The 284,091-nt window shown below is 34.2% G+C and overlaps 32 protein-coding genes, 1 long non-coding RNA gene and 2 pseudogenes across 80 annotated transcripts; 18 read left to right on the top strand and 17 right to left on the bottom strand.

Annotated features, from left to right (window-relative positions):
- The first annotated feature begins 7,998 nt into the window (after positions 1-7,998).
- Positions 7,999-13,251, top strand: LOC108197907 (wall-associated receptor kinase 2). Its single transcript, XM_017365646.2, has 3 exons — positions 7,999-8,899; positions 9,019-9,189; positions 12,161-13,251. The coding sequence occupies exons 1-3, from the start codon at positions 7,999-8,001 to the stop codon at positions 13,204-13,206; spliced, it is 2,118 nt and encodes a 705-aa protein (XP_017221135.1). The 3' UTR covers positions 13,207-13,251.
- An 8,803-nt stretch (positions 13,252-22,054) lies between these two features.
- Positions 22,055-32,704, bottom strand: LOC135148419 (uncharacterized). 3 transcript variants are annotated; one of them, XR_010286596.1, is made up of 3 exons: positions 31,644-32,704; positions 25,236-28,819; positions 22,055-22,411 (listed from the first exon to the last, which is right to left on the bottom strand). It is a non-coding gene; the product is annotated as an uncharacterized LOC135148419 (long non-coding RNA). The 3 variants fall into 3 exon arrangements; XR_010286595.1 differs by having other exon boundaries at positions 25,236-29,870; positions 31,644-32,664; XR_010286597.1 differs by lacking the exon at positions 22,055-22,411 and adding an exon at positions 22,442-23,462 and having other exon boundaries at positions 25,236-29,870; positions 31,644-32,665.
- Positions 32,705-47,453: 14,749 nt separating this feature from the next.
- On the top strand, positions 47,454-50,276 carry LOC108198685 (cysteine-rich receptor-like protein kinase 2). Its single transcript, XM_017366463.2, has 8 exons — positions 47,454-47,944; positions 48,167-48,573; positions 48,753-48,869; positions 48,950-49,077; positions 49,157-49,367; positions 49,448-49,679; positions 49,753-49,903; positions 49,998-50,276. Exons 1-8 carry the CDS (start codon positions 47,490-47,492, stop codon positions 50,214-50,216), a joined length of 1,920 nt encoding a protein of 639 aa, XP_017221952.2. The 5' UTR covers positions 47,454-47,489; the 3' UTR covers positions 50,217-50,276.
- A 1,894-nt stretch (positions 50,277-52,170) lies between these two features.
- On the bottom strand, positions 52,171-59,622 carry LOC108197045 (putative pentatricopeptide repeat-containing protein At1g12700, mitochondrial). 2 transcript variants are annotated; one of them, XM_017364522.2, is made up of 6 exons: positions 57,653-59,622; positions 57,207-57,298; positions 55,441-55,514; positions 54,210-54,296; positions 53,557-53,648; positions 52,171-52,646 (listed from the first exon to the last, which is right to left on the bottom strand). In XM_017364522.2, exon 1 carries the CDS (start codon positions 59,521-59,523, stop codon positions 57,679-57,681), a length of 1,845 nt encoding a protein of 614 aa, XP_017220011.1. In that variant the 5' UTR covers positions 59,524-59,622; the 3' UTR covers positions 52,171-52,646; positions 53,557-53,648; positions 54,210-54,296; positions 55,441-55,514; positions 57,207-57,298; positions 57,653-57,678. The 2 variants fall into 2 exon arrangements, with proteins under 2 accessions (XP_017220011.1, XP_063938605.1); XM_064082535.1 differs by having other exon boundaries at positions 52,171-52,525.
- A 29-nt stretch (positions 59,623-59,651) lies between these two features.
- Positions 59,652-67,642, top strand: LOC108199632 (cysteine-rich receptor-like protein kinase 42). 12 transcript variants are annotated; one of them, XM_017367541.2, is made up of 13 exons: positions 59,652-59,958; positions 60,373-60,427; positions 60,911-60,960; positions 62,298-62,379; positions 63,988-64,047; positions 64,889-65,180; positions 65,386-65,792; positions 65,979-66,095; positions 66,176-66,303; positions 66,383-66,593; positions 66,674-66,905; positions 66,979-67,129; positions 67,219-67,642. In XM_017367541.2, the coding sequence occupies exons 6-13, from the start codon at positions 65,047-65,049 to the stop codon at positions 67,438-67,440; spliced, it is 1,602 nt and encodes a 533-aa protein (XP_017223030.1). In that variant the 5' UTR covers positions 59,652-59,958; positions 60,373-60,427; positions 60,911-60,960; positions 62,298-62,379; positions 63,988-64,047; positions 64,889-65,046; the 3' UTR covers positions 67,441-67,642. The 12 variants fall into 12 exon arrangements, with proteins under 12 accessions (XP_017223030.1, XP_063938609.1, XP_017223029.1 ...); XM_064082539.1 differs by having other exon boundaries at positions 64,363-65,180; XM_017367540.2 differs by having other exon boundaries at positions 63,951-64,047.
- Positions 67,643-68,506: 864 nt separating this feature from the next.
- Positions 68,507-71,186, bottom strand: LOC108197745 (putative pentatricopeptide repeat-containing protein At1g12700, mitochondrial). Its single transcript, XM_017365441.2, has one exon. The coding sequence runs from the start codon at positions 71,110-71,112 to the stop codon at positions 69,271-69,273; it is 1,842 nt and encodes a 613-aa protein (XP_017220930.1). The 5' UTR covers positions 71,113-71,186; the 3' UTR covers positions 68,507-69,270.
- A 3,267-nt stretch (positions 71,187-74,453) lies between these two features.
- LOC108197517 (FHA domain-containing protein At4g14490) lies at positions 74,454-77,813 on the top strand. 2 transcript variants are annotated; one of them, XM_017365162.2, is made up of 4 exons: positions 74,454-74,609; positions 74,730-74,779; positions 75,064-76,205; positions 77,726-77,813. In XM_017365162.2, exons 2-3 carry the CDS (start codon positions 74,772-74,774, stop codon positions 76,172-76,174), a joined length of 1,119 nt encoding a protein of 372 aa, XP_017220651.1. In that variant the 5' UTR covers positions 74,454-74,609; positions 74,730-74,771; the 3' UTR covers positions 76,175-76,205; positions 77,726-77,813. The 2 variants fall into 2 exon arrangements, with proteins under 2 accessions (XP_017220651.1, XP_063939938.1); XM_064083868.1 differs by having other exon boundaries at positions 74,460-74,609; positions 74,701-74,779.
- Positions 77,702-78,516, top strand: LOC108197908 (ataxin-3 homolog; annotated as a pseudogene).
- A 1,508-nt stretch (positions 78,517-80,024) lies between these two features.
- On the bottom strand, positions 80,025-81,967 carry LOC108197739 (reticulon-like protein B12). The gene is made up of 4 exons (XM_064083078.1): positions 81,733-81,967; positions 81,209-81,389; positions 80,659-80,870; positions 80,025-80,512 (listed from the first exon to the last, which is right to left on the bottom strand). The coding sequence occupies exons 1-4, from the start codon at positions 81,797-81,799 to the stop codon at positions 80,343-80,345; spliced, it is 630 nt and encodes a 209-aa protein (XP_063939148.1). The 5' UTR covers positions 81,800-81,967; the 3' UTR covers positions 80,025-80,342.
- A 346-nt stretch (positions 81,968-82,313) lies between these two features.
- LOC108197367 (ataxin-3 homolog) lies at positions 82,314-85,810 on the bottom strand. The gene is made up of 2 exons (XM_017364960.2): positions 85,449-85,810; positions 82,314-83,121 (listed from the first exon to the last, which is right to left on the bottom strand). The coding sequence occupies exons 1-2, from the start codon at positions 85,686-85,688 to the stop codon at positions 82,528-82,530; spliced, it is 834 nt and encodes a 277-aa protein (XP_017220449.1). The 5' UTR covers positions 85,689-85,810; the 3' UTR covers positions 82,314-82,527.
- A 4,653-nt stretch (positions 85,811-90,463) lies between these two features.
- On the bottom strand, positions 90,464-96,861 carry LOC108197212 (OVARIAN TUMOR DOMAIN-containing deubiquitinating enzyme 3). Of its 3 annotated transcripts, XM_017364764.2 has the most exons (9): positions 96,703-96,861; positions 96,429-96,576; positions 95,975-96,068; positions 94,483-94,546; positions 94,034-94,139; positions 93,872-93,926; positions 93,718-93,777; positions 92,447-92,500; positions 90,464-90,850 (listed from the first exon to the last, which is right to left on the bottom strand). In XM_017364764.2, exons 1-9 carry the CDS (start codon positions 96,722-96,724, stop codon positions 90,707-90,709), a joined length of 747 nt encoding a protein of 248 aa, XP_017220253.1. In that variant the 5' UTR covers positions 96,725-96,861; the 3' UTR covers positions 90,464-90,706. The 3 variants fall into 3 exon arrangements, with proteins under 3 accessions (XP_017220253.1, XP_017220254.1, XP_017220255.1); XM_017364765.2 differs by lacking the exon at positions 93,718-93,777; XM_017364766.2 differs by lacking the exon at positions 96,429-96,576 and having other exon boundaries at positions 96,703-96,845.
- A 1,046-nt stretch (positions 96,862-97,907) lies between these two features.
- LOC108197909 (F-box protein At4g19940) lies at positions 97,908-99,104 on the bottom strand. The gene has a single exon (XM_017365648.1). It carries the CDS (start codon positions 99,102-99,104, stop codon positions 97,908-97,910), a length of 1,197 nt encoding a protein of 398 aa, XP_017221137.1.
- A 2,718-nt stretch (positions 99,105-101,822) lies between these two features.
- Positions 101,823-115,298, top strand: LOC108199385 (uncharacterized). Of its 7 annotated transcripts, none has more exons than XM_017367174.2 (18): positions 101,823-101,916; positions 105,546-105,687; positions 106,066-106,204; positions 106,428-106,579; positions 107,146-107,229; positions 107,449-107,511; positions 107,786-107,917; positions 108,007-108,210; positions 108,602-108,721; positions 109,786-109,835; positions 110,630-110,792; positions 110,902-111,039; positions 111,531-111,653; positions 111,737-111,835; positions 112,119-112,208; positions 112,380-112,461; positions 114,443-114,573; positions 114,668-115,298. In XM_017367174.2, exons 2-18 carry the CDS (start codon positions 105,550-105,552, stop codon positions 114,803-114,805), a joined length of 2,046 nt encoding a protein of 681 aa, XP_017222663.1. In that variant the 5' UTR covers positions 101,823-101,916; positions 105,546-105,549; the 3' UTR covers positions 114,806-115,298. The 7 variants fall into 7 exon arrangements, with proteins under 7 accessions (XP_017222663.1, XP_063938463.1, XP_063938460.1 ...); XM_064082390.1 differs by having other exon boundaries at positions 101,834-101,916; positions 105,397-105,687; XM_017367176.2 differs by having other exon boundaries at positions 101,865-101,916; positions 105,549-105,687.
- Positions 115,299-115,540: 242 nt separating this feature from the next.
- On the bottom strand, positions 115,541-117,046 carry LOC108197910 (uncharacterized; annotated as a pseudogene).
- Positions 117,047-122,188: 5,142 nt separating this feature from the next.
- LOC108199903 (protein OCTOPUS) lies at positions 122,189-125,905 on the top strand. Of its 2 annotated transcripts, none has more exons than XM_017367928.2 (2): positions 122,189-124,467; positions 125,358-125,905. In XM_017367928.2, the coding sequence occupies exon 1, from the start codon at positions 122,358-122,360 to the stop codon at positions 124,458-124,460; it is 2,103 nt and encodes a 700-aa protein (XP_017223417.2). In that variant the 5' UTR covers positions 122,189-122,357; the 3' UTR covers positions 124,461-124,467; positions 125,358-125,905. The 2 variants fall into 2 exon arrangements, with proteins under 2 accessions (XP_017223417.2, XP_063939007.1); XM_064082937.1 differs by having other exon boundaries at positions 125,355-125,905.
- A 1,207-nt stretch (positions 125,906-127,112) lies between these two features.
- Positions 127,113-131,053, bottom strand: LOC108198741 (protein NRT1/ PTR FAMILY 8.1). Its single transcript, XM_017366519.2, has 5 exons — positions 130,854-131,053; positions 129,888-129,994; positions 129,593-129,810; positions 128,747-129,300; positions 127,113-128,101 (listed from the first exon to the last, which is right to left on the bottom strand). Exons 2-5 carry the CDS (start codon positions 129,991-129,993, stop codon positions 127,273-127,275), a joined length of 1,707 nt encoding a protein of 568 aa, XP_017222008.1. The 5' UTR covers position 129,994; positions 130,854-131,053; the 3' UTR covers positions 127,113-127,272.
- Positions 131,054-131,695: 642 nt separating this feature from the next.
- Positions 131,696-137,141, bottom strand: LOC108197165 (uncharacterized). 19 transcript variants are annotated; one of them, XM_064082945.1, is made up of 13 exons: positions 137,004-137,141; positions 136,696-136,861; positions 136,487-136,520; positions 136,358-136,415; positions 136,052-136,234; positions 135,540-135,663; positions 135,138-135,199; positions 133,828-135,028; positions 133,557-133,663; positions 132,691-133,059; positions 132,540-132,615; positions 132,256-132,428; positions 131,696-131,915 (listed from the first exon to the last, which is right to left on the bottom strand). In XM_064082945.1, exons 10-13 carry the CDS (start codon positions 132,735-132,737, stop codon positions 131,807-131,809), a joined length of 405 nt encoding a protein of 134 aa, XP_063939015.1. In that variant the 5' UTR covers positions 132,738-133,059; positions 133,557-133,663; positions 133,828-135,028; positions 135,138-135,199; positions 135,540-135,663; positions 136,052-136,234; positions 136,358-136,415; positions 136,487-136,520; positions 136,696-136,861; positions 137,004-137,141; the 3' UTR covers positions 131,696-131,806. The 19 variants fall into 19 exon arrangements, 11 of the variants coding, with proteins under 11 accessions (XP_063939015.1, XP_063939010.1, XP_063939013.1 ...); XM_064082940.1 differs by having other exon boundaries at positions 133,828-134,488; positions 134,936-135,028; positions 136,052-136,520; XM_064082943.1 differs by having other exon boundaries at positions 133,828-134,190; positions 134,936-135,028; positions 136,052-136,520.
- A 5,911-nt stretch (positions 137,142-143,052) lies between these two features.
- LOC108197538 (protein NRT1/ PTR FAMILY 8.1) lies at positions 143,053-145,560 on the bottom strand. Its single transcript, XM_017365184.2, has 4 exons — positions 145,299-145,560; positions 144,751-144,968; positions 144,108-144,664; positions 143,053-144,024 (listed from the first exon to the last, which is right to left on the bottom strand). Exons 1-4 carry the CDS (start codon positions 145,426-145,428, stop codon positions 143,193-143,195), a joined length of 1,737 nt encoding a protein of 578 aa, XP_017220673.1. The 5' UTR covers positions 145,429-145,560; the 3' UTR covers positions 143,053-143,192.
- A 3,507-nt stretch (positions 145,561-149,067) lies between these two features.
- Positions 149,068-151,597, top strand: LOC108197565 (laccase-4). Its single transcript, XM_017365216.2, has 5 exons — positions 149,068-149,213; positions 149,534-149,685; positions 149,767-150,011; positions 150,104-151,162; positions 151,265-151,597. Exons 1-5 carry the CDS (start codon positions 149,127-149,129, stop codon positions 151,393-151,395), a joined length of 1,674 nt encoding a protein of 557 aa, XP_017220705.1. The 5' UTR covers positions 149,068-149,126; the 3' UTR covers positions 151,396-151,597.
- Positions 151,598-153,191: 1,594 nt separating this feature from the next.
- On the top strand, positions 153,192-155,197 carry LOC108198695 (transcription factor DIVARICATA). Its single transcript, XM_017366473.2, has 3 exons — positions 153,192-153,724; positions 153,913-154,431; positions 154,520-155,197. Exons 2-3 carry the CDS (start codon positions 153,974-153,976, stop codon positions 155,004-155,006), a joined length of 945 nt encoding a protein of 314 aa, XP_017221962.1. The 5' UTR covers positions 153,192-153,724; positions 153,913-153,973; the 3' UTR covers positions 155,007-155,197.
- A 2,048-nt stretch (positions 155,198-157,245) lies between these two features.
- Positions 157,246-158,822, top strand: LOC108197012 (protein ENDOPLASMIC RETICULUM-ARRESTED PEN3). The gene has a single exon (XM_017364477.2). The coding sequence runs from the start codon at positions 157,334-157,336 to the stop codon at positions 158,747-158,749; it is 1,416 nt and encodes a 471-aa protein (XP_017219966.2). The 5' UTR covers positions 157,246-157,333; the 3' UTR covers positions 158,750-158,822.
- Positions 158,823-162,710: 3,888 nt separating this feature from the next.
- On the top strand, positions 162,711-166,195 carry LOC108197232 (26S proteasome non-ATPase regulatory subunit 7 homolog A). The gene is made up of 10 exons (XM_017364792.2): positions 162,711-163,025; positions 163,603-163,695; positions 163,791-163,872; positions 164,197-164,293; positions 164,483-164,558; positions 164,686-164,744; positions 164,941-165,063; positions 165,179-165,236; positions 165,343-165,428; positions 165,909-166,195. The coding sequence occupies exons 1-10, from the start codon at positions 162,839-162,841 to the stop codon at positions 165,984-165,986; spliced, it is 939 nt and encodes a 312-aa protein (XP_017220281.1). The 5' UTR covers positions 162,711-162,838; the 3' UTR covers positions 165,987-166,195.
- A 1,011-nt stretch (positions 166,196-167,206) lies between these two features.
- LOC108197027 (uncharacterized) lies at positions 167,207-176,172 on the top strand. 2 transcript variants are annotated; one of them, XM_017364499.2, is made up of 12 exons: positions 167,207-167,346; positions 167,978-168,069; positions 168,154-168,247; positions 168,635-168,684; positions 169,122-169,171; positions 169,329-169,437; positions 170,056-170,116; positions 170,204-170,256; positions 171,145-171,237; positions 172,025-172,088; positions 175,373-175,480; positions 175,766-176,172. In XM_017364499.2, exons 2-12 carry the CDS (start codon positions 168,043-168,045, stop codon positions 176,005-176,007), a joined length of 951 nt encoding a protein of 316 aa, XP_017219988.1. In that variant the 5' UTR covers positions 167,207-167,346; positions 167,978-168,042; the 3' UTR covers positions 176,008-176,172. The 2 variants fall into 2 exon arrangements, with proteins under 2 accessions (XP_017219988.1, XP_017219990.1); XM_017364501.2 differs by lacking the exon at positions 167,207-167,346 and adding an exon at positions 167,413-167,434.
- A 13,660-nt stretch (positions 176,173-189,832) lies between these two features.
- LOC108200010 (sulfoquinovosyl transferase SQD2) lies at positions 189,833-195,262 on the top strand. The gene is made up of 11 exons (XM_017368063.2): positions 189,833-190,542; positions 191,399-191,465; positions 191,940-192,010; positions 192,285-192,402; positions 192,502-192,575; positions 192,803-192,858; positions 192,951-193,034; positions 193,153-193,240; positions 193,322-193,399; positions 193,948-194,004; positions 194,539-195,262. Exons 1-11 carry the CDS (start codon positions 190,178-190,180, stop codon positions 195,029-195,031), a joined length of 1,551 nt encoding a protein of 516 aa, XP_017223552.1. The 5' UTR covers positions 189,833-190,177; the 3' UTR covers positions 195,032-195,262.
- A 147-nt stretch (positions 195,263-195,409) lies between these two features.
- Positions 195,410-201,607, top strand: LOC108198840 (kinesin-like protein KIN-13B). Of its 3 annotated transcripts, XM_064082831.1 has the most exons (9): positions 195,410-196,409; positions 197,136-197,300; positions 198,629-198,738; positions 198,982-199,690; positions 199,787-200,005; positions 200,145-200,588; positions 200,679-200,773; positions 200,813-200,879; positions 200,997-201,607. In XM_064082831.1, the coding sequence occupies exons 4-6, from the start codon at positions 199,533-199,535 to the stop codon at positions 200,584-200,586; spliced, it is 819 nt and encodes a 272-aa protein (XP_063938901.1). In that variant the 5' UTR covers positions 195,410-196,409; positions 197,136-197,300; positions 198,629-198,738; positions 198,982-199,532; the 3' UTR covers positions 200,587-200,588; positions 200,679-200,773; positions 200,813-200,879; positions 200,997-201,607. The 3 variants fall into 3 exon arrangements, with proteins under 3 accessions (XP_063938901.1, XP_017222108.2, XP_063938902.1); XM_017366619.2 differs by having other exon boundaries at positions 200,679-200,879; XM_064082832.1 differs by having other exon boundaries at positions 199,217-200,005; positions 200,679-200,879.
- A 24,528-nt stretch (positions 201,608-226,135) lies between these two features.
- LOC108199701 (auxin transporter-like protein 2) lies at positions 226,136-230,655 on the top strand. The gene is made up of 9 exons (XM_017367643.2): positions 226,136-226,606; positions 226,802-227,018; positions 227,169-227,354; positions 227,465-227,577; positions 227,690-227,873; positions 227,981-228,078; positions 229,082-229,289; positions 229,469-229,726; positions 230,183-230,655. The coding sequence occupies exons 2-9, from the start codon at positions 226,848-226,850 to the stop codon at positions 230,384-230,386; spliced, it is 1,422 nt and encodes a 473-aa protein (XP_017223132.1). The 5' UTR covers positions 226,136-226,606; positions 226,802-226,847; the 3' UTR covers positions 230,387-230,655.
- Positions 230,656-233,647: 2,992 nt separating this feature from the next.
- LOC108198672 (small ribosomal subunit protein bTHXc) lies at positions 233,648-234,452 on the top strand. The gene is made up of 3 exons (XM_017366447.2): positions 233,648-233,858; positions 234,022-234,086; positions 234,209-234,452. Exons 1-3 carry the CDS (start codon positions 233,699-233,701, stop codon positions 234,341-234,343), a joined length of 360 nt encoding a protein of 119 aa, XP_017221936.1. The 5' UTR covers positions 233,648-233,698; the 3' UTR covers positions 234,344-234,452.
- Positions 234,453-236,485: 2,033 nt separating this feature from the next.
- On the bottom strand, positions 236,486-238,147 carry LOC108197433 (uncharacterized). Its single transcript, XM_017365052.2, has one exon. The coding sequence runs from the start codon at positions 237,871-237,873 to the stop codon at positions 236,653-236,655; it is 1,221 nt and encodes a 406-aa protein (XP_017220541.1). The 5' UTR covers positions 237,874-238,147; the 3' UTR covers positions 236,486-236,652.
- Positions 238,148-243,349: 5,202 nt separating this feature from the next.
- On the bottom strand, positions 243,350-253,493 carry LOC108199660 (RNA polymerase II C-terminal domain phosphatase-like 2). Of its 3 annotated transcripts, none has more exons than XR_001802475.2 (16): positions 253,051-253,493; positions 251,935-252,405; positions 250,824-251,034; positions 250,392-250,549; positions 250,224-250,294; positions 249,976-250,081; positions 249,787-249,876; positions 249,400-249,538; positions 248,949-249,277; positions 248,811-248,868; positions 248,151-248,275; positions 248,022-248,075; positions 247,139-247,235; positions 245,829-246,230; positions 245,180-245,259; positions 243,350-243,775 (listed from the first exon to the last, which is right to left on the bottom strand). XR_001802475.2 is itself a non-coding variant. In XM_017367581.2 (16 exons), the coding sequence occupies exons 1-16, from the start codon at positions 253,318-253,320 to the stop codon at positions 243,658-243,660; spliced, it is 2,538 nt and encodes an 845-aa protein (XP_017223070.1). In that variant the 5' UTR covers positions 253,321-253,493; the 3' UTR covers positions 243,350-243,657. The 3 variants fall into 3 exon arrangements, 1 of the variants encoding a protein (XP_017223070.1); XR_010286312.1 differs by having other exon boundaries at positions 246,060-246,230; XM_017367581.2 differs by having other exon boundaries at positions 246,070-246,230.
- Positions 253,494-257,358: 3,865 nt separating this feature from the next.
- Positions 257,359-259,750, top strand: LOC108197777 (clathrin light chain 2). The gene is made up of 3 exons (XM_017365476.2): positions 257,359-257,606; positions 257,962-258,115; positions 259,318-259,750. Exons 1-3 carry the CDS (start codon positions 257,473-257,475, stop codon positions 259,639-259,641), a joined length of 612 nt encoding a protein of 203 aa, XP_017220965.1. The 5' UTR covers positions 257,359-257,472; the 3' UTR covers positions 259,642-259,750.
- A 178-nt stretch (positions 259,751-259,928) lies between these two features.
- Positions 259,929-263,365, bottom strand: LOC108197776 (putative serine/threonine-protein kinase). Its single transcript, XM_064082383.1, has 6 exons — positions 263,019-263,365; positions 261,987-262,099; positions 261,670-261,880; positions 261,349-261,586; positions 260,497-260,647; positions 259,929-260,396 (listed from the first exon to the last, which is right to left on the bottom strand). Exons 1-6 carry the CDS (start codon positions 263,080-263,082, stop codon positions 260,061-260,063), a joined length of 1,113 nt encoding a protein of 370 aa, XP_063938453.1. The 5' UTR covers positions 263,083-263,365; the 3' UTR covers positions 259,929-260,060.
- Positions 263,366-266,982: 3,617 nt separating this feature from the next.
- On the bottom strand, positions 266,983-271,284 carry LOC108197409 (uncharacterized). The gene is made up of 6 exons (XM_017365018.2): positions 271,025-271,284; positions 270,370-270,505; positions 270,139-270,241; positions 268,863-268,953; positions 267,718-268,644; positions 266,983-267,537 (listed from the first exon to the last, which is right to left on the bottom strand). The coding sequence occupies exons 1-6, from the start codon at positions 271,028-271,030 to the stop codon at positions 267,283-267,285; spliced, it is 1,518 nt and encodes a 505-aa protein (XP_017220507.1). The 5' UTR covers positions 271,031-271,284; the 3' UTR covers positions 266,983-267,282.
- A 4,496-nt stretch (positions 271,285-275,780) lies between these two features.
- LOC108197903 (transcription factor GTE7) lies at positions 275,781-276,779 on the top strand. The gene has a single exon (XM_017365643.2). The coding sequence runs from the start codon at positions 275,781-275,783 to the stop codon at positions 276,777-276,779; it is 999 nt and encodes a 332-aa protein (XP_017221132.1).
- Positions 276,780-277,131: 352 nt separating this feature from the next.
- LOC108196996 (chlorophyll a-b binding protein CP29.2, chloroplastic) lies at positions 277,132-278,501 on the bottom strand. The gene is made up of 2 exons (XM_017364458.2): positions 278,001-278,501; positions 277,132-277,660 (listed from the first exon to the last, which is right to left on the bottom strand). Exons 1-2 carry the CDS (start codon positions 278,499-278,501, stop codon positions 277,298-277,300), a joined length of 864 nt encoding a protein of 287 aa, XP_017219947.1. The 3' UTR covers positions 277,132-277,297.
- Positions 278,401-281,948, bottom strand: LOC108198778 (vacuolar cation/proton exchanger 3). The gene is made up of 11 exons (XM_017366548.2): positions 281,562-281,948; positions 281,399-281,466; positions 281,008-281,036; positions 280,716-280,912; positions 280,410-280,622; positions 280,143-280,274; positions 279,946-280,062; positions 279,796-279,849; positions 279,579-279,695; positions 279,411-279,501; positions 278,401-279,322 (listed from the first exon to the last, which is right to left on the bottom strand). The coding sequence occupies exons 1-11, from the start codon at positions 281,835-281,837 to the stop codon at positions 279,255-279,257; spliced, it is 1,362 nt and encodes a 453-aa protein (XP_017222037.1). The 5' UTR covers positions 281,838-281,948; the 3' UTR covers positions 278,401-279,254.
- Between the last annotated feature and the right edge of the window lie 2,143 nt (positions 281,949-284,091).

Raw genomic sequence — 284,091 nt, 5'->3', positions numbered from 1 at the left:
TTTCTTTTTTCTTTTTTCAAATTAAATTTTGACTTGGTTACACAACTTGATTCTTTGGTAGAGTTATTTTTAGGCATCAAAGGCTATTCAGTGATGGCATCCGTGTATATTCATGTTACACATTCTCAGAACAGATTCTGCCACACACACACGAAGATCGAAGAAACCAGCTCGGAAGAACAAATCTAGCTTGCTTGAAGAACCAATTAAAGGTTTGAGTCACAAATTGTAGAAAGTAAAAATTTAATCGAACAAAACTGATTCTATTTTGAGATTCATATAGGATTTTATTATTGAGTTTGTGTTAGATTTTAGCCAAATTTAAGTTCTATATTAGATTTCATTTCAGAAATGAGCATTTTGCTTCTAGGACAAAGTTCTCTGATATGCTTAGCCACACAATTGGTTTCAAGAAATTTGAAGACAAGGGATGCTCTTAGACTGTATGATGCTGGTGCCACACATATTATTTGTTTTCTGCAGACAACCCTTTGTTACTCAAACTCCACTGGAAGTGTCCAACGTGGAAGTCCAAGTTTCAGACTTGAAAATATTTTGAAGAATGTCTCGCAAGATGAAGAGTCTGTGTAAAGGACATATGCTAATTAGTTTTCATTTGCTCCTTTTAATTACGTTGTTCCTATATATGTGAAATGATAATCCAGGATATTATCGTATTTGTTTAGAAAATTTAGATCAACCTATAAGCTTTTACACGTTTACATATCTAGTGTGATACTTTTAAGTATCTTGTTGTTCATCGCTTTATCAAAGTGTATGATTTCTTAAGCAATGAAGCATCTACATGCATGCTGTGGTCCCTGATTTGTTTTTTACAGACCACAAATTGGCACAACCTCTTGATTTAGAGCATTCATCCTAGAACTTTTTAAGGTCGGTGTTATGGTCAAACGTGTACTTGCTTCGGACCTTCAAATTACATATAAATTTTTTAATATAAATAATAAAATGGTTTCAGTTTCTTACTCTAGGGTGGTTATTTACTTTTCATCTGCATGCAGGAATGGCTTCCTATTTTATTTTTAAAATTTAAATGGTTTAATTCATAAACAGAGATTCTTGAAGGACTTGAAAGCTACAGGATACAAGTTCAGAACAGAATATACTTTTATTTCCTGTATTAACAGAAGTGTGATAATATATCAAAGCATGTGTTAGGGTTGTTGTTCAAATTACAGCTCTAACAACTGTTCATAAGCACATACAATCAAATTTGAAACTCGCTGCATAGTAATTTTTCTATATATATGTACCATTGAGATGTATCATGTCTACCTAGTAGGAAGCAGCTGACCATAAATTAGACAACTAATTTAGCTCCTTAAAATCACAAATATACAAACAAGCAGTGATGTATTATATGTGCAGGATTCAGTCGACATATAATTTCCTCTGCCATCTCTAAAATTATCATCTCTATCACGTCCTCCAACCAATGCTCCATTCACAACATTCAGGTTTAAATATTAAATTGATAAATTTTGGTAGAATTAAGGATGACTCCATTGTTTATGATCTTCTGGCTTGAGAAGGCAATTTAACCTTGCCCCTGTTAAGCTTATTATCCCATCAGTCTTCATCAAAGAATTCAAAATACACATTGCTCATTATAAGCACAGCTGATAGCCAAAAAAACATCAAAGATTTAAGTCATTTTAGATTTTAAGTAGCCAATAATCTATGACAATTAATTTTACACAATTACCTAAAAACAACTTTCGTCTTGACCACTGATCCGTTTATCGTATTAAATAAAATATCATTCATAGCAAGAACACTCATAAAAGAACTATGACTTGCCATCTAATATTCAATGAATATTTTTGACTTAATAATAAAACTGTAAATTAAAGATAACATATATAATAAAAAAAACCAAAATATGTAGGTTGAAATCATAAAACAAAATGATTAATAGTTCAAAGGAAAAAAAACATCTAACATACATCCAAATTTGAGAAATTAATGCTTCAGAATACTAATTACTATCAAACAATACTACTTTTTCAGAAAAATTGAATATATATATTTTTTAATTCTAGAACAGAATCGAAATCAATGAAAAAGATAACAACCAGGAGAACTCATATATATTATAATTCTAAAGTAGAATAAAAATCTAATAACCATAATTTACTAAATTAATTAATGGAATATAAAATTGAGTGTTAATATTACACAGTAGAATAATATAGTAAAACTCTTATAATTTTACAATTGAACAAAAAGCTTGTTAGTCATTATTTACTAAACCAACTAATTGAACAATAAATTGAGTATATATTGTCCATAGTAAAATCTTGGACAATTCATAAACAATCAAGAAAATTTATATAATTCTAAAATAGAATAAAAATTTATCAAACATAATTTATCAAACATATTAATAAATAACAAATTGAGTGTCTATGTTCCATTATAGAATCAGAAGCACAATCAAAATCAATAAATGAGCAAGTTCCTGGATGTAGAATCATAAAATCATATTTTTTATAAATTAAGTAGGTCTGAGATTTAGAAGGCTAAAAATGGTGGGATTAAAGATCAAAAAGCTTGACAAACATCTAATGTAAGAACTAATTAAAGATCTTATAATTTTATTAATAAGATTATGTAGGCTTTTTACCAATAGCGATGATTGCAGAATTTATGGCAACAACACTCTAGCTAGGATGGAATTTCTTCACTAGACCAAGAATTCCAGAAACAGGATGGCAAGACATAGAGGTATCAGGTAGTATTCTAAACGGAGTTAGACGATTTTCATTTTCCCTTCCATCTAGGTATACTCTTTGAGAGAATGCTGCTAGAATACTCATTCCTAGTGCAATAATAGGCTGAAAAACACAGTAAAATGAACTAATAGTTATATAATTAAATTACAATCATACAAAAGAAAGCAAGCACCATCCATAAGAAAAAAAATATAGTGTCCTGCTCATTTTAAATATGTTTGTTATAACTTTAAGAATATTTGGTATAATAGTGTTTAGACCCGTGGAGGAAAAAACAATCATGAAAAGAGGACCAACTTGGCCAAGTTGTGAATATGGAAGCGCAATGTATCCAACTGGATATTTGTTAAAACAATGGCATATTTATATGTGAATAACAGAATTTAAAATTTACCCAGGAGAGAGTGATATATCTAGTGGAATTGAGTTAAGCATAGAGAATTTGACCATCTTTGTAAGTAAGATGGGAAACAACGATAATATGGGAATCAACCAAAACATAGAATCATCCCAACAACACCAACTTGGTAAGCATTTATGCTTTTAGCAGTTCTAGCATTTTCACCTCTTAAGCAAATTAATATCTTTGCTTTACCTTATTAGGATCCAATAATTCGGCTTCACAAATCAAACTAGAATACATAACGTTGAAAATAATTTTGATACCAGACATCCTTAAACACTTCATGCTGCATCAAAACATGCATTAACGAAGGAACACACGTGTAAACATGATTAATATATTCCACATTGTAATAGTAGCCGCTAGTAAACTGTTTCTAGAATATCAGTGGTGCAACAAATAGTGCACATTGAGTACAACAAACATTAAGATACTAACTACTACTTCTCATGAAAGAATACAGTTTGATCTTACTCTTTGTTAACAAATGCATTAACAGCTTTAGCATCTGCAGGATTGATGACTGGATAAAATTTCATCATTGGCATGGTTCTCGAAAGGCTTGCTCCATAGTATCATTCAAAGCAACATGTGAACAAATTGACAACATGATGAAAATTTATAATTCTATAGTAGAATCAAAATTATTGAAAACCATACAACCCAGGAAAGCTCATATATGATAGAGTTCTACAATAGAACCAAAACCAATTAACACAAATTAATTAGAGCTCATATATATTCTACAGTTGAACAAAAACAAATCAAATAATAAATCAACAAATTGAGGATTTATATTCAACAATAGAATCAAAACACAATCAAAATCAGTAAATGGACAAGCTATACTTGTATTTTACACTACAGATTTTTTTTTTATGCCATAGCGTAATTAAATTATGGGGAAAAGAAGAAAATCAGGAAAGCTACTGTGTACTTTTATATTACAATATAACCTAAAACTTGCTAAAGGATATACTAAATCAATCAATGAAATAAGCAATAGAACTGTCATGTTTGATAATAGAATCAAAATTACACATAATTAAGAAAATAGTAAAAATAACTAAAATATAAAAAACACATATGTTCCACAATAAAATTTAAATCTTCAGAAAGAATTTATTAACGAGTTCCCGATACTTTTATTCTACAGCAGAACCTAAATATTGAGAAATAATATACCAAATCAATAGATGCAAAAAAAAGTGTTTATATTCCAGGGTAGAATCAACATTATGATCAAAACCAATACATGAACTAGTTCTTGTGAAATTATAGTTTTAACAAATGAAACAAATCTGAAAATCAGAATAGCTAAAAATATTGAGATTAAAGATAAAAACCTGATAAATATTGAATATGAAAACTGATTTGTTAATTTCAATTACTGATTTGTTAATTTCAATTTGATTCATAGAAGAAACGATGATTTGCGTGCAATAATTTAGTAATGCAGCTAATTATTCTGCTATAAAATCAAAAGATTATTGAAAAAATTATAGTATAATCAAATGTAAAACAACAACAATATAAAGCCAAATAACAAACATTCACTACCAAATAAAAGAATCAAGTCAAAAACAAATATATTAAGAAAAATTTATGATATAATTGACTACTCTCCTTATTATTATGTGATATTAAAGCAAATTAAGAAATGCAAACTAGTAAGCTGATTGTAGTATTAAAATTCCATGGCAGAATCAAAGTTATAGGACATATCATTTTGTAATTCCACTAATTATTATATTATTGTATGAAAATGTTTACATAAACGTTTGCAGGCAAACCTCGATAATATAAAGCAAAATCACAAAACTTGACATTTAGATTCTACAGTAGAATATTAATGATAAACACTAATACAGAAATTGAACATGATAAAGTTTCACTTACAGGAAAAGGATTACATAACTCAGCTTGATTCATAAAAGATGTCATCATCGCATATCAAATCACCAAGAGAGATCGGAAATCGATTTGTATGTATTATCCAGCTATACATACAATCGCTGAGATCATAAAAGATTCAAACTTCTATTAAATGTAGCCGAATCATAGTCAAAATTAGTGAAAAGGAGATCGATGTATGAAGAAATCGTTTAAATAAGATGAATCCGAAAGTATTGACCTATAAAAAGAGAGAGAGTAGAGAGAGAAAGAGAGAGAGAGTAGAGAGAGAAAGTGCGAGAAAGAAGACCGTGTTTGGCACAACGGTCGACCACCAAAATTTCTGTTTTTATTCAAATGTTACCAGCTGTTGGATAAGATACAAATGAATGCTGGAGATTGAATTAATGGTTTACCATGTAACTCTATATAAGATGTCCTCCCTAGAATTTTAGCATATATATATATATATATATATATATATATATAGGCTCATGATCAAATAGAAACCAATTTTAAAATAAAAACTAGAAACCAATACAAGTTAGTGATATTCTCAGTACAATTTAGTGATTATCTCTTTAGGATTTAGTGATCTGTGCTGCAGAATTTAGTGAAAACTCAATCTCCAGATATTAACCAGCTTAGAATCTCCAGATCTGTTCATGTTTTCGATTCAGATGGTGGTGATAGTGGTGGAGATGGTGGAGGTGAAGGTGGAGATGGAGGAAAGATGATTGTAGCGGAGGTTTGGGCGGCTTGAAGTAGGGGGTTGGAGCGTTGCCGGAATAGTGGCGGCTCCGCCTTTGAAGTTGAGTCGAGGTGGAGAAAGAAGTATGAACGAATCTGAAGGAGGTTGAAGCGGCGATTAAGATGGGCCTGGTGAAGATGGAGGTGTGGAGGTTGTGTTGTTAAAGAAATAATGGAGGTGGAGGTGGAGATGGAGATGGAGGTGGTGGTTATGGAGGGGGTGGGCGGCATAGAGGTGGTAGTGGTTATGAAGGAGGCGACGACGGAGGTGGTGGTAGTGGAGGTGGGGTTGGTGAAGATGGAGGTGGGTTTGATGAAGATGGAGGTGGAGATGGGGTTGTTTAAAAATTTAGTGGTATTTGCTTTAGGATTTAGTGATATTTCAGTTTGGTTTTTAGTTTCTAGGATAAGGAGGTTTCTATTGGAGTAAAACTCTCTCTATATATATATATATATATATATATATATATATATATATATATATATATTTGTCTGGATTGTATTGGCTATATTGGTTGACTATATTTTTAAAAATTGTATGTTATTAATACTTTTAGGTTGTTATAAATAGAATCTAACACATAGTATAATAATAAATGACATGAAATCTTTTTGCAAATTTTTAGAGGTTCGACAAATATAGCCAATACGAGGATGTTGGTTATATTTATAAACAAGGAAAATATACTATTGGAGTTGAAAGATTGTATATCATCTCCATATTATTTTCTTATAATATTTATTAATAATTTTTTGCTAAGGGTTCCACATGATTGGAGATGCTTTTAAAGCAAGTCGAACCATGAAAATTTTTTTTAATAAAAAACGAGTTAGCATACCAAAAATAAAAAATATCGATAATCTCATAAAAATATCACACTCCAACCATACTTTTCCATAAATTTAGCCAAGCTCTTATAGATGACTATATTTTTCGAACCACTACAGATGTATATAGCAAATGTCACGTTATCAATTACCATATTAAAACATCAATACAATCAATATAGCGAGTACCATCGAAACAAAATATGTTACAAGTTCAACAAATTTTAGATTATATCTTACAGGTCTAATTTAGTCAATCATTATAGCCAACCTCCTTAAAGATTCTATAGACAACAACCATGCAACAAAAAAAAAAAAAAAAAAAGACAACAACAATGTCTCGTTGAGGTTGAATTAATTTCTATAAATTTTCATTTATAATATCTTTTAATTAATTTCAATTCAGGTTCCAAAGATTTGGAGACAATCTTAGTTCTGCTAACGAGGTAAGTTATAAACGAAAAATTTAAAGTCAAATTCATATGGAGTGCTGGTAATTAGGTTAAGAAATTTAGTTCTAACTTCTAACTCTAAGCATGCATGTGGTATGTCCGAGCATGATACATGCATGTAACAATTAGGTAATAATACTATGTGATGTGTTTGAATTTTGTAACGCAGGTTTATTTTTTTCTTATTACGATTTTCCCGCAATTTGTTTTCACTCTTTCCCAAAAACCAGTACGTTCGTACACTCTCTGAATTAAAAAGTCTGTAATACAGGACATACAGTATTTCATCAAAAGATTACTTTATACTTAAAAAATCACAAAAAGAAAATTGAATTCACTAAAAAATAACACCATTCGAAACGAATATATTACATTAATAAAGTGGATATTAATGAATTTTTTATTAAAATTTTGTGGAAAATACATAATCTTTACAACTTTTTCGTGGCACAAGAGTATCTCCAAGCGGCTCTTTAAACAAACTGTTAATTTCAAATTTAAAGAGTAAGGCAAAAATTAGAATTTCAATAGCTCCTACAAGCTCTTTAAAAATTTAAGAGCTCGTCATCTCTTCTCTTTTTTAAAGAGCATCTAAGTAGCTCTTCATTTTTTATTTATAAATATAATGTTAGTTTCCCTACCTGTAACATTAATTTCCTCTTTTTTTACTTTTTATTCTCTCTCATTTATATGAATAAAATATGAATATTAGAGAGCAAGTATAAACATGAGTATTAAAGTTGTCATCTTTTTCAATGTCTTAGCATTAAGAGAGCCGATATTATATTATATTTTAAAGCGACTGCACCTTGACACTTTAGTAACGGACTACATACATTCAATTTCTAGTCCTTGAGGTTTTTCAATCTCAGTAATACACTCCCGGCCGGCCAGTATTACACACTTGTAAAACAAAATGAAGTCAATCTTTTTGATCATGCTGGTGATGCTACTGACGCCAGCTGCCACATTTGACAGTGATAACACCAACAGGCTCGACAAAGCTGGAGCCATTACTAAGCCAGGATGCAAGAGCAAGTGCGGCAACTTAATCGTGCCATATCCATTTGGTATAGGACTAGGCTCCGGTTGCTCTACAGACAACTCATTGTCTAGTTGGTTTGATGTTAACTGCGACACTTCTTTTGACCCTCCCAGGGCTTTCTTGGGTACTACAAATATTCAAATTTATAAAATATCGGAGTCTCATATGCACATTGCCACTTCCATTGTTTCCAAGTGTTACGGTCCAACTGGTGATTTAACCGCTCTAACATCAATCTATATTGATCTCAAAACTAGTCCATACACTTTTTCAAATCTAAACACTTTTACAGTAATTGGTTGTGATGATCCAGCAATGATGGTAGGACCTGATGAGAAGCTTTATGGTTTCAGTTGTGTTTCCGTGTGCCCCCAAGATAATGCTTATGATTGTTCCGGAAATGGTTGTTGTCAAATACAATTATCAAAAGGTCTACAGTACTATCGGGCTGAATTTGATTCAGGAAACCATACTGAGGCTATGTCATTTGATCATTGTAGTTATGCTTTTTTAGGTGAAAAGGCTAGTTTTAAGTTTTTTGGGGCTTCAGATCTCTCTGATCCCACCTTCTTGAATAGAACAGTGGAGAGTGTTCCAATACTACTTGACTGGGTCATCAGAAACCAAAGCTGCAGTGAAACTCAAAAGTCGAACACTAGTAAATGTCAGTCCAATGCATTCTGTGTAGATTCAGACAGTGGTCGTGGAGGGTATACTTGTAGTTGCAACCAGGGTTTTGAGGGTAATCCGTATCTAAGTCCTGGCTGCCAAGGTAAACTCGTATTCTTCGTTCAATACATATACTCAGGAGCAATATTTAGTTACTTGTGCACTTAGCAAACGGTTTACTGATTGTGAGTGTATAATCCTTTATTATTTTTTTTTTGTCAGATATGGATGAATGTGCTGACCCAAACAAAAATGTGTGCGAGGAAATTTGCATCAACACTCTAGGGAGTTATAAATGTTCTTGTCCCCATGGATACTACGGGGATGGCAAGAAAAATAGCCAAGGTTGCATTGCCAAGACTTCAGAATTTCCTGTAATCAAGTTCGGTCTAGGTACTATCTTTTTTCTTCATGAATATGTGTATATATGTATACTAAGCGGTGCAAATACACGAGACTTTTTTAATTATTTTATAAAATCTTATTCTTAATATATTTAAAATGATGGAAAAATTATTTATCAATAATAAATCATAATTTTAAATTAAAAAATAATATAAAATGAAATTATATGACTTTTTAAAGCAAAACTATTTGTGCAGTAATATCTCTTGTCCGGTTCTTTTGGTCACGTCTTAATTTTGACCTTTGTCTTCGTGCTTATTTAGTAACATTGTTACACTGACATCATTAATTTATTTCGATCACCTCTTTGTTAATCTTTTATGTTTTTTTATCCCTATGATATATTTGTATTTTGATATTAACAAAATCTTACAAAATGATTTTTACAAAGATGAGAGGAGAAATTATGAGTCTTATGTGGAGTGATTTATGTTCAATATCTTGGCCAATTTTATATATGAAAGATTTTAGTGTCGTCCCGACGGTTGAAGATTCTGCTATGTATAAAAGTTTTTGTTAACTTATATTAGTACGAGAGAATTTTGTATGTAATATTAACTTCTATTACCATAATTTCAAATCTTTCACTTAATTTTCTTTGTTGATATGTTTTTGTGTAGTAAAGTCTATACATGTGACGCCAACTTCTATTAAATTATATTTATAAATTTATTTTATATTATAATTATGATACCTAATGTGAAAAAATTTTATGTTCTAGAATTAAAATTGATAGACATAAGTTGTTTTGAACTAAGAAAAGAAATCATAAACATGCAAGAAGAAGGTAGAATTCGTTTTGGATTAGGAAAAGGTTTTTGTGTTAGTTCCTCACATAAATTCGGCTTATTAATTTTAATATTGTGCGTAATATTATTTTTGTTTAGTATGTTACGTTGTTTAAAAAATATATTAGATAAAAATATATTTGTGACAATACAATTTATATGCTTCTTCAATTAAAATTGGTAGAAAATATTTATTTTGGATTTAAAAAAATCATAAACATGTGAAAGGTAGAATTTGTTTTGATTCAGAAAATGAATCATAAATATGCAAGTAGATATCAATTGACTTATGGAATATAAGATAATTTAGTTCTAATCTAACGGTTATTATTTGTTCAGTATACGATCCAACGGATAATATTCTATTACGATAATTTCTCATCTTTCACTTAATTTGTTTTTGTTGATATGAATTTGTGTAGGAAAGTTTCATATATGTGACACCAACTTCTATTAGATTATATTTATAAATGTATATTATATTAGAATTATGATACTTACTGTGATTTATTTATTTTTCTAAAAAATTGTATTATTCCAGAATTAAAATTGATAAACATAATTTGTTTTGAATTAAGAAAAGGAATCATACATGCAAGAAGAGGGTAGAATTCGTTTTGGATTAAGAAATTCTTTTGTGTTTTTAATTTCCTCACATAAATTCGCCTTATTAATTTTAATATTGTGCATAATATTAATTTTGTTTTGTATGGTTATTTAAAAAATATATTAGATTATGACAATAAAATAAAATAAAATATATATTAGATAAAAATATTTTTTTGACAGTGCGATTTGTATGCTTCTTAAATTAAAATTGGTAGAAAATATTAGTTTTGGATTAAAAAATATCATAAACATGTGAAATGTAGAATTTGTTTTGGATTTAGAAAAGTAATCATAATTAGTAGATATCAGTTGTCTTATTAAAGAATATAAGATAATTTTGTTCTAATCTACGATCCAACAGATGATAAGATTTTGGTCTTGAAAAAACCATACAACCAAATTATTTCCCTTGGTCTTGTTAATTATATACTAGCTTATAGCCCGTGCAAGGCACGGGAGCTTTTTAATTATTTATAAACCTTTTAAATATATTTTAAATGGTGTGAAAAAATTTAATTTATAAATAATAAATTAAAATTGTATGTATCATGCCAAAATATTAAATTATTATCAATTTTTAAATTATTTTAAGTAAAATATGTGACGCCAACTCTTATTAGATTATATTTATAAATGTATTTTATATTAGAATTATTATGTGATTAAAATATTTTTTAAAAAATTTTTATGGTTCGAGATTAAAATTGATAAACACAGTTTGTTTTGAATTAAGACGATGAATCATAAACATGTAATAAGATTGTAGAATTTGTTTTGGATTAAGAAAAAATTTTTGTATTCGTTCCTCACATAAATCGAGCTTATTAATTTTAAAATATATTAGATAAAAATAATTTTGTGACGACGCGATTTATATGATTCTACAAATAAAATTGGTAGAAAATATTTATTTTCGATTAAAAAAATCATAAACAGGTGAAATATAGAATTTGTTTTGGATTCAGAAAAGGAATTATAAACATGCAAGTAGTAGTAGATATCAGTTGTCTTATGGAACGAAAGTTAATTTTATTCTAATCTAACGATGCTTATTTGTTCAATATACGATCCGATGGATAAATCTAATTTTGTGACGGTGCGATTTATATGATTCTACAATTAAAATTTGTAGGAAATCTATTTTTTGTATTAATAAAAACCAAAAACACATGAAAGACGGAATTTGTTTTGGATTCAGAAAAGGAATTATAAACATGCAAATAGATGTCAGTTTCCTTATAGAACAAAATTTAATTTTGTTCTAATCTAACGGTGCTTATTTGTTCAATATACGATTCAACGGATGATAAGCTTTTGGACCATAAGACCAGCGACCAAATTATCTCCCTCACGCTTATTATATATAAGTATGTAATAAGTATATAATATAATTGTGTCGTTGAAGAGAATATTTAGTATTGAGGTGTAAAAATTAATAATTATTCTTCAGGTTTAACGTTGTTAAAAGTACAGAAGATTTTTCAATGTTAATAATAGCTGAAAATATGTATATTAAACAGAAATAGTAATAACACATGCAAATTATTCCATTTTGTGTGCAGGCATTGGATTTGGTTTTCTGGCAATAATGATGGGAACAGGTATTTTATATATCACCATTAAAAGGAGGAAACTCATAAAGCAGAGGGAAAGGTTCTTTCGAAAAAATGGTGGTGTGTTACTAGCACAACAAATGGCTTCAAGTAGCAGAGGTGTCGAGTCGTCCACAAAGATTTTCACAGTTGAAGAATTGGAGAAAGCTACTAATAACTACGCTGCTGATAAGATTGTTGGACGTGGTGGTTTTGGCATGGTGTACAAAGGGGTTTTGCCTGATGATCGCGTGGTTGCGGTCAAGAAGGCAAGGATAGTGGATGAGAAGCAAGTAGGGCAGTTCATTAATGAGGTTGTAATTCTCTCTCAGGTGAATCACAGACATGTGGTGAAACTCTTAGGTTGCTGCTTGGAGAATGAAATTCCGCTTTTAGTGTATGAATTTGTACCGAATGGTACCTTATTCCACCACATTCATAATAATAGAGGACTCGAGTGGCTATCACTTGAAAATCGTCTGAGAATAGCCACAGAATCTGCGGGTGCACTTGCATACCTTCACGGTGCAGCTTCCATTCCTGTTATCCACAGAGATGTGAAGTCTACCAACATTTTGTTGGATGAAAATTATGTCTCAAAGATTTCAGATTTTGGAGCTTCAAGGCTAGTACCCATAGACCAAACACAAGTCACGACGTTAGTTCAGGGGACACTAGGCTACCTGGATCCTGAGTACCTACATACAAGTAGGTTGACACCTAAAAGCGATGTTTATAGCTTTGGTGTGGTTCTTGCTGAGCTTCTAACCGGGAGAATGCCGCTTTTATTGGAAAGTGAAGAGGACAAAACCCTAGCCACCCAATTTGTGATGGCAGCTCAAGAAAATCAGTTGTTTCACATTCTTGAGCCACGAGTCATGAGGGAAGGGAGCTCAGAACAGCTAAAAGCAGCTGGCGAACTTGTGAGGCGATGTCTTAGCTTGAATGGGGAGAAAAGGCCTACAATGTATGAAGTGGCAGTTGAACTAGAAGTTATAAGAAATAATGGCAAATAATCTTGCATGTCCTGATAAAAATCGATGAAAAAAAGATCCTGATGAGTCATGGAGCTAAACAATGATTGATCCTGCCAGCATTAGTTAGAATTAATGGCAAACAAGTCTCTCTCTAGCTCTCTCAAACCCCCCCCCCCCCCCCCCCCCCTCTCACAAATATATGATTTGACCGTTTTATTTGTTGATTATAACAATTTAATATATTGCATTTGAGTTGTATAATTTTGTATATAATTTTTAATAGTCTATTTCATATCTTGCATGCAATTATAATTATGTTATTATCATATTCATATTAACCTTAATAAATCTGTAAAAGTCTTCATTTATTTGAAAATAATAGCCACTTGAGGCTCGACGTTCTTGTGGTTTGCAGCAAGACTCTTCACATTTGTGATATGCAGGCATATTAGCATAAAGGCCATGCCACTTTTGATCATTCTTGCCATCTTTCAGGCATTGATCAATGCAGTCATGGCATGTTTGCGACGTAGAATTGACAACATCAACGGCTCCATATAGAGCCAGGTAAAGCACTAATGCTACAATGATCATTTTCTGATCAGAAATCCTCATTGTATAAATTTTATAACAAAATATGTGTGTGTCGTATCTCTATCTTTCAATGATATATATTTCAATGTTGAAATCATCCACTTTCCTTGTATTTATGACCAGCACTGCATGTAATATGAAACTTTACCAAATTTAGTCAAAGAGATTGTAAACCACATTCATTCCAACAATTCCGTCTTACCAAATATGAGAAGAATGATTAACTGAAAAAATACTGGTTTATGTCTAACCACACAAAATACTATTTTTAGTATACAAATGTCATTTTTACATGTAATTTATGAATATCTAGCAAAAAGCTATTAGATAGAGAAAATGAGATAATAGAGCCTAAAATTTCACAACTAAAATGATGTAATACAGACAAATATTTCACAACTAAGCTCTCTCAGTCAGGTTAATATTCTGGTTCATGCATTTTCTCGGATTCAAACACTATTTATATTATTGTAGTCAGCATTTTCCACGCATACACCTCTTTTTATAAGATCATTACACATATATTCATAATTTTTTGATCGTGTCATCCGTGCCGTCTCGACTAAATTTGAGGCACTGTGCGATATTTTATCTTTTCATAAATATAAATAAAAATGTAACTATTATTACCTATATATATGTGTAAGTCTAAATGTAAAGACAACTCTATCTGTTACATAGGGATGATAACTCAACAATAGAACAGGACAAGTAAATAACACTACGCCTGCACCGGAATCGGAAGATACGAAGACAAAGGTTGAAGAAGCCATCTACAGTCTTGAAGGAATAAGTTCACTGGAAGAAGTTCATTAATATGTTCATGCCTCAGTGAAGAATAAAGATTGAAGTATTCAAGATTGTGGAAGCAATGAAGATGTTGTCCAAGTACTCGAAAGATTTCAGTGCAACCCCGGAAGCAAGATATTTCTATATATCTTGGTTGGTTATTTATAATCAACAAACTGAAGCATAAACTAACCCGGAACCGACTGATCAATGTTTGCTGAGAAAGACGGTACAATGTTTGACTTCAGTGTTAGTCGCTTGTGAACCAGACCAGTGCACTAAGCGTCAGCACGTATGGAGTTTGCAAAGTATTTATCAATCGAAGAATTGATCAAGTCATAACAAGTCATTTGTTCCAAAGCCAAGCCAAGCCACATGTCTATCCTCTGCAAGCTATGCCAAAGCTTACTGCTCAAAGGCCATATGTCAAAGCTTCCACACAAAGCCATATGAGGAAGTGACCTATCTTTATGTGTGTGCACTTATATATTTGTATATGTACAAATATATTTATATATATGTATATATGTATATTTAATTAAATATAATATATATAATATATATGTATATATGTTTTTTATTAAACATATGTATATGTATATTTATATGTATGTATATTTAAATAAATATATATGTATATAGCATATGTATCTATAATTTACATAAGCAATTATATAATTAAGTGCATATATATATATATATATATATATATATATATATATATATATTATGTGCATAAATATATTTATATTTAGAGAGAGCTATATATATATATCTTTATATATATATATATATATTAATATTTACACATAGTTATATGTATATTATATATATTTAAATATATGAGAATATATTTAAATATATGTGTATATATATATTACTATATGTTTATATAAATATTATATATATGTATATATTCATATATACTTTTCTTTATATATTTATGTTTATATTTATATTTATAAATAACTATATATATATATCTCTATATATATATTTATATATAATTATATTTGTATTTACATATAATTATATATTATATATATTTGAATATATGAGAATATATTTAAATATATGTACATATATTATTATATGTTCATATAAATAATATATATATATATATATGTGTATATATTTATATATACTTTTATTTATTAATATAATCACAACATAATATATTATATTATATATTATATGCATGCATGGAGATGATGTCATGTGTCTAGGGCACTCTAGGGTTTGCATGTGCATGTAGGGTTTCACACAAGACATTACACTTGTGAATGATTTTTTTCTAAGTCATTTATACTGTGAATACACTGGAAGCATACATGGCGCAACATTTGACCTGGAAGAAGTCCAAGGAGTGATAACAGTGGGGAGTCACCACTGTTGGGGCGCAAGTTTGGTTAAGATAGTTTTATTCTAAGTAAAACTATCAGTACAACCTGATGGCGCAACAATTGACCACAAGTCAAGGCGCAGGTTGGTTAACTCTTAACCAGGAGAGAGAACAGGGAGAGTTGGTACACTCTAGCGCAAGTTCATGTTACTGGAAACATTTCTAAGTGTATACACACTCTTCACTCTGTTGGCACAACTACAGTCAAGCGCAAATATTGACCAGGCGCAGCTTTGACTTCTCCAATGAGTATTGTAGTGGCGCAAATTCAAATACTTAGATTTATTTCTAAGTAAACTCTACTGTGGAAGTGGAACACTGGAGCGCAAACTCTCTCCCCTGGCGCAAACTCAATATATATATATATATTTGTATATATTCTTGCGCCAACACAAGTTACTTGGCGCAAGTTTGTTATACATATATATACTTGTATATATATTGGCACAAGGTGACTAGTTGTTAACTAGGGTTAGTTAATGAGAAGCCTATAAATACTTGAGATTTGGGTTCATAATTTTTAACACACTCTCCACCACCTTTATGGTGGAATGGCTTTGTGCCTTGCACACTACTACACACAAATAAATCATAGCTTAGTTTTGTAATATATATATATATTTAGAAGCTAGGGTTTGTGAGTGTACGCAGTAGTAGCCATTGTAGCCAACCTTCGGGTTTGGATTTATAGCACCCTTCGAGGTATTTATCAATATACAGATATACCTTGAAAAATATTGTGTGTTGGTTTAATATTTTCATATCCTCAGAAACCGACCCAATAAATATCCGGAACACGAAACCCATTACAGAACTGCAATTTGTTTATCCGCAAGATTCGAAAGAATCTTAAATTGTAGTGAGTATCGTATTCAACCCCCCCTTCTACGATACTTTGGACCTAACAATATGTAATTTTAAAAAATTCGGGATCCTTTTAGGGTTGAGGGCCTAAGCGATCACTTAGTTGGCTTTACTGTTGAGTCAGCCCTGCCTATCATGACCGTCAAGAATAAACATTTTCAGCTATTTAACTGCACTATTGTTGGCTTTCAGCGTCGGTCAAATAACCCCTAAAGCATCAGTCAAGTGGCATAATAAATGTAGGTTACACTATAGGTATATGACTTTAGTGTCGGTTAAGTAGGCGACACTATTGCCTGATAACAGCGTCGGTTATCTGAAATGCCGACGCTATAGTAACACACCACCATTTTTTCGAAAGTATCCTTCCCAAAATCTGGATTTTATAACCAGTCTTCCAAAATCTGGAGGTAAAGAGGTGCTATTTGTTGTTGTCGATAGATTATAAGCAAGTACGCCCATTTTATGTCATTATCTCATCCGTTTACAACTGTAGATGTTGCCCAATCTTATTTAGATAATGTGTTTAAACTTCATGGTTGGCCAAAGAGTATAGTTAGTGACAGGGATCCTATTTTTCTCTACAACTTCTGGAAAGGCTTATTTAGTATACATGGAACGGAGTTCAAACTCTCTTCTTCCTATCACCCACAAACAGACGGACAATCTGGAGTAGTAAATTAGTGTCTAGACTTATCTTCGATATATGTGTGGGGAGCATCCGAAAGATTGGAATGCTTGGTTGCCTACTGCGGAATGGTGGTACAATACCCATTTTCACACTTGGATAACTCCTTATGAGATCGTGTATAATCAAGCTTCCCCCTTGCACCTTCCATATTTACTTGGAGAGTCTAGCAACGAGGTAATGGATAGAACATTACAAAAGAAGGAAGAAATGATTACTAGGCTTAAGTTTAATCTTGTGAGGGCTCAACATCGGTTGAAGCAACAGGCTGATCTCCACAGGTCTGATAGGGTTTTTTAAGTTGGTGATTTTGTGTGGTTGAAGTTACAACCTTATCGACAATCTAGTGTGCAACAAAGTATTAACCATAAGCTCTCTCCAAAATTCTATGGCCCTTTTAAGGTGTTAGAAGTAACAGGGAAGGTTGCTTACAAATTGCAGTTGCCTCCTGATTCAAAAATTTAAAATGTGTTTCACGTGTCACAACTTAAACCAGTCCGGGGAAGTTTTCCTTTGGTAATTTACCTAACTAGAGTAGTCAACAACATCCTGTCTTGAAGCAACCGCTAGCTATTTTGGATACTAGAATGGTCAGTGTGCATAATAAGGCTGAGGTCCATTACTTAATTCCATGGTCTAATAGTGCGAGTCATGAGAATTCTTGGGAAACAGCTGCTGTCTTTGTGTCTCAGTTTACGGAATTCTGCATGGCTATAGGAATTGACTCAAACTTGGGGCAACTCTGCTAAAGGGGATTATGCTATGGTACATTACTATATTAGCATGAGCTGAATCAACAAAATAGATTATTAGTAAAATAAGTATCCTCGGAAAGTTGTTAAGATATTTCATGTCCAGCTTGCATATCCATGTAATTGATACATTCCTTTTATATTAAAGTATATAGCTAGGATGGATTGTAATAATATTATTATGGATATGAATGAAGATAATTCCGTTCTAATCTCTCATCTCTTTTCCTTCTGATTTCTCATAATTTTCTTCTCTGATAATCTACTATATATTGCTATTGGTGTGTTACTTGATATATATAAATCTTATTCCACTATCTCTTCAGTAACCCATTCGAACCCAGTGAACATCGAGTTAAGAAAGTGAACCCAATCAAACTCAGTATCTTCAATTAGCACCCCATTACCAGCGAAAAAATGAACTAACAACTGATATTAAGTTAGAACAGAAAAAAGAGAAAGTGGGTTCTCAGAACAGAGGTAATGAAAGTGAGAGAATAGGGTGTTCGGAATTGAGTGTGTCACATTTGGGATGGGTCGCCATTCTCTTGACCTACACCCCTATAACGTCGGCTATCATTCAACCGATGCTAAAAACACTTTTAGGCATTGAGATTATCATAACTGATGCAACAAGTGAACAGTATAGCATCGGCATTAAATCCGATCGACCTAAAAATACGTTAAGGCGTCGGCATTATGCTGATCAAGGCATAAAAGTATCTAAAGGTATGTTAAAATATTTAACCGACACAAAAGAACTTCACAAATGACATTTTGTGTCTATTAAGCTAACAACCAATGCTATTAATATTTTTAGGCGCCGGTTATACCTTTAATCGACGCAAAAATATATTTTTGGCATGCAATTATAATTATGTTACCATATTCCTAATAGTTTATTTTATATCTTCCATGCAATTATAATTATGTTACCATATTCATATTAACCTTAATAAATCTGTATATTTTATTACATTTAATAAGTACTTACCAATACAGATATCACCAGAATATTTAAAATCATCTGATTCTCATTTAAAGTAACTAGAATACAAACCAAGAGAAACTATACATAAATGACATCACCTACCCCTATATGTCATCACTCACCCCCTATATGTCATCACCCACCTAGGGCCCACCCCCACCCCCTCTCAATCCATCCCGGGCCCGCTAGGGCTTTGTCAAGGCTCCGCACAGGCCCTGGACACGCTCCAGACAGCCTTAAAGCCAAAACTTGACCCCACCATGGTCCCATTAGGACCTGCCCCAACCCTATTAGTCCCCACTTAGACCCCGTCTAGGCCCATCTCAAGGTCGATTCCCCGTCCCAAAACCCTTACCATTCTACTTAATCCCGTTGGTTTATATTTAGTTTGTATTTTAATAGTTTGTATTGGAGTAGGAACATATATATATATATATATATATATATATATATATATATATATATATATATATATAATTCAATGGTCTGATAGTGCCCGTCATTAGAGTTCTTGGGAAACAACTACCATCTTTGTGTCTCTATAAATAATACACATGACCTCCACTTCTGTGACCACTTTGATATTTAATCCTCTTTTTACTATTGAGTCGGCCCTGCCTATTATGACCATCAAGAATAAAAATTTGTAGCCTGCATTATACTGTTTTTAGGCTAAAATGATTAATTGGGCATTTTGTAAATTTGTTGAATTTGTAAGAGAATTTCAAACAATATTGACTAATAATGATTGGCTAAATTGGACCTGTAAAACTTTCATAAAAATTGTCGAACCGGTACGATATTGTACTTCAATGATAATAGTTATACTGATTGACTATATTTTAAAAATAATATGTTATTATCATTTCATGTTGTTATAAATAAAATATAACACTTTAATATGATAATAAATAATGTGAAATATTGCTACAAATTTATAGAGGTTGGTCAAATACATTCTGCTTGAAGAGATTGGCTAAATTTATGGATAAGGTGAATATCCGACTGGAGCTGATTTTTCTTTTTTTTTTACATAATTTCTATATCTTTTATAGTATGCAATAATTACTTTTAGCTAAAGATTCTATATGATTAAATTCAGGGGTGTGGCTAAAGATTCTATATGGTTAAATTCAGGGGTGTGGCTAAATTCTACACTAAATTTTAAAAATGTGCCGGGATTTTAAAATTAGCAGAAAAATGACAGAAATTCTATTACTACTTTCAAAATTTTGACTCCTATTAAATTTGCCTTAACGGATGTAACATAATAAATAGTATATGTGTATCCCTTGAAATTGCGACAACAAAAAATGTTGTATTTATAAACAGCCTTTATTACCGCTTAACCATAATATAACCTCTATAAGTCTGAAACAAATTTGGGACCACGCAGACAATATTCTACTATTACATCATGTAAAGTAACAAATATTCCTACAACACAAAGTAAATTAGGGCATCGAACGGATTAGCTTTATGATTAGGGCACTCAACCACTCCATACTTGTGAATCTTACTCCTAGTTCGCATAAACCAATGCATCAAAGAGGAAACTATGTGAAGATATATATACATAAATTAATGATTTCAAATGTTGGTAGTTAGGATTTTCTGTGTGTATAGTATGATTGTGTTTGGTGGCTGCGAGTGGATTGAAGGCGGTACGTGGTGTGCGGTAGTTGAAGGTGAATGCGAGATGAGGATAAGGAGGGATGAAGCGTACCGAAGGGTTGGGTTGTGGACGGCGGCGGCACCACGCCGGAGGAAGGAAACAGGCGGCTCAGCCGCAGGATTAAATAGAAAAGAAAAAAAAAGGGACAAGGAGGGTTGTGTAGGGGTAGAGAGAGATTATAAGGCACACTTTTTCTTTATCAGAATTATACAATATCTTCTTTTACGTAGATACCTCTATGGTTTACGTTTTTTAATTAAGTCAATAGTGTAAACCTAACGTTCTTAATAGGGGCCATTATTTTGAAAAGCGGAGACGAAATCCAGCCATAGAAGCTGGTGGAGATGCTGTAATGTTCTATTAAAGAAAGTGACAAATCTGAAGCCCCAAAAAACTTAAAACTAGCCTTTTCACCTAAAAAAAGCATAACTACAATGATCAAATGACATAATCTCAGTATGGTTTCCTGAATCAAATTCAGCCCGATAGTTCCGTAGACCTTTTGATAATTGTATTTGACAACAACCATTTCCGGAACAATCATAAGTATTATCTTTCATATTATATAGCTTGTTATATCTTTCAGTTAGAAGTTTGTTAGTGAAGCTGCTATAAAGCATAACTCTGTATTCATTTTACAGTTTCAGACTTGTGTGATACAAATATATGAGAAGATTGTCTTGTGCATTTTCGTTGATTACAGAAAAGTCTATATGGTATCAGAGCTGTAATTCTAGAAAATTCAGGATCTATAATCTTCCACTCGTGTATCAATCACAATGAATCGCATCTACTGATTGTTGTCGTTGTTAAAATCTCGATCTTCATACTTGATCTGGAGCTTGAAGTGAGATTTCATGGCGTTTAGTAGTCGATTTTCGTTTGCGGATATGCAGAATCCGTTGTTTTTACATCCTTCAGATGGACCGACGTCCATAACAGTGTCGAAGTTGCAAGGTGCTGCTGATTATCGATCCTGGAGGCGTTCCATGGAGATTCTGTGACGGTCCAGGAATCCGGGGGTCTGGATTCTGACGTCACCACATAAAACCCATTTTTAAACACTTTTGAAAACCTGTATTTTCTTTTTTTTTTTTTTTTTTTTTTTTTAAAGATAATGAAATCCATAGAATTTAAAACTTGAAAACATTTAATAAAAGATTTGAAAGACGTTAAATAAAAGATTTAAAAGAGAACATCTTCACCCCCAAAACAACAGGATCGTTTCCAGGTTACAGTATTGAAATTAGAATCAACCACTATTATTACACAACATCTCTTACCAAATCAGATCATCTTCGATAAGAAGAATCACTGTCAACTATTCCAGCTATGATTTACACTTGAATCCTTATAGCACAGCTCTAGCTTGCATCAACCTCATTAACTTTCCTGAACACTCCTCGACCACTGGATCCTCAACTCTGTCTCCTCGCCTAGCATTAGCCTTATCCACAATCTCAATCAATCATCTCATCTTTTAGCCTTTCTGAAATGGTTAGAAAGGAATAGCAAGGATGAGCAACAATGCTCAGCAAGTAATAATAAACAATGATAGTTCTGAAATGATATAACAGAAGATCACGAGTTCAAGATATAAGAGGATTCAACCTGAGTTCATGAGTTTCATGGTATTGTATAGAATGATTTACAATACCTTGCAGCATTTAAACTGAGAAATTCAATCTTTCCAAAGAATTATTGAATTGGACTATCACATTTTAATTAAAACCAAGGTTAGGCAGCTGATCAGTTCCGCACTAACCCCGAGCAGGCCCCGCCATGCTCTATCACTGGATCCAAGGCACTCATTGGCCTAACATGACCACGAATCTGGTCCACAGGTTTATATAAAAACAATAATCCAATTCTATAATTCAATAACAGGTCAACGTATAACAACAGAACATAAACACAATCAATATCAATGATAGAATAATTCCAAATCAAACTTTGATAATCAACTTTTCATAAACCAGAGTCCATCCTTCCATAAATCATAGTTCAGGAAATCCTTAACTATTCAGTATCCTCCATTATCGGCTAAGCAACTGAATTTAGCCTGCTAAACCAGCATGACAATGGCGGGTTGAATAATCAAGAAGATCCCAAGTCATTCTAGGTTCTAATCATCACTGAGCAACACATGCTTCAATGACAATCTGAACTTCGAATTAATTTGTAAAACTGGAATTATCTGAATTTTTGAGGATTAGAAAAGGATGGATAAAAATATTTGCACTTGCCAAATATGAAAAAGAGAGGAACGAATATTTGCAACACATACGAAAAGAATGAATCAGAATAATCGCAAGATATCCAAAAGAAGGGTATAGGATACTTGCCTTAAATCTGACTCCAGTTTCATAGCTCAACCTCATCTTTCCACTTTCACAATCTATCCATCTCATAATCTCTAGACCATCTCTAGCTATACTCTATTCGCCACATCGCTTCGCTTACTCGATTCATCCCTTATTCGCTTTTCAATACCATTCCGACTTTCTGACGTCTTCGAGCGTATACGTCTCCTCCAAATCCTTTACGAGAATAAGATAATACTATAGTCACTAAATAATATATCGCATATACATATCACGTATACCGATACCCACTTATACAACCCTTTAAACTCATCAAATATCACTTAACACATAATCATGCTTTGACTCTATCATATAGTCAAGTCATATTCCACATAACATATTACCAATCACTTATCATATAAATCCTATCGATAATCTGACATCATCTCGTCTATTTATTAGACTATCCTCCGGTCAACCTATTTCAATCAACAACCAATCAACCAACTCCAGTCATCATAATCCATATATCCTTATCCAATATTAATCAAATCATGACACTATGTCATATAAGTCATTTATCACGTATATAATATCAGGAATAGACATATATATCACGTAATCATCAATTAATAACAATCCAATAACATATAATCACATTCAGCACATTTAACAACAATTATTCACATTCTCGACTCCATCATATTATTATGTCATATCAAACTAGACTTTATAAGCTTTCATCTCTCTTTCGTTTCACTTGATTCCGACTTACGGATCAAAAGTTATGACCAAAACCGTTTTCTGACTCCGCTCTCAACATATAATACCTTACACCGATAGCAGTCAACACATTACACATTAAGTCTCCCATCCCAATTGATGTCAAGTCAAGTCTGGGGTTAAAAAAGATTTTTCGGGAATTTTCCAGAATTTTTAAACATTTTTCGGAATTAAAACGGATAAAAGAATCACTTTTTGAATAAATAATCAAGTCCGGATATTCGAAATTGGACTTGAAATCATTCATAAACAATTGTCGAGCCTTGAAAATAATTTGGAAAAATATTTTAAAGCTCGAAACTATTTTTCGGAATTTTTAAATCAAAAAGGATTAATTAAATCCAATTAATTAATCAATTAAAATCAATTAATAATTAATTAAAATAATTAATCAATTAATATTTAAATTAATTGACCAATTAAAATAATTAATTACTAATTAAAATTAATTAATAAATCAAATTAGATTTATTTTTGAATAAAGAAATAATTAAAAACTATTTTTGAAATTTAAAATAATTAAATAAAACAATTTTTGAAAATTAAAATTAAAAAGGTTTAAAGTGTCAATGTTTAAAACTTTGTCGCAAGGTTTAAACTGCAACTTTTCAAAGTTACAGGGTTTGAATCGTTAAAACCGAAACTATAGTACCCAACCTTCACCATCTTCAAAAGATGGGTGGCCAAACGGAAATTTTCCGCCGGCCACCACCCAACTCGCCGGAAACGACCATACGAGCCACCACCTTCATCCAAACTCTCCAGAATTAAAGTATATACATCCATAAACTCGTACAAACAATCACTTTCACCAAACCACACTTGTTTTAGCCGGATTTTGTCCGGAAAGAGGGGCCGTCGTCGAGTTCTTCAAGAACTCCGGCGAACCCGACCCACGAATCCCACATACAATTTGAACACTGAAATCGATTCCTTGCAACCCCTAGAACATGCCAATACCCTTCAATTTTACCCAGACTTCCCCGATTAAAAAGCCCCAAAATCGAATTGAAACATTCAAGAACACTCAAGAACACCCCTCAAGAATCAAACCCACTTTTCTAGGTGTTATGGAACTCAAAAATCAACATATAATATACCAAAACGACGAGAAAAACACGTTCTACAACATGGAATCATCCAAACAATCAAACAAACACGTTTACAAAAATTCATCATTTAAATCATATAAATTCGAATTTTGAAAAATAAATATAAAATCACCTGACAAATCTGCACATAAACGGATGATTGTACTAGATTCTACGCGTCGATAGCTTCGTTTTGACTATTCATACGCCTCCATCGGATTCAAATAACACCTTCAAAACCTTGTTTGATTACGAAGAACACGAAGAACGCAGCTCGGTTTCTCTCGGTATTTGTGAACAGAAACTGGTGAAAATGATTTACGGTTGAAAATAAGCTCTAGAAAGGTCTATTTATATTTACAAATAATTGGTACCCCTTTGGATCGTTTATGACATGAAAATACGTATTTAATAGCTTTATATTAATAAAGCAGGGTCCAATCGGTACTGGTTTTCGAGATAATCATCAAAACAGGACTTTTTAATCAGTCATTAGTATGCGGGTCCCATCGCAATTATTACAAGATAAGAATTAATATAATAATCAAAATATCTAGTTTCACGCTTATCGAGACAAACTGGATAATTATCAACAATTCAAATACCCGCAAAACTCCGCCGGACCGACTCCGGGAAAAACCGTACTCCGGATCGAAAAAGTCAAAACACGAAAAATGTCCGGAATATTCAAATTAGGCAAAAGGTGAGTTTTGTTGAAACTTCCGGGAAGAAAATTTGCTACCTCGTTACGAGTGGACGGTTTTTACGGAAATCAAATAATTAATCAATAAATATAAATATACGCCATTAAATCCGTAAACCGATTATAAAATCATCTAACATTCCATAAATCGATATAAAAATATCCAAATAAACTATATTTTCTCCTGAGCATAAAGAAATTGAAATCTCACGAATATAAACACATACGAGCATTCAGCTCAATAAACTAGATAACACAAAATTCACAAAAAAATATATAATAATCACATAATAATCATAAATCACCATAAATAATTAAACGAGCAATACCACAAGTAACACTTAGTCACATCCCACATATATTCACATAATATTCATACAGAATTTTCAAAACAATATATGAAAATCAGTTTTAAAAATATAATCATTTATCAATAACACAATAACCCGGGGTTTTAAATATAAAATTTTGAAAACTCATTAAACTGGAATAAAATATTAAATCTTATTCCTTTCTTTTTAAGAAAATCATTTATAATATTAACAAAAGAATATTTTTAAAATCCGGGTTATTACAATCTACCCTCCTTATAGGGATTCCGTCCTCGGAATCAGAGAAAGAAGGAGGACGCATAATCTGTATAATCCATATTAATTCACAGAACAAGTATAATCATATAAAACTATTCACATAATCAATTCACTTTTCAACTAAAGCCAACAATAATATTTAGACAAATAGATTTATAATAATCAAATCTAAATTTAAAAATATGGGATATTACATTCTACCCCCCTTATAAGGATTCCGTCCTCGGAATCCTCCGAAGAAACTAAAACGTACACACTTCGTAATATCATATCGTCATCCACATTTGATTGATCTTGGCATACCTTTAACTTTAATGGAAAAGGAAAATCAAACTTTCGCGATTGCAACATTCATTTCCCAAGAATCAATCTTGGGAATTTTCGAATAGAACAAGATGTTTTCAAAATAGGTCACATGGGAATATAAGAGTGACTGGGAGATCAATACGATCAAATGAACTTAATGTTGCGTGTCCACAGTAGACACTACTAAAGGTTGTTAACCTTCTTGTAATCACAACACACACAAGTGATGGCGTCCCATCCAACTCCTATCACACAGACAGGTATACCTTGTGTCCCCTATACATAGGGTTGTTCATCCCAATCAGATGGAAAGAATCCAAGAAATCTCAATGAGCATCAAGGAATGTTAAGGATTATCGAGGAATATATTAAGGAATATCGAAAAGATATCAAAGAATATCAAAGAGTGTCAAAGAATATCAACGAATATTAAGGGATATCAAAGAATATGGAAGAATATCAAGGGATATCAAAGAATATCAAATAATATCAAGAAATTCCACTGTCTCTTCATAAACACGCCTTTATCATACACCGATTCAATACTAACTCACACCAATAATCAATATCATTGTCATCATAGAATTCGAGAAATTGAAGATCTTCTTTATCAGAACTTTTTATAGAATAGGTATCATAATAATAACTCGCTGATGAGGAAAACAATCAAAAGAATCTTTAGTTGAAGAGAGGTATTGCCAAGGTCTTCTCAGATTTTCGCTCTGCTTCAATAAATCGTTGTTCGTCGTATGTCTTCTTCTCCACGTTCTCGATAATCAATCGATGTTGACTCGTAATAACCTTGTAAAATTTCATCGTCGACATTATCGTTCGTAATAACTCTCGCCCATGTAGTCTTCGTTTTTTTTTTTTTTCTATTTCATTCCATCTGCCTTTGAAGTCCATAGCACAGCACGTAGCATATCTTCGATTATCTGGATCATCAACCTGTGGGTTATGGGCCCACCTTGATGCCAATTGAAATCCCGATTAGCTCGAAGCGTTGTCGTCGAGGACTAACGTTCTAACTTACTCGTAGACATCATCTCTAATAACTGGACTCCATTCCACGTACTCTCTATCATTCACTTCTCACCTATCAACCTCTATCTACCAATCTCTCCTTCTAATCCAATACAACTCATACTCTACACTTACTCTTCATATCTTCACTCAAAACAATATACATCTTCCAAATATCTGACATGGTCAACATATTATGAACCATGCATTTATATCATCCTCAAATCAATATGATAATCCGGTTTCAAATATGCAGTATAGTCAGAATACTCTGAACTCTGCATTTTCACCATTCTCAACTCAATCATTCACTATCAAACTCTTCTATATAGGTCAAATACTGACCTTTTCCACAATTCACCATCTCAATTAGTCAACATACTAGAAATCATATGTCTAAACTTAAGAATCCTAATCTCTTCAAATATCCACACTTAACTTGATCATCTAACTAAACTCTATGCTTCACTCACATCTCTAGACTATTCCTAAATAGTCCGACCATACCTCTATGTGAGGTTACACCACATTTTTCTCTAGAAAACCTATAACTATGATCTATATTCTAATTTCAAATACTTATAACCTGTTGCTCTGATACCAACTGTGACGGTCCAGGAATCCGGGGGTCTGGATTCTGACGTCACCACATAAAACCCATTTTTAAACACTTTTGAAAACCTGTATTTTCTTTTTTTTTTTTTTTTTTTTTTTTTAAAGATAATGAAATCCATAGAATTTAAAACTTGAAAACATTTAATAAAAGATTTGAAAGACGTTAAATAAAAGATTTAAAAGAGAACATCTTCACCCCCAAAACAACAGGATCGTTTCCAGGTTACAGTATTGAAATTAGAATCAACCACTATTATTACACAACATCTCTTACCAAATCAGATCATCTTCGATAAGAAGAATCACTGTCAACTATTCCAGCTATGATTTACACTTGAATCCTTATAGCACAGCTCTAGCTTGCATCAACCTCATTAACTTTCCTGAACACTCCTCGACCACTGGATCCTCAACTCTGTCTCCTCGCCTAGCATTAGCCTTATCCACAATCTCAATCAATCATCTCATCTTTTAGCCTTTCTGAAATGGTTAGAAAGGAATAGCAAGGATGAGCAACAATGCTCAGCAAGTAATAATAAACAATGATAGTTCTGAAATGATATAACAGAAGATCACGAGTTCAAGATATAAGAGGATTCAACCTGAGTTCATGAGTTTCATGGTATTGTATAGAATGATTTACAATACCTTGCAGCATTTAAACTGAGAAATTCAATCTTTCCAAAGAATTATTGAATTGGACTATCACATTTTAATTAAAACCAAGGTTAGGCAGCTGATCAGTTCCGCACTAACCCCGAGCAGGCCCCGCCATGCTCTATCACTGGATCCAAGGCACTCATTGGCCTAACATGACCACGAATCTGGTCCACAGGTTTATATAAAAACAATAATCCAATTCTATAATTCAATAACAGGTCAACGTATAACAACAGAACATAAACACAATCAATATCAATGATAGAATAATTCCAAATCAAACTTTGATAATCAACTTTTCATAAACCAGAGTCCATCCTTCCATAAATCATAGTTCAGGAAATCCTTAACTATTCAGTATCCTCCATTATCGGCTAAGCAACTGAATTTAGCCTGCTAAACCAGCATGACAATGGCGGGTTGAATAATCAAGAAGATCCCAAGTCATTCTAGGTTCTAATCATCACTGAGCAACACATGCTTCAATGACAATCTGAACTTCGAATTAATTTGTAAAACTGGAATTATCTGAATTTTTGAGGATTAGAAAAGGATGGATAAAAATATTTGCACTTGCCAAATATGAAAAAGAGAGGAACGAATATTTGCAACACATACGAAAAGAATGAATCAGAATAATCGCAAGATATCCAAAAGAAGGGTATAGGATACTTGCCTTAAATCTGACTCCAGTTTCATAGCTCAACCTCATCTTTCCACTTTCACAATCTATCCATCTCATAATCTCTAGACCATCTCTAGCTATACTCTATTCGCCACATCGCTTCGCTTACTCGATTCATCCCTTATTCGCTTTTCAATACCATTCCGACTTTCTGACGTCTTCGAGCGTATACGTCTCCTCCAAATCCTTTACGAGAATAAGATAATACTATAGTCACTAAATAATATATCGCATATACATATCACGTATACCGATACCCACTTATACAACCCTTTAAACTCATCAAATATCACTTAACACATAATCATGCTTTGACTCTATCATATAGTCAAGTCATATTCCACATAACATATTACCAATCACTTATCATATAAATCCTATCGATAATCTGACATCATCTCGTCTATTTATTAGACTATCCTCCGGTCAACCTATTTCAATCAACAACCAATCAACCAACTCCAGTCATCATAATCCATATATCCTTATCCAATATTAATCAAATCATGACACTATGTCATATAAGTCATTTATCACGTATATAATATCAGGAATAGACATATATATCACGTAATCATCAATTAATAACAATCCAATAACATATAATCACATTCAGCACATTTAACAACAATTATTCACATTCTCGACTCCATCATATTATTATGTCATATCAAACTAGACTTTATAAGCTTTCATCTCTCTTTCGTTTCACTTGATTCCGACTTACGGATCAAAAGTTATGACCAAAACCGTTTTCTGACTCCGCTCTCAACATATAATACCTTACACCGATAGCAGTCAACACATTACACATTAAGTCTCCCATCCCAATTGATGTCAAGTCAAGTCTGGGGTTAAAAAAGATTTTTCGGGAATTTTCCAGAATTTTTAAACATTTTTCGGAATTAAAACGGATAAAAGAATCACTTTTTGAATAAATAATCAAGTCCGGATATTCGAAATTGGACTTGAAATCATTCATAAACAATTGTCGAGCCTTGAAAATAATTTGGAAAAATATTTTAAAGCTCGAAACTATTTTTCGGAATTTTTAAATCAAAAAGGATTAATTAAATCCAATTAATTAATCAATTAAAATCAATTAATAATTAATTAAAATAATTAATCAATTAATATTTAAATTAATTGACCAATTAAAATAATTAATTACTAATTAAAATTAATTAATAAATCAAATTAGATTTATTTTTGAATAAAGAAATAATTAAAAACTATTTTTGAAATTTAAAATAATTAAATAAAACAATTTTTGAAAATTAAAATTAAAAAGGTTTAAAGTGTCAATGTTTAAAACTTTGTCGCAAGGTTTAAACTGCAACTTTTCAAAGTTACAGGGTTTGAATCGTTAAAACCGAAACTATAGTACCCAACCTTCACCATCTTCAAAAGATGGGTGGCCAAACGGAAATTTTCCGCCGGCCACCACCCAACTCGCCGGAAACGACCATACGAGCCACCACCTTCATCCAAACTCTCCAGAATTAAAGTATATACATCCATAAACTCGTACAAACAATCACTTTCACCAAACCACACTTGTTTTAGCCGGATTTTGTCCGGAAAGAGGGGCCGTCGTCGAGTTCTTCAAGAACTCCGGCGAACCCGACCCACGAATCCCACATACAATTTGAACACTGAAATCGATTCCTTGCAACCCCTAGAACATGCCAATACCCTTCAATTTTACCCAGACTTCCCCGATTAAAAAGCCCCAAAATCGAATTGAAACATTCAAGAACACTCAAGAACACCCCTCAAGAATCAAACCCACTTTTCTAGGTGTTATGGAACTCAAAAATCAACATATAATATACCAAAACGACGAGAAAAACACGTTCTACAACATGGAATCATCCAAACAATCAAACAAACACGTTTACAAAAATTCATCATTTAAATCATATAAATTCGAATTTTGAAAAATAAATATAAAATCACCTGACAAATCTGCACATAAACGGATGATTGTACTAGATTCTACGCGTCGATAGCTTCGTTTTGACTATTCATACGCCTCCATCGGATTCAAATAACACCTTCAAAACCTTGTTTGATTACGAAGAACACGAAGAACGCAGCTCGGTTTCTCTCGGTATTTGTGAACAGAAACTGGTGAAAATGATTTACGGTTGAAAATAAGCTCTAGAAAGGTCTATTTATATTTACAAATAATTGGTACCCCTTTGGATCGTTTATGACATGAAAATACGTATTTAATAGCTTTATATTAATAAAGCAGGGTCCAATCGGTACTGGTTTTCGAGATAATCATCAAAACAGGACTTTTTAATCAGTCATTAGTATGCGGGTCCCATCGCAATTATTACAAGATAAGAATTAATATAATAATCAAAATATCTAGTTTCACGCTTATCGAGACAAACTGGATAATTATCAACAATTCAAATACCCGCAAAACTCCGCCGGACCGACTCCGGGAAAAACCGTACTCCGGATCGAAAAAGTCAAAACACGAAAAATGTCCGGAATATTCAAATTAGGCAAAAGGTGAGTTTTGTTGAAACTTCCGGGAAGAAAATTTGCTACCTCGTTACGAGTGGACGGTTTTTACGGAAATCAAATAATTAATCAATAAATATAAATATACGCCATTAAATCCGTAAACCGATTATAAAATCATCTAACATTCCATAAATCGATATAAAAATATCCAAATAAACTATATTTTCTCCTGAGCATAAAGAAATTGAAATCTCACGAATATAAACACATACGAGCATTCAGCTCAATAAACTAGATAACACAAAATTCACAAAAAAATATATAATAATCACATAATAATCATAAATCACCATAAATAATTAAACGAGCAATACCACAAGTAACACTTAGTCACATCCCACATATATTCACATAATATTCATACAGAATTTTCAAAACAATATATGAAAATCAGTTTTAAAAATATAATCATTTATCAATAACACAATAACCCGGGGTTTTAAATATAAAATTTTGAAAACTCATTAAACTGGAATAAAATATTAAATCTTATTCCTTTCTTTTTAAGAAAATCATTTATAATATTAACAAAAGAATATTTTTAAAATCCGGGTTATTACAGATTCAACTCTCCTCTAAGAGAAAGCTAGGGTTTGTTCTTGGAACTACAATTCGCAGTACAACAGATGCAACTGACAGCATTCAGTGGGATACTTGCAATGTTATGGTAATCTCTTGGATTCATAACAATGTTTCTGATAGTATCAAGCAATCTATTCTGTATCTTGATTCTGCTAGTATGATATGGACTCAATTAGAAAAACGTTTTCTCCAAACTAATGGATCTCATAAGTATAAATTGAGTAAGGATCTGTATAGTATGAAACAAGATGGAACTAAGATCTCTGAGTATTACACTGCGATGAGTGCACTTTGGGAAGAGATTGAGTCAATGAATTGCTTGCCTGTTGTAACTAATATGACTGCTGAGATTACTGTGTTGTTAAATGCGATTGGTGTGCAACGTGAGGAACTCAAACTCTTTCAGTTTCTGAATGGATTAGATGAGCACTATAGTTCACAGAGATCACAGTTACTAATGATGTGTCCACTACCTAGTGTAGAATCTGCTTGTGCTGTGATTCAACAAGAAGAATCACAGCGAGATCTTCTGAAAATCTCTACTCCTGATATGTCTGCACTTTATAGTAAAGTCAATACTGGAGACAGAGTTTTTACCTGTAATGTGTGTGGTAAAAAAGGACATACAGCTGATAAATGTTGGAAAGTAGTTGGATTGCCTAAGTGGCATTCTAAATACAAGAAACAGACAGGTGTTAAATCACCAGGAGCTGACAGTGTCACTAGTAGCTACACTAGTTCTGGCTTTATCAAAACTGCAGGAGGCACATACAAAAAGAGTGCTAATAATGTTCAAGGAGTTTATGAGGATAATACTAGTTCAGAGGTGTTGTTCACACATCAACAACTAGAACAGATTCTCAAACTACTTCCTACACAAGTTTCCTCCTCCTCCTTGCAGAATTCTCAAGAAGATTTAGACAGTCCTTTCTCTGGCATGGCAGGCACACAGATTGTTCCTCAACCTCTGGCATGGATTATTGATTCTGGGGCTTCTGATCATATGACAGCTGAATTTCAATTGCTAAAAAATGTCAGACTAGCTCCTTCCAATATTAAAGTCAATCTTCCAACAGGTGATACTGTGCAGATTACTCATATTGGTGATGTTGATTTGAACTGTGGACTAAAGTTGATTGATGTATTATATGTGCCAAAATTCAATCACAATCTCATCTCTATTCATAAGCTGTCTCAGAACAATCAATGTGAGGTGATGTTTTCTTTTCAAAAGTGCATTATCTACAGTTCTACAACAAAAGAAACAAGAGGTGTTGGGTGCTTCAAGAATGGCCTGTACTACCTTCAAAATGATATCATTCCTGATTCTCACTGTCTAACAGTACAATCAGATTCTGGTGATAATTTGTCTACTCAACTCAACTTGTGGCACAATCGTCTAGGACATGCATCTCACTCCAAAATGAAACACATAGAGTGTATCAAACCATTTCTGAAGGCTGGTAATCAAATCTGCATTACTTGTCCTGCTGCAAAGTTCACAAAACTCCCTTTTTCACAGAGTGAGTCACATGCTTCTGCTCCTTTTGAATTACTTCATCTGGATATTTGGGGGCCATACAAAGTAGTTACAAGGCAGAAATTCAAGTATTTCTTAACTATGGTAGATGATCACACCAGGATGACTTGGTTGCAATTGCTGGAACATAAATCTGATTTTATAAGTGTGTTCAAAACATTTTACAACTATGTCAAGACTCGATATACCGGAAACATTCTCACCATCAGGAGTGATAATGCTCTGGAATTTTGTGACAGAGAATGTCTGACATTTTATGCTGCTACAGGGATTGTTCATCAAAAATCTTGTTCCTATAGACCTCAACAGAATGCGAGGGTTGAAAGGAAACATAGGCACATTCTTGAAGTTGCCAGGTCCTTACGTTTTCAGTCAGGATTGCCTTTGTCTCATTGGGGAGATTGTGTTTTAACAGCAGTTTATCTGATTAACAGGCTGCCTTCAGAAGCACTGCATAATAAAGTTCCATATGAGGTACTTACCAAGGACAAAGTTGATTATTCTACTCTGAAATCGTTTGGTTGTTTAGCATTTGCTGCTATACAAGGTCCTGTATCTGATAAATTTCAGATTAGAGGAACACCTTGTGTTTTCATTGGTTATCCTCCATTTCACAAAGGATACAGACTACTCAATCTCCTTGATAACACTGTTGCTATATCAAGAGATGTGATATTTCATGAAACAGTATATCCTTTTAACACATCCAAGGATAATCCATATATGCTCCCAATCCCTGAACCTCTACTCAAGTCCAGCAATCATGATAGGTTCTTATTTGATTTTACTCCTGGAACATCTGAAGATATTCCTGAGCAGTCACAGACTCATACAGAGAATAATAATGCTGCTACTGATGCTTCTACTTCACCAGTTGTCAGGAAATCAAGTAGGGTAAGGAAGCAACCATCCTGGTTGGATGAATATGTGACTAGCTCTCTACATACTTCTGCAGCAAACACTGTTACAGTGTCTCCAATTTCACTTGCTGAATCTTACTTCTGTCATTTAGCTGCCATTACCAAATCTGCTGATCCCACTTCATTTAAACAAGCAGTTAAAAGTCAGCATTGGGTGGATGCTATGAACAAAGAGTTGGCAGCCTTGGAACTCAACAACACTTGGCTTGTAACTACTCTTCCAACAGGAAAGAAAGCAATTGGTAGCAGATGGTTATTCAAGACCAAATATAATTCTGATGGCTCAATTGAACGATACAAAGCAAGGCTGGTAATCTTAGGATGTAAACAGCAATATGGGGTTGATTATGGAGAAACATTTGCCCCAGTTGCAAAAATGACAACTGTAAGGGCATTGTTGGCTGTTGCAGCTATGCAGAATTGGTTGACTTATCAAATGGATGTCACCAATGCATTTCTGCATGGTGATCTATATGAGGAAGTCTACATGACTCTTCCTCAAGGTTACAGTGGCTGGGGTTCCAGAATTGAAGTGACAACTACTGATTCTGTGGCATCTACTGCAAGAACACTGGTCTGTCTTCTGCTTAAGTCCTTATATGGGCTTAAACAGGCTCCAAGACAGTGGTTTAGCAAGCTTTCTCAAACTTTGTTGAATGATGGGTATATTCAGTCCAAGGCAGATTATAGCCTATTCACCAAAACATCTGATTCAGTCATAACTTTGATATTGGTGTATGTTGATGACCTGCTTCTTGCTGGTAATTCACAGTCTCATATTGATAATCTTAAAGGCATGCTTTCCACTCATTTTCACATGAAGGATATTGGTACCCTGAAGTATTTCTTAGGTCTTGAGATTGACAGATCAGCTGCTGGTTTCTTTGTTTCACAAAGAAAATATACCCTTGATCTGTTACAAGAATTTCATATGAAGAATGTCAGTCCATTAAAATTGCCTATGGATAGTCATCTTAAGTTGACATCTGACAAAGGTGATGCTCTTCCAGATGTTCAGCCTTATCAGAAACTCATAGGTAAGCTGATCTATCTTACAATCACCAGGCCAGATATTTCTTATGCGGTGCATATTCTTACACAGTTTCTTCAAAAACCAACCACTGTGCATATGCAAGCTGCAAAAAGGGTTCTTCGTTATCTGGTGGGAACTTCTTCACAGGGTATTTTGTTAGCTTCATCATCTGGTGCATACTTGACTGCCTTCTGTGACAGTGATTGGGCATCTTGTCCAATGACACGCAAATCCACAACTGGTTTCTGTATTTTGTTGGGTGATTCTCCGATCTCTTGGAAATCTAAGAAGCAGACTGTGGTGTCCAGAAGCACTGCTGAGGCTGAGTATCGAGCAATGGCTCTGACTACATGTGAGGTGACATGGCTTCATGAACTGCTCAAGGATATGGGGTTGACGAATCTTCCACCTACTGTTTTGTGCTGTGATAATAAAGCAGCATTGGCCATCTCTGCAAATCCAGTTCAGCATGAGAAAACTAAACATGTGGAGATCGATTGTCATTTTCTGCGTGACAAGATTGCAGCTGGCCAAATCACTACTCAGTATGTACCTACATATGCTCAACTAGCAGATGTCTTTACCAAGCAGCTTTCTATTGGTCAACAAACTCAGTTGCTCAGAAAACTTGGAGTGCAATCTCAGTCGGTTACTTCTGCGTCCTTAGTCAAGTTGGATGCACCTCAGGCTTTCAGTTCTTCAGCCTTCATTGCCTCCCAACTTGAGGGGGAGTAATGAGGACAGAATAGTCATTTACATATTATATAGCTTGTTATATCTTTCAGTTAGAAGTTTGTTAGTGAAGCTGCTATAAAGCATAACTCTGTATTCATTTTACAGTTTCAGACTTGTGTGATACAAATATATGAGAAGATTGTCTTGTGCATTTTCGTTGATTACAGAAAAGTCTATAGGGGCCACGGAAACCATAAAGCTTCTCATCAGCTCCTACCATCATTGCTGGATCATCGCAACCAATTACAGTCTCTGATTCCATAATATCCAAATACAAATAATAATCAAGAGTCCACCTTGGTCTGTTCTTTAACTTTGAAACAATATCTCAGGGAATCCATGACGTTTTCATGAGGAGAGGGGGAAGCCGGAAGGCAACAAAACATTTGTGATTGCCACTAGACTCTATCCATGTCTTCTATAATGATGTTCTACATTATAAAAATCACCGAATTATACCGGACTTTCAAATGGAAGGTCTACTAGAACACTGCACTAAATTGGAAGTGTTAACAAGACCATCAGAAAAATGATAAAACAGTTGTCTAATGCACATTTTGCGACAACATATGAAACAGATGTGTTCGGGATGGCTCAATTAATGTAGGAACTATCCCTCAATTGAGGCTTGTTTATGCTTTCTTTTCCTTATAATTACTTATCTTTTATGTTATCTCAAATTTTAGTTACACTATCCTATAGTTGCTCCGGAACTCTTTTGCAAGGTTGGGGAACATCCATTAATAGCAAGAGTGTTGGATTAATTTATTTTGAGACCTGCAAAGTTTATTGTAAGAGATAATTTCGTTGTGAAAACCATTACATAATTTTCACCTCAAGCATTTCTGGACTCAACTTGTTGATCGTTGAAAGTTCCAGTTAGTGATGTTCAGCAAAAGATAGTGCAAATTAGCCCGTAGGAGCTGAGTTAATTGCAACTTCTGTAAACATATCAGCAACTACTGCTTACGACAGTGTTTTGAAGTGTAAAGATATGAAAAATTAAAACTTCATGGATTGAAGTGAAATTCTAATATGTTAATGTACGAGTGATTTCAAAAACAGGAGTGGTGAAAGTTTATGACTTTGAGTTCACTAACATATAGAAATCTGCACTTTAATCTCAAGAACACGAAGAAAAAACTTATTAAAATGTAGATTTTTATACGTGAGTGAACTCAAAATCGGAAATTTTCAACACACCTATTCTTGAAATCACTCATAGATATCAAAATTTAATTTCAATATACCACACGGTTTTTTTTTGGTTTTTTTCTTTTATTTATTCAATTTCCACGTTAGCATTGACTAATGGTCGTTAGTCAAATTTTGACGGAAGGACTTGAATCATATTTTTTGAAATATATCAAAAAATTGGGTTTGAGTTTGACCAATATTGGTGTACTCGACTTCAGATTTGGCCGTTCTTCATTAAACCCTGAAATTATTACCAGGTCCCTCCTGCGGTATAAAACTAATACCAGAGATCTTTACTCCAGCCTTTCCCAGATGACAGGCTATTTAGGTTAACAAACTGTAAAGTTCAGACTACTTTTTTATCTGCTATCTCATGGAATATCTAATCTCAGATACTGCATTCATGATTATTATTATGTTATGAAATTTGCTATATACATATTGCATCACATTGTCCTAGTACCAGACAAGGCTAAAAAACTATGTCTAAAATATTAAGCAGCAACTAAAGACAGCGACTCAATGTCCACGACCAAATGATCATCTGGTTCCTCCCGACTTTGTTTTAAGACAGAACAAAGAACGTCAGGTTCCTCATTCATGAGTTTTCTTGCAAAGTATTGGTAAAAGAACTTAATATTCCGGGTTACTTTAATATTCCGGGTTACTAAAGGTGTAACATCAAATAACAAGGCCTATATACACATCTCTATCTATTAGTTTGTTCTCTCAGTTGGCTATGTTGACGACATAAACTAAATTTGTTATCGCGCTGATAGAATAAAAGTCAGTATCCTTTCAGAAACCAGTAGTTGTTTAATCACCGGCCTAAATTATTCATCAACCAGAAACAGGTTGCCTTTGACTTTGAATACAAGAGAAGAAAAACTAATTATAGAGATACAAATACAAATGGAGCTTTTCTTGAAAATGTTAATCAAATGAAACAAGAGAATATTGCCTGGCGGCGCCAGATACAGAATTTGTTAACTAGATTTGTTGTGGTTCGTATCTTGCAAATTGCAATAAAAAATTACTATACATTTGTTAGATTTGCTGTAGTATATGCCTTTGACATTCATTGTAGCATATATCTTTGACATTTTGGAACCCGAAACCTGTTGACTTGAATATGATGAGCCATTACAATGATGTAACTGTAAGGGAAGCACAGTTCTTATATAAAAAGGGCAATAGACGTCTGCAGCTAGGTTATCACCTGGTCCTCTATAATGATTACTAATAAAATAACTAATCAATTATAATCCAGGCTATTTTTAGTTCTCATTAGTATCTAGTTTGGATTTATATGATATTTTGATACTATATATAAATGATCACTGGGACAGCTAACTGATACATTGATCAAGACTATGGACTAGTAGCTCTTTATTGAATAATGAAGAACATCCATATTTTTAGTAAATTTAATATTAAATAAAAACCACTAATTTATATATGGTTTAAAAAGATTATTTGTTAACTACCATTAGATAGTAATGATGTATAATTTATTTTCTAATTTTGTATTTCTATCCTGTAAGTATAAATAGGTTCATACAAATTGTTGTAATCAAGTTGAAGAGATATATATTTTTACATATATTTTATACTCTTTTATCTTCTCAGCACTATTAGCAATTAACTCAAATACCCAACATTTTGGTATCAGAGCCTCAAGATCAAAAGGCCTATATCATACTTCCGCAATATAATATATAAATATGTCATTTTCTCAACAACAAGTTATTCCCATTTTTAATGGAGAAAACTATAAATTCTGGAGTATTAAAATGAAGGTGGTTCTACAAGCAAGCCCACACTTATGGAATGTTGTAGAAACTGGCATACCTCAAAATGTTGCAACTGAAGCCACCACCACATCGACACAGGCATCAACACAGGTTGATTGGCCACAAAGAGATGCAGAGGCATTAACCAAAATTCATCTTGCAGTAACAGATACAATATTCCCCCGAATAATGAATGTTACCTCAGCAAAACAAGCATGGGACATCTTGAAAGCTGAATTCGAGGGAAATGAGAAAACGACAAAAATAAGGCTTCAGAATTTGAGACGTGAATTCGAGAATCTCAAGATGAAAGATGGAGAGGTAATTAAGGATTACTCTTCTCGAATTATAAAGTTAGTGAATGAATTAAAATCAAATGGTGATAATATTACTGACCAAAGAGTTGTTGAAAAAATACTGGTTAGTTTGTCCGAGAAATTTGATACAATGGTGACTGTGATAGAAGAATCTAAGGATCTCACGCAGTTAACTATCTCGGAGTTGATAGCATCCTTACAAATCCACGAGGATAGGATGTCAAAAAGAAATGAAACATCGGGTGAAGGAGCTTTTCAGTCAAAACATAAAGCTTCATCATTCAAACAAAATAAAAGAGGAGGAGCACCTAGAAAGTGTATTCCTAGCAACTTCAAAGAATTTGAGAGAAAAGCCAAATTTTCTCCATGTTCGATTTGCAAGAAAACAAATCATGCTGAAAAGAATTGCTGGTACAAAGGAAAAACTCAATGCACTTATTGTAAGAAATTCAACCATACCGAGGATGAATGTAGAGTCAAAAATCAGCAAGCAAGTAGATCAGAGACAATGGAGGACGAGAATAAATTATTTTATGCATGTCAAAATTCAACAAATCAGAAGGATGCATGGCTTGTTGATAGTGGTTGTACTAATCATATGACCAAACACTCTCACATTTTCACCGAAATAGACTCCTCTATTAAAGTACCGGTAAGAATGGGCAATGGAGAAATGGTGAAATCTGAAGGTAAAGGTACCATCACTATTCAAACAAAGAAAGGAGCAAAACACATTAAGGACGTTCTATACGTTCCTAATCTCGATCAGAATTTACTCAGTGTTCCTCAAATGATGCAGAATGGATATTCAATTCATTTCGAAGGAGACACATGTGATATTTATGATCCAGAAGGGAATAACATTGCTTGCATAAAAATGCTACAAAAATGTTTCCCTATTCAATGGCAATACAAGATACAAGAAAAGTCAATGCAGGCAAAAACAAATGAGTTAACATGGTTATGGCACAAGCGCTTTGGACATAGTAATCTACAAAGCTTGAAATTTCTTTCGAGCAAAAATATGGTCAAAGGTCTTCCTCTAATTTCAGAAACTATTGGTGTATGCGAAGGATGTCAGTTTGGGAAAATGTCTAGAAAATCTTTTCCTACTGGACAAGCATGGAGAGCATCAAAGAAATTAGAATTGGTACATACAGATGTCTGCGGACCTATGAGGACTTCCTCACTTGATAATAGCAAGTATTTTATACTGTTCATTGACGACTACTCTAGAATGACTTGGGTATACTTCCTGAAAGAAAAGTCGGAAGTATTTAATATCTTTAATAAATTTAAGAGCCATGTTGAGAAGGAGAGTGGTTGTAAAATCAAGTGCCTAAGGAGCGATAACGGGACAGAGTATACCTCATCAAAATTTAAAGCATTTTGTGAAGTGGAAGGTATACATCGACAAATGACCGTTCCGTATACACCTCAACAAAATGGTGTAAGTGAGAGAAAAAATAGAACCGTGATGGAGATGGCAAGATCAATGTTGAAAGATAAAAATTTGCCAAATAAGTTTTGGGCAGAAGCCGTCTACACAGCCGTATATCTTCAGAATCGTCTACCTACAAAGGCAGTCAATAAAAGAACACCTCTTAAAGCATGGTCTGGGCATAGACCATCTGTTAGTCACTTGAGAATATTTGGATGTATATGTTACATCTATGTACCAAGTGAAAAGCGTCATAAACTAGAAGGTAAAGCTGAAAAAGGAATATTTCTTGGCTACAGTTCACAGTCCAAGGGATATCGGGTTTACAACCCACAAAATAATAAAGTTCAAGTCAGCAGAGATGTTGTATTTGACGAAGATGCTTCTTGGGATTGGGAGCATGATGATATCAAGGAAAGATATGTTGTGACTCAACCAATTAATACAGAACCTACACATGAAATAGTTGGTCAACATGAACAACATTTTCAGGAGGAGTCTGAGAGTACTTCAGATGATCCAGACTCACCAAGGTATGAATATGATAGTTTTTCTGATTCACCACCAACAAAAACTCGAAGACTATCAGATATATATGAAAATACAGACAGAATACCTGATCTAAATCCCGAGCAAGTTCAGTTTTGTTACTTTGTCTCGGATGAGCCAAATAATTATGAGCGTGCAGCTCAGCACAAAGAATGGAGAGATGCAATGAAGGAGGAAATCTCCATGATTGAAAAGAACCATACATGGGTTTTAGTAGATAAACCACCACACAAGGATACTATTGGCGTAAAGTGGGTATACAAAACCAAGCAACATCCAGATGGTTCAATACAAAAATACAAAGCAAGGCTAGTAGTGAAAGGCTACTCACAACAGTTTGGAGTAGATTATAATGAAACTTTTGCGCCTGTTTCCAGACAGGACACAATTAGAGCAATACTTGCTCTCGCAGCCCAGCGTAAATGGAACATTTACCAGCTTGATGTGAAATCGGCATTTCTAAATGGATTCCTGGAAGAAGAAATTTATATTGAGCAACCACCAGGATTCATAATAAAAGGAAAGGAAGACAAAGTCTTAAGATTAAAAAAGGCTTTGTACGGACTTAAACAAGCTCCACGGGCATGGTATAGTCGGATTGATAAATATTTTCATCAACAAGGATTTAAGAAAAGTCCAAATGAAGCTACCTTATACATCAAAGTGGAAGGACCTGATATATTAATTCTTTCTCTTTATGTTGATGATCTTATTGTCACAGGAAGTAATCTTTCAATGATTACAAAATTTAAGCAACAAATGATGAAAATGTTTGAGATGACGGACCTGGGGCTGATGAACTATTTTCTAGGAATGGAGATTGATCAATCTAAAGAAGGAATCTTCATTTGTCAAGAAAGATATGCAAGAAACATCTTAAAGAAGTTCAACATGGAATGGTGTAAACCAATCTCAACTCCACTTGCTCAAAATGAAAAATTGAGTAAGGATGATGATTCAGGGGAAGCTGACTCCACACGTTATAGAAGTATAATAGGCAGTTTATTGTACTTAACTGCTACTAGGCCAGATTTGATGTATGCCACAAGTGTTCTCTCCAGATTTATGCAGAAACCAACACAAGCTCACATGAAAGGAGTAAAGAGAGTCCTTCGCTATGTGAAAGGAACCACAAATTACGGGATATGGTTCAACTCTACTGAAAATCCTGAACTGATTGGATATTCAGACAGTGATTGGGCTGGATCAATAGATGATATGAAAAGCACTTCAGGTTATGTGTTTTCACTCGGAAATGGTGTCTTTTCTTGGTTAAGTCAAAAACAAAATACAGTTGCACAATCAACAGCTGAAGCAGAATATATAGCAGCATGTGCAGCAGTTAACCAAGCAATTTGGCTTAGAAGGATACTCTCAGAATTGGGTGAGAAACAAAAATCAGCAACTAAAATATACTGTGATAGCACATCAGCAATTGCTATTGCAAAGAATCCGGTTCAACATCGCAAGACCAAACATATTAAAATAAAGTACCACTTTGTGAGAGAAGCTGAAAATAGAGGAAAAATCAGTCTAGTTCACTGCAACACTGAAGAGCAACTGGCTGATATTTTCACTAAAGCACTTTCAAAACCAAAGTTCGAAATTCTCAGGAATAAGCTCTGCATACAAAGGAAGTTCTTCAAGGAGGAGTATTGAATAATGAAGAACATCCATATTTTTAGTAAATTTAATATTAAATAAAAACCACTAATTTATATATGGTTTAAAAAGATTATTTGTTAACTACCATTAGATAGTAATGATGTATAATTTATTTTCTAATTTTGTATTTCTATCCTGTAAGTATAAATAGGTTCATACAAATTGTTGTAATCAAGTTGAAGAGATATATATTTTTACATATATTTTATACTCTTTTATCTTCTCAGCACTATTAGCAATTAACTCAAATACCCAACACTCTTTCTTTACAGCACAATTAAATAGGATGAGTATGAAGAGTACTATCATGCTTGGCCTTACTTTTGTGATTGTATCGATGATCATGACAAGAATTACATCAGACTCTTAGGCGGAAGAGCTACTAGAGCGGTGCAGTAGATTTGAAGTAACAACAGACCTGTCGACTTTCTTGAGTAGTGTTAACAAGACCCTTGGAGAGATGAGAAAACAGCTGTCTAATGCACACTTTGCGACAGCATATGAAACAGATGTGTTCGGGATGGCTCAGTGCAGGATCTATCTCTCAGTTGTGGATTGTTTGGCTTGCTTTGATGCTGGCGTCACTCAAATTAGACGTGAGTGTGATGCTACATTGGATGGAGCACACTTTATATACCAAGGATGCTCCCTCAGGTCTTACACATTATAGCCTTCGTCTCTTACCTTCATGGACACTTTATATCACTAAAGACTAACACGTCAGGAACTTGTAAATTTGCAACTTAAAAGAGGTTTTTATCTGATCTGGTTCCTCATGTTGATATATGTAGGTACGGGATTTTCAACTTCTATAAAGAGTTAACATTTGAAAGCCCTATTTTGGTTTGTAGCTATAATCATAGTGTAGCCGAGCCAACTGCTTTTAAATCAGTACGTAGTGCAAGGATTGTTAACAGATATTGTTTCTGCCACGCCAAAGATAAAGAATTACTTTGCAGCAGCAAAAAGGCAAGTGTTCAGTAATGGTACAACACTGACAGCGTATGCTGCAGCGCAATGTGTGGAGACTATAAGCCCGACTGATTGCAGAAATTGCTTGACAAGGGTATTTACAGACTTGCAAACATGTCTGCAACCACGGGGAAGTTGTGTGGAACCAGCTTGTTTTCTCAGATACTCTAACAGTTCTTTTTTTGCTGATAGCAGCATAACTGATATCACAACATACACAGGAGGAGGTAATTATTGTTATCCACATTTAATTCATATTATTATATATGGAATATCAAGTGATTAGTGAATTTATATATTCTAGGTAGTTCAAGTGCAAAAACATTTGTACTAAAGACTGAATACCTTCTAAGCCGATTAAATGTTAGTATCTTAATACATAATAAATTTTAAATCAATGAAAGGACTCAAACAAGAAAATTATTAACAACAGTTCAGGGACCTTTAAAATAAAATTCATATACACGTGTCAACAATTCTGCCACGTCATCGAGATTCTAACATCTGTTAGAATCTCAGTTGACGGAAGGACTCAAATAAGAAAACTGAAAACGTAAGTGACCCGGATATTGGAATCATTATTTCACGGACCCAGACAATAAAACACCAATAGCTCAGGTACCTTTAAATTAATTTTCCCTATTATATATGGAAGATCAAGTGATTAGTGAATTCATATATATATTCCAGGTAGTTCAAGTAGTGCAAAAAAAATTGTCCTTGGAATTGTTGGTGGTTTATGCTTTCTTCTCCTTGTAATTGCTTCGCTTCTGAGGTATCGTTTAGTCAAGAAGGCGAAGGCAGCCGAAAGAGGTGATTAAGCATGATTAAGTTAACATTAACCTTTTTAGTCAAAAAAGAAGAAGTTAACATTAACCTTTGAGAGAGGTGATCGATTAAATTATTTCGGGGAAAATTAATTCTAACAATATCATTGAACTATTGACACTTTTTTTTTCTAGGTCCCTGGATTATAAATAAAAATGGATAAGTAATTAAACTTTTGAATTTTTCCTATCATAGTCCTTCCGTTAATTTTCCGTAAACTGCCGTTAGATTTTGCTAATGTGGCAAGTTATAAAATTAATCAGAAATATGTCTTTTCTGTGTAAGCAGCTCACGTGGATGACACATGTGAAATAGTAAATTAGGGTTTTCAGTAAACTAGGGTTCTTGGTATAAGATTGGGTCTTTTATAGTTGCGGTGTCGGATTCTATAATTGGCTTGGAAGTTGTTGTTGTTAAATGGCTCGGAGGAAATGATTGGAGGTTTTAATTACGCCACGAGGCTGTCGGAGCGCCCCCGGGCGATGCTCGCCGACGGTGACTTGCGGCGGCAAATAGAGAGGATTAAGAGTGGCTAGAGCTATTTTGAGTGTTGTGGGTGTTTTATGGCAGAGAGGGTCAAGAGAGAGAAAGAAAACGAATGGTATAGAGAAAGGGAAGGAGGGAGACTAGCAAAGAAGGGGGGCGACGATGAAGAGCCATCGGAATTTTTCCTCCGATCCATGTGGGCTGCTTACACGGAAAAATATATTTTCGATTTATTTTATAACTCGCCACATCAGCAAAATATAACGTCCGTTTACAAAAATTTAACGGAAGGACTATGATAGGAAAAATTCAAAAGTTCAATTACTTATCCATTTTAATTTATAGTTCAGGGACCTAGAAAAAAAAGTGCCAATAGTTTAGGGATGTTAGAATTAGTTTTCCCAATTATTTCTACCAACAACTCTCTTAATGGGTTGTTTTCTGTATACTAGGTGATTTATTACAAGTAACCAAGCTGCATGGTACAATTATCTACAGTTTCAAAGATTTAAAATCAGCAACAAAGAGTTTTGCTTACTAGTGAAGCTCTCTTTGAGCAAAGACCACTGAGCATCCCAATCTTGATCACTGAGCATGCTCAATTTAGTAGATGAGAAACTTGATCCAAATGACTACAGCAGAGAATACGTTAAGAAGATCATACATATTGCCTTAGTGTGCACTCCGCTGCCAGCTTCTCGGAGACCAGCAATGTCTGAAGTTGTTGTTTTGCTTACTAGTGAAGCTCTCTTCGAGCAAAGACCACTGAGCATGCCAATCTTGGTCTAGCAAAGCAATGAGTACAGATGTTTTAGCTTGTTAGAAACCATGTGAACTATCTGAGAATTATTTATAAAACAAGAATTATGAAAAGCAATATTCTGAAACTCTTAAATTAATTTTTCTCTTTTCCATCACTTTTAGAATATGTATATTGGGTGCAGAGGACACATACAGCTAATTGGGAGGGTAATGGGTACATAGTCTTAGTTGACTATATTATTTTGTGGGCTGATATTGCATAGTGCAAATTGCAATCATAACTACTTATAAAAAATTGACTTTTTTATTCGATTTGTTGTAGCAGATAACTTTGAAATTTGGAACCCAAAACCAGTTGACTTAAATATGATGAGGGCCATCACAAAGATTTATTAGTAACACAAGCAAATTATCTGGTCCTTTAATAATTAGTTAATTAGAATGCAGGCTTGTTTGAGTTCTCATTTGTATCTAGTTTGGACTTCAAATGATACATTGATCAAGACTCTGAACTCAACTTTTCTTCAAAGCAGAATGAATAGTATTTTCATGCTGGGCCTTAATTTTGTGATTGTATCGATGATCATGACACGAATTACATCAGACTCTCAAGCGGAAGAGCTACTAGAACGGTGCACTAGATTTAAAGTATCCACAGACCTGTCGACTTTCTTGAGCAGCGTTAACAAGACACTTGAAGAGATGAGAAAACAACTGTCTAATGCACACTTTGCGACAGCATATGAAATAGATGTGTTCGGGATGGCTCAGTGCAGGAACTATCTCTCAACCGTAGATTGTTTGGCTTGCTTTGATGCTGGAGTCACTCAAATTAGACGTAAGTGTGATGCTACAATGGATGGAGCGCACTTTATATACCAAGGATGCTTCCTCAGGTCTTTCATCTGTTTTTTTTTTTCTATAAGTTTGATCACAAGTTGAATTCTGATCATCAGCATTCTTCGTTTATTACTGTGTTCTGAATGAAGTTGTATTGAATTGACTTTTCTTTAATCAAAAGTAAAAGTCATATCCAGGAATCTGAAGCCATAATCTCTGATGCGATCCAGGAATCCTGTTTTGCACTTAATATACTTATGGCTTGTTTATTTGAATAGGTACGGAATTTACAACTTCTACAAAGAGATAACATTTGAAAGCCCTGTATTGGTTTGTAGCTACAATCATAGTGTAGCCGAGCCAACTGCTTTCAATTCAACAGCGCAAGAATTATTAACAGAGATTGCTGCTGCCACACCAAAGATTAAAAATTACTTTGCAGCAGCAAAAAGGCAAGCGTTCAGTAGCGGTACAGCACCAACAGTGTATGCTGCTGCCCAATGTCTGGAGACTATAAGCCCGAGTGACTGCAGAAATTGCTTGGCAAGGGTATATACAGACTTGCAAACATGTCTTCCGCAACCAGGGGGAAGTTCTGTAGAACCAGGTTGTTTTCTCAGATATTCTGACAGATCTTTCTTCGCTGATAGCAACATAACCAATATCACACCATACACAGGAGGAGGTAATACATGATCATCTACCCTGAGCTCTTCTCATATATACTTGAGGGTTATTTATATTCACCTACTTTCGACTTTTCCAGGTGTATTTTTTATTTTCCGACTTATGACTGTTACCCCCATTGTTTCTTTGCAACTAGTTTGACCACATCCGCATTTGATTTAAATTGTAATATTTCAGAGAGTTCAAGCTCAAGAAAAACCATCATTGGAATTGTTGGTGGTTTATGCTTTCTTTTCCTTATAATCGCTTCAGTTTTATGGTTTCGTTTCCAGAAGGCGAAGGTAGCTGAAAGAGGTAATAAAGCATGATTAAGTGAACTTTCAAATCTATTTTTCACTCACCATTTTTTTAATGGATTGTTTTCTGTGTACTAGGTGATTTATTACAAGTAACCAAGATGCAGGGTACAATTATCTACAGTTACAAAGATTTAAAATCAGCAACAAAGAGTTTTAGCAATGATTACAAAATAGGAGAAGGAGGTTTTGCAGATGTATACAAGGTAATCTTTGATCTCTCACTTACAGTCGTCGAATATTGATGGAAGCTTATTGATGCTATGTGGTTATTTCACTGTACAGGGAATAATAAACAATGGAGATGTAGTAGCAGTAAAGAAACATGTTCTGACTTCGAAGAAAGCAAAAGAAGATTTTGAGGGTGAAGTTAGTCTCATAAGTAATATTCATCACCGGAATGTCATCCGATTACTGGGATGCAGTCACAAAGGATCAGAGCTACTCCTTGTCTACGAATACATGGAGAATGGAAGCCTTGATAAATTCTTATATGGTAACTTGACCTTAGCATATAACGAGCCACTTCTTGTGAACACCTTAAAGGCAGTGCTCATATCTGTCCCTATTTGGCAGGTGAAAAGCAGGGGACTCTTACCTGGAAACAACGTGTTGAGATTATTCTTGGCATAGCTAGGGGCCTTGCTTATCTTCACGAAGAATTTCATTTGTGTATCATACATAGAGATATCAAATCTAGCAACATTCTACTCGACGAGGGCTTTCAACCAAAAATTGCAGATTTTGGGTTGGCAAGACTCACACGTGAGGATCAAAGTCATCTTAGTACTAGATATGCTGGCACATTGTAAGTTAACCAACAATCTGTCAACACTCTCTAAAATATACACGTCATTCAATTAATATATTCGCGATATCAGGGGTTACACAGCACCAGAATATGCAATTCATGGACACTTGACGGAGAAAGTTGATACCTATAGCTTCGGAATTGTTGTACTTGAAATCATAAGTGGCCTTCACTGCACTGACATGAAGATTGATCCTGTCAACGGTTCACTAATTGAACATGTAAGCAAAGTCTGTTTACGACTTAAAGTGAGACTCAAATCTTTACAGTATTTCGTTATTTGTTGAGTGTGATTTCCATGTCATAATGTGATAGGCCTGGAAGTTGTACGAAGATGACAAGCATCTTGATTTGGTGGATGAGAAACTTGATCCAAATGAGTATAGTAGAGAATATGTTAAAAAGATGATACATCTTGCCTTAATGTGCACTCAGTCGCCAGCTTATCAGAGGCCACCAATGTCTGAAGTTGGTTTGCTTACTATTGAAGTTCTCTTTAACCAAAGTCCATTAAGTATGCCAACATTGGTCTAACATATCAATAAATTGACAAGATTACCATCAACCAAGCTTATTATACTTCATAATTTTGCCTCCTGAAAGTATAGTCAATGCAATTACAAAAATAAGTAAACAAACTATATCCATAAAGTATAGTCAATGCAATTACGAAAATAAGTAAACAAACTAAATCCATTGCGCAAAAAAACTAAATTAAATGTATAGTCTCTGAGCTTGTGACGTGGAATTAAATGTCTCACTTAATTCATCTTTGTCCAGCTATTACTATGGATAGAATAGATTTAGTACTCCCTCCGTCTCAATTTATAGGTCCATTTTGGAAAAAAAATTTGTCCCAAAACATTTGTCCCTCTCTTCTTTCAATACAAATTTATCTACATATTAATTGTGATTTTTTTGAAACTCATCATTATTTCATTTCCCAATGCACTAAATCCCTATATTTATTGTGATTTTTTTGAAACTCAACTATATTCTCACTTATCAATGCACTAATTAATGATACATGAGATAAGATTCTATCTAACCAACTTTTTTCTTAATATGCGTGTTTATTCCAAAATGGACCTATAAATTGAGACGGAGGGAGTAACATTCACCAATCTTAATTTAAGACTCATAAAACAAATCACTTTGAATGCCGGAGGATTTTTTTGACTCTGTGTTTGTCCTTTTTCTTTTTTAAATTGAATAACGAGCATTAGTGTCCGTGCAAGGCACATGCCTCACATAAAAACTCATATTATATTATTATATTATGATTTCCTTCAAGATGAAACTGAATAATAAAGCTCTGATAGAAAAATGAAAACACTTTCAACTTAAATAAAGATATGCTTAAAAGTAATAACTTCAGATAATTGTTTCTTATAGTTGGTTCTAAACAACTAAATAGATATAGCTACTAGTACTTCGGAAGATGAAAATACAGTACATGCTTGCAAATGAGTAGCTCCATTATCCTCCTAGTCAGAAAATTTCTTCCACTATGGAGTTTGGGGGCAAACAAGAGATTGAGGCTTCCTTTCCTCATCGAAGTTGTATAGATCATCTATATAGTCCAATTTGTATATATCCGGCGGTCGTGTTCTTGAAAATTTATCAACTGCCTACGTGAATGATAGGCCAACAGATGAAATAAAATTGTAATTCCTGAACCATATGCGTGCAAAGAAGAATTTATTGCAAGCGCAAACGAAGTGCCCACCTCAGTGACCGATAATGACTTGGTATCCACAAGGAAACGTGCAATCATGTGGCCTGTGCAATTATACCCATGCATACAATGGACAATTAACACCGTTAGTTAAGATACAATTAACGCTTTCAAATGAGGCACAATTAAAATCTTCAATCAGGGGGCACAATTTACGCCCTCAATCAGGAGGCAAAATTTACGCCCTCAATCACAAGATGATACATCTTGCCTTAATGTGCACTCTGTCTGTCGCCGGCTTCTCAGAGGCCACTAATGTGTGAAGTAGTTGCTTTGCTTACTAGTGAAGTTCTGTTCGAGCAAAGTGTATCAAGCATGCCAACGTTGGTCTAACATATATATAAATATATATCAATTGACAAGATTACCATTTACCAAGCTTATTATACTTCATAACTTTGCCTACTGAAAATATAGTCAATGCAATTACAAAAAGAAGCAAACTAAATCCATTGCGCAAACAAACTAAATTAAATGTATAGTCTCCAAGCTTGCTGTGTTACGATGACATTCACCAATCACTTTGAATGCGGGAGGATTTTTTTTGACTCCGTGTTGGTCTTTTTTCTTTTTTAAATGAATAACTAGCATTAGTGCCCTTGCAAGGCACATGCCTCGTATAAAAACTCATATTATATTATTATATTATGATTTCTTCAAGACGAAACTGAATAATAAAGCTCCGATAGAAAAATGAAAAAACTTTCAACTTAAATAAAGATATGCTTAAAACTTAAAAGAGATAACTCCTAGATAATTGTAACTTAAATAAAGATATGCTTAAAAGAGATAACTCCTACATAATTGTTTCTTATAGTTGGTTCTAAACAACTAAATAGATATAGCTACTAGTACAATATTTCCACCAATCGCAAATCAAACACACCTCTCATCTAAAAAATATTTACTTCGGAAGATGAAAACACAGTACATGCTTGCAAATGAGTAGCTCCATTATCCTCCTGGTTAAAAAAGTTCTCCACTCTGGAGTTTGGGGGCAAACAAGAGATTGAGGCTTCCTTTCCTGATCGAAGTTGTATAGATCATCTATGTAGTCCAATTTGTATATATTCGGTGGTCGTGCTCTTGAAAATTTATCAACTGCCTACGTGAATGACAAGCCAACAGATGAGATATAATTATTGTTCCTGAACGATATGCGTGCAAAGAAGAATATGCCTGTCTGCCGAGGACAAACTTGTCTGCCGAGTCTGATATGACATAAACTGCATCACGTAATGAGGGCACTAAAAGTCAAATAAGCCATTTTAATACTGACAAATTCAGCAAAAAAGTCAAGTATAGCACAAGCAATCATGCTGTTTTGTCCATGAAAATATATTCCCAAATCAAAATAACTAAATATTGGAATCCAAAAAACAAAAAACTGCACCAGGATACCTTTTACTAAAATTCACAATCAAATAAATCAGAAGAGAAAAGGTTTATTGATGAATTAGTATGTCTTCACTCATCAGAAACATGTCAAAGTAAAACAGCCTAACTAGATGAACGAAGAAACAGATGGAGCCAGAATAGAAAAGTCGAGGGGCAAAATACATATAACAGCTTATATACCAAATATGTATAATATTATATACGTACTTGTCATAATCTAAAAAATATTGTGAGCTCAAAAATTAATAAATATATTTACATCTTATATTGCAATTCATTTGTATAATGTACACTAATAAATGGATATATATTTCACATGTTGACCGTAGTGAAGTATCAAACAGAAAACCCATCACCTGAAGTAACTTATATAGTTATATATCATATCATCGCACAACAATATAATATCAGCATTATTAAGACTGACTATCCAATAGAGACCTATTATTAGCAGATAACAAGGTTCCTAACAGAGTTGATCAATATATAAGAACATAATGGAAAAGTTTTTCAAAGACAGAATAGAAATGTGAGGAAATTTGTATTTGAAGAACATATTACTATTTCACAAGGCAACTGAAAAAAATAAATGGCACTCATAATTAATGAAATCCACAATTTTGAAGCATGTGATATATGTAATATGTGACAATATATACCAAAATGCAAAGCAGCAAGCACGCATACAATGACACAAGTAAGAAATGATGTAGGAATGATGAGTGTTCAGTATCAAACCTAATGACTTGGACTTAAGCTTTGATTTTGAGAGTGTCAGCGTCAATTCCAACCCCAGTCGTGCTCCTTTTCCCAAAACCGGTGTAATGTGTCTGCAAAAGAAAATTGCAGCGTATAAGAGTGTCGTCAACATGAAATAAACTAAAATCTAGTTTGCACCAACTAACCAGAACACTTAGATTTGTTTAGATCCTTATTCACAACTGCAATTGTAAATTGTTCTTCAATTGTTTCACTGGCCTCCTGCCTACATTTGGGTAACTGCTAGTTTTCTTTGTAATATGATGGGCACAAGACTTTACATTTCAATCCTAGAACCTCTTTGTATATCTTTTTATTTGAAACTCAACTTCTAAATACTCAAGTTATGTGAAATTTAAACAAGAAAAAGAATACAAGTTCAATGTAATGTATCATATTTCTCCTTTTGTACAACCTAACAACTCTAAGCCACTCAAGAAACAAAAATATGAAAATTCTGCAATAGAAAAACAGAAAGCAACACACTTGATAAGTCTTGTAAGATAATTTAGAAGGTTTGCAAGGATATAATATGCAGTTATTTACAGGATAGGTGTGTGTCTGGGGTTTCAATCATTGTTTTCAAGGAATATAAAATGTTTTTTCATTGTACTCGCTGGATATTCTCTCACCTGTTTACCACTCCAAGCGCTCAGGCAGACTTTTTCAGTCACATAAGTTCAAATCCTTTTGAGCTTGCCTTTGCCATAGTTGACCAGCTGTGAAAGAAAACATCCATCATCAACAAACATGAATAATCAGTCTCACGAAAATAATCAAAACAATCATAGTCTATCATCCAGCCATCTAACACAAGTCACCAAAAGTTGAAGGCCATGGCATACTTCATATAATTGGCCTTTTTATTTAAAACTTGCCTAATTTTCCTTGGGTCTCGGCATCTGCCTGTATCTGATATAAGTTTATCGTGTTACATATCATTATATACAAATTATGATTAAAGAATCGCTCTACAAAATTGGAATATTACTAATTTACTGACCTCTAGCTCGAAAAACTACCAGCAGCTTTCAACAAAACCAAATTTTTGATATTGTAAAAAAAGATAAAAGCTCTTGCTCATTTGTAAGTATTATTAAAATGCTGCAAATTTAATTCCACCTCGTGTCTTTTTCCTAATTATACAGATTTAGAGATCTCTCTTTAAATTAATACCTTTGTTTTATAATCATATCTAATCTTTATGCTCTGATTTGTATTGTTTAGTATAATTTATTACTATTTGATCCCTTGAATTACAGATACATCGTGTATAGTGGAAATAGTGGAAATTTGACTTGCGTGATTTCCAATTGTCATCTATTCGTCATTGGGATGCTTTCCTTCAGGTTTATTGTACTGATTTTGATATAGTGTAAACTTGACTTGCATGAAACTTTTGCGACATCCTTATATGATAATGCTTACACAGTGTTATTTAGTTTAAATAAGTTTGAGGACATAGTCAAATCACAAAAATGAAGTAACCTTATAAAAATTAGCAGGAGCTCAATGCTGCTTACAGATGTCTAAGAACATAGTATATAATTATAGGATAATTAGATGCCAGGTCATGTCTTGTAGGAGTTTGCTGTTTGGGTAGGGGTTGGGATTGACCAGGGAAGGTGATGGAAACTATAAAAGGCTCTTTCGCTCGGAGTTTATTGCCTGAAATTATTCTTTTCTAATAATTTAAAGCTAGTCTGCTAACGATTAATCTCTGTAGGTGCCCTGAAGTTAATATCATGGTTGCTGGATATATATTTTCCAAGACTACACAAGCATCGTTTCACAATTACAAGCAGCTGCCCATTCTACTTAATTTTGATTACAAGTTCAAATCAGTGAGGGTATGCAGCTTACCTGATTTTGACCATACAGAATGTTCTTTTGAAGTATATCCATTCTGGAAAGTAGGGATTTTTCAGTCAAATAAACTGTAAAAAAGAAAAGGTCGTTAGCAAATATGGTGAAGGTGCATAGATTTAACATATAAACATGTTTATGAATGACAGTACACAACTACATGGACAACGGAAGGAATTATTTTGGAATGGGATTAAAGTACAGAAGACACCTTATTTGCAAAGTTCCCTACAAAATCATGTCTAGTTTGAGTTTTATTGTTACTTTTTGTTAAGATGTCAAACTTACCATACTTGTTTATTAGTATACTACGATGTGTCCCCGTACCCGTGTCCAAAAATAGGACAGTGTCCCCGTGTCCCCAATTTTCAAAGTTCCCAAGTCCAACACTCGGATATGTGTCATGTCCGATATACTCCGTACCCAAGTCCGAGTAACATAGGCCAGAAAGGCATTGGGCCGGTATGAAGAAACTTCTATTTTTCTAGTGCTAAAGAAATATAAATGTAACAGCCAGTGAGTATAGTCCAGCCTGCTGTTGAGCTTTGGTGCCTCAAATGTAAAATTTACTCTAAATACCCTTATAGAGCATCTTAAGTGCCAAGCATTTCCACAAGTCCTTGAAAAAAAATATTTAAGCTTTAACCGTGACTTTAGCTAATCATTTGCGACAGATGCACAAAGTAGCTTCACGATGGGATGACAGATGGTAGATTATGGCAATATGGCATCATTACACAAGAAAATATTCATAGTATGGGCCGTGTGCTACCAATAGGCCAATCACAAGGATAAGGCAAGATTTTGGCACAAACTACAGTAACTGAAACACAATGCTGAATACAATTAGATTGCATTCACTTGCCCCAGTCGGAGATGTGTCCATGAATTAAGGGTGTAGGCTATTGTTGTCCAGGAGTTGTTAAGACTTGTTAGGATGAAACTACATGTGGATGACATGGCGTGGAAAACAGTAGATTTGAAGGGGGCACTGGCAAAAGGGTTTCAGCAGGGAGTATATAGTAGAATGATCCCAGCCTCCAATTGTGGCACGCATAAATAAATTTCCATGTAAACTATTGCTGGTTGAAAAGTAGGGCTTGTGTCAAGAGAATGGGAAATGTTGCAAAAACTTCTGAAAGGGTCATATTTCAGAGTACTAAATATCCTTCCTCAAGATAAGTATCATTTTGCGATCACAATAATACCAAACGAGAAAGAGATCAGTAGAAACTAAATATGAGTTCACATTTATTATATAATCAGAGTACCAGTCCAGATGAAGTTAGATATGATTTTGTGATACGTTTTAACAAAGACAGCATGGTGCAACATAACGTGCACTAATAAATGGATATGTATGTCAACTGTTGACCCTAGTGAAGTATCAAACGGAAAACCTATCACGTGAAGTAACTTATATAGTTATATATCATATCATTGCACAACAATATAATATCAGCATTAATAAGGCTGACTAGACAATAGAGACTTATTACAATTATAACAAGGTTCCTAGAGTAGTTCAAAAAGTAAGAACACAATGGAAAAGTTTGCAAAGACAGAACAAAAATGTGAGGAATATTTGTATTTAAAAAACATATTACTATTTCACAAGGAAACTAAAAATATAAATGATACTTATAATAAAGAATTCTACAATTTTGAAGCATGTGATATATGTAATATTTGACAATATATACAACAATGCAAACAAGCAAGCAAGCATACAAGTAAGAAATGATGAGTGTTCAGTATCAAACCTAATGACTTGCACTTGGAAATTGATTATGAGAGTGCCAGCATCAATTCCAACCCCAATCATGCTCCTTTTTCCAAAAACGGTGTAATGTATCTGCAAAAGAAAATTGCAGCGTATAAGAGTGTCGTCAACATGAAATAAATTAAAATTAACGCCTAAATACTCTTATCATAGGATGCCAAAAAATTATATAAAAAGGAAAACACATTTTTAAAGATATCATTAGTTTGATATTTACAAATATATATATATATATATATATATATATATATATGACAGTTTATATGTTTTGGATATAAATATATATATATATATATATATATATATATGACAGTTTATATGTTTTGGATATAACTCTGTACTTTATAGCCACTACATACCACTGTCATGATTGTTACCACCTGCAAATTTATGAAAAACACTGGCAAAATCAAAAAGATTATGTACCTGGGCACTCTCATCCTTTCACAGACCTATGGAGAGTACTTATCACGCAAGGCAAGGAGAGAAGGATCCGGTTCTTGCACTTCAAATAAGTCCAGTAATGCAGATGCTGTAGATGCATCTGCTGCAAAGCAGCGACCAAGCATTTCATCTAGGAATACACCTGCTTCATAGTACTTCTTATTGTGTAAACAACCACGGATAAGCATGTTGTATGTGACATCATTAGGCAAGCAATCATTGGCTTCCATTTCCCTCAATAGTTCATTCGCTTCATCCAATAACCCTCCATGAAAATATGCTTGGATCATCATTGTGTATGTCTTGACATCAGGTCGCAAACCTTTCGCAGGAAGGTTGTTAAAAAGAGTTCTTGCTGCTTCAAGTTGTCCGTTTTTGCATAATCCATTGATCAGAATGGTGTAAATACGTATATCGGGAACTAACCCATTGCATTCCATCATTTGAAAAAAGGACAGTGCTTCCCGAACATAACAGTTCCTGCAAAGACCATGCAATATAATAGCGCAAGTCACTTTATCCAACTGAAGACCTTCTTTCAGCATCATCTTTTCCTTAAAAAATTTACGTGCTTCAACATGTCTTCCAGCATGAAAAAAACCTTGCAATATAGTATTGTAAGTCTCAATAGTTGGGGTTAAACCTTCAGAGGGCATTTGTTGAAAAAGATCTATTGCTCTGTCCACTTTCATCTTCTTACAATATCCGTTGATCAGGATATTATAGCTATGAGTATTAGGCAATATTCCCTTTCTCGTCATGCTTTCGAACACAGCCAATGCTTCATCAACCTCTCCCCGCAAGCAGTATCCATCCATGAGTGAGCTGTAAGTGACTACATCAGGATGATGGCCTCTTTGATTCATCAACTCTATCACATCCTCTGCATCTTCAATCATTCCTTCTTTGCAATACGCATCAATCAATATATTGTAAGTAAAAACATCTTGAGACATGTTCCTAACATCCATCTCCTTGAGCAATTGTTTGACATCATGCCATCGATTAAAGTCACACAGACCTTGAATTAATGAGTTGTAGGTTATAACATTTGGGGATATGCCTTTCATTGTCATTTGATGGAGAAGACCCAATGCTTGATCGACTAACCTATATTTACATAAACAGTTTATGAGTGTGGTGTAAGTTACAGTATTAGGCTTGCAACCTTGCTTCACCATATTCTTGAACAACTTAACAGCCACAGAAGGATTCCCTCTCTTGCAGATGCCGTGAATAATTGTGTTATAGGTAACAACATTGGGTTGAATAAGTTCAAATCTGATGAGGTTCTGAAACAAAAGCTGAGCCTCTTGAAGCATATCTTGCGAAATAAGGCCCCTGATGAGAGTGGTATAAGTAACCACACTTGGCACAAATCCGTGCTTGATGATTCCAGCCAGTAATGAAAAGGCAAAATCGACACGATTCAAATGACAAAAACAGTTGATGATAGTATTTATGGTAACTATATTAACAGGGATGCTATTTACACGCATATCCCTAAAGAGAGACACAGCTACAGAGTACTCTTTCATTTTAACAAGGGCAGCTAATAGTTGAGCGAAGTTGATAACAGGTAGCAGAGGTTTGATCAGGAGCATTTGATCAAACACTTGAAGAGCATCATCAAGTTTATCAAAACCGAGCTTAGATTTCTCAAGGAGTAAACGTTGAAGTCGAGCATGAGTTGAATTGGAGGAATAAGGGAAATAATTAGGGTTAGGTTTGGTGGAGAAGCGAGAGAGTGAATGAAAATGAAAGCAGCAGGTGAAATTACCTGATGAACGTTCCAGCAGTAACTGAGATTTCAATGGACCCAAAGCACTCATCAATCTCTTCTTCATCATCATCTTTCGATTTCTCTCCTTCACTGTGTGCTTTTATTTACCAACAAAATACCAATCTACACTGTACTGCAATAACCTAACACGAGTATAATTTCTACCTGCAACATCTATTTATCTATTTAAATTATTTAAATTATAAATCCTACTACATATTTGGGTATGAATTGTCCAGTTTGTCCCTCACCTTTTGTTGTATCTACTGTATTTTGCCACTCCATACACTTGCTTTATACGGTATAACAACGTGGCATCTCTTTCAGCCACACAACACAGCTGATGTACACAGCTCATACACAAATCTTCTCATGTACACAACTCAATACACAATTAGGGTTCAAAATTAAAATGAAAGCCGAGTAACCTCTCCCGCGTGAGCTCTGGAGATTTCCGCCGTGTTCTTCATCTTCTTCTCCGAGCCTTGCTTTCATTATGGAAGAGGTATCTCTCACCCCATCTCACTGTATCCCCTCTATGTGTACTGTTTCTTCATACATAGCCCCCCTCCTGATTCTACTTCATCTCCCAGAATTTGAATTTGAAATTTGTTGTAAAAACAACATATGTTTCCCCCCTGCGAATTAGCTGTTAATTGCACCTACCACATTTGATTTCACATCTCATTACAGCTTCTTCCTCCGTATGCTTTCTTTGAAATTATAAGATGTAAGATAGTTTCTTTTTGATTATCTTCTATTTAATCCGGTCATATCTTTAATCAGAAGTTGTTGTGGATATGATTGTTTTGTGATTCTATAGACATAATTACTTTGTATAATCATGTTTTATTGGTTTGCTTTGCAACTGTTTGATAGAAGTCCTAACTTAATTTTTAAGTTTTTTTTTTTTTTACAGTTTTGCTGTTTTGCGAGTTCAGATTACATCATATATATGCAAGAGGCTTGAAAAGGTAATTTTTGCACTCAAATTTTTGTTTCTATATTGATTTAATTCATTCCACTCTCCATGAGTTTAATACACGATTTTTATGTATTATATATGATTTTTCATTTGTTTTTTTAAACATGTCTGCTTATTGGTTTGACTTGCATTATTTAATATTTTTATGAAAATCTATTTGAGGCGTTAGATAATTAAGAAAAGTTTAAGAGATAAAACGATAACTTTTATTGTGGGTAATACTTTTTGGAGTGGTGCATTGTAATTTGACTGTTTACATTATATGTGTGCAAGAGGCTGGAAAAGGATATGTTTTAATGTAAATTTCTATTTTTGGTGAAGAGCAAAATCTATCTTCTTAATGTTCAATTATTTTATAGTATCACATTAATTGTAATGTATGAAAATGATCATGAGCTCTGCAGTGTCTTTTACAATAAATTTATCAAATTTATGTGATGATTTGACACATGTCTTCCTTCTTTTTTTGCAGGTTGGAGACATCTTTGAAGAAATTATTTTAAAAGAGAAAAGTTTTAAACGGTACTAATCATGATTATGTTTTGTTTATAAGTTTTTGCTTGAATAAACTTTGGGAAAGATAATTTTTTGGTAGAATATAGTTACTTTTTACATGTTTTATCATATCACAAATGTGTTTCTATTTATGGTTCTGATTTTCTGATTGTGTATCGTTCACTGATTTTATGTAGTTTGAATGATTTTATATAGTTTGAAAGCAATTGTAATTTTAATTGAATGGATAGTGACTTTTTTAAGTTGCGGAAACTGCTTTTAGTTAAACAGCATACTCACTTCTGCTACTGTTAATTAAATTAAATATGTGTTTTCTCTTTGTTTGTTACATGAAATCATATTTGTTTGTTACATGAAATCATATTTGGTGCTCGAATTAGAGGTGTTTGTAGTACATAATTTCTTTTGAAGCTAATTTTTTCATATAAATTAAAAGGTGAAGAAAGCGCTCGGGGAACAACTCGTTCAGATAAAACAATTGTAACAAAACAACCTCACCACATTTCAACCCCACTTCCTAGTAACCTCCCTTGTCTCCATTTTACTTTGTTCATTACATTTACATATTATATATAAATATTTATATAAATTATGTGTAATATACATATATATAAATATAAATAATATTTATTTTAATAATCGGTTCGGTTCGGGTTTTTGCGGTTCGGTTTTGGCCTAAAATCGGAACCGCAACCGTTATAATCCGTTCGGTTTTTAAATTTTCGATTTCGGATCGGTTCGGTTTTTATCGGTTTCACCAATTTCGGTTACGGTTTCGGTTTCAATTCGGTTTCTTGCTCACCCCTACTCTCTTATATCATTACGTACAGTTTAAATTACAAAACACTTGTTCATTTGCTTTTGGTTTAATATGGTGTCGATAGCAATTGCTGTTTTTCCAGTTTGCTGGTCCGCGATTATAAGTGTTCGTATGTTTCTTTTTAGTTGTCAATATCTCTTTTTTTTGTCACGTCTCATTTTTTGCCGGTCAAATTGACGAACAAAGAAAGAGTGGCTTATAATTTTTGGTCAAAAATTAATCAATTTGACCGATGAAAATAGAAATGTGACAACTGAAAATGGACGGAAGGCATACTAAAAGATAAGAACTCCATAATTTCTTGTTAAATATAATTTTTAATTAGTTAAATTATCAAGAGTGAATATAATAAGTCGATTAATATAATTTAATAAATTTCCAATTCATTAATACTCTAACATTAGTAAAATTGGTTTAATCATGTCCCTTTATAACTACAAGTCTGTAACAAGTAGAGTTCTCTTACTCTTATATCACTAAACAGATTCATATCGTTTAATTTTTCAATTTTTTTTTAACGTAGGAACCCACAGCCGCTACCCTTTGGATGCACATTAGGTAAACCCACGAGCTCACGTAATAGCCTGCAAACCACGTGAACCAAGGTAAACCGCACTTAAGCTGGCCAGGAATCTTGTAGACTGTAGTACATCACAGGTGTTTATAATTTAAACATAAATTATAAACACATGTGATGTACTGCAAGATAAAAAAATCCATTATTATTCTTTTAAATATAATTTATAATTAGGTAAATTTTCAAGCGTGAGCATAATCAGTTGGTTAATATAATTTAATAAAATTTCAAATTCATTAAATTTAAATTATAAATAATAAATTTAAAATTATATAATCGCTCGTGCTTTGCACAGTTTTAAGGCTAGTATTTTAAAAAGAAGATATCGGTTTTTTTAAACGAAAAGTGACGAATTTATTAAAATTTTGAAATCTAACCGATACAAATTCTTGAACTGTCAATTACAACCTGATTATGAAACAAAAAAACGAACTAAACATATAACCGTTTTGTTATTTAACACGCAGATTTTTTATTCTTTAATGTAAAAAGTATTACAATCAAATCTCGAGCAATCAAACGTACATCACTTATGAACATAGTGGTATTGCAATAGACCTCCACATATAAACATGTGCACAATGTTTAGACCCATGAGTTACATCAACTGATATTAGATCAACGACCGATCCCAAAATTTAGAGGAAAAAATATTGTTGTGAAAGGTGAGCTTTTGCAATATTCACCGATAGAATACTTACATTGCCAGAAAAATTATTTATTTTAATTTTTTAAACTCTAATAATTTAATTTAAGACATAATTTTATAAAATTGTGAGTCAAATTCTATGGAGTTCACAAAAATAGTGGAGTATTGGAGTACCGGTTATAATTTTTAGTTTAGTCATAAATAATATCTTTGATTATTTAATTTCATATATAATTTATCATTTATAATTAGTTTAACAAGTATTATGATTATTATTCTGATATTATGATCAGGAATTATATTATGATTATTGTTCTGATACTATAATTTCGACATTAAAAAGATGGGAAAATAGATCTTTTTGCCACCCAACTTATTATTTATTTAGAAACCTACTACTGAACTATAATTTTTTCCTTTTTTTCCACTAATGTTAGGTTCAGATTTTTTTTATCACTAACGTTAGGTTCGAATTTGATTATTAAAACTATATTATTCTTTTTAGCATTATTAAAATATAGTGTTAATCTGTAATATTATGGTGATCTGATATGTGTCTATATCTTTATATTGCAGACTATCACTATGTTTTAATAATACTAAAATTAATAATATAGTGTTAATAATGAAATCTGAACCTAACGTTAGTGACAAAAAAAATCCGAACCTAACGTTAGTGGCAAAAAAGAAAAATATTATAGTTCAGTGTTAGGTTTCTAAATAAATAATAAGTTGGATGGTAAAAAAATCTATTTTCTCTAAAAAGATCATATTCAATTACAAAATTTAAGATATTTTCAAAAAAAAAAATACAAAATTTAAGATGTTAAAAAAGAATTTAATTTAGATCTTATTATTTCTTCGGAAAAAAAGCATCGTAGAAATTGTTGGTGATTTATGCTTTCTTTTTCCTTATAATTACTTCTCTTTTATGGTTTCTCAAATTTTAGTTACTCTATCCTAAAGTTGCTCCGGAACTCTTGCAAGGTTCTCGAACATCCATTAGTAGCAAGAGTTGGATTTATTTCTAGACCTGCAAAGTTTATGGTAAGAGATGATTTTATTGCGACACCATTATATAATCAGTGATCTTTCAAAGTTCCAATTAATGATGTTCAGCAAAAGATAGTGCAAATTGGCCCGTAGGAGTGAGTTAATTGCAACTTCTGTAAACATATCAGCTTATGACAGTGTTTTGAAGTGTAAAAATATGAGAAATTAAACTTCATGGATTGAAGTGAAATTTTAATATGTTTATGATTTCAAAAACAGGAGTGGTGAATGTTTATGATTTTGAGTTTACTGACGTATAAAAATCTGCAAACATGATTATTATTATGTTATGAAATTCGCTATATACAGATTGCATCCCATTGTCCTAGTACAAGACAAGGCTAAAAAACCATGTCGAAAATAGTAAGCAGCAACTAGAGACAGCGACTCAATGTCCACGATCAAATGATCATCTTGTTCTTCATATCTAGTAGCTACAAGAAGAAAGTTTCAGTTACATGTAACATAAATGTAATTCAGAATGAATGAGAAGACGATTTACAGGTACGCAAGCATCTATGAATTTACCTTCAGACGGATAAAACCAACTTCTCAAGCACAGCAGGGCTTCTATATCTTGCATATTCCATGAAAATACAGATTTAGAAATTGCTTTTCTATTCCATGAGTATCTTAAGAAGATTTAGAAATTTATCTTATGGTGAATCCTTCCGCCTTTGTTTTAAGACAGAACAAAGAATGTCAGGTTCCTCCTTCAAGATTCTTTTTGCAATCTATTGGTAATTACTATCAAATAGGATGAGAATGAGCAGTACTATCATGCTTGGCATTACTTTTGTGATTGTATCGATGATCATGACAAGAATTGCATCAGACTCTCAGGCGGAAGAGCTCCTAGAGCGGTGCAGTAGATTTGAAGTAACAACAGACCTGTCGACTTTCTTGAGTAGTGTTAACAAGACCCTTGGAGAGATGTGAAAACAGCTGTTTAATGCACACGTTGCGACAGCATATGAAACAGATGTGTTCGGGATGGCTCAGTGCAGGAACTATCTCTCAACTGTGGATTGTTTGGCTTGCTTTGATGCTGGAGTCACTCAAATTAGACGTAAGTGTGATGCTACAATGGATGGAGCGCACTTTATATACCAAGGATGCTTCCTCAGGTCTTTCATCTGCCATTTTTTTTCTATAAGTTTGATCACAAGTTGAATTCTGATCATCAGCATTCTTCGTTTATTACTGTATTGAATTAACTTTTCTTTAATCAAAAGTAAAAGTCATATCCAGGAATCTGAAGCCATAATCTCTGATGCAATCCAGGAATCCTGTTTTGCACTTAATATACTTATGGCTTGTTTATTTGAATAGGTACGGAATTTACAACTTCTACAAAGAGATAACATTTGAAAGCCCTGTATTGGTTTGTAGCTACAATCATAGTGTAGCCGAGCCAACTGCTTTCAATTCAATAGCGCAAGAATTATTAACAGAGATTGCTGCTGCCACACCAAAGATTAAAAATTACTTTGCAGCAGCAAAAAGGCAAGCGTTCAGTAGCAGTACAGCACCAACAGTGTATGCTGCTGCCCAATGTCTGGAGACTATAAGCCCGAGTGACTGCAGAAATTGCTTGGCAAGGGTATATACAGACTTGCAAACATGTCTTCCGCAACCAGGGGGAAGTTCTGTAGAACCAGGTTGTTTTCTCAGATATTCTGACAGATCTTTCTTCGCTGATAGCAACATAACCAATATCACACCATACACAGGAGGAGGTAATACATGATCATCTACCCTGAGCTCTTCTCATATATACTTGAGGGTTATTTATATTCACCTACTCTCGACTTTTCCAGGTGTATTTTTTATTTTCCGACTTATGACTGTTACCCCATTGTTTCTTTGCAAAACTGAGACTAGTTTGACCACATCCGCATTTGATTCAAATTATGATATTTCAGGAAGTTCAAGCTCAAGAAAAACCATCATTGGAATTGTTGGTGGTTTATGCTTTCTTTTCCTTATAATCGCTTCAGTTTTATGGTATCGTTTCCAGAAGGCGAAGGTAGCTGAAAGAGGTGATAAAGCATGATTAAGTGAACTTTCAAATCTATTTTTCACTCACCATTTTTTTAATGGATTGTTTTCTGTGTACTAGGTGATTTATTACAAGTAACCAAGCTGCAGGGTACAATTATCTACAGTTATAAAGATTTAAAATCAGCAACAAAGAGTTTTAGCAATGATTGCAAAATAGGAGAAGGAGGTTTTGCAGATGTATACAAGGTAATCTTTGATCTCTCACTTACAGTCGTCGAATATTGATGGAAGCTTATAGATGCTATGTGATTATTTCACTGTACAGGGAATAATAAACAATGGAGATGTAGTAGCAGTAAAGAAACATGTTCTGACTTCAAAGAAAGCAAAAGAAGATTTTGAGGGTGAAGTTAGTCTCATAAGTAATATTCATCACCGGAATGTCATCCGATTACTGGGATGCAGTCACAAAGGATCAGAGCTACTCCTTGTCTACGAATACATGGAGAATGGAAGCCTTGATAAATTCTTATATGGTAACTTGACCTTAGCATATAACGAGCCACTTCTTGTGAACACCTTAAAGGCAGTGCTCATATCTGTCCCTATTTGGCAGGTGAAAAGCAGGGGACTCTTACCTGGAAACAACGTGTTGAGATTATTCTTGGCATAGCTAGGGGCCTTGCTTATCTTCACGAAGAATTTCATTTGTGTATCATACATAGAGATATCAAATCTAGCAACATTCTACTCGACGAGGGCTTTCAACCAAAAATTGCAGATTTTGGGTTGGCAAGACTCACACGTGAGGATCAAAGTCATCTTAGTACTAGATATGCTGGCACATTGTAAGTTAACCAACAATCTGTCAAGACTCTCTAAAATATACTCGTCATTCAATTAATATATTCGCGATATCAGGGGTTACACAGCACCAGAATATGCAATTCATGGACACTTGACGGAGAAAATTGATACCTACAGCTTCGGAATTGTTGTACTTAAAATCATAAGTGGCCTTCACTGCACTGACATGAAGATTGATCCTGTCAACGGTTCACTACTTGAACATGTAAGCAAAGTCTGTTTACGACTTAAAGTGAGACTCAAATCTTTATTTGGTTATCTTCTGAGTGTGGTTTCCATGTCATAATGTGACAGGCCTGGAAGTTGTACGAAGATGACAAGCATCTTGATTTGGTGGATGAGAAACTTGATCCAAATGAGTATAGTAGAGAACATGTTAAAAAGATGGTACATCTTGCCTTAATGTGCACTCAGTCGCCGGCTTCTCAGAGGCCACCAATGTCTGAAGTAGTTGCTTTGCTTAATAGTGAAGTTCTGTTCGAGCAAAGTCCATTAAGCATGCCAACATTGGTCTAACATATCAATAGATTGACAAGATTACCATTTACCAAGCTTATTATACTTCATAACTTTGGGTATGTTGATTTTCAAGATTTTCTGTAACTTAGTACTGGGGTAAAGTATAATGTGCAAGCATCTTCGGCTGCTGATATTTTGATGCTACATAATTTTCAAGATTTTGTTTGATTGGTTAATTCATTCGAGGGATTGTTCGTAATTTTGATGTTTTCTGTTTTAGTTGTCGTTTACGAGCTGATCACAGGGAGGCATGGGTGTTACAAGTTTAATGTTTGTATGGAGAAATAAGAACTATTACAGTATCTGTTACCACTTCCACAAAAAACTCAGCTCAGTGTATGAATTGCTATCCTTTCATATTCTATCACGTGTTCTTATTTATTTTCAGGACAGCAAAAACAATTGTAGATGCTGTCATGGGACTCAGTTTTGATGATCCACCTAGCAACCTTGCTGCTGCAGCTCTTTCTTACATCCTTACGAGTGATGTAAGTTTTCGGTACTCTGATGAAATATGCTTTCTCTAGTTTTTAGGTGCATAAATATGGTGATAGATGTTGCATGATTCTCCTACTGTTTGCTGGTAATCCAAGGTATTGTATGTTAAATACTTAATGAAGACCACATGAAAATTCTGTATGGGGATTAGATATATACCACCATATCCTCCTTCCATGGTTGTAGAAACGGGGAATCAGGACTTGACCGAGATTTATCGGAGATTTTTTGAATAAATCGAGGATTTTTAGTCATATTAGAGTGTAATCGGAGAATTTATTTTAAGGATTCATCGGGGATTTTAATAAATCGGGGATCTTTAGAACACTGTGGCTGCATTGCATAATAACCATGGATAAATTTTTTCTTGCAGAATATTTAAAAAGGTTTTATGGCACTGGACTTGATAATTTTCTGACATTTGTGGCCTACTGATTAGATAACATACTAGGATCATGCTTTCTGAAATGAGTTTGCATGCATACTATTACTGTAAAATCTTGTCATAACTGAAGCTCACTGGTCACTTGGGGCAAGAACTTCCTATGCAAAGCATGGAGAATTGGATCTGAGTAGGTCCATTGGCATGTAGGTGGTAGAGGGTATCTGCCGATATACTACTTCAACTCTGTCACAGCTGTTTGAATAGAAAAGACAGCAAGTCCAGAATTCTTCATCCTGAATATACTTGCATCAAAACTACCTCTTCTAAATGAGCGCTCCGTTCTGATCCAGTCCAATCATAAAGGCAAATTATATACAGAGGAAACAATCAAAAAGGCAATTAAATATATTTGTAAACACCAGTACACCACATTTGCACTCATTAAGAAGAATACTCTTTGCTTTCCTCGATTAATCACCAGAGCAACAGGAAGAGGAATAGAGGAACTCTCTGAAATAGAACTTAAACAATATTTCATAGGACAAACTCATCCAAGAGCAGTTGTTAAATTCCAAGTTTAATAGCACATGAGGTTCATGGACTTGTTATCTCATACTAATCAACAGTTACAACACATACATTAAGTAATCTAATAGATGTATAACTGATCCATAAAAAATTAATGTTCATCACTTGAAACAGAAAAAAGTAACTATGGCAAGAACCTCTTACACAAAGCAAGCAAATTTGTAATTTCAGTACATGGAAGAAAATATATTACTTAGTAGGAGAACTGCAAACTTTACAAGAATGACATAAACATAATAGTAGTAGAGCCTGTCCTCACTACATACCATCATGATTGTTACTGCCTGCAAATTTGTGAAAAATGCTAGCAAAATCGAAAAGATTATGTACCCGGGCACTCTCTTCCTTCCACACACCTATGGAGAGTACTTATCACGCAAGGCAAGGAGAGGAGGATCCGGTTCTTGCACTTCAAGTAAGTTCAGTAATGCAGATGCTGTAGATGCATCTGCTGCAAAGCAGCGACCAAGCATTTCATCTAGGAATACACCTGCTTCATAGTACTTCTTATTGTGTAAACAACCACGGATTAGCATGTTGTATGTGACATCATTAGGCAAGCAATCATTAGCTTCCATTTCCCTCAATAGTTCGTTCGCTTCATCCAATAACCCTCCATGACAATATGCTTGGATCATCATTGTGTATGTCTTGACATCAGGTCGCAAACCTTTTGCAGCAAGGTTGTTAAAAAGAGTTCTTGCTTCTTTAAGTTGTCCATTTTTGCTTAATCCATCAATCAGAATGGTGTAGATGCATATATCTGGAACTAACCCACTGCATTCCATCATTTGAAAAAAGGACAGTGCTTCACGAACATAATGGTTCTCACAAAGACCATTCACTATAATAGCGCAAGTCACTCTATCCAACTGAAGACCTTCGTTCAGCAACATCTTTTCCTTAAAAAATTTGCGCGCTTCAACATGTCTTCCAGCATGAAAAAAACCTTGCAATATAGTATTGTAAGTCTCAATAGTTGGGGTTAAACCTTCAGAGGGCATTTGTAGAAAAAGATCTATTGCTCTGTCCACTTTCATCTTTTTACAATATCCGTTGATGAGGATACTATAGCTATGAGTATCAGGCAATATTCCCTCTCTCGTCATGCTTTCGAACACTGCTAATGCTTTATCAACCTCTCCCCGCAAGCAGTATCCTTCCATGAGTGCACTATATGTTACTACATCAGGACAATGGCCTCTTTGAATCATTATCTCTATCACATCCTCTGCATCTTTAATCATTCCTTCTTTGCAATACGCATCAATCAATATATTGTAAGTAAAAACATTTCGAGAAATGTTCCTAAAATCCATCTCCTTGAGCAGTTGTTTGACATCATGCCATCGATTAAAGTCACACAGACCTTGAATTACTGAGTTGTAGGTTATAACATCTGGGGATATGCCTTTCCTTGTCATTTGATGGAGAAGACCCAATGCTTGATCGACTAACCTATATTTACATAAACAGTCAATAAGTGTGTTGTAAGTTACAGTATTAGGCTTGCAACCTTGCTTCACCATATTCTTGAACAACTTAACAGCCACAGAAGGATTCCCTCTCTTGCAGATGCCGTGAATAATAGTTGTATAGGTAACAACATCGGGTTGAATAAGTTTAAATCTGATGAGGTTCTGGAACAAAAGCTGAGCCTCTTGAAGCATATCTTGGGAAATAAGGCCCCTGATGAGAGTGGTATAAGTAACCACATCAGGGACAAAACCATGCTTGATGATTCCAGCCAGTAATGAAAAGGCAAAATCGACATGATTCAAATGGCAAAAACAGTTGATAATAGTATTTATGGTAACTATATTAACAGGGATGCTATTTACACGCATATCCCTAAAGAGAGACACAGCTACAGAGTACTCTTTCATTTTAACAAGGGCAGCTAATAGTTGAGCGAAGTGGATAACAGTAGGCAGAGGTTTCATAAGGAGCATTTCATCAAACACTCGAAGAGCATCATCGAGTTTATCGAAACCGACCTTAGATTTCTCACGGAGTAAATGTTGAAGTCCAGCATGAGTTGGATTGGAGGAATAAGGGATATAATTAGGGTTAGGGTTAGTGGAGAAGCGAGAAACTGAATGAAAATGAAAGCAGCAGGTGAAATTACCTGAAGAACGTGTAAGCAGTAACTGAGATTTCAATGGACCCAAAGCCCTCATCACTCTCAAAATCATCATCTTTCAATTTCCCTCCTTCACTGTCTGCTTTTATCTACCAACTTTGCTCTTCCTGTAATGTTGCTGTTTGCGTTTACATGGGTTAATTATCTGATTCATCACTGAAGTGTGCGTAATGTATCAAGTTGGCCACTGAACTCAAAACAGTATCAAGATGATCACTGAAAAGGCCATAAATATCAAACAAGTACCTTAAAATATGAATTCAAGCAATAAAAATATTATTTATAAAGTTCTACACATTATTTTTGAATGTCAGCAAAACCAAGTAAAAGGTTATGACTTCTAATATTTATGATAATATATTTAGATTTTATCAAATTTATTTATTATTTATTTTTAAATAACACAAAGAAAATAACTGTATAATAAAATATAAATAATAATTAAACTTGATAAAATATAAATATATTATTTTAAATACTAGAAGTCATAACATTATAGTTGGTTGTGGTAACATTTAAAAATAATGTGTAAAACTTTATAAATAATATTTTTATTATTTGAACTCATATTTCAAGGTACTTGTTTGATATTTATGGCCACTTCAGTGATCATGTTGATACCGTTTTGAGTTCAGTAACCTACTTGATACATTAAGCCCACTTCAGTGATCAACTTGATAATTAACCTCATTTACAAACAACTTGCTTTCTATCTATAACAAAATAAGGGTACACCAAACAATAGACTTTCAAACTTAACTTTTTTCTTTATATGAATTAGAATTAAATATTTTAATTTAGAATTTATAAATCAAATATAAATAAATATTTTTGAATTAATTAAGAACTAATTATATTTCAAACTTAACTTTTTTCTTTATATGAATTGTAATCGACATAATTTATTTAATATGAGTAGCTTTGATATTAAAAAAGTATGATTAATATAATATTAATAAATAAAGGGTCATTACATTGACTTGTGTTATCTTTATTGAACTTCCTACCTAATTTGTATTATTACACTTTCTTTTTTTGACGAACAAGAAAGATTTTATTAATACGAATCAACTTCTAAAGCATTCTCTACACTAATACATGAGTTGTCATGTTAACAAACCGTTTAATAAATAACCGTGATACTGTGTTCTGACCTTTTAACATTCTTATATGCAATCCTCAACAACATGGCCATAAGGAGAAATCATTTAGACTTTGCTCCTTACTGCTTGTACTACAATCATACAATCTGATTCTAGTGTGACTTCTTGTCAAGATTTAGACTTTATCCAACTTAAAGCTTCTTTAATGACAAAAGTTTCAGCCATCTCCGGAGAGCTCATATATTAAAGAAACAAGGTTCGAGTCAACAGTAACTCTTACCCATCTCGTTTCTAGCAATCATACCTATAAAGTTGCTGCATCGATCGATACTTTGATTTGCATTGCATGAAACTTGACCCAAGAACTACCTTCATCTCTTTCGTTAAGCAGAGGAAACCGAGGAATTGTTATACTAATTTGGGCGTATCCCATTGTTCAAGATATCGTTTAGCATGTGCAATAATAATAATAACATAAGTTTGAGTGATTTTGCTATTCCACACCACTTCATTACATAAGTTCGAGTGATGTTGTTATTCCACACCACTTCATTTCGAGCTTTCCATAATGACCAACAGACATGGGCGAATTCTAGCTTGGACTAGGATAGGCTCCAGCTTTTGAGGATATGAAAACTAATGTATGTTTGGTCGGTGTGAATTCTGGAGTGTTTACTTTATTTCATTCTTTCAGTGTTGAAACATAGGGGCCGTTTGGGTGAATTTAAAATAAGTGCTTATTGCTTAAAGTAATAAAGTGAAGTAGAAGTTAGAAGTAATTTAAGACTTATAAGTGATAAAAGTGTTTGGGAAATAAGTGGAAGCCGTAAGACAAAAGCTAATAATCGTAGCTTTTTTTAAGTACTTCTTGACTTCTTACACAAACGGTACAAATAAGTGCTTCTAACTTATAATTCAGAAGTCGGGCTTATAAGCCCGTGCCAAACACACACATAGTCTTCTTCTCATTCTTAATTTTGGTGTTGAGGAGGGCCTTCGTTCAGAATCCAGCTTATCAAAAAAAGTGAAGAACCCTTCTAATCACCCATCAATGTTGATATTGATGGCGTATTATTGTTTAATAATATACTATATTCTAATATTTAATATTTAATTATGTCAATTAAATCTAATTTTATAACATAAATATAAACAAATCAATGATTCTCCATATCTTAATCAATCATTTAATGTCTATTCAATTTGAATTTCAAATTTTATAGATTCACCTTAAAAAGATTTAAAAATTATTATTTCACATTTTACATTTAACATTTAACATATAATATTTATAATAAAATATCTTAGAGAATCTTGTAATATATTTTAGAGAATCTTCTATATATATTAATAAAATGTTTTAGAGAAACTTCTATATATATTAATAAAATTAAGATTCTATTAAGTATTTCAATTATAACTTTTAACATTTGAAGGATTCTTGAAGTGTTCTTTTAAATATTATTATAATTTTTAAATCAGGATTCTTTAATATTAATTAGTTTGAAAATTTTCAAAATAATATTATTTGAAAAATATTTGAAGAGTCAAAAGAATATAATCGGGTGAATAATTTATACAAGAAAAATTAAATATTCTAAAAAAACCGAAATCCTAAAAAATCGAACGAAACCGTACCATTACAAACTGAACTAATTAATAACCAAACCGAATAAAAACTGAATCAATAATATGGTTGCGGTTTGGTTTTAATTTTTTTAAACCGAATAGAAACCGAGCCGAATAAAATTAATTATATATATTATTTATATGTATAATAATATTTTAATTTAGTTTTATAGATTGTTTTATAAATTTCTGAACCTAGTCCAATTATATGTATTATTGTTTTATGCTTTTTGAGTGATTTTATTGAAATAATGTAATAATTTGGGCAAATCCCATAAGAAATCGGTGATTGTGTGGCCTTGCAAAATTTGTAGTCATACATGGTTGTTCTCTGCGTTGTGACTAATGTTAGTGGAATGAATTATACGATAACATATCATTTTCAATATCAAAGCCGAAGCGATTGGAGAATCCGTATGTTTGTTTTAACTTCCTTTAGCTTTAGGTTCTAAATTATTTGCCGCGGTTAGATTCTACATATTTGTTCGTTTTATATTATCTTGATAATTTTTATTATTTGATTTTAAAACCGAAACCGTAGAATTTCAAATCAAAACCGAGTCAAGAAAACTAAACCGCAACAATTTTATTTGATTTGGTTTTGAATTTTCGAAACCAAATTAGATTTTTTGTTCAAAACGAACCAAACCGCACACTCATCCCTAGCTTGAGTACATCGTAGAAAAATGTGATCAATTGTTTCATCTTCAACCTTGTCAATTGCATCTCGATAACCGTTATATCAAAACATCCCTTTATTTGTAACATTGCACACAGCTTTTTCATTGCTTGAAGCCGCTTAAAGCTCAACTCTGTTTAGGTATTGTGTTCCACTTATTTCTTCAATTTTTATACCTATTTCAGTGATTGTATGCGATAAAATCAGAACTTTTATGTTGTGATTTATACAGAAATATGAAATCTTCGAGTGTAATTGTAGGGAAATTCATCGAATTTATCACAACTGCGGATACAACTTCAAATGAGATGGTTAGTTTTGAATATTATCTACTGATTATTATTATGTCTTCCCTTTTCTGATTTGTTTTTATTTCATAAAAAATTGCCGACTAAGATTTTGAACAAATATGATTATATGCTTGAAACTTGTTTCATCTTGAAATTTCGAAATGATTATGAAAATCCGGTTGTGCGCAACCAAGAGAAAATGACAAATATAGAGGGATTTAAATTTGTCGGCACTTGTGGCATGAAGAAAACAATTACTGTAAATAAGTTGTACAGAAAAAATTTGAATGAGGTATTTTTTTCAGGGTAGCGGTCCACAGCATCCAACGATCCAGGATCTGTGTGTTGGTTGACCAGTCCCTGGCATACGACTGCCACGGACCTGGACCCTTTTTTTTTTTATATCTATCTATCTGTGTCTCTATCTCACAAACAATGGGAGACTTGAAGCTTGTAATTCAGAAAGGTCCCCGACAAGGCGAAACCCTAGAATTCCGACCCGGATCCATTATACGTCTGGGTCGAGTTGTCCGAGGCAACTCAGTCGCCATTAAAGACTCTGGTATCTCCACCAAACATCTCGAAATTCAGTTTGAAAGTGATTTGGGTAAGTGGGTCATCACTGATCTTGGTTCTTCTAATGGTACTGTTTTGAATGGTAGTGTGATTGATGTTAAAGTGCCTGTCTGTCTTTCGAATAATGATGTTGTTAAATTGGGCGAGGTTACTTTGATTCTTGTGAAAATTTGTGATGAGGTGGCTGTGGGAAAGGGGATTGAAGGGTTTGGGGAGGTGGAAAATGTGGTGGAGAAACCGAAACCACGGCGGGGGAGGAAAAAGGAGATTGGGGGTGGGAAGGGGAATGAGAATGTGGTGGCTGTTGAGGTGAATCAAGGGAGGCAATTGAGATCAAGGGTTACGGGGAATGCCATTAACAAGGAAGGAGGGAAGTTTGAGGATTTTGGGAAGCAGTTGGAGAGCCTGGCTGCGGTTGAGAGGAAGATGCACAAGGGTAGGGGGAAGAAGAAGGTTGTCAAGGAGGAGCCTGAAATAGAGGTTGAGGAGGATTTGGTAAAGGCTTTGCCTGAACTGGTTCTTGATCGTGCTGTCAAAGAGAGTACGATAAATGAGTTTGCTGATATGTCGAGAGTTGATGATGTTTTGGAAATGAAGGATATTGAGCAAAAGGAGGGGTCCGGGGTTAAAAATGGTGATTTTAATTTACAAGTGGAGCCAGATTTGGAGAAAATGACATTGGGGGAGTGGTTTGATTTTCTGGAGGTGTATTTGCCAAAAAAGATCCATGATGAGACAGAAGAGTTAATTTTTGAAATGAAAGAAAGAGCCAAGCAGTTTCACGAGTATAGTGTGCAACAAAAGCGTGCGATGGGAAAGGGCAAATCACTGATGGCATAGATGTAGAATGATTTAACCAGAGTGCAATGAGGTTAGAGCTATACCGTATGGTTCATTTTATTTTTTGAACTTGTTTGTGTTAGCTCTGAATATTATATTTCAATTGTAAAATATATAGGAAGATAAATGTTGTTAGCAATAAGATATGAAGTTGATGCTCTATATGCTAATTCCCAAGTTTTGTATGTGTAGCTTATCTTATTAAGATCTATATATGATCTAGTTTTTCTTTTTGGTGATTGCGATAATTTTTGGCAGTTTTACAGCTTTTGCATTGTCTTAGTTTTACAGCTTTTGCATTGTCTTAGACTCTTAGTCAAAAACCTTTGCTTAAGGATGTTAATTCCCAATACATGAGCACTATCTCATGCGTAAATGCCTCAATAGTAGTGTTACAGAGTTCCCTTGCTTCAAGTAACTTTAAATTGTGTGTCTCGACTTGTATATGTGTATTATAGGCTCTCCAGGTGAATGTCATTCTCTATGCTCCTATGGTAAGATGTGTGATATCCTCTTGGATTATAGTGCCAGTGAATTCTAGTATGATTTTAGAGTTTCATGGCTTTTAAGCCTACATGATCTATTCCAATATTAAAGGGATAATATTATGTTAAAACATCTGTGCAAATTGAAAGTCGTCCTCTTTCGTGCTACTGTGTACTGAAGGGGAACATGATGCATATTTTCAAGTGATACTGCAAGTAAAATGCTTTGTTATTCATAAGGTGAGTTGATATTGGTGTGTTGTGAATAGTAATATTAACCAATGTGATTGGTTGACCTCAGAGAAGAGGTACATACAAACCATTTGACAAATAAATAGTTGTTGCTTTAAATAACAGAAAACGTTCAGAAGAAGGATTTAAGATGTCATTGATAAAGAGAACCATAACTTGTGTATATTTGGCAATTATCTGTCAAATTTTGCCTGTGTCGTTTGAGCATTATCATCTGATGCTTCTTGTGAATTTGGGTATGTTAACTATACATTTTTCACAAGTCTAGGTAGTTGAGTTGGTTTAAAGCTCTGTTTTCTTGTCAAGTGGATGGGGCTCGAACAATGCTACTAAGAATCAGAAGATTAATGTTATTAGTTACCCTGAAATCGTAGGCTAGCTTTGCTAACTGGAGGAAAGAGTTTTTATATACACATCCAAAAAAGGACAGTAAATCTGCTAGTATCTCAGAGAAAAGTTTATATTTGTCTTTGAAATCAAGTTTTCAAGTTGAGTGTTGATAACTGTTGTGGATGTACAAGAAAAAAACTGTCCTTGCTGGAGGTTTTTTCTTCAACTGGCCTGAGGATATGCTCTTGAGCAGTATTGCCAATGCTCGAAATTAAATTATTTTCTGTTGTTAGTTGAGAAGACGATTCAAGTAGAAACCACTTTTTGCTGCTTCTGAACTGCTATTTTGACTGTATTATGAGCTTGAAGTAGCTTGTAACTCATTAAATACATTAGACATTTTTTCATTGTATGCTCATCTTGTGGCACCGACCGTATTAATTACTTGGTCACTGGGTTAATGGATATTATATTTCTTTTGCAGGTTTTACAAAAAGCATTGGAAGTGTGGGATCTGCAAGTAATTCCTCTCGACAGCCCTGTGTCCGAACCGGATCAGATTGACCCAGAGCTCGAGAAGGCATTTATTTGTCATCTACAAGACCATTGGTTCTGTATCAGGAAAGTGAAGGGAGAGTGGTACAATATTGATTGTCTCTATGCAGAGCCAGAGCACCTTTCCAAGTTTTACCTTTCAGCCTATCTTGATTCTATAAAAGGCTTTGGCTGGAGTATATTTTTAGTGAGAGGAAATTTCCCGAAGGAGTGTCCCATTTCATCCTCAGAGGCTTCTAATGTTTTCGGGCGGTGGTTATTACCCGAAGATGCGGAGAGAATAATAAAATCCTGCAACATTGTAGAAAGAACGCCTGACAGAACTACTTGAGTCCAGCAGCAGCAGGATCACTTTCCTCAATACGGAGCAGAATCACTCTCAGATGCAGAGGACGAAGATCTAAAAGCTGCAATAGCCGCAAGCTTGATGGATTCCCTGCAACAGTTGCTCCCAAGCGGAAAGTGGTGCCTCCGAGACGGAAAATAAGGACACCGTGGAGAAAAAGCATGATGACTCAGTTGCAAGTCCGAAGTTTAATTCTAGATGAAAAGGTTTGAACAGGGAATTCTTGTGGATGTTATTATTCAAGAATGTCATCTATTCGTTTTGGTTTGATCAATTCATAAGTTCTCCCGGGAAATCCTTCACTTGTTTTTGTACTTCTGCTGAAAACTGTTTATTGTTGTAAACCTGAATGCATGAATACAACATTCTGAGTATATGACACCGCAATTTAGATTTTTTATAAAAAAGTTCCGCTTAGAAGTTAATCTGGACTTGGGGTGTAATCGAGTCGAACCGAGTCCAACACTGTCAGGCTCGTCTCGAGCTCGATTGAAAATTCAGGGTTAGGGCTCGAGCTTGTTCGACCGAGCCTTTAATTTCAAGTTCGAAGTTTGGCTTGTGAACAGTTTGATAGGTTCGAGTTCGGCTAGAAAACTCAAATCGCGTCACCAAATATTGACAAAAACTCGAAATATGATCGATTTGACTCGAGTTTGATTAAATATATAAATTATAAATAAAATATTAAATATTTTTGTAAAACTATATTTCTAATTAAAAAAGTTAAAAATAATAGAGGCTCAATAAGGCTTGTTCACCTTACGAGCCGAGTAATTTGAAACTCGTTATTACCGAATCAAATGTGGTTATTTTACGAGCCGAGCTCAAGTAGCTCGCGAACAGTTTGACTATCTAGAGACTAGACTGCCTGTAGCTAGGAGACTCTTGTTTTACCAATCAGTTCTGTTAAAGTTTACATGTTGAACCACATAACACATTTAAGTTCTGATAAGTTTATATGTGAGGCTCGAGTTTAAATCAATTTAATATAGAAAATCATTCAAGTATTTAAATAATAATAATATATTTATAAAATATATAAATATAGGAAATAAATGGCTCGCGAGCCAAGTAATTGAAGGTGAAGCTCGGCTTGATCAAGTATTCAAATAGCTAGAGCTTGACTTGATTATAGTCGAACTGAATTCGAATATCAAATGAGCTGAACTCGAGTAATCATGAACAATTTGACTCATTTACACCCCCCTCAGAGCGTAAAATAATTCCTACTTATTTTCGAAGATTAGTTGGGATTTTTTATGGGGGGCTCCCATTAGTTTTCACTGGCTCGTACTTGAGTCTAATATAATTAGACGAGATTAGATATTGTACTTCCTGGAATCAAATCTAGCTTGGGTTGGATTGATTAAGCGGATAGTAGCCTTGTGTCTTTTGATGAGTGATTGTGGTAGAATTTGTGGTTTTGCATTAAGTTGTCAAGAAATTGTTAGTGTTTTCTTGAGAAAAATGATGGATTTTGCTGGGACACCAACTGCTTTTCTTCTTAAGATATTGCAGAGCTTCTTTCCAGTTGCTTCAATCACTTTTATGGTCACCACCACTTCATTCTATCAAGTCACTGCTTTCTGGTATTTTCTTCTTTTTCCCATTATTCTGTATATTGTTTTAAAATTAAGAATTAAGAAAAATCAGATTCTTTGTTGTTTCTTTACTCTTGCAATTGCAAGTTTTGGTGCAGCATTCATGCTTACAAATATGTTTTACTCTTTAATTATCGTTATATATACATAATTGTATTGGTGCTTCAAGAACTTGATAATAAGGACCATTAGTAGAAAATTATTTTTGTGAATGTAACTGAATGTTAACTTAGAAGGTCTCCTCAAATATGTCTTTTTCAGGATTTAACAGTGCGTCTATCTTGGAATCTTTAAATAAATGAGTAACTAGTTAAATATGTTGAAAGAATGTATAATGAAGTTTCATTGCAGAACAACTGATGGAGAAGATTATACATTTAGCGGAAAACAAAACTGCAAAAATCGACAAAGCCTCCTCAGATCTCAGCTAAGATCACCACCATACTTTATATATGCCAAGTCGCAGTAAAACTGTCGCAAAAGTGAAGGATCAGACCACATGCACACCAGCCTCGTAATTCTTGTTCAAAAATCCTGCAGCCTGCAAGTCTAGTTCCTCGTAACAGGGGTATGTGGACGATAAGATGTACGTAGGTAGATCAACTAAGGTTTTGTTTCTCCATAATCCAAGGTTTAACTTTACATATATACTTTTGGTTGAGGATCACATACAACCGCATCAATTTCCTGTACCCCATTAACACATATTTGTCAATTTGATCTTCATACCTCTCGTAAAGTGCTGGAACTGTAAGAACAACGAAAAGGCCTGCCAGAATGGCCATTTGTATAAGTTGGTGTGCTTTAGATATCAAGCTCTAACTTGGTATAAATGCAATCGTATCAAGAAGAAGTTTTCAAGAATTTCACATAAGATATATGCAACATGAAATCAAAAAACCGATAAAAACTTACTAATGTAGGCCATCGTAAGGAAGTCCATAAAGCAGCCAATCACAGATATTAAGAGCAGGTATGTGAAAACTCTCATGAACATCTGTGTGTCTTTACCCAATGCAATATCCTGGGATATAGAGAGCAAAGCATTAATGTGCTTTCGGATAAAGTCTGCTGCTTTACTCACTGTTTCTTCAGATAGGTAAAAATCTGGTAAAGGTGGAGCAGGTCTGTTCATAACCATTTACAGGAGGATAATAAGATAGCAGTTCAACTAATTTGTAAGAGCTTGTAATCATGTAAACTTATGCCTATTAACATAAGACGTTTTCATGATGCATCAGTCTTTTACAGTAAAGATGTTTGCTAACTCGACACTCATACAATGTTTTGAAATCAAAACGGACACAATGAAATTGCAGAATGTTGCAACATCTGAAGATGGGAATTTGACAATATACAAGACATTCCTTTGTTGCATACACTAGATATGCAAATTTAGCAAATTATTTCCCCGGAAAATAAATTCTCAACTTAGGCCAAGAAGCATACAAACATCTCCTCTTACCTGTTTACAATTGCAGCAGACTTGGCCCAAATGAAAAGAACCGAAAACAGGAGCAAGAGAACAGCAGAAACAAATGAGATTAGTGTATATCCAGATCTCTGAAACAGCACCCAAGCCGCAAGAGCAACTATCAGTATTCCCTGATTCAGATTTTTATGTCTCCATAGCATCAAATCAGCAGCTGTTACAGAAAACGAGCATAACGATAAGTCGGTTCCTTTTCCTCAGAGATGCAAATCATATATACTAGACTAATAACAAGAGTAGGGTTTCTATTTTTCTAGTTTAGGCTAATTGCCTATGAATAACAGATTCTGGATACATTTAAGGTACTAAATATAGCAATTCAGAACATGTGTACGAATCCATATCGAAATTAACTCATTGCCTAATCATTCAACTCGAAAACTCCTAATTGAGACTTAAAGTCATAATCACATATATAAGCATAGAAATTCATGATACAAACACATATAAGTATAAACAATTCTACACAACTGTTAACTGTATGCTAAATAATATACCCAGTCCTCCTCCAAGGATCTCATGAACATTTCTTTCCCTGCAAAACAATCGATCCGATGAACCCATATTAGCAAAAACAAAATTACTCCAAGAACTTGAAATGCAGCTCTTATTTCACTGACTGCATCTACTATGATCTGCAGATGAAAGTAGAATCTTCTTTATTTCTCTCTGTCATTTTAATCACAAGTAAAGAACAGTTCTTTCCAGTAAATTTCTATGCTCACCTTTTGTCTAAATTGTGTATTGCACAGTCACAGTATGTGATGTATACTAAAAAAATAGAGATAAAGACATGGCCATCTGTGAATATTGACTGGTATCCCATTAGTGATCATGTGGGACAGTGGGGATAGCTGGCTGCTTTTATACTTTCCCTTTTCTTTTGGTGTAGCATTTGATTTGATATTATTTTTTTTGACATTTTTTTTCAATATTGGCATATTATGAAATTTGTGTCATGGGGTTCAACATGTAAACTTAGTAGAACTGATTGGTAAAACAAGAGTCTCCTAACTACAGTGATATAAGCATTCTAAATTAACTTCTAAGCGGAATTTTTTTTAATCAAAAATTTAAATTTCGGTATCATACACTCAGAATGATGTATTCATGCATTCAGGTTTACAATAATAAACAGTTTTCAGCAAAAATCAAAGCCAAGTGAAGGATTTCACAGGAGAACTTAAGAATTGATCAAACCAAAACGAATAGATGACATTCTTGAATAGTAACATCTGCAAGAATTCCCTGTTTAAACCTTTTCATCTAGAATTAAAATTCGGACTGGTAACTCAGTCATCATGCTTTTTCTCCACGGTGTCCTTATTTTCCGTCTCGGAGGCACCAGTTTCCGCTTTGGGAGCAACTGTTGCAGGCAAGGAATCCATCAAGCTTGCGGCTATTGCAGCTTTTAGATCTTCGTCCTCTGCATCTGAGGGTGATTCTGCTCCGTATTGAGGAAACTGATCCTGTTGCTGCTGGACTCGAGTAGTTCTGTCAGGCGTTCTTTGTGCAGTGTTGCAGGATTTTATTATTCTCTCCGCATCTTCGGGTAATAACCACTGCCCAAAAACATTAGAAGCCTCTGAGGATGAAATGGGACACTCCTTTGGGAAATTTCCCCTCACTAAAAATATACTCCAGCCAAAGCCTTTTAAAGAATCAAGATAGGCTGAAAGGTAAAACTTGGAAAGATGCTCTGGCGCTGCATAGAGACTATCAAAATTGTACCACTCTCCGTTCACTTTCCTGATACAAAACCAATGGTCTTGTAAATGACAAATAAATGCCTTCTCAAGCTCTGGGTCAATCTGAGCAGGTTCGGCCACAGGGCTGTTGAGAGGAATTACTTGCAGATCCCACACTTCCAAAGCTTTTTGTAAAACCTGCAAAAGAAATATAATATCCATTAACCCAGTGACCTAATTGATAAGGTCGGTGCCACAAGATGAGCATAAAATCAAAATAATGTGTAATGTATTTAATGAGTCACAAGCTATTTCAAGCTCATAATACAGTCAAAATAGCAAGTTTAGAAGCACCGCAAAGTGGTTTCTACTTGTCTTCGTCTTCTCAACTAACAAGAGACAAATGACTCAAATTGACTTGTTCCTATTAGTATTAAAGCATCTGAATTTATTTGTGTGCATTGGCAATACTGCTGAAAAGCGTATCCTCAGGCCAGCGGAAGAAAAAACCTCCAGTAAGGACAGTCTTTTTTCTTGTACATCCACAACAATTATCAACACTCAAATCGAAAACTTGATTTCAAAGATAATTACAAACTTTTCAGTAAGATACTAGCAGATTTACTGTCCATTTTTGGATGTGTATAAAATCTCCTTGCTACAGTTAGCTAGCCTACAATTTCAGGGTAACTTAAAACATTAATCTTCTGATTCTTAGTAGTATTGTTCAAGACCCAATCAATTGACAAGAAAACAAAGCTTTAAACCAACTCAACTACCTAGACTTGTATATAAGTATATACCCAAATTCACAAGAAGCATCAGATAATACTCCATCCATCCCAAATTAGATGAGCTAGTTGACTTTGGGCACGTAACTTAAGATGCATTGACCGTCTAGTTTCAAAATTTATTTTTTTAATTTTTCTTTTGTCAATGAAAATTTCATATATTAATTTTTATTTGTAAAAATATGTAATGTAGCTATGCGGTCAATGGACCTTAAATTATGTGCCCGAAGTCAACGAACTCATCTAATTTGGGATGGAGAGAGTAATGCTCAAACAACACAGTCAAAATTTGACAGATAATTACCAATTATACACAAGTTATGGTTCACTTTAACTATGACGTCTCAAATCCTTCTTCTGAACGTTTCTTGTTACTTAAGTAACAACTATTAAATTGTCAAATAATTTGTATGTACCTCTTCTCTGAGGTCAACCAATCACATTGGTTAATATTACTATTCACAAACACACCAATGTCAACTCGCCTTATGAATAACAAAGCATTTTACTTGCAGCATTACTTGAAAATATGCATCATGTTTCCCTTCAGTACACAGTAGCACGAAAGATGACGACTTTCAATTTGCACAGATGTTCTAATATAATATTATCCATTCACTATCGGAATAGAACAAGTAGGCTTAAAGCCATGAAACTCTAAAATCATAGAATCACTGGCATTATAATCCAATGGCATATCACACATCTTACCTTAGGAGCATGGAGAATGACATTCACCCTGGAGAGCCTATAATACACATATACAACTCGAGACACACAGTTTAGAGTTACTTGAAGCAAGGGAACTCTGTAACACTAGGTGTAGACTGTAGAGCCTCTAATATATCTGGCAATTTTACTATTGAGGCATTTAATCATGAGAGAGTGCTCATATATCGGAAATTGACATCCTTTGGCAAAGGTTTTTGACTAGCTCGTGGTTTACACAATGACAGATATCATCAGACAGATAGTAGGATATGTCTGCAAACAAACAGATTTCGACATTTTGTGCTATTCCCAATTAAGTAAAACTTCAACCAAAAGTTTCCGATCCACATTAAAAAAAAAACAACAGAGAGAGAGAGACCCTCTAAATTGGGGAAAAAATATCCCTCAAATCAATAACTTCTCATCATATTTTACTATATCGAGCTAACCAGCATTTCATCAAAGCATTGAACCTAAAACTTAAGCACTGAAGCAGTTTAATTTCCGGGAGCACTAAATTCCTAAAACATGAAAATCGAATTTAAGCAATACACTGATACCTTTACATTTATAGAATTTATATCATTAACTTCAGATCCAGCTATCCAACCTACCGCTACAGACAAAATCCCCGTCCAAATCAAAATTTCCTCAAAACATCCACCAAATCATTATATTCCAATTTCACCATCCCCAAAACAATCAAATCACACAACTGACACCACAAATAAACAAACATCCAAGCAACACGGCGTAGCCTCTTTAAACAAAATTTGCAGAAAAATCAAACACTTTCGTATCAAAATCAACCCAAATTCAGCACACTTGAAGCACATAACTAACACCAAAACTAAACACACATTCTAGTAACACAACCTAACCTCTTCAAACATAATTCCATAAAAATCAAAACTTTCTACTAATTCTGCACCAAAATCAAATCAATCCAATATACAACGCACTCAAACCAAACAACTAACACAAACACACACATAGATTTCATAAAGATTCAATATTTCTCACCTGAATACTAAAATCGCCATCGAGCGACACATTATGCGACTCTTCCGCCACAAACGCGTCACTCTGAGCTCCTCCGAGCATCATCTGCCGCTCCGTGCGATCGAGATCGGAAGCGAGAGCCGCCAAATCGAATTCCGAAAAGAAAGGGCCTTGTAGAACTGTGTTTACACAATGTACAGCGCAGAGCTTCGATTCTTGAACTTCGTGATACAACATGCCGCCGTTAATTGGGCCTTCCATTGCTCAATTTGAATCTCTCTCGTGAGAAATCGAGATTTTTTTATCTTTCTCGCGAGCAAAACCCTAGAAATTGGAGAGGGGTGTGTACATGTTGCTGTTTATGGTTGGTCTCGGACGTTCATTTCTGCTGTGCTTCCTATTTTTATATTTTATATAGATAAAATAATATTAAAATAATATAGAATTTCATGCAATTTCGAAGTATTCAATTTTATTCTAACAAAAAAAATATTTTCAATTTTATTGTTTTGTTCAGTAATCAGGAAATATATATTGGGTTAATAATCAAGTGAGTCATCAAAGTGAAGTCGAAATATCAAGTTGGTCACTGAACTCAAAACCGTCTCAAATTGGTCACTGAAGTCAATTAGAGGTATCTTTAAATATGAACTCATGGAGTAAAAATATTATTTATAGTGCTTTACATATTATTCTTGAATGTTACCACAACTAAGTACGAGTTTATGACTTCTAGTATTTACGATAATATAATAAGATTTTATCAAGTTTATTTTTTATTTATTTTTTATTATATAGTTATTTTTTTTGTTTTAATTAAAAATAAATAGTAAATAAACTTGATAAATTCTAAGTACATTATGATAAATATTATAAGTCATAACCTTGTACTTAGTTGTGGTAACATTCAAGAATAATGTGTAAAACTCTGTGAATAATATCTTTACTCCTTGAACTCGTATTTAGTGATACATGTATCTGACTTAAGTGACCCATTTGAGACCGTTTTGAGTTCGGTGACCAACTTGATATATCCAACCCACTTTGATGACTCACTTGATTATTAACCCAATATATATTTGGGTCATGTTCCTGACAAGTGATTGTAAGGGACGTTTATTTAATAATCAGCTTTCCAATCATTGGATTGACGATTCAACGGCTGAGACAAAATAATTTTTTTTTTAACTATCCGCGCTTTTTTTTCCGCATGTTTTCCGCGAGATTGTCACGCGGACACATCGGGGTATCCGCGGTTAATGTACGCGGATAGATTGTTTTAAAACTGCGAAACTCCCGTATATGATCAACACAACAGAGCGTATACAAAACAAACTCATATCACTTACAAAGTACAAACTCATATACACGACACCATAACCCTCGCTTACAAACTCATATCAACCATCCTCGCTTTGTGATCACGAACCATAACCCTCGCGTTTCAACTCTTCAGGTGCGTGTAAGTATATACATTAGTATTTTTTGTGATTGTATGGATTGCAACGTATCATTTTTGTAGTTTTGATTCGATTGGATGTTGGGATTGTTAGGGATTATGTGTAATTGATTGTTGGTTGGTATTGGTTTGATAAATCGATTGGTGTGTGGGATTATGTTAGATTGTATGCTAAGTGTTTCTGAAAATGTCTCAAAAAAAATTTCGTTTATTTTGGTTTGTTTTTAGTTTATTGGTTGTTGGATTGGTATGACACTTTTGAGTTGAGATTAATCATTGGTATTTGTTAGCTGTGATTGCTAGTTGAAATTGTTAGTTTTTTTTTTGTTTTTCGTTTATTTTGGTTTGTTTTCCGTTTATTGATTGTTGGATTGGTGTTACTTTTGTTAGATTCGATCACTCTGTTGTGGCACGTAGTTTGTGTGGTGTATTCAGTGGCGGAGCGAGGTAGAGACCTCTGGGTGCACGTGCCCCCTTTGGTTTTTACATAACAATAAAAATTATGTGGGACCCACACATTTGACAGCAATCACATACTTGGTTCACACTCTGTGCCCCCTTCCAAATACCCAGATATCAAATACCCAGTATTAATTTAGGAGAAAGAATTTATATTACACTTAGAGAAAGAAGAAAGAACACAGTGTGATGATTGATTTTATACTTTCTATGATTTATTTCGATAGAAATTTTTAGAGTGCCCCCTCACGATGTATGTTCTGGCTCCGCCACTGGGTGTATGTTACATTCTTGTAATTCATTAAGTGATGGTGTGTGTTGTGTAAAGCATGTAGTTTGTATGGCACTTGCTAAGCATAGTTTGTATTTGGCTTTCAAGATGGATGATATTTTGTCGGGTCCTGTTAATCAAGCATTTATCTTGGATAATTCTTACCATATCAGTTCAGAGGTTTGGGATGGAGTCGAGCGTGGTCCCATGGAATATATTGTGGTAGCCGGGACTGATTATTTGGTGAGTCAACTGGTTCAAGCTTGCCAGGTAAAGAGAAATGTTATGCAGGATGTTTTGGTTGTAAAGAGAAATATTTATGAAATTATACTTTATAGGATTTTAAAATGTGGGCCGATGCTCTATCCCCAATGTAAAGAACGGAGGGAGACGGAAGGAATACTAACTTTCACAAAATAAGCATCGAAACAGTCTACGTATATAATAAATGCAGGAATTTTTATGCTACTCCCATCGCCATGATTAAAATCGATTACTTATAATTGAGTTGGCGAAAAATAATTTTTAGAAAATAATGATTTCTTCCTAAGACAATCACTGATGTAGCATAGATGTGAAAATATATTTCCATAAACATATACTTTTAGTATGTGATGAGTTGTTACTTGTTAATATGAAAATTTAAACGCAAACTGCATTTAAATGCATACTAAAACTTTTTTTATCAGAATTATTATGTGAACAACTTTTTGAACTCTGAGCATTGAATAGTATGATAACACAAAAAATCACGATTAATCACCGATTAATTCACATTTCGTATATCGACGAATTGATTAAATCTCTGATTTCAATTAATTGTGTGATTAATCTCTGATCAATTCAATTAATCTCTGATTAATCTTCATTCCATGTCTTTACCGATTAATTCTAATTTCTGCTTTTTACAACGCAGTTATAAACAACTTAAAAATAAACTATTTAATAACAGAACCCTCTTCTTGTATTTGCTAAATCATCTTATTATACTTACTTTGCACATATATTCACTTGAGTTGCTTACAATTGCAGGATAGGCAAATGAAATTCGAAAGTGAATGGAACTACCTAGGATAGAGGCTAAAAATATAATGAAGTGATGGACTTGAGACTAATCAAAATGTCCATTTAGCAAAAGAATGAACTGCAAATTTCTCCTGGTGATCCGAGGTGCATCATTTGCGTCAGGAGAGCTTCGAACATCCTTGCCTTCTGTAAACCTTCCGAGGGATGCTCGTTATCATCATCATGGGTGTTATCAGAGAAGCCTAGCTCTTCTAAATTTTACGTTGTATCCATGATTTTCCACAAGGAAAGTTTTTGCACCATGGGCACTGATTGTGCTCTTTATGTCCACCCTGGCATAACTGACTTCATTATGAATGACAGCAGCGGCACAACCAACACTGGAACGAGGGGTCCTGGCCAGTGGTAGAAAACAAGGTTGCATTAAGTACCTATAGCAAGAATGTATATCACTTGTTCCGACTGGTGGAATCCAAAAACGGAGAATTGCTGATGGTTGAATAGATATTCGATAATGTATACAGAGATACGACTACATCCTTTAACTGGGGAGCGACAAGAACAATTGCTATTACTATTGGAAAGAGGTAAATACACTCGAAGAAAACGAAGCCCTATACCTTGGATGGATGGACTCTGTCTCTATATCTGTTAATTTTTCTGACAGTAACCACATTAACACCTACAAACCCAATTGCATCTATTTCTTCAATGAATCAGATGATGCACTTTGCAGTTATAGTGTGTTTAACATAGAAGATAACAGCATCCTGGACCTAAGTTTTGCAGGCTGTTTACTCCATCTTTTCCATTAAACTATTAGTTATACCTGAAATTTATCAGTATTAGTATGCACTATTCGTATTTCGCAGTATATTTTTCAATTGCTCCAGATGACTATTGTTCTATCTAAAATTGGAGTGCTTGAATGCGAGTACGTGCTACTTTATAGTTTTATATTTTCCGTATTTTTTAAATACTGATTTTGTGATTTGAAATTTTCCCTCGTACCAATGTCATTGTAGTTCTATACTCAAGCTACTGCTAGAGTCTAGAAATTGTATCCAAATTAAAATCAACCATCAAGTAGCAAGAAAATGAAATCTTTGTGACGCCTTTGATTTGTTAAAATAAAATTCGATTTAATCAGAGATCGTGTATGTTCATCGGTTTTATAGTAATTTTAAAGTTATCATATCAGAAGTTACTATCACAATCAAGTATCAATGTATGATAATGAAAAAGAGGAGGCTGCTGACTGGCAGCCGGCAAGATAGGAGAATGAAAACAGTACCTTACTGTAATGACTCGAGCAGGAGGCAAGAAACTGATGACATTTACAAGGAGGAATAAGTCAGGGCAAAAGGGTAAATTAACAGATGATGGTCAAGGAGGGAAAGTCAAGGGGTAGAATGGGAAGAAGCAAGTAGAGTATAAAAGGGAAAGGGAGCTAGGGTTTTATCTTATCTGAGTGAATTGTAGAGTGAAAAGAGGAGATTTCTGGGCGTCTCGAATAGTCCAGTACTGTTATCTTTTGTTCTAGTAATTATCCAGTACTATTTATCTTAATTGAAGCTCTCAGTTCATTACAAGTGGTATCAGAGCCAGGTTCATTACAAGTGGTATCAGTTCATTACACTTACACCTTTGTAGCATGGAATAAAAATCAGCCCAATTGGAGATATTCTGCAACAATTGAACTTCTGTACTATCTCAGGCAAGCAAAACAAAAGAGACAACAGCATGTAAAGAAAATCATCTGCGTTGGATATATTCTGCAGAATCGAACTTGCATACTATCTGAGGCAAGTATAACAAAGATAAACAAAAAACGCTTCTTTTCACTAAATATCAATGTCGTTAAATGATATTATTTTGGAGGATAAATGAATGGTTATATATGTATGAACGCCACATCATACAAAAGTATTACTGCTGAAAGCAACACTCACTTAAACATTACTGTACTCAACGTACAATATATGAATGGTAAGAATTTAAAACAATTGAACTTCTGGCCTCGGCATTTAAATGATCGGGAATAAAAATGATCCGTAACAACTCTTACACAAGAAGATCATAATGATTTTTACCACTGTACAGAAGCCTCACAGCTTTCTTAGCTTTGCCTGTCCAAGAAGCCTTGCTATAGTCAACTCCATACTCTGCAATTGGAATGAAACCAGACCCATAACCTCCCTTTGCATGCTGCAGTTGAATGCAATTCATATCTTAATCAGAAAGTAATAAAGATGCATAAAGCTTTGCAAGACTTGTGTGTGTTTATTGGACAGATACCGCAGAGTCAATAGTCCATTCATTAATTACTCTATGGCCACAACTTTATGTCCACTAGCTAACAACTTTAGCCTATAGAATTATATTGGCACAAGGGCTGAATTAATTCTTTCTCAGAGGAGCTTAGAAAAAATTGTGCATACTTATCCCTCATTGTCAAGATATTTTCATCCATTGGATAAATGTGCAGCTGGATAGTTGATGACTGATAAGTCTCGATCTCACCCAGAGAGAACGCTGTGAGGTCTGAGGTGTGATCCATCGAGTTAGCGGCAAATAAAATCGATCCCCGCTCCAGAATCATATTGTTTTAACTAGGGGTGTACACGGTTCGGGTGGGGCGGGTTAAAGAAATTTAATGACCCAACCCAATTAAATCGGGTTTTCAAATTCCTAACCCAAACCATAAAAATTAAATTCATAACCCAAACCAATTTGTATTACTTCGGTTCGGATCGGTTTGATCGGGTTATGAAATACAAAATAATTTCTTTTCCATAATCTAGCAAAACTAAATTTCGACACATCAAAAGATAAAACTTTAATTGAATGTACTACAGCAAGCAGGTGAAATACCAAGTGTATACAATATGAGTTAAGCACTATAACATCTTAAAAAACCTACACTACTCACCAAAACAATTAAAGCTCGATACTAAGTTAAGCTTGATACCAGAAGCTTCAGAATTATAGCAATAAATTTAAAAATCAAGTTGAACAGAAACAATTAGTAAAGCACAACAAATCAACAATTAGCAAAGCACAACAAATCAACAATTAGTTAAATGGACTAGGCTAACATATTATGGGTTACTGGGGTGGGGTGAATGATTTTGTATGTAATTTAATATTTTTTAATCGGGTTGGGTTGGATCGGTTAAAAAAACCAAAACCCGTGTCCAACCCAATTAAATAGGGCTACTCATTTTTTAATCCAATTATCAATCGGGTCAAAAAAGTTCAAATTGGTTCGGGTGAAATATGGTCGGTTTGGGTTGGTTCAGTCGGTTTCACCGACCCGTGTACACCCCTAGTTTTAACCTATTAACACCCCCCCCCCCCCCCCCCCAAACACACAATCTTTACTATGATTTCCAACAAGTGCTAGTCTGTAAGGCGTAAAGAGATCCATATTATTTACTTATTTCAATAAATTAATAACTTAGTTTAATGACTTGCCATAATGTATGTAACATAAAGGCATGTTATCCTTCTATTACTAATTTATTTCAATGACTTGCTATAATATATGTAACTTAAGCACTTATTCAAGGCACTGTTAAAGCATAGATTCGACCACAAAGAGATTGTTCTGGAGAGATCAACACTCCAGTTTAATAGTAGTAGAGCAAGAAGAGGAAATGGGGGTTATACATTATCAGATTTCAGAGTGACCGAGAGAAAAAGATCATCAAACACGATAGTTTAAATCCTGATTCGCAACAACCCGTATCAGAGGTTATATATTTACATTTCATTTGACGTCAGTTTTTTGTTAAGACATACCTCATGTGCAGGTATGTATACAATGATCGGCTGGTGACACAACTTTGACAGTACCTGTTAAAAAATATACAACCTAGAATCAGCGCCTGACATGTAATTAAGAACAACCTAATGTGCATTTGAACCTATGATGAGTTTGATACAGACACCGTGGCAAGCACTAAGATGACCACTTTAATTGCATTTTTCACGCCTAGAGCCTCCAGGCTGATACCATTGCACCAAAAGCAATTTGCATTTTTGCTTTTACTTCTTAGCTGATTTCTTCTCCTTATTTACAAATCTCAAAAGCTGTCAATAAGAAATCTAGGCCCCAGTATTATACGACAACAAGGTAGGCCACAGCAATGGCAGCAGCTCTAAGTAAGAAGTATAACTACTTGGTCAGATATAAGAACTTGAAAAAACACCTCATGCATGAAGCTTTTTTCCCTGTTAATTTCTTATGGTATTTTCACTGATTACAGACAATGTGACACTGTCTAACTAACTATCCCTCCACTATTTTGCTCCTCACAAGTGGAACCAGGAGTGCAGCAAATATATTATGGGCATAGAAGCACTTCTTTTTTCTTCTAGCTGAATTTGTCTACCCGCTTGTATTTTATAATGGCTAGAACTTCTGAATATTCCCTTCTAGTTTGATACTGAACATAATATTAACTGTACCATTTTTCTTGTGTGCCTGATAAAAGTGGTCTGAAAATGAGTCTGAGCTTATAGTCGATCAATAAAACATGATACGTAAAATGAATGAGTAAAAAACCATTAATTGAGTGACTGTCTCCCCTTTTACAGGGCAAAACTTACCACCCCCCCCGGGTCTATTTGAAATTTGTGAAATTATCAAGGCAGTAAACACTGTCCACCCTCGGCTACAGCTGACCCATATTTAATGGCCCAGATCATGATTCATACATGTTGCCATGCGGAACAAGGTGTTACAATGATTCAATGAAACATCCTAATAAACTTTAAATAACAGAAAATTACCAATGTACTTATTTGTGATTCTTCTACTTCATCATTGTTGGTTTGTCACTTATAGAAGCTTATGTGGTGGGACCCTAAACATAAAGAAAGAGACCTTGAAGTGCCTAGTGCTCCGTTTGTCTAGATATTAGAATGAATGATATTGGATGCTGGATGAAATGGAATGGAAACTTATGCTACATTGTGGAGATATATTTGCAGTTTCCATTCTACTAATTTTAACAAAAGCTCAAGTCCACCAATATGAAAAAATATGCTGCATTCTCTTTCGTACTCACTTTACAACATTTACCATGAAGAATCTGCACTCTCTCTCTCATTTCCATTCCACCCCATCCCTTCACTCCCAACCAAACAGAGTTGTAATAATCACAAATTAAGATTCTCTGGAAGCAAGAAAAACAACTATGTATCTTTAAAGTCTACACTAACCAGTAGCTCTGACTCTCCACCCCAAAAATCTGATTTTCCAATGCGTTGACAATAGCTACAATCAACACAAACTGCTTTAGAAATAACACATATATATAAAACTGAAATCAAATCCAGCATGATAGGATACGTATAGGAATTGACTTGAATTGAAGGGCAAACCGTTTTAATGACTCTTCAACAGTAATTGCCATTAATGCCTCTGCGTACTCTGTGCGTTCGTTATCCTTACCGCATATGACCTCCTTTACAGCTGTCCGCAATTCATCTGCATTATATATATGTATGGTAAAAGAATATCAAAGAGAGCAGAAAGAAGGATAGTTTAAAGATCCCCGCTAATGATATACAGATTACTGAGATACAGGGTGTCGATAAAGAGGTAAAAAGTCAGGTGCAATTGAAGACTTATGTGGAACATAAGCTTCATGAGTTTCAAAAACTGGTCTTATAAAAACACTGTGTCACAAAAAGGACCAAAGGCTACATCACAGCCCATATTATCTTTAATAAAACTAAAATTTGCAGCAAACAAATTATACAAGGTAAAACCTTATGAACAGAATAAAGAAACAAGTTCTATCACTGTGACAGAACTGATATGTATGTACCTGCATTCTCTGTCTCTTCACGAGAATTCAGAGAGAGGCCCTTGTGGATTGCCATGCCTTTAACCTGGTTTCACGTTCATTCGTTCAACATACACCAAGGTCAGATAGCAGTGTGGTAACTTTGACAATAGTACTTTTAAGTATTAACAATGAACTTTAATGTCATTAAACGATAGTTTGTAAAGCTGAGCACCAGACAACTCTCTTGCAGGTACATCGCATAGTTGGGCCAGCCAATATAGAATCTTAAGTATCTTGAGATAGATCAAACTATTAGAATTTACTGACTAGGTATTTTTAAAAAAAGTATAATTGGTTAAAGCCATATCCAAGACAACCTTTTGGAATACTTTAAGAGTAAATGACAAAGTGGTGGCTGTAGTTTCCCAAAATTTACAAATTGTTGGCTGGAGTTCAAAAACTACAGATTGGTGGCTGAACTTTACCTCCGCCTTTTAATAAGGTGGCTGCCGTCAAGGTCCGTTAAATCTGGCCGTTAAGTCCAAAAAAAATAATTAAAAAAAGGTTAAAAATGGGTTTTTGCACAAATTTAGGAGAAAAAAGCTGCCCATCTAATATAGACAAGATCACACTGAAATCAATTATCAAAAAATCAACAAGTGAGCTTGGTCTAATGCCGATCATTAATTTCTGCCGCAAACAAATCCTATCCAACTTGTATATATATCTACATCGTCTTCAACAGCTCGTTTTGAATCAAATGAAAGGATTACAAAAGTCTGCAGTATCAACTCGTTCTCCGGCTGAGTCCCACCCTCAGTTTTCGCTCTTGAGAAACTAGAATTAGTAGACTTGTCTCATAATTCTCTCTCAGGACCACTGCCAAACACGTTGAACTCGGCGACGAGTCTGACTCCTCTGGACTTGAGTTACAACAAACTTACCGGGTCAATCAAAAACTACCCCCAAACCTCCACCAAATTGCCATCTAAGCCAACTCATTATCCGGGTTTCTCTACCCACTTGAATACAACAAGAAACAAAGACCTAGAACATTAATTCTGGACAGAAATTACTTAAATGGGTCGCCGCCGTCGGACTTAAATGGGTGTGATGAGTTCGTGACTAAAGTTGTTGATTTAGGGTTTTGGCAGGACGATTTTCACCGGAGAAATAAGGAGGTTGAAGTAGGGAGGACGAAAAACAGAGGGATGAGACGATAGAGAGACAAAAGGAGATTGATGGGTAGTTAATTCGTTTTTATCCTTTTTTTTATTATTTTTTTTGGATTTAACGGCCAGATTTAACGGAGCTTGACGGCAGCCACCTTATTAAAAGGCGGAGGTAAAGTTCAGCCACCAATCTGTAGTTTTTGAACACCGGCCAACATTTTGTAAAATTTGGTAAACTATAGCCACCACTTTGTCATTTACTCATACTTTAATTACTCACCATTGTGGTTCATATCCTGAATGTTATTGCCTACCTATCGATTCTAAAAAAAGTAACAGGAAACAAAAAGAAAATGTACCAGGGCACGAAACAAACACCGCCCATCACCAGTAACCTTCTTAACCGAATAACGTTCAACTTTCTTCATTGCAGGTGAACCTCCTCCATCACCACTATCAAAACAATTGAACCCGTCAAAAAAACTAAGGGACGTCAAAATTCCAACTAACACCCAAAAAAGATTCAAACTTCCAGCAAAATTAAGTCATACATTCATTAACCTTAAATTTCAAGAAAATCCAAGAAATCAAGAGATGAAACAAGAAAATGGCAACAAAGAGAAATTCAAGATTACGGATCAAATGGGCCATACCCAATTCTCTCAAAAAGATTTAAACTTTCATCAAATTCAAATCATACATTCATTAACCCTGAATTTCAAGAAAATCCAAGAACATACGAGAAATCTAGAAAATAAACACGAAAATGCCAACAAACAGAAAATTCAAAATTACTGGGGAAATGGGACATACCCAATTCTCGCAAAAAACAAATTATTCTTATAATTACTGTGACTCATAGTTCTATTAAGCACAGGGCTATAGCTTGAAACTGATGGCACAGGGGAAGAGACCAGCTCAAACTTAGCGAACCCATGTCTCAGCTGCTCTAATATAGTCTCTGTACAACAAACATACATAAATTACATACATATAGAGAGCTCAAATCGAACATATACACACACAATACTTACAACATGTGTAGATGAATAAATTGAAATTTAAGAAGATGGTGTTGAAAAGATACCTTTAGATGAATTTCCCACCATGGAATATGATACTGTGGTGTAATCTATGTGTGAGAAGTGTGTTTTGTATGCCAAGTTTCGAGCTTTAAATCAAACAGAGTGTTCTTCAAGGTGAAAATTTTTAATGGAGACCAATTAAATGGATAAGCATTAAGCGACGTCGTTTATATGTTTACTGGGGCGCCCTTCTTTAAAAAGTAAATAGATTTTAAAAACTCGGTCACCAAGATTCGAAACCAAGACCCGGGACAACGCTCCGTGCTCTACGCCTCTACTTTTTGTTTGTTGTTTCAGTTTATGTTGTACTACTAAGAATGTAGCATGCAGAGAATGGAATGTACAGTTCAAGTTTTGATTTGTTCAGTTTCAGTAATTAGCAAAGATAATGCATATGTGTGACTGATCAGTTCTGCGAAAAAAGTAACATTTCTTAAAGAACACTAAAAATTCAATTGTGCACCAATGTCTTAACTTGTGATCGAATCCTAAACCTCCCTCGAAGAAAAGAAACATCAGCTGGATCGAAAATAACTAAGAATGGATTTGCACAAGAGAATATCTGAGAATTCAGAAGTTTATATTTGGTACTTATGACCAAAAATTTAGAAGCAACCGCAACTTTGTTTGATGTCTGCATATATAAGTTCGAATACTAACAAACAAGAAAAGAAGATTAACTTTCTTAACATGATTAAATCTTAGAGAAGCTGTACAAATTCATCGTTGCTGCAATGTGAAGAGGCTGCTTCGGAATTTATATACTAAAATCTTAGGAATATTGCTTGTACCAGCAAGTGGTGAAAGTTTTGTAAAATTTGACAACAGATGTATAGAGGATCATAGAAATAATATACTTTGGTGAAGAAACATCCCAGTGCGGGAACCTTCGGTCTATTGATAATGAATTAATCCATCCAGAGCCCGACGAGTCTGAAGGTTGCAAGGACAAGCCTCTCCAAGGTCCGGGAATCTGTTTCAGGCCTTACTAGAATATCCAATTATGAAGGTTTGATTCTCACTCACACTAAGATTGTTAAAGCTAATACTTATTTGTAACGCATAGAATCCATATTATTCAAAAAAACAAAACAAAAACTCCTCTTCTTTATAACTATAACAGAATGTCAGAATCTATCCAAAATTGCAATCCATATATATATAAAGAAGATTAAAAGAAATAGTTTCTGAAACTAGATAACAGAATTTAACTTTTGTAGCATGATCCATTCTGCAATCTGAAAAGGCTGCTTCTATGAACTATGAGTTTGTCAATTTTAGTCTTAGCCGCGTGCTTCTTCATCGCTTTCCTCTTCATGTCATAGATATACATCCGCCTCTGCCTCTTAGTGTGCGTGAACACCACCACTCCATTGCTTGTACAACCAACCGGGCAAATTTGTGTAAAACTTGGCACCGGGTTTATAGATGATATGATCATCTTCGCATGAACGCTATGTTTCTTCAACCACAACTTCCTCTGAAAATCTTGCAATATCCATATCTCCATTTGAGTCCTCGAGGCAGAGTATATGCAGGCAAGATATCCCCCTAGCTCTACCAGATTAAATTCGCTCTCGTCTGTAAATGATTCAACGCTATAAGGAAGTTTAATTTTGATGCATTTTTCATCACTCACATCCATAGAAACAATGTACTCATACGACAAAACATTCCAGTGCAAGAACCTCCCATTTACTGACACCGGATCATCCCATCCAGAGCTCAACAAGCTCCGCTTAGATAAATCTTTCCAAGGTCCAGGAACCGTCTTCCATTCGTTACTAGAACCTCCAATTGTGAAAATCTCAAAGCCTACCTTCATATCATAAATGTGCACCACTTTGAAAAAATTAGTACACGGATCAAATCCAAGCCCTGATCCACACTCCTTATGCGCGCAGCCTGAAGGACACTCGGGGAGTGTCAAGCAACACTTGGTCACCAAATTCAAGACTTGTAGCTCTGGCTCCCTGACATTCCATGCTATCCTGGATTCCATCAAGAGCATGCCATAACAGCTGGCCTTAAACCGCCCTACGCAGTCAAATCCAAATTCGGGCATTCTGTAGCTAAGATCTTGTTCATCGATTTCCATGCAGTAGGATCGTCTACATAAGGTATCACATTGTACGAGGAAAACGGGTTTTGTCCTAGAAAAGTTGTCGAGAATGAAGTTCTTACGAGATATTATATTGTTCCATGATTTGCAGACGAGTCTAAGGTCTTGGTAAAGGTACTGAGCAGGGAGTTTCACAAGAATTTCTTCATACATCTCTGGAAGGAGAGAATGATCATCTTCTTTTTCAGTAATGTTGTTGCTAGCCTTGCGCTTCATCAAGTAATCCAAATCATCAGTTTCGAATTCGAAACCAACGAGTTCAGCACCGCTTTTGTTTGACATCTTGGCAGGTTGTGATATCTTTGACAGAGCTACAATGGCCAAACAATTTAATACAATCCGGATTTTGTAGTAATTTGGGAGAAAGGGAGTAATAGTTAAGAATTTTAAATAGATTGGAGTTCATTTTGATTCTAAACAGATTAGGACTAGAACTCAAGTTAAATTAGAATAATGAGTATTTTAAATAAATTACAGTTAATTTTGGTTCTAGACAGATTAGGAGTAGAACTTAAATTAAAGTAGAATAATGAGCATACATGAATAGACTTATTCACATAACTGGTAGGCCCAGAGTTAGAATTTTAAAGTAATTTATATAAATAATTATATTTATATTGATTGTATTCCTCATTGTTTTGCATTATTTTTCAGAGACACGTAATCTTTTTTTTATTTTTGTTACGAAAATTTATAAGATTTATTTACTCGAATCAGCTATCTTCTAAAATTCATAATATATTCAATACTTTTTGGAATTTGATGATTTTTTATTTTTTGTTTCTTTAAATTCCCTACAATTTTCTTTTTTCTTTTTTGTCATAAGATACTTTCACGTGAATGATTTGTACCGAAATACAATAACCTAATGAAATGGTTTCTTTCCATCAAGGAAAGTTTTTATTTAACCGAAAAGCGTGCAGAGATATCTTCGGAAATTTAGATACAAATCCCCTTAATGTCGAAAAAAAAACACTCAGAAAGACAAAACAATGCCGAAGATGAAGAAAAGTGCGAGAAATTTCATTCATCGAAGTCCACCATAGATGTCCCCGGATATTTCCTGCAACTTTAGTTAAGAATATTTTCCCAAACCTCGCTTCCTCTTTAAGTATTTCTGAAATAAAAAATGGGTAATTTTGAAATTTATTTCAAAATAATTCAAAATTTTCAAAAAATTTGAAAAATATAACTAAACTCTCAAAAAAGACGTCACCTCAGCGCCCCGCTTCTCCTTTATATTGATGTCAATTTATTTTAAAAGATATACATATTAGAAAATATATTTTTAGTTCAAATAAGTTTAAATTAATTAATAGACTATTTAAGTTAGCAAATTCTTGCCAGAAGTGTTAAACAATTTAATAATTAAATTCATCAAAATTTTTATAATTCATTTAGAATTTATTTTTTAATAAAAATATTTAAAAATATTTTAATTATAATTCATATAATCTATTAACATATATTATAAATTAAAATTTTGGAAAGTAATCTAAACACCGACGATGTAAATTCCAACAACATACGAGTTTGATTCTTTTTGTACTCTCAATTCACAATTTACAAATAGAGAAAATAAATTTTTTTGTCATTGAATTTATTATATTTTTAGAAACTTACCACTCAACTAATTTTTTTTTTACTTTTACTCATTAATGTTAGGTTTGGATTTGTTTCTTGCCACTAAAGTTAGGTTCGATTTTGATTATTAGCATTATATTTCGGTTTTTTGTACCCAAGATCGTTTATCTTGGGTGATAAGAGTTTGAAGCGTATTTTATGACTTCTAAAAGCTGTAGTTTCACAAATTATTTAATTTTTTTCCTTCCGAATAAAAATTTAGTGTTTGAATTTTTATACAGAAAAAAATTCTCAAAAATAAATTATGAAACTATTGTTTTATAAGAGTTTTAAAGTACATGATAAGTAGTAGAAAAAACTGTAAACAAATGAGAGGGACAGAGGGAGTAATAATAACACAAGATTAGGGTTGTCAAAAAAGACGGAAAAATCCGATAAAGAGTTAAACAAGTTGGTTGTTTTATATTAAATTTTCAACTATTCGCTTTTAAATTTCTGATCAATAGTTGGTTGTTTGATTCAATTTGGTTACTCATTTTGAAAATTGGATGTCAATAATATGTTGAAATTTGATTTGATCCTCAAGAACGCAAATGAGAAATACTGATTTACCCTTGTTTGACTAATGGTAAAGATCAAAATACACGAAAAGGGTGCAATCTGTTACGTGATGAAAAATACGAGGATGCAAACTAAATTTTGTCAAACTACGTTACTCATTTTGCAAACTAAACTACGTTACTCATTTTGCAAACAATCCATTATCATATAATATTTCATTAAAAAAATTATAATAATGTTATAAATATACAAGATATTTAACAAGAACCTTCATATAACTCTTTTTAACTAACACGAAACATTACATAACTCTTTCTAACTCTAATTTTAAAAGTTATTGTTGTCAAAAAAACCAAGATTACAGAATTATGTTGAAATTCGATTGATTAGATTACTGAATCTTTCAAAGGTATTACACGATCCGCTATATTTATCAGAGTTTGTCCATTTTCAAATAATCGGGAGAAAATATAGTCAGTTGAATAATATAATTTAATTAAAGTTCAATCCATTAATACTAAAATACTAATAAAATGATGTTAAAATTTAAATTATAAATAATAAATTACGAATTATATACCCGCCCGTGCTTCGCATGGGTTAAAGGCTAGTAATACTAATAACCATATCCGAACCTATATTAGTAACTAAAAACAAATTCAAACCTAACATCAGTGACGAAAAGGAAAACAAAATTAGTTGAGTGGTAAATTTCTAAAAACATAATAAGTTTGGTGACAAAAAAAATCTATGTTCCCTTAAAAATAAAAACTCTCACTTTATTATTTTTTTTGTTATTTTAAAAAGAAAAGAAAAGAAATTGATCTTCATTTTCTCCTTACCAATTTACCATCACCGTTAAAAAACTCATTTTAACCCACTTCACCTCCCCACATTTGCCAAATCACCCCTTCTCTCACAGTCACCTCTTTCAGCCTTTTCTCTCTAGGTATCTAACTCTTCTCAGCAATACATACATCTATATGTATATGTTTGTATTTATGTGTAATTATGGGATTCAATCTTTGATTTTGATTTGTATGTGACTTCAAGTATTCTTTAATGCTAGCTAATTGTTATCACTTGTATGTCTAGGGTTTGATCAATACAATGATCCCTTTGAAAATTGTGTCTTGGGTCACTATCAAGTTTCAATTTTGAAGATTACCCAGTTTCAGTTATAGGATTCTTGAGATTCTTGTACTTTAAAGGTTGAATTTTTTATGGGTTTTGAGTATTTTTAAGTTTGTGTGTGCAGCTTGTTCACTTGGTTACTGAGGTCCGAGGTCTTCGTTTTTATTGTAATATTGGGTTTAGTGTTTGTATTTTTTCCTAAGTGAATACAGTTGTTAATCATAGACAGCTTGTGGAGAAATTGTCATGTCTTAGCTTGTATTTTATAGACTGAATCATCGGGATGATGGGTCACAGAATTGGTCAGCATTTGAATTTTGAACATGTTCAGGAATGCCTATTTATATATAATTACTAATTGCATATTATCCGAGTCTGAAGTATTTGAGTTAACACGAATTTGAATCTTGGGATTCTGTTAATGCACTGCATTGGTGCATTTAATTCAAACTTAATTTCTTTTTTGTGTGACATAGGAAAAAAGAGAGAGATTTCTGACATTCAATTTAAAAGTGATAAATCTTTTTTCGCTGCTGGCGAATTCAAATAAAAATATAAAGCTGCCGTTCAAGTCAGTTCCTCTGCCATTATAAAAATTTTATCTGTACGTTGAATTAAGTCATGCTTAAGTTATGCACTAGACACTGTCATCATTTTGGTAGAGCAATAAAATTCAAATTCCTTATAAGCTTATGCGTCTGCAGGATAACGTTATTCATTAATACTGAATATTACTGATGCCATTGTATATACTATAGTAAAGAAAGTTCCAAATCAGTTATGCTTGCAATTCAATCTGTTTACACTAAATTCAAAGTATTGAATTTTCTGTGTGCTACCTTCATTAGTCACTTACCTTTGTACCTTATTTTATATGATAACATCATTCTTAATTGTTGGTGGTGGCATTGACTCTTGATTTTATCTTATTGACTCGAGCTTTCTAAGCTTATTCACTTGTAAAAATTCATCATCAAACTATAAAATAAATTTGTCCTGGATTCTCACAATAGTTATATTTAATAAATCCCACCTTTTGCTTTCATTAAAATAATAGCTCTTTATATTATAATCTATGTCCTTTGGTTTTCTTTGAGTAGTAAAGATTCAATTTTAAATTTTTTACCTGTGATTTTGTTGGAATTTTGTTGCCTTAGATTTCAAGTGCTTGGATTGTATTGGATTGATAATACTGTTCTCTAATATGCAGAACCTTACAAACTTGTTTTTACTTAAGTTTTAGACAATTAAATCTTAATTTTGGTGTGCTCTCTATATACAACCTATAGTAATCTTAGCCCTTTTGGGATTTCAGTTCTGTAAGTGACATCTGAACTCATATTTAAAAAAACTTGTGAAAGTTAAACACATGTTTGTGGTGAAATTGGCTGCCTTAAGCAACATTCATTCTTGACTTTGTAACTAGTTCCGCTTGCTTTGTATCGATTCCTTGAGCTGATCTATCTAGATGGCAACCCACATGTAGTTCTGATGGTTGTCTTCTGACCAGGCTGATAGCCTCATCAATGGTCTCTTCTTACGCTAAGCCTATGAGTTTGCATTATACATAATTGTAGACCGGAAAATTTGACTCGACGTTGTAGTACTGATTATTTGTAGGTACTATTAATATACACATTGATTTTTGGAGTGGTGGGACTGTTCGTAGATGAAACAAAAATATAAGTTACTAAAGAGTTTCTGGGTTAAATTGGCGCAAAACAGGGATATTTAGTTGCCATGATTTGTCAGCAATTTGTTTTCACTCTAAATAGTAGAATTGCTCTTCCAAAAAACTTTGGTATTGTTATAGTTTTGTGGAGACAAGGACATGTATATATGATAGAAGGGGGAAAGTTGAATATTTGTCAAAAAGGGGGAAAAGTTGTACATGAACCAGTAGATCAATAGCGCCAAATGAGAAGTCTATGAGCCTTCTTGATTTTCTTTTGTGAGTTGGATGTGAGATGGTTGTGTTTTTGACCCTTTTTATTTGAGAATAATGTATTTGAATGGATTATTCAGGTGTAAGAATAATATCGGCAGAAGTGAAAAACTGTTTTTAGATTTACAAAACACTTTTTTTACGTTGTTGTCTGCGACAACAATAGCACACGGGGATTTAGACTTCTTATGAGGTTCTAATCTTTGTTATACGGACATGGGCCACTTGTTAGCATTGTGAATATTTTCATAGCCTATATTCTTGTTTAATTTATGTCCATAATCCCATCACCTTAAAAGAAAAACACTTTTCTCCAAGCTAATAAACACCTGTGTTTGAAATACACTACGATGTGGTCTTAAATTTGCTTGTTGACGGATATGTTTACAACAAACTCTTAGGCTCTGTAGGCAGTGCTCTTAACAAAGATAGGTTCTACGAGGCTACAAAATTTTTTAGACTGAAAACTGACATCAGAAGTTTGTATGGATTTGTCATCAAGATGGTTTGTGAAATGGTGGAAAACGAACTGTTTGAAAGTTAAGGACACATTTTGCTCAAGTCTGAGAAAGTCTCCACAAATGTGTGCTTAAATTTTAGAATGTTTTTTATTTTGGTGGCTGGCTGTGCACCAAGATGTCATTAAAAAAATTGAAGTCCTAGATGGTCTAAAATATTATGTTCATATTTGAAAGTCGCCCTCTAATTCAGTATCTATTTCGTCTTACATTTGAATTCTATTTGTAAATCAAAGCCACGCTCTAGTAGACAGTGTTATAATCCATGAATACTATAGAGTCCAAACTCCAAAGCATGTATCATATTTGCTGACATCCACGAATTAAAAGCATGTATCGTATTTGCTGACATCCACGAATTAATGTTATATGCTAATCCCTATGACATTATACTATGCGGTTATGGTTTCAGTAAGTTCGCTCAATTTATGTTGAACTCGGAAGTGTTGAATTTTTCGGTGCACTAGCTTGATTTGATTGTCTTACCTTTATGTCTTAAAATATATGATAATGTTACGTGTAATTATTGGTGGTTTTAGGTCTTGATTTTATCCTAATGGCTCGTGTTGAGAAGCTATTTGACTCATGTAAAGTCCCTGTTAAATTATAAATCAAATTTGTCTTAGATTCCCACCTGCAAATATAAATTAGTAAAATTCACTTTTTTGTTAAAATCTCAAAATTAGCTCTTTGTTGTCCTATGCTTTTCTGTATGTAGTATATTTATCCGCAAAGAGCCTAATTTGCATGTTTTATATTTTGTGTGAGTGGTAGATATTGGTTTTGTTGTGCTAATGATGCTGTTATGCATTTTTGTTGCCTTGGACTTCAGTGCGAGGACTGCTAAAGGTTGCTGTTCTCTGACATGCAGAGCTTTAGAACATTGTCAACACTTTTTTTATATCGTCTTTTTTGTTAGTAAATGCACAGACATAGATTTTGAGATTTGGCAAATGTTTTCTGGTGCACGTCAATAATCAGCAGCATGGATTTGAATGTTGTGCCACTGCCGGATGACGAGGATGATACATTTGAACAGCATTTTGAAGATTACAGAGCATCAGGAAAGCAACATTTAAATCACGCAGAACATGTTGAGAGTGCAGTTGATATATTACGCAGGGTACGCCACCCCCTCTCTTTGGAATCTTTTACATTGATTGTTCCTGTGGTTAACATGCTTTGTTGGGGATCCTGATTGCCTATCCTTTTAAGGAATCCAACTAAAGCTTACAGGTGGAGAATGGATTCGGAAGTCTGTAAACTATTATTCAAAGAATGAGAAACATCCAGAAAATACATGTTTGAGTCTTACATTTCTTTTACAAGGAAGTATAGGAAAAGAAGTCCTAATAACTAAAATAAAATGTATGTTGGGTACCATCGTTCGAATTTTGATAAACATGCAGTTTTATGACTGAATTCCTCTGTAGCTATTCTCATCAGGCTAGCTGTATATGAGTGATTTGATTGTGTTAATTATACTTGCTCGATCTATCAGGAGCGTGAAGAAAGACGTCAGCGAATGAAAAGAGAACGACCAGATGAAAGAGCGAGTAATGCATCTCAAACTGCAAGGAATGACCAGATGTCTCAAGCAAAGCACCATAAACCTTCTGATAGAAACAAGCTTCCTCCAGGTGAGTATGCATTTATTTATCGATTGTTTTTGTTGGTTGTACTTGGTATTATCATTTAAATAGTATTTAGAATACGTGTTACTGCTAAGATCAGTGTTTATCTTGAATGCGTTTAGGTTCTAAGTTTTGCTTTTTTGATAAGATGTCTGACATTCTAACCTCTTTTTATTTGTGTGCTATCTTGATCACACTCTTGTATAACTTGCTTTTTTGTTTGTTGTAGGTTGGTTGGATTGCCCTGCAGCTGGTCATGAGATTGGTTGCATTATTCCTTCAAAAGTCCCACTTGGGGAAGCCTTTAATGACTCGGTTCTTCCTGGTAAAAGATACTCTTCTAGGCAAGTGATCCATCAACAAAGAGTTTTAGGAAGAAAGGCAAGTGTACTGAGTTTTTCTTTCACTTTCTTATTCTGCATCTTGAAAGTATCTGTGAAGTTTGAAGCTTTATTCTTCTAAATGAAAACTAATACCATTTCCTGACAAAGAATCTGGTATTGACTTTCGAATATTATTATGAGATATTTATTTGTGCTATTGGTCTTTTTCTGTCTTCCTACCTTAATATTTTGAATATTGGCAAGGCATTATGGTTTTTATGTCTATTTATTGTTGGGTAATATTATGCATGTAAAATATCGTTCATGACTTGTAAGCCAAGCATTGTGACCCTGCTTAAGATAATCGTATTACTTATATTACAAGAGAGTATTTCTTTTGACTTAAAATACCTGAGTTGAATCAAACCATTGTCATAAATGAATATTACTCACTTGTTTATTATCGTAAGCCAACATATGCCTGCAGAGCCCAGAGCTGAGTAGTGAAATAGCTTGCGCTAATTAGCGTAATTTGCTAAGTATTGAATAGTTTTTTGCACAAGAAAGTCTACTGAAATGCAGCTGAACATCTGTCATACATACTAAGCTAGTTGCTTGTTTCAGCTTGGTTTAATAATTGATCTTACGAACACCAGTCGTTATTACCTGGTGACTGATTGGAAGAAAGAAGGCATCAAACATGTTAAGGTACGTAATGGCGACTTCCTTGTCGCACTTGTGTTTCAATCTTTCCTTCTTTCTCTTCCCAATTATTTTTCTTTGTTTTTGGATGAAAGAAAGAGCACGAAAGAAGCATCTTAATTCCCATCTTATAGCGTGAAGTGGCCCCGGGCACGTCTGGCTCACCAGTTTTATTCCCACTAGATTCTGTTGTAGTTGGAATTCTTATAGTTGCTCATCTTTCAGATTTCCTGCAAGGGGCGTGATTCTGTTCCTGACAATGAAGCTGTAAATCAGTTTGTGTATGAGGTAAATTTCTTGTTTTCACCTTTTTTAAAAAAGAGTAATTTTGTGTTAGTAACTCTATTAACCAATTTGACCATAACTATTTTACTGAAATTTTTATGAATAAGTTATAAGGACTATATAAGAGTGTCGCCAAGGCATGTGCACACCTGCAATCACACCCCTTCACTGCTTTCTTTTAGCTATCCTGCCCTTCGAGTTCCAAGAAGGTAGATCATAGCACAAATGTGCTACCTTGTAAAATTGCTCATAACATTTTTATTTGTCCAATTATTAGGTTTCACAATTTTTAGTCCGGCAAAAGCAGTCAAAGAAGTATATTCTTGTTCACTGTACCCATGGGCATAACCGTACAGGTTTTATGATAGTTCACTATCTCATGCGTTCACTACCTATATCTGTCACTGAGGTTGGTTGTTTAATTCTTTCAATTTTTTTATGTTGCTTGCCTCATGTAAATAGTCCTAGGTTTTGGAGTGATTCACTTGCATGATGTAGGCTATCAGAATATTTGCCGAAGCGCGTCCGCCAGGAATATACAAACCAGACTATATTGATGCTTTATATACATTCTATCATGAAAGGAGGCCCGATGTCGTTGTTTGTCCTTCAACCCCAGATTGGAAAAGATCTGAACTTGATCTGAATGGTGATGCAATGCCAGATGAGGATGATGATGGTGGCCCTGCTTCTCCAGTACATGTATGTGGCGAAAGCAGTTACGGACTTGTCATATTTGGCTGCATGTCTTTGCCACAATACCATGTCAAGATAAAACTTTTTGTCATATTTTATAGTAATCTGAATGCATCACCCTCCACCCTACCAAATGAATATAACTTTTTGTGGTTGTCCCTCCACCCTATTAAATGGAGTTTTAGCCAACAACTTAAATGTTTTCACTAGTCTGATCTTTTTAGGTTTTTAATTGTGCTCATTTCTCCGGTTTATTTGATGTACTAATAATGCACATTGTTTTGCATGTTGCTCTGTTCATATCTGTCTCAGGAGAATCATGGAGTAGCTTCAGTTTACTTGATGTACTACTGCTACACATCGTTTTACACTTTCTCATTTTCAATATCTGTCTCAGGAAAATCATGAAATAGAGGGATCGATGACAAATGATGATATTTTGGGAGATGGTATCCCTTCTGACCAGCAAGAAGCAATGAGGCAGTTTTGCTATCAGTCGCTGAAATTGGGTGCTGGGGTAAGAGCTTTATTCAATCTTAATATACTTTGAATTTGATCAGGGTATGTCAATGTCATTGCTTGTAATTATTCACCTTGCATATTGCTTCTAAAATTATCAAGGGTGTGCTGTTATCTTCAGTATTGCATTTGGGGCATATTGACTCTTCAAATTGTCTATATATCCTAGAATGTATTTAATAGCTTTCCTGGTTTTTCTTGTATAATTCCTTGCGACTCTGCTCTTTCCCTCAAATGATCCATCACACAATGTCCTATACATATATTAAGAATAATTATCTTGGTATGTCCCAACAGCCAAAGTTGCATGCCAAGTGTTTGGGAGTGTAATGATATCATTTATTCTAGCTTGTACTACTCAGTGAGATTATAATATGTCCCTCACTACTCACTAGGCTATGCTGTATGTTTTTTGACAAGCTCGCATCCTTCTAAAGATAGGCATTTTTAAGTTTCTACAGAAGTGGTGATAACATTCAAAGCTTCAACGTTGATTGAACTTTCAAATGTATCTTTTGAACTTGTGATAAAAGAATATGTCCTTGTCTAAATATTTCAATCTATAGGTGTATGGTAAGTATTCATCTTGTAAGATAAAATTAGGTGTTTGTCACTTTTTCTTACCAGGCTCAGTAACAAATTTATGCCTTCAAAGTTAAAAGAGTCAAATGTACATGATATCTCATTGTATATTCTGTAGCTGAATGAGTCTGACAATTTTAAACTGCACCAAAAAGCTCAATTATCAGAACTCAGTTATCAGACATCTGACATTCTGACTTTTTCACTAATTTTACTGCTCGTAATATCTTGGCTGCAATGTTGTTATGTGCTTGCCTTGTTGGGTGGTGTCAACCCAAGTACCACTTTGAGGCAAGAGATATTTTCTTGTATATAGAGCAGCCACTAGGCTCCAATAATATGAGGGTTTTTTGGATGTGTCCAAAAACAAATCTGTGCGGTCTTGATTCAAAGCGGATAATATCATACTATTATGGAGTTTAGGTGCTTGCAGCCCAACATGCCAGTTTCAAGGAAGCTATAATATGTTTTTGTTTGCAGGTAAGAGGCCACTCACAATTTCCAGGATCACACCCAGTTTCACTCAACAGGTCTACTTGGCTTTAACCTTGTAAATCTGTTTAAATTTTTATTAACTGGAAGTCCTTTTATCTTTTAAGTTAATAATATGTTATGTAATATAATCTCTTCACTTGAACCAAGGTTCGCTAGGAGAGAGGAGCTAAATGAAGTTAATGTACTCCCTGTATTACATCGGATGAATTCTACAATATATATCAAAAGATTTGCATTTGATTGCATATTTTCGCAGTTTGATTGGTGCAAAAGGAATTGATGGGTTTGCAATGTTTCCTTTAGTGTCACATGTAGACCATTAGGAATATAAATTATGAGTTAGACGATTGAAAATATGATTTACGGCGTCTGATAGTATTAAGAAGCTATAATTGGTATTGCTCATCTTGCAGAAAATTACAATTGGAGCTGTTAAATTGCTTCTGTTTCATCCTCAATATGTTTTTTTTAGTGAGAGAAGAATCTACTCATAGAAGTTCTCAAGAGGGAATCGTGGTGCATGTTTAAGTCTAAAAGATAAGATAAAAATTGAAAGGACTATTTCTTAATTATCTACTGTATAAAGAGTTACGCTAAGCTGTTACATAGGATCTCATGTACCAACATGAATTGGATCGCTTTGACTGTTCAGATATTTTAGTTTCTCCATACTCTGGAGTTATGGAACAACTGATCAGATTCTACATGAATTTGGCTCTTTAGGTCATCTTAGATTTTTAAATTGTTACATTTAAGGTCTTTCTGATTGTTATATCTGTTTATCAACTTTTTCATCTGTTTTATAACTCTACCTACTTTGCTTTTCTAGTGACAACTTACAGTTGTTAAGGCAACGGTATTATTATGCTACATGGAAAGCCGATGGAACACGTTACATGATGCTTATTACTATGGATGGGTGTTACCTAGTGGACAGGAATTTTACTTTTCGACGGGTCCAAATGAGGTTTCCTTGCAAGCCTACTAGTGAGGTGTGTGGGCATATAGGTTATAAGATATTAAAAAGTTCCTGTCTGTTGCCTAGAACCTTATAGATATATGTTCAGACTTCAGTGTCATTTGACCTTGAATTATATGCAGGGGCTAGCAGATAAGACCCACCACTTCACTCTTCTTGATGGGGAGATGATTATCGATACTTTGCCGGACTCACATAAGCAGGAAAGAAGATATCTGATATATGATATGATGGCAATCAATCAAGTCTCTATCACAGAGGTAAGCATAGACAGAATTTCATATTTACTTAAGGGTAGGCACAACTCTCCATGTGACAACAATAGTTATTCTTCATTTGCCTTCATTTACTTTGTTGCTGTGTAAAAATATTTTTTTTTAAACAATTCACTTTGGTGTCCACCTTGTCTCTTTTTGTGCGAACACCTGAGTGGCTGAGTTTCTTGGGCCCTTGTACTTTTAGTATTTTAACTATTAGAATTATAAAGCTAAAGTTATGACCAAATTATATGCTCTATTTTGAAGAGCTCTGCAGGAGAAATGCATGTATGTTTTTCATATTTCAGTTGCACAGGTGTCCTTTTAAAAAAAAAAATATATGTATATAAAAAACCTTTGATTGCCAATTTTGCCAATGTAACACGTAATAATTTATATATGACTTCTGTCTTTCTCAGTTGTGCTATTTGATTATCCTACATAGTATAGTATACTTTAATTGAACAATGTATATTGATTGAAAATTTATGCAGCGTCCCTTTTACGAACGTTGGAAGATGCTTGAGAAAGAAGTTATTGAACCCCGGAACCATGAGCGCCATAACATATATCATAGTAGAAATCCTAACTACAGATATGACTCAGAACCATTCAGGGTATATTGAGTTAAAGTGACTGTTGTTCAATCTCCAAATTTATAATGTTTCAGGATGGCTTAATGGTTTGTTAATGTTGGCAGGTTAGAAGGAAGGACTTTTGGTTGCTTTCAACTGTTACCAAACTTTTGAAGGGATTTATTCCAAAGCTTTCACATGATGCAGATGGCCTTGTTTTTCAGGTGGAAAATCTTCCACTCTAGAAAATGATGCGGCATCAATGCTAACAATATTCTTGAAATAGTGTCTGTTAATGTGATGTGGTTTATTTTAAGCCCAATGTCTCTTGAATGAGGGTTTTTTTCCATACCGAATGGCTTGTTTGCAATATTTTGTATCCTGAAATGGCAAACACTTCTTGTGCAATGTTTTTCAATATATCGGATTGCTTTGTAGGGTGTTGCATCTGATTATGGCTTTTTATTTTATTATAAACGATGACTTATTATGCTCTTCATATGCTAGGGTTGGGATGATCCTTATGTCCCTCGTACACATGAAGGACTTCTGAAGTGGAAATATGCAACAATGAACTCAGTTGACTTTCTGTTTGAGGTTTTTATCGACAACTCGTCTTAGTAGATAGTGTTTATTGTTGAATATAACATAATTCAACCAAGGCCACCTCATAACACCCTAAGGTTTTGGGAGAGTTGGTTACTTATGATTAATCTTCAAAATTTACTACAAGTCTTAGTTAATATCTGAACCTACTTATGTGGACAGATGGCTGACACGCGCCAGCTACTATATCTCTATGAGCGAGGAAAGAAAAAGCTGATGGAAGGGAATAAGATTGTTTTCAATGGTTGGTGTGTTTCTCCTGTTTACATATTTTCCTGTTGCCAACATATTGTTCGTTAGATTTTGCAATATCTGCACAGTTGGGATTTGATTAAGTTGGCCTGTTTAGTGCACCTGGTTACTGGATAGAGTGAATGATTGTGTGGTAATGTCAACCCCCCCCCCCCCCCCCCCGGTCCAATGTTTATGAAATTTTTTAAGATTTACTGGGGAAAGAACATCTTTAAGGCGTCTATTTGGACTTCTTCACAAGTCACAGAACTTCCCAAGGGCTGGAATTTGACGTTGAGTAGGCCCCCATAGGGAAATGATACTTGACGTGGCAAAAAGAAGTTTTACCACTCTATGTGTGATACTAAATAGTGGTTGTCTAGAATCCTTGTGTTTTAAGTCTGGAATCTGTCCTAGTTTACAGCTATATACGAGTGATCTTGTTGATTTAGGTATAGAAAGGTTGCATTCATTACGTCTATTTCACCAGTAATGGGAGCATTTACTTGCATGATGAAGAGTCCATGTTACACTAAGCTTGATCATCTAAGCTCTCTGGATTTAACTTTATGAATAAACTTTAAATTTTCCACTTATTTTTGTGGCAAATATTAATTCTCAAATTTTGGTCACTAAATTTGTGGCCTAACATGTCGGGTGAGCTTTTTAGTGCAAAAATTCCCAACTTGTTGGCCACTTCATTTTCAACAATCACTGAAGGACGTGACAGCTAGAGGTGGCCAAACGGGCGGTTTGGCTCGGCCCGAACCGGACCGAACCGCCATTTGACCCGTAATTTAACGTGCCGGTTTTAACCCGGCACGAACCGGCACAAACCGTGAAAGGTTACGGTTCAGAGAACTGCAATTCGCAAACCGGCACGGCACGGCCCGGTTGGGAATCCGCACAGACCGGCACGCCAGCCCGCGTCGACCCGCGGTTTGAACCGTGAATTACGTTCACCTGCTAAAGCACTGTCTTGCCTTTTTAGTTCACCTGCACACCTGTACAAACCAAAACCCTGCCTTTTTATTTCTTGTACTGCTTTTTTATTTTATTTTATTTTAATTTGATTTTGATTTTGATTTCAGTTTTAATTCGATTTTATTGTGTTTTAATTTGATTTTGTTTTGCAAATTATAAATTAATTTGATTTTAGTTTACAGTTCTAACTTGATTTTATTGTGTTTTAGTTTGATTTTGTTTTGCAAATTATAACTTAATTTTTAGTTTGATTTGATTACCAAGACATTATTTATTTCCAAAACATTATTTAATATCTAATATCATATTAAAATTCATCATCAATTTTATAGAAAATTATTAAAATTTAACAATACGCTTATTATTTAAAAATATAATAAAACTTAAATTTGAAAAATAAAATAAAAAGTACTTCACTGACTTAGTACGTCAGAACAATAAGTTTAATGAACACATGTCACATGTGCAATGCCACTCTGCTTGAATTCAACGTGTGAACCGCACAGCCCGTGAACCGCGAAACCGCCAACCGTTCGGCACGTCAAACACGCTAACCCGTACTTCCTGGTTATGGTTTCTGTTTTAGCCAACCCGGCCCGGCACGGCCCGGCACGTCTACGCAGCCGGGCCGGTCCCGTGCCCGGAAAACTGAGCTCGGCCCGTAGTTGAACCGGCCCGAACCGGCACGGCCCGCCCGTTTGGCCGGCTCTAGTGACAGCGGACTCCAATTTTGTCTTCATTTTACAAACAGCTTTACATTTTACGAGCTACACTCCCCATGTTCAATCAGATCAGTGTAAACAGAATTAAAATTGTATATGCATTCAATTAAGCAGCAAAGGGCCCTGTCTGATACTTCAGTGCAGTCCCTTAGATATGAATATTTTTGGGATTGTTGTTTGATTTATCTGTAAGCACTGGTCAAGAAATAGCCTTGACAATGCTATTATTGAGTTCTTGTGGCAGTGTGTTATTATATATCTCTTAATTTATTTTTTTTGCAACTGCAGATGATACCGATCCCTCCTCGTATTCTGGTAAGATTGTCGAGTGTTCTTGGAATTTTGAAGAAGACGTATGGGTCTTTATGCGAATCAGGCCAGACAAATCAACCCCCAATGATATCAACACCTATAGAAAGGTCAGCCTGTTGGTATTTCTTTTGAAATCTTTTCTGAATCTGATTTCGATCTTTAACTGTCCTGAATATTACCTTTACAATAACTTGGAGACAGGTTTTGAGAAGTATAAAGGACAATATCACAGAGGAAGTTTTATTGAATGAAATAAATGAAATCATCCGCCTGCCAATGTATGCTGATAGGATAAGGAGTGATAGCAAAGCAGCAGCTAATTTAACACGACGCAGGTGATGAGCTGGCACAAGACTGGAGAAAATCATTTTCACATCGACAGAAACAGAAGTGAGCAGTAGTACAACCCTACCTTATCGTGTGTACGTTTCAGCTTTACACAAAAGAAAATCGGGAGTTACTAAGCACTTCAATACTGGCTGGTAGCCAAGTTCTATAGCAAAGTAGTGGCAACAAGTTATCGGTGCAAGTAGTAGCCCATTGTAGTGCTGCAAGTATGCCAACTGGTGAGTTGTATGATCCATTTGTCACCTAAATAGCCTTGGTGTTTGAAGTTCTTTTTTACCGTGTCAAATGAAAGTAATTAGTATTAGGATCATCATGTATATCAGCTTCATTTGGATTATTTTTACTTCTAGTATATTTTACGTATAGAATCCAGCGTCTACTCAAAATTGGAATTGTTACTGTAGTAAGCTTTGCAGTGAATTTAGGCTAGCCATCAGTGTGATACTTTTGTTGAGCTTATGTCATTGTTTTTCATGCTGTTTCATTTCCTGCTCTTTCTGCCCTTTACTGCAATGAGCTGATAATTTTTCGAGTTGCATGAATGTGACTTCTGTCATGTAAATGAATAGCTGAATCTGTTATGGCTGGCTACACATTCATCGCATATTAAAGCATTCGCTGGTTTGTAGCTCTTTCTCAGCAAATCGAGCTGTACTTCGCATATGAGACACAGTTTATTAACCAATTGAGGTGAGTTTCAAATAAACACAGTTTTTTCTTAACGGGTTGAGCCCAAATTTACAATTCTACACTGTTTCTTAAGAAATTAAGTTGAACTTTTATTTCAATACAAATTGAAATTTTAGGCATTCCCATATTTAATCCAGAAAAAATTCGAGTTTCGGGTATATCCGAATCTGACCGGAGTTCAAAGGTTTGGAATTTTGTTTTTGAATATTTTTGTCAGATTCGGTTATAGATAAAAATAGTATGACAGTATAAAACATGTGAGAATGTTACATTTTCAGAAAAAGAAATACTGTAATAACAAAATATAAGTAACCAAACCGAAAATTATTCATAACATTCTGCTCCTATAGCATAAATGTCGGAGGCAAAGACGTACGCAGACCTTGCTTCTCTCGATTGAAGTAAACGACACAACAAGCCAAAGGTGGTGAAAATAGTCATTTAAAGGATACGGGAGCTCAACTTACTTATCAGTACTGCTAAGATCAACACACCAGATCTCTGAGCAGCCGACTTGTTCATCTATAACATCATCTCGCCCTCTCCATAACGCCTACAAACAGAACCACAAAGTATTAGATTCATATGGATGCGCGTGCTTAACCTGTTCCTATCTCGCCTGTTCAATTTCGCTGGAGCAAAGGATATTTCAACTACACGACAAACTGAAACTGAACAATGATTCAGATTGGCAAGAAGGGATACTACAAAACGTAACACGATCTAGAGTTTTAGAAGTAAAACGCTACATGAAGCGTTCAGGGTTTCAAAACACTAGATTGTGTAGCGTTAAAAAAGAAAAGAGGATAAACGTCGCATGATCTAGCGTTTTGGATTGCAAAATGTTAGGTCAGGGTCATCTTCTCCGATAGTAGTATTTAGGGTCATTTTTTTTGAAAATTGTGACAGTAAGGGCCAATACCCAACTTCAACCAATACTATACTAGTAAAATACGCCCACAAATATCAATGAGCTTGGAGCACTGGTCTCTTACCAAGCCTTTTGATTTCTTTGTCCATCTGACCAGTGAGCATCAATCCAAACATCTTGTAATCGCATAAAAAAGACCAGACCGGATGACCAAACGTCGCGGGAACATTCCTTTCGACGAAGAAATGACTATACCAGGCCATACCATAGCCAACCAGAGGCACGCAAAACAAGTAGCACCAGTTAAACATAATGCAGTACATGAAACACACAAGACTGGCAAGTGTGCCTGCAAAATGCCACATTCTTGTTGTTGGCTCACGTAGAAAGGCCAGAACTCATCCATGTTGCGGAAATTCATAGTCAAGACTGGTTCAGAAGCTGACTCTTGGGCTTATCAAACACATACAAGAAACCTCAAATTTTTAAAAACACAAAATCTAAACAACTAAATATCGAGAAACAGTTCCGTTCCTCTTGTTAGTCCCTCCGTCTTCTTGTTTCATCCGCCTGGCTTGAAATTTTTTTCCCTCGGGTCCGGACTATGCTAAAAGTGTCCCGTACTCATTATTATTCCCCATGTAGATTTGTTTTGATTTTCGAACTTACACTTTATAAATTCGGTTTTTCCAAGCAACCACACCAATCAAAATCTCCCAGCGCTTAGCATGTGCCCATGACACACACTCTCTGTTCTAAAAGTCGGTGATTAATCACGATTAGTCACCGATTAATCCTTGTTCCATAGCTCACCGAACTGATTAATTCTCCGATTCATCATCGATCAATCCGATTAATCTTCGATTAATTCATTTAATCCCCGATTAATCCTTTTTCTCATGACTTCACCGATTAAGTCCGATTCCCACACACTAGACACACCCTTATAAATTCAACTATCCTAGATCCCTGTATTGTCGTCGCACACACTTTGGTAAAGATTTGAAAATTCGGAATGAGGTATGTGGTTTACAAGACTTCAAATACGCAAAATCCGAATGTGATTTCGGATTTTCCGCATTAATAAAAGTCATTGTTTTATTCAAAAAAAAACTTAATTAAAATGATTGATATCGGATATATTAAAATAATATAATAATACTTAATTTTTTTAAATATTTTAAATTTAATTAAATTTGAAAAATCAAATTAATACATTACTTTGTAGCGATTAATCAAATTAAAACTATGCTTTCAAACAACAATATAATCTGCTCCGTATAAATCTCTTTCGGGCCAAAACTAAGCGAAACCCGAAGATATTGCTGATATCTGTGAAGCTTAATGGGCTAAAAGGCTAGTCCAGCAAGATAGTATATTGGGCCACTTCAATGTTTTTATTAACGGTTTTTTTTGTGATGAGTCCGATATACACATGTGAGCATGTATTTTAAGTCATTTTCATTGGTTACGTATTAATAATGATGACCTCCGGCATATACAGAAACTCCACCCATCAAAGCGTTTAGACAGCCAAACCCTTATATTTATAATAACGGAGAGGGAGAGAGAGAGGGAGGGAAAGAGAGAGATGGGAGAGGGAGGGAGGGAGAGACTTCTGGGGAGAGAGTGTGTGTTGTATGGACACTCTTTTGTTTCACATTCATCCTTTGCAGCCAACCACTGGTCTACTATCAACTTTAGCGATGGTAAAGAAAAAGTAAAGCAATGCAATGAATATGTTTGCTTTTCTCCATATCCTTTCACCATTGCAAACACCTATTTTTCTGTGATGATTTCCATGCATTTCCATTACTTGAAAATTATACTTTCACCCTTTATTCTCCCTCAACTCGAGGCTTGTCAGTATACAATCGATTTTCTTAATTAATTTATCAATAAATCCCAGCTCAAGATCTGTTTCGAACATTTGTAAATCCCCATGTTTGTAAATCATTTTCTTGTATTCTTCTACACTTCTGTTCCTTTGTCCTGCTTCGGTTATAACATGCCAAATACTCAAACGCCTAGATTATTTTGCTACATGCAAATTAATCGTTGTTCCATAATTTATTAATTTGATTAAATTTCTGATTATCTAATTAATTTTTGAATAATTTGATTAATCATTGTCTCATGTCATCGTCGATTAAGTCTGGTTCACATTTGTTAGAATACTATCTCCTGCTACGACTACTTGTATCATTGTAGCGGTTAAAATTTGACATATAGATAATGAAATGAAATTTGAGCACAAATTTGAATCAAAATTAAAATTTGTTTTTCAAAATTTCGAAAATTAGAAAACAAATGCCCTCGTAGGTGGGCCGAACGACGTAAAAGATTAATGTCGTTTAGCATTCATTTTGCTAATATCTTAAACATCATGCATGCTAGCTACCACCTTCTCCTTTATTTCACCATGAATCCATCTGCATTTTAATAATTGATTTGTTCTAAATTCAATCGAAAAAGTATCATTTAACGTGTTCTCAGTGGCAAACTCCGATACATTCTCCCGCAATAATATCCGGAATACAAAACTCCCGCATCAAACAACCGCCGACCCCCGAACTATACATCCTAGCTAGCAGTAATCAAGAACAACATAATAGCGAAAATAATGGGTTTGGCGAAATTTGTGGAATCTAAGTGCAGGCGTGCTGATTCATTTCCTTGTTATTCCATTCTATGCATATTGCATTCCCATTGCCAACTCTGTGCAGCTGCCTTTTTAACTGTCACATTCTTGAGAAAAATAAAATCATTAGATTCGTAATTATTATTTACGCCTCGTGATCCACTAATGAGATATGCAATTACTAGAATCGAAATTCAAAGTTTTATAATTCGCACAAATCATAGTTGTCTGTTGATACAAATTACATAGCGTGATAATGTGATTTATAAGAACGGTCATCTTCATCCATGACTTCTAAAATTGTTTATGTGCTTGAATTTGAGTTTAATGTCCAAATTTTCTAATATTACTCCCTCCGTCTCGCCATGAAGTTTACCTACACTGTCTGCACGCATTTTGAAACTCTCGTAAAATATAATTCTATAACATATTTTTAATTATTTTTTGAATAAAAGTTTAAACTTCAAATTTTTTTTCAGAATTTTTAAAATATATATATATATATAATGTAAGTATATTTTATATAAACCTTAAAATACGTGTCAAAAAGTAACGTAAATAATCCGGTGGGACGGAGGGAGTATTTAATAGCCGAGACAGATATTGAAATGATTAGAAAGGAATTAAAATGTAAAAATATTTAATATTTTCTAAATCGTTTAATATGAGCAAATTTTTTAGTATAATTAATTTTTCTGACTCGACCGGAATTTAATCCGGTCCGGCTCTCCCGGTTCAGTCAATGTTATTTAAAACAACTGCATGCATCATCATCGTATCTGAGTTCGTGTACTAGTACTATTGAAGTGGAGTTTGTACGTACTCTAGCTCGTGGCGTGGGAATTAATTAGTCATAAATGTAAAATGAATGGGCCCTCGTGATATATGAGTATATGCACCGCTGATTAAAGTCCGTCCGGCGAGATTCCGTCCCGTGACCCACGGCGGCGGCCCGGTATCATTAAATAGGGTTACCTCTTTTTTTCTTCCATAACTCTTCGCCATGCAGAATGAATTTATCAGTATCACAAGAAAGAATTTTACGTATAACTAATATCGTAAATGAGCCGAGCACGATTGGATAGCCCAAGTGGTGGATTTATCCTCTGTTGTCCCGGGATACTCGGGTTCGACTCTGGCTCAATCTGAAATTTATTAGAACAGATACTAATTTGTAAGGCATAAAAGCATGCATCGTAAAAAAAATAAATCGTAAATGAGCCGAGTCGAATATCAAAATGTTAAATTTATGCACACTTGTCGATTAAAATAAAAATGAGACAAGAAATGGGTTGAGAGTACCTTAGTGGTAAAACTATACATCTCAAGGGCTTGGATTCGATTATCACCTATATCAAATTTAGGTATCGATAGAAGCATACGGTTACCGCCGATACTATGACTATATAAAAAAAAATGAGACGAGAATTCATAATTTTGTGTTGATTAAAATATATAAATTTAATTAAACAAATAAAATAGAGTAAATTGGGATGTTTGTGTCATGTTCTAGAGTTATTTTCGTAAATCACATCAACAACGGATAAAATCGTATTTCAGGTCGATATCAAGAATTCTGCCATGAATGTCCGCTGTTCGGAGAGGTGCAACATTTTTGTCCAGACAAAGGACAAGCTCCTGTGTCCAGAGCAAATAGAATAACAAAAATACAACTATCCTCAATGTAAATGAAGAAAAAACAAGGAGAACCAAAAATGAAATCGTGAGGCTAATCTAAATTGAACTTCCGTTAATATTTTTTCCCTCCGTCGCTCTGGATTTTATACGTTTTCATTTTTAATTATATTTTGTTTATTAAAACAAACACATCTTCTCATGTAAGTCCGGATTAATTTTACATATTTATATATTTAATATAAAATTATTATTTTAAATTTCGGTCCAAAATTGCTTTGATTCAGAGACGGAAGTACTTGCGAGCTTACCTGGCCTTAAGCCCATGGTAGTTTTTTTAAAAAAATTTAGTAATTATATATATTATGCAATTTATGTGTTACGTCAATTCAAGCCCACTATCAATTAGGTCTAACTCATCAATATAATCAACTAGATACTGAACATAGAGTAAAGAATGCTAAGTAATTAGATAGAGTTCTATTTTTTTGTTCCTTAGTATAGTGCAGTGAGTATATTTTTTTCATATATATTTGTTCGTTATTGACATTTCAAGCTCATCTCGATTCAAATTCCTGGTTCCGTCCATATTTTGATTTTTGATTTGATTCCGTCAATACGGAGAGTGAGGTGAAAAAGAGAAAGCCGAAAAACAAAAAGAGACAGCAGGAGGCAAGAAAAAAAGGGGAAGAGCATAAAGCAAAGTTACCAAAACAAAAAAAGCAGAAGAAAGCGAAGTGAGAATGCAAGTGATGTAGAGAGCGAGACAACATAGTACAACTTCTGCATTATTGTGTGTAGAAATTTAAAATAAATGTATTTTATTGTACTCCATGTTTGTATGCGGTGTTTAGAGGGACAGTCCAGCTCCATCGTCGCTGATGGCGTGATTTACTTTTGCTTTTTATCATCCACCGGAATCTTTGAATGTCATAAAGTTAAGAGAACTAGACATGAACAGTTCACACGAAAAACACCGGATAATGTAGATGGAATTTATTCGTGTGAACCCGGAATTCCGTTGGAAGTTGTTTTAATCGGTTTAATAAAATCAGGTTCACGCAACTGTTCGGAAATCTAAGATTTCTGAAAGTGGATATGAGAAGTCGAAAATCTGATTAAATATTCAGATTTTTAAATTTTTATCAAATTTATTTATTATTTAATTAATATAAATAATAAATAAATTTGATAACATATAGGTATATTATGATAGTAATTACTTTTTGCTTGGTTATGCTGTCATTCAAGAATAATGTGCAAACTTCATACATTAAACTCACTTTAGTGACCAACTAGACAATTAACCCATATATTACGGTTATTTATTTAAATAATTATTCGGTTCGGTTTTAACCAATAACCATTAACCGGAACCTAATTCATATCATATGTTCGATTTTTAGTTTTCCGAATCAGTTTTTATGTTTTTACCGATTTCGCTTCGGTTTCAGTTTTTTCCAATTTTTTTGCTCAGTCCTAATCTGAGGAATAATAGTAGTAGTTTTAGTTGTTTTGCAAAATATAGCCAGTACAGTAGCATGAGTCACTCTTCTGGTGTTTATAGCTCAAAGAAGAGTAAGCAAGAAATCAGAATAAAAAGACACAAAAACACACTGTCCTTTTATTACACACAAACACAACAAAACTACATTCTCACTCACCATTAACATGAGACTCGCCCTTTATTACACACACCACCGGTGATGAATCCCAACACCACCGACCCACCACCACCTCAGCCACCGCAACCTCCACGCTCTTCCTTCAGCTGTGACACTCACCCTCTTGAACAATTCACTGGCTTTTGCCCCTTGTGTCTTTGTGAGCGCCTCACAACACTTGAGCCCTCTTCATCAGCCTCTTCTTCACGCCCACCAAACACCTCAAATTCTACTCTTAAGTCCATTTTCAAGATCAATAAAGCAACCCCTTCTTTTTTTCCTGAGCTTAGGAGGTCTCACTCCTTTTCTGCCTCGAAAAACGAGCCTTTTTCTGGGGTTTTTGAGCCACAGAGACACTCTTGTGATATTAGGGGGAGAAAAAGTTTTAATCTTGAGCAAGATAAGAGTGAGCCCATTTGCTCACAAGCTCAAAACCAAGGTCTTGAGACTAGGGGTTTGAAAAGTTTGAGTCTTGAGCAAGAAAGTAATAAGCCCATTTGCTCACAAGCTCAGAATCAGGTTCTTGATATAAAGGGTAGAAAAAGTTTGAGTCTTGAGCAAGAAAATAATAAGCCCATTGGCCTACAAGCTCAAAATCAAGGTCTTGAGATAAGGGGAAGGAAAAGTTTGAGTCTTGAGCAAGAAAATAATAAGCCCATTTGCTCACAAGCTCAAAATCAAGGTCTAGAGATAAAGGGTAGAAAAAGTTTTAATCTTGAGCAAGATTGCAATAGGCCCATTTGTTTGCAAGCCCAAAATCCAGTTCTTGAAATTGAAGATCAAGAAAATGATGAAATTACAGTATTGGAGGATGATTTGAATGTAATTTCTTCGAATACTATTAGTTCTGCTGTTACTAGTGAGGAAATTGTGGTGGAGAAGAGTATTAAAGATCATATAGATCTTGATTCGCAACCGAAGAAGTCATCTGGCATGAAGTTCTGGTCAGCAGCTTCAGTTTTTAGTAAGAAATGGCAAAAATGGATGAGGAAAGAGACGAAAAAGGGGAGGAGTGGAAATGGCTCTTCTGGCTTAGCTACATTGCCTGTTGAGAAGCCTATTTCGAGGCAATTACGAGAGACTCAATCAGAGATCGCAGATTATGGATTTGGTAGGCGATCTTGCGATACTGATCCAAGGTTTTCGCTTGATGTGGGTCGAATGTCGTTTGATGATCCAAGATACTCTTTTGAAGAGCCTAGGGCTTCTTGGGATGGTTATTTGATCGGAAAGAATTTTTCCCGGCTTCCTCCTATGGTGGAAGATGATCCTGTGGTTAGTGTATCGAGAACTGATACTGATATTCCGGTAGTAGAGGATACATTTGTTGGGAATGGTTTTGGGAATGGAGATGAGGATGTGCCTGGTGGTTCTGCTCAGACTAGGGATTATTACTTAGATTCTTCATCGAAGAGGAGAAAAAGTCTTGATAGGTCTGGTTCGCTTAGGAAGACTGCTGCATTTGCAGATATTGATGATGTGAAGGTGGTTTCTAATGCTAAAGTGACACCTGCAGTCATAGATTATGTCAATGGGGGAAGAGAGTTGAATGGGGATAGACATTTGAGGGAGTTAAATCTAAATTCTCTGAGAGATGATTGTTCGGGGACATTTGAATTGGGATCTAGAGATAATGCCTCGGTTATCGGGAACAATGGGGAGGGAAAAGAGTCGAAAAAGTCGAGGAGGTGGAATTGGAAAATTTTGGGATTTATACTCCCTCGTGGAGGGAATAAGGAGGAGGATGGTGAAAGGGGCAATAGTAGACCAAGTAGGTTTGAGAGGTCACTCTCAGGGTCTTGGCAAGAGCTTAGGAGGGATGGTAACAGAGAGGGTAAGGGGGCTTTTGATAGGAAGGCATTTCGTAGTAATAGTAGTGTGAGCTGGAGGAACTCTTATAATGTGGCTGGATCGTTTGGTAGTATGAGGAAATCAAGTATTGAGGTTAATGGGAACGGGAAGAAGAAGAAAGAAGAGTTTGTCTTGGAGAGGAATCAAAGTGCGAGATATTCAACTAGTGACATTGATAATGGCCTCTTACGTTTTTACTTGACACCATTGAGAGGAAGTCGAAGGGGTGGACTAGGAAAAAGTAGGTCTAGCAACTCTCAATCAATTGCTAGAAGCGTTCTGCGGCTCTACTAGATCCAAGGTCCTTATCATATACATTGATTGGTTGTTATATTATCACAATATATTTGTTGTCTACATAATGTATGTGTGCTTATGCTTGTTAATTTTGTTTGAGTAACATGCCTATTTGATCAACAATTGATCTAATAAGTAGAATCTAATGCATGTTTGTAAGTTATTGTATTAATTTCAATCATCGCCAACCTTTCATTTACATTCTCAGTGAGTGATTAATATGTGCTTGGTTCTTGAGTTTGATTCGCGCATGCCTATTTTCCAGGATTGATATTTGTTCAAAAGGCTGCAAAGAGAAAGCTAAAAGAACATACTGTTCATGTTGTCTGTTGTATACTAATTTACCGATCAATACAATACGGGAATTTATAACTGGTTTCTGTCATGTCTGAACTTATAAAATCTTAATCTGAGAGTATGTGGTTGTTAAACTACTACTGAGATGTAACTCTCATTAACAGCCACTTCCAGAATCATCGATTTTGTCAACTTAGCGATTCTTGTCCAAGTTTTGTTACTAAATCTGATACCATGGAGAAAGTAAAGACACTCCCTAATTATATTTTACAAGCAATTAACTTTTTGTACAGAATCAATCTTTATAGAAGTTGTATCACTAGAAGTGAACTTCAGTGTAGTTGGTTGCTCATGTAATTCCCTTGTCCTGATATAAGTTTTTGTTTATTAGAGCATGCCGATACCTCCGTTCACTGGTTTAATGCGGCTGTATATTTGAGTGCAGATGTTTCACTATGTCCTTAAAAAATTTCTATAATGTTGTGTTTATTACTTCAGTCTCTTGGTGTTGAAGGGCGCTATCTGTACATGCAGTGGTTCACCTGCAGTTCGATCACTGTCTGATGTACTTGTCTTACTATTCTTTTCTTGAAGCAGATTTCAGGATTAGCAATTTATGCACTCCCCATCACTGAAAGGCGGAGGGATTATGCTGAAGTTTATATAATATAGTACGGGAACCTTTGGAAATAAACCAATTTGCACAAACAAACACACGGGAACTAGAGGATTCATCAGAACAAACACAATCCCCCACCCCCCGGAGCTAATGGGGATGTGTAACTTCTCAAATAGTTTTTTTCCGAGTATGCCTGCAGACTTACTTATCCCTGAAAATGCTTTACTCGATCATGTTAGCAATCAAGCATTACTTGCTTAAGGTAGGCTGAATGGATGTGTGGTATCTCTGAAGCTTTACAAAGGAAGATGCAAATGTTGTAAGAAGCTAGATTACAGATGTCCTGCGAGCCAGTAACTAATCTAGTTCCATCTTTTATTTGTTTCTTACTTTCTTTTTTACTTGGGGGTCTGTAATTGTAATTGGTATATGATAAATGTATGAGTTATTCGAATGAACACTGTTATTGGTTTTGGTTCCTTTGTCTTGTAAAGTCTGCAAGGAAATAACTAGCTTTTTTTTTGTTTGCAAATGTTCATAACAATTATAAGTAAAGCAGGAAATTGTAGCAATTATTTGAGATTCAAAGAGATGCTTTTGGTCACAAAGGGAGCAGTCCTTATTCCTTGTTTTGTAGCCATGCTGCCTAATCTAGAAGAAAGGAGTTGCCTATTGAAAAACCCCACATGTTGCAAATGCATGTGAGCCAGTCATGTTTTCTTAAATTGATCTTCATTCAGTGAGTAATTAAGGTTAAGTCATATTAGTGTTGCACACCTACCTTCTTTTCTTTCCAAGATTTGGTTGTCATTTTCTAAGAACCATTTTTTAGCAGAATTTGTTTTTCTTTTTCGAGTTGGAGGTCTTCCCGGAAACAACCTCTCTTTGTTTTCGATTGCAGATATGCTGATTTCTTCGGTTTACGGAGGATTATGTTCATTCCTTTTGTGAAAACACCTGAATGTATTTTCTACATTAAAAGATGATCTTGTTGCAAGATCTTTGCTCTATTGTCCCTCCTCAAATAGTATGCAAGAGAATAATGCACATAGTTATTCAACACAACATTGGTCTGGGAGCCTACTTCCATATAAATTTCCTCCATCTTTACTTCTTTTCAACATGTACCTTGTTATGAAGGACCAAGTTGGGGATGTTTTTTCCTTTTTAACTTTTTGACTTTTTGTACCAACTAGCAAGCATATTGATCATGAGGCTTTTTACAAGGACTGGAAAATTGTAAAAGGTCTTAAACATCATTCCAAACTTACTGAGTTGTTTAGTAATCAGTATTTGATTAGGCCATTGGAGGAACAAAAGTTTCAATCTTTGGTAAAACAATCATTGGTGCTGGCTTTGTGGTTGATTTTTCCTATTGTTTGATGGGATTGGAGCCAAATTATTAATACTACATACAAATTGCTGGGCCTTTTTCTAGTCAAAAGTCTAGCAACTATCCCAGATGTATTTTCTACTCTAGCTAGCTAATCTTGCTTTCTCTTTTGTGATCTTCACACCTGGGTAAAGATTTTGTAAGTGTTCTCTTTACAACCCACCAGGGCCCGTAAACGGATCGGATATGAATTTAAATTAGATTTCAAATCGGATCAGGTTGGATCGGATATGTGAACCATTACAGGCTCCAAGGCTACTTTATGTTCTGAAGTTACCAGAGTTGAGCTGTATTTCACATTTATATGAAGATGTATTCCCTAAGCAGTAGAAAAAAAGTTCAGAAGCTTAATTACTAGACAGCCTAAACTTAATATGCAGATATCTGAAAATCCAAACAATTGTACCCAAATTAATATATCATTCACATCATCTTAAGAAACAATTTGTATGAAGATAGCAGATTAAACATTAGGATTGCCAGACTTGCTAGTTGATCTCTCAAGGATCCACGGCAGCCTTTTTGTATGTATACCACCTTGCGATCCATAGATACACAAGAAAGTTTAAGAAGCTAAGGATTGCCAAGAGCCAGAAGAAATAGTCGAGATGGCCTTTATTCAAGTTTTCTGGAATCCAACCAAGCTTTCCATCTTTAGTTGTCACTGCAGTTACGATATTGACAAGAAGGGTGCTTAAGTAACTACCGACCGCCATGGTTGTAAGAGAAAGTGCTGAGCACAAGCTTCTCATCGCGTCAGGTGCCTGATCATAGAAGAACTCTATCTGTCCAATGAAAGTGAACACTTCTGCACAACCAACAAGAAAGTACTGCGGAACTTGCCAGAAGATTGACATGGAAATAACCTCAAGGTCATAAAGATTATTCCGCCTAACATAGTCAAGCCGAGCGACTTCTAAAGCCCCTGCAACAAGCATGGCAATGGTAGATATGACGAGACCGATGCCCATTCTTTGGAGCTGAGTAAAACCTTGTTCATGGCCTGTGAATTTCCTTGCAATGGGAATTATGTAGCTGCCATAAACAGGTGCCCAGAATAGGACGCTTAGAGTATCAAACAGGGAGAGGGATGCTGATGGGATTTTGAAGTTCGGGCCAATGTGTTGGTCAAGCGTGTTTCCTTGAAGAATGAACATGGTGCCCATCTGACCATATACAGTCGAGAAAATTATCCCAGATGCCCATACAGGTAGCAAATTGATAACACCCTTCAGCTCCTCCACTTGAGTAACGGTGCAGAGTCTCCATGGATTCACAGCATCCTTTGCATAGTCGGATTCAGTTTGCACAGCAGCCTTATCAAGATACCTACATACACACTGAAACTCATCAGGGAATCTATTACATTGCTAGTTCAAATTATATAAATTCAGTAACAAACTATTAATTTGAAACTAATGCACAGGAGGTAAAGTCTATTTATAAGCCTGGAAACAACTTCCTGATTACAAGATAAAGGACACATGCATCTGTACATGATCGTATATACTGGAAGTCTAGATGCATTTATGGACTACTAGACATTAAGGGTCGACCATGATATCCAGAATATAACATACAACCATCAAGATATTAGACTGTCCATCTTCCAGAGATGAATAGGAATGATGCATCACTCAATATAGAAGTTGTAACAAATACATCACCCCTTTTGACCACGTATCCTCACAGGTCTGAACTAAAGTGAAAGTAAATAAGGTGAAAAATGTGCATCTGAAAATGATATTATGAACACTTAAGGATCTTTGTGAATAGTCTCTAAGAATCCTGTTTTGCAGGTCAGTGATGTTAGTACTGCAACTACACCTAATATCGTATATGTAGACATAAAGCCAGGCTGGTAATAAATCTATCATTGAATGCATAAAAAGCTGTATATTATGTATTAGTCCAAATAACGAACTGTATAACAGCAATACTTTATCAGGGACAAGTAAGAACCAACACGCTTACTTGAACTTTCCTGTGTGCTCGAGCTTGCGACTTCCTTGAATATTTGATTCCTTGTCTGTTATCTCATAGAGAAGAGTCTTGTCATCAGGAACTTTAACATGAGATTTTCTCACAGATGCAACCAGCACCTGGGCAATCCGAGTTAAGGGACTCCCTCCAGGTCTTTGGAACCGATATAAATGACTGCCTGCAAAGAAAAATGCAATAGCAATGGCCATGGAAACTGCAGGGATGCCCAGTCCCCATCCCCAACCTACATTCATTTGTATCCAGACTAAAACTGAAGAGGCAACAAGTGAACCAACGTTAATTGAAAAGTAGAACCAGTTGAAAAAAGAAATCTTTTTCTTTTTCTCTTTCTCATCAGTTTCATCAAATTGATCTGCACCAAAGGATGATACGCATGGTTTGATGCCACCCGTTCCAAGAGCAACCATGTACAGTGCTAGAAAGCAGACTGCGGATTGAGCTGATGTTGCATGGCAACTACCATTTTCATCACATACCGGCTTAAGGCCACTGACAGATGCCGATAATGTTAAGAGTGTCATTCCCTAAAAAACATTAAAAAAATTAGTTTTTTACATTTTATAAATTAAAAATAAATTCTGAACTCATCAGTAAAATAAGTATAAATCATCAAAGTTCTTAATAGTGTAATGCAGACTGGATGAAGGTCTTTATTTAGAACCAGTTTGCAGTCAGAAAGTAATCCTGAAAAAATTCAGCATGATTCCGAGAAACAAAAAAGGCGCCACAAGTATACTCAGCTAAAAGTTTACATAGTTAAGAACAAAACACTAACAGTAACATTTTCTATTGCTGATCAAGCAAGAAAAAACTTACAAGAATATAGATAATTGAGAAAATTGCAATTGTCCAGTATCTTCCCATGAATGCATCAGCTAGAAAGGCACCTATCAGTGGTGTGATATAGCATGTACCAGACCAATTTGTAACATTATTCGACGCAGTGACATTATCTTCGTTAAAACGCTCCTGTAGATAGTTAACGAGATTGGTACTCATTCCATAGTATGCCAATCTCTCGCAGCACTCAGTTCCTGCACAAACAGATTTATATTTTAGATAAGCAAAAATGTATTTCTGAAGACAAAAGCAATACTGGCTCAAAACATACCAAGGACAAATTTGCAAGCTCTCCAATTTCCAGTTTCCTTCTTAATAGCGGGCTTCTTGTGACAATCAACGGTCCCATCATTCGTGTATATGTCGTCGGCTGCCATGCTGCCACAAAAGCTATGTTAACAATTTGTACTCTTTTAATTCAATACTAAAATTTCAATTGCACAATTAGAGTACTTGGATCGATAATATACAGAACTTAGAACATTTTTTCTATTTTACCATCATTCACAGGATACAAACTTTGTGCAAAAATAGTGAGTTACACCAAAGCACATAACCAAAAAACAATTGCCCACGGAACAAAAGCAGATTCAGAAAAACAAATAAAAATCCTTAGAAAATGCAGAATCCGTAGTTTAGTAAACTGTAATATTCTGATATCTCGCCACTGAACCTCGGAAAAGTACATTCCTTTCTCAAATATATTCAACTAATTAATTATCAACCCAAATTGTCCACCTTAAACATAGAAAAAAGAACACTTTAGTATTAGACAAAAGACAAAGAGACCATAAAAGCATGCAGAAACCCCCCTTTCAAATTGATCAACAATTCACCAGAAAATCCAACAAAAGAAAAAAGGGAAAAAACACTTCAACAGATTCTATTCATTTTTCAATGAAATCATTAAGCAAACCAGGGAGAAAAAAAACCCAAAGTAGCCTTTAAAAACTCAGAATAATCAAATATCAGAATAAATCAGTATATAAAAGGGCCAATCATAAATTTATCTAACAACCCTTCACCATGCCTCCAAGAAATCAAAGAACCGTAATCAAAAACCCAAAAATAAAACATTAAAAAAATTACATAAGAAGAATGCATGCAAGCCAACACAGAGAAACAGTGCAACCTTGCAGAGTTGCAGTGTTAAACCACTACAAAAATATCAAAAACATTAAAATAAATATATAAATAAATTTAATTTAAAACAATTGTATGAAGAAGTGGAAGATACCTTGAAGAAAATGAGGATCCTGATGGGATAGAAGATGAGATTCAGCAGAACCCTGGTTGGCAAGAAAAAGAGTGACAGCAAAAATCGGGTGAATCTGGTATATTTTAACTAAAACATTTATTATTATTATTATTTACTTTTTAAGCATACATACAAAGGAAGAATAATTATAAAATAAAAACTCTGCTGACAATGAATCCTTGTGTATAAAGGATTCAGAAGATGAACCTGGTACGTTTCTGCTACTAAATGAAACGGGCCTGTAGCTGTAAACTGTAGTAGTAACATTTTATTTCGAAAAATGTGTTGCAGGACAATAAATTTGCTGCTAAAAGAGAAACTAGTATGTTTGCCCGCGTTGCGGGTGGAACAATTAAATTCGGTTCCCAACATAACAATAGAACTTTATTTTTATAAAATAAAGTTTTTTTCTATGTTAATTAAATATGTTGAATTAATTATTTAATTGATAAGTAATTTTTATGTTAATAATCCCTTTTTTGGTAATTTTTTCGAATAATTCTCGCTTAATCCTTGTTTCGTTGTTTCAGCGATGGATTCTGTTTTTTCGCTTTGACGACGTTGGTCGTAAAAGAATTTATATGAAAAGTTATTTTATGAATTTTCTTAATTAAACAACTTAAGAAAATATATTTGTAATTCAACATTGCTAATAGAGAATTTTTTTACAATTTTGGCTTATATTTTATTATTTTTGTTGTTTTGTTTTTTCTCATTGATATTACTCAATGATTAAGACAATTATGTAATTTCGTTGTTATCTGTTTTTTTATAAAAATAATTGTTATCAAAAAATTATTAAAAAAAGTGATGGACATATATAATGACAAATGAGTTTAAAAGTTAAAAATAAATTAACGTTGTAACAAAGTTTTGTATCAATTTATACATATCAAAATAATTTCAAAAATGAAACAAAATAGTTATTTTAATCAAGAAACATAAAAGCCTTGATACACGTTCTTGTTTGTCTGGCACTTATGTTTCTTCTCTTTCATGTTGTTGAAGTCAAGGCCTGTAAAATGAGGTTCACTCTGCAATCTGCACAAAATCTACATCATTAGTTAAAATCTTTTCACTCAAGGTGAACCTATGATAACACAAAAATTGAACACAAAAAAATATTGTTCCCCAAAAAGTAGTGATCACATTAAACTTGGCATGGACTTCTTATACAAAAAGAGGCAACAGGATATGTAAATTAGATAGATATAACACATGTCAAAGGCTCATAGATTCCTAACACTAACATTATGAACCTGTATAATTTAGCATGTTAGGTAAATAATTGTTGCAGGTATATATATTTCAACATATATTTAAATAACCAAATCAAAGCATATATCTTCTTATTATACAGGTGGAAATCATTCAGATTTACCCGACAGATAGAGGCTTCTTAGGATCGCCAGTGGAATATCCTTTTAAATAGAAATAAAAACTAACAATATAAACAACACCAAGAACTGAGGAGATGACAGAGTACTTAATCCCTCCCAACATCATGAATGTCAAGAACAAAGGCATCCACTCCATGGAGTTCTGGTGACCTCTCTTCACCATTTAACACAGTCAATGACCCGATGAGAAATTTTGAAAGCTTAGAACATTCACGTTGAAAACAGTACAATATATATTTGCAAACATGAAAAAGAGAAATAGTACCTGAACACAGTTAAAGAGATTAGCATTTTCATTTTCTGATTCTAAAGCATACATCGCAGGTAGAGCAACCTTATACCTGCAAATTTTATTCACAATATCAAATGCACATTATCGACTGATGATAGAAAAAAAACCTGAAAGAGATGTATACAGATAAAATAAATCCTTTTTACGGGCTTTGCCAACTTGAGCAGCCATCCAGAAATTAAAGAAACCGGAGATGTCAACAATTATAACAACGTAACGGCAACATATCAACTCCAGCTGTGTCCATCATCTTTCAGAAAGATTGGCAATGAGTCTCTGCTGAAAGCTTTTCTTTCAAGGTGTGATATCCATACATATCAGGAGCACCAACATTGGCACCCTCTTGGAGCAAGATTTCTGCAACCTGAACATATCCATGTGCTGGCCGATCAATGCAGAGGAAGGATACATGTTAGTTCCCATTCCAAGTCTGTGAACAGTTTCTTTACAAAAGAGTCAGGACACCAGTCTGCAGGCAGTCTTCCGAAAAGACCTGCAATTTCCAACCAAGAGATACAAAAAACAGATGTAGAAGAGTAGTTTAAAAAAGAGCCGGGAGACCAGTTGATAGAAAAAGAACTAAAAGAAATTGGAGACAATGGTCTAAAACCTTACGTACAGTACTTGAAGCAAAATCAGGGATTCGTATACCTTTCATAAGCAGTCATATTTTATATGTTATTCATGGTTGGGCAATTAGTTCAAGGTGTTTGGTTGGCTGCAAAATCCTGCTACAGGCATCCTCTTACTTAAATGGATATCTATTGGGATGGGGTGTGCATCGTCACTATGTCTAAGTCCCACTTATGATAGTAACTCCTAAATTTAACTATTTTGTTATCACGTTGATTCGGATAGGTACATGTGGATTCGAAACCTGGACCATTTCTATCTTCCAATGAAACACACACATCTAAAACAGGCCATTGCACGTATTATAAAATGGTTGCTCGTATGCATTCAATATCATATATAGAATATAATCTTTACCATATATGAGCAAAAGGTAAGTGATCTGCGCTGCCATATGACTTGTGAATCTGGAACTTCTGTGAGCCCGAAATTCCTTGTAACACACTGAACCCTTCTAAAGGTACCTGAAATTGCACACGGGAATTCAATATTTTAACCCAAATTCAATTCTTTACCAAATCACAAATAATCATTCAACCAGCAAGACTTGTTAGTTGCCATAAAAGGTCAGAGTAGATTCCTCCGTGCAGGCATACACATATAGATGATACAGAATATAAGTATGTACCTTTGAGGTGCCAGTAACAAACTGTAAGAGTCGTGCTTATCCTCCTTGCTAAAACTTTGTACAACCTCCCAAAAGCATGTATAACAGGAGATCCAGCACTATACCCTAAATACTCGGTATTCATTCTCATGCAATCCATTGTAGAGGATTATATAAAAAAATTAGTATAACAGAACATAGTACTCTTAACATATCTGAATTATAAAGCACATCTTCAGAGAACTCACAATCAATATCCGAGGCATTTATCTGATTCTTCATCATTAAAAATAGAGATTAAATCCCTTTGAATCAGTTCATTTAACCCCTCCAAAAAGGCATTTATATGAGGACGAATAGCCTTAGTCAAACGATGTTCCGCAACTAAGTCAACATATTCATTAGAAGAATTGCAAAATTACAACAGTAAGTATAGTCAACTTATTCATTAGAAGAATTGCAAAATTACAACAGTAAGAATTGCAAAATTAGCTGATGCCTCTTATGTTCAATAAAAATCAACAGTGCACTCAACTTGTGACTATGATCATACTGAATACACAATTAATACACACCATACACACATCCTATAAACAACAAAGTAGCAAAATAAAGAAAATAGGTGAAAGTGTGGCCTTTTTTCTCAAACATCCCAGCTTTCACCAGCACAGAAGCAAGTTTCCTGTAATCTTTTGATACATCAGACACATTACAATATTTGATATGGTAACCATTAAAAAACTTGTCAAGACGGCCCCAAACATTAGTGGGATGAAAAGCGATGAATGCATCAGTCACATCCTGGCCAGCTTAGTCAAACCATGGATTTATATATAATGTGTATATCTACTACTTGCGCATGTTCTTGCCCCCTTTAAAGTTGACATCTTATTAAAAACAATATAGTGAGATACACACACACACACACAAAACAAATTTCCAACAAAGTTCAAATAATACAAACAAATAGTATAAACTTAAAGTTCTTAATACCTAAGCCAACCTTTAATTTATAATTATCAACTAAAAAAAAAAAGAAACAAACTTGAAACCAAGATTTATTTGTTTGTCTCTCACACTAATTACAACTATAACAAACCATATAAACATATATCTATAATATAACAACCTGCTGCCAGAGTTGATCGATCTGTGCGGCTGTTCAGCTTGCTTGTTGTGGACCTTCAGGTTCTGTTTTTCCGTTTCTCCATGGCTCGAGGTGCTAAATATTTATTCGAAATTTAAAGTATTACTGATCTAGACACTAAAAGATTAAAATCTGATCGAATGTACAGATAATTTAACGGTTTCTTAAATTCCCAAGTACTTACCGAGGTCCATTGCTTCAGCTCCTTTCATTATGCGCAAGCGCTTGCAAGAACCAACAAACATTCTGCAGATTGAGATTGTACATGAGTGATTCTTATCTCAGATATACATAATTCTACTCGAAAAATAAAATAACTAAGAGAAAATTATAAGGCATGTTTTTTTGGGATTATCTGTTCTTTGGGAGATTCTATCACACATTTAATAAATTATCATAATACTAAGAGAAAGAAGAATATGCATCTTTTCCAAAATAATCCAAAAGATAGTATAGAGCTGATGAGATATATTCCCTGGTACATGTATTTCACATCTAAAGGACCAACAAATGCAGATCAATATTCTAGTTAATCCATGATATCAGATCCATAAACTGATAATGCAGAAAAATATGTCTATCTTACGTAAAACATGAAAAATGCCATCAACCGCACGAATGTCAGACATGTTATTGTTTCCAAGTCCTTGACATTCATGACCACCTTTAACCAGCCCAGCAATATCATGGATTTTTAGAAAAGCTGCTACCTGATAAAGTGAATATAGTTGATCAAACGGAAACTTAAGCTGACTAATTATAGTCTAACCACACAATAAATTGGTAACTAAAATTTGCCATGTAAACCTCACTGCTTGGTTTATATATGTGTACTTTATAGTAAATAGCTTATGTCATCCGATAAGCATACAATTCATTCTGTTAACAATCATCTGATCATACTCGCACATGCACAAAACTGATGAAGAAATTTACATTTTTTCATCTGATGAAGAAATTATTTTCTAAATATAGTTAATTGCAGAAAGTTAAAAGTTAATCCCAAAATGAAATTTCATATTGGATTACACACATTTTATGCAGGTCAGCACTGACCATCTAACATATATATTGCGATACAGCAAACAGAATGCTTACTCATGGGATGAGATCGTCAATGTTTGGTGAATGTCAAGAGCAGATGAGAATTGAGTGTCTTATAATCTCATACACGTCAGCATTACGTCTTTGTTCATACCATTCCTTGTGAGCAGAGGCCAAATACGAACACACAAAGCACAGCCACATTTGGAAAACAGACATACTAATGGATACTAATCCCTGTATCAGATGCCTAAAATTACTTGTACAAATATAATAATACTTTTAGTTCTATATTACCAACAACACTTTAAGCAGTTAAGAGTAAAAATACAATTCCCAGACTCAATGACAGGAACTAACCTTCTTCTCTACTTCCTCGTGAGGCACATCATAACATAAATCATAACATAAGATTATCCTAAAACACGTGAATTTCTTAAAATTGTCAATAATAATTATAGTAGAAAAAATGTCAGAGGAGGTCATTACCCTGACTACAATGCTCAAATTTATAACACACAACCTGCACAATATTAAACAAAATTAAGTTCATATAAATATTTGGAAATTCAAGATCTAAAAATTCTGTGGCACATTTTGTCAAACACCTAGCGGTGTACGTTTAGACAAAATCAGGCTCAACAATTCAATCAATTAATCAAATAAAATGGAAGCACAAAACAAAGTTTTGAACATACCTTCTTCTCCATCAATTCAGAAAGGGGGAAAGAGGGGATATTGGAAATTAATCCATGACTTGCTTTGTCAAGCACTGCTGAGATGGGTCACAGAAAATTACCCAACCGTGGAGGCGGCAATTTGAGAGTACTCTGTTCCAACTCCGGAGCCGGCAACTTGAGATTACTACTGTCCAGAGAATCCATCAATTAAATTTTAATAGATTACAGCTGAAAAACGTAAAAATTGGAGAATTGATATAATCAATTAAGACATCTGGAAATAGATCGAAAAACGGAAACAAACAAAGCAGGGGAAGAAGCTTTACCTCCGGCGAGAGAATAATGGAGAAGCGGGGGAAAGTCTGTATAAATTTTGAATGCAGATAATTTAGGGTGATAGTTTCGTACAGTGGATGAGCAGCACGTGTAATACAGAGCGAAGGAAAGAACGGCTTTGATGGGAAGAGCGTATGTATATCGTATGTACACTGTGTTGTTTTTGGGATTTAAGTGTATAAGCATGGGTCATATAGTCATTTCAAAGGTATTTTGGCAACAGGCTTTATAATATAGATAGATTTGACAGCGAATTTATGATCAATATTATCTGTATTTGTCAACGGAATACTATATTTAGGCAGCTGAATCGAATTAAAGATTTTATTTTATTCTAATTCTGAATTAGCTAAATTTGTATTGTGATTTTATATATAATAAAAGATATAAAATAGACTCAGCAACAGTTTAAGATTGAATATAATACTATGTGTACGGTTGGATAATTCAGCAACAGTTTAAGATTGAATATAATACTCAGCAACGGTTGAATAAAATGAATTGTAATTCAATTTAATAATTTTAATTTGAATAATTATTTTTATGAAAAATAAGTATTATAATAGGAGTTTTTGTTGTTTGTGTTTTCAGTGGATTACAGTCTATTAAATCCATACAGGGGCCGTTTGGTTCGATTCGGAGAAACGGAAATCCATACAGGGGCTGTTTGGTTCGATTCGGAGAAACGGAATGGAATTCAGAAAGGGAAACGCGGAGAAAGGAATGGAATGATCCTGAATTGTTTTACCTGTTTGGTTTTGTTGCAGAAACGGAATGAAAATTTGTGTGATTAATTTTATATTCGATATTTTTAATATTATATAATTTCAAAAAAGTTAAATGTATTCATATCTATAACAAGATGATTTATTTACATTCTAAGAAATTAATACAATTTATTTAACCATACTATTAATTTTGTAAAATAAATTAACATGTGAATTATGTCACAATTATATTTAACTAAAAAAACTAAATTAAAAATTATTTTTAATTCTTAAAAATACTTTATATGATAATCTATTATTTTAATTGTCTAAAATATGAATTATAACTTAAAATAGAAAAAAGGTGAGGAAAGAGAATCCAAATACCTAGTTGGGGGTGGGGAATGAGCAATGAGCAATATTGGGTAAACCCACTATTAAAAAAGGGGAAAGAGAATGATAATTTTGTTAAAACAAACACGTACAAAGGGAATCAATCAGGCTGATTACTTTTCCTGAATACCCCTAACCAAACGGCCCCATAGTGTTGACTAGAGATTTTGTTGGTTGGTACTCCCTCTGTCCCATTTAATTGTATACGTTTCTTTTCAACTGCTCGACACGCATTTCAATGCTCTTATAAAATATAGTTCCGTAACTTATTTTTGAGATTTTCTTTTTCTGAATAAAAATATAACATCCAAACTTTAATTCAGAAAAAGAAAATTTTAAAAATAAATTACACAACTACACTTTACAGGAGCATTAAAGTCTGTGCCGCGTCCCCGTCCCCGTCCCCCAATGTATACAACTCAGGGGGACGGAGGGAGTAGTTGGTTATGTGAATTGTAAATTGGGTATGGAAAAGAAATAACTTAACATTATATTAACAGCCGCTTGCACGATACTCCCTCCGTCCCAGCCAATTCTTTACGTTTGGTTTGGGCACGGAGGTTAAGAAATATGTATAAAGTAGTGGAAAAGAGAAAGAAAAGTGGATGAAGTGGTGGGACCCATCAATTTTTTAATGAATAAAAGAGAGATAGTGGAGTAAAAGTAGTGTGAAAAGGGAGTAAAAGTAGTGTGAAAAGGGAGGAAAAGTTGGGAAGTGGTGGGACCCATTGACTATTTTTGGTAAGTTTTGGAATGTAAAGAATTGGATGGGACATCCAAAAAAGGAAACTGTAAAGAACCTGGTGGGACGGAGGGAGTATTAAATTACAGTACATCAGAAATATTTACAGCCGTTTCTGCCATATTGACAGATTTGATGTTGACTTTGACCTCTGCAAGTCCAACTACATACTCACTGTGGCGTATCTATCGTGCAGAAGAATGACCAACTTCAGGACTCTGAATAAAATCTACTTAAATTTAATAAAATCAAAAAATATATCACATATATCAATCATCAATATACTTATATAAAGGAAAAAGCGAAGGGCGTGTAGGTGGCGCCTCTCACATCACTCCATTCTATTTTTCTAATTTTCTGAAATTTTTGGATGAAAGATATCAAAAAAAAATTGTTTCAGATTAATTGATATGGTATATATCTTGGTATAAATTAATCTGATTCTATTTCAGATTATTTAATTATGAAAAAGAGTAGCACACAAGTATCTCTGCACCTATAAATACCTTTATAGGTTGTAGGGTTTTGGTCCTTTTGGATCATGTAAACACAACCCACACTCTCTCTCAATATCACATTTAGGGGTGTGCATTCGGTTCGGTTAACTAAAAACCGAACCGAATAACCAAAATAATTTCGGTTCGATTAATCGAAATTTATATTTCGGTTATACTTATATAAAAGAGAAGCGAGAGACGTGTAGATGGCGTCTCTCAGATAGCTCCGTTCTATTTTTTAAAATTTTCTGGAATTTTTAGATGAAAGATATCAAAAAAAAATTTGTTGGGTGATCGATGTATATGCCTAGATGTCATCAATCAGTTCTGTTATGCTTTTTATATGTAGTGAGTGGTGTATATGTCTAAGAAGTAGTGTTTAGAAAAATTAATGACAATGTTAGTCAAAAACATGATTACTTTTCAAAAAGAAAAACACAATTAAAATTAAAATTACAAATATTAATTTTGAATAATTCATATAATATTTATAGGCCGCCGCAACGCGCGGTTTCTCAACTAGTAGTTTATGAAAATGTAACGTATCCAAATTCTGTTTTCAATTTTTTTCTCAAATGACGTGATTGACAGACGGATGATATCAGGATTTTAAACTATACTCAAAAATCTGATAATATTAAATTAAAATTATTTAAAATTCATTAAAATATGATGATATTAAAAAACTGATGTAATTTTTTGACTTCATAAAATAAATTTTTGTTGTATTTTATATTTATTTAAATCTTATCAAAATCTATGAGATTTTGATACATTGTGTTTAAATCCTAAATACTCTGCGGTGAGTATATTCGACTATGAGTTTAACGGATCATATGTAATTTATGAATTTTAATGGATTGTATCTGATTTTGATTTTATGAGGATTTTTGATAAAATGTCCAAAGTTGTTATAGAGTTTTAAGTATTTAAGTACAATATTTTAAAATCTCATGGATTTTAATGGAATTTCAAAAAAATTTAAAATCTCTATGGTGAGTATATTCATCTTTGATTTTAATGGATCATATATAATTTATGAATTTTAATTTGGGAAATCTACAAAACTACCTACCTTTTTTTTATTGTTTTCAAAAATACTACCTTCCAGAATTATTTTTAAAAATACTTTTTCATAATTTTTTTTTTCAAAAATACGGTTTGCAACTTTTGCAACCTCATCTGCAACTACAGGCGGCGCCAGCCGTGTTGCAACCTCTTTTACAACTTCATATGCAACCGAATTCCTGATTTCAAGTTCCAGTTTTCAAATGTCATTTTCGACCTCATTTTCGGAATCGATATATATATATTCATTTGCAACCTCATTTGCAACTTTTGCAACCTCATTTGCAACTTACAGTTTTCAGTTGAACTAGTTGCAATTGCAGTTGCAACAGTTGCAACTTTCTATTTTTATTTGCAGGTTTTAACCAATAAACAGGAATCATAAGATAAAAATAATTAACAAAAAAATAGGATATATAAAATAAGAATCATATATTGATTTTATAATAATGTTAATGATTCTTGATTAGTATTGTGTTTGACGGGCACGGGAGGCGGCCCAAACTAATTTTTATCTAAATAATAATAATTTTTTTATTTAGTATTATGTTTGACGGGAAAGTGGCTAATATAATTTTTATCTATGTTATAATTTTTTTTTGTTAAAACGGTGGTTCAAAATAATTACAAAATAAAATAAGATATATAAAATATGAATCATATATTGATCTTATAATAATGTAAATGATTCTTGATTAGTATTGTGTTTGACGGGCACGGGAGGCGGCCCAAACTAATTTTTATCTAAATAATAATAAATTTTCTATTAGTATTATGTTTTGACGGGAAAGTGGCTAAAATAATTTTTTGTCCATGTTATAATATATTTTTTTTTTGTTAAAACGGTACCGCGGTTCAAATTAATTTTTATTTCTTAAATTTCGGAGAAAAATATAGTTATAATTAAAAAATTCAGGTTCAAGAATTCTTTAATTTTATAGGATTGAGGGTGTAGGGCCGTTAGGCCCTACTCCCTCGAGCCTAAACCGTAATTAATGCGAGGCTGCAGGGCCGAAGGCCCTAAAGTCGAGAAACCGGCAGAATAAATAAATTTACAATCGTTAGCATTTAGGTTTTAGGTTTGGGTTGCAGAATGATTAATTCGTACTGTATATTAAATTAAAAAGATTAATCTTAAAAATATAGATTAATAGTTTTTAATACTTTAGAATTCATATTTGGGTTTTAAAATGATTTATTTATGATTGAAATTAAATCAAATTTTAAAAAATTAAAAAAAATGACACTCTCAACGTGGGACGAACCCACGTTTTGAGTTTGCAACAAAAAGTAATGTGGCTTTAACTCACGTTTTAGAGGTGAAAACGTGATCTTAACTCACGTTTTTAAAGCCCAGCCCAACTAAACGCCAACTGAAGTGGCGTTTTACTCTAAACGTAATATGAAGCTGCGTTTTGTTGTGACAGTCAGGGCCATTTTAACGAAACATGACTATGAGGGCCATATTGTTATTTAATGTGACTGTGAGGGCCTACACCCAAATATTCCATCTCTTGCTCTTTCGGACCAACAATAGCCCTAATTCTGTCCCCATTTGCCGTATAATGTAATTACTTAACGACATGTCCATGATTGTGGCTTGAACCGGCTTTCCCCATCCAAAATCCATTTCATACTGAGTATATAAGTATTAAATAAATATTATAATTATTATATATATAGAGAGAGAGAGAAGAGAGACAAAAGTTATTTAGAGTCCCACTTTATTTGGAGTTCCCGGAGTCCCAATCCTGACCCTCCATTTTTCTCTCATCTAAATCATTAACAACATTATCTTTCCAAATTAAGCGCTCACTCATCTCTTCCACGATTGTAGCGTCAGTTTATTTTGTTGCTGAGTTTGTGAAAGAGAGATTATCCTGCTATTTGTTACTCAACATGTCCTGCATTCATCTTCACTTCTTTTCTAGTTTCACGGTGGTTTCTTTATTTCCTTCTCGATTTACATCGAATCATTACCGAATTTTCTTAGCTTTCTCATCTTTTTGGAATCATGACACTATGAGAAAGGATCTACTATGTAATTTCTGTAAATATTATTTAGTTTTTTTAGTATCCCGTGTAAACAAGATTTCGTGTTGAGAATGTTTTAGTTTGTTCTTTCATGAACTTTTATTATAATTCTTCTTTTTGTTAAATTCATTGTCATGTATTTATTATAAAAATTCTATTTTTTTTTCCTTGTAGTTTTTGAGGTGAGGATAATATTTCTCATCAGTTAATTCAATGTTGTTCTGCACTGGATGTAAGTATGCTATGATTATGTAAAGTTACAAGGATCCTGTTTAGAAGTCAATGAATTGTTCTGCACGCGCAGTTGTCCTGCCGTCTGAAACTAGACCGAAGTAGGACTTTATAGTGTACAGTCAAGCTATGATTTGTAGTATCAAAGAATCTGCAGGATATCAGCCCCCATTAATTTAAAAATCAAAACCGCCGAGACAATCCCCGTTTTATCAGTAGTTGTGATATGCACAGTTGTTTAGGACTCCAAGGACTCTAGAGAGAATGGATTTCTAATTAAGGACTCTAGAGAGAATGGATTATCATATATATATATATATATATATATATATATATATATATATATATCATAATGATAAAATGATCATAGATGGATCGGATCAATCTATATCTATTTTCGATCCACTAAATAATTGGATGACTCTTGTCGAATCACATTATTTTTTCGACGAATTCATATCTATTTAAATAGGTTCAGATCGAATTGGGTCGGTTCGGATATCCTATTCATTTACTGGGATCAACTGGCTTCTTGTAAGTGTAACATTTAGCCACTGAGAAGTAGAATCCCAAATTTATCAAACTTAACCCAGCCAACATCCAGAAGAAATAATCCAAATGACCATAATTCAGATTATCAGGAATCCACCCTTCACCACCATTTTTCGTGCTCAAATCTGTGACAATGCTGACAAGTAATGTGCTCAGATAATTCCCCAGGGCCGCTGTGGTTAGCGACAATGCTGAGCACAAGCTCCTCATGGCATCAGGAGCCTGCTCATAGAAAAACTCAAGCTGTCCGATAAATGTAAATACTTCAGCACATCCAATGATGAAATATTGAGGGACTTGCCAAAAAATGGACATGGGAACATGCTCAAGTTCATAGTACTTGTGCTTCTTGACCATTTTTAGTCTCACTAGCTCTAGTGTTCCAGCACACAGCATCGCGGCAATTGAGATCACTAGGCCTATTCCCATCCGTTGTAGCTGGGAGAAACCGCTTTTGTGACCCGTGATTCGTCTGGCAAAAGGCACGATCACACGGTCATAGACTGGAACCCAAAATATGACGCTGATGGTGTCGAAGAGGGATAGTGAGGCTGGTGGAATCTGAAATGAAGGGCCCATTTGAAGGTCCATTGTGTTGCCTTGAAGAACGAATAATGTGCCCATTTGAGTGTATGCAGCAGCAAAGATGATGCCTGATGCCCATATGGGCAGCAAGCCTATAATAGACTTGAGTTCTTCGACTTGTGTAACGGTGCAAAGTCTCCAGGGACTGATGGAATCTTTAGGTTCATCAGAGTGAGTCACTACAGCTGCCTTGTCGAAAAAACTGGAACCAGAGTCTAAGTGATCAGAAAAAAATTACAAGGATGTTTGTACATGAATTTTACATTGCATTATGTGCATTCGTACCTCAACTTGTCAGTATGATCAAGTTTCCGGCTTCCTTTAATAACAGATGCTTCCACTGTATTTGTCTCATAAAGCAAAGACTTGTCTCTAGGCACCTCAACACGTGATTTTCTGATAGATGCAACGACTGCCTGAAAGATCCGAGTAAATGGACTTCCACTAGGCCTCACATTGCGATACAAACGTGTGCCTGAAAAGAAGCTCACAACAGCAATAGCCATAGCAGCAGCAGGAATGCCAAAGCCCCAGCCCCAGCTCACATTTGTTTGTATCCAGACAAGCACTGTGGCAGCAACAAGTGCACCAATGTTGATCGAAAGATAAAACCAGTTGAAAAACGAACTCTTGCTTTTTTTCTCAGACTCATCCGAATCATCAAACTGGTCTGCCCCATAAGATGACACACAAGGCTTAATGCCTCCTGTACCAAGAGCTATTAGGTAAAGTCCTGTGTAAAAAACCCCGAGTTGCAGGCTTGTCGGATGACAAACGTGCTTGTCATCACACAAGGGTTTCAGTCCATGGACAGACGCTGATAGAGCCAATATTGTCATTCCCTGTAAATACGATGCACAATCTGTCACCCCAAACATAACAGCTGCTTATACAAAATATGATAAATTAAGAATTAAAATTTACTTACGAAAACATAGACAATTGATAAGGCAGCAATTGTCCAGTATCGACCAAGGTAAGCATCAGCAAGAAATGCGCCAAGTAGTGGCGTGACATAACATGTACCAGACCAGTTGGTGACAGTATTAACTGCAACAACATTACTTCGGTTTAATTGGAACTTGAGATAATTCACTAAATTAATGTTGATCCCATAGTATGCCAATCTTTCACAGCATTCAGTCCCTGTTTGAAAATTGAACAGTTAAATAATTGCTGCACATGAAGATTTTAGAAGCGGTGAACAAGTGCTTTTTTTGATCAAATTGTCTGAAACTGTAATATGAACCTCAATTCCCTCAAAACCCGAAAGAAATACTATGTGAAGTACCTAATCGACTACTCAAACTAGGCAAACCTGCAACTTAACTTACTTACCAACTCATTTGACTTCAATTAACTGCTCTTTCATTAAAGATAACTTAGCTTGCTTACAATTGTACAGCAAATAATCAAGACAGTAGTTCAAATTACAGAATGAAATGATCGATATGAGTAGAAAAGGACTAAACGAACCTAGGATGTAAGGGCATGCTTTCCAGGTTCCAGTTTTGTTTCTGATAGTAGGGTTGTTACGATAATCAGTTGTTCCATCTTTGGTATACATATCTTCTTCTGCCTCTGCTAAAGCCATATAAGCTGTCATTGCTTGTATACTACTAATAGAAGATACCCGAATCCGTTTACTTCAAAAAATCTGATCAGACTATAGTTAGCAGCATTCTTGTGGTTATCATTCATTTGAATGTACTAGGATGACATAAGTGTACGAGGTTTGTTATCCTATATGAATGTGAGGCTGCAAACAGAGACTTTTTCTGTATCACTCAACCACTCAATGATTGCGTAGAATGTCAAATGAATTGTTGGCCATTCATTTTCTTATTTTGTTTCTTGTGAGGTTTCCTCACTACAATTAGTAAGACCAGTCCCCACTATGGTCCACAACTCTCTGATACTCATCGAAGACAGAAGTCAGGGACCGTCCTGCAATATCATCAAACATCTAACCGCGGAACCTTGTTCTATATTTTAAACAAAGGATGCATAACAAAGAATAGAACATATTAGTTATGGAGTCCAGAGATTTATAAAGGTTAAAGACCAAACAATCCTGCAGCCTGCACACATCTTCCCTCATCCGCAATGAACAATAAAAGGCGATTCCTGATAAAATGGCGTATAAGAAAACTTCTTGTTCTCTCTCTTATCTCTTAAGTCATCACCCTGATGATTTCAGGTGTCAGTAATTTTAATCATGCTGATATGTAATGAAAAAGGCCTACTTTGGTATTTTTGTTATACCTGCCTCATATAGTACGTAAATCCAATTTTGCAGAAAAACTCCAATTGGCATGATTTGATGCTCCATTTAATCTTGCAGAAGACTAAATGATTATGTGAGAAAGAATGAATAATTAATTATGTATGGCTTGGACCATTTGATTGAATTTAAATGATTATGTATGGCCTGGAATTTTTGATTGAATGTTGCATAGCCTGGACCATTTGATAAATTTTGTATACTAAGTGCCATTTGCTATAATTTATATCTAATGACATGAATATGTTTTCCCCTGTTTAATACTATAAACTTTGATATAAGAGTTCATTTTATGTTATAACTCTAGTATTTATATTGTTTCTTTTCATAATATTAAGATACTTTTCAGGTTTGTACTACTAGATTCATATTACCTATCTGCTTGTTGTGTTTCCAAGTTATTTTGGGTTGCAACTTGCAAATTAAATTTTCGATATAAACCATGTCAAGGAGGTGAAGCTAGCTCAGTGACAACACTCATGTAAATTATGTTTTTATTACTATAACTTGCAGCTAGTTATAAGTTGAGAGAAGAATGTTCCATTTTTAATATTCTGTAGCTTAATCATTCATAATATCAAGTTTGCTTGCCACATCAGACTGTCTGTTATATCATGAAGTTTAAGATAACAGAATGATATATACATAGAGTTGAGTGATTTTAGTGAGCCCTCATGGACTTTGATGAGTTAAATGAGACATTTTATTCACTTTAGTGAGCATCTCGATATTTAAACCATTTTATTCCATGCCTTGTCTCTTTTGTTTTGCTTGCCTGAAATAGTATGGAAGTTGTTGCAGAACATCTCAAATTCGCTGATTTTCATGCCATGCTACAACGGTGCAAGGTACTGTTTTCATTCCTCTGTTATGTAAGCCAGCAGCATCCTACTCTTCTTCATTATCATACTTCTGATAGTAACTTCAGATATGGTAACTTTGTTATTAAGCTAAAACCGATGAACATAAATGATCACTGATTGAGTCGAATTGTATAGTTAAAACTTAAAAATCAAAGGCGTCACAAAGATTTCATTTTGTTGCTACTTGATAATTGATTTAAACTCACGTATTCAGAATTGAAATAAGTACTTAATGCAACCTTGTTTTCCATCACTGGCCAGGGCCAAGTCCTCCTCAATCCTCATGCTGGAGTTGGTTGTGCCGCTGCCATATAACATATCCGAATCCTTTTACTTCAAAGAAATCTGATCAAACTAACCTCCACGAATCTTTGATACTCATTAATGACAGAAGTCGCCTCATTCCTGCAATATAGTCAAGCATCTAACCGCGGAACGTTGTTCTGTACTACAACAAAAGATGCATAAAAAAGAATCAATCATCTTAAATACGGAGTCCAGAGATGCATATAATCCTGCAACCTGCACACCTTCTCTAATCCGCGATGAACAATATTAGGCGATTGCTGATAAAATGCTGTATAAGCAGAATTCTAGTTTTCTCTCTTACCTCTTAAATTATCACAGTGATCATTTAAGTTGTCAGCATTATAATTTCCGATTATTATTTCTCACCCCTCCATATGATCCAACTTCAAAATTCAGATACATCATCCAACTCAGATCCTGTCCATATAGTCCAACTTCGAAATTCAGATACATAGTCCACCTCAGATCCTGTGGTTAGACCTACTTGGAAGACAGTGGATACTTGTTAGCTGTTACCCACAGTTGCTCTTGTAATGAGTAATGTACTTTAAAATCTTACCTTTCAAACAATGCATAATCATTATTTAGACCAAGCTATGTACTCTTCAAATATCATCATTACATATATCATATGAGCAATTTCCCATCTTATGTTGTTCAATTCAAACATGATAAGGCAGGAAGTTGGTCCCTCACAAGCGATTGTCTCAGTGCTTTTTTCTTCTTCGTGCCGGAAGATAAAAAAAAAAAAGAAAAAAAAGTAGCCCCATTATTTACATAAAAAAAATAGGGTTAAAGCTATTAAAAGAAAAACCCGCTTAAAGATAGTTGCATCAATCGTCTGTCAGGACCCGGACCCTATAATATATGATGGTTCATTGGGACGTCCTCTAAGGTACAGTTCGTTACCCTCGAATCTTGGGTCTAGTTTGTCAATCAAGGTCACAATTTATCAATGGTCCTGGACCAAGTACTTGCTATCTTCTAACAGGAAGAATTTTTTTCAGCGCTTTGTTAGCAACATGCAGAAGACCGGTGGCATGTCGAAATCCTAGCTACTACAAGTCTACAACTAAAATTTGCATATCACTTCTATATTACTCTGACGGTGATTGTTTAGTACCATCAGCATCTCAACAAAGATACAGTGCTATAACTTTCGGATCGTAAAAAACACGTGTCACGGGCTTCAATCATAATAAAAAAAAAAAAAAAAAAAAACGAGTTTCGGGTATATTTTACTAGAAAAATCTTCTAAACAGGATCTTCTAGTAGTCCACGCTTCAATCTTAAAAATGGGTTTTCGAACAAAAGAATGTATTGTCCCATGTTCATAATTTATTAATTTACGTGTTAAGAACGAAATTATTTTCATAAACTCCGAAATTAAAAAAAACAGCGCTGGAAATAACATTTCCTCGTGAATACGAGATATGTGTGTTATGTTAGGTTGTAACAGCAAGTATGGTAGATGTTTCGAAAAGCTTCTCCATGATGTATACAAAATTCTAACCCAGACATTGAAATACAAAGTATATGATTAAGAAATTTGTAACACATATTGATATTTAATTTGTTTTCGTTATTTATATTCTTTTGTGAACTGGAATTTGGTGGTTAAGAAGATAAAACTAGCATACTTTATGTAACAAGCAAGGAAAGATTGGCAAAATTTCCTGAATTCTCATTGCTTTTTTAATAAGAATTTCTATTCATTCACCTAAAACGAAAAACGACATTGCAGCAGTATTCTGTAGTTATCTGATATGCATATAAAGGCTGAAATGCTGAGACATTTCTCAGTACTTAGAACAGATTAAGTTGCAGACAACTTAATCAACGTCGAAAATGGAGTCCTGGATTCGAGTTTTGATGTTTGCAGCATGCCTGTTTCCTGTTTTAGTCGAATGCAGAGTTCGACATTACAAATTCAACGTAAGAATCTCCCAACTAATTTTCAGACAGGTTTTATATGTTATGATACTAATTCTGCAACCTCTGCTTGCATGATTTTATGCATGCCAATTTGCCATGCAAAGTATATAAAACTAAGAACTTACCGTTAAGGGATAGCTTATCTGGTTAAGAGTTTATCCTCTGTCGTCACAGGTCCTGAGTTTGACCCTGATTCAGGTCCTGGCTTATAAGGCTATAAGCCATATTTGTCAAAACAAAAAAAGAAGAACTTACTATTAAGAGTGTTTTTCTTAGTACAGAAAGAGCTAACAGTTGGGGTTTTGATTAATTTTGTGAAGGTGGTGATGAAAAATTCGAGCAGATTGTGCTCAACAAAGCCAATTGTGACGGTGAATGGACGATTCCCAGGTCCTACTTTAACTGCCAGAGAAGGAGACACAGTGCTAGTGAAGGTTGTCAACCATGTCAAATACAATGTTTCAATCCACTGGTAAACTCAAACTTATTTCAAGTTCTGAACTCATTACTTGGAACTATGGATGGAACAGCATTGTAATGTTGTCGAATGCAGGCATGGAATTCGACAGCTGAGAACAGGGTGGGCGGATGGGCCAGCTTACATCACACAATGCCCTATTCAGCCAGGGCAAAACTATATTTACAACTTCACAATCACAGGCCAAAGGGGTACTCTGTTGTGGCATGCACATATCCTATGGCTACGTGCAACAGTACACGGTGCCATCGTGATACTTCCTAAGAGAGGCGTCCCATATCCATTTCCCAAACCCGACAAGGAAGCTGTGGTCATACTAGGTAATTAAAACCGCGACAAATATCAAATAACAGTAAAATTATGCCTTTATTAAGAAATGGAGGTTCTGATTAAATGTTGTAAATTTGTGAAGCTGAATACTGGAAAGCAGATACGGAACTTGTGATCAACCAAGCACAGAAATCAGGATTGGCGCCAAACGTCTCAGATGCACATACAATCAATGGCAAACCAGGACCAGTCCCTAACTGTTCAGCACAAGATGCATTTAAACTGGATGTTGAGGCAGGGAAATCTTACATGCTACGTATCATCAACGCTGCACTCAACGAAGAACTTTTCTTTAAAATTGCTGGACACAAGCTAACTGTAGTCGAAGTTGATGCCACCTATGTAAAGCCTTTCAAAACGGATACAATCGTGATAGCACCGGGCCAAACCATTAATGTTTTAGTGACAGCAGACAAATCCTCTGGCAAGTACCTTATGGCTGCCTCACCATTTATGGATTCTCCAATTGCAGTAGATAATGTGACTGCAACAGCCACATTACATTATTCTGGAACACTGTCAAGCTCTGCGACTACCCTCACGAATCCACCACCTCAAAATGCCACCTCAATTTCTGACAACTTCACAAACTCTTTAAGAAGTTTAAATTCAAAGAAATTTCCTGCAAAGGTTCCATTAACAGTTGATCACGCGCTTTTGATCACAGTTGGACTAGGAATAAATCCGTGTCCAAGCTGTAAAGCGGGTAATGGAAGTCGCGTAGTAGCATCCATGAACAATGTCACTTTCATCATGCCTACCACAGCTCTCCTTCAAGCACATTACTTCAATATCAAAGGTGTTTTCACTACAGATTTTCCGAGCAATCCTCCATTTGCTTTTAACTACACAAGCACAACGCCCCCGAAGAACTTAGGGACCACAAGTGGAACAAAACTTTATAGATTGCCTTACAATTCCACAGTTCAACTGGTTCTCCAAGACACGGGTATAATAGCCCCAGAAAATCATCCAATTCATTTGCATGGATTCAACTTCTTTGCAGTTGGCAGAGGACTCGGAAACTTTAATCCGAAGAAAGATCCTAAAAAATTTAATCTTGTTGACCCTGTTGAGAGGAACACAATTGGTGTACCATCCGGGGGATGGACAGCTATTAGATTTCGCGCAGACAATCCAGGTAACCAAAAACATGTCTCCAAGTTTCACACTTTCATGCTCAACAATGTGATATCTACTTTTACTTAAAAACTAACTTTGATTTCACTGTCACATTTTGAAGGCGTTTGGTTCATGCATTGTCACTTGGAAGTACACACAACATGGGGACTAAAGATGGCATTCCTGGTCGACAATGGAAAGGGCCCAAATGAGTCTGTCTTGCCACCTCCAAGCGATCTCCCGAAATGTTAGAAGATATAAGACAAGAAGAAAAATATCAAGATACATCTATTAGGCCAACTGAATATGACATCAGTCTTCTTAATAAGAAAGAGTCTTTGTAGAACTACACCAATGAAGCTGCAAATGTAACTTTTGTGAAATTTCAGTCACAAAAGATTGTAGGGAATATAGTGCTTTTGAGTCAAATAAATTTTGCTTTCAATCTGCTTAATTCGAGCATAATAGACTTGAATATGGAGACCGTAACATGGAGAGTCTTCAAGGTCCGACTACATCTTACTTTTCCTAGACCATGTCAATACCCAAATTTAACGAAAAAGATCTGGTATACATTACTCAGTGTCATGGATATACTACCAAGTTTAACGAAAAATAACTATATAAGTCTCGTTCTAATTTTTCTATATTTTTAAAGCATATAACAACGAGTACAACAGATGGAATACTCGCAGACTTGTTCTCTACACATATCTGATTTATTTTCTTGAAAAGTATCATTATAGAAGAGGAACTGCAGAACTTAAATTAATAAATATGTAAAATGAAAGGTCATTGTCGAAAACTATTTCCCTCTTGCTGGAAATCAAGGGTTCAAGTCTGAAGAGAGATGTGGTGATTAGAGTAAGGAGACCTCTACATGCCCCGGCCTTTCATATAAAAAGTAGAACTTTCTTAAATTACTCCCTCCGTCCCATCCATATGTTAACATTTGGGTTAGGCACGAAAGTTAAGAAAATAAGAGAAGTAGTGGGAAAAAGTAACAAAAGTGAGGATAATGATGGGACCGGTTGATATTTAAAGTAACAAAATGTAAAGAAATGGTTGGGACAGAAGGAGTAATAAAAAGGAGAATCATGAATAATAAACTTCATCTCAGTTCTTGTGTCATGATGAGATTAAAGAATGCAAAGCAAGCTTTGATGTTGATTTGTGTGCTATTAAATAATTCCACAGTCCTATGAACCAATCAAATTCAAACAGAGGAAATATATTCTGTTGCCAACTTCATGATTATGAATTAACAAGTACAATTAAGAAATCAATTTTATACTCAAGTTCAGAAAAAGTGCAGAAGACTAATACAGTACTACAATAACAAGAATTTCTTTCTTTAACATATATGAAAGCTACCCTTCTGAAATATACTTGCCTCAATGCAGATCAGACATGGTGAGACAATGTGCAAAGATACCGAAATTTAAGAACAAATCTCCCAAGAAAGAAGTATAGTGCTTAAGAAAGTCTCTGATTTTTGGTAGTTTTATAATAAGTCGGTCATTTTCGGTTGATGTTGAGACAGACAACAACATGCACCAGCAGAAAAGGTTGGAATAACAAATGAGCTTAACTAGTGTAAGCATCAACTGAAATAATGTACTGAGATAGGCAACAACTATTGAAAGTCAAAATTAGTGATTTAAATGGCGGTTAAAAAATGAAAGGGAACGCGAGAATACGCTGATCCTTGGAGGCGAATGACAAGATATGAAGACTTTCTTTGATATTATTAGAGAACTGTTAAAATGGAATATGAAGAAGACAACATTTCCATTGATTACAGGGCATATATAACAAGCATATGTTACTGTGTTAAGTAGAAAAGATTGAATAATTGACAGTGCCAGTAGCACACAGCTAAAAATCAACATTTTTTCTTACTCCCTCTCTTATTCATAAATACCAGAACAGTCATGTGCATTGACAGATTGTCTTTTTGCATCTTGGCTGGCATCTCCATCTCTCTCTCTCTCCCCCCCCCCCCTCCCCCTCCCTCCCTCCCTCTCTCTCTCTCCCCCTCTCCCTCTCCCTCTCTCTCTCTCTCTCACCCTCTCCCTCCCTCCCTCACTCAATGATTATAAAAAAAATTCTTTATCACCTGTCACCAGTTCCCATAACATCATTTTAGCCAATCACATCACAACACATGATTCCCAAATATCTCCTACTAAATACTAATGCTTGTGTTCAGCAAATCTCTACCCTCCTAAAACAAGTACATATTCCTGACATACTAGAATTCACATCTATAAGCTCATTTCCTTGCTCTCTCTCTGAATTTGTCCACTTTCTACTGATTTCTTTTTCATTTAAAGCTGCCTCTTTTATACAGATTTTTGTTCTATATTCACTTGTTTCATCAACTTATGCAATAGTAAAGCTCAGATATTTTCTTACCATCCAAATTTGAACCGCGGTTGTCCTAGTCCTCATTGCTTCTGGATTTTAAATCCGATACAAAGCTCTACTGTCAATCAGCTGAGACCGTAACATGGAGAGTCTTCAAGGTCCGTGTACATCTTACTTTTCCTAGACCATACTCTACGAGTGGATATACCAGGTATGTTTGGTTTGGCTTTAAGATTAAGACGGTTTTTTCTGCACTTCCTCAGTATTTCCTAAAGTTAGGGAAAGTTGGGTTTTTTAGATTCCTCATCTTATGTTTATGACAATAAAGTATTCAGATTCCCTTATTAGTGCTTCTTGATTGAATGCTTCTTTACTTATATACTTACTTCTATTCTTCAGATATTCTCTAGACAATCAACAGAAAATCTGAACTACCTGTTAAGTATCTGCCCTTCTAACCATGTCCACCTATGTAACGCAACTGTACCCGGACTACATGAAAGGAACCAAAATATTTTCAAGTAGTTCGTATCTTGGAAACTCAAAGTGGTTCCCTGAGGAAATCAAGGACACAAAATGGAGCCAAGAAGAGAACAAGATGTTTGAGGATGCACTTGCTTTGTTTGATAAGGATACTCCAGACCGATGGCACAATGTGGCAGCCATGATCCCAGGAAAGACCGTGAGTGATGTGATTAAACAGTATAGAGAACTGGAAGAAGATGTTAGTGATATAGAAGCTGGCTTGATTCCAGAACCTGAATACGCTTGTGATTCTTTCGCGCTTGAGTGGACGAACCATCAAGGCTTTGATGGAATGAACCAATTCTATGTAAGATGTGGTAAACGAAGCACGTTGACTCGGCCTACTGATCAAGAAAGGAAAAAAGGTGTCCCATGGACGGAAGAAGAACACAGGTACATAGTCTTGTTTTCGTATATTGTTTAACATATATTTTCAATTAATTATTGTTTAACAATGGTTTGGATTGGTCCTTAACTCTAGGCAATTTCTGCTTGGGCTCAAAAAGTATGGGAAAGGGGACTGGAGAAACATCTCTCGCAATTTTGTGACTTCAAGAACACCAACTCAGGTTGCCAGTCATGCTCAAAAATATTATATAAGACAGCTTTCGGGAGGGAAAGATAAGAGAAGATCAAGCATCCATGATATCACAATGGTCAATCTCATAGAAGCTAAATCCACTTCAACAGACAGCGGTCAGCAGCATTCAGATACGAATGCTAGGCTCAAAGATCATCACAAATGGAACCTTTCGGACAAGGGATCAGTGATGGACTTCAACCAGGCAAATAGCAGCCAGCTGACGACCCCACGTCCTGATACTTCTTCACAGGCACTTAGTGTGCAGGATTATAATCTGCAAACAGGCATTCTTCAGCGACCTCAGTTTGGTTATTATGATTCGTTGTCTGAAATGCAGCAATGTAGCACGTATGACCGTATTAATCTGGTGGGAACTTTGTTCTAAACATTGTCGTTTCAGTGCTCTACCAAGGATTTATGAGGAGAAATGTGTTAAACTATGATGGTAACAAATATGTTTAATGTTAAAAATCCGAAGACAGTACCTACTATGTATTTTAAGCACTTCTTTGCCTTGATCTCATGTTATTTTCGGAAGGATTTTCTATTTCTCCAGAATGCATATAAATTACATGCTTAGGTAGCTGCCAGCAAAATTAACGACGATTCTGATAAATGCTTGGCAGTTGAATAGCTACTGCATCAGGTTACGATAATGATTCCAACTTCCCAACATGAATTCTTTGATACAAACAACTTAAAACAATATATATTGTAAAAAACCTGCAACTTCTGATATATAATAACGTCCTTGAGTAATGGTCTTCTTAATTCCTCAGATTCAAGAATTGCACAGAGATGAAGATATTCTATTCTTTTTCTTGATCAGGAGGAATTTCGAGAACTAAGTGGAAGTGAATCGAACTTGATTCAGCTAAAGCTAAGATAAAAGGTAGAATCCATGTTGGAATCGGATCATCCGATGCTTTTCTAAGTGGTCGACTTTTACATAAAGAAATAGTGCATTATTTTTTATCTTTTTAAAGGAAAACATTGATTGTGATCCTTTAAATTTCAGAATGGGCTTAAAGATTCTTCATTACAACCTCAAATTTCTGTAAGTTCTTCTGAAGTAAGAATCTGAATCATAGACCAAAAATCTCAAAGAGGAACTATTCATGTCTTTTCCAAAAAGGACATAAACTATCACTGTTGTCGCTGCAGCAACTATTGCAAAAGTGTCGCGCACCTATAGTACACTAGCGCATATTATCATTGGTCCCTCCCACTAGACAAAGAAGCGAAGAACATTTGAGATTCGCCCATTTTTACAAATCAGATCCTTTCTGCAAGTTGCTAAGGAAGCACTCTCATTAAAACCTTAATGTGCAAGTACATGTCGCTGGATAGATCTTATAATTTTATACCATCCCTCGCTGCTAAAGGGTACAAACTCACCAAGTACTGTTAGAATATAATATGATCCTGATAAACCCTCTTCCTAATACCTTGAAGTTTTAGGAGAATAGATCACTTAACATGTTATTAGAGCTCAATCCCAGTTAAAGGTATCGGCAATTTTAAAATCATCAAGAGTATGAGGCTTCAAATACGAGACATGTCATGAACCTGAACTCTGGGAAAGTTTTAGATGAACAGCTCAAGCAAAAAATCCTGATACCTTAGTGCTAGTGGAAGCGACTAAATGGATCTTATACTTTTAACTCTCACTATCGTTACTTTAGTGTTCCTATGTTCAGCCACATATGTCTTCGACAAGATTCTGATACCTTGCTTGCTTGAATAGAAAATGAATGCATCACTATAGCGCGATAATATAGAGTAGCTAATGCAGGGTAAAGCGCGCATTAGAGTGGCTTGTATGGTGTAAAGTACTAATAGTTTTCTTGTGCTTCCTCAAAGGTCGACGAGTAAAGTAAATTGCAAAGTGGTGGGATGTATAAGGCACATTTAAGAAGAGGAAAAGAACACAGAAAGTAAAGCATGCTGGTTTATAATTCTTACTTTTAAGTTGTATACTATAAATAACTAAATCAATTCAGGTATAAAAAAATTACCAGATGGAGAGTGCATAACAGAATACACTCTAAGCATAGTTTGTTGCGAACACACACATACCAGGCTCCTTTTCAACAAAACTCAGCAGAGCTTTCCATATACGGCGAAATCATGGTGGTCGGAAGCAGGCTGTTGACCCTCATTATCACAAAATCCATCGTTAATGTGCAAAATATCATGATCTGGGAAAATGACCTTGAAAATTATTTATTAACACCACATCGTGCCGCGTTTTGAATTATTAATAAAAACGTTACATCGTCTAGACCCATATCGATTGGCGACCGAATTCATGTCTTTGTCAGATGATTTTGCAACATTTTCATCAATCCTTTGCAGAGTAGTTCAAGCGTCTACGGTCTACCGTTCTATTCCACGCTCTATTGAAATAAGTATAAGATCCATTCGAGACTTCGTCCAAAATTGTAAATCAAAAACCTTTAACTTAAAACTTTATCTCAATCGAATATATGCATTCATCAATGATAAACAAATTATGATAAAAAAATTTATTGAATAATTTTTACTATATCGATAACTACAATATGCAAACACGTTAAATATGATTACAAGAAAATACCATAGAACACATCTAAAGAATAAAATAAACTGAAAAAACAGGATGAGAAAGAAACGAAAAACAATAACTAAATAACAAAACACTTCTATACCACATTTTGCAATCCTATAGAAATGGAGGCCAAAATTTACAATTCTACCCCTAAACCACCGTCCGGCGATAGGATCAAGCTCAACGTCGGCGGCAAGCTCTTCGAGACAACTCTCTCCACTCTCCGCTCCGGCGGCGCCGGTTCACTCCTCGACGCTCTCTCGAACCGGCCGATTAACGACTCCAACCCGGTTTTCATAGACCGCGATCCCGAGATATTTTCCGTACTTCTCTCGCTTCTCCGATCGAACCGGCTGCCGTCGACTTACCGGAGGTTCACAAGTCAGGAGCTTTTTGATGAGGCGGCGTATTATGGCATCGAATCGCAGCTCAAATCGGCGATGTTGCCGAGTCAACTCAGCGGAATCGACGCGTCTGTCGTTTCGACGATCCGGCCTGCTTCGGACGGCGTCGTTTCGAGTTTTAGTGTGAGTGATGATGATGATGGATCGGTTTGGGTAGGGCACGGTGGTCAGATCTCGGTGTACGATTGGAATTTGGCTCATATCGGGACTGTACGGACGCACCTCGATTTCATCACCTCAATCCGACGTGTCATGCCGGAGATTGCGGCGATTGGTTCGGAGATCGATTCCGGTGTGCATTTCTACAGTTTCGCGAATGGACGGAGAGTTGGATCGGTCGAGTGGAGTGACTCTTCCGATCCGAGGATATATAAGGCGCGAGTTAATGCTGTGACTGACTCGGATGAGTCGGTTTTCGCGTCATTTGATTGTCAGCATAGAGAGAATTGTGTTTTGGAAATCGATAAGTCGAGTTTGAAAGTTGTGTCGGAAATAGGTAGGCAGAATGGTAATTCGTCCAAGAGTGTTGTTCCGGGGAAATTAACGTACTTGAGTGAGCTTAGTTTGATTTTCGGGAGTTCAATTAGTTCTGGTGCGTTTGGATACTCTGGTTATGTTAGGTTATGGGATGTTAGGTCGGGGAAAGTTGTTTGGGAGACGAATGAGCCGGGATCGGGTAGGAGTAGCAGGTACGGGGATTCTTTTGCTGATGTAGACGTTGATAAGTTTGAATTGAATCTTTTTAAGGTGTGTTCAAAATCGGGGGATTTGGCTATTGCTGATTTGCGGAAATTGAGTGATGATCCGTGGTTGTATATTAAGGATAAGAATCCGAGTTTGAGTAATGTAGGTGGAGGGGTTAGTAGTGTGATACATTGTTATAAGAAGCAAGCATTTGTTGGGAGAGATGGTGGATTGGAGGTGTGGTCTAGGGTGGAGGAGCAAGGAGGGAGTAGTGTGTGTGAAGAAGAATCATATAGGAGAAATTTCGTGGATAAAGTGGAGGACTCGGAGAGAGGGATTATAAAAAAGATTGAAGGTGGTGGGAATAGGCTTTTCGTTAGTAGAGATAATGTTGAGGGGATAGAGGTATGGCAAAGTTCAAATTTTTCGGGTTCAGTTTCACTTTTATGACCAATCGCCCTAAAGAATATGTTGTTGTATCATCCTTGAACACATTTTATGATAATAAATGACGTTATGTGGACTTTATGAAGTCCTGTGGGGGTAACAGTCCTTCATGCAGACTCGATTCATGCTTATATAAACTTGCAGAACTAATTCATAACATATGATGGAGGACTCACTGATATAACTTACCGACTCTATCCTTTATATGCAGTCAATCAGTTTTCCTTGTGTTATATTGTAAAGTCACAACTTACACCTATTCCTTTCCACTTTTTCAGTAACTCTTGATAGTTATTTATTTGTAAAAGTTGCAGCTCTTTGATGTTGCTATAGCTTATCTTTAACAAAAAAATGTGTGCATTCTCTTATATGATCTGTAGTACTTGCAGCTTATTGAACTTGTTATACTCAAGCTTAAGAAATCAGTGTATACGCTCTCAGGAAATCGCTGCTGATACTTGAGCATTCTATGTCACCACTACTGTTATAGATCCATTTATTTATGCGACCAGATTGATTTCAGTTTATGCATTGTTAAGGAAGTTGTGGCATTAATCATGAGGCTTTAACATCTCGTCGATGTTTGAGTGTATGGATGGTTCTGATTAGCCAACTTCTAAATACTAAATAGTGATGCATTCTTTGTTGATGGTATAGAGGTATGGCGAAAATCCTTCTTTTTTGGGGGTTTTATTTCCAGTTTTGTGACAGATGGTGTTGTAGAACAGTTTAAGGCCTTTTCTAGCGACAGATGTGATATTGGTGCAGACCTTTTGTAAAGAACACTTTTCTATAAATACCATGTTACCGGTCATTGTGTATATATGAAAATGTGTGTTGAATATTGTTCGGCATCAGGCAATTGTGTAGTTATGCTTGTCAATTTGCATGGATCTCTTTTGATGTTTACAAGAGGGCCTGTTATATGCTTTATTGACTCTGCTAAGTAATTGTTAACAGTTTTGCATGTCTGATTCTAGATTTCAAGTACTGTCTAGCCAAACCAGCATAAGAATTGTGCCTCATTGAGTAGAGTATCTGGATTGATGATCACATGCCAATTTTGAAGTAGTAATTGTTTAATATGGGTAGTATGTAGTCTGTTGCCAGTTCTAAATATGTATCATATGCCGATTTTGCAGTAGCAATCGTGTAATATGAGTCGTATGTAATCAGCTGCCAGTTCTAAATATATCACCAAATCTTGAAATCAGAGTTCTGAAGAACTTATTTGTTGCGTTTTCACTACATTTATCTGGATTATCATCCATATATTATTTGCACTATTCTGGTCAGAAGCATTTAGGCTGATGGTCATCATGTGCTAGCTCCCATTTCAGGAGAATGTCTGAAATAACATTTCCTGGGATATATGGGAAATCTGGGAGACCCAATATACGAAGTACAACAATTGAAGTGCAAATGGGAGATGTCTGCTAGGTGATAGTAGTAATGCTTTCACTATTTTCCCGTGTGTTACTTGTGTTCAAATCATCAGCAGATGTTGGGCAATTAAAAATTGGGATCTTTTTAAAAATACCCATCTGTAAAATTAGTTTTTTAAAAATACTACCATCTTTTTCATTGTTTTTAAAAATACCTTTTCATAATTTTTTTTTCAAAAATACGATTTGCAACTTTTGCAACCTCATTTGCAACCTTGGGCGGCGCAGCCGTAAAAGTTGCAAATGAGGTTGCAAAAGTTGCAAATGAGGTTGCAAAAGTTGCAAATAAAAATGGAAAGTTGCAACTGTTGCAACTGCAATTGCAACTAGTTCAACTGAAAACTGTAAGTTGCAAATGAGGTTGCAAAAGTTGCAAATGAGGTTGCAAATGAAGTTGCAACTGCAGTTGCAACTTTTGCAACTGCAGTTGCAACTTCATTTGCAACCTCAGTTGCAACTAAATGCAACTGAAAACTGTAAGTAACAACAGATGTATGGTGTGCCCCTGGCGGGGCCATTAGATTACAATAGAATCAACTGAATGCAACCATATGCAACTGAATACAACCATATGCAACCGTAATTACAAATCCTGATTTCAAGTTCCAGTTTTCAAATGTCATTTTCGACCTCATTTTCGGAATCGATATATCGATATATATATATATATATATATATATATATATATATATATATATATATATATATATATATATATATATATATATATATATATTGCAAATGAGGTTGCAAAAGTTGCAAACAGTATTTTTGAAAAAAAATAAATTATGAAAAGGTATTTTTAAAAATAATTCTGGAAGGTAGTATTTTTGAAAACAATAAAAGAAAAGGTAGGTAGTTTTGTAGATTTCCCTTAAAAATTACTGTAATAAAAATGGTTCAAAATTAAAACGACCGGTTCCCTTGGAAGCCCCGGTCACCGGAACAAAAATCAATACTCCCTCTGTCCCATTTAATTGTATACGTTTCTTTTTAACTGTTCGACACGCATTTCAATGCTCTTATAAAATATAGTTCCATTACTTATTTTTCAGATTTTCTTTTTCTGAATAAAAATAGAACATCCAAACTTTAATTCAGAAAAAGAAAATTTTAAAAATAAATTACACAACTATACTTTACAGGAGCATTAAAGTCCGTGCCGCGTCCCCGTCCCCTAATGTATACAATTCAGGGGGACGGAGGGAGTACTAACTTTCATGGGATTATAATGACTCTACGAGAAAAAATAAAATAAGATACAGATATAGATGTAAGAGCATTCCCATTGGAAGCCCTTTCCTTATCCCCAAAAACTTACTATATATAGTAATTCTCTGTAATTATCCTAACTCTGGTTGAAAGTTCCCGCATTCAGTTCCTTATCTTCATCTCTATATTATTGTTTAATATTTTTTTCTGTATGGTACAAGACTGCTGGTGAGTGCTGGTACACTTGCTTTTTTAGACTGTTGCTGAGATTATATTATTGTTTAATATTTTTTTTGTATGGTACAAGACTGCTAGTGTAACACCCCAGTCCCACATCGAGGAGTGTGTGGACTTTAGTTCAGTTTATAAGCATAAGTACTACTACCAATTGCACTAACAAATCATGATCTTTTGGGGGCCTGTGGTGGGCTTGTGGATTACCCAAGTTGTTGCAGTTGGGCCAGTATATTTGGGCTTATTTTCGGATTCGGAGGTCGGGACTTGACCCGATTTTCGAAAAAGACTCGGGATTTGACCCGGGTTGTTTCATATGGTATTCAGAGCAGGCTCTCGAAAGCTTGATTCGTCAAGTTGCCGGAGGTGGGGACACGAAGGCTGGTGGTATTATCCCGCAATGGACAGAGATCCGGAGGCGGGGACACGAAGCCAGCCGGTATTATCCCACAATGGCTAGAGAGGTTCGATCTGGGCCTATGGGCTATCCGTTTCGGCCTGACGAGGACGTCAGGAATTTAAGTGGGGGAGTTTGTAACACCCCAGTCCCACATCGAGGAGTGTGTGGACTTTAGTTCAGTTTATAAGCATAAGTACTACTACCAATTGCACTAACAAATCATGATCTTTTGGGGGCCTGTGGTGGGCTTGTGGATTACCCAAGTTGTTGCAGTTGGGCCAGTATATTTGGGCTTATTTTCGGATTCGGAGGTCGGGACTTGACCCGATTTTCGAAAAAGACTCGGGATTTGACCCGGGTTGTTTCAGCTAGTGAGTGCTGGTACACTTGCTTTTTTAGACTGTTGCTGAGATGGGGATCCATAGTGCAATCCCATATATGGGGGTTCAAGGTTAATCCCCAAATTTATTTTGTATTTTGGGGATCCGGATGCAAGGGTTTTTTGGACCAAATATCAAATATATCTCCAAATATTTGAAGATGGGGCTCTCAATGAGAGTGCCCTACAACATAACAAGTGTAGTAAAATATACTAAAATCAAATACAGTTTACCCAAGACGGCCCAAATTGAGCCTCAAACAAACAAGCCCGGCCCATCATTTCATTTATTCACATACACAAAACCATCTCTCTCTCTCTAGTTTTCTTGAGCAGAACTCCAAGCAGCACAAAAACAAAACACTCTACACAAATCAAATCTCCCTCTCTCTCTCTCTCTCTGCAAATCTCGCTCGCTCACGATGGACGTGATAAAATCGCAGCAAATATCATCTCGGCCGATGGAGAAAGTGATTGTCCATCCCCTAGTACTCCTCAGCATAGTCGACAACTACAATCGCGTCGCCAAAGACACGCGCAAGCGCGTCGTCGGCGTCCTTCTCGGCTCCTCTTTCAAAGGCACCGTTGACGTCACCAATAGCTACGCCGGTATCATCTCCCAGATCTATTTTATCTCCCTTTTCATAGTATTATTATAATTAACTATAATCATTGTAATTGAATCATTAAGAAATGATAAGTGTTTTGACCTAGCTGTCTTGAGTTTGAATTTCGCAATGGAATGTTAAATTTTGTAGTTAGGCTTTCGGGTGAGGACTGTATTATGTTAAGCAATTTTGGATCAACGGTTTCGAGAATTTGACCTTTTTAGTGAGGAAGGCGGATTAAAGTAATTAGGAATGTTGGTAACTGCACGAATTATTTTGATTTGTCGAGTGTAGGAATCTAGCATTGACACGATTGACTGAGATGGATGGACGGGGGGATTGAACTTGTTATGGTTAATCTAGTTGAGTGATAGATTCTGGGGGTTTCTGTTTGGTTTATTTCCGTCTGCTGTTGTATGCATTATTATGTAAGCTTAAAACAATCTGGAAATGAGGTGGGAGTTTCAAGTTTGGAAATTGTTTATTAATGACGAGTTAACAATTTCTGATCCTAATAATAGTTTAATTATAGTTGGAATTTTACTAGTGGCTCTAAATGCATGAAATTACTTTTGTAGTGCCTTTTGAGGAAGACGACAAAGATCCAAGCATATGGTTTCTTGACCATAACTACCATGAGGCCATGTTCTCCATGTTCAAGAGAATTAATGGTAGTGCTTCCTACAATTAGTTGTATCTTTGATGCTTTGGGAAATTCTTGTTAATTGTATCTAAGGCGTTGTATATGATATTGATACTAATGCAGCAAAGGAGCATGTTGTCGGATGGTATAGTACTGGCCCAAAGTTGCGAGAGAATGACCTTGATGTTCATGCTTTATTCAATGAGTAAGTATCTGTATTGATCGTTGACCTCTTTCTCTCATTAACACATATTCTCATGGATACAGTGAGATACTGCATGCAGATACTTTTTTGTCAGTTTTGATTATCTCATCTCTAAGTGTAGGATGTACTGAACCAATTTGGGTTGCATTATATTATTAACTCTGTGTGGTTGATTATCCGAATATAATAGATGTCGTGTATTATGTCATTTAAAATGAAGGGTTTGGGATGATTTAATTACTTTAGAAGGGAGAGTCTGAGGGTCTGCAAATGCCACCTTCTTGCTTTGTTTCCTTTTCTTACGATGAAGTGCTGGTATTGCAGCTATGTTCCAAATCCTGTGTTGGTTATCATAGATGTCCAACCTAAGGAGTTGGGGATACCTACAAAAGCTTACTATGCTGTTGAAGAGGTTAAAGAGGTAAAATCATTGTCATCGCTTTCCATCAGATATTGTGCTTGCTTAAATCTAATGAATGATACTAGTTCTGTCTAGTTGTACCTTACATTTTAGTAAGAGGCTAACACATGGCATAGCTGCTGGGCCCTTTAAGTAGGAAAATTAAATACAGATATTTGACTTAGTTAATTCTTGTTTACCGTCTCACAGAATGCCACCCAAAAGAGCCAGAAGATCTTTGTACATGTGCCTTCGGAGATTGCTGCTCACGAAGTGGAGGAAATTGGTGAGCGGTGATATAAATATTCCTTTTTCGTATGATTATTTTTTATTGAACCTTCTTATCCTTATGAAGCAGTTTTTAAGATAAATGAAAGCAACTGTCAGACTTTGAAATTTTTTACCTGTAACAGGAGTGGAGCACTTGCTGAGGGATGTGAAAGATACAACCATAAGTACCCTTGCAACAGAGGTTTATCTTCTTAGCTTTTCTCAAATGTTTTCTTGCATCTTTTCTGGGCTACAGTCTACAGATTAATGATGTTGATATTATTAGTTACTAATTTATGCTCATGTCTGCTTTATTGGTGTATCTGAATTGTAATTTTAATTAATTCTGAGTTGATATAGAAGTGAATAGTCTTATCTTAGTCTTTTATTTGTTATAGGTAACTGGGAAGCTTGCAGCCTTGAAGGGATTGGACGCACGGCTACGAGAGATACGGGGTTACCTTGATCTCGTTGTTGATGGGAAACTTCCTTTAAATCATGAGATTTTGTACCACTTGCAGGTACATATTTATGGAATTACTGTGTTTAATTTAATACAACTTCATCTGATTGCCTCCGAACTTTAGTTGTTCGATTTCTTGCCAATTATTAATTATCTACTACTTGATTATGCAGGATGTATTCAACCTGCTCCCAAATCTGAATGTGGCAGATTTGATCAAGGCATTTGCAGGTAATTAAATGATCTCTGAACTGGGAACAAGATAAGCCAACATGATCAATCTGCAGTACATTTGTTATTAACTTCTTTCGAACATGATAAATTGTTATTTGTGCAGTTAAAACTAATGATCAGATGCTGGTAATTTACCTTTCATCTCTGATCCGAAGTGTGATAGCGCTCCACAACCTGATCAATAACAAGGTCATAAACCCTCCATTTGTTTTTCTGGTTCATTTTTTCCGTTTATTATGGTTCATGAGTTTTGCTTTAAATCATATCTTTGTTGAAGTGCCACTTCTGAAGCCATATATGTAACAATATGGAGTGTCTTATATTTGTATTATTTTATATAACAAACATTCAAATATTCAATGCCATCTAGAAAAAAGTTTGGTTTGTTCATTATGCTTTTACGCTGCATTAAAAAGTATGTCACATCCTAAAGATTCACAACTCACATTACACAGCGTTAACAACCGTTCTCTAGGCTAAATATTTTTATTTACATCATTGGCATTTGGATATTTATAGAAATACCAATAATTTTTTGTAAAATATAGTTTACTTATACTTAATAGAGACTTTTTAGTTGGCACACACACACACACACTTGCAAGTTGTGCATTGAAAAATGTAAATATGCTTTAGCTTGACTAACGAAGGTTTCCAAATTGGTTCCAGATGCTAAATAAGGAGCATGAGAAAGCCGAGGATGTGAAGCCTACCCCAGTAGCTGTAGCACCTGTTGCAGGAAGCTGAGTTCCCATGTGTTGCCATTTACATCTTTAGATGTGATTGTGTTGTGGTTTCTTATCGAAAAGAGGAGATTTTTTCATTGTGTAGTCCAAGATGGAAAAATGTCTTTAGTTTAGAATTCTTCTAAATAGTTTATGTTCTTCAATTTCCTGACTTGCATTGTCATCAATTATATTGTACAACATGGATTAATCAAATCCTATTTTGTGTCAGCAGCTCAATCACAATTTGTCGTTATTCAAGATATTCCTCAATCACTATTTGTCATCTATTCAAGATATGCCTCATCTATGAATATTTTTTCACAACATGATTTAAACTTTTTGAAATTGTCCCCGTAAATGCAAGTTCTTGAACATAAAGTTATTGGCACGGAAGTGAAGAACATTAATTAAAGAGAGGTAGTAACATACTCTCTCAAATTGTCTAATTTTTGACCAATTATTAAAAAATATTTATTTGTTTTACAAAATAAAAAGTTACATATTAAAATGGATTTAATTTATCTTTTGATGATATTTTTTTTAAAAAAATCCAATTATATAATATTTATGAATTTCAGTCAAAGGAACTTATATATCGAGACCTTTTAATCCTTACCAGGTATCTTTTGATCTCATTTTTAAGTAGGACAACTTTTATCCGGCTATTTCAAACATGGATATAGAACTATATTAGTAATTAAAAAACGTAAAATTAAAGAAAATTTTGGGTATAAAATAGTGCGATGTAAAATGTATAAAATAGTACGAATTAATTGAAAATTTTATAAAATAACGTGAAAGAGTCTAAAAATGAATAAAATGACGATAATAATTAAATATTTAATTGATATATTGATATTGTTGGATAAAAGTCGTAAGTGAAATTATTTTTTATTTTTCAAATTTTACTATTTTTAAAAGTATTTGGAATGAAAAAATATTAAATACATCATAAAATATTGTAAAAAATGAATGATTCAATATGTTTTATTATAGATAAAACTAATATATAAAATTATAATATTTCTTAATACTTCTGAATGAAAATATATTTTACAACCATAAATTATAATGTAATATTAATATTTTTTTTTAAGTTACAACGTGGATCACTCGTGAGTTAATAATTTACAGATTACAGATAATCGTCCAATCATCTCAACTTAAGAACTAAACAAATGAATATGAATTCTTATTTTTCTACTTTAAAAAAAGTTACAAAATTAATTTATTATTTCAATTTTCGGTCTTTGAACTCTCTTTTTTATCTGGCCGCGCAAAGCTGTACTCACAAGTCACAACCTGCGAAACCACGATTCTGTTTCTTGACAAGCTGATTAACGTTGAACTTGTAAACCACAATTCTGTTCCTCTGCTAGGTACCAAAGCTTAATCATCTTTCCGCTATTAGCTCAACTTTACTTATAAGTTATATCACACATACATACAGCCACGGACACACACAATGTAATTTTTTAATATTTTTCCGATAGCTTGTTTTTTAACCAGTATATTCACTACTGTCTTGTTTAATATGATTTGAGCTTGCCCTTGTAGTAAAGATTCAATCTTTATTAGAATTTACATGTGTTTTTGTTGGAATTTTTTTGCATGTATTGCTGATTCTTGAAGTGCTTGTAAGGTGTTTGATAGAATGACTAGCTGGGTTTGAGTAGTATGTTGCCCTTGATGAATGTTCTAACTAATGCTCACTGAAAAACTTCGTATTTTAATTTTGAAGTATTTTTGTTTTGGTTACTTTAATATTTTGTGTTAATTAGGAATGGGTTATTTAATTATTTTATGGAAGATGGTATCTAGTAAGCCATTACTTTAGACTGATCAATGTAAGCCTACAGATTTATAACGTTTAGTACTTTAGTACATAGAAGAAGGCAGATTTAGCATGGTTTATTAGAATTATTGTTTTAAATAGTCAAGTATCTCACATTCCTGCAGAACGCAATTGTTCAGCGTAAAATTGACTTGTATTTATTCTCTGTCATGTAGTCATCATCCTAAGAACTCGTATTTGAAGTTTGAATCAAGTATCAGCACTACCAGGCTATAAGGAGATGGGTAAAGCCTCAAGAGATAAAAGGGTACTTCTTCTTGATATAGCGGCTGGTGATTTGTTTTGCTTCTCTTGTAAGACTAGTTCATTAGTGGTTTGGTTTAATTTGCAGGATATATACTATAGGAAAGCAAAGGAAGAAGGTTGGCGTGCTCGAAGTGCCTTTAAACTGCTCCAAATTGATGAGGAATTTGACATATTCAAAGGTCCAGAATTACCTATATTCCTTAATGTATGTTTGTCGATTTTTGACCATATGCTACACGATTGGGGTTTATACGAGATATGTTACACCTGACGTTGGTTCAGAAAGGATCAATGTCTGTGTGTATACTTGGTATTAAATTCACAGGTTATTCTTAAAAAAATTTCATAAGATGTCTTTACTTGCCAAACAGGTTATATGTGTATGTGTATCCGTGCATGTGTAATGAATTAATAATCTAAAACCAATTCTAACAAAATGGAATACTGTAACTCCTTATGGCATATTGCTCTTGTATGCTAAACTGGAGTGCTAGGCTAGGTTTTCCATGATATTGCTATTAGGTTATACTTTCAAGTAATTTATTCGAATTTATAATTATATGCAGGGGTCCGGCACGTGGTAGATCTCTGTGCAGCGCCTGGTAGCTGGAGTCAGGTAGTAATGAAACCTATACGACTTCTTAGTAGTTTTATGTCACTGAGCTCTGAAAGGGTTGTCAAACTGCAGCTAACTGAATCCCGAGGATAATTGTTAATACTGTCCATTTGAAGATTCAGAACACAAACTTGTAAAATTAAAAAAATGAATATATAGTATTTTGGGTTATTCTCCTACTTTTTGTTATGTATCATTCGAGTTGTGAAAACATATCTGCTTCCAGGTTGTATCCTCCATCCTATCTTCTCATTCTAAATTTTATTGTTATGATTCAAACTGAAGCTTTCTCGATATGCATAGGAAGGTTATATGTAAGCAATTACTATTACACAAGCAAAATAGTGGAAAAGGAAAATTAATGAAGGGGTTCAAGTTTTCTGTAATAAAGATTAATCTTTAGTTTTTCTATCTTTGATGTTTTACTTCTATCATAGGTGTTGAGTCGTAAATTGTATCTCCCTGCAAAGCTGTCCCCTGATTCCAGGTGGGATACTTCTCCTTTCCCTGAAGTTCTTTGATACTTTGCTTATATCGGCATCATCAATATCGTTCTGTAATATCATCACTTAATTCTTTCATTCCGGTTATATTAATCACGTTGTGTCCAATCGCTAAAGTTTCTTCTAAATTGTTGTCTGCAGGGAGTGCGATCTTCCACTTATTGTTGCTATTGATCTGCAACCTATGGCTCCAATCGATGGGGTTATTCAGGTGCAGGGTGATATAACAAATGCCCGAACAGCTGAAGTGGTATAGATTAATCTCTCCTCACTACTGCTCATAAACTTCTGCAGTAATATTCTCATATCATTGTCATTCTTTATGTGTTTTTTTGTTCTGTATTCGACCTAATATTGTGGTAGATGCAGAATGCAAACTCACGTCCCTGAAGCAGCTAATAATTATTTTTTAAAATAACCTTTTGATTTTGTCTTTAATGGTGATCTTGGTAGACTTTCCTACACAAATTATTTATTTATAGAAATCAATATAAACCTAAAAACAATGTTGACACTGTAGGAATTCAGACATGATCCAACTTTTACCAAGAGTAAAGCAGGGAAAAAGCAAGTTTATACAGATACAAAATCAACCGACCTATCTATATAATAAAGTGACCATTATATTGTTAATGTTGTGTACACCACCTTCTACTTGACATCAGCTAGTTGAGGGTGTAAGGGTCTTTTTTAGAGTTTCCATCTCGCAGACTATAGAGTAGTTTTAGGTCTTGCTCGAATAGAAAAGGCTACCTCTACTCCTACTCTCTTGTATATATGCAGGATAAAATTGATTGGTATGTACTGTTGAATAAGTTTAATATGTTATAAGAAAATCGAGTTTGCTGCTCTCTTTTTTCACTTCCAGGTCATTAGACATTTTGATGGGTGCAAAGCTGACCTAGTTGTCTGTGATGGTGCTCCTGATGGTAGGGAAACATATTGGTCTTTACATCTGAATTAGTAGACTTGCTTATTTTATTTTCTGCTAATAGGTATTTCATTATGATCTGCAGTGACTGGACTTCATGACATGGATGAATTTGTTCAATCTCAACTCATATTGGCAGTAACTATCCTGTTTCAAATTAAATTGCAATGTTGTCCTGTAGATAATTTTTTTTAATATTGTTTGTGGCATATGCACATCATATTTGGCTAAATCTTTATTCTTAAACATGAGCATACTAGAGATTTTTAGCTGAAAAGTAGCTGGACTTTTAAATTAAAGTATCATTGTCAGGTTCTAGGTGTTTAAGAAATGATAATAAATGCCAATCTCTTTCCTTTATTAGTAATGTTTATTAAGTATCTGTGGTGTGCCAACTTCAGTTGCAGAGCTACAACAGCTATACCCTTGTACCCTTTCTGCATCACCTGCATTTTCTTCTCGTTTTTGACCATTTTATATTCCTTTGTAAGAAATATCGGTCACAAGAAAATATAATCTGTATAAAACTACTTAATGCATTTGGGAGCTGCTCTCTGTATTTGGAGTCCAGAATAATTTTGGACTTAGACGTGTCTTTATAATGTGGTGATACAGTGATGCTGAATATATAGGCAAACCAAAATTTCTCAGTTGACTTGAGATAGAGATTCCCAATTTGCATCCCTTAGTGTCGTCCCATTACGCTTTTAGAGGCATGACATTAAAATTACGCAGGGAATTATGACTGCTTCTCTGGTGATTCTTTAATTTATTCACTGTATTTTATTCTTTGTGTTGAAGTTCCTACATTCTCCTTTTCTGTAACCCTTTTGTAATTCTTTTCATTCCCTACTTGCTTTTCTTCTTGTTAAAACAGCTCTAGAAAAACGGCTATTTTTAGATTTGCGTTGTGTTCTTGTAGTCTTAGCAGGATGGACATTAAATTGTTATACACGTTATAATTAGTAAATTTGGATCTCTGCTAATATTTGCATTAATTTAATTCAACTTTATGTTTGCTTGCAGGGTTTAACAATAGTTACTCACATACTTAAAGAAGGCGGCAAATTTATTGCTAAAATATTTAGAGGGAAAGATACAAGTCTCTTGTACTGTCAGGTTAGTGGTTCAATGAAATTTTTTTAATTCTAAGTTTGCTTTTGGATATTAAAGGTGAAGTGCAAGAACTTAACTTTGCTTTCCATGTTAGTATCTCGCGGGTGAGGGGAGGGTATTGATATTCTCGTTTGTAATTGTTAATTTATAGATCCTTTGACATGTGTATTTTTCGTGAAACTAATGCTAATAGTACTGCACATGTTGCCTCAAATTAGTTAACAGTTGTATCTAGTACTTTTCCAGAAGAAAGTCTAGTATATTTGTCAACTCCATTTTAATCTTTTGCCGATCTGGTGCTAATTGGTTGTTGACCAGATATCTTTACGTTTGATGATAGATTTTGATGGATTCACAATCCAATCCAGTATCCGGTGCTATCTATTACCTTGTTGGCCTTCTCTCTTGCTTGCAGTATCATATCTTAAGTAGCAGACACTTATTGGTTATGCAATAAGTATACCAGAGATTACTTGTCAGAAGACAGTTTTCGTATGGTTTGATAGTCATGGTACACATGTAACCCTAGTATAATTCAAAATGAGTTGCCCTCTAGGGAGATTTGTGCAATGTAATTTTCCCTCTGCGGTACCTTATAAAAAAAGTGGTCTTATAATGGCAGAAGTCGATATACTTATTGCCAATTGATTTTGGACGTGGGTGCTTCATGCTTGAGTTCATTAAATAGGAAGATTGTTTCTGTTGACTCGCTATAGCATTTTAGCTCACAGTGATTATTTTGATTAAAGTTAAACTCATAAATCGTCAATTATTTTCTTATCAACTGCAGCTAAAGCTATTTTTCACAGAAGTGACTTTTGCTAAACCAAAGAGCAGCCGTAATTCAAGCATTGGTGAGACTTGTATTCATTTCTTTTCCCTTGTTTGATTTCTCAGAATAAATTGATGTGGTATCATTGGCCATCTATACAGTAAATTCATTTAAATTATTTCCGCGTTTAGAGGTCAAGAGGTCCCAGCTTTATGACTAAAACTAAAAAACCATCTGATTTCTTGTCCTGGTTTGAATATCTGAATACAACTAATTCAACCTTCTAGCATCAAGATAATTTTCGACAGTTAATACTCCTAACTGTTAAAACCTCGAGGCACTGCCATAATAGGTTATGTAAACACAAATAGTCAGTAAGATTTTACGTAGTGCTTAGGTTTACTAGAGCTAATACAACACAAGGAGGTGGCGTCACTGGGCAGCTAGATGTGGCCCACCTGGTACACGTCTTTTTAGTTCATTTGAGGTAGATTATTATTTAATATCATGGAGGGGTGATAAATTATACCCCAACCCCCCTTGCCTGGGATTTAATTTGTGCATGAAGCTGTAAACATAGCACAAAGGAATTTATTGATTTGATGATTGTGGTTTAGCTGCTGGCGTGCTGATGATGACAAGTGATTGGAGGAAATGTATATTATGACGTAATAATTGTTTAAGAACTGGTGATCAGAGTTGTTAGATGTTGTCATTTCATAGTTTGGTGGGTGATTTGACAGAGACTCAGAGTGGAGTAGTGGAGGAACTTGGTGTGTAAATTTGGTGGGGAGTAAGAAGAATTAATATTGCAAGTGATTAATGATTGCTTAGTTTACCATTTCTGATAAATGACACAATGATGGGCTTGGATACTTTTGACTGGTTGGGTATCCAGAATGTGTATTCTAAGATGAACTTATAATGCGAACATGATTAGAAGTATAGGGTCCACAAGTGTTCAAAACTTGTCTCCTTATGCATTAGGGTAGTTCTTTACAGAATCTCTGTTTCTTGCAGCTGTATCTGTTGTAGCTGTGGGTTTTTTACATTTTTATTTCTTAGTCATCAGCATGGCATCACCAAATAGTCTCTTGCTATTTCTTCTTTTGTTACCGACTGAGATTAGCGAATGGGGTTTTTCTATTGCGCTACAGACCCATATATACCACCATAATTTAAAGCGTGCATGAAGATGGATCAAGTCGAATCAGGCCTTGTTACTGAGACTGATTAGGGGTCTCTGCTAATATTTCTAAAACGTTCTGATGAGGGGAAACTAGGAAAGTTATGAATCGAAAAAGAGGAGGGAATTAGCAAAATATAAAAGACAATATTAATTGGAGAGGATCCGAGGAAGTTCTTACTGTGTTTGCTTCTCGGCTTCTCCTGCAATATAATGGCTAGACCACTTAAGGGTACATGTGGCAGGATATCCTGCATCTGATTGTGATTAGTGATTATAATATTAGACTGGCCATAACTTGTTGCTAGAGTGAATTCTTATACAGAAATACATAATTGAATACTTAGTGATGCCACTCAGAAGTACTCTTGATTAGCAGATCCTAATTCTTCTGTGCTATTTCCTAAGTGCAAAATACACACACATAATTTGAGATCATGTTATAAAATATTATATGCAAGTATATATAAGTCTAAAAACTAGAAACCCTGTAGTTAAAACTTGAGAAAATAAATGATGTTTTTATCTCCTAGCAAGAAGATAAATTATCCATAGTTTATACTTGTGCTTACTTTTAAAATCTCCAAGGCACTGCCAGAAAAGTTTATGACTTGTGACCCCAACAATCAGTGAGTTGGGGTTTTACTAGAGCTAATTTGATAACAGGATATCATATAGAAGGTGTTAATATGCAGCACTGATGTTGATGCAGCCACTATTTAGGAGAAGGGATGAATGCTATTTTTTTTTAAGTGAACTATGATCCCTGGATAATTTCCAGTCTGGTCTCAGTTTATCATACGCTATCCCACTCTCCTCAAATGAACTAAAATAGTAAAATGTGATAAGAATCAGTCCATGAGATTATTCTAAAATATAAATTGTGTAAATGAGAACAAGTCGGAAGTATTCCTGGGATATCTTCTGGGTAAAGAAAAACAAACCAGCTAAATTTGTTGATTTTGATGATTATGTTACTAGTGCTGATGCTTGACAAGTTATTAGAGGTAATGAATGTTATGACACAGTAGTTTTTTTAAAAAATTGGTAGCAAGGGTTATGCGATAGTTGTCATGCGGCAGTTTGTTGAAGTGATTGGACAGAGTCGAGTAGTGGATGAACTTAGTTCATGAATTTGGTAGGAAGAAGAAAGTAAAAAAGTAGTTCTAGTGATCGATGATTGATTAGCTTAACATATCTGACAATTGACGAATGGTACCCCTAATTTGTATTTTATGACAAACTTTAGAATGCCAACAAACATGTTAAGAACTTTAGGGTCCACAAGTGTTTAAAACCTGTCTGGGTATGCATATGGATGGTTTGTGCTCTACAGATGTCTCTGTTCTGGGTAGCTGTATATGTTGTAGCTCTGAATTTTGTGTATATTATATCTTTTAATTCTTCAGTATGACACCACCAAATAGTCTCTTATTTCTTCTCTTCTCATCAATCATGGTAGATGGTACACTCTACCTTGTGATTATAAGTCAAACCCTTGTTACTGAGGTTGACCAGGAGTCTTTGGCATTATTTTGAACACATTCTTAGTTACAGAAAAGTAGGAAATTTATAAACAGAAATTGAGGAGGGTCCAAGGAAGTCATACTGTGTTTCCTTGTCCTGCAATCAAATGTAAGACCGCTTAAGGGGTACATGTGGAAGGATGTCTGACCTGGGATGTAATTAATGTATTTCCAATGAGCCTGACTATATATTTGTCCCAGTTTTATTTTGCACATAATTGCTTCCAATAATTTATCGTGCCAGTTATATTTTGCACAGAATGGCTTCCAATAATCTAAAGTGCATAATTATGTATTTGTTTTACTCGGTTATAAGTTCACGGATCCTTGATAGATTCGAGGCATGAAAGGTATCCTAATTCTCTTAAATGACAGATGCCAATATTTTTGCGCTATCTGCTCAATGCAAAATACACGATTATGTGCTTGTGTATAAGAGTTCATTTAGTATACCTAGTTTGGAAGTTCACCATTTCCGAATTAACTTTTTAAAGTTTTTTCTACCCTGGTGTCATAAGGGTCTCATAACTCAGAAGGATATATATTAGTGCTACTTTAACTATGCGTGAATTCATATATAGCCATCTAGTGTCAAGAAAATATGTGTGAGCTCATTTTATTTATTTTTGATTTTACGTCTCGAATGTCATGCAGAGGCATTTGCAGTTTGCGAGAACTATTCACCTCCAGAAGGATTTAATGAGAAAGATTTACATCGCCTCCTTGAAAAGGTCGGAAGTCCTTCAGGAGTGGATGATCTAGGTAAATCCTTTACGTCAATTACATATTCACATATCTATGGTCATGAAATTTTGTAGTTAAGTATTTTAATCTCTGTAATTATGTGATACATGATACATCACCAAATAAATGACATCAGTATCTTCAAGTTGATAAGTATTCAGAGTGCTAATGAAAATAATATAACAGCTTTGGTTCTTTTTTATCAAACATGAGGCATGTTCAGAATGTAGGACTCATATTTTTCGTTAGGTATCCCTCAATCAGATTTCACACGTAATTTATTTGCCTCTGAGTACATGACAGATTGTAGTAGCGGATGGTTAGAAGGGCCAAACAAGGTGTATATACCGTTTCTGGCTTGCGGGGACCTGAGTGGATATGATTCTGACCGGTCCTATCCACTTCCTAGAGGAGCCGACGGAGCTTACCAGAGCCTGGATCCAGTACAGCCACCAATCGCTCCACCTTATAAACGAGCTCTAGAAATGAAGAAAGCTTCGAATCAGGGAACCCGTGATCTCGAGAAACTCAGTCTCGATCCTTGATGGTGCCAATCATGCCGTCTTGTTATCGTTTTCAATATGAAATTGGCATGCAACTGATTGTTTGGTGGACCATTATTAATTATTTAAGTCTTCATCTTGACTTGTTGAATGAAGAACATGCAACTTTCATATTTATGAATCAATAGTGTCCTGTTTTGGCTTTTCTGACTGGGATAGCAACTGTGAACCCCAAACATGGCGTATTAGTGGGTATGCATTTAGAGATGGTCTTATTATTTGGGGAAAAGAAAAACTTTAGAAATTTTTAATAAATAAAAGCTTGTAATATACTCCTTTAGTGAGTACAAATTAGGACCATGTTTGCTTGGGTTTAAGTATTTTTTGTTTAAGCTGAAAAATGTCTATTTGTGTAATAAATAAGAAATCGGCTAATAATTCAGAAACTTTTTTAAAATTAAAAGTTGGTTTGAGATATATTTTTCAATGACTTGTTTTTAAGAGAAAATTTTGATAAAAATTACTCTCTGGGTAATAATTTATCTAAGTTATTTTTATTTTTATTATTATATTTTTAATGACTCATAACTAATTAATAAGTCAACATTACCAAAAAGACGGTTCTAACAAATTCTTAATAAGTCAAAGTCCAACCAGGACCTACGATGATAGAAGATAAACTCTTAACTATTTGAGTTATCTTCAATCACAAAGGCATTTTAAATTCCCAGTTTTAGCCCAAACAAACATGCTCTCGATCACATAAGTCATAAATCATAATTTTAAATTTAGCTAAGTGAGTTTAGATGAGCTTTTGACTTTAAGTCATAAATCATAATTATAAATTTAGCTAAGTGAGTTTAGATGAGCTTTTGACTTTAAGCAGGTTTATTAAGATGTATTGATCATGTATGCATCAAAAAAATTATTTTTTTAAAAAGATACGAAACTATATGGTCAATACATGCTAGTCATCTAGTTTGGTCGCCCGTTTTAGTGTTTATTTCGTTACTTCCTCTGTAATAACAAATTGCCAACGTTACTCTCGTGTTCCATAATATATTAAAAAGTCTACATGTTAATATTGTCAATTTGAATAAAAAAAGCTCTTGATTTATTCTTTATGTACCCACTAGCAAAAATGACTTTGAATTCTTTTATGGCCGACTAATCTTGACCCTCAACCATGTGGTTGTTGCGATTAAAACTACATTATACTGTATATTCGATTTTGTTTGGTAATTACTGTTTAATAAATCTGTTAAACTATTTGAAGCTTGTAAATTACGAAGGAGGTGAGCAAGAAAGACAAACATGGTCCACAGATATGAACCCCTATGGGCTATGCTTCTCATCCGTCTCTCAAATGTTGTCCCTCTAAAATTGATTCCCGAATTCACGAACGGTTATATGTAGGGTGAACAAACAACCATCCCATGTCTAATGTCACATGCAAGCGTCAAAGTAATTGGTCTGGTTCGGCTCCGTTTCCGTTCGAATCAAATTCAGATTTTATCATGATTTTGATTTTGTAAGTCAAGTAACAAGTTTTGATAGTCCTATCAAAACTCAAAATGAGCTTTAACCATCTATATTATTATGTGCCTTGTTAAACTATGCGGAATCAAGTAAAACGCCATTGAAGCACAAGCTTGCTCTTGTATTCACTACTGTAACGAACTAATAGAGAGAACATGTTTTTCTTTCTTTACAAGACAACTGAATGAATAGAAACAGTACTAGAGCTAGCTACTTATAGACAACACCACACCATGAGTTACTGTAACTAACTTTAGCTGACGTGGAAATGGAAAACAGAAAATAGAAAATAACACTATTTCCAATAGCCGCCCTCAAGTTGAGGATGGAGACTGAGAAGGAACCAGACCCAACTTGAATAGAAGCTTATTAAACTGGGGAGATGGAGATACTTTGGTAAACACATCAGCAATTTGGGAACGTGTGGGAAGATAAGTAAGTTGCAGAAGACCTTCCATCACTTTGTCTCGAGTGAAATGACAGTCAAGCTCGATGTGTTTAGTCCGTTCATGGAACACCGGATTTCGAGCAATATGGAGTGCAGATTGGTTATCACATAGAAGCTCCACTGGCTTGAGATCTGTAACTCCTAATTCTTCAAGTAACCGAACAGCCCAAGTGACCTCAGCAGCTGCAGCAGCCATAGCTCGATATTCAGCCTCGGCAGAAGACTTCGAGACCGTGCTCTGTTTCTTGGATTTCCATGTTACTGGTGACTGGCCAAACAGCAAAATGTAACCAGTAACTGATCGCCTTGAATCTTTACAAGAAGCCCAGTCAGCATCGGAAAATGCCTGAAGCTTCAGGTGATCAGCAGCCTTCAGTAAAATCCCTTGAGTAACAGTTGCTGCTAAATAGCGTAGAGTATGATGTAAAGCAGCAAAATGTGAAGTCCTTGGTGCATGCATATATTGGCTCAAGGACTGAACAGTATAGGAGAGATCTGGTCGTGTATTAGTGAGGTAATTAAGTTTACCTACTAAAGATCTGTATAACTCTGGGTTGGACATCAAGTCACCATTGGTTTAGTTGAACTATTATTAGCTCCTGCAGTCTTCTGAGAATTTGCAGCAAGGTTCTGAGAAGTAAAAGCTAGGGACTCAGGCTGAGAGGCTACAAGAGAAGTTAATCCTTGATGATTTTCCTCTTGAGTGAACATTCTGAAAACACTGGACATAGGAGGCAAGGTTTGCTGCATGAGAACATTGCTCCTTATGTTTGCAAACCTGTCACTTAATTTCATCATAAACTGCAACAATCTGCGATCCTGTTGAGACTGATGAATCCTTTGATTGACATTGCAAATGCATTTGTTACAAGTACAGTAAGGTGGAGGACTGACATCATTCATAGCATCCCACACAGCCTTAATCTCAGTGAAAAAATCAGATACAGTCTTAGAACCTTGACTCAAATCAGATAATTGTTGTTCAAGAGAATAAACTTGAGTCAGTGATGTATGACCGAATCTATCAGCAAGATCAAGCCAAATTTCTCTAGCTGTCTCGAAGTATGACACACTCTGTGAAATAGACTCATCAAGATTATTCAACAACCAGGAACAGACTAAATCATTACATCTCTCCCAAGGCTTGAAATCAGCAGAAGTAGGATTAGGTTTATGAAGAGTTCCATCCACAAAACCTAATTTGTTTTTAGTTGAGAGACTACGCAAAACAGAGCGTTTCCAATTACTAAAACCAGTGCCATTAAACTTGACAGAAGCTAGTTGAGAAGTGTTTGTTTCGGAAGGATGAATATAGTAAACACTACTTGGATCTTGATTATGTGTTAAATTTCGGTTCCAAACATTATCCGCCATTGAGAAGATAAATGTGACCTAGAAATGCGAGTAACAAATCGCAACACACAACAAGTAGCAGATCGAAACACAAATCGATGAACAGATCGAAACACAAAACGAAGAACAGATTGAAGCGAAACAAGAAGATCGTAATCGCAACTTTAAGACGAGAAATATCTAGAGAAAACTAGACAAGACGAAGCTAAAGAAGTGCGAAAACACCTGTGAGATCGCGATGAAGAACAATAGAATGATCGGAAGCTCTGATACCATGTTAAACTATGCGGAATCAAGTAAAACGCCATTGAAGCACAAGCTTGCTCTTGTATTCACTACTGTAACGAACTAATAGAGAGAACATGTTTTTCTTTCTTTACAAGACAACTGAATGAATAGAAACAGTACTAGAGCTAGCTACTTATAGACAACACCACACCATGAGTTACTGTAACTAACTTTAGCTGACGTGGAAATGGAAAACAGAAAATAGAAAATAACACTATTTCCAATATGCCTGTTTCGCAACACCCACTTCCTGGCTTCTTTCGATAAAAAATTGGTTTCTACACCTCCTGACCCGTTTTTGTAAAAAGCCAGGAGTAATTATTAAAAGCTGAGAATGCTAATTTGTGTTTCAGCACTTCTACTTCTTTATCAAAAAGTTTAATCACTTATAAGTTTTTAAGTCAAATTTACGACCTAATTAAAATATTTTGGACACAACAAACTAAGTGTCTGTTTAACCAATTCCCAAATATACACGTATGATGTAATCTTTTAGTCGCAGAAATTTCGGGGTGTGCAAATAAGGCATGCAACTTGTGAGATAGAATATCAAGAACTACCTGTATGAGCATGAAAAATGTTTGAATCAAGAAACTAAAAAACACCCAAGTGGCAAACTCTCACTTCCATTCTCATCCGCATAACTCATCAATCGAATTCTCAACTAGTTCGTTAAAAAATAAGGATAAGACTGCGTACATCGAGACCTTCTCGAACTGCTGCGAAAAATTTGTACACCAAATATAACACCAATTACACCTTCTAGCTAATATAAGCCCTTAAAATTAAAAAACCACGAAATTATTACTACTATTTTACATAAATTCTTCTCGGCGAGAAAAATCAAGAAACGGAATTGCATTTTCGCAAAACGGAGGAAGAATTCAAGAACTCGATACAGTCCGAAACAGCTTCGGCTCTATGAGTGTCGAGGGTGGTATCTACACATGATCTTGACCTTGCTAGAGTAGCGGAAGAAGAAACTTTGCGAGATGATCTTTTGATGGTGACTAGGCTCAGAGTTTTCGCCATCTTTTCGGCAATTCTCCTCAGGAACTCGGCTGGAAATGCGTTGTGGGTCTTTGGATTTGTGGTCCTTGAGCCGGTTGTGAATCTATTCTTGTTGGTGTAGATTGTTGGCTTGTTTAAGGTCGTCGTTTGCTTAACAGTGGTATCAGAGCTCAGGGTCAGGGTGAGACTCATGGTTTTGGGAGAGAGGTGGAGGGGGATTTGGTGACAAGTGATGAGAGTTTTATATGGCTTAAGGGTGAGGAGGGGAACTATGTAGCAAGGAGGCAATGGGGGAGAATTATATACACACACAACTACACGAGTTTCTTACACAAATTTTAAGGCGCTACATTAAAGCTCCCCTGGTCTCGGATCAGGGTAAAAAGTTGGTTTCTTGGACTCATTATTTTATCGAGAATGAAAATATGTTATTTTTATTTTATTTGAAACATACATAATGATAAAATTATTAATTAATCAGAGTTCCAAAAACTAAAAAAAATGTTATTATGAGTGTTTGACGGGTGAATTTTTATATTTTAATAATTTGGGACGAATTCAGATTTCATATTAGCCTTTTTCTTTTTGTTTCGTCGTTAAAAATCTCAGAATCAAATTTATAAAGGACGGTTGAATTTTTATATCTGAATAAATTTAAAAAATTTGGATTTCAGATGAGCCGACTCCATTATTAAAGCCTCATAACCAAATTCATATATTTATTCAGATATATATATTTTGCAGTTTTATAAAAAGTGGGAATCGATAAAATCACGGTACAAGAATTAATCAAAGACTAATTGAATTAATCGAGAATTAATCTAATTGACCAGTGATTAATCAAAAATTTAATCAATTTGACGAGTTACGAAACAGGATTAATCGCGGACTTTCAAAACATACATATATTGGTTATCCAATAAAATGAGAAAGCGGAGGCCAGTATGGAGGAGGTAGTAGTTGACTGCGTTTTTTTAATTCCTGAAAAAACGATTGACTATAAATTTGTATCGTCTAAGACGGCTGCTAAGTGCTAACACAAATCTTGGAGAATCTTTGATGAATCAAACTTATCAAAGTATCGAGATGGTTGTTTGGACATTTTCAGTTCGTCATCACTAAATTGATTGCTCAATATTTATGTTCATCTGCTTAATTTTTTCCCCAAATGACGTGACAGTATCATATCCGTGTTACGAGTTGAAGCTAAATCGAAATTAGCTGTCATGTTCTCTATAATTTATTACTACCGGGACCAGCTGGGTTTAAATTTAAAACATATGGGGTGAGTGAGTGACATTAGCACACTAGTATAAACAAAAGTGTGAGGAGTTTAGTGGGACAAAAGATTGGAGTAAATAATGGTGAAAAATGAGTAAGATAAAATTGGGGTTTCAAGGTCGAGAAAAAAGGGGAATGGTGGAGCCGATGGAGGTAATGGTTCCGTTGAAATTATTGTTCTTGTTGAGGTTTTGAGGGTGACATATGAATGAAACAAAGAGACAGGATTTGATTGCATTCATTCTAGCTTTTTCGTGTAAGTTGGATTTTCAATTTAATATTTTGTTTTGGTTTTTTATAGTTCACATTGATTATTGATGTGAGAGAATTAAAAATCAGAACCGTGTTTAGAATTTAGAGGTTAGGGTAAAACAAGAGATCTACGATATTTTAGAGGTCTAACAATTTCAATTTATTAATGTTTACTAGTCTTTAACCCGTGCGAAGCACGGGCGGGCGGATATAGAATTCGTAATTTCATCATATCTTATTAGTAGTTTAGTATTAATGAATTAGATTTTAACCAGCATATATTTAGCAACTGATTACAATTTTTTGGATGATTACGAATTATACCAATATTGGTTTATTATAATATAGTATATAAATAATATATAAATTATATCTAAAAAAATAATTGTGGAGTTTTTTATCATGTATTACATCACAAGTGTTTGTAATTTGAACGGTATAAAACTCTTTAATATTGTAAGAGTGAGAGAAGTCTACATGTGACCGACTTGTAGTTATAAATGAGATGACGAAATCAAAATTTTGTACGACAACAAATTAAACCTATGTTGGCTTATTATATTACAGTATATATGTTTGATAAATATTGGATTGAAACAAAAATTTGGCTCAAAAAGCTAAGTTTTAAAAATCTACTTTGAAGAGTTTTTTGAATTAGAGATTTTGGTATGTATCATAAAAAGCTAATTAAACAGATATTTATCAAAAAAATACAAAAAAACGTTAATTCAATCCGCTAGTTAAAACATCTATTCTAATGCCATCAAATTCTGTCCGCTAACAGTTAACCGTTAGCTACTAATTTCCAAACAGGACCCTAAATTAATCGATTTATGATTTATATATGAGATTTATTAGAAAATATTTAAATAAATCAGATATTTGTAGTTAAATTGAAATATAATCGATAAACCGGTACATATTTCTTAAGTATTAATTGAAAATTAGTCAGAGATTTTTAGAATATTGTGAAAGAGTCGTTTTTATTTTCGACCTAACTAATAAATGAGATGAAATAGGCAGATTTTGAGATCTTTTTATAAACTCTTCATGAAATTTATGGAAAAAATTATTAATATTATCGGGGCTCTTGATTTAGTGGTGAAATTTGGTATGGAATTACAGTTTTGATCAAAAGTTCAAAATATAGCTTCATAAAAACAGGACGAAGAAGGTACAGTAATTCAACAAGAATGCATCAAATGTGTACCTGAATTATTTTCAAAATATCGTTCAACTATCTTTTCATGAGAACAACCGATTATAATTTATTTTTTGTTCGACTCTAGATATCGTATGACTTTTTATTATTCGATTAATATTTTTGTTAGAAAAAACAAATCTGAAAGTCATCTAAATATTAATAAGTAAATTAAAAATATAAATCATGGAACTTCTTTTTCTAATCACTCAATGAAACTGAATAAATTCTATATGTATTCATAAATTAACAAGTACTTGATTGATTTTGGAACAATCCTTTTTTTCTAAATGCTAGAAAAAGTTCTGGCCAAAAAAATGCTAGAAAAAGTGTCTTACAATGAAATTTTAAATGCACCTTTTTTGTATGCATGTATATACAAATTAAGCTTCTTTCTTTTACTTGATCATCATGTTATCTTCTAATTTTTAGGTTTCATATTGAAAAGATGATATGATCTTGTAAGAGCATTTTCAACGACGTTCGTCATAATCTTTTGCTAAAATCGTTGGCTAAATGGGATATGTAAGACATTATGTGAAATTTGCTGAACTTGTAAGGGGTCGTTTGGTTCGAGGAGTGGTATCGGGTTAGAATAAGGAATCAGGTTAAGCTGGTATGGGTTTGAGGTATCATATCTGATATCATGTGTTTGGCTGAGTGCTGGAATCAATATATACAATTTTTGTAAAAAATAAGTCATTAATTTATATTAATTAAGAATATTAATAAAATTATTATTGTCAATTATTTTTGCATTATTGATTTAATTTTGTATTAAATATTAATATTTCATTACTTAAATAGAAACAAAAAAAAATAAAAAATAAGTACATCCTCATACCTTCATCCCATACCCACCTCCTCACTTGGGTATCAAAAACCTATACTTTGGGGGTTTAAGGTATGGATTTCAAATTCTGTTTTTCTCAACCAAACATCAGGTATGGGTTTAGAATGGACAAACCACATACCTGATTCCAGAAACCCATGAACCAAACGACCCCTAAGACATTTGCTTCAATGGTATTGGCTATATTGGTTAGTTATAATTTAAAAATAGTATGTTATTAATATTTTAGATTGTTAAAATAGAATATATCAGTTTAATATGGTAATAAATGATGTGCAATCATCCTACAGACCTGTAAAAATTCGACAAATGTAGTCATCCATAAGAGATTGGCTAAAATTATAGATAACAGCTCCGTATGGTTGGAGCATGAGTTTTTCGATTTGTTGACTAAAATTTTTTGTTTATAGTGTGCCAACTCATATTTTAGTTAAGGGTTTTTTTATGATCGGAGATGTGACTACATAAAAATTATTGATATATGGATATAAAATTTTGAAGAACTCGGAGGCCCACGTATAGGGTGGGTTTAATAGGTTTATTTGTCATGTTAAGTCTATGTCCAAGCATGAATACTTAAGCCCATATATACAGGATCCTGACCAAGAGGAGGCCGAAACAAATTGACAGAAAAGGTTTTGGCCCATCTTGTAGTTTATGAGAATAGGCCTGTCTAATATAAGCACATCTATGATCTATGATGTCATGTAACCATTCTTTTTTCTCTGGCTCTTGAATTTTCATCGACTGTCAGTTAAGCCTTTGATTTTTGAACCAGCTTTTTATTACACTAGTTGAGAAGCCGCGCGTTGCGGCGGCCTATAAAAATTATATTGATAATTTAATATTAATATTTGTAAAATCAGATAATTTTGTGGCTGTCTATAAAATGTATATTAATGTCTCAAAATTAATATTTGTAAGATAAAATAAATTTTATATTATAAAAATCTTGATATAATACCAATACTAATATATAAAAATGCAAAATTGGAATATAATTCATGGTGAAAAAAATGAAAATAAATTTATACACGTATTAACAATTTCAAGCACGACGAATCTTAATTTAATCTATGTTTTTTTTAAAAGTAATCATGTTCTTACATTATCACCTTCCTCCAATTTTTTTGGATTGATTGTGCACAAAAACATCCAACTTAAATCCGTGAGATAGCGGTCTATAACTACCCTTGCTTGTAGCGATCTTTATTTTTTAATGCTGTAGAAACAGCCTTCACTTAAAAGTTGCTTGAACGAAGCAAATAGATTATGCAGAATAAATTTTTTTCTGTATACAAAGTAAATCATATAAAAATTAACAACAAACATGTCCGATGAACAAAACAAATATTATAAAAGAATAACCAAAAAACATACATCACTAATAGTTAATTTATTGATATCATCCATCAATATCATGTCAAGACTATATTTTTTTCCCGTGTTTGGATTTGTCGACTCCCACATAGCGGTCTATAACTACATTTGCTTGCAACAACTTCTATTTTTTAATATTGTATAAACAGCCTTCACTTATCGTTGCAGAAGAACAGCACCACCGAGTTGGAAATCGAGCAAGAGAACTATCACCAGATAGAGCTAGGGTTGTGGTATTGAAAGAGAGGAGGTTGTGTTTAGATCTCCAAAACCCTACAATCTATAGGGGTATTTATAGGTGCAGAGAGACTTGTGTGCTACTCTTTACCATAATTAAATAATCTGAAATAAAATCAGATTAAAACTTTCAAGCTACTATATTCCATAAATAATCTGAAACAAAATCAGATTCTGAAACTTGCTTCTAATATACCCGATACTAAAAAAGGTAGTTCTAATTTTTGATATTTTCCATCCAAAAATTCAAGAGGTGCGATGTGAGAGGTGCCAATCTGAAATAAAACCAGATTAAAACTTTCAAGCTACTATATTACATAAATAATCTGAAACAAAATCAGATTCTGAAACGTGTTTCTAATATACCTGAAACTAAAAAAGGTAGTTCTAATTTTTGATATTTTTCATCCAAAAATTCCAGAAAATTAGAAAAATAGAACAGAGCGATGTGAGAGGCGCCACCTACACGTCCCCTGCTTCTCCTTTATACAAGTATATTGATATTGATGCTAGGCATGAGTATGTTTCGAAAAAAGTAAAATATACTTTGTCCGTCCAATCAGGTTTTTTACGTTATTTTTTTACACACATTTCAAAACTCTTGTAAAATACACTTACATTATATATTCTTTTTTAGAAAATTTATGAAAAAAATTTGAAGTTTAAACTTTTATTTAAAAAAAATAGATTACTTTATAGAACTATACTTTACGAGAGTCTCAAAATGCGTGCAAACAGTATACATAAATTTATTAACGAGACGTAGGGAGTATGTTTTATGGGTCATGTTCTCTTAGATACCTAACCGAAGGGCCTTCTGGATTTAAGCAGCGGAACTACACATACAAAAAGTATCGTATTTATGTATTATATTTTAAAGGGAAATTCTCAATAGTATACTTTTGGTTTTGGCTTTTCTAGATAATATGCAAAATAATTTTGGCTTCCGATTGGTACACTTATACTATTGTACCATTCTCTACCATACCCCTCCCGTCAGGTTCTATTAAACAAACGTTAACTATTTTTAAATTAATCATAAAATGGAATCTAAAAAAAATCAAAAAAAACAAAAAGAATCTAAAAACAAAAGAAATCTAGCTAAAGAAGAATCACCGCCACTGCTTACAGCCCCTAATCTCTAATCAAGTAGCAACACCCCTTCATACTAACAAAATCTCGGCCAAATCGCTGCAGCCATAATTGTAGCCACACTCCGATTATCTCCGCCAAGACTCCATCTCGTCGGCGGCTAGAGGACACATTCACCGCCGTCAAGTCTTCCCATATGTTTTTAAACTCTCCATGCTCAATACTTCATCACCACCAACTCAAGGTTCCGCGACGATCCTACCCGTTGCCCAATCACCACCCAAGTACAACCCCGAAATTCATCCCCGCGATCTCCTGTTCTTCAGGATTCTCTCTTCAACCCTGGACTCCGACAGTAGTCGTCCACCTCCACCTTCACCAGGTGCCACCTCTTTATAATCACTGCCCAGTCATTTATATACATATGCATGCGAACACATAACTCTCACCTATAAATCGATGTTGCTTTTCCCCAAAACTCAATAAACCCTAATTTTGCTCGGTGTTTATCCTCAAATTGACTCCTCAATTCGTAATTCTATTGCTTTTAGATTTTTTAGATTTTATTTTAGGGTTAATTTTGAATTAGTTAACGTTTGTTTAATAGAATTTGACGGAAGAGTTATGGTATAAAATGATATAATAGTATAAATGTACTAACCAGAAGCCAAAATTATTTTGCGTCCCGTTTAGAAAAGCCAAAACCACAAGTGTACTGTTGAGAATTTTCCTATTTTAAAATTGTTTTTAAACACACACAACAATGTAAAATAAATATATTTAGATCTAAATCGTAAAAATCTATTGAAAATTTAAAGTTATGCAGCAAAATCTTAGTAATTCGAAGATCCTATTTTAAAAATGAATTTACTACTGCTAGTTATATGATAATTAATATCAGCCACAATATGATTATGAGGCTGATCATTTTATAATTTATTATAATGTTATACTTGCATATAAAAAAATTAGAAAAAAATGATTTTTCAATATATACACACATGAACACACGCACGAGTAGAAACAAGTTAGTAGAAATCAAAACCAAGAAAATAAACCCTCTAATCCGATATCATATTCAGTCCTACTCGTGTAAAGAAAAATTGACAGAAAATAAAAGCAATTTCATTAACAAAAACATAATAGAGCCGGGACAAATTCCCAAATGACCATACAATTAAATGGGAAACAAATAATATACTAAAAATAATTAACTGAATTATTTCTTGATCATTTGACACGTAAAATTTAAAAATTCTTAAAATTAAAAATAAAATTAAAGATCTTTCGAGCGATTCAAATTACACCGACATTCCTGAAAGCAACAACATCATTCTCAAAAGCAGCAACATCACAATTGACTTTATCAATGTGTTGTTGAACTTATCAAATTCCGATTATTTAGATTGAAATATTTCATGCAAGAGATAAATTGATATTATTACGTCGAAAAAAATTCGACGGAGATTATGAGTTGGAAAAAACAGACCGTGGACAGATTGAGTGAACAAAACTGAGACCTATATTGCTCTCAAAAAAAAACAAAAACTGAGACCTATATTTTATTTTTGACAGCTCAGTTTCGCATGATCCAAGCTGTGCTTAAAAGTCGATGTAACATAAGTTTAGTAATATAAACAAAGTGTACGAATGTGGGCTCTGTCATATTCGTATGTAACTTATTAACACATGCATTATTCCGCAATAAATTACAAATTGATGTCGCTTCAAGGCATATTCACCCGAATATCTTGCTACAAAATATTTCCATTACGATACCTTCAGTATATGCCACTATCATAATAACTTCCTAAGATAATCCCACAATATCTGATTATTTCGTGTTCGATCATCTTTTCCTAAACAAGTCAATTTATAAATTGTTTTAACAATAAATTTGGAATTAGCAAGAATTGGAAAAGAGTGGAATTTGTTACGGTGAGTTGGTGAATGATGAAAATGATCCGATTTAACTAATTGATATCCTGACTAAAGAGGGTGTATTAGATTTAGATTTTAAATAATTTTTTTTCATTAATGAAATCCGAGGGTATTCGATTGAAATTGTTTGAAATCCATTAAGTATTTAATTGAAATTTTAAATTATACTACAAAATCTGATAGTATTCAATTGAAATTTTAAATTATGCCTTAAAATCTGATGGTATTCAATTGAGATTGTTTAGAATCTATTAAATTCTGATGGTATTCAATTGAGATTGTTTAGATTTTTCAAAATCTGATGGTGTTCAAATGCTGATGGATTTTTTGGGATTTTATAAAATGATGGATTTTGTGGCATTTTTCAGTAAATTTTAAGTTTTTTGAAATCCTACCAAAATCTTTGAAGCATTGTGCTTAAATCTCATCAACTCTGCGACACTCTATCAAGAATCCGTACAAAATTAGAATCACATACAACCCATAGACTAAAAACAAATAATATTAATTAAATGCATTAAAATCCCAATCGAATACATTCGTATAAGTATTACTAGGTGATCAATTATCTCGACTACCAAATTTTGATTATATATTTAATAAAATAAATAATATTAATTAAATTTTGATTATTCAATCGATCTGAACGATATTTCAAATGACTAAGTCTGGATTTTTGTTAGTGAGGCCCGGCTATTTTTCAACGCAGATTTACCTTTGTTTAAATATTCTTTCATCTATTTTCTCATTTCTTTATATATTTTTTAATTGTTCGATATATATTTCAAAATACATATAAAATATAGATTCATAAAATTTTTAAAATATTTATCTATGAAAAGATAAATATTACTTTTTTAAATAAAATTTAGTTTTATTTATCAAATTATATATTATAATTTGTGTCGAATTCCAATGTCCTCGTATAAATAATCGAGGGAGACGGATGAATTATGTTAGCTAACATTGAAAAGAACAGAAGACAGATGTGCCTCTTATGTATGTGGCATATATGAATCTTGAATTATCCAAAATGACCCCAAGAAGAGCTGCATCTTCCCATTGAACCACCATCAATGGAAGCTTGGTAGCATATACTCTAAGCCCTTATAGTTTATTCTCTATTTTCAATTTTCACTCAACCTGAAAAGAGAATATCCATTTTAAGACACCCTTCCATCTCTTCTCTGGGTCCCTGGAATCTCATAATAATAATTAGTCTTGACAACAAATATTAATCAATTTCAACACTCCAACCCCAACTCATTCTCCTACAAGTAACAACTCAGCTTCGATAATTATATATATATAGTAGTATATATAATCATCAATCATTATGCCTATTCAGACTTTATCTAAAAATCCCACCTTTAGTTTACCCTCTTGTTGTTCTCCAAGTAGTTCTTTCTCAGCTTTGTGTAATTCAAGAATTGCTTTGAAGCCTTCTTGTTTTTGTTGTTTTGGAGCAAGACCCATTAGTTTGTTTAGCAAAAAGATTCAGTCTTTACAGTCTAGAGGGCAGTTTAGAGGTGTTGAATTGAGGTGTAGAAAAGGGCTTAAACCCATTGTTGTGAGAAGCAAAATGACAATTTCTGAGATTAGGGAGGATGGAGAAGAGGAGAATCCTCCTCCTTTTGTTGAATCAGAAATTAGTAATAGGCCGCGGCGAATTGCTCTCTTTGTAGAGCCCTCTCCTTTTGCGTGAGTGCTTAATTGTGTTTCTTGATTAGTGTATAATGATTGATCAGTAATATATGTTGCTATTGTTTTTCACTTTGATTATGTTTTGAGTTTTTAGTGATGATCATTGTAATGGTGGTAGTTCATTGTGTTTAGTGAGTTGACTTGAATTGGGGATTAATCAATGCCATTTTGGATGGTTTGGGTACTACTAACGGTAAACACAGTTGTGGACCAAGCTATGATTTAATAGAATGAGAATTTGGTTTTGTTTATATACACTTGTAGCTAATGCACATGTCTTAAGATTACATTATGGGTGTAGCTTAGAGCTTAGCGAACCTTAAAATTCAAAACTTATAGCTATTGTCATGTTCTGACTACCAATAACTTCGAGTTCACTAGCTTATGCTATAGTTTCTCAGTTTACATATTATGTAGTTGTTTTTTCTTGGATTTAATTTAATTATAATTGAACTGTGGTTTGTGGGGTCAAGTGCGGCTTGACTAATACAACTCGTTAGCTTATGCTATAGTTTCTCTGTTTACATATTATGTAGTTGTTTTTTCTTAGATTTAATTTAATTATAATTGAACTGTGGTTTGTGGGGTTAAGTGCGGCTTTACTAATAGATCTCGTTAGTTTTGCAGTCAAGGCAAACGACACATGTTTTCTGTAGTTTTAATTTTAATTTTAATAGTTTGCTATATTATGTTTCTGTAGTATTGCGGTGGTGAACAATGTCTTGGTAATTGTTTAAATGGTGCATGTCCAGTTGAAATTGTATGTGTGCTGCTTTGGTCAATGCTATTATCGCCAAGTCTTTAATAATTTTTAACTTTTATGACGTGGATATATTTTCTGTGGCATTTGCAGTTATGTGTCTGGGTACAAAAATCGTTTCCAGAATTTCATCAAATATCTACGTGAAATGGGTGATGAGGTACATTTTTTTCTATCTGTACACTCCATAATGCCTTTCTTATGCTAATACTAGTTGTTCTTCATAGTGTTTTCTGGACCCGGCCTCTTAAGTCTCATAGATGACGGCTTGAGCTTATATAGATGGTTCTTTTATCTCATTTGTGATATTGCTTGTGTAAATACTAGATTATAAGCAAGACTCTGTATTGGGGCTTGATATATAGGGTCAAACTCTAGATATATCTAATATCGTAGATGCTTACCTCCGGGCTTTGTTAGCTATCAATACCTCCCTTAGGAGAAGAGCTATATATACGTTGTTCATAGGCTACTCCGTTATTCTCAAATGTAATATCATGCAATTCAATTTTATTACTGATACCACAGTTACCAGTTGACAGCTGACATCGTTCAGTTCTTGTTCAAATTTACTGATAGATTTTTTTCATAAATTTACATTATTGAGGTATAATATTTGTACGGAATTGTATAGGTGATGGTTGTGACAACTCATGAAGGAGTTCCAGAAGAATTTCATGGAGCACAGCTGATAGGATCACACAGGTTATAATGAGAAAATTAAGTAGCTACGATATCATGTATTATACGATGCTCATTGCTGCATAAACCATTCTGTTATATATTACATTAATGTTAAAGAATCATTATGTATCATGAGTTTCCTTACTCAGATTTATTCTCTATACAAATTATTACAGTAATTTTACTTTGCAATGTTATTACTCTATGGTGTTTCCATAATGTAAATTAGTAGGCTTAGATGTATAATGTGTGTGTCTATATGTGCTAGCTAATGATCCGCAATTCTGTTTATCAGCTTCCCTTGTCCATGGTATCAAAAAGTACCACTTTCCCTAGCACTCAGCCCGAGAATAATATCCAAGGTTTCAGAGTTTAAGCCTGATATAATCCATGCATCATCCCCTGGTATCATGGTAATCTTCTCCACTTTTTTCTCTTTCTGCTTAATAGATCAGAATCAGCATTTCATCTTATTTGGTTTGTTCTAAAGAGAATTTCTTTTTGTATTCTAGGTATTTGGCGCTCTTATCATTGCAAAATTATTGTCTGTTCCAATTGTTATGTCCTATCATACACATGTGCCAGTGTAAGTTCTTTTCTTGGTTAATACTCCTGAGTGTTTCGATTGCAAACAATTATCAGTGCCCTCAAAGATATGGCACAAGTACATTTATTCATTTATTTACATGTAAAAGAGTAATATGTTTCGATCAATAATTATGATTATTATCTTGATATTAATTTGTCATACTTTATATAAATATATGTCAATATATAATTTGGGCTTAGCCAAATTCCTGTTCTCATCTCCAGCTACATCCCAAGATACACTTTCAGTTGGCTAGTCCAGCCCATGTGGTGGGTCATAAGTATGTGGATCATTTCTTCCTATTCAAAATTTTATATATGTGAAATATGCATCTCCTGTGACTAGTATAACAAAGTGGATTTATTTTGCTAGAATTTCTACATAGAGCAGCCGATCTGACACTAGTTCCGTCAGCTGCCATTGCCAAGGATCTGCTGACAGCCAGAGTAGCAGCATGTAAAATTTCTAATTTGGCTCCTTTTGTTTATTTTTAGAAGTTAATAAGTCTCTGCGAGAGACATCATTGCTCTGCATCCTATAGAGCACAAATGTAATTGAATTTTATTATTATCAGCTAATCAGATACGCCTCTGGAACAAGGGAGTTGACTCTGAAAGCTTTAATCCAAAATATCGTTCTCATGAGATGAGATTACGTTTGAGGTGAAATCTCTTACTTATTTCAATTCCATTCCAGTAGCAGTGAATGTATTTTAGAGTCTCATATTTTTCATCCTAAATCAGCAATGGTGAACCTGATAGACCTTTGATTGTTCACGTTGGGCGCCTAGGAGTGGAGAAGAGTTTGGATTTCCTGAAAAGGTAATTGTTCTTTTAACGGAAACATCACTTGTGTCAAACTGCAGGAAATAGAATCAGTGTTGTAAAATGTAAATTGTTCGAATATTGAATGTATGGCTATAATTGATGTTGTTTAAAATTTCTTTTTCTGAATTTAAATAAGAAAAATATATATAAAAAAAAAAGCTAAAAAATACTACTTTAAACTATTTGGCATAAAAAAGATAATATTAATCATATACTTAAAGCACTCTAAGTTACGTGCAAAAAACTCAGACAACCTATGGATAGGACTAAAGGTTGTATCAGGGATTATGATTTATTGTCATTTTTCTCTTTATGCTTGTCGGCTTCAAAATTGCAATTGTCAACTTTAATGATGCCTGTGGAATTTCAAATTTGATGAACTTTATCTTAAATTATAACCATTTTATGATATGTTTGTTGTTAAGAAGATATCAAAGAGGTTTACTACTCCTATTGGTTTCTTTGTCGATTGTGTTAGCCAAAACAAAGACATAATAATTAAGTCACCCTAACTCCTAACATTGTGACTTATGATTTCATAGGGTCATGGACAGGCTTCCAGAAGCCCGCATTGCTTTTATTGGAGATGGACCATATAGGTAGGCTGCTCTTAGCTCAAATCATTAATTGTAAATATTACGTTTTTAGTTGGTTTTACTTGTTCTTGACTTCTTGTACGTCTGTAAGTACTTTTGTACCATTTACATACTTTATCAGTTTAAACTTTTAAATATGAACCTGAGCCACACAGAGTGTAAAAAGAAAGCCACCCATCAATTTTATGAGGGTGAAACAGTAAAGCAGGCATAAATTCTCAGCTTCTTACATCGTGGATTTTCATCCACTTCACCAGAAAACGTTTTCCAGGTCATAGACTAATAGTTCGTATATATATTATAAATGTATTTTGGTGACTTGTCAAAAAATGTAAATTGATTTTTCTGGAGGAATCCACCTTTAAAATCCTCATCTCTTACTTTATTAACTACCCACTAATCAAGAATCAAGATATCACCGCCGGCTTATAGAGGGCGTATCTGCCCTGTACCATTAGATCATAATAACATTTTACTGCTTTTTGCAAATAGTCGTTAGCAAATATAGTTATCTAATTTTATTTGTTTCTTTGTCAGGGCTGAGCTAGAAGAAATATTCTCTGGCATGCCTGCCGTATTTACCGGGATGCTACAAGGAGAGGAGCTCTCTCAGGCATATGCTAGTGGAGATGTATTTATAATGCCTTCAGAATCAGAGACATTGGGGCTCGTCGTTTTGGAAGCAATGTCATCTGGACTTCCTGTCGTGGCAGCCCGGGCTGGGGGAATTCCAGATATCATTTCTGACGATCAGCAGGGTAAGACCGGTTATCTCTACAATCCCGGAGATCTCGAAGACTGCTTAAGCAAATTGGAACCTCTTCTGCATGATTCGGTTTTAAGAGAAAGTATTGGAAAATCTGCCCGCGAGGAAATGGAGAAGTATGACTGGAAGGCAGCCACAGCAAAGATTCGAAACCAACAGTATAACGATGCCATTTGGTTCTGGAGAAGGAAAAGAGCTCAGCTACTGAGCCCTTTACAGTGGTTTACAAATATGTTTCAGTCACCAGAAGCCAAGTACAGGTAATTCAGGTAAGTGTATCTAGCCATATCTGTGCAGTTAAGTGGTTCACAGCAAGTGTCCGACTCTCTAATTTGTCGATTTATATAATGTAGGCCATAGTATTTCTCCTGTTAGTACCGCTTTGTATATCTGGTCTTGAATGTGTTGTCAATGTAATAAACGTGCGAAAATCAGCTACATGTAACATTCGATTATTTGATTTGTATGTAATGTTTGTCAGTATGGTTCGGATTAGGAGTTGAACCACATTCTATTGGTTTCTGCTTATTCCAACCCAGAGACTGAACACAAATGGTTTAGTTTTAGTTGATCCAGACCAACGGATTGATTGGTCAGTCTCGGTTTGATATATTTACTTCACCTGAACTGCAAAGATCATCATCAAACCCGCGGTTTTATAAAAGCCGTCAAAAACCGCAAGGTTCTGGTTCGGAATATACTTGAACAAAATTCATGTATTCGGTTTTGTGCGATAAGTTTGTGATTATGAAACTAATCACAATATGCAGTTAAATATTCGGGAGAATTGAAAAACTACCGAATTTGTTGACATAATTTGGTGGGGGAACAATCTGTTTTTGTATTTCAGAACTCAACTAAAGCTTTATATACATTGTCATTGTCAATCTATACGCGTTGTTAAGAAACAGTTTTGTATTTCGGAACTCAATTATTTAACTTAATTATATGTATGTTCCTCAACTAATATACGTTAATTCAATCAAGTGTATTTGTGTGTTAAATTGAAGAAAAATGAGATTGACACTTGGCCCGTGTCTTGCACGGGCACTAATGCTAGTTATTTTATATAAAGTGTAAGTGTTAATATCTCAAAAATAAATTAAGTTTGCTCTAATATCTCATCATTGAATATAATTCAGTAAAATATGTAATTTATCTACTTCTATATATAATAGATGAACAGGCTCGTGTCAAACCCAGCTCCTGAGCAAATAAATTACCTGATTCCGAAGCAAAATCTTAAATTAGCTTACCTGGTTCCGAGCCAAAAGCCAATTCCTAGGTTACCTTACCTCACTCCGAGGCAGTTTCCCAGGCAAGGAACCCTTACCAGCCTGCGAATGCATTTTAATTTTATTGGCAGCCTTATACAACCACGGCTTCACCATTGCTTCCTCTGGAGGGCCTCAGCTTCCTGGTTCCCTCAATTCAATTCAGATCACCGTTTCATTTCCGTGCGCAGTTGGAGATTTTATTTGCGTTCATCCGATTGATTTGCGGTGTGAATTCGGCTTCTCGTCTAACCTTTGTCCAGGCCCCCACTCCGACCAATCACTCTCCGAGCGCCCCCCCCCCTCTATCTCAGATCCTAGAGCGGGTGTATCCTTGTTTCATTCCTTCAATATGGCCGATTCTGAAGGTTTGTGAGTTTATGCCCTCTCCTAATTTGTGGGGTCAGGTCATATTTGGCACACTAATGCCTTGCGGCAGCTTCATATTTTTTGGGTGCTTCTTAATTGTAGATGAGTGGTCAAATATGATTTTTAATCTCTGTTGTCACACTGTTTAACTGGTAATATCGTCGATTCTGAAGGCGAGTGACTTAAGGTCTTGTCCTGATTCGTAGGTTGAGCTTATATTGCACGCAATAATATCTTGCTGCAATTTCATATTTTTTTGGTGCCTTCTTAATAATTTTTGGGTGCTTTTTTGGTGATTGATCATTGAGTGCAGCTTGTTATAGTTGGTATCCTGGCTTTCATATGCATCGCAATTTATATGAAAAAGCTTGTGTCGATACCTTAACAGATATGTTTGTTTTTTGGTATATTATTATTTAGTTTCTTTTACTAAAAATATGAATGGGAGGTGATGGTTAGGAATCACACGTTCTGTTCTGTTGGTTTTTATGGGTTTGATTGAAAGGCAACTACACAGTGTTTTAAATTTTGAAAGTTTCAATTAGTTGTATGGTTGCATTTTTGTTTATATTTTCAGCAAGTATTCCGCTTAATTTTATGCAATGCAAGTTCATTTTAATGTGTGTTTGTTGTATTGGAGCTTTTGTTGGGACTAAAACTGATTTCATGTTGCTTTTGTTGATCATCGTTCCATAGTTTAATAAAGGCTTGATATTAATCTGCAGAGAGACCTATTCCATTCCGCGCTGCCTGTGAGACCAGGCCGTCCAGCTACAAGGACGGAGCTACTAGCAAAAATGGGCGGCCCAAGCTCACAATCACCGAGGATGTTTTGGAGAGGAGAAGGCTATCCAAGCGGAGGCAAAACGCTCGGTGGGCTATCCAACAAGGTTTGAATGCTAAACTTGCATGTTCTCCAGGTGTATGTAAACGGCATAGACTGTACAGCTCTGCAGGCAAGTTGAACTTATGAGTACCATTGATCCAGAGTACAAGTTAATATGATCGCGAGGGTTATAGATCATGAAGCAAGAACCAATTTAGTCCTTTATAAAAATCTTCGTTGGCAGCAACAAGAATAATGTTTAGCTTGTAAATTGCGCCATGCTCAATTATTATTCAGATAGGTAAAAGTATTAAATTTAACTAACCCTAATATATTTTCCTTGCAAATAAATTACAGTTTACATACCAAAATCCAAATAGATATTTATATTGACGGTATTTGAAGGGGACCTAATTTGATCAATAGGGTTATAGACTGGGAAGGAAGGAGAACCAATTTAGACTTTTATTGAGATCTTACTTGACAACAACAAGAAAAATATATAGTTCGTAAAATGTGCCCTACTCAATTATTATTGAGATACGTTAAAATATTAGATTTAACTTGCCCCGGTATATTTTTCTTGCAATAAATTACAACTTACATACTAAAATTAATTAGATATTTATTTTATCAGGGTTAGGTGGGGACTTAAGAATAGGATAATGGCTTCAAATACAACTTAAGACTCTAGAGTGGTGTGTCCACCATAAAAATTAGCCACTTTAACTGTGATTGTACACCCCTCCAAAGAATTAAGGCTACTTTGATAAAAAAAAACCTTGACATTATACTGATAACATAGTGCTGCAGTTTTAATTGTTTATAAGATCATGGGAATTGAAATACCAACTTATGAGTGAGCAAGCCTCAGTCTCTTACAAGCTTCTAATGAATAGATCATGTGATTTGTAATATTTATATCTGAAAAATTATCCCTGCAAAAAACAATTATGTGCTTTATAATGCAGATAAAGGGTCGCGCTCAAGAGAGAACCGGTCCTTACAATAGAACCACTAAGGTTCTGCTGCAGAACTCTAAATTTTAAATAGATTTTTAGGATCTAAATCTATATATATGTTTTTTTCATATTTTTCATCGTTCTGTGTGTTCAAAAATCATTTTAAAATATAATACATAGATATTGACATTTTTTTGCATGTGAAGTTCTGTTGCAGAACCCTAACTAATACTTAAGTTCTGTTGCAGAACCCTACCTAAATACTAGAAATAAGGTAAGGGTTCTATGGTTCTCTCTCTAATGGTTCGCTCTTGAACATGACATTCTATTATCATTGGTTTTTTTGCACATTTACAAATCAGGCCACTGTCCTTATGCCTAGATTTCTCTGTCAAGTTTGACAATTGATTATTTCCTTCCATTGATATAGGTGCAACACCAAATGGTGTTTTGGATGTGTCCTCTCGGGAAATGCAACCTCTCCTGGACACTCCAGTAGTCAGTTAAATGCAGCTGATGGAGGTGAAGCTAGCAACGCAGGTAGCTTCTAACATACTTAACATTCATTTACATTTACAATACAGGGGACTGTATTGCCGTTATTTTGCATGGGTCGGATCTTGGGAGAAGTTATAGACTGGAAAGTAAGTAGAACCAGTTTAGACTTTTATAGAGATCTTACTTGACAACAACAAGAAAAATATATAGTTTGTAAAATGTGCCCTACTCAATTATTATTGAGATGATAAAATATATTTTCCTTTTTTTTTGGACATGTTTCAGGGAGTGGAAAGACATTTACAATGCAACCGCTTCCACTTAAGGCATTCGAAGATATATTAAGGCTAATGCACAAAAATGACCAGAACCAGGCATATCAGTTGTTTGTCAGTTTCTTTGAAATATATGGAGGAAAGCTATTTGATCTTTTCAATGATCGGAACTGAGCCTGTCAGTTTGAGACTCTACATAATTACATAATAACTAAGCATCGTAACCTTGAACATTATGTTTGCAGAAAGCTTTGTATAAGGGAAGATGGGAAACAACAGGTCCCCATTGTGGGCTTCCAGGAATTTGGAGTACTACATGTAAATACAGTCAAGGACTTAATTGAGAGAGGCAATTCAACAAGAAGTACAGGCACAACTGGTGCAAATAAGGAATTCTCTCAATCACATGATGAATATGCCAACTACTGCCATTTGATAGTGCAAGGTTACAAGGACCAGGTTATAATTGGAGTAGGTTTCTATGATCATGCTATATTGCAGCTTGCTATCAAAAAATTATTGAGGAAATGGAATCAAAGCCTGCTTGTCTTGTTGGCAAGTATGTATACAGATGTGCCTCTGTTGATGATAGCAAGATGCCAAGGAAGTCGTAGAAAAAATCTGAAGAAGTCAGAATCTACCCTTTTCCTTGGATTTGGTCTGGTGGAACAGTTGTATGCTGCCCAAGTACTCGTGAAAGTAGATATCTCATCCGAAAGGTGATAAAAGTTATGCAGAAGATAATGATTCCTTTAAAGTATCATGTGGGCTAAATTGCTCCGCGGAGTAACAATGCTTGTCAATTTCTATTGTAGAATGGAAGGCGCTGATATTAATAAAAGTTTATGTGCACTAAATGAATGCATTAGACCACTTGACAGCGATCAGGGTCATATTCCCTTCAGAGGGAGTAAGCTAGCTGAGGTTCTTAGAGACTCATTCTTTAGTGATTCACACACTGTAATGATATCATGCATTTCCCCGAACTCAGGATCATGTGAACGTACTCTCAACACATTAAGATATGCTGACAGGTATGTGAATTCTTTTTTTTTTTTTGACAGAACATGTAATGTGAATTCGGTTACAAAATATTAGTTGGTTTGCATTTTTCCCGAATAGATTTTTAAATTTTGTTGTTGACATCTGCTGATCAATTATACATCATTTTAGGGTGAAGAGTCTGCGAATGGGAACCAGCTTCAGGAAAGATACACTGTCATCATCACTAAACATTAAAAGCTCAACAGCTTTGCCTTTGTCTTCACTTTCAACGACTGCACCAGCCTATTCAGATAAACCTATAGATGTTAGAAGTAATAGGTTCAGGTGCTCTAAGCAAACTGAAATGGAGCCTTCTGAATCATTCACACATGAACGTGCTCCTAATGGACGAGTACAAAGCAGCTCAACATCACAGGCCTTTCCAGATAAATACAAGGGTCGGCCAGAAAGTCCAGATCATACAGTTGACGACTATTTTGACCACTACGAGGAAACTTATGAACAAAACGAGCAATTTCAGACAAGGAATGCCAGTGAAACAATGCCAGGGAATCGACAGTATCTGAGGCTAAGAACTGACATTCAGACGAAGAAGGTGATGTTATCCTAAAGGTAACAACACTTCAAATATCTTGTAGCAGAGTTAACTTTAGTGATCAGCCTAATTAATCTAAATTTTCATCCTCATTCTCCTTCACTCAGGAAGAGAATGATCCTGTCAATGCTCACCGCAAACTCATAGAAGAGAATATGGATATTGCTGATATTGCATCTCTATTTGCTTTGGCGGAGCTTGAGTGATAAACTGATAATAAAAGCTCATCGGTGCTTCCTAGGTGATAATAAAAGCTCATCCGCCAATTCCGATGATTCAATCATTCAACCACTCAACCACATTACCGGGTAGATATATTAAATATATAGCTTCTAACTTTTCTATATGTTATTTTTGGCACCTATGATCTATAAAACCTTTTATTATATGCTTTTCAATATAACTATGATCCATAATTACTGCAGGTATATCCCAGTTACACGCCAAAATTGCTGGTTTGGGTTTTCATAAAAATCAATGAGTCTCGCTGGAAAATTCAAGAATATTATGACCATTTAAATATGATAACATTTGCGATAAATGAACAAAATAACAAACCAACACTGTCAGAGGTTGGATTTCACATCAAAAAAGGCCCCAATTTTTTGGTCAAGTGGTTAATCACATTTTCAATCCTAATATGTCGACAAGCGCCTCCAAATAGCTTATGGAATGCTTACAACCTGGAGAGGTGCCTCATACAAGATTTCTGCTTTATGAATTAGAGAGGTGTCAGATTGTTTTTTGTTTCATCAAAGTGCAAAACTACCTGTTGCAAATAGTCTGCTTTTGGCCGAGCCTGGAAATATAATTCGTATCATCAGAGGATTGATTCCTCCTGTCAGTGCAATACTTTCTTAGTCTATATTTTTGTTAGCAACAAACAAATGTATGTAGATCTATAAGCTCTACATTTTTACATTTTCACTGTATACGCAAAAAATGACAGAGTTAAAATATGACGACAAAATAGTAGTCACGGGACTTCACACACCTAAACAACAAACTTTACAAATAAAATTTCGTTGAGCAACAACCTTCAACTGTTTGAGCAACAATCCTTTACTTGTTTCATACAACATTTCACACTAGCTGCCCGTGCCTCGCACGGGTTATTATGCTAGTTTATAAAGTTAAAAGTCGAACAAACTATCTCCTATGCATTAGATGAGCATAGCAAACAAATTGTTGGCCATAAAAGACACGGTATCACGTACATTTGCTTGTAAAATGTAATCCCGAAAATTGCATGTTTATAAAAAATGGGGTATCACGCAAAGGAACCGAGCTTACATGCAAGTAAACTCTCAACACGCGTATTTATGGTGAAGGGCTATGGTAATATTCATAGATTTAAATATTCTTCTATTTTTATAAATATAAAATACTTTTTTGGGATGAAAATTACGTGTGATGTCTTGAATTTGAGGCTGACGTAGGCAATTTTTTTAATATTTTTAATTATGAAAACTGAGAATTAAAATCTTATAGAAATGTGGATAGTGTTCCGACTTCCGAATGAGTTTAATTATGATGAAAATAAGCGTACAATGTAAATTACACTTGAGTTATAGTTCGAAATGAAGTTGTATAAATTAGGATTATGTAATAAGATCGACTGGAATCTGTAATTACGCGGGAATGCTACCAAAGTATATATGGTTGTGGTAATAAATTGCAGACAATTAATATTGATAAAATTTAATTTTAGGTATGATATAAATATAATGAGACCAACTTTAATTTATTTTTTTTCAAGATTTTTACGTAACACAGTTCAACCTATTAAAATAATAATAACCTTTGAACTAACGAGAAATGCAACTTTATCGAGTTAAAGTATTATTTTAATAAAATTTAAATTCCATTAATTATTATTTAATTGAGGTAAATTTGTAAAATCGAATATATTTTAATCTAACACTTGAAAATAGACTTTTTATTAAATACATGCAATACAATAAGCATGGAAATAACCTAGCAAAAAAAGTGTATCATGTTCGTTTGCTTCTGGTGTTCTAAAAATCGTCGAGTCGGCCGAGTACTCATTCCGAGTACTCGTTTTTATCCTCTCGTCCGATTTGAATTCTGAGTAATCGGGTTTAAAACTGATTTATTAGAAAATGAAACAAAACTTGATTTGACTCCGAGTACTCGAGGTCAAATCCGAGTTTGACTTTTCAATTTTTTATTGTTTTATTTGAAAATTGTTTTAAAAAGAACTAAGTGTAACTTTATATATGTTTTGGTCTTCTTTGCAAAGTATTGACATTAATTAAAAAGTATATATATTTTATCATTAAAACTTGTGAATAATTATTATGTCAAAAATTAGCGATTTTACAACTTATACGCAAGTGCACGTATCGTTACAAGTAGTATATTTATCCGTTCCCACAGAGACTAGATATAAGCTCTTAAGTACCGTACACTACTGTTTACCTAATTCAAGTTGAAATACACATTGGCTTAAAAAATTGAAATAATTAACACTAGAGAATTAACTAACACAATTTCAATCACAAGATTAACAAGATAGGCCTACAACTTCATCTTTTAATATCAACAAGTATCTCATCATACATCAATTCTCATAGTCAAATTACTAATCGGGATAATTAATTTATACGTCCTTGAACTTTGGCCCATTTTTGATTCGCGTCCTTGAACTAAATTTGTCAATTTATGTATCCTCAAACTTTGTAAATTTCCAATTCAGGTCCCTCCGTCAATTTTTGACTAACAGAAGTTAGTAATTAGGGTTTTGAATTTGGGGTTTTTTGACTCGTTAATGGATTGTTGAAATTGATGGTATGGGAAGTTTCGGGAGATCAAACCGAAGAAATTCATGTAGGTTTCAATGGCGGAGGAGTGCCGGAATGATGGCCGGAATCAATGGCCATTTTCCGGCCGGCGGAGACATTGCCACCATTCCGGCAATCTTCCATCATTGAAATCTACATTAATCTGTTCGGTTTGACCTCCCGAAACTTCCCATATCATCAATTTCATCAATCCATGAACGAATCGAAAACCCTCAAATTGAAAACCCTAATTGACTAACTTCCGTTAGTCAAAAACTGACGGAAGGACCTGAATTGGAAATTTACAAAGTTTGAGGATGCATAAATTGACAAACTTAGTTCAAAGACGCGAATCAAAAATGGGCCAAAGTTCAAGGACGTATAAATTAATTATCCCATTACTAATCTAAGGCTAACAAGTATTCATAAGGACCTTCTGAATCTCAAATGACTCTTATTTATGAATTAACCCCCATATCCCTATGTAGAATTTAAACTCATAAATAGCAATACACCCCAATCAACATAAGCAATCAATATTAGGCTATATTGATTGAGTATAAATTTAAGATTCCTCTCTCAAGTCCTCTTAAGTTACTAGTTTAATCTGAAAGGTGATCAATCCTTGAGAAGCAATACACCCCAATCAACATAAGCAATCAATATGACTACAAGAATAGGGAAATGAAGAAACAACTTATATATAATCAAAAGAATCCATTAAAGGCCTATAAGAGAAATTAGTTCAACTTTGAACTTCATTATTTGAAGTGTGTTATTAAAATATTGATTTATTAGATAGTTTTATTATTAATCAGTATATAACTATATATGAGAGAGAAAATTAATTAAAAAATATTCAATTAGTTATGCGATAACTTATTTCAAGTTCCGAGCACTCATTTTTTCCGAACTAAACCGAGATAAACCGAGTTCCAATTTATAAATATGTTTCGGTCACCAGAAGCCAAGTACAGGTAATTCATGTAAGTAGGTAATTCATGTAAGTGTATCTAGCCTATTTGTGCAGTTAAGAGGTTCACAGCAAGTGTCCGACTGTCTAATTTGTCGATTTATATAATGTAGGCCTCAGTATTTCTCCTGTTAGCTTGTCTCATTTTAGTTGTCATATTTTTATTTTTATTGGTCAAATTGATTAACTTTTGACCAAAGATTATAAGTCACTCTTTTATTATTTTAAAAAACTGAAAATTACATCTTAAAGTAGATTAAAAGTTATTTCCAGTGACATATTTTTTTTATTTTTTCAATTAATAAAATATTTATAAATTTCAGTCAAACTTTGGTCAATTTGACCGGCATAAAATTAAAGGTGACAATTAAAATGAGACGGAGGAGTATATCTGTTCTTGAATGTGATGTCAATGTAATAAACGTGCGAAGATCAGCTACATGTAACATTGATCAGCTATATGTAACATTTGATGATTTGATTTGTACGTAATGCATGTCTGTATGGTTCGGGTTAGAAGTCGAACCGCATTCAGTAGGTTTCTGCTTATTCCAACCCACAGACTGAACACAAATGGTTTGGTTTCAGTTGCTTCAGACCAACAGATTGATTGGTCAGTCTCTTCGTGGTTTGATTTATTTTACTTTACCTGAACCGCAAACATGATCAAACCCGCGGTTTTGTAAAAGCTGTCAAAAACCGCAAATTGCACTCGTAAATGCACAAAATTAAGTATTCGGGTAATAAAAATTATAGGAGTATTTGGCCTTTATAAAATTATAATTAAGTTTTTGCTTTTGAGGTTTTGAGTGATACATTTGTGATTATGATTTGAGTGATAAATTTGTGTTAATGAAATCAAGCACAATTTACAATTAAATGTGATCAGCGACAAAAAATAGAATAGTTAAATTTCTGATTATGAAATCAAACACAATTTACAATTAAACTTTCAGATTTGGAATAAAATAAAGAATTGAATACGGATGATTTGGTTGAGCTATAAAATTGCTTGCCATTAGCTACATAACCAAATTATTATAGTCCGGAGAGGAATTAGAGATCTAATAGTGTTCTGTTCTGTACAGTCAAGACCTCACTAAAGTTGCTAACTTTTCAACTTAATATGAACAATTTATTTGCAATACTGAATATCGAGAAATAATGAATTTACCTAACAAATTTTCCCACGTAAATCAATAAACTCAATATGTACAATCTATTTACAATATTAAATATCGAGAAATAATGACATTAGTCATATTATTATACGCCCGGGAATAATGAATTTAAAAGGAAGATTATAAGCAAGTTTTTATGAAATAAATTAAGTTTGCTCCAATATCTCGTGTGAATATAGAAATTGAGTAGCAGATGTAATTCATAAAGTTATCGCAATAACATGAGAATAGCAAATAAATTATTGACCATATAAAACACGGATGAGAATAGCAAATAAATTATTGGCCATATAAAACACAGTATCATGTAGATTTGCTTGTAAAATGTAATCACCAAATTGCATGTTTAATTAAAGAATGCGGTATCAAGCAAAGGAACGGTCAACGGAGCTTACATGCAAGTAAACTCTCAACATTTTTGTTAAGGGTGAGGCCGTGAGGGGCTATATATGTTAGAAAATTCATGTGGAGTTTGGACTGGACGACTGTATATTTTAAGCCCCAATCAATTAACATTGGCCCAAATTGTAAATATCATATATTTATTTATTTATTTATAATAAAAGAAATTCTTATAAATTATATATAGAGAGAGCAATGCCATATATATAGGCCAACATTACGTGGAGTTACATAGTGCGCCACTTTAAATCATCAATTTTATTATAAATTATGTTATAGAATACATATAAACGTGATTTCAATATAGAATATTATAAAATAAATCAATTTTAAGTAATTTAACTCTTAAATTTGATTAAAAAAAAGTATATTTTCGAAACTGATTCCACAACAGAATAATTCTGGATGATTATTATTCTGTTATAGAATCATGTTTAGATATTGCATAATTTTAGATGATCTTTGGAATAAAAAAAATTGTATAACTTCGTTTTCGATTTAATAATCCAAATATGCAATTATATTTCAGAAAAAATATAATAAAATATATATTATGTATATATTTATAGTGGTGTGCTACGTAACTCCATATAAGAGGGTATGCTATGGAGTGCTACCCTATATATATATAGTTACATATATATAATTATTTAAATTATCGGTTCGGTGCGGTTTTTACTAATAACAAGAACCGAACTCATCAACTCGGTTCGGTTTTTTAATTTTCGATTTTGATTTCGGCTCTGTTTTTTTGAGCTCGGTTTATATCATTTTCGGTTCGAGTTTTTTTCGGTTCCTTCTCAGCCCTAATTCTAAACCACACATTTTAAAAACGGCAAGCCTATAATGTAAATTACATTAAGCTGTGGTTCGAAATTAATTTGTATAAATTAGGATTATGTAATGGATTAATTGGAATATGTAATTGTCCCGGCATGCAACCAAAATAAAAATGGTTCTGATAATAAATTGCGGGCAAATATTTATAAAATTTATTTTAAGGTGTCATGTTGGTTTCAAAAAAAAAAAAGGTGTCATGTGAATATAATTAGACCAACATTAATTATTTTACATGATTTTTATGAGATACGGTTCAACTTTTGTAAAATAATAATAACCTTTGAACTAAGAGGACATGCTGCTTTATCAAGTTAAGTTATTATTTTAATAAGATTAATATTTCATCAATTATTATTAAATCGGGATTCAATATTACTCCCTCCGTCCCACCAGGATGTTTACGTTCACTGTTTGCACGCATTTTGAGGCTCTTATAAAGTATAGTTCAATAACCTTTTTTAAGTTTATTTTTTTTCTGAATAAAAATTTAAAAGTCTAACTTTTTTTCAGGATTTTTTTTAAAATAAAAAACATTATGGAACTATACTTTATAGGAGCCTCAAAATGCGTGCCGAAAAGTAACGTAAAGAACCTGGTGGGACGGAGGGAGTATTGTTTAAGGTTTCATAGATGGACGGTGCCTAAATCTATAACATCAATTTGATTAGTCATGTCATCAATCAAAAGCCCTGCACTAACTATAAATACAGTAACAGTTGGATTTTACATTCTTTTTGTGTAGGAAAAATAAGAGGTCGGGATTAGTTCTCAGAGGAAGTGATAAACTACTCCCTTCATCTCATGTAATCGGGTTTCATAGATATTTTGTTAGAAAAATATGAAAAATATATATTGAATTATCATGTTGTAAGAAAAATAGAATCGGGTAAGACTAAAGATTCTTGTTGGGTGTGTTCCTTCATTTTGACTATCTCTTTCTATTTGTTATTTTTAATATACTCTTTCCATTGAACATTGGGTAAATGTGGCATAATTACAAAAGTTACAAAAGTTTTGATGCGTGAAATATATAAAAAAACTCTTTAAATTGAGATGAAGATCGAAAGTACTCCCTGCGTCCCACCCAATTGTTTACATTGGGTTTGAGCACGGAGGTTAAGAAATATGTATAAAGTAGTGAAAAAGAGGAAGAAAAGTGGGTGAAGTGGTGGGACCCATCGATTTTTAATATATAAAAGAGAGATAGTGGAGTAAAAGTAGTGTGAAAAGGAAGGAAAAGTGATAAAGTGGTGGGACCCATTAACTATTTTGGGAAAGTTTTGTAATGTAAAAAAATGGATAGGACGTCCAAAAGAGGTAACTGTAAAGAACCTGGTGGGACGGAGGGAGTATTTATTTCGACCGGACAAGTCCATGTTAATTGAAATTATAGTGGTTGAACTTTCTAAAACAAAAGGACGAGAAAACTGTTAGTACAGATGGTTCTTATTTGGAATTTGCTTGAAATTCTGAATGCCTTATTGTTTATTACAACATATATGGTATACGGGAATTTGGGACCATCTCATGGGAAATTAATTGGGTCTATATGTTAATTTTTCAATAAATATGCGGATGTGTATTCATTTTGTATATCGAAAGAGTGCACATATTATTATGTCTATTTATTTTCCTTCATTTTACACATTTCTAAGTGAAGTGATGATAGTTTTGTTTGAATCAATAATATAATTGTTCTATTAACATAATTAATTCTTCTGCTTTTGTATGTAGTACCTCTATGGCTTAACACGACCAACAAGAAAACTATTACATTCACGAGACCGAAATAGATAAATGATTAATTTTTCTTCTTTGATGTACGCTCCCTCCGTTCCTTTTTATTAGTCGCTTTGATTTTTTGCATGTATTTTGAGTTGCAATAAAAACGTATTTATACACTTTATTTTTTAAATTTTCTTTTTTTAAATAAAAATATAGATGTTAAATTTTTATTCAGAAAAAAAATTTGAAAAATAATATGTAGAAGTATATTTTTTGTACACCTCAAATTACGTTCACAAAATCAAAGCGACTAATATTTAGAAACGGAGGGAGTAGTATATAATGAGATTTATAAAAAAAAGCCTGCAATGTAAATTGCACCTGAGTTATAGTTCGAAATGAAGTTATATAAATTAGGATTATGTAATTAGATCGATTGGAATCTGTTATGCGGGAATGCAACCAAGTATATATGGTTCTCGTAATAAATTGCAGACAAATATTGATAAAAATTATTTTTAGGTATAATATAAATATAATGATACCAAATTTAATTTATTTTTTTAAAGATTTTTTATGTAAGAACGGTTCAACCCCTCAAAATAATAATAACCTTTGAACTAACAACAAATGCAACTTTATCAAGTTTAAGTATTATTCCAATGAAATTTATATTTCATTAATTATTATTTAATCAAGGTATATTTGTGAAATTGAGGGACCGTTTGGGTGAGCTTAAAATAAGTACTTCTTGCTTAAAATAAAAAAGTGAAGTAGAAGTTAGAAGTTAGTTAAGACTTATAAGTGATTAAAGTGTTTGGGAAAAAAGCAGAAGTCATGAAACAAAAGTTAGGAATCGTAGCTTTTTACAAGTGCTTCTCGACTTTTTACCCAAACGATACGAAATAAGTGCTTTTAACTTAAAAATCCAGAAGCGGGGCTTAAAAGCCCCGCCAAACAGCCACTGAATATATCTAATCTGACCCTTCGGAGTACACCCCAATCACATAGATATGAATTAATCTATGTTCCATGAAAGATCGAGAATTTGAATCTTGTCAAACAAAACATGACTAAACGAGTCCGGTTGGATTAAAGTCTCGACCGATTTATAAAATTAGTAACACACAAAACTTGATCTTGATATCGGTTGATTCGAGATCCGGATTCCGTTATTTTCAAGTCTTTGTGAAAAGTATTCGGGGAAATAAGCATTTGGCCTAGCTAGATTCCTACAATATTCAGCTTGAGATTAAAGCATTAGGCATGAGTGATGATGAGTCTACTGAACTGAACTCAAACCTGTGAAGACTTTAACAGGTCCATGACCCCATAGAGAGGGACTGGGAAGCACCTATCGGCACACACATACTGCGTGTTACTAAGAGAATCCACTAAAAAAGATATGTTATTGACTTGTAATCTATCTTATTACGGGCTGTCTTGAATAATCTTAAAAAAAAGTGTTTCTTGCTTAAATAAAGAAGTTGACTAAAAATGAAAAGTAAATTCAGATTTGTAAGTAATTAAACTGTTTCGGAAATTGGTAGAAGTTTTGAAACAAAAAATTAATATTCTCATATACTTATAAGTACTACTTGCTTTTTACACAAACAGATCAAAAAAGTAGAAACAGACTTCTTATCGAAAAAAGCCGGAAGTCGTTTTGCCCAGATATGCGCTGCATTCTCCGTACAAACACCATGTAATGGAGTTGAGTCTGGATTTGTAATGCCGGCCATGATATATACAATCCATTCGTGCAATTGGGCTGAATCACAGCACCCCTTTGTCAGTAATAGTCTTACAGATAAGACATCTGAAAATCCTGCAAGTGAAATAAGTGATGTCTTGAAGTTTTTAAATATGTTAAAATTGGTGAGATAAATAGAAAAACAGTTGTTCTACCAAATTTCAACTTTTTATGGTATAAAGTGTGTATAAACAATGGATAAAAAGGAGTTTCCACTGAGGTTTTAATAAGCTTGCTAGCTGGTTCACATTTGCAATCATTTGTGTAGTGTAGGCCATTAATATTGTCTACAAACCTAGCTAATTAGTTGGTGGATTGAAAGATGAAAGAATTAAGGAATTTTCTCATAATCGACTTTTGATTGCAAGTTTATTTTTTTACAGAGAGTGGCCGTGAAAAATAAACTCGACTCGTTTAATTCACATATTCGTTAAAAAAAATGTCGACAAAGAAATGTTGAACTAGCAAAAAAAAATCACTTGTCGTAATAACAAAAGTCTAAACCAAAATAAAAGAACTGCTGAAAATTAATTACAATATCTCAATTGTTTCTATTATGACAGCATATTTGTTCAAAGTGATTCTACTCTTCAATATTAAGTCTCAAAAAAATACACATAAAATACTAAGATTATAATACCTGTCTACCTACCACACATAAATCACATACTGAAAGCATATCTTAAAATTTTAAATAGCTAAAAGAAAGAGAAAATATTTATTATTTCGTACCACACAAATCTGTCCAAAAACAATTACTCCCTCCGTCCCAGTCATTTGTATACAAATGGTTGGGACACGGAAACCAATAAATGTGTAAGAAATGAGTAAAGTTAGATAAAAAGTGGGTAGAGTGGTGGGACTCATTAATATTTAATAATAGATCTGAGATAGTGGAGTAAAGTAGTGGGTGTAATAGTGTTTATATTATTATAGAATAGAGATAGTGGAGGAAAGTAGTTGGTGTAATGATATTTTATAGACTTAATTACCAAAAAAACTATACAACTATCACGTTTTTTTCAATTTAACTATAATAGTATATTTATTGCAGGATAATGCAAGTAACTTTAAAAAATTATATTCAGAACCCCCACTCTCACTAATTCATAACCACGGTTAAGTTAAAATTGAGATATCACGTATATTGTCAAGTTATTAATTATTAAATTAATTAGTATACGAATTTTATTAATTTTTTACTATCTAATTAAAAGTTCAAAATCCTAATTCATATTTTACACAAATATAGAGCGAGACATAATTTATGTACGAAGGTAGAGGATAATGTTAGCATGATTTTTTGGAAACACAATCAGCCTACTAGATACCTTTGTATCGATAATTTTTCATGTGATTTAAATAATTGTATTGAATTTATAAATTTATTCAAACTCTTGATCGCTCAATGAATCGGTGTTACTAATTTTGTCGACATATTACTACAACATGGATATGATGAATGTGTTTTGTTCGGGTACAACCTACACAAACACTTATAATATATATGGTATTTTGAGATTTCTACATGATTTTTAATAAATATTATATATTTATATGCATTTTGTTAGTAATTGTTTGGACAATAAAACTTTTTTGAACTAGCATTCATCTAAAAAAACAAACAATTCAAATGCTATGATTTTTGATAATAATTATAATTCTTCAACAATATTAATACACACACACATATAATTTTTAAAATAAGTGTAAATTCTTACCAATCAAAAAAATGTAAACTAAACTAAACTAATTATTTAGCCGACAATAATTTAAAATTATATTATGACGAACCCTAATAATTCAAATAAAAACTGCTTGTTTGGTCTGTATATAATGAATTATGTAAATATTTAAACTAAAATTATAAAAAATGATATTTTAGTAATGTTGCATAGGACATCCATTTAACCATGATTAAAATTGAGTTCTCTCAAATATGTTTTCTATTAGTTGCATTTTTCTGCAACAAAATTAGTGTTATAGTTAAAATGAAAAAATCATAAAAGTTTAATAATTTTTTTGGTAATTAAGTCTATTTTATATTATAAAAATTTACTATTTTTGGAATGTATACAATTGATGGGACGTCCCAAAAAGAAAACTGAATACAATTCACTGGGACGGAGGGAGTAGAAAACTACTTATTTTAAATGTTTAACCCATTTTCATTGAACAATGAAAACAAGGCAGGGGAGGGTTGTTTTGTGAACCCATGACCTGGGACGATAGGATATAATTATGTTATCACACAAGCGGAGACAATTTATGAACGGGATAATTCAATAGGTTCTTCCTTTTTTTTACCGGCTGGACTTTAAATCATATATACATGTTAATGGATGACTAAAATTTCACCCCCAGCCCTATAACGATCCTCCTATGTCCTCGGGTAAAATCTTTTAATTAATTATATTTTTCGAATTGGAGTTCGTTAACGAGTCGAGTCAACCGAGCTCGGAAGAAGCAAGGTTGAGATTACAGCCTACACATAGTACGATATCTCACCTACCTAGACCCCGTTTTTCCAAGTTGTGACACCGGATTTTAGTTAAATGAACGGGGAAGAAGCCAACTGTCATGGCCAACTTAAAAATTAGGAAGGGAGCACGCACGTGACATGCACGAGGGACCCTTTCGAATGTCTGTCTTCTATGCTTTTCCCTGTAGTTGTAATTTACTAATTTGTAAATTAGTGCTTGGGCAAGCTCATTCAACTCATTAACGTCCCTATTTAACCCTACATATTTTGCTTGCAATTTCTATAGTGAGGTTCTTATTGTAAATTGCCTAAACCGTGTAATATGGTTGGGTCTCTTGTGAAACTACTCTAGGATAACCCTAATACTGGCCCTTAACAGCCAATCAGAAGACCCCACAAATTAGAAATAAAGTTTGAGGACATTGAAGCATTGAATTCAAAATGACCTTATGTTGAAAGGTGTCACTCTTGTGGGACATGAACCCTGATGGTCTTATCTAGGGTGTCAATTTCGAGTAATGGATTGTGTTCGTATTAGCAATCGGGTCGATTTCGAGTCAAGCTAAAATCATTTAAAATTGAATAAAACTGAAAATTGAAGTTATTACGAATGAAATTCTCATTTCGGGTCCATTTTGGGTCAATCGGGTAATTTTCGGATCATTTTCGTATTTCTGTCTCAGTAAATCGAGTCAGTTGAGTCAGGTTCATGTCGGGTTCGGGTCGTGTCTGATATTCTCATCTCTAGTCTTATCCAGCAGATCTCCTCATAAATTCGATTCTGTTGGTCTCGAAAAAAATATAAAATTATATTCAAGAAAGTATTAGTTTCGTAAACAATATTTTTAGAAAGATTTATATAATTTTAGTGGAGATTTTGTCGAATATGTTTAGTTCAATTTTTTAATAAAGTATTTATAGTAATCCCACAATTTTTTATGATTCATTATTCAAGTTTCCAATTTTTTTTGTCTAATGACGTGACCAGATTCCAGACTAAAGCTTACTGTAATTTCCTACCACAGGAGAAATGATACATGGATGAATGAAGGTGCAATGAATGGTCTTTTAGGCAGACAAATGAGGAACACACCCACGCACCGAGTAAGGCGTAAATTCATATTAATAGTCTCCTACCTGTGAATATTCAGGCCTTCATCCCTCTTTGTTTTCAGACTCTTGCTAGGTGATGCTTCTTGTAGGGTCCTGCTGTTTATTAAGGCTCCAACTTTATGACTCGCAAAATTCAATGAATTTCGTTTGAGTAAACTTTAGAATCACCCTCAATCCAAGCAGCACCCTCAATCCAGAACCACCAATCTTGTGATCATTATATCTTCACTACTCTTCGGTTTCTTATCTTATGGGACACACCATCCAACCACCTTAGTCGGAAAGACTTCGACACAAGCCGTCCAAGACCTCCGATATAGTTCTAGAGAGCCCCGCACATCACACAAATGCAGCCCGCAACCTCATGATCAACTTTTTAACCTCGGCTCGGATACCATTTGTTGGGCCGCTCAACACCCGTTAACTCGGCATTAGTATGATATTCTCCACTCTCGACCGTGATCAAACCCACACGGATTTATTTTCAGGTTCCTCTCAAAAGGCCTCGTACCAATGGAGTTCTTCGCATGCTTATATTGAAGAAAAATTTCATTATCTTTCCCACGTAGGACATGATTTGACATCCGCTCAGCAAACTCATGTCTTACCCATCCCGTTATTCTAGTTTTTCATACACAAGTGTAAATGTCCAGACGCTCCATATATTTTGGAAAAACGAAAAACGAAGTCTTGAAAACATTCACCAAACTCCCGAAATTTAATAATTCAGTCAAGAGAATCTGTCAGCAGAACACAAAATCTATTGTAGATTTGGGCGAGCTAGAGGAGAGCTTATCTTCTGATGATTGAAAAATCTGAAAATAATTAGGCCACATCGAATTCAAAATTCACAACGAATCCTTGTATATTTAAAAAAACATCCGCCACCTTTTACAAATAACATTATTAGCTAGAAATACTTTAGAACATGTATATTATGATCGTGGAGGATAATAATTGATAAGTCTATTATATTCCATGTAGCTTGCTAATCATGGGCTCAAAGCAATCAAAGTAGGTATTCTCCAAAACTATTCGCATTGCCGAAACCCAAAGAATCCTAGGGATTATAGATTTAAATAATTAAGATTAGCCTTTAAGTATAATCTTTCCGGTTAGTTAGAGAGTCAAGGATCCTTAAAGTTGGTTCGTTTGGTACTTTGGTCCTTTGAACAAAAGAAGCTTGTTCTTAATTATTTGCTTAATTATTTTGATACTTACCAATAATTCAATATATCATGCCAATAATTTAATAACTCCAATATATTTTTTCAGAATAAGCAGATTTATAAATCCCTGGGCTATTATTGATTTATCGTACAAGTAATATATTTATCAAAAGCCATACATTCAAATATTAGTATAAATATGAAATTTTGAAATGACAACTCCATCATTTTAAATAAAATGTTAAATGGTTTACCTGTTCAACGGCTCAACACGAATATACTTCAGGTGTTCTGGTTTATAATCAACGTAATTACGATAATAGCACATTGTACATAATAGGATTTATTTTCTTTCCGCGGGGAGAAAGAGTTATTAATGATCATATAACAAATATTAATATTTTGTAGTTTTATTATTTTGAATAAAAAATATATTAATATTTTTATTCAAAAAAAAAATTAAAAATACTAATTTTAATATATATGATTAAACTTTTTAAAAATACCCGTAAAAAGTCAAATATAACAGATTAGAAGAGTACTGATTTGGGATTTAGGTAGAATCAAATAATATAGTAGAGTAATATATTGATTAAATTATAAACTCACTTAATTAATAGTTTTTCAAACCCCTACCAAAAATATTCCAAATGAAAGAGAGGATGAAAAGTTGCAAATACCTTGCAGTGCTAGAATATATTTTAAAGTCGAGAGGAGAACAAATATCAACTTTTTCTATTATTTACTTCTGTTCGTCGTTTTGATTTTTTGCACGTATTTTGAAGCGTAAAGAAAATGTATTTCTGCATATTATTTTTTGATTTTTTTTCTGAATAAAAATATAGATGTTAAACTTTTATTTTGAATTTTTTTAAAAAAAATAAAACGTAGAATTGTGTATTTTGGAGCCATCATCACATAATGATTAGTCTCTTATCCCCACTTACTTCTATCCAATCCTAATTAATCAAGAGCCTCCTTAAGTTTTTTTCCTCTTCTTTTTTTTTTTTTTATACCAAGAGCCACCTTAAGTTAACTAAAATAATTGTAATACCATTTTCTCACTTTAAAAATTAAAATAAAAGTGATATGTTTTATTTTATTCAATTATTATAATCGAGTCTTTTTTTTAGAGAGAAATAATCGAGTCTTAAAAAATAAAGACATTAATTTCAAAAATTGAAATTGATGTTTTCTTATTTTAGAAATTTAAGGATATCATTATTGAGTCCGGATAAATAAAGACGCCAACCATAAAATTTAAGGTACAATTATATCAAGTGCTATTTCAAATTTATAAATTGAGCTCACTCGTTTAATCAAAATATTTGATTAAACTTTTATCATAATTAAGCATAACTGAAGTAAATAAATAAACCCTAATGTCACACTGATGTCAAAACCATGTGGACTAATCACTAAAGATCCTAATTTGTTGCCCATTATAGAAGGGCCAGAACTGAATTTACTTGGGTGCTGGATAACGAGATAGTTTGGACCTACCACGAATAATACGACAAGTTCATATATTTTCAGCTCACTATCTTGACGTAAAGCGTAGTTATCTCATTCTCTCGTGGATAAACTATAATCAAACAATTGCTAATTAATAAAAAGAAAAAAAATTATTCATCACCCACCGAAACCCTAGTTTTCTTTTTTCTCTCTTCTCTCTAGCCGCCTCCCTCTTTTCATTCGCGACGGGGCTTCCATCGGTTTTCCGGTGGAAAGCCCCAAATCTTTCCGTTTGATTGCTGGTTCTTATTGTTCTTGCTTTTTCATTGATTTTCTTAATAAACTCCTTCTTCAAGAGGGAAAGTTTCTTAGATCTATATCACCGGAACTTTTGATTTTCGTTCATATTCGCTTCCAGAGGGCTTTTTGGATTTGTGGGTGGATCGATTATCTCCTACTTGTCGTGGTGCAGATCTAATTGCTTTAGTTTTTAGCTGGATTTTCTCTAGTTTATTTTGATTATAATTTGATTTCTCTCCCTGGTGAGAGTGTGTGATTTTTCTCTCCTCTTTTGTGAGAGTTGGTTTGGATTCATCGATAAAAGCCTTCGGGAATTGCATTTGTGGTTGATAGCTCAAACGGAGTTTTTGAAAAAGATGGTGAACACAGAGCAAGGATCTATACATGTACCATCGTCAATTTCAACATCGCTTATTTGTCTTATCTTGGTTATGAAGACAGGCATGTTAATTTTTTCTATGTTTGTTCGATTCGATCATTCTTGTAGATGCCGTATGGCTATTATTTAATGAATTATTTTCTTTTCTTCAAAAAAAAAAAATAAAAAGAAAAAAATTGGCATCTAACAGCATCTCAAACCCTCCATAACTCTTGGCTAAAGTTCAACAAATAATATTATAATTAAAAATTATAGATAATATGTTAAGTATTGTTACATATGTAAATATGAGATGTTTTTTTTTTATCTCATATTCTCATATCTCATATCTCATATGTAAATATGAGATGTTATTCATGTGAACAATCATATTAACTTGTACTTTATCAAATATTGATGACGTAAATAAGTTGACAAAAAAAAATCTACCATCCATTTAAAATCAGATTCGGATTTATAATAAAATATTTTTTTAATTTAAAAGCAGAAATGAGTTAAAATCCAGATAAATCGGTTCTAATTAACCAACGCAACTCTTTGGCTCGGTGTAAAATTGTATTGTGCTACGAGGCGAATAAAAAAGGTAAAGAAAATGATACTATGGAAACTCGGCACGCATTCTGATGCTCTTATGAAATTTTTAGGAAAAAAAAAATTTTAAAAATAAATTATAAAATTATGTTTTATATGCGTCTTAAAATGCGTCTCGAGTACCGTGAAAAAATCATAAAAAAATGAGAAAGACATGAGGAGTACCAATTTAATGCTAAATTATTAAGCCTGTGAGGAAATGAATTATATATAAGCGTGAGTGGAAAATCAAAAAATGATGAAAGGGGGTAAGAAGCGATAATAACGGGGGGCCAAGTGAGAGATAAGAATGGGAACATGCTTCCATATTTTCCTCCATTGATGCGGCTGGCTACTTATATAAAATCATGCCATTAATCATTGTTTCTCCCACTAGCTTTTAATTTTCCACTTTAATTTTGGTTGACAATCTCTTAACGCCTCCGTCTTATTGCTCCACATCAATCTTTAGTCAAACTTCCTAGTGGATTCTTACACTTCCTCCCGGCATCTTCATTTTGATTCATGTGAGTTTTTGATTTTTAATGCGTATTTTAAGACGTTTTTGAAGAGATTTGTTTATAAAAATATGAGCCGAGGTAGGAATCCAAATAAATTTCTCAAATAACCAAACCAAACATACTCACTATATCTCTCGCTTAGACCAGGATCTGAGGAGGATAAGATGTACTCTGACTATGCACCTACCCTTAAAGTAGAGGAACTGTTTCCGTGTAGACCCCCGACTTAGTGCACAAGAAATAAAATTGTGTGTGATATAATAGTAATACAATACCTTGCTCAAGGCTTTCTTCACATGGTAATTAAAACAGTTTTGTTTGTCGATGATGGGTGATAATGATCTGAAACGGAGATATCAAAGTGGATAAAAACTGCCATTGCACACTTTCTTGAATTAACTTGATCCCTTCTTGTGTAATCCACCCATGTCGATTCTCTTTTATCCATGCTGCCAAAGCAACAACCGTTATACACTAACCGCCAACCATCCAACGGAGCCTATTTCTTTCCTTTCCCCACCCCATGCAATACCATTATAGACTACGTTGACACGAATTCAGACACCCCTACCATAAGAAGAATATGGTTGCCATGCTAAAATCATTTAGAAAACTGCGTGAAATCTTGTCAAATCCTTCGATTAACCAACATCCGTGATGATCCATTGATACACACTGGTTTGCGTAAAAGATCATGCCAAATCAAACTACTCAAGTTTGGTTTTGACTTAAACCGATTATAATTATGAAGCGCTGAACCATTTACTTGTTGAGTAAAGTAGAAAACATGCATGGTCTTTTCTTTCCTTCTCCCAATGTCCATCACTTGAATTGATTCCGATCTCTCACAATTTGACATTACAAATCTGAGTGGTTTTCCCCTCTAGTAACTAGTACCAATACTCTCAACAAACTGATATGGCAAAGAAACTGAATCGAAAATCCGCCCCTTGATAACGCCATCCCATATTGGCAGCAGTTGCCCACTTTCTGATGTCTGTCTTTCTTAATTCAAACGATCTGGTCAAATGTTTTTGGAAACAAAATTTTCCACGGACTCAACCGACCTGTGTGGTTTTGTTTACACTACGGACTGATGGACTGGTGTGGTTGAACAATAAGATTCCTACGGACTAGTGTGGTTGAACAAGAAGATTCCTGTATCTTCTCTGGGTCATATCTTCGTGAACGAAGATGAGAACAATTTTGCACATAACTGATTACTAAAAAAGCCATATGACAATTCTGTGCTTTCTGAAGTTCAACAGATCGAATGATGGCATCTCCACCACCAACAAAATCTCTATTCTCCCATTTTGATATATGATTAATGTAAATGAAGAAATTGTAACCGCCGCAGAGCATTTCCACACAAGGAGTGATTCTTTATGTGGGTCTAAAATGATTTGATGTAACACGTGACAAATTTATATTTGAAAATGCACATATATGCACGCGGGATCTCATATTACTATTAATAAGAAAATTTCCATCTATATACTAATAACTCAGTATTTGGGAAAAAATTATCTTTGGATGCCTCCTTGGCGGGGGTCACCCACACCAAGAAAGTATTAACGCATGAGAGGTTAAAATAATATCATCGCCTAGGAGACACTGCCTCTAGGCGTGGTACAATGTATGCCTCCTTGGCATGTGTACCCACGCCAAGGAATCATTCCACTCCACTCATGTGCATATAATGTACACCCGCTCAGGAAACATATCTCCTAGGTGTCGCAACTTAAGTGCTTCCTTGATGGTGGTAACCCACGCCAAGGAAGCAAGCCTTTGGAGGCCTTTGCACATCCACGTCCAGGAGACACGTCTTCTAGCGTGGCAATTTGGATGCTTCCCTAGCGGGGGTGACCCACGCCAAGGAAGCATGTTCTTGAAGAAGCATGGTTTCGAATAAAGAAATTATTTAATTCTTTATTGAAATACCCAGAAAATCCCGAAAAATTGGGGAAAATATGAGAAAAATCTTGAAAATTCAAGAAAAATCACAAAAATTGAGATTTAATTTCCAACAATATTTTAAAGGCTCAAAAAATCCTAGAAAATTGGAATTAAATCGCAAAAATCCAATAAAATAGAATTATGTCCTGGAAAAATATGAGAAATGTTTAGGAGCACAATTTTGATGGCGAACTTGGTAAAATACGCGCGATACTACAAAGATGACTCAATAAGTCGTGGGAATAATTCGATAAAGCTCCGAAAGCCACATGTAAACCTCTATAACTTCCGATAAATTTTGATGAAACTTATCGAAAGTTAAAGGGCAAATGATAGAGGTCGGCATAATTAAATGATAATTTATGACTCCAAGATAAAACAACCCGCTAAATAAACGTCTGGATATTAGACAAGTTCGTAGAAATTAATACAGGCCCCATAAAGGTACGGACCAAACACATATGAATCGCAAAAAGAGACTTAGCTGGGCCCGATGCCCAATTAAAAGTCCAATTACGAATATAAGGTCTACAATACATTTGCCTCTCCATGGATAATCATCCAGAGTTTGAGATAAATATCGACGATACAAGGATAAGAGTCTTATCTTATCTCTAACCAAGAAACATAATTCGACAAGAAGTCTAATACATGAGATCATACTTTCATCCAGCTTCTAACTTCGAAACATCTATATAAAGGGCTCTACCCCTCCAAACTAGAACTACGTTTTTGACTTGATTCTTCACCTAGTAGAGGATATGTAGGCATCTCGCACACCGAGAATAGTCAAAAGCACGAAACGCTCTCACCCTCGTTTTAAGTTCTATAACAATATTGCACATAATCCTGTTTTTCATAAGTGTACCAAGCATATCGATATGGACTGCTATTTTACACTTGACAAAGTGATGAAGAGTTTGATTGAATTTTCTTACTTGTCTACTGATCAGCAGTTGGACTTATTAACCAAAATCGATACCTTTTGTTGCTCTCAACAACTTTAAGTCCAAGGTTGGCATGGTTCTTCCCGTCCCTGACTTAGGGGGATGATGAATTACATTTCATCAATACAAATTAACACTCCGTCTGTCACGTCATCATATACATCAGTAATATGCAACAAGATGCTGGTGCGTTATTGTACTAAAATATTACAAAATATATGTTTAATGAAACTTGAAAGTTGGTTACAACAAGATTAAAACTCTTAATTCTGCTTTTAAAGTTGTAATACCCACATGCATGTTAGAGCCACTACATAATCAAAAGCCCTTAGCTAATGAGGTGACCTACCAAAAATAAAAAAATTTAGATAATATTTTGAAACTATCACACTCCAATCATATCCTTCCTTTTTCTATAATTATAGCCAACTTCGGTAGATGATTATATTTGTCAACCACTAAGATGTGTAGCAAATGTCGCGTTATCGGTTATCATATTAAAATAACATATTTTATTTATAATAACTTGAAATAATAATAACAAATTATTTTTAAAATATAACCAGTACTATCGAAACAAATGTCACGTAATATTTTGCAAGCTAATTTAGCCAATCATCGTATGTTATTCCTATATACCAGCTTGAGTAAACTAATACCAAAATCGCCAGACAAATCCCCGTTTTTACGGGGAAACTCCAGGGGTTTATGAAAGTAGTTAAAGATCACAACATTTCTATTATTTTATTATTACATATAATTATACATACCGTTTTCCTTATAACATGGATTGTAATGGAGGCGCAAAGCTTTTAGTTGAATATGGCACACTTGAGTCACCTCCATTAACACTCATAACACCTCTTCATTGCTTTGTCTCTTGAGGAAAAAGAGAATCATTCAACTGTAATCATCGTTTCAATTTTTTTATTGTCTGTGCTTCACTAGATTCTACATGCTTCAGCTTTTGTAACTTTATTTTTTCGAAATAGATTAATTTATTTCGTGTTGGCCATTTCGATTACTTTATTATGCCGAGCATGGAAACCGGGTATATCTTCTCCGACCTTTTGACTGTTCTTTTATTATGACAAGTTTTGTTGCATTTTGACGTGCTAGTCGGCTTATCATGAAAAATCATATTTCGGAGGAATATCTTGAGCGAGTGTAAAATCTTGCGGTTGAGTTATCGGAAAAAGATTTAAAAATTACGAATGTCCAATTTTTAAAGAAGTGGAAATATTAATATGTGCCTGTTTGGCAAACAAGACTTCCGACTTTTTTTACCAAGAAGCGGACTTCTCTTTTTTCGACCCGTTTGTGTAAAAAAATAGAAGTACTTGTAAAAAACTGAGAGAAAATTTAGGACTTGTATTTCTTTTCCAAAAAGTTTAATCATCTTGATTTATTTCTCATTTCTAATCTACTTTTTATTCTAAATAAAAAATATTTTTTTTAAAATTTATCCAAACGATCTCTATAATCCTGGTTTATTTCTCATTTCTAATCTACTTTTTATTCTAAATAAGAAATATTTTTTTCAAGTTTATTCAAACGGCCTCTATAATCCTGGTCCAACCGAAGATACAATTGGTATTGAATAAAGGTTCATTTTTCAACTCTTGATTTTAAATTTATAAAAAAACACAGATATTTAAAGAAGAATCGAGATCATACGAGAAAGGTTCATCAAAAATTATTATATTTTGATAATATATGCTTGATTTATTGGCGAGGTTTATTTGTATTGAGTAAAGTTTAACTTTGGTTTGAAAGTATAAAATGTTGGTGAGTAATAGTGTTTGACTAAGATAGAAATGACGAGGTATAATAGTGGAGTGTTTGGCTTGTGGGGCTGCCACGCCGATTTTAACAGCCGTCTCGACAAGACTGCCATTCCAAGATGATGCGATTGTTTTAGACTTTTTTCTTTTTCCAGCGTGCTAATTTAACGGCTGCGGCTCCAATTCGGCTCCGCTTAAACGGCTCATAAAACATGGACATACTGTGAGCAACAGAAAAATACGAATTTTGCCAATAAAGTGAGGGTGTGGCGGTAGAGCTCTTGTACTTCTTTGCGGAACTACTCCCGACCAGGGGCGAGTTTTCCAAGAATAATACGTTGAGGTTATGTAAAAAGAAAAACCAACTCTTACGGAGCATTCTCTTTATTTATTATTATAACCAGTCTCATGATTTTGAATAAACTTTTTCCAGTGTCGTTTGGAAAAATGATACTTATATCAGCCATCTTAGAGCATCTCCAACCATACAAAGCCTTTGGCTGAAAAATGAGTTGGCATTCCAAAATTAAAAAATATAGCCAACGTCTTGAAAAAATAGCACTCCAACCACACTAATCTGTTGTCTATAATTTTAGCCAACCTCCTATGAATGGCTATATTTGTCTAACCTCTACAGGTCTGTAAGAAATCTGTAGGAAGATTACACATTATTTATCACCATATTAAATTGATATATTCTATTTTAACAATTTAAAATATTAATAACATACTATTTTTAAATTATAGCCAACCAGTATAACCAATACCATTGAAGCAAAATGTCTTATAGGTTCAGCAAATTTTACATAATGTCTTACAGGTTCAATTTAGCAATATAGCCAACACCGTTGGAGATGCTCTTATGTTACCCCGCGCCGAGCTGCATAAAATATTAAATGGGCCTCCACTTCTATCAGGGGAAAATACGATGAAAAAGTATTCTGGTATAGAATTTTAGCAAGTCCGTAGTAAGTTGTGGGCCCATTATATTTTACATATTCACCTTCTACTCTATATGAATGTTTGATAGTGTATGACAGTTCAATTCATCGTAAATTCGTAAATCATCGAATTAAAATTAATCATCTATATATTATGTTATTGGAAAGATATTTGAAAATTGAATTTGAGATACGGAACACAATTTTTGCAAAATTATTGTCCTTTATTGCTAAGCAATTTTTAACTCTCTTCAAATACCAGAACATAGTACTCCGTTTTTCACGCTTCATGGCAGAATCAGAACACTAAAATCCCTTCCGCGATTGGGACAGGTAAGTTCTATTATTTAAATTTTTTTAGTCGACTCTCATTTATTTTGATTCAAAATTCTGCATCGATTTATTAGAAATACCTGTAAAAATTCGAAATAATATCAACATGATCGGCAAGATTGTTAACGCATGAATTGATCTCCGCCACCTAATTCTTTGTGGTTCATATATTTGGAGGTAACTTTTAATAATTTGGTGAATAGAATTAGAGTACTACTTGAGACTTGAGAGGAGCGATCCATGCGTTGTAGGGGAAAGAGCCCATATAATAACGATGTCGTTTTTCCCCGGTATATGACTCTGAGACAGGGAGCTCATAATCATCTTTGTTTCTTACTGCAGTAGTATTCTTTTTTTATTAAATCTAATCTGTAAAATTGAAAAAGAAAACGCATTGCCTGCATTTTGATGATTAAGGCCGTGTTTATAACAGAGATTTGAGATAAAATTAGAAATCGAAGGTGTTTTAGAGTTTTGAATATTTCAAGTGTTTGGTAGTTTATGCATTAAAATAGGGTATGGACTCAGAAAGCTAATTTTTAAAAAGATATTTGAAGAGTTTTCGAGGTTAAAGATTTTGGTATGTGTCATTAAAAGTTAATCAAAAAGTCTATTTCAATCAGGTCAAAATATCTAATTTAATTCGATAACAGCTGATCACTAATTTTCAAATAAAACCTAGATGTCGATTCTTGGTTTTTGAAAATAATAAAATTCCAAAATATTTTATAAGCAAATATTTTTAATTCTTAACTATTATTTCGAGACGAAAAGATACGAGACGTAGAACGGGACAGCACCAAGGTGTGTGCGTTCATCTGATGCGTTACATTTGTTGAGTGTTTGACTTGTGCATTATATGTACAGTAAGATTTACTATACTTGGGGAAAACAAGTAATAATCCACTAAGGGCCTGTTTGGTTTACGGAAGCAGAACTGCTTCTGGCTTCTGCTTCTTTTGACCCGTTTGTGTAAAGAAGTAGAAGCACTTTTAAGAAGCTGAAAATGCTAGCTTCTCTCTCACAGCTTCTGCTTCTTTTCCAAACACTTTATTAACTTATTTATTTCTCACTTCTACTCCACTTCTTTACTATCACTTCTTTTAAGCTAACCCAAACGGCCCCTAAGTGTAATGAAGTTGGATTAGCAAGAAACAAGATAATTATGTCAGCTGAAATCTCTCGATCAAAGACAGGCACCCAACACAAGAATCATCGGATCATAAAGTGGAAGACCTCGCTATTTCTTTGGTATTTTTATTTTTTTTTAAAGAAACTAGAGCTCAAGTACAGTAAATAATTGGATATCTGTATTTATTATCCAATCAAAAAATTCCGCAGAATAAGAGTCAATTAAGGCTAAAATCTTGGTATACATATTCTGTTTTTTTGTTAAAAATCATAAATATCGAGCTCTGGCTAGGAATGTACAGGTGAGGGAAAAGATTAGAGGTTCAAAAAAAGTTTTGTAAGAAAAATAATTTGGGTGTTTTTGATCATTAACGGATTGAAAACGTCTGCACTCAATTTTTTATCAATTTATAACAAGACAAATTCATGTTTTTATTATAACATAATTTTATCATTATTACCAAGCAATTTAATACATCACAATTTCAAATAGTCAAATTGATAATTTAATATTTTCCTCCGCAACGACTGACCGATAATCACTAATCACTTACGAATAACTGCTAACAAATAACTGCTAACCACTAATTCACACGTAAATGAATTTTCAACCTCCACCAACCTCAAAAATTTAATACTATTTACATATTAATTAACAGTAGTACTTGTTAGTAATTACTGATTATTATTTTAATATTTTAATCTCTGACTATCTTGAAATACTAATTTATCCCAATAAAAGGAAAAAAAATATATTAAAATCACCCATAATATACATGGACTTATAAAACACAGTACAACTACTGAACTACATGAACATAAGCTATGATTATATATAGACACATAGTAGCTGTTTGTTTATAAATATGAGTAGTCACACAGAATAGGCAAAAGGGTGTGTCATTTTTGAGCTTATAGAGGAGCTGTTACTACTACTAGCTGCAGCACAACCCACACACATTTCCCACCTAGCATGCTCATGCTTTTCACTCTTGAGCCGCCTTTGTGATTTAAGAACAACTGCAGAGCATTTAAGTTTGGTTTTTTCAACTTTTTCTCAAGATTTTATGCAGCCGTTTCTTCTGAAACTGCCATAATGGTTGCAGAAAGCATTTAAAGCTGCTTACTTGGAGCCAAGAATTCTTGAAAACTCCTCCTTTTTTGCCCACCCTTCAGTTACTTTTCTGTACTTGTTTGAGTATTTTACTAGGGGTTTGCTTGTGGAAACAGTATATAAGATCTGGGCTAAAGAGTAAAAGGCATCTCAAACAAGGTATATTTTTATACTTACATGGTTGTGTGTGTGTGTGTGTGTTTTAGTTTGGTGTGGTTTAGGGTGACTTTGGATCCGGGCTTTGGCCTAAAGTGGTTCTTGGTTAATGGGAAAGTGGAGTTTTTAAGTGGGTGTGTTTGGTTTGGTTTTGTTTTGTCTCCTTGAGTTTTTTTTTTAATGTTGTGTTTTTGACAGATCTTTGTGAGGCTTGGAGAAGTGTAGTGTGTTGATATCAGAGATAATGTTGGGTAATAAGCAAGCAGAGGAAGCTATTGTTGCCAATGAAACAGAAAATGAAGGAAACAGGGAGGAAAGCAAAGAAATTGAAGATACTTCTGGTTTGAACCTCAAAAGTTTCCTGTGGCATGGAGGGTCTGCTTGGGATGCTTGGTTCAGTTGTGCTTCTAATCAAGTATGTGAAAAAATAAAAGTTCAAGTTTTTGTGTATTTTGTTAGTTCTTGGGAAACTGTGATCAACGAGAGATATACTGGGTATGTTTGGTTTTGATTTCTCGAGAAATTATGTATATACTGATCATGTTTTTTTTTATGGTGATTGCAGGTTGCTCAAGTGCTATTGACACTTCCATACTCATTTTCCCAGCTTGGTTTTCTGTCAGGAATATTGTTTCAGATATTCTATGGACTCGTTGGTAGCTGGACAGCTTATCTGATCAGTGTTCTTTACCTTGAGTACAGAAGCAGAAAGGAGAAAGAAAATGTTAATTTCAAGAACCATGTCATTCAGGTACCTAATTAACTCAATCTGAAAAAGCCCCCAATTTGTTTTATATTAAAAAGGTTTTAAATTTACAAATCAGAAATCCAGATATTAAATATATTTAATTATTATGTCAGTGGTTTGAAGTTCTTGATGGATTGTTGGGACCATACTGGAAGGCAGCTGGTTTAGCTTTCAACTGTACTTTCTTGCTCTTTGGATCTGTTATACAACTCATAGCTTGTGCAAGGTAAAACAAAATTCATCACTCAAATCTTGAATTTAGACTCATACATCATTATCTAATTAGCAGTTATATATTTTCTGAAAAAATTGTTTTTGTTGTTTCGACTCGAAAACAGTAATATATACTACATAAATGACCATTTGGACAAGAGAACTTGGACTTATATATTTGGAGCTTGCTGTGCAACCACTGTGTTCATACCCTCTTTTCACAACTACCGAATTTGGTCATTTCTTGGCCTTGGCATGACAACTTACACTGCCTGGTACTTGACTATAGCAGCTCTTGCTCATGGCCAGGTAATTTACTTGCAGTAAAACTGTAAAATATTCTCGATAATCTTTGAATGAAAACTGTAAAATATTCTCAAGATTTCGAATGATGTGGGTTTTGAATTATTGTGTAGGTTGATCATGTGAAGCACTCAGCTCCCCAGAAGCTTGAGTTATATTTCACTGGTGCCACCAATATACTATACACCTTTGGTGGTCATGCTGTTACTGTGTAAGACTTTAATTTTACTGTCGAAGAATTTCGTATTTTTGTTTATTTTTAGTGCTATTTGTTTCTACATGGCTTCTGCAAGCAGCTTTTTGCCGGCCACATTGAGTTTCTTACCAGAAAACAGAATCATGGAAACTACTTTTCCTCTGTTTATTTGCTAGGAGTAGAGATGCACAAAAGATCTGTTCGGGCCAGATCCAGACCGGGCCAAAAAAATCCGGATTTTTTTCAAACCAGATCGGGCCGGGCTTTTTTAAAAATCGGGCCGGGCCGGGCCGGGCTTTTCCAAAAATACTAGGCCCGGTTTAGTTATAAAAAGCCCGGATTTTTCAAAAATCCGGATTTTATCCGGGTTTTTTTGAAAATATTAGGCCTGTTTTAGGCCCTCGGGCCGGGCTGGGCCGGGCCAGACCGGGTTTTTTCGGATCGGATTTTTCAGATTTTTTCCAGATCGGATTTCAGATTTCGGATTTTTTGAACATCTCTAGCTAGGAGAATAAAATCACTCCCCATTTGTTTATCTAAACATTATTATAGTTACATGGGCCTCTATTTTTACAGTGGTACATATTCTGTTACATATTCATCATTATCTTGATCTATTTCCTGTTTTATTTATTTTCATTTTTACTTGATGATTATATGATGTATGGCATGTACATCCAAGTTGTGTTTTGGATTTGGACATTATTTCACATCTTACTTTGTTGTGTAGCATCCCATGCCCATACTTTTGAGATGTGGCCTCTCATTATACTTTATTTACACAGGAAATTTGACATATCTAATTCTGTTCACTCCGTATTGTAGATAATTAGTTATATAACGGTGCTTAAGCATGTTGCAATTAAGATGTTCTTTCAATTTGGGGGACAGACTGATAAGTGATGAATTAGAGAACTTCTGCGTATCTAGTTCAATTTTGTTTTTTAATTTATTTAACACAATGGTTAGTAACTAGATTTCGTGTTCTAATCCTATAAGGTAAATTGTAAATTTTCAGTGAAATTATGCATGCGATGTGGAAGCCACAAAAATTCAAGTACATCTACCTGATAGCCACCCTCTATGTTTTCACTTTGACTCTTCCATCGGCTTCCGCTGTTTACTGGGCCTTTGGGGATCAGCTCTTGGATCACTCCAATGCCTTCTCCCTCCTTCCCAAGACCCGTTGGCGCGATACTGCTGTTATCCTCATGCTCATTCATCAGGTTAATTGCATAAGCTCTTTTTTTGTTAAATTTAACTTGTAATAGTCACTTTCAGTACTGTTGAAAATCACTTGTCATGCTAATTTCTAAATTTGCCTAAAAGCTTTTGTTGTGGTCCAGAAATAAGAACTTTTCCCCAACCTAGTAAAGACTGATGTAGTATGGTTTCTGAATTGCAGTTCATAACATTTGGATTCGCATGTACGCCACTGTATTTCGTGTGGGAGAAGGTTATAGGAATGCATGACACAAAGAGCATTTTCTTAAGGGCACTAGCAAGATTGCCAGTGGTGATACCGATATGGTTCTTGGCCATTGTCTTTCCATTTTTCGGTCCAATTAATTCTGCAGTTGGGGCTCTCTTGGTTAGCTTCACCGTCTACATTATCCCATCTGTAGCTCATATGCTCACATACAGGAAAGCCTCTGCAAGACAGGTAAATCATAATTTACTCTTATTTTTATATGAGCATACGTTTTGTAATTATCTCGATTTCGAAGGGTCATGTATGTCTTCAATAATACGAGATGACCATATTAGACTTGTAACAAGTAGTGCCTGAATTATTGACAACAAAGTGTACAATTGCAATAAAGGAATGGATTTGGTAATACATGAAATTGATAGGAATATAGGTAGGAAGTCTTTTTCATTTAGTTAGAACCTTGTATAATGTCTGCAATTAGCTGGCTTGGTGTTGACCCCTGTATAATTATTAATGTGGCCTTTTTTCATTTTTCCGAATGTGGACCGAGTTTACTCAGTAACCAACTCGGTGCATTGCCAATATCTTAGGCACGCAATAGTATCATATTTTGCCAAATAATGCACTTTGAATGTGCACTTTGCAATAGTATCATATTTCACTAAATTATGCACTGTCATGCTGCAGAATGCCGCGGAGAAGCCTCCCAAGTTCTTACCAAGCTGGACGGGAATGTATGTGATCAACATCTTCATCGTCGGATGGGTTCTGGTGCTCGGATTCGGGTTCGGCGGATGGGCAAGCATGACAAACTTTGTGAAGCAGGTGGACTCATTTGGTCTATTTGCCAAGTGCTACCAATGCAAGCCTCCAGCTCCTCATCATCACTGAGTTGACTCGTAAACCGAACCGAGTCTTACCGAGTGTGACCAAAGTCTCTCAATATTTTGTATTATATACATAGGGTGGTGTCAAATAGTTCACCTACATGTGATGTGTGTTGGATTTCTTCATCTTTCTTTATTATTATATAAATATTTTTGGTTCTTTCCCCCATCCCCCTTGTTAGATAGTAAAGAATAGTGTGGTTGAATTGTAATGATTTCTTTGCCATCAATGCTTAGGCCAAGTTATTATATCAAAATATCAACTTTTATATACATCCTTTTCCCAGTTTTGAAATGTTTTGCATTGCTTCATCATACTATTATTTGTGTGTCTATTGATATGGGGTGTTTGGCGCTGAGTGCCACGGTTTGGAAGGAAATTGGCCCCCGACACCAGTGTTGTAGAAGATTGGAACATGATCTTACCCTATCATTTTTCAGTTCAAAACGTTAGATCGTGTAGTGTTTATCCTCTTCTTTTAGTATGTAGGGACTACATGCTAGACGAATTAGAGGTAGAAATCCTAAGTGTTAATTTATGTGACGTTCTGGTCCTAAAACATTAAAATCGTTTAGAGGTAGAAATCCTAAACGCTAATTTATGCAGCGTTTTACTCCTAAAACACTAAAATTATTTAGTGTTTTGTAGTGATTTTCAACTCTAAACACAACACGATTTAGTGTTTTCTTCCTAAATTAGAATGCTAGATTATCAAATGTTGCTAAATGATATTTAAAGCCATTTTTTTAAACTCTGTTTTTTTTTTTTTGACAGCTTTTTTTAAACTCTGTTTAGTTATAAAATTTATGAAAATCTGGACTTTTTCTCATTAATATGTTGTTAAATATTAAATACAAATTGAGTATGTTTTCGAAATATAAAGAAATTCTTAGTCTTCGTTCTGTTTAACTTCTCTTATTTAAAGAAAATTACAATAATAAATTAAAAAGTATCTTGATTATAAATGATAAGTGATTATCGGAAATCAAACTCTATTTTCTTTTGAAATATGAGAGTAGCGTTATATGGAAAACAAGTTTTAGTGTGAGAACACAGGGGAATACTATTATTTCACTTCAAAACAATACAACATCCAAAAAGAATAACTGTAAAACAACTAACAGTTTTTATGCACATTTTATAAAGTGCTAAACAACTATTCACATTGTTCTCGCAACCAAAATATTCTCAATTGAATCACGATTTCAACTGTTATTATGATATCCGACTAAACTTTTACCGAATCTCCTATTATAAATTAAACTCTTTATAATCTTCGTGTATTTAACTTTCACTTATTCCGAATATGTTATTATAATCTTGACTCTCTTATTCTATTCGACTTTAGCTTGTTTTGAGTGTGGTAACATCGGTTAATCATAAATAAAGCCGGCGAGATTTCGTAAAAACAATAAAATCTTTTCTTTACATAGTGAGAGTGGAAAGTGGGCCGTGGACCCGACCCGTTCACATGGATATACAACATTTGTCTGCCTCTAAGTCACGTGCCGGTCTTTGCTTCTCCTATATTCTCTCCATGAAATCACATGGTGAGATTTATGAATCGACATGCATGAACTTCACTCAATCTTCTTTCCGATTTCATAATTAATCGGGTTAATTATCAAGTTGGTCATTGAAGTGGACTTAATGTATCAAGTTGGTCACTGAACTCAAAACGGTATCAAGCTGGTCACTGAAGTGGCTATAAATATCAAACAAGCACCTTGAAATATAAGTTCAAGTAATAAAAATATTATTTATAAAGTTTTACACATTATTTTTGAATGTTATCAAAAACAAGTAAAAGATTATGATTTCTAATATTTATGATAATATATTTAGATTTTACCAAGTTTATTTATTATTTATTTTTAATTAAAACAAAAAATAACTATATAATAAAATATAAATAATAAAGAAACTTGATAAAATATAAATATATTATTTTAGATACTAGAAGTCATAACCTTATAATTGGTTGTGGTAATATTTAAAAATAATGTGTAAAAATTTATAAATAATATTTTTATTGCTTGAACTCATATTTTAATGTACTTGTTTGATATTTATAGCCACTTCAGTGACCAGATACCGTTTTGAGTTCAGTGACCAACTTGATACATTAAGCACACTTCAATGACCAACTTGATAATTAACCCATAATTAATCTTCCATTAAATTGTGTATATTCGGGTCTTTAATTTGACCCTTTTTTCTGTAGTCTCCGCATGATCCACGAGGATGGTCAAATTATTACTCCCTCCGTCCCTATTTATCTGTCCACTTTGGAAAAAGAAACACATACCAAGGAATAATTGATTGTGTAAACTTTTTCATTAAATACCTCTAATTAATATCTTGAAAATGGTGGAATACTCCTACTTTATGTCTTGAAAACATAAATTCAACCAAATTTTAAATAAGTCAAGCCTTGAAAATTGAAATTATGAAGATATATTTGAAAAACTATCATTAAATTAGTTTTGAAAGTATAAATGGACAGATAAATAGGGACAAATTTTAACTTCCAAAGTGGACAGATAAATAGGGACGGAGGGAGTAATATTTATCTGTCAAAAGTACCGTACCAACTTGTTACTAAATTTTTATAATCGTCGACTAGTTTCTTGTGTTCATATACGTTAGTTGTAAAAATATTCTTCTGATTTTCGAAATCGAGCTGTTTGGTACAAGGTATCATGTAAAGAATCTGAGTTAATTTGATGCATTATTAAAATTCCGTTACCAAAACAAGACGGATTTTACATATTAATATGATCCTATAAAACGGATAAAATCTTAATTTAATGAGGACAATGAAGATATTTTAGTGACAAATCACAAAAGTTTATGTTTACTGGCGGATTCGAATTTTGTTTTTATTACAATCAGTATATAATCGTTTTATGAAATATTGATTTTGATGACTAATAGATTGTAATTGACCGAATTGACTAGTAAAAATATTTACAAGAAAATTGTCCACCTCTGCATGAAAAATAATACCACAATATTTATTTGCGAGCATTTGGACTATAGCAACTTAAATGGGCATCAAACCATTTACTTACTATGGACTATAGCAACTTAAATGGGCATCAAACTATGGGGTATGATGGGCTTTAAATTAACTATCTTGATTTGAATATTCAACTAATTATGGGTATAATGAAGGAACACTACTTGGCCCAAATATGTTTAATGATAATCCAATAAATAGCAACAAGCCCAAATGGCCCAGCAAACACCTTATCTTCTTTATTTATGTGTCACCAATGAAAAAACTCGCGAAAGAATAGCAGGATAGAAACAATGGCATCACTCTTACTTGGAGCACCTCCCATGGCTTCTCATTTGAAACCCACTTGCTCGTCTCACATTTCATCCGCACATTCACAAACTCTAGGTCAATCCTTCACTTGCACCACTTCTCTCTCAGTTTCCTCAGTCACTCCTCCCTCCTTCCCCTCTAGTAAGTCTCTTTCTCTCTCTCTCTCTCTCTCCCCCTCTCTCTCTCCCCCTCTCTCCCTCTCCCCCTTTCTCTCTCCCCCCCTCTCTCCCTCTCCCCCCCTCTCTCTCTCCCGCTCTCCTAATTGGGTTAATTAATTGGTGGGTTATGTTTTCTTGACTTTCAGTTTACTGTGGGAGAGGAGACAAGAAGACTGCAAAAGGGAAGCGCTTTAATCACTCATTTGGAAATGTAAGATATGGGTTGTTTGTAAAATGTGAAAAAGTTTATACCTTTTGTTGATTTCTTCAAGTATTTAATGGTTTTAAATTTTGTGTATTGATGATGTTATGGTGTTTTTGTATGTATTTCAGGCAAGGCCTAGAAACAAGAATAAGGGAAGAGGTCCACAAAGGGTGCCGGTTCCGCCTGCTCCACCAAGGAAGGATAAATTTGATGATGGCGAAGTTGTGAAGATCGAAATCGATGAGTCTTTGTTCTCCAACTGAAATTAATCATAATTGATTTTGTTTTTAGTTTCAGCTTATGTATTATCTGAATCTTGTTGTATGTATGAATTATTTGTGAGCAATTTGAAAATTGTGTATTGTTATCTTACATTGTTTAGCACTTATTATTATAAATGTAATGTAATGTGCCTAATTATGTCACGAAATACGTAGACATTCTTTACCCATTGAAATACACTTGGGAGCTTAGTACTCTCTCCGTTTCAAATTAGATGTCCATTTTAAAAAAATCACACAGTTTAATAAAAGTGGTTGTTCACAAATTAATTGCATTAAATGATGAAAATATGTGGAGTGAGATTGATCTAGGAAATATAAATAAGAGATATGTGGAGTAGAATTGACTTTGGAAATATGATTTTGCGTTGAAAGTTGAAGTGGACAAGTAATTTGAAACAAAAAATTTTCTTGAAAGTGGACATGTAAATTGAAACGGAGGGAGTATGATTTAACCCTTAAAGAAGTGATCTAGAGCCATTCTGATACTCTTGTTATAATGAGCCGTTTATTCTTACAAGACGAGAGCCCTATTCTGACAGATAAGTAATGAAGGTGTACTTGGAACATCTTTGGTATCATAAGAGATATCGGAAAGAGAGAAGAACAACTGACATTACTATGATACATTGTATGCATGTAGCCATGTAGCTATATATTATGATGAACAAATGCTTTACATAGCTTCTTTTTAATTATTTTACAACTTTCATTGGGTAAATTTTTTGGTGTTTTTATTAACAATAGACAAGTCCACAACTGCTGCCTCTCTCTGTTGGGGATGTCTCAATCAACATTCGTTGCAAGTATTTGTTAGTTATTTTCTGGTGTAATCTATGCTTGTTATGTAGTATGAATATGAAATACTTAGCGATTGCAGTTTCTGTAGAGTTTTCATATTTTAGTCATTTGGTCCTCGATTATTGGAAGCTATTATGTTTCAGACTTTCAGTCGTTGATATCAGATATACTGAAATAGGTACTTATATCTTATCACAAGGCTACAAAGCCAATGTAATATTGGCCAGTGTATCTTAGTTAATTGTCCATCTAACAATCTGCAAGCTCAAGTGATATAACGGGTCTTCAAAAGATGTTTGAAATGGTCGTTTAAACATTTTAGTGGCAGCTTAGCTACTCTAGATGATCTTATATTATTCCATTTTCCCTAAGTTGGTCACTTAAAGATATATTTGATCCGCATTAAAGTGGTGTCTGCTCTTGTTGTCGACTTTAAAATTATGTTTCTGCTAATTCTGCTGTTTTGAGTTCCTTCTACCTTGCCCTTTTCTTTAACGTGCCTTATATATATTGAATTTGGTGCCTAATTGCTCTTTTAACTCCGTAAATAGTCTTTTCCCCCCCTTAAATGAACAGAATGCAATTCTTTTCTTATTTTGAAAGTTTGTCGGTAAATTAAATTCCTTCTCTGCAATCGAATCGATCCTTTCCTTTTCCCTACTTCATATGTTTGTATTGTGAACGTCCGCACTCTGCAACTTACAATGAGCCTATCATTACAAAATATATTTCACAGCATAAGTTTCGATGGTCTCTTAGTTTCTTGTGCAGGGTTAGATGAATGTTAGAAGTAAAAATAAACAGGTTTTAATGTTTTCCTATCTAGTCTTTCTAACTTCTACTTTATGGAACTTGTCTTAGTAGTTATAAAGTTTGATAAAATTGCAGTTGAAGATGCATAAAACATTAGAGGTAGATGCATAAAACATTAGAGGTAGATGAAAGGAAGGTGAAATGAAAGATTTATGAATGAAAGTTTTTCTAGAAATTGTATATGTAATTTGTATACACAGTGTGGGCCGTATGAATTGAGAAGAATGATTGCCCATTTGCAAAAGGTTTAAAAGCCATATAGTAGTGCAATGCAAGTTGTACCTTAACAGCCCTAGGCACTTGGAAATTTCTGAGATAATCTTATGGCTTCTATTTGAAGAAAACATTTGCATTATGAAATCGTAGAGTACGAAGTTTTCTCTAATTATGACCATTTCTGCTGCCTTGTCTGGAATTTCAGTACCTGCATGCTGACTCATAGTACTATAAGCTTGATCCATTTTTCAGTAGTAGGATCCGAAACCTGTAATGATTAAATAGTATACAAAATTGAAAACAGAAAAAAGACAATTTTCTATATATTTTACAGAGGGAAATAAATTATACAAAAGAAAAATCGATGTTTGCATGCTTTAGTTCTATGTATTCACAGTTTTCGTATGCTTCTTGTTGTATATATATGTAGCTAAGGAAGCTTTAACATCTGAAAATGTTGCCTAAGAAGTATATTCATGCTTGCATATAGTACAATGCTCTGAGATTAATTTCTGCACTATGCTTCCTTGTTCAATTGTAAGTCTGCTGCTTTGTTTGTTCCACAGGTGCATTCCATAGGTCATGTCTGTGAGCTGTTGTAGCTTGTGTTCGATCCATCTTCGACGAACCTGTTCAGGCCCCATGAAGAATCCATCAACACGACTCCAGTAAACAGGATAAAATGCCATAGGAGGCAAAATAGTAAAATTGTAGTCTTGAGCTGATGTCAAATTGGAAACTACTCTTGAGACTAGGTATGGTCCATTATGCCCCCATATGTTTCCATTAAAACTTAATGCAAATTCCTCTATGAACTTGTACAGAAGTGGATGATTCTTGTCAAAGATTAGAACTGCATTGTTTAGCCTTGTCCAGTTCCCTGATTTGTTCATACTTTGTGCCCCAATCGAGTTCCTCAACCCCGAAAAATCTTTTAAAACTATGAAATCCGTGTCCAAGTAAACTCCACCATACTTGTAGAGAACTGCTAGTCTGATCAAGTTAGATAGGTTTTGAGCCAACGAAATTTCACCAGGATCCTTGACACCACTCTTCATATCATCAAACCACGACTCTGCTGGCGTATCCTTGAACAACTGAGGCAAGTCCGGAGTCACTGCAAGAACCTTAAATCCTCTATCAACTAAAGGGCTTAGAATCCTCAACCCTTGAGACGAATCCAGTGTTCTTGATATGATAACCAAGCATCCATTGGGATGAGCTTTAAAAAGACTGTCCATGGTCAGAAACTCTCTATCTCCAAACAAACTTATCGGGGCAATCCATGTCATAAAAAACTGTATTCTGCATTGATCACCTCCAAGAAACTCCTCAACTCTCTCTTCAAACTTCATCGACACAGGGGTAGACTTCATAAACTCAAACCGAGGCAAATTTCTCTTGAACCACACCATTCTTTCCCATAACGTCACATTGATCGGAGGCACTATATTGCCATAATCTTCCATATGACTTTCCTCTTCATCAATCACTCTCTTCTCATAGGGTCTATACCGAACCTCAATATCAAACTCTACTGAATGTCGTGTATCACGACTCTGCAGCTCGGGTTGAAGATAAACCTTAGAAGCTATGTTAACCGTAAAAATAAGAAGTAAACAGGTTGCGACAAAAGTAAGATTAAGGAAGATATCCAGCTTAGGCCTGCGAGATTCAAACATTTTTCAAGAACTTCTGATTTCAAGTGAATGGATGATCAAGTGATTAATATGCAACATGGGAAACATAGAGGGCGGAGGTCACTATACATATAGACTTTTACATAAGAATTACATAAGTAACTTTTTATGATTAGGATTTGTAAAGCTTTGTTAACTCAGTAATCCTCATTGCACTCTGCATTGCCGCCATAAGTTGCAATAAAATCCAAAAAGTACTGATCGTATTGCTGATTTTATCTTGATAATTTTATAGTTGATGGCACAGGGAAGGAGAGTTCTCTTAGAATACAAATTCTACTCGTCTTGTTCTGTTGTGTTCCATCTCGCTATTTTGATTCTCAACTGATTTTTGATATGCAAGATAATTTATCATAATGTGTCTATTAAATTATGTTATATTTATTGGATTTGATTTTCCAGTTATTTAAAAGATATACAAAATTACACTATTTAAGGCAAATGTGGTGAAGATTATTAAATTTTGACCAGAAAGTACAAACTTTTTTCTTTTTCTTTTTTTTTACTTTTAATGGAGAGCAACTATAAATTTATCTGATCTTAATATCAAATTTTACTTAATATCAAATTTACCCATAAAATTTACTTATTTATCTATCTATTGTATAGCAACATTGAGCATATTAAAACAATAAAATTTACTTATTTATCTTTAGTGAATTAGCAAATTTATATGTTTATCCTTCGCATCTTTACGAAGTTTTATTATAATGTAATTTCGTTTCCCGTATCTAATCAAACTCCGTCTAATATAACATTGATGAATACGTGAGTACATAGACTTTATCAAAATCCATTATTTGCCCGGATTTTATTTGAGTTTATTTACTATTCATACTTAAAACAAAATAATTATTTGCAATCTATCACTAAAATAAAAATATTATAGAAGACATGTTGATTAAAAAAATTTTGCGACCTAATTGGTGGTTGTTGTGTACCAAGAATATTAGGGTTAGGTGAAGTTTTGCCTTGATTTAAGCAAGCTAATATATCGAAAAATCTTTGATCATTTAATTGATGGTGAACGATGAAAATTTCTACATATCTTGCCACTTCAGATTGCACCATCAAGACGAATTTTGACAAAATGTTTACTTGAAATGATGATAACCATGGTTTGAAAACAGGCTTGGATATAAATAGATCCCCCGATGATAGAAGGTATCGGGAAATCTTGAATCAAAGTCCGTTTGTTACGCACCTCATTTTTATAATGGGAAATCTACAAAACTACCTACCTTTTCTTTTATTGTTTTCAAAAATACTACATTCCAGAATTTTTTTTAAAAATACCTTTTCATAAAAAAAAAATTTCGAAAATACTGTTTGCAACTTTTGCAACCTCATTTGCAACTACAGGCGGCGTCAGCCGTGTTGCAACCTGATTTCAAGTTCCAGTTTTCAAATGTCATTTTCGACCTCATTTTCGGAATCGTATATATATATATATATATATATATATATATATTATATATATATATATATATATATATATATATATACGATTCCGAAAATGAGGTCGAAAATGACATTTGAAAACTGGAACTTGAAATCAGGATTTGTAATTGCATATATGGTTGCATTCAGTTGATTCTATTATAATCTAATGGCCCCGTCAGGGGCACACCATACATCTGTTGTTACTTACAGTTCTCAGTTGCATTTAGTTGCAACTGAGGTTGCAAAAATTGCAACTGCAGTTGCAACCTCATTTGCAACTTTTGCAACCTCTTTACAACTATATATAGTTTTCAGTTGCATTTAGTTGCAACTGAGGTTGCAAATGAAGTTGCAACTGAGGTTGCAAATGAAGTTGCAACTGCAGTTGCAAAAGTTGCAACTGCAGTTGCAACTTCATTTGCAACCTCATTTGCAACTTTTGCAACCTCATTTGCAACTTACAGTTTTCAGTTGAACTAGTTGCAATTGCAGTTGCAACAGTTGCAACTTTCTATTTTTATTTGCAACTTTTGCAACCTCATTTGCAACTTTTGCAAACTCATTTGCAACTTTTGCAACCTCATTTGCAACTTTTACGGCTGCGCCGCCCAAGGTTGCAAAAGTTGCAAATCGTATTTTTGAAAAATTTTTTTTATGAAAAGGTATTTTTAAAAACAATGAAAAAGATGATAGTATTTTTAAAAAAATAATTTTACAGATGGGTATTTTTAAAAAGATCCCTTTTATAATCCTCTTCATGTTATTATAATTGTCGTCTTTTTGATTTTTTGGAACATTTTTTTCATCGTTTACTGCAATTTATATTTTAAATAAATCAAAAATATGTATGTGTGTATACCGAATGATTTTTATAATGAAATATTCTATGAATTATGATTGTATACAATACACATACATCATATGTGTATTCTACGAAGGAAACCTCATACAAAAGTATGTGATAGTTTTTTTTTTTATCATAAAAAAGACTTTCAAGTAATATATATATCCAACAAACTTTAATACAAACTGTTTGATTTTTTTACCAGAATTATATTTTTGTATTGAGTTATGCAAAATATTTTTACCATAATGAAGTTTATCCATAATATATATATATATATAGGTACACTTCACAAAAATTTAAAATTTAAAATTCAAATTGAACATGATTTAGTGCGATTTATTGGAAAAATAAAATTTAACCAATATTTAAATGGTTTCAACATATAATATTACATATAATATGCATATCAAATAATATTACATCTTAAATCAGTTTAATTTTTTCATCATTTACTGAAAGTTTAATAAAATGAAAATATTTCAAGATTCAACAAATTTGGTTATACAAATTCGGAAAGAACTAAACAAATAGCTAACGATTTGTATAATTAGTTCTACACAATGTTAACAAATCAACAATAACTTACTAAATTACAACTCAAAATATTACTCACGCATAATATAAATTATGGATGAGAAAAGGATAATAATCATAAACTAAAATACTTATACTATCAAATATTGTTTCAAGATTTTATGTTTCTTATAAATCGAGAAGGGTGCATAATAATTTAGTGGTGATCTGTATGTATCAACAACTTTCTAATAAATAAAAAAAATATATCATATATATAACAGAAATTGATTCAAGAATTAGAGATGTCAGTGGTTATCATGAATGTATGATTTATAATATCGGTTTGGCTAGTGTGTGCCCATGAGCACATGCTAAGCGCGGAAATTTTTGTATTTGAGAGATTTTGATTGGTGTGGTTGGTGTATTTGCAGGGGGTCCACCATTATCATGAGATAGGAACCAATCAAAATGATTCAAGCACAAAATTTTCCGCGCTTAGCATATGCCCATGGGCACACCATAGAAAAACCGTATTTGAAATTATTTTAATATTATACATATAAATAATATAATTCTAATCATTTTTAAAATTTTAAATTTTCCCCACAAATTTTGTAAATTTTAATATTCTACCTGATTTTTGACTGATTAATCCAATTTTGACCAATTAATCATCGATTTAATCGAATTTTACCAAATCGTATTAAAAATTCGTCTGTTATCAATTATTCAGTTAATCGGCCGATTTTTGGAATATTTAATTATTGTGATTTAATAAAATTATATATATGATTTAATAAAATCATATATATGATTTTTTAACTATACGACAAAGACTCTGATTCGACAAGAATCTTATTTGTTTTTATCAAATTTTCAATAATTTTAGGTGAATGATAATTTAATTATATTTTTTATATTTACATTTTAATAAATATCTTCATAGTAAGGATATATGTACATTTAAACATCAAGATGATAAGACTTAAAATACAAGTAAATATAAATTAAAATTATATCTAGGGAAATTCTTGATGGTACTCTCGAAGTGGTTTTTTTAATGGTACCATTGCATTTTTGATTTCTACCGATGGTAAGCTCGTATTTTTAATTTACTCTCTATGATACACTGGTGTACTTTTTATTTACTCTCTATTGATTACAAACTTAAAACAAATTGTATATTTGAAATCCTTGCGAAAAATTACATAAAATAGACCCTTAAATCATGTTAAACAGAGTCAAAATGATGGTATTCTTTCTGAGCAATTTAATGTTCAATCGTAGATGAAGGTATACTCTTTTGTCATAGTCAAAACTCTAAGCTGACGATTGTTGCGCGGCTGCTGACATAACGAGATCTTATATTTCCAATTGTGTTTAGACATCATGTAATATATACTGTAGTTGATGATAAAAAAAGCAGTTTGGCCGGGATGACAAGGGCTAATGACCAGAAGCCTGAAACAGTGATTAGCCGATAACTATCTTTTTTTATTCTATATATCTAAGTATCTGACACATAGTTGTAGCAGTAAAATCGAATCTTGATCAATTTAATCCAAAATGACTAAACTATCCTTTACTCAAAATACATTCAGTTTGTTCGACTCGATCATTGGTGTAGATGCCGTATAACTTTCTATTATTAGATTAACACCTTTGTTTCAAATAAAAAAAAATTCATTCACAAAATTTGAACGTACGTCTATAAAAAAAAAGAAAAGATGGGGAAAATAAAATTAATAAAAAAAAAGAAAAGATGGGAAAAATATATATATAATCATTTTTAAAATTTTAAATTTTCCCTAAAATTTTTGTAAATTTTAATATTCTACCTGATTTCCGACCATTTAGTCATCGATTTAATTGAATTTTGATATATTTTTTGTATTTATATTTTTAATAAATATCATAAAAGTGAGGATATGTGTATATACAGACATCAACATATTATGATTTAAAATACAAATAAATATAAAAAAGATAAATAACAAGATATAACATATATTGAAGAAAGTGATTTAAAGCAACCCGCGCGGGCTAAGAAGCTAGTTCATCATAACTCATAAAGATCCATTTAAAAAATCTGCTACTCCTCTAATTATATAAACTGCTCAATGATAGCTTAGCAAAGAAAGTAAAATACAACCGAAAATCAATTCGTTCGATTCTTACCAACTTTTATCTAACTTTTAAACTTTAATTCGTTATATGATTTAATATTATATAATACGACTATATTCTTGCTATAGCAATAATCTGAGATCAAAAGCAATTTTTGATCTTAAAATACTACAACTAATAATCCAACTTCATTTGATTCTTACTACCTTTTTATCAAATTGTCTAAACTTTGATTCATTATATAATATCATATTATATAATGACAAAAATGACTCATTACCTCTAATCCTAAATATTGGACCAACTATCTATTTATACATTGAACTTGGATCTCAGGCCTCGAAACTACACCATATGTTCCCAAAGCTCAAGTATAATGGCAGAACAATACCGTAGTTCTGGTGCTAGGACAGAGTTGGTTATTCTTTGATCAATTTATTGACATCTGATTAGATAATCAATTCATTGTTGTTTTACTCTGGGAATAAAGAAACCACCCACAGACCCAGAACAAAAAGAGAGAAATAAGATAAGAAAAATCTTGCAAATACCTGACTTGCTAATTCGGTCGAAATATATGAAAATCTGCAATGTACATAAAAGTTGACCATGTTATCAACTGAAAATATTGGGTGACATTCAAAAACCCTATTCCCGGAAGATAATCTTTTTCTTCTAAGCGAGAAGACTACTTGTCTACTTTCCTACATCAGTAGCATTGCTTCCTCATGGAAAATGAGAAACCTTAATCCACTTGAAAAATTACGAAACCCTCTAGTATCTATCTAAACTTTAATTTGCATAATTCACTCTTAGTCTCTGGGCATCAATATTCAGCTACATAAACCTGTTTTACTGTGTTTTCTAACTTGCTTGTTCCTCTGGTATGTGTCGCCTGATTTCCACAGTCTTTCGTCCTCAATTCTCTTCCTTGAATTAGATTCTAAAAACCTGCAATAGCAAGACTTCTATATTATTATCTTTCAAAATAGAACCTACAAAAAATGGTAACATCATAAACAGAGGGCATGTCTATAGGTTTATGGAAACTATATGCTTGGAGACACATGAACAATTGTACTGCCATAGACATGCATCCAAAAATATAAACAATAAGAAGATGAGTTATATTTCATCAGATATTATTATGTGGATCGCCTGAGTTCTAATTAAGTCAGATAACATGGTTCCAAAAGAATTGAGAAGAAAAGCAGGTAGTAGCATTGAAGATTAAAACACAGAAAATTAAAGAGAAGGAACCAAGTCGAATCGGGAAGATTTAGAGGATTAGCACTAAATACAGAGATGAAACAGATTAGAAAAGAGAGCATTGTAGATGTTAGAGAACTAAGCAAGTCAAGATTAGAAACTTAAAGCTTTAACTACTCTAGCCGAGATGTGTATAGCACGATTTATCTTGTTCAAACTCTTGCTGAGAGATACCAAAAGTACACCATGTGAAGCCTTTAATCTCAAGGAATCAGGATTACAGATTTCTCTAATCCTTTCAAGACCCATTATTACAAGTGTATAGATAATGGGGAAAACTATTCGATTCCTCCCTCCCAGTTACTCAGCGTCAGATACTTGAAGCATCAACTATTATAGCTGATATATTTATAGCACCAATTATTATGTAATCATGCAACCAAACTCTTAGAGAGAAACTTACAGCTATAGGTACTTACCGATGAGGCTACGCAATAGCAAAACGAAACCTCCTTAAACTACTTCTAATCTCAAGGAATAAGGATTACAACCGTTTCTTATCCTTCCAAGACCTAAGCTTAAAAGTACAGAGATAGTGGAGCAACTTCCTTCTCCTTTACCACCAGATTATACAACAGAGATGAACTTGCAATATAACCTTCTGATCTCTCCAATTATTATCTGCTCTCTCCATCCCTCACCACCAAGGATTGATACAAGCCGTGTGAGCCTTTAACCCACCACCTCAATTTTTGTATAATGATTTTACTATCAAATATAGATTTATTATTTGATCCTTAAAGCTTCTATCCACAAAGCAAAACTCTGTTTTTCCATTCCTATCTTTATTTTACCCACAACAAAAAGTCAAGCGGGTAGGTCTTTGTACATATTTTATTAACCCACTCTTTTAAAGCACTAATTTCATTCCTTTTAGTTTGTCGTAATTTAATATTCTCCTATATTAAACATATAGTTTAACAAGGTTACCGTACTCCGTTGTAAATCTTACTAAGAACAGTTGTAGTGAGTTCCATTGGAAAAATTGTATAAGGTTTCACCCTTTTAATTTTGTTACCCCAACCAAAATAAATCCTAGCTTCTTGCAACTAAAAAAAACTGAAAGAAACACTGCACTGCTCTTACCTGGGTAAACAGGCACGCCTTTGCACCTGCTGCTGATTTACCTCTTCAGAGCAGGAACTTCCTGGTGCCATTTCAGCAACCTGCAAAGTGTAAACACATATGCTACTGATTATTGATTACTGCAAAAGAAATTATCACCAGAACACTGAGTGGGACAGGATTCTATAAAATTTTGTGTAGTGGTTAAGCAAAATATAGGAGAAAAGGGAGGAAAAAGTGTTAGGCAACTGCCCTTGTCATTAAAATCATTTCTAGGAGGTGTAGAAGAAAAAACTACACTAGATTTAATTTGAAGTGGAGTAATGAAGGGCTCAAGAAACTCACAAGCAAATAGTACTTGAGGCTGATTCTTATATGAACAGTAGTATAAAACACTTTTGTTCCATATAGACTATATATTATTACAAAGTTGTCAATGCAGGTGACGACTTATAATAAAATAAACAACCAATAGGCTTTAGAAATAGCATGTCACTGCCAGCTATATGTGAAAATATGTGAGAAAGAATTTGGCCTACTAATGCATGTAAACAATGGTAATCCTTGGCAGACATTTAATCAAGAAGATATAAAAGAAGGCTGCAAAGTCGATCACATAGGAATACTTGGATAATGGGTAGGTATTAGGGACATACAACCAAATCCTTACCAATAAACAGGAAGAGGCCTGCCAAATAGACAGCTGTAACAATGAGAATGGCATTCCCACCACCTTTCCATGTTTTTGCTTTCAGATCTTGGTGCAATTTAAGTCCAGATAAGGAAGTGGTATTTTCAAGAAACCACTAGCCTTATCTGGTCCAGCCCACATACCCCTTATCCAAGCATAGCCTATGTTTTTGAACAAAGAAATCAGATCATGCATGGGCAGCAGCATCACCATTTCGCACCTCGGAAGGGCTTTCTTTTGTCAATGATGCACCATTTAACATTTGCTCTGATTCTGGACTAACCGTGTCCCACAAAAACCCTCTTTCAACTCCGTTAGAAGGCTTATTAGAAGCTCTGTCTACAGCTCTTGAACTAGGGGCAACATGCGAAATATACTTATCTACACGAAACATAAAAAATAACACAATTGTTAAAATATGAACCATAGGTAATATACAGCGGTAGGATCTACCCAGAGTGCTTTAGTGTTGATACAATCAAGATGTGCATGCCAAACCAAGTAAAGAGGTTTATCGACTCCCAAGTAGAATCCAGTAAACATATAAAGGCAAATTAATATAACTAAGGCAACCAGAATTAGTTACATTTTTCATATTCAGTTTTATCTAAATTCCCTAAGATAAAATTTACAAAAAAAGAATAAATGTCTAATATGTCCCAACTACACAATATCGGATACATATATACTGTCTGTAAATTTCACCAACATTTTAAATGTATTCTTAGTTTGAAAATAGTATTAAGTATTCATTTAATCAAACACACTTGCTTGAAAGTAACCTAATGTCTGGAAACACATTTTAACATATATCAGCTTAGCCATCCATGCAAAGCAAAGGCTGGTTTCGAAATTAGTTACTACTGATATACCATCAAGGTACCTGTGAGAGTTTACAAAAAATATGGTGTGGGCGACCGGGCCTGAATAGAATTTCAGGTACTAAAAGGATACTAAATATGGTGTGCAAAAGAATGGCACACTAATGAAAGTTAACACTTTTTCTAGACTTCTACATTTATTCACATCTTCAATTTTGCTAAATCTCCAGATCCACTGATGAAATATATTCATCTGTGACACTCTGAAGCTGATTATGTAAGTTCCCGTACTCTCTGTTACCTGGACTCTCTAATATGCTTTAAGAACCAATTATCATACATGACATGCAAATTATCTGTAATAAACTAGCAGTTTTTGGCCGATGAAAAATGACTGAAAAACTAAAACAACGTATAACTCTCTCTTACACCCATAGGACTTCAGATTGATTGGTAAAAAGGGCTTACCAGCAAGGCTGCGAAGGGCATTTCCTGCAGCCTGTTGCTGAGCATCCTTCCTAGTCTTGCCCATACCGACAGCAATTTTTTCACCAGTAAACAAGACCTACACCAAATAGTTCACACATAGATATATTAAAAATTACTTATTTATATGCGTTAATTACATTACACTTTCTAAATAGCTATACAAATTTGATGATGTGATAACAGAAAAGAAAATTTTAGTACTGCTGAACAAACTCTTACTTCCCAATAAATAATAATACTGCTTTAATTATTGTTCTATTTTTTATTTATCTTCTTAAATACACGAAAAATCAATCAAATCAAAGTCTCTTTAATATTTCCATCGAGAGGTACTAACTATTATTTAAATCATAATGCATAGTTATATAAGAGCAACTTCAACCCTAACAAGGCATTGCTATAGTACTACTACACAAATGTAACCTGCTCTAATAGGTAGTTCCACATATCTTTGATTTTGGCTCATAGATGAAGACTTGTTTAATATCATAGATATAGATATAGTTTAACAAACAATTCTGTGGCACATTAAATCACATAGCTGTAACACCGCAAAACTGAAGAAGTTTCAATAGCTAAGTAGAAGTAAACATAACCCTACCTTAGTACCTTGTATGATAATTCATTCATAATCACCCAAAAACATTCTAAAAAACGCAGGGAAAAGAATCACTAAATCAGATATCTTGGCAGGCTCACTACCCCTCACCCCCAATCAAGCACAAAACTACAAATAGAAGGAATAAAGTATGTAAAACCCAAATCATTATAAGTTATAACCAACAGACCTTGTGTGGAAGAACATAATTGAATCATTATGTGAAGTTATAACAGAGCATAAAAAAGCACATATTTTACTAACCTCCACAGAAAATTGTAAATTCTCACTGGTGCTTAAAACAGGCCTGAACTCAACCTACATTTACGATTAAAAAAAATATGGTAAACTATGCAGACCACAGGTGACAAGAGAATCTTGGGTAACACATACCTTAGAGTTGCATCTCTCTCCAATTTCTTGCAGCACTTCAATGTATATAGAGGATGGTGGCAAGTTTTGCTTTATACCTTCAGTTCGAATTTCTCGGCCATTAAAGGATGAAGAATTCCCAAAAACTATCAAAAGAGTAATCATGGGATACAGAAATCAGAGACAGAAACACTGATCCATCCACTAAAAACATATTGATCTCATACTTTTTTAACAATAAACCTTTAATGTGGTACATTTTGAGTATCACTAAACATATCATATTATTATGTGCATTGGTGCTAATCATAGATTTTGCTTACAAAGACAGAATGAGATTATTAGGAATAACATAAACTTAGTATGAGTTGTTTGGTTATAGTTAACACAGACATGGAGAATCATCAAAAGATATAGATTAACCATTACAGAACCAAAGTGGAGAGGATGACTTCTTAACAAAGAAACCTAGAAAAACAAAGTAACCTGAAACCAAAGCATACTGTCGGTGTGAATTCCAAAGCAAATCAGTGACAAGTCGATTTTGATTTAAGAAATGACCTTATCTATTTCCTAAGATTGACTTGCAATATTTAGAAAAATTAAAAAACTGTTCCTACAAGCTTGGACCACTAGACACATCAGACACGTTTATTGTGACATTAGGTAAGCTTCAGAAACCTGATGTCCGGGTTGTTGATGGAAGATTTTGTTTCTGCACTTCATGTCCTTGATATGCCTGCAAACAGATACAACTTAACAATGAGCAGTTATAGTTCTGAAAGTAAAATGCTACTCCTGAAGGTAGACTAAACAAACCTCTTCACTTTTCGGCAATTGTGATGCAAATTCTAAAGCAAGAGCTTGTGGTCTATCAGAGTTAGATAAATCAGGTCCTTGAACAATTTCTGAGGGTTGATTTTCAAAACGTCTTTTTTTTGCATCTTCTTCTGTTAATCGGACTCCCACTGGTTGCATTCCAAGTACAGATTGTGGCCCGGGTAATCTTGACAGCAAAGGAGGATCTCCAGAATCTCTGTAACGTAAATCTTGTCTTTGGTTTACTATAGGGATTCTTTTCTTTACATCATAATCAGATTCAGAGAGGCTAACATCTCGCCTAGAAGGAACTCCAAGCAAACTGGGTTCTAGAAAAAATATCAAGAGTTAACAGGAATAATGAGAAGACACTAGACAGAGTAATTTGTACCCCAGAGCAATCTGCAACTCATGTTAAATCCAAAAAAGATATATAACACTATAAACATACTTTCTGAAGGTCCCAAAAATGCTGGTCCTACACCATTAGGAGTTGATACAGTAGGTTGTTGTGACTGTGAGATGTCGGCTCTCCATTCAGAATTAGTTGCCATAGGATATATTGCTGAATTCACAGTGGCCTTCCCATCCTAAATTCAATATGGAGAATAAGAAAGCAAAAATTAACATATCATGAAATGAGTTAGGGGTATAATTTGGATTAGTGACAGAAAGTCAAAGTGTATATGGTTGCCCTTGCAACAAATTACACAAGAGGAATCAGACAATGCTATTTCAACGAGAACCCCTTCACCCTATTATAGATAGTGGGGAAGGAGAGAGATATAGGGACATGAAAAAGAATCTTGGTGTAAATCTTGCATTTCAGGAAGCTTACCACTGAGTTCAATCTCTGCGCAGCTTCGGGACCATTCATTCCCTCAGCCATAGGAGGCATTAAATTGTTGTATGGTACAAAGCTTGGATCCTGATAATAATAATAATAATAATAACAATAAATACCACATATACATATACTAAGAAATAACAACTTCACAGAGGGATTGAAAATCCACAAATGGAGTACCTCAGGCATCAAGTAATTGCTCACATCAGGGGCCGAAGGTAAATTTACAACTTCATCTTCATAAAATATTTCGGAGATACTCCTTAGAAGATTCTCATCGAACTCTCTGCTTGGCAAATCAAACATGTTAATATTACAAGAGGAATAGAGGTCGAGAATGATCATCACGAGTTTCGTCAAACTAACAGCAATATATGAAAACTAATACAAGAAAGTATTAACACATCATGTCAGAAGCCAGAACTTACTTGAAAAAACCACCTCTTACATTGCATGCTACATTTCTTGCCACGCATAAAACCGGAACCACATTCGCAGTCTGCCAAATGAATTTTAATATTGATGACACATGTAAAAAAAAAAATTATGTGGAAAATTTAGCAAAATTAAGAAATTAGGAAAGCAATAAATAATACCTCTGCCTGTGGAGCATAATAAGGGGCAAATGCGGGAACAACATGAACTCGAGGCTGGTCTTTGTCATCCCAAACTTTCAAGCGGTCATCAATGACCATTGCCATCTTCGGATGGCAGTTTCCATCTTGAAATACATTGAGCAACGACTTCCTAGCACCTATCAAATAGAAAATGAAATAATGTGATCAATATACGAAAAACAAACTGCAGGATAGAAACTTAATAGTCATCAATTATAATAGATGTAAACTCATCATAGTTTAATAGTTGACACTACGACTAAAATATTCAAGTGTGCGTGTAGACAGATATATAGAAAAAGACAGACAAAGTGTAAGCGTATGAAGAAACAGAAAAACATATAAAGTAGCTTCTAACAAGTTCAATTTATAGCAGCTAGTGTAAAAATCTCCACTAAATTTGGATTTTACCTGATTTGACACACACAACACGGTCCAACAACTGTTTCGAACTAATCAGATGTGCATCTGGGTCTAACAACCTCCACATCTCTAGTGCATAATCTCTTTCGGCCATTGTGCAAACATAAACTTCAAACCTTTTACGCCCTTTTGCAATTAAATAACTTCTTAAATCTTCCCAAGCAGGCCTTAACCTAACAAGCACGCTGGTATCACGTACCTGCACAACAGATTCACAAGCCACAATTCAGGAACATGAAGGCTTTTATGTTCCCAAAAATAACAATTAAAACATTCACAGACAAAAACCTATACCATTGCCATCCATTATCCAGTTTACGACAATCATTGTACAAATTATAGGGTAACTGAGATATGTACATCAGTAATAAATTCCCACGATTTACTGTCATGTTTTTCTAATCAAAATGGAGCCTTACTAAGCGCGATTGTATAGCTCAGGTGGTAAGGGTTTATCCTTTATCGTCCCAGGTCCTGCGTTCGACTCCCGCTCACCCTTAGAATAATTATTAGAACCATTAAATATCCTATTATTGTTTTACTAACCCACTGTATCAAATTATTAATACTCCCCCAGGACACATGTACATCATTAATATGTATATTTACTACCTGAAGGATACTTCACCAAAAGATGGCAATAACTATATTGTCGGGGGTATGGTAACTGCATTGCTGGTGGAAATGATTCCTTCAGGTGCAAGATGAATAACTATAAACTGCTAAAGTCCCCACAAACTATATATTATAAAATGAATTAATTATACATGACAAGATTGCATAAAGGATAACAACAAACTACAAAAGCCCCCGCAAACTAAATATTTGAAATAGATTTATTATATATGACGAGATATTAATAGAACTTGGTAACTCATTATGTAAGATGCTGTACATCATTTAAACTGGATTCCTTCAGATTTCTATGCATTCGGCAAGTCAAAACATGCAATATAAGGCAAAGTCACTTGCATCAAATTAATGCATACTAAGGCAAAAAAAAAAGAAGTAAACTCGCAATCAATCATGTTAATCTGGAACATTAAATAAGCAGATACTAATTAACTGCACAGTCAAGAAAGTGTCTCTAAGGTCTAACCTCAGGATTAATTCGGGTCAGAACTAAATTCTTTTCTGGCATTCTAATAACTGGACGCACAACGCGAGGATGACTTTCCAACACCTTTGGAACTTCCTCAGCTTGAACTGTATAAACCTTTCCATTATCAACAACAGAGTCATTATCCTTATACTGCTTCAAGAAAGCTCGATCCTCCATATACCTATTCATCTCAGCAGTCATCCCATGAATCCTAACAGGATCAGTTTCCCTAGAGATCCAACTCCTTAGAACCTCAATCCTATCCTCAAACGACTTCATTGTATTTGCAACAATAAGTGTCTCATCAAGATCAAACACAATCGACAAACACCGCAAATTCAACATCCCTAAACAAGCATTATACAAACCAGGCCGAACAGAATAACACCAAAAACATGGATAATTCTTCTGTTTACTCAGCATTGCAACTAGATGTATCTCTTCTTCTCCCAATAACACCACAGCAGTCTAGAAAAAATAAAAATAGAACTAATTATTCATTAAACAAACCATATACATACAAAATATGCATATAAATGTTCTACTCATACAAAAAAAATATGTAAATACTAGGCGAATGAGGCTGTTCATTACAAAAAACAAATTACAAGCATATATAGAAAACATCTATCTATATGCGCAAATGAATAATTGATACCTGCTCTATATGGAAACAAGTAAGACAAAAAACAAGTGGCTACATTAAAAAACTTCCACTATTATACTTACAAATTATGCACCTAATTGAGCAGAACGATAGCTAAGACATTTTATTCATATAAACAGTTAATTGAAGATTAAATGAAATAAGCTTGTTCATCACGAAACTAGATATACACGATTCCACACACTAGTCATGTATCCAAATGTGCACAAGTATAATCAAGACCTTTTCTGTATGTAAACTATTCAAGTTAATACTAAGCAAATAAGACTCTCCGTCACAAAACTATATACAATTTATCTATCTATTAAATGCACAGAAGTATAATTTGAGAGGCAACTAAGCAAATGAGGCTATCCATTACAAAAACAAACACAATTACACATCCAAAACAGGCAACTGAACACGAAAAACTACAATTTAAAGTGAAATTAAAATACAATTAAGACCTTCAGCTCATGGAAAAGAGTAGAGTGAAGACTAAGCAAATGCGGCTGCTCATTCACCGCCTTCGATTCCAGCTTACACCTCACTGAAAACGGCGAAATCGTCTGCAAAACCGATATAGGCAAGCACCGCTCGCTCCTCGGCGACAAGTGATGTATCCGTATCTCATTATTTGGAAACCGAAAGCTCTGATCCTTCACCGGAACAACTTCTAATTCTCCCAAACAACAATCTCCATCAAACACAACTGATTTAAACCCTAGAAAACTCATAATCCCCCAATCAGATCAAATCAACGGCTGAGATTGCACGAATCTTGTAGAATTCTGATTAGAAATGGGTGGAAATGAGTTGTGATATCACATTTAAGCACTCCAGGGCTTTCTCTCTCTAGAACCTTTGTTTCTCTCTCTAAAACCTAATGTTTCTCTCCCTCTTTTGTAGCGGTTTGAAACAATGAGAGTGGTGGTGTTTATATAGGGTCGAGAGGGGTCGTGTTTGGAAATGCCCTCGTTTTTCGAGTTATTTACGAAAATGCCTTATACAGATGGCGTGGCATTTCTGAGTTTATAGGGGTAAAAAGATAGATATATGTCATGACATGAGCGTGGTTCGATACGGAGGAAATCCGCTGCGTCGAGGCGCACTGTAATTGTAGTGGTCCTGTATCTGGGATTGTTGGATTATTCATTTATTGGGATATTCACCGATCAGAAAATCTGATTGTAATTTAATATTCCTTCTACAGAAATCAAATTCTTTCTTTTTCTAGTATAAAATGATTATCGCTACTACAGTATTGTTAGTCTTTGATTGGACCAGTCTTCTCAGTTCTCACACACAAAATAGGTGTTTAATTAAGAATTTTTTTGGCGTTCAGCTAAAGGTCGTGTCCAATGTCCCTAGGGTAAATAATGGATACTCCCTCCGGCACGGACTTTAATGTTATTATAAGGTTTAGTTGTGTAATGTATTTTTTTAAAAAAAAATCCTGAATTAAAGTTGATAAGTTACAGAATTATATTTTATAGGAGCATTGAAATGAGTGTTGAGCAGTTGAAAAGAAACGTGTGAAAATTTTTGTTTAAAACTCTGTTTGTAAGAGATATGCATCAAAAGAATTTATTCATAATATATTTAAAACTTAAAGTAATTTAGATTTCAACCATCTTATGAAAATTGTTAGTTGTAATACTGGAATATAAGAGAGCAAAAATATTGAATATGATGAGATATATTCCTTTTGTCTCAACCATCTGTTTACGATTTACTTGTTGGGATGTCATCTAATTCTTTACATTTCAAAACTTATCAAAAATAATCAATGGGTCCCACTACTTTTCCATTTTTTATTCCTTTTCACACTACTTTTACTTGACTATCTCATTTTTTATACATTAAAAATCAATGGTCCCACCATTCTACCCATTTTCATTTTTTTTCATTACTTTATACATACTCCTATTTCTTAACCTCTGTGCCCAAACTAAACGTAAAAAATTGGCCGGGATGGAAGGAGTAATATTTCGTCTCAACAAAGTTGAATTCTATTTATGTGTTTTTAGTAAGTTAATTCGTATATTTTAAAATTTTGTATATGATTTCATTATTTGATAGATTTTATACATTTTTGAATTTTTATTTCAATAAGTACATCTATATATATCTTCAAGTAAACAAAAAATATTTTATATATGATATGTTAACCTTCACTTTAAATCCATCAATTAACTGATCTTCTTTCTTTTTTAATAAGGTTGAACCTGTTCAACAATTTGTAATAAAATAGAAAAATTAAGAACCTTTTATCATCTTTCTAGAATTCAAAATTTTTAACGTTACCTTAAAATTTATAATTGCATGATATGTTCATTTTCATATAATATTCACCTACTTAAATGAAATTAGACTCAACTTGTACCGAATCTAACAAGATATGTACATGTTCCTGTAATCATCTTCACCTTCATGTTAGTGACTTGGTCGGATTCTTACCTCGTAAGGGTCAAGTTTGGCAACTTTTCTTCGCCTTTCAATAATATAATGTATATACGATTCGAGTTAAAACTTGTATACATATATTTATTCTTGTTTTTATGTGTGACGTAAGTCGTAACTCATCTATCCTGCATGATCGTATAATATTTCAAATTGTAATTATTACGTTCATAAAAACGTATAAAAATATTCAGCACAAAGATATAACAAGATCCATACGGATACAATGGTCTTACTTTTAATTCATTTATGTATTTGAACTATTTATTCTCTCAATACATTTGACTGTATTTATATTTTATAATAATTTAATTGTATATTTTAAAATTTTATATGTGATTCATCAATTAATAATTTTTTAATATATTTTCATCAAATTTTTTGAATTCAACAAATGTGCCTATTTATGTACAAATTGAAATTTTTAAAAAAAAGTTATATATACGAGATACGATAACTTTCCTTTTCAGTTTATCAATTGAGTACGCGAAAAAAAGAGGGTACATTTTGCACATGTTATAAAAAACAACAAAAAAAATCAGTTATAATTGTTATTATCACTCGATAGATTTTAATTGTCAATTTCTGATATATATATATATACACTAATACTGTATTTATATGAACACACACAAACATCCCAAAATTAATTTACCCTATACTAAGAATTTAATTCACATTAAGATCAAAGCCATCAAGTCGGTTATATATATATCTATGATAATCTCATAATATGAGTTAATGGCGAACACTTTATATCATCTCTGAAAAATATAGAATTTTCCATATTGCCTAAAACGGTATGATATGCTCAATTTTCATATTACCATAGACTACACTACTATCGCATCTATGCATAATGAAAAATATGTGGTTATTCTAATTCGAGCTCTCATAAAATGTGTAGCTGTATGAATATTTTTTTACGCGGGATGATCATCTGATGACAATTCTAGCTTCTTTAGTTTTATTATGTGACGTACGTCGTGACATGTTTATTTTAGACAATTATTGGCCCTCAATTTTTATTCTCAGATGCATGAACTTACTAGCAACCAATGTCCAATTCTGGATATAACAACTAACACCCAATTATTTATCATCATGTTAAACATAAAATAAAGATTATTCATCTGTATCGAATAACAATGTAATGATATATGATCTCTAATGGACCTCTTGGTAGGATTCAAATCTATATGAAATTTAGACCATCTGTTAGAGAGAAGAGAACAAACGGATCTTGAAGAATTTTTAAAATAGTCTTTGATTTCTCCTAGAAGCAAATGATTAATCACATGCTTCTCATATTCCGCGAATAGTATGGACATTGAGAAATATCCAGAATGACTTTTCGAGAATCAGACTGATTCTACCTCTGTTCGTTCTGTTTGAACAAAGGAAGAGTAGGCTACAAAATCAATCAAAAACAAACCACACATATTCACATCTTAAAAGATGGATAATAAAAATGATGCTCCCTGTTATTTCTTTCTTCCCATTATATGTTTTGAGTGCAACACAACATTCATAAAACCTTATTCGTTTCGCAAATAATGTGTTGACTCGATTGTCACATTACTCTTATGATTATAATAATTTTTTAAATATCATATCCATGAATCATTAATTAATCCTGTGTCATTTATGTGCAATTGAAATCATATGCGATTGGAGATTTGATTTTACCATTATGACTCACACAAAATGTCATGTAAAAAATTATGCATGATTTTTAGTGTTTACTTTTTCAGTTTCGTCGACTTTAATTTACTTATTTATGTGGATATTTCTTCTTTCTTATGAAGAACAAATTTACAACTCAATATATGTGTTAAAAAGTCAAACATAAATTAAAATGGGACAGAGAGAGTAATAGATTTGAGATAATGGAAGAAAGTAGTGGGTGTAATAGTATTTTTATTATTATAAAATGAAGATAGTGGAAGAAAGTAGTGGGTGTAATAGTTATAATATTTTATATTATAAAAAAGTATTATTCCCTCTGTCCCAGTCAATTGTATACGTTTCTTTTTCACTGCTCGACACGCTTTTTAAAGCTCTTATAAAACATAGTTCTACAACTTATTTTTGAGATTTTCTTTTTTTGTATAAAAGTATAAATGTTATACTTTTATACAAAAAAAGAAAATCTTAAAAATAATTTACAGAACTATATTATATTAAAGCATTAAAGTCCGTGCCGCGCCCCCGTCCCCCAATGTATACTATTGACCGGGACGGAGGGAGTAATTTTGAAATGTATAAAACTAACTGGTTATCCAAAAAATAAACTTAGAGCCCAAAATTTTCCGGACCGATGTCAATTTTCTGGGCCCGGGCTTTTGTCAGATGTTGTCAGCTTCGTATTTCAAAACAAGAAAAAAAAAACACGTGCAGTCGTGCACTTGTCCGAACGAGCAGTCATGTCATCGTCTTTTTCTAGCTTTATCAAAGTACCCGCCGGAGAACGAGAATCGCCATATACGGTGGAGGATGATGCGGCACCGCCACCGGAGATTTTATCGGAGGAATGCTATGCTTTGAGAGAGTGGCGCAGGTGAGGCATGCGTGTTTCATCTTTTTTTCATTAGAATTTTGTACCTTTAATCCACACCTACATGGCTACATCTATTTTAGACCTGTTAACTAGATTTTGAATTATATATACAAAGTATTTAATCCACATATATTGCTTGTTTTTGGAGAAATTGAAGTTATAGTGTTGGTAGCCAAAAGAAATATTGTAAAAAAATTGTTTTTTTAATTGGTTTTTCGCTTTCTGTTAGCTAGTTGATTCAAAATTCATGTGCATGTTATTTGGGAAAAGAGGATTTAAAGTTTTTAGGCTTTAGCCTGTAATTGTGCTGTTTTACAATGTGTAACGTGTTGGTTTAATGGTATTTGGTTGGCAGAGGGAATGCGATTCGATTACAGGAGAAAGAAAATGAGGAGAAAGAGATGCTGAAGGGAATAATCGTGGAAGCTGATGAGTACAAAGCTGAGTTCATAAGGAAGTGGAAGGCTAGGTGCGAAAACAACAGAGTCGCTAACAGGGAGAAAGAAAAGGTAAGGCTTATTGGCTTATTAAGACGCGAATTCCTTCAATTTGGTTTTGTAATTGTCTTGTGTTAAAATTTGGTTGGGCAGAATGAAATTGTTTGACATAAAATTTAATCATTTTGATGTTGGTTCCACTGCGTTAATTCAAGCATATGGCGATTATTTTTGTTTTTCAGACGGATGCTAAATATGCTTGATGCTCATTCCTTTGGCCTACTCTCTTTTCGCAAGTTTATTCAAAGAAAATATAAATAGAATCTATCATCTCCTTCATGCTAAATTGCTCATCTCCCTTTTTTTCCCCTTCCACCTCTATCTCTTCACTCCTTCCTTTGCATTTGCACCTCCATTTCGCTCATATTAAGTGGATGCAAGTTAGATATATACTCCCTCTGTCCCAGCAAGTTGTTTACATTCACGCATTTGAGGCTCCTATAAAATATAGTTCCATAACTTTTTTGTAATTATTTTTTTGAATAAAAATTTAAACGTCAAACTTTTATTCAAGGAAAATAAATTTTTAAAAAATATTATGGAACTATACTTTATAGGAGCCTTAAAATGCATGCTAAGAAGTAACATAAAGAACCTGTTGGAACAAAGGGAGTACAAAGCATCTATAATTAATAAGTTGTGTCTTCTAAAAAACATAACAACATATACTTATTAGCTTAGCTTCGAACTTGTGTAATTAGAATATGTGTTGCTCATTTGAACATGTTTGACTGAAGATGTAGCTTCCTGTCAGTTTTTCCTCGTGATTTCAGATTTTGTTGGCTGCCAATCTTTCAGCTGTTTTAACAACAACTGGTTGTTTATTTGTATTGACTCTTGACTTGTAGATTCTCTCATGACCAATATATTTTTGCTCTTGGACCTTGTTTGAATTGCATGTCATGCTTTGAACACTAATCATACCTCGCCTCAGTAACCAAATCAGTTTTTGTAATCCTCAATTCGGCATTTCAGAGTCATTATAGAAGATCCAGCACAAGCCTTAGTCTGTTCTATTTGACAATGAAAACAATCCCAGTAGTTCAAGGGGGTTTTACAACCCACTTAACTTCTCCACTGATGCATCACCATTGTGAAACAAGTGTGCATTACTGTATGTTGAATGTTTAAGACATCACCGTAATCTATTTATGTTAAATGACATCTCGTTAATTTTTATGTTCTTAGAAGTAATACAAATTGGTCTCTGGCAGCTTAATCTTTCAAGCCAAAAGAAGTTCCATACCGGAAAGATAGTTAACTTACCTGAAGGTGGTTGGAATTGCTGGAAAGAAATAGCTGAACAAATCCCTACAGAAATTCCTAATATTGAAAAGAAGGGCAAGAAGGACAAAGCAGAGAAGCCGAGAATTGCTGTGATCCAGGGGCCAAAGCCAGGCAAGCCAACTGAACTCTCAAGGATGCGCCAAATTCTCTTAAAGCTCAAGCACAATCCACCTCATCCTCGCCTTATTGCTCTTACTCCCTCTTGTAGACCTCCCGGAAGAGCAGTTCTTCAGTTTATTGTAAAATGGTAATATCAACGAGGCAATCAAATTTGTTTGTAAGCAGTCAGGCCTTGCCGTTTTGTTTTTAGTTTATAACATATCAGACATCGGAATGTGGAAAATTAGCACCCATTCTGTAGTTTTTATCTGGTTATATGGTTTGTTTTTCCGGTGGAAAATAAAAGGGTAGCAACCTTCGTAATAGATATATATTTTAGCTTCCCCGACTTCATTGACATTATTAGTATGTGATCAGGAGTGGTGTGTTTTCTCTTGTTCCGAAATTGACAAACCGGATAAGCTTCTTCTAAATGCGAAGCATACTGCGGTATGAGCCGAGCTTTCGGGTGAATGTAAACACAGGAAATACTTGTTAAACACAGCAAACCTTTGTTTCACAAATATATGTTTTTAACACAAACTGAAGATGTGTGGTATATGTATATATTTCATCTTGGAAGTATAGTTGTTACGCTCTGAAAGCTGTCTAAATGGTTTGAGCTTACAGAAGGATTACTCTGCTTGTTGCCTCTAGTTTCTTTACCACCTGTATGTTGTGAGGTGTAACGCCTGTATACACCAGCTTCCGTTAATAATTTCTCGTTAAGGTTAACATCTTTTGAAAGCATATCCAGTACTTGCTTCATGGAAGGCCTGTGGTTCGAAGCTGCTTGAGTACAAAAGAGTGCTACCTTGATGAACCTCAACATCTCAGCTGCCGGATACTCTGTCAGTTCAGGGTCTACTAAATCTAGAAGTCTTTCTTCTTCTTTAAGCTGCCATGCCTGCAATATGTTACACATTAATTAGAGTTACATATCCGCTACATTTTCTGCTCCTTACACTCATATATTAAAACAAGGTGAAGTTTATTGCATTAATTACCCATTCCACAAGAACCAAGAGATCCTCCCCAAATGCTGCCATGCTACTACTTTTGCCACTAACAATTTCTAGTATAAGTACACCAAAACTATATACATCTGCCTTCTTTGTGAGTTGACCTAACATGGCGTATTCAGGAGCCAGATATCCCCTGTAGAAGCAAAGACAGCAAGCGATGACTTACAGAAATGAGTACAACCAGAACAAAGCTAAATAACGAGAAAAATTTGTTAAATAATATCAAGCAGAGGCGTTGAAGAAAGTTTTGATGTGGATGGAAGTATGAGTACATGCTTCAAAGCTAACATCTATAGCTTACTCTGAGGCTAGAGAAAGTATATCAATGGTCGTTATTTTGTATGAAGGGCAATTTTCATAACATGTTTATAAAAAGACCGACTAGCAGCAATGTTCAGAATGTGCCTACTAATTGGAAATTGAACACTAGACCCTGGCATGCTATCATCAACCTACAAATGATGGAAAGAAAATCTGTTTAATGTTGAGTATCAATTTATACTGTATTCATATTCTGAAATCTTACATTGTCTTTCCTGAGAAAACATATGCTTACTCTCTTATTCATTTGCTTAACTTATATGAGAATGTCTGCTGTCCTTCCTATTGGCTATCACATACGTCTGGCAAGTCTGTAAATCACTTTTTGACATTTACCAAGTCACCAAAGATGAACACAAATTCATCACAACATCAAGTATCATTTCAAGTCTAAATGCAATTATTCAAATTGGTACTTAAAAAAAGAGATTTCTATACTTCTTGGGAAGTAATAATTTTGGCAGGTAAGCTGGATTAAACTATAAAAGAGCAACACAAAGTAGTCGTGCTTACACTGTTCCAGCCACTCGAGTGCTGATATGGGTGACATTGTCAGGGAAAAGTTTTGCCAACCCAAAATCTCCTATTTTAGGGTGAAAATTTTCGTCCAGAAGTATATTGCTGGCTTTTATATCTCGGTGAACAATTTGCGGGTTAGCTTCTTCATGAAGAAATGCAAGACCAGAAGCTGTACCCATGCAAATAGTAACCCTCTTAGGCCAGTCCAGGTGAACTCCTTTACCTTTTGGACCTGTATTTGGTGCACAAAAGTTTGTTATTAATTATTTTCATGATCTTCACTTTGGACGTGTGTATAGAGAATTCTGATCTTACGCAGTAAAACGCTAGAAAGGCTATTGTTCTCCAGATATTCATACAACAAGATCCGATTTTTGTCCTCAACACAACAACCAATCAGTTGAACAAGGTTAGGATGTCTGACAGTTGATATCATATTTATCTCAGTCAAAAACTCTTTGGTCCCTTGTTTTGAATCGGAAGAGAGTATCTTGATAGCAGCACGAGTGCCATCTCTCAAAATTCCCTGCATTGAGCAAGGTGGAGCTAGATAAGAATCAATAAATTTAAGATAACGTGAACTGTTATGCATGAGGTAATATACATATATATATATCTGTCGTTGATCATACCCTATAGACAACTCCAAAACCACCTCCACCTACTTTGTTTGATGGATGAAAAAGACTTGTTGCTGATCTCAATGAATTGTAGGAAAAAAGCTTCACGTTGCTGGTACCAATTTCTAACCATGTCAAAACCACAAAGACATGATCAAGTTAGCTTCAATCGAAGATGTTATACAGATAAAAGTAATCACAAGCCTGCTGATAATAACATAAACAAGGGAAAACAGTGTAACAAGGCAAACATGTGACATCTAGTAACATAACAAACAACTTTAACATATAGATATCAATAGCGTAAATCATATTGCAGCAACTAATTTATCTAAGCTAGACAGAAGCTGGCCTTGAAATGTGTATATGAAATCGGTTCTTTTCCAAGTAGGGAATGCTACGGCTTCAAACCACAAATGTGAATTCAATATGCACCTAAACTTTTGTCCTGCCCCAGAGGCCTGAGATCCTAAAGTCCATAATTCTAAGTGAAATAAGGACTATCAAGGATAGTTTACGACTCAGAAAGAAGTACATTCATCAGACAGGTTGAATTACAGGGAAGTAAAACAATGATAAAAGGAGTCGAGGACAGAGGCTACTATATCAAGCAGCTGCTTATGCAACCAGACACTTAACTTTGAAACACACATGAAGTACAAAATCTTCCCTAATATTCGAAGCTGAATCGAATCTGAGAAGGCCTGTCCAAGTATCTGCTACTGAAGATAAAATGAACAGATGAATAAATGCCAAAGGTTCTTGATATATTAACATCTGCTACTCCAAATTCTTTATTAAACTTGTTAGTAATTTGTTTATGCATGATATTGTTTAACATGTGCTAGTGCTACTCCTAAACCAAAGCAAATTTGTCCTTTCTTCCCTCTTTTTTTGTATTCAGTTATTAAAGTCTAAAAAACTTGTCATCACTCATCATCCTAACATGTCCAGAAATGGAAAGATGCAATCTTTACAATAAAAAAAGAAAAATAAATTTAAAACAAATCATAAAATAAATCAAAGATGAGAAGAACTCCATACCTTCTTCTTGCTCTCTGCTCTTCTCTTTACTTGATTCAAATGCACCAAAACAACAAAAGCCCATAGCTTCATAAACCTCCAATCAAGAACTTACACCAAAGCTAAAACTTTCAAGCACAAATAACCTTCTTTGTGATTATGATCCAAACTACACATAAATTCAACAAAAACCCACAACCAAAACCTCAAATCAAGGCACCCCAGATGAAGTTCTTGAATTAAAGAGTGTTTGTTTGAAGTAAAACTAATCAAATGGAGGTGGTGTGACATTATATATAAAGAGTTGGGCTGTTGAGAAAGATGATGATGATAAAGTGGGTGGGCCAAAACATTGTGGTTGGATTAAAATAAAATTGACAAAGTGAGTGAAAATGACTTGTTAGCTCTGATGTTGTGTATTTTTTGTGGCCTGACAAACACAAACACAAACTTTTTTGTGCACTTGCATGGGAATGCTTGAATATGGACAAAAAGTCCACTCCTTTCTTGTTTTCAATTCTCAAGCTGCAGAAATAACAGGAATATCATGAACATTTTTTAATTATAATATTAAAATAATACACTATATCACTGCTAGATTTGTTCTTGTCAAAACTATAGTGGAACAAAGAATTTCAACCACTAAACTTGTGCATGTTCACATTAAAAGTAAAGTTAGGTGCATTGCTTGAACATAATTAGGCCTAATCATGCAATTGTATCATAGGTGGTGCTTTAATTATTTTTAAAAAAGGTAAGACATTAGGTACAGTAATATTATATGAAAGAAGCCATTCCATTTAGGTAGATAAATAAATTTTTTTAGCAAGTTTTGGAGAAACAAGTAGGTAAAAATTTAGATTATTACTAAAGCTATCGGTTGCGGGTTTCTACGTGATAAAAAAAAAGCATTTTTAGTATTAATTTTATTTTAGTAACGAGATATTAAGTATTAGAAAGTTTAATGGTAAGTGTTAATAAAGTACCTTGACCATCTAGAATAATAAGTCTAGAATTGATTATTGACAATTTTGTAAAAATAAAGGAGTCTTAAGATAATATAATTAAAGCGTTAATAGTTCCAGTTTGTTTTGAATCAAATGTGTAAAAATTCAAATTTGTTCAGTCAATGGGAGGAACATACAGAAACAAAGAATAATTCTTTAATGTGTCAAGTCCTTTTTTTAATTCTATGGCACGACTGTTTCAACCTTCTATTTCAGGGAGTAAAATTTTCTTACTGTTTATAAAATGGAGAAGAAAAATAATAAGTTTTGAAATCAACTTTTTACCCATTCAAGATTCTTGCTTTCGCATAGAGAAGTACCATTTTTGTTATGATAACATATAAAATATCTCTTTGACTAAGGTGGAGACATTTAAGTAGTATATTCATTGAAAAGTGGAAGACTAAAGAATTAGTTCCAACTCCATAGTTAGTAATAGTGTATGCTTGCATGACTTGTGAGAGTGAAATGTATTTTTAATACAGATTAAATTAGTAAATCGGTAAACTCTTTGTATTGCAGAAAAATTGACTGAATTATAAAGTGTTGTAATTTCAGCGAGGATGGCTATAATAGTTGGAGATAAGTCAAGATTTTGTTACATTCGAGAGATTTTATAAATTAGATTAATATGATGGAATTGATTATACCTTTTTAAAATCCTCTCGCAATCTCGTTTTTACTGTTATTTTTAAATTTTATTGTCGACATAAATTCAGGTATTAAGAAAATCTCATTTTAATATAAATATATTTAATATTTATAAATCTTATATTTCACACTCTAAACCACGATTAATCCCTGTTCCGTAGCTCCTAACTGATTAAATCTCTAATTAATCACTGATTAATCCGATTAGTCCCCGATCAATTTAATTAATCACCGGTTACTCCTTGTTCCGTGACTTCACCGATTAAGTCTGATTCCCGCTTTTTACTGACACTGATCTAAACCTTAATTCAAAGTATCAAGAGTTGCAATGTTTCATCAAAGTTTAATGTTCTTGTTACTCCCTCCGTCTCAATTTATAGGTCCAGTTTGGAAAAAAAATTTGTCCCAAAATACTTGTCTCTCTCTTCTTTCAATACAAATTTATCTACATATTAATTGTGATTTTTTTTGAAACTCAACATTATTCTCATTTCTCAATGCACTAAATCCTTATATTTATTGTGATTTTTTTGAAACTCAACAATATTCTCACTTATCAATGCACTAATTAATGATACATGAGATAAGATTCCATCTAACCAACTTTTTTCTTAATATGTGTGTTTATTCCAAAATGGACCTATAAATTGAGACGGAAGGAGTATATTTTAAGATTCTAAACACGTGCCAATCTTCTGTGGCCAACATTTTTGAAGTTGAATCTGTATCTCACTTCTAGCCGGCTCTCAATTATTTTGTATTTCATTTATTGTGCTTCTAGTAAAAGGAGTAATTGCATGCACAACATTAACGCGTACACAGAACTAGCGTTTCGTCGGGACAGCAGGCCGCCTCGATTCATAGATTAAATAGATCGACATACCAGTTTTGATTTGGTATGGTATTTCTCTGTATAGTACTCTAGCTAATCACTCATGTTGTGTGTGTTTGCTCTCGTAAAATCTCGGTACATTATAGGTGAGTTAGCTCAGTTTATGTGTTTGTTCTCGTAAAATATCGAATACGTCATAAGTGAGTTGAGTGTACGATGACCATATTTTATTCTAACAATTTAGCTTGGATTGTATAATGATTAGACTTTTTTGAGGATATTTTCGAATGAGAGAATTAAAAGCCAGACACTTTTTATGCAAGTAGTCTTTTCTTCGCCAAATTGCTATTTAAATTTTGGGTTTTTTGTTATTTGAATTGTGTTTCTCCGAAGTGGGAGAGGAGGGATGGCATAAGTGGGGCTATAATCGTTCGACTAGCTGTAGGGCTGTTTAACGAACCGAGCTGTTCGCGAACAAGCTCGAGCTCGGCTCGTTAAGAGCTCGTTCGGCTCGGCTCGTTAAGTTAACGAGCTCGAGCTCGAACACAAAAAATTGTTCGTTAAGTAAACGAGCTCGAGCCGAGCTTTTAGTATGTTCGGCTCGAGCTCGGCTCGAGCTCGACTCGAGCTCGCTCGGCTCGAGCTCGGCTCGTTAAAGCTCGAAAAAATGTAATATTTTTGGGGTTTTTTTATAATTTATATATGTTATTGAACTCAGAATTCAACATATAATTTATATATATATATATTTTAGTGATGTAACCAAAATTTCGGAAAATAATAATTTTATATGGTTTGCTATTTTGACAGTCAAGTAGAAGGTTAACTAGTACCGCTAACTAGTGTTTAATCCTAAATTAGTGTTTCAATTTTTTAAAAAATATTTCTTACCGATCCAACCTCATGGATGTTAACATATATACATTTTAGTGATATAAACAAAGTTTCAAAAAAATTAAAATTATTTGGTTAGCTATTCTAAGAGTCAACTAGCGGTTTGTCTTTATTTTTTTTCTGGCTCGGCTCGACTCGACTCGACTCGGCTCGGCTTGTATTTGTTCGCGAACAAGCTCGTGTCCGGCTCGTTAGTTAACGAGCCGAGCTTGAACACAATTTTTGTTCGATAAAAAAGCTCGGCTCGGCTCGGCTCGTCAGAAAAAAAATTAAAGCTCGGCTCAGTTCGGTCAAAACTCGGCTCGGCTCGGTTCGTGAACAGCCCTAACTAGCTGTACCTTCTTGGAGCATGCATCAGATTCATAAGTTTCTCACATTAAGTTCTTGCTTATTGAACAAGACAGGTACCCTGTAACTCGGGACATGTTATTTAGATATTAATTTTAGCTTCTGGCTATTGATGGCCTATTTGTTTTAATTGAAGACTTAAACATAAGCATATTTACACAAATCAAGTGAAAGAAACAGTAATAGACTGTAGCTTATAACTAAAAGAATGAAATCTGCACAATCTTTTAGTTATAGGAAAGATAATTTCACATTAAAACAGATAAATGTACTTGATTCCAGTATTTTACACAGATTATCTGCAACTTAATTTAACAAACAGTTCACATTGCAAGGGAAGATGATACGATTAGAGATCGAAAGGAGTTCGATGAGACTGCAAAGGATCATCAAAATAAATATCCAAATGCAACTCAACAATACATATAATGCTAGTACAAGAGAAGGAAAGAGTTTTTCCAGCTTCTTGTAGGTGATCAGGTTCTGTCCCTTGCCTTCTAAGTTGACTCATATTGAGAAAAAGACGGTAACCAGCAAATCGAGATGAGAGTTGTTATCCGCGCTGGCTGTTGGAAGAAGAATGTCCTTGCTCACTGCCGAGGTCAATATCTTCCACTTCACTTCCATTTAAATCATGGGAGCTGGTGTTAAAGCTACGTTCCGAACTAGCATTGCTGCTTGTGATTAAAGACTGGGAAGCTTTAGATATCCCGACTTTAGTGGACTTGGATCTCAGGCTGTAAACAGAAGAAGCAGGAACATCTTTCATTAGCGACCGCATGTTACCTGAGATGCTGCGACCGATGTCCTGCACCATAAGCGTCAATGAAAACAAAAGGTCATTTAATGTAGAAAATTCAAGAATACCACTTAAAACAGTACCACCTCATATACTGCATATGTACAAATTTATGATGCACAGAGTGTGGATTTAGCTGCAATATTTTCATTATGTGACTTAATGAATGTGATAGATAAGTTGACATACCATATGCCTTATGGCCATATCTAACGATTTCTTGGAGAGTGATCGACCAAATCCTGAACTCTCCTGGGAAGAGGACTTCTTAGAGTTACTATGATCAGAGACAAGATCATCTTGCTTTGGGGGTGCTAGTTTTCTCATATTCACAACCCTTTCAACCATTTGAGTTCCCATTAAAACAGGGTTTACATCATCATTAGCGTTGAAGTACTTGCGACTTTTCACTATCACAGGTCTCCCGCTGTTTTGGGAATTACCACTTGAGACCTGTGATTTTAGTGAAGTGTATGGTTTCTGTCTCGGTTTTCCACTGGAGACAGCTTCAGCAGTGGATGGTTGAGAATTAGGTGCACATGGCCTTTCCTTAGATGCTGAAGCATGCCTTCTGGATGATGATGTCCTCAAATTTGGTGGAGCATCAGTGAGGAAACCAGGCACCTCAGACCTCTGTGATGTAGACTTCGCTGAGGGGGAAATAGCACGTGATGGAATTGTTTTTTTATTGGTTGTAGCACTTGACCTTGTCACCGAAGAAGAACGACCAGCAGGAGCGGATGCGCTACATAAACTAGATTGGTCAGATGACTGACTTGGAGTTGCACATCTTGATGCTGATTTGGAAGATGCTAGTATAGAGGGTCTTCCAGTTGGTGTAGAAGAACGGGCAGTAGATCTTGTTGGAGTTGAGGATCTCTTGTGAGGAGCCACAATTTTACTGGAAGGAACTAATGCTGTTCTTGAAGAAGGGGTAGAGGACCTCAAGGGCTTCACTAATGCAGGTAACGTGGGACGTCCCGTTGGTGTAGCAGGTCTAGCGACTGATCCTCCAACCCCTGATGATGACGACCTTCTAGTGCCAGCACTGGCAGATCTTCTCTGCCTATATGATGTTACCTCACTCGAAGCAGATTTTAAAGGGGGTTCTGCACACTGAAATACCAATAATTTTTAGCATGGAATTTTCACTTGCAAGCTACATATAGTCTGAAACAGAATCCAAATTTACTTCCATAATAAGCCCAAGTACATGAAGACTTCACTATTATTTTATTTATAGAAAAAACTCATTCCATAAATACACACATACACAAACCGGACATTTAGCAACTTAATAGTTGATAAGTCTTGAACCAAAACATAGTCCTTACTTTAGATCTTGGAGCAGTTGTTTGGAATTTAGCATTTCCAGTTGTTTTTACCACACCCTTTTCCAATGGAGCGCAAGGTAGTGTAAGAAGCCTGAATTATTTGAAAATTATTCAGAATGCATAACAGAGTAATCACAGGGGAGAAAAAAAAGAAGCAAACAATATGTAAGATACAGCGGCCAACAACACTTAAACTTGTATACTTAATTATAGCTTGAACTGCATCTTGTCCATTAAAACTTAAACTAGAAATCTTAAGCAACATATCAGGTGATGTGACTTCATTTGAGTAGTCTTTCCTGATAGCTAATTGTTCCATAATCCCAACACATATCAATAATTATTGTAGTAATAATAACAAAGCAAATCGAGACTGCAATATTCCTTCGGGAAGGAATGCATTTAGTTCATATTGTTGAAGAGAAGGCATCGCAAGAGTATTTCTTTCCTTAGGTTTGATAAATATAGTCCTCTTACTGACAGAAGGGGTCAAAGTACGAGTAACATTCACCATTTCAGTACACTGCTGCATTTTAACCATCTCAGCATTTAGGGTTGCTAGCTCGAGATGTGCTTATGAGTTATGAGTTCTTATAGGTGATCTGATAATCAATCTGTGATAGACTGATAGTCTTACATTAAAAGCGTCACTAAAAGGATTTTTCCCTAGAAGAAGTTCTGCAGCAACTTAATTTTTTAAGTGTCATTCTAATTGTAATACAGCAAGAACTGGTGACAAAAACATAATTAGGTTGACGAGCTCATGTGCAGTGGTCATAAGGTAAACTAACTTATCATCATAATAACTACTCCATAAAATGTTAATTCAAACAAACACTCGTTCATCAGTGCCTCTTCTATAAATGCTGACAGCTCCTCTTTAGACAGACTAAGCTTTTGAATTTCGAAGGACAATAAGCAGAGTATGCATTTATAGCAATGAAGTTATTAATAGCCCAACAAACTCCACTGTCGCTTCTGATTCATAACTACTAAACTTAAGCCATTACCAATAATTTTAAATTACAACCACCCGATAAAAGCAAGATGACAAGTTTCCCTGTAAAGGATTCGTATTATTAATATTTTTCATATGGATTCTTTTCTTTTAAGTATCATAAATAATCTTGAATCAAATGCATATTAATAGACTGATCATAAGGCATTCATTTTTAGCCTTTTGGGGATTGGCTATCCATAATAAAAAAACAAGAGAATCACCCTCTTAAACAAGAGATTATGAGAGTGAAAATGAGAGTAAGAGTACGAATAATACCAGTCATAATCAGTTTTGCCATTTTCAGAATCCAGAAATTCATCAGCTATTGATTTCGGACCATGTACTGCTGCATCAATTGATGTTATCTTTGGTTTCGATCCTGCAATTATAGTGCATCATCATCAATTTTTGTCAACTTAAGTATCAACTGTACATATAATCAGATAACAAGAAAACCATACTTATAATGTCAACTAATTAAACATAATGTAAAGACCTATATCATACCGAACGAATCATCAAAATCATCAGAGTTTTGAATTAGTGAAAGATCATTAATTCCCAATTCCCGGTTCCGCATCTCGAAAAACATTGACAAATCATCCTCATTCTCCTTCATCATATTTCTGTACTCTACTGAAGCCTGCAAAGTTCACCATAACTCAAACTCTCAATCTATATTCTACATCAAATACTAATAAAACACTGGATTCTAAATACAAGAGCACAAAAAAAAACCCACTACTTCTAAGCATTAAAGATCGAATTTTTATCAACATCAGCCAAATTTCACGGATCTGAGTCAACCTTTTAAACTTCACAATCAAGAAAGGCCCATCACCATAGCTTATAAAAAGAGATCATCATGTCATTCAATAAAATAAATCATTAACACAATTTCAATAACATTACTAATCCAGCTAATCAAAATAACTAGCATCAAATTATTTTCCAATGCATTGAAAATCAAAAAAATCCCATTCTCTTGTGACACACAAAAAACCATTCTCTCTCTCTCTCTCTCCCTCTCCCTCTCCCTCTTTCTCTCCCCATCTCTCTCTCTCAATGAGCTAATCAATTCTACTAACACACACGCACACACACTCTCTCTCTCTCACACACACACGAAACACACACACAAAGATTAAGAAGGTGTGCTTACCGCCATTGCTGCAGAAACCAAGCTGGCAACAAGATTGGAGAAGATGGGCAGTCCCAAAAAGTGAAAATTTATTATTAAATATTTATTCAAATTAAAGAAAGATGAAAAAAAGAAACTTTGAACGAAAAATTAGAAGAAAAGGGTTCAATAAATGAGACAATCTGAGAGAGTAGCTTTGACAATAAAGGCTCGATATTTATTTCTTTTTGTTATTGAGGGGGGAAGAAACAGTGTTTACAATATTTGAATTAAGGTGATATAATTAAGTATTGTTGAGAAAAGGAAAATAAAAGAGAAATGGGCGCAGAAAGCATTGAAACTCACGATGCCATTTTGATCAGAGCATCCGAGGTATGATGTTTATGTTTGACGGTTTGAGTGTTTTAGATTGAATGTAATGATGCCACGGACTGATGCTGTAGATGTCATTTTTGGGATAACACGCCGGACCCAACTCAGATTTATCACTGTACTGTTTTGTACATTCAAATTATTTATTGGATTTGCTCTCGGCACAGGTTAATTACTAAAATTTATGAATTTCGATTATTTTGATTGATGTGGTTGTTGTAAATGCAGGAGGATCCATCATTATTAAAAAACGTAAGACAATCAAAATCATCTAAATTCATACTCCCTCCGTCCCAGTCAATAGTATACATTGGGGGACGGGGGCGCGGCACGGACTTTAATGCTTCAATATAGTATAGTTCTGTAAATTATTTTTAAAATTTTCCTTTTCTGTATAAAAGTATAACATTTATACTTTTATACAAAAAAAGAAAATCTTAAAAATAAGTTGTAGAACTATGTTTTATAAGTGCCTTAAAAAGCGTGTCGAGCAGTGAAAAAGAAACGTATACAATTGACCGGGACAGAGGGAGTATATTTTAGTGCTTAGTATGTGCTAATGGGCACACCATAGAAAACCCGAATCTACTGCAGACTACTAAATATAAACTTAGATGGGCTTAGTGGACGGGATGGACTCTCGTGAGGGGGGTGAGATAAAGTATTGATTCTTGAGCTAGTCTGGAGCTCTTTTGGATCTTGTCCAAAACCTTAACGAGACTTTAGTGGGCTCGAGATGGATTGAGTGAGGTCGAGAGTGGGTCTAGTTGGATGATGACATCTATAAGCCTAGTTTATCTTAGTTCGTATTTAAGATACGCATTTAGTGATTAATATTTTATCATTAACTTTAATTTATTATATTTTTAAAAATTAAAAAAAAAAGATGGAGAGAAATACAATTGAATAATATATGAAACGTATGAATCATATGATACTCTCCACTTCGAATTACATGTCCACTTTCTAAAATCACATAGTTTAAGAAAAGTGAATTTTGAGAAAAAGAGAGTTGTATCAAGTCAATAATTGAACATAATATGTGACATATGGTTGATGTTGAAAATATAAATTATAAATATGTGAAGGAGATTTGATTTTGAAAGTATAAATATACATTAAAATTTAAAAATTGAAATAGACGAATATTTTTGAAACAATTTTTTTTAGTACTCGGAAAATCCTCCCTAATGAGAGAGAGTTAGAGTCGGACGAGAGAGTTGGAGTTGGGATTTTTATACAGTAAGAGTTATGGAACCAATCATTCACATGCAGAGCTTTGACTAACTAGATAAGCGAAATATACCGGAAAAAAAACACACATGGAGCCCAATAAGAAAGATACACTGTTGCAAAGAGTTGGCTAAAGTATATTTTATATATTTGAAATCAAAAGCTTGAGGATATTTGAAAGTAGTAGGCTTAACGTGGGTTCGTTTGAATTTAGAAGCTCTTGATTGCTACTTTTTAATTGTGTCACGAGTTTATGCATATACTCCCTCCGTCCCCCTCGTTTGTTTACATTGGGGGACGGGGGCTCGGCACGCATTCTAATGCTCTCGTAAAACGTAGTTCGGTAAATTATTTTGAACTTTTTTTTCTTCTGTATAAAAATTTGATGTTTAAATTTTTATACAAAAAAGAAAAAATTTAAAAATAAGCTATAGAACTATGTTTTATATGCGCATTAAAATGCGTGTCGAGCAGTGTGAAAAAACTGTAAACAAATGAGGGGGACAGAGGGAGTAATAAGTACATAATGCAGATTAATGTAGTAATTTTTAATAATATTTTATGATTATATATTATATTATTGAGTTGTTGGAAAGATGATTTTGAGTGGTGGGTTCGGCTTTACAATAATAGTAGATCTCGAGTACCGTGAGATTTTGAACTTATGTGGGCCTCAAGCTGAATAACTCCATGACTAAGTGGGCCCAAACTGCATGGCCCGATGAATTAAGTGAGCCCCTGAGCAGTAGTATCTGTTATCTGAGCCCACATTTATCAATCACGAAGGTTGCAACGTTGGGAGTATTTAAATTAGTTTTTATTAATTTAAAATAGAGGAAGATTATCTCAGATGCCATTTGAAATTATTTGAAATAAGTTATGAATTTAATTATTGAATATTGGAGAGCGACGGGCCCAAAACACTAAACTCCAACGAATTTTTGATAGTAGGGCCATGTCCCATGTTCATGTTCGGGGTGTTTTAAACAGGTTCGAAGAGAGTCTAGAGGCGTTTGGTTCCACTGTTTTAAACAAGCACGAAGAGAGTCTAGGGGTGTTTTAAACAGGTTCGAAGAGAGTCTAGAGGCGTTTGGTTCCACTGTTTTAAACAAGCACGAAGAGAGTCTAGGGGTGTTTGGTTCCATGATTGGTATGAGTTGAAATGAAAAATCAGATTAAATTGGTATGGGTTTAGGATATCATATCTGTATTTGGTTGAGTGCTGCAATCAATATATACAATTTCTGTAAGAAATAAGTTTTTAATTTATATTAATTGAAAATATTAATAAATTATTATTGTTATATACTTTGCATCATTGATTTAATTTTGTATCAAACATTAATATTTCATTACTTTTTTTCGTCAAATTTAAAGCGGATTTTGTTAATACTTTGGAAGAGACTCACAATAATTCTATAGATAGTGCAAAGTTCAGAGGAGGACTCAGTTGCAAAAACTGAGTTTAGAGGCCTCATGTCATGAACAAATATTTTTTGTGAAAGGTGAGTACATGTGATATTCACTACCGTTCCAAATGCACCCCAGCTATCTACCTGCCGGACACCAGCTATAGATCTGCCGAAAGTGTTATTGATGCGAGATTTTAAGATCTCCTAGTATACCATAAAATTCATTTTCAACACAACCAACACATCGTACAAATCGAGACACATTGCAGAAAGCGAGACACTCAAACACAAACAATGACTCAAACAGAAGGAGAGGAAAAAACCCAGAAGGGTTTTTCGAGTTTTGTGCGAAACTCGATTTTATTGATGAAGAAACAAACCAAAAATGATGTTTATTGATAAAAAAATTAAAAACGAGAAAAGTTGTGTTTTGTGAATGGAGAAGCGGAGGCTAGGAATTGAGATAAGCATGGAAAGAGAGAATTTGATATGAGAAGAAAGGGGAGAGAGATTGATATGAGAAGAAAAGGGAGAGAGATGGAGGTTGAGATAAAGATGGTAGGCGGCGGACCCTAGACAAAAAAATAAAATAAAAAATGAATGTATCTCATACCCACCTCTCTACTTGGGTAGGGTATCAAAAACCTATAACTTGGGGGTTTAATATATAGGTATAAAATTATTTTTTCCAACCAAATACCGAGTATGGATTTGAAATGGATAAATCCATACGTGATTCCATATATCATGAACCAAATAGCCCTTTATTTTTTTTCTTGAAATGAGGATTTAATGGATTTTTTAACCCTAGGGATTTGATGCTAAAAATTGGCTCGTCATTCATTTAATGTATGTAAAATTCGAGTTGAATCCCACGTTAATCATACTAACATAATCGAGTTGTACATAAATGAATCATATATAATTTTCACTCAATTAATTCTCATCGTTGAATATAGTTTATAATGATGCAAGTTATATTAGTTACTCTTAGTATATATACTCTCTATTTTGATGTATAACTCGTTTAATTTTTGGTTATGTAAGTTTGAAACGCTTGTGAAACGCTTGACACTAAAGTTAGAATCATTATTTGTATATATAAATTTAATGATTCGATCACCGTTTGTCCAGCAGAAAAAAAACATGTATAATTTTTTGTCACGTAAGTTTGAAACGCTTGACAGTAAAGTTAAAATCATTATTTGTATATATAAATTTAATGATTCGATTACCGTTTGTCCATCTGGAAAAAAAACATGCATATGTATGATAAAAACCCTCAAATGAGTGTCGCTCGATGATATCGTAGTATCCATGTATATGTACTGAAAATTCATGATTAACGCATCAAACAATTTATTCCCGCTAGTAATATGTCCTGACGTAAGATTATTAGTGATTAGTACTCTTAAACTTGTATTAAAATATAATATTCATTAGTATATAAACTTTTAATGAAAAGAATTTATACTCAGATTTAAAATATAACCAAATATTTATGACTGATGATGGAATCATTAAGATTTGGGAGACAGATTTTGATTTAAATTCGATACAAGAAAATAAAAATAAAATATCTTCTTTGCCAAACCAAACTCAATCACTCTCCTAGAATGATTTTGGTTTTGTGATTTGTTTCAAGAAGTTAAATTGAACAGCTTATAAACAAACCAAACCATAATATGATATATCTCGTTACCTATATATACTCATCATTACCGAACTGCAAAACACATTAACACTTTCACAAACAAATGATGTCCCCAAACAGTAAAACCATAAACCCTAATGCTCATGCACGTAATGCGCAACAGCCTAATCACACAAAAGTTTGTCCTAAATCATCTCGAGACGATGGCGTGATCTTTGATCTTGATTCGTATTCGGAACCTGAGTTGCAGGAACTGAAGAAAAAATTCATCTCTAACGTCGAACGGATTCGAAGTTTTGTAAAACAGATCGAGGCTCGTGAATCGAACTCTGTTGCTAAAAAACGTGCAATGCCTATGATTCCGGATAAAGAAAATAATGAAAAATATAATTTGGACTCGACAGAGAGTCGAAGAGTTGAGGCAGCAATGATGAAGAAGTGCGGTGTGATATTGGATAATTTGATGAAACATAAGCATGGTTGGGTGTTTAATAAGCCGGTGGATGTGGTGGCATTGAGGCTTTCGGATTATTATGAGGTTGTTAAGAGGCCAATGGATCTAGGTACTATTAAGTCGAAGCTTGGTAGGCGTGGTTATAGAAGTCCTCATGATTTCGCGAAAGATGTTAGATTGACTTTTGAAAATGCTATGTTGTATAATAGGAAAGGAGAGGATGTTTATGTTATGGCGTCTGTTTTGAGTGAATTGTTTGGTAAACTGTTTGATCCGGCTTATGAGAGGTATGAGAATGAGCGTAGAAGTGTGATTGTTGAACACGAGAGATTTGAGAGACAAGAAGCTGCTGAAAAATATGTGGTGAAGAAGCAGAGGAGAGTGGCAGAGGAGTTGGAAAATCGGGTGAAGAGATGGGAAATGAGTGTTGAGGAAAGGGATCGGTTGGGGCATGCGTTGCAAGACTTGATTGGGGAGTATTTGGATGAGATATTGCAGATTGTGGCCAAGCGGAATCCTGAAATGATTAAACCTGATGCAGAAGGGGAAATTGAGCTCGATGTTTTTGCTCTTGACAATGAGACCTTGTGGGATCTTGATAGATTTGTGAGACTTAACCCAAAGGCTGGACAGAAGAAGAAGGCTATATAAACGCGTGACTCTAGTCAGTATCTTTTTTTTCTTCTTGGAATCTTACAGTTAATCACATTATACTGTTAATGGATCCAGCAATAGCTACTGTTACTAAATATGATGAGGTATATTTTATATTTATTTGCATTAGGGATTATGTTCATAAATATAGCACTTAGTGTTTGATCTGATATGTCTAATACTGAGTATACATATGTGAATGTGCCTGATTTAGAGTCTTGAATCCGCTCGTGTTTACTTTTGATTGCAGGGAATTTATGTTTGTATGTACTTCTGCTTAAATGTTAGATTCTTATATTTATTGCCTAAATGCAAGCATCCTATCGAATTCATAAATATATATGTGAGATGAGTACACCAACATTCCATTATATAACAATCTGCTGAAACTATCAGGGTTTACGATTTATACAGGATTGAGAACAGAGATAATGTTTAGTCCCCATACATGGAAAAAGTTATCAGCCATAAGGAGATGATTATATATAATGGAAATGAAATGTAATAAGAAAAGCTCAGGATGAGGAAAAGGTGTCAATAATGGTAGTGTGGAGGGGATCACTCAAATGTGTAGCCCAGTTGTTAAGGGGACCTTTTCCGGTGGCAGCAGCTTGGACAGCAAATCCCAAAAACCCAACCATGGCAAGACGGGCATGCTTGATCTCGGCTAGTTGAAGAGTGGCCTTCTTCTCGGGGTCAGCTGCCAGGCCAAGTGGGTCGAAGAAACTGCCACCAGGGTAGAGTCTCTTCTCAGGGTCAAGCTCTGCATTTCTTTGGAACTCAATGTATCCAACAACAAGAACTTCGATCCATATCAGTGAAGTAATGGAGAATGGGAGTGGTTGGCCAAGGTACGATGATCCCTCAATTAGCTCTACCTGCAAATTTTCATGTCAGATCAATAGTCCAAATCTGTTCTCCATGTTTCTAATTTCCACCTATACCGTCATTTCTATTTGTAATACGCAAAAGACTCATGATATTTTAAAGTCCATCTACTAGTGTTAAACCTCTTACCCTCCTTACATAGTTCTTAGAGCGGGATATACTGAGTACATTTGGTTAGTTTGTAAGTTTGACAAGTGATCGGCCTTGATTGTACAATTTTGTTTAAAGGAATGCAAATCAAATTGATGTACAATTTTAAATTGATGTAGGATTGTGAATCTATCTCCATATCTATGATAATAAAGCTTAAATTAGGCCTAAAAACAGTACCTTTCCGGCATCTTGCCAAGTGATACCAGTGAGAGACTCGACAGCAAGAGCTCCAAGAGTAGCCAACATAGCCCACCTTCCATGAATGAGCTCACATTCTCTGAACCTCTGCAGTCCAAACACCTCAGCATAAGGCTGAAAAGGTGTAGGATTCACATCAATACTCTCGATCCTGCTTCCGATGATATCTCCAGCCAAATTCTTGGCTACGTTCTGGTCCAATTCATCGTAATCAAACTGCAAATACTCAGCTGGCTTTCCCAGACCAAAAGGGTCGAACCCGTAATCACCGACAAGTGTTCCGTCTAGATACTCTGGTGCCTTTGCACCAGGAAACCACAATGGTCTGTCTGGTACAATTTTAGAGGCTTTCTTGGGTGCTGCCTTTTTCTTGGCACCAAATCCGAACCGGGCTTGGACTTTGCCCGAATTCGAGTTGGCATCGGAGATTCGTGTCCCGATGAATGATGATGCAGCGGCGGCAACTGTGGTGGAAGCCATCGAGATTGATTAATTTTTGGCCAAGTGAGGGAGTGGAAGATATGAAATGAAGAATGAGTGAGTGAGTGATGTTATGTAGATTTTTGTGGTTTGAATTGTTTATCTTTGAGAGCGAATTTTGGGCGTTGGATTAGGAGGGAAAATCCATCTGACGGTTGAGAGAGCCTAGATCTTATCTACTTAGCTTATCCGTTGGGTTCAAATATATGGTTTGTTGAGTGGACAGGTTGGATCGTGATTTGTGGTTGACACATACTGTGTTTGAGAATATGAGAAACTGGCCACTCGTGTGATGCCATCTGTCCATGTTTAAGAATACTGGATAGTGCCACTTATGTAATGACACATGTTAGTGTGCCACATGTAAACCAGTTATTAGTTCGTTTCAATGTATATCTCCGATACAGCAGGCGGACTTAAAGTCTGTTGTTATCTTAGGTCCTGGGTTCAACTCTGACTCGTCTCTAGCCACTGGTTGTTTTGTTTGTATAAAAAGATGCAAAAGTTACAATTCAAGAAAAAACAAACATGGACCAGTTGTTCAAGGTTCACTAGCTGAACACAACCTCATCTCAAACTCAAAGGTGTAATGAAACTATTAACTACAATTCATGAGTCAATGTATACAATAATTGATCAGTTGTGCTACAGATATTCAAGACATACTGCGATCGCTTTTGTACAAGCTGAAAACTATTGTAGGAAATGCAAATTAACTATAGCTAATGTATCAAGTATTGTCCATTCTGCACTTCAGGCTCTGAAGATTCCTTTAGTCGAGGATCGAATACCTAAGTGGATGTTGTTTTGTTGGTGATCAGCTGAAAATGTTTACAAAACACAAGCAATAAGAACGTGAAACAGATATGTAACTGTTATGGAAATCGGTTTTGTAGTTGAAATGCTTACTGGTTGTTCCGGAGGAAACAAAAAAACATGCTCCAATAACTATGTAGCATAGCAGAAGAATGAGTCCTTTCATATAGTGAGAAGTTCCATCCTGTTAAGATTTTTAACCATTATTTGTTTTTACTCATGAAATTTATGATTTAATGTGAAATAAAGAACATCGCATACCTGCAGAGTGAAGGCTGTGACAATAATTGAAAGAGCAAGCGAGCCAGTTTCAAGGAGACTGAAATCAAGATCCATGTCGATGCCCAGTACCCAACCAAACAATACACTTGCTGGCACCTGTGTTCCCAAATTTCGCTCAATACGAGTACCAAAGCAGGAAATCTAGACTGTAAATGAAAAGTCTATTAGTAATTCCGCTTATATGACATGTTCTTACCACAAACATAGCAATCTGAGTCGCAGAACCCAGTGCAACACCCAATGTAATATCCTGCATCGAAGCACAAAGTTAGCAAACATGAATCAGAAAACGCCTTAGAATTTAAATTATATATGCATAGAGGTTTATGCATGAATTTTTACTAACCAACTTGTTCTTGAAAGCAAATATAACAGCTCCAGCATGTTCTGCAGCATTTCCAACTATCGGTAACAAGATGATACTAATGAAACTGACAGATATTCCCCAAGATTCTGAAGCTTCCTGTTTGTTCATAGAGATCATTACACTAATCGACATTGTTTTACCTTAAATAAACAATTAGCATTGAAATGTTGTTATACCTCAATAGTGCCAACAACGTACTCAGACAACAAAGCTATGAGAATGGTCATCCCAACTAGCCAAACAAATCCACTCCAAAATCCAATTACAGGTGTTTCTTCTGAACCCGCGATATCATCATCCTGTTCTTCCTGATCATACCAGAATTACGTAAAACATATTAATTTGACAGACTATTACACTTACATATATAAAATACTGTCTACATTTTGCTTAGGTGTGTTCTCAAAATTATTCCATAAAATTGAGATTAATTGATGAATTACCTCTTGTGCTGCGAAAAGTTTGCTATGAGTACACAGCTGGAAGAAGATGTAGGCCATATATGCAATCAACATTATTATACTGCTTGCTCTCGACAACTGAAGCGTCGCCTTAGGACTATAAGCAGCAGCATCGCCAGCATAGCGGAACATCAAAGGGAGAGCATGACACAACAATGCCAGCAACAGAAGAGCAGAGTTCACATCAGCTTGTTTCTGTTACATCCAAAAAGTTAGATGAATCTGATTACATTTCCAGTACCATCATAACAAAAGTGCAGTAAATAACATCGCGAATTATAAATGTACCCTGTCGTAGTTTTGCTCTTTGTGCAGATTAACAAGGCCACCACAGAAGAGCGAAGTTCCGAGAACCAAAAGAAGATTAGAGAGAATAGAACCTAGGAGAGAGTACTTAACAACATCTACTTTGTCTTGCCAGAGAGCTAATATTGCTATTATCAGTTCTGTTGCATTTCCACAGGTTGCATTCAGAAGCCCTCCCACTGCAAATTGTAATTAAGGATTAAATAATCGAGTTTAAATCTTAATCCCAACAGTTTAGTCTATTGAATTTGTTAAGCAGATTGAGAGGAGGTACCTGTTGGACCAGTGTAGAAAGCTATTTGCCTGCATTCATACAAGAACACAAGGAGAAAATTAGAATCATATGATACATGTTACAACAGTTACTAAATTTATTTATTCTTACTAGAAATGAAAATTTAAAAACTGGTCCTACAAATATTTAAATTCAAGTAAAAGATTTTAATCAGCAAAATTTATTCCTCGTTTCAATCGCCGTTTTAGAATATAATTTATTAGTTGATTGGATTTTTCCTCGCTTAACAGGCAACTAGAATATAATTTATTAGTTGATTGGATTTTTCCTCGCTCACGGGTCACCAGACATTTGATCATCGTCTTAATCGATGTTCGTTCAATCTAATACTAACGTTAGAACTTAGAAGGACATGAATTTGATTTCTTACTCTGTCAGAAAACTGATGCGTTCCGCAAGCATGGTGAGTCCAAGCAAGCTCAAAGCAAACACCCACGGCTGGTCAATCACAACAAAAAAACCACATTAATCCAAATTTAAAAAAAAATCAAACTTCATCGAGCCAGAACCAATACCCGAATAATTCCACTTACTCTGTCAAACCCGTACCACTCCGCGAATATCGCCAAAGGCACAAACGGAAGCAGAATACAAAGCTTCGTTCCAAAAAGCACCTCCTGAACATTGCCAAAAAATTTCTTCAGCACACTACAACGAACTTTCGATGCAAGATCGATATCGGATTTTTTGCGCAACGACGAGGCCGAAATATTATGTGCCGTCCGGCCATGTTTCTCCTTGCTCAAAACCTTCACATTTCCATTCTCCATTTGCCATGGCTCAGTGACCTGCTCAATTGAGTTCGACATTTCTCTATTTCTCACAATTTTCACAATAAAATATTCTCGTAAATTTATGCACTATTCGTATATATAGATTAATCGGTTAAATGAGTGATAATTTAAGTTTAAATCATGACAGCGCAGGTGATGCATGTAATTGTTGGTTTATGTAAAACGGTTATATATGAAGACAATAGTATTTAATTACATGCTGCTTCTGCGAAGTTTCGTAGTATTTTCTTCTATTTTTGGTTAGATAATTAGTAAAAATCGAATTTTCTAAATATTGTTATAATTTTTAGCCGGGAGGATATTTTTTTACTTTTTTTTTTAATTTGAAAAGGGAGTATCTTGCTCTAGCGAGGATTTCATGCTAAACTTTACACATCGGTTTAAACACCTTATTTAGCAAGGTAGCTATTTGTGTTAAGTATGTGTGAACAACCTACTCACGTAAATAATAATTGAATGGAGTTTTGATAAGATTGTGGTTTATAAACTTACAAATTAGGATCTGCTTTTAATAAATATGCAGGCTTATAGCGTGGTTTAGCATATGGTGGATTCACGTTTAATCTCACCTCTATGGTTTAATCATGATTAGTAATAATTACTCCCTCCGTCCCCTTTTACATGTCCACTTTGAAAAAAAAATTTGTCCCAAATTACTTGTCCACTTCTCTTTTCAAAGCAACTTTTTGTATGTTTTTTCAAAAAGTAACAACTTCCAATGTTTGACTAGCATATATATACACACAACTCTATCTAATTCATTACATTTATTAGGGATATGTATGAAAACAAGATATCCAAGTAACATTTTCTTAATATGCGTTTTTTTTTCCAAAAGGGACAAGTAAAAGGGGACGGAGGGAGTATATTATATCATTACATTAGTGTCATCACTCCTCCCTCCAGCTTAGCCCAAAAATTGAAAGCGCAATGTTGGGTGTCTCATTTTTTTTTTTCGAAAATATTTCCAAATAGGAGGTGTTTCAATTTGAGATGATTATATTAGAGATATCGAGAGTTATTAACCAAAAACCCAACTAACTTGTCATTTTTTTGCCAAAAAACCTTTAAGCCTTTTTTTCACTAATAAGAGCATACAGTGACCTGTTGTCTATAAATTTAGCCAACCTCCTATGGATGACTAAATTTGTCGGACCTCTACAGGTCTGTAAGAAATCTGTAGGAAGATTGCACATCATTTATTACCATATTGAACTGATATATTCTATTTTAACAATCTAAAATATTAATAACATACTATTTTTAAATTATAGCCAACCAATATAGCCAATACCATTGAAGAGAAATGTCTTACAGGTTCAACAAATTTTACATAACGTCTTACAGGTCCAATTTAACCAACGATTATAGTCAACACCGTTGAAGATGCTCTAACCCCAATAAACTTTACTAAATCTTTGAAAAAAAAGATGGGTTGATCAGCATCAGTGCTACCTTTTCCCTTCTTGTTACAGCAAGCATTGCTCTGGTAATTCATTATGATGCAGTCCCTTAATACACACAGTAACTTCACTATTACTGTAGTGAACGCTTGAAATTTGACTGGATAAATGAATTCAAGAATAACAAAATTTAAGAAAAATTATGATATTGTTGGCTTGCGTTGTAAGTTCAACATGTCAGATTTTTATGTCTGTTGATTTTTAATCTTTAAAATCTAATTTCAGAACGTTCTCACTAAAAGACATGATTAAATACATAGGTCTACTCTGATTTTCTGTGAATACTATCTCCCGTATGTGTGCATAACTCTTTCAAAATCACATACATGCCTTGCAGATTGCTCGTGACTATAATCCTGGACATCAAAGTCATCTAGAAGTTCTAATCATTTCCGGGATTTAGCAATTATATAAAATCAAATTTGTTTGTATAAGCGTAATTTTGATAAAGATGATGAAACCTCATATGTTCAATAGGTTTATGAAATTAGAATATTATAAATAATTAAAGGATAAATTATTATTATTAATCAATAGGCACGACATGGCGCACACGTGTATAAAAAGATATAAATGAGGGTAAGATACTTGACAAGTCAGATCTGCAGATTTAACCATAGTTTATTTTGTATTTTTTAATATATTTTAGTAAAGTTTATTGGGTTTGTAATGAAAACAGAAGTTTAAAAGTTTTTTGGCAAAAAAATGACAAATTGATTGAGGTTTTTGGTTAATAGCTCAGATATTGATGTTAGTGCAGCGGTCTATGTCTATTTAATGACTCGATATCTAATAAGAAGATGACA

Source organism: Daucus carota, chromosome 8, assembly GCF_001625215.2.
Source record: "Daucus carota subsp. sativus chromosome 8, DH1 v3.0, whole genome shotgun sequence".
NCBI lineage: Eukaryota > Viridiplantae > Streptophyta > Magnoliopsida > Apiales > Apiaceae > Daucus > Daucus carota.
The sequence above is the reverse complement of the archived record's forward strand: the minus strand, read 5'-3'. Positions and strand labels throughout refer to the sequence as shown.

What these genes read in the sequence shown, in the direction of transcription:
- LOC108197907 (XM_017365646.2), top strand. Translation starts at nt 7,999, where the DNA reads ATGAAGTCAATCTTTTTGATCATGCTGGTGATGCTACTGACGCCAGCT. An exon ending in TCTAAGTCCTGGCTGCCAAG is followed by an intron (nt 8,900 to 9,018) that starts GTAAACTCGTAT and finishes TTTTTTTGTCAG; the next exon opens with ATATGGATGAATGTGCTGAC. An exon ending in TGTAATCAAGTTCGGTCTAG is followed by an intron (nt 9,190 to 12,160) that starts GTACTATCTTTT and finishes TTTTGTGTGCAG; the next exon opens with GCATTGGATTTGGTTTTCTG.
- LOC108198685 (XM_017366463.2), top strand. Translation starts at nt 47,490, where the DNA reads ATGCAGGCTTGTTTGAGTTCTCATTTGTATCTAGTTTGGACTTCAAAT. An exon ending in TACCAAGGATGCTTCCTCAG is followed by an intron (nt 47,945 to 48,166) that starts GTCTTTCATCTG and finishes TTATTTGAATAG; the next exon opens with GTACGGAATTTACAACTTCT. An exon ending in ACTAGATATGCTGGCACATT is followed by an intron (nt 49,680 to 49,752) that starts GTAAGTTAACCA and finishes TCGCGATATCAG; the next exon opens with GGGTTACACAGCACCAGAAT.
- LOC108197045 (XM_017364522.2), bottom strand. Translation starts at nt 59,523, where the DNA reads ATGATGATGAAGAAGAGATTGATGAGTGCTTTGGGTCCATTGAAATCT.
- LOC108199632 (XM_064082542.1), top strand. Translation starts at nt 65,047, where the DNA reads ATGGCTCAGTGCAGGAACTATCTCTCAACTGTGGATTGTTTGGCTTGC. An exon ending in GTTTTGCAGATGTATACAAG is followed by an intron (nt 66,304 to 66,382) that starts GTAATCTTTGAT and finishes TTCACTGTACAG; the next exon opens with GGAATAATAAACAATGGAGA. An exon ending in CCTTGATAAATTCTTATATG is followed by an intron (nt 66,594 to 66,673) that starts GTAACTTGACCT and finishes CCTATTTGGCAG; the next exon opens with GTGAAAAGCAGGGGACTCTT.
- LOC108197745 (XM_017365441.2), bottom strand. Translation starts at nt 71,112, where the DNA reads ATGATGATTTTGAGAGTGATGAGGGCTTTGGGTCCATTGAAATCTCAG.
- LOC108197739 (XM_064083078.1), bottom strand. Translation starts at nt 81,799, where the DNA reads ATGGGTTCATCGGATCGATTGTTTTGCAGGGAAAGAAATGTTCATGAG. An exon ending in TCTGCTGCAATTGTAAACAG is followed by an intron (nt 80,871 to 81,208) that starts GTAAGAGGAGAT and finishes GGTTATGAACAG; the next exon opens with ACCTGCTCCACCTTTACCAG. An exon ending in CCTTACGATGGCCTACATTA is followed by an intron (nt 80,513 to 80,658) that starts GTAAGTTTTTAT and finishes CCATTCTGGCAG; the next exon opens with GCCTTTTCGTTGTTCTTACA.
- LOC108197367 (XM_017364960.2), bottom strand. Translation starts at nt 85,688, where the DNA reads ATGGAAGGCCCAATTAACGGCGGCATGTTGTATCACGAAGTTCAAGAA. An exon ending in ATGGCGATTTTAGTATTCAG is followed by an intron (nt 83,122 to 85,448) that starts GTGAGAAATATT and finishes TTTCTTTTGCAG; the next exon opens with GTTTTACAAAAAGCTTTGGA.
- LOC108197212 (XM_017364764.2), bottom strand. Translation starts at nt 96,724, where the DNA reads ATGGTGGGAAATTCATCTAAAG. An exon ending in TTGTTTTTTGCGAGAATTGG is followed by an intron (nt 96,069 to 96,428) that starts GTATGTCCCATT and finishes TTGTTTTGATAG; the next exon opens with TGGTGATGGAGGAGGTTCAC. An exon ending in TGAAGAGACAGAGAATGCAG is followed by an intron (nt 94,140 to 94,482) that starts GTACATACATAT and finishes TATATAATGCAG; the next exon opens with ATGAATTGCGGACAGCTGTA.
- LOC108197909 (XM_017365648.1), bottom strand. Translation starts at nt 99,104, where the DNA reads ATGTCAAACAAAAGCGGTGCTGAACTCGTTGGTTTCGAATTCGAAACT.
- LOC108199385 (XM_017367174.2), top strand. Translation starts at nt 105,550, where the DNA reads ATGGATTTGAATGTTGTGCCACTGCCGGATGACGAGGATGATACATTT. An exon ending in AAAGAGTTTTAGGAAGAAAG is followed by an intron (nt 106,580 to 107,145) that starts GCAAGTGTACTG and finishes TGCTTGTTTCAG; the next exon opens with CTTGGTTTAATAATTGATCT. An exon ending in CACCCAGTTTCACTCAACAG is followed by an intron (nt 109,836 to 110,629) that starts GTCTACTTGGCT and finishes TTGCTTTTCTAG; the next exon opens with TGACAACTTACAGTTGTTAA.
- LOC108199903 (XM_017367928.2), top strand. Translation starts at nt 122,358, where the DNA reads ATGAATCCCAACACCACCGACCCACCACCACCTCAGCCACCGCAACCT.
- LOC108198741 (XM_017366519.2), bottom strand. Translation starts at nt 129,993, where the DNA reads ATGGCAGCCGACGACATATACACGAATGATGGGACCGTTGATTGTCAC. An exon ending in AGCTTGCAAATTTGTCCTTG is followed by an intron (nt 129,811 to 129,887) that starts GTATGTTTTGAG and finishes CTGTTTGTGCAG; the next exon opens with GAACTGAGTGCTGCGAGAGA. An exon ending in GAGCACACAGGAAAGTTCAA is followed by an intron (nt 128,102 to 128,746) that starts GTAAGCGTGTTG and finishes GTGTGTATGTAG; the next exon opens with GTATCTTGATAAGGCTGCTG.
- LOC108197165 (XM_064082939.1), bottom strand. Translation starts at nt 132,737, where the DNA reads ATGGCTGCTCAAGTTGGCAAAGCCCGTAAAAAGGATTTATTTTATCT. An exon ending in AAAAAGGATTTATTTTATCT is followed by an intron (nt 132,616 to 132,690) that starts GTATACATCTCT and finishes TAAAATTTGCAG; the next exon opens with GTATAAGGTTGCTCTACCTG. An exon ending in ATCTCTTTAACTGTGTTCAG is followed by an intron (nt 132,429 to 132,539) that starts GTACTATTTCTC and finishes TAAATGGTGAAG; the next exon opens with AGAGGTCACCAGAACTCCAT.
- LOC108197538 (XM_017365184.2), bottom strand. Translation starts at nt 145,428, where the DNA reads ATGACAGCTTATATGGCTTTAGCAGAGGCAGAAGAAGATATGTATACC. An exon ending in AGCATGCCCTTACATCCTAG is followed by an intron (nt 144,969 to 145,298) that starts GTTCGTTTAGTC and finishes ATTTTCAAACAG; the next exon opens with GGACTGAATGCTGTGAAAGA. An exon ending in GATCATACTGACAAGTTGAG is followed by an intron (nt 144,025 to 144,107) that starts GTACGAATGCAC and finishes CTCTGGTTCCAG; the next exon opens with TTTTTTCGACAAGGCAGCTG.
- LOC108197565 (XM_017365216.2), top strand. Translation starts at nt 149,127, where the DNA reads ATGGAGTCCTGGATTCGAGTTTTGATGTTTGCAGCATGCCTGTTTCCT. An exon ending in TTCGACATTACAAATTCAAC is followed by an intron (nt 149,214 to 149,533) that starts GTAAGAATCTCC and finishes AATTTTGTGAAG; the next exon opens with GTGGTGATGAAAAATTCGAG. An exon ending in ATTTCGCGCAGACAATCCAG is followed by an intron (nt 151,163 to 151,264) that starts GTAACCAAAAAC and finishes CACATTTTGAAG; the next exon opens with GCGTTTGGTTCATGCATTGT.
- LOC108198695 (XM_017366473.2), top strand. Translation starts at nt 153,974, where the DNA reads ATGTCCACCTATGTAACGCAACTGTACCCGGACTACATGAAAGGAACC. An exon ending in TGGACGGAAGAAGAACACAG is followed by an intron (nt 154,432 to 154,519) that starts GTACATAGTCTT and finishes CCTTAACTCTAG; the next exon opens with GCAATTTCTGCTTGGGCTCA.
- LOC108197012 (XM_017364477.2), top strand. Translation starts at nt 157,334, where the DNA reads ATGGAGGCCAAAATTTACAATTCTACCCCTAAACCACCGTCCGGCGAT.
- LOC108197232 (XM_017364792.2), top strand. Translation starts at nt 162,839, where the DNA reads ATGGACGTGATAAAATCGCAGCAAATATCATCTCGGCCGATGGAGAAA. An exon ending in TAAGTACCCTTGCAACAGAG is followed by an intron (nt 164,745 to 164,940) that starts GTTTATCTTCTT and finishes TATTTGTTATAG; the next exon opens with GTAACTGGGAAGCTTGCAGC. An exon ending in AGATTTTGTACCACTTGCAG is followed by an intron (nt 165,064 to 165,178) that starts GTACATATTTAT and finishes TTGATTATGCAG; the next exon opens with GATGTATTCAACCTGCTCCC.
- LOC108197027 (XM_017364499.2), top strand. Translation starts at nt 168,043, where the DNA reads ATGGGTAAAGCCTCAAGAGATAAAAGG. An exon ending in CGCCTGGTAGCTGGAGTCAG is followed by an intron (nt 168,685 to 169,121) that starts GTAGTAATGAAA and finishes CTTCTATCATAG; the next exon opens with GTGTTGAGTCGTAAATTGTA. An exon ending in CTGTGATGGTGCTCCTGATG is followed by an intron (nt 170,117 to 170,203) that starts GTAGGGAAACAT and finishes TATGATCTGCAG; the next exon opens with TGACTGGACTTCATGACATG.
- LOC108200010 (XM_017368063.2), top strand. Translation starts at nt 190,178, where the DNA reads ATGCCTATTCAGACTTTATCTAAAAATCCCACCTTTAGTTTACCCTCT. An exon ending in GAGATGAGATTACGTTTGAG is followed by an intron (nt 193,241 to 193,321) that starts GTGAAATCTCTT and finishes ATCCTAAATCAG; the next exon opens with CAATGGTGAACCTGATAGAC. An exon ending in ATTGGAGATGGACCATATAG is followed by an intron (nt 194,005 to 194,538) that starts GTAGGCTGCTCT and finishes TTTCTTTGTCAG; the next exon opens with GGCTGAGCTAGAAGAAATAT.
- LOC108198840 (XM_064082831.1), top strand. Translation starts at nt 199,533, where the DNA reads ATGTATACAGATGTGCCTCTGTTGATGATAGCAAGATGCCAAGGAAGT. An exon ending in GTAGATATCTCATCCGAAAG is followed by an intron (nt 199,691 to 199,786) that starts GTGATAAAAGTT and finishes TTTCTATTGTAG; the next exon opens with AATGGAAGGCGCTGATATTA. An exon ending in ACATTAAGATATGCTGACAG is followed by an intron (nt 200,006 to 200,144) that starts GTATGTGAATTC and finishes ACATCATTTTAG; the next exon opens with GGTGAAGAGTCTGCGAATGG.
- LOC108199701 (XM_017367643.2), top strand. Translation starts at nt 226,848, where the DNA reads ATGTTGGGTAATAAGCAAGCAGAGGAAGCTATTGTTGCCAATGAAACA. An exon ending in TCAAGAACCATGTCATTCAG is followed by an intron (nt 227,355 to 227,464) that starts GTACCTAATTAA and finishes TTATTATGTCAG; the next exon opens with TGGTTTGAAGTTCTTGATGG. An exon ending in CAACTCATAGCTTGTGCAAG is followed by an intron (nt 227,578 to 227,689) that starts GTAAAACAAAAT and finishes ACTCGAAAACAG; the next exon opens with TAATATATACTACATAAATG.
- LOC108198672 (XM_017366447.2), top strand. Translation starts at nt 233,699, where the DNA reads ATGGCATCACTCTTACTTGGAGCACCTCCCATGGCTTCTCATTTGAAA. An exon ending in TCCTCCCTCCTTCCCCTCTA is followed by an intron (nt 233,859 to 234,021) that starts GTAAGTCTCTTT and finishes CTTGACTTTCAG; the next exon opens with TTTACTGTGGGAGAGGAGAC. An exon ending in TTAATCACTCATTTGGAAAT is followed by an intron (nt 234,087 to 234,208) that starts GTAAGATATGGG and finishes TATGTATTTCAG; the next exon opens with GCAAGGCCTAGAAACAAGAA.
- LOC108197433 (XM_017365052.2), bottom strand. Translation starts at nt 237,873, where the DNA reads ATGTTTGAATCTCGCAGGCCTAAGCTGGATATCTTCCTTAATCTTACT.
- LOC108199660 (XM_017367581.2), bottom strand. Translation starts at nt 253,320, where the DNA reads ATGAGTTTTCTAGGGTTTAAATCAGTTGTGTTTGATGGAGATTGTTGT. An exon ending in AATTGCCGAAAAGTGAAGAG is followed by an intron (nt 248,869 to 248,948) that starts GTTTGTTTAGTC and finishes ATCTGTTTGCAG; the next exon opens with GCATATCAAGGACATGAAGT. An exon ending in ATTTACAATTTTCTGTGGAG is followed by an intron (nt 247,236 to 248,021) that starts GTTAGTAAAATA and finishes TATTTGGTGTAG; the next exon opens with GTCTTGTTTACTGGTGAAAA.
- LOC108197777 (XM_017365476.2), top strand. Translation starts at nt 257,473, where the DNA reads ATGTCATCGTCTTTTTCTAGCTTTATCAAAGTACCCGCCGGAGAACGA. An exon ending in GCTTTGAGAGAGTGGCGCAG is followed by an intron (nt 257,607 to 257,961) that starts GTGAGGCATGCG and finishes TTTGGTTGGCAG; the next exon opens with AGGGAATGCGATTCGATTAC. An exon ending in CTAACAGGGAGAAAGAAAAG is followed by an intron (nt 258,116 to 259,317) that starts GTAAGGCTTATT and finishes GGTCTCTGGCAG; the next exon opens with CTTAATCTTTCAAGCCAAAA.
- LOC108197776 (XM_064082383.1), bottom strand. Translation starts at nt 263,082, where the DNA reads ATGGGCTTTTGTTGTTTTGGTGCATTTGAATCAAGTAAAGAGAAGAGC. An exon ending in CCTTTCTAGCGTTTTACTGC is followed by an intron (nt 261,587 to 261,669) that starts GTAAGATCAGAA and finishes CACCAAATACAG; the next exon opens with GTCCAAAAGGTAAAGGAGTT. An exon ending in ACTCGAGTGGCTGGAACAGT is followed by an intron (nt 260,648 to 261,348) that starts GTAAGCACGACT and finishes TTGCTTCTACAG; the next exon opens with GGGATATCTGGCTCCTGAAT.
- LOC108197409 (XM_017365018.2), bottom strand. An exon ending in CAACTGCTCCAAGATCTAAA is followed by an intron (nt 268,645 to 268,862) that starts GTAAGGACTATG and finishes TTGGTATTTCAG; the next exon opens with TGTGCAGAACCCCCTTTAAA. An exon ending in ATATGGCCATAAGGCATATG is followed by an intron (nt 267,538 to 267,717) that starts GTATGTCAACTT and finishes CTTATGGTGCAG; the next exon opens with GACATCGGTCGCAGCATCTC.
- LOC108197903 (XM_017365643.2), top strand. Translation starts at nt 275,781, where the DNA reads ATGTCCCCAAACAGTAAAACCATAAACCCTAATGCTCATGCACGTAAT.
- LOC108196996 (XM_017364458.2), bottom strand. Translation starts at nt 278,501, where the DNA reads ATGGCTTCCACCACAGTTGCCGCCGCTGCATCATCATTCATCGGGACA. An exon ending in CTTGGCAAGATGCCGGAAAG is followed by an intron (nt 277,661 to 278,000) that starts GTACTGTTTTTA and finishes GAAAATTTGCAG; the next exon opens with GTAGAGCTAATTGAGGGATC.
- LOC108198778 (XM_017366548.2), bottom strand. Translation starts at nt 281,837, where the DNA reads ATGTCGAACTCAATTGAGCAGGTCACTGAGCCATGGCAAATGGAGAAT. An exon ending in AGTGGTACGGGTTTGACAGA is followed by an intron (nt 281,467 to 281,561) that starts GTAAGTGGAATT and finishes GTGATTGACCAG; the next exon opens with CCGTGGGTGTTTGCTTTGAG. An exon ending in ACGTTGTTGGCACTATTGAG is followed by an intron (nt 280,063 to 280,142) that starts GTATAACAACAT and finishes ATGAACAAACAG; the next exon opens with GAAGCTTCAGAATCTTGGGG.